This window comes from Acinonyx jubatus, chromosome C1 (genome assembly GCF_027475565.1).
Source record: "Acinonyx jubatus isolate Ajub_Pintada_27869175 chromosome C1, VMU_Ajub_asm_v1.0, whole genome shotgun sequence".
In the NCBI taxonomy this organism is placed as follows: Eukaryota; Metazoa; Chordata; class Mammalia; order Carnivora; family Felidae; genus Acinonyx; species Acinonyx jubatus.
The window spans coordinates 192184479-192472836 of record NC_069381.1 but is presented as its reverse complement, the minus strand read 5'-3'; the positions used below and the strand labels follow the sequence as shown (position 1 = coordinate 192472836).

The window sequence follows — 288358 nt, the reverse complement described above, 5'->3', positions numbered from 1 at the left end:
TAATAAGACAATTAATTGTTATATAGGCAATAAGAAGCAGCCAAAATATATTATTAAAAGCTGACAAAAAGACATTAAAAGGTTAAATTTAAAAAGCAGAGAAATAGGGCATAAAAATATATCACTATTAGGGTAACCACTAGAAAAATGGTATAACCTTCTTAAATATGAAAGTATGCTTTACAAAGGAGAGATTAAAAATATTGATATCAGGAGTGACTGGGTAGCCCAGTCTGTTAAGTGTCCAATTTAGGCTCAGGTCATGATCTCATGGCTTGTGAGTTCAAGCCCTGTCTTGGGCTCTCAGCTCAGAGCCTGGAGACTGCCTCTGTTTCTGTGTCTCCCTCTCTCTCTGCCCCTCCCCCGACCCCTGCTCGCTCTCTCTCTCTCTCTCTCTCTCTCCTCTCCCTCTCTCTCTGTCTCAAAAATAAATACATATTTAAAAAATTTAAAACAATATTGATATCAAAGTACAATTCAAGACAAATAGTGAATATAGTAAAAGAACAATTAAAGTGCTAAAAATAACAATAAAGTCAAAACAGTTGTGACTATACATCAAACAACACAGTGACCACAGTTAAGAAGTAAAATCTACAGAAGATGCTAACAGACATGCACTAACGGAAGATTTACTAATGGAAGATTTTAATATACTACTTTCAATATAAGAACAAGTTAAGGGCCCAAAAAGTAAGCAAGACTAAAGAAAATTTAACAATGTAATCAGTAACATAAATTGTGTGTATCTAAACTTTATACCTTCACAGGATAGAAAAATCCTTCTTAACACAGGAAATATTTACAAAATTTTATTATACATGCTGCTATAAAGAAAGCATCAAAGAATTCCATAAACTAGAAATATTACAAACAATACTCTGTCTCTAAACAAAATAAAACTAGAAATTAATAACAAAAGTTTTACAGTGCTTTCTATAGAGAAATTAAAAACAACAACAATGTATCGAACGACTCTTGCATGAAAGGCAAAAAACAAACCAAAATGATAAAATGTTCATTATTATTACTTTTGCGAAATTCTATGTATCATAACTTCTGGGCTACACTGAAAACAGTAATCAGATGAAAATTCATAAACTGAAACTCATGTCAATTAAAATAGAAAAATGAACTAAATGAATGAAATTCTCCAATTAAAGGCAAGAAAACAACAATAAAATAAACCAAAGAAAACCACAGGATGGAAATAATAAAAGCAAAAATTAATGAGTGAAAGTAGTACTGTTCAATAGAATTTCCACGTATCTATCCATATGAAAAGTAATAAAAAGCAATAAAAAGGAGCAAACTACTGATATATGCAACAATATGGATGAATGTCGAAAACATTAGATTGCCTGAAAAAAGGCAGACACAAAATAAACGGGAACTCCAGTCTACACATGTAAATAGCAGATCACTGTTTGCCTGGGTTTGAGGGTGAAGCAGGAGGACCCTACCACAGAGGACATGGGGAAATTTTTTGGAGTAATGGAACTGTTCTCTAATTTGATGGTATGGTGGTTGCATGGGTATATGTGTCAGAACACATTGAATTGCACTCTAAAAATGAATGCATTTATATATGTAAATTATACCTCAATTTGATTTAACAAAAGAATCCGTGTATCTATGCTGATACAAATATAACAAAGAGAGGTGAATCCAACTAAAAATGTAGCAACAATGGTGAAGTTACAAAATGAACATAGGCATCTATTACAATGAGTCAATTATGCAAGAATTATCATTGGATGATAAAACTAGTGGTTGAAAGTTTGATGGAAAGCAAACTATTTGCACAGTCCTAACGTATCTTCTAACAAAGTACTTAGTAATTACTCAGTGGGGGAAAAAAAACACTTTCTAATGGAGAAACAAGGCAAACCCCATTTTAACCAAGTGATCAAAGTTAACATACTAATAATGGGACACACCAACATCTTATGCCTCCTGATATGGTGCACTGAGGACGTGTCATACCTGTCCCATACCTATTTAAAGCAGATGAAAATATCAAACATTAAAAAGTTAATAGATATCTGTTTTTAGAAATATGAATTTCCTAAAATCAAACAGTTGATATAAAACTGACATAAAGTAACTGAAGCATATTAAAGCACAAGTTTAATAAAGATGGAATTAATATGCTGTCCTCCTTGCCAGATACATGCCTTAAATAAACATGTATCCCTCAGTGCTCTAAAGATCCTTACATTCTTCACATCCTAAACATTTTTATGTGGAAACATCAGACAAACCCATTCAGCTCAATTCTACAAAATATCTAGTTGCTACTCTTAAGAAAAAATGTCATGAAAGACAAATATTGAAAGTTGTTCCAGGTTAGGGAGAGATGATAACCAAACCTAACATGTGATATTGGACTAGATCCTAGATCAGACAAGAAGTATGCACACATATCCATAGACATATATTCAGCTATGTGTTACATTTAAGGCAACTGGTACAATTTTTATGAAGTCTATAGATTAGATAATATTATACAAAAATAACATTCTTGAATTTGGTTATTGTTCTTGCCATTAGGTAATATATATTGAAGTATTTTAGGGTAATGGAGTAGCATATCTGTAACATACTATCAAAGGGCTCGGGAAAAATAATTGTGTGTGTATGTATGTTTGTGTATCTGTGTATTCAGAAAATGATGAAGCAAATGTGGTAAATGGTAGTAATCAAGGGGTCTGGGTAATAAGTAAATGAGAGCTCTTTGAATTCTTGCAATTGTTCTGTAAGCTTAAAATTACTTCAAAATGAAAAGTTACAAAAAATTTAAAAAAACATACTAAATATGTATTAATAAATGGTACAATATCAGGTTGGACAATAATGGATATGCAGTAGGTTGTAAGAATAACCCATTCTGATAAACCCATTTCCTTGATGGGAAGTAAGAAAAAAATATACAGAAATGACCCTTTTCTACTGCCTACTGTTGTTCATGACTCACTGAAATACAATGTTCTGAGCATTTCAAAGCAGTACCTTACCTCTTCTCTCTCCCTTATTCATCTCTTCTGAAGCCATGTTTCAGTACTATCTCATGAGATTCTCTTGAGGTTTGAGTTACCATAATGAGTGGAAATAGTACTTCCTCCTACCTCGGTATAAAAGAACCCTCATCGATATGGTAAAATGCAGCATCATGAAATCTCTAATCAGAGAACTCTTTACATAAGACAGTTGATTCCTAGATAGCATCTCAATTTGAGGTACAAGTGAATAATTTATATTGTTATTTCGGTAGTGTATGTTGGATTCCTGATATAAACCTACTTAAATCATACTAAAATATCAAACATTAAAATATATAACATGTACATGTTTTTAGAAACATTAACTGCCTTAAACTAAGCCAATTGTCATAAAACTGACAATATGCTGTAGCATATTAAAGTACCAGTTTAATAAAGAGAATTAATACATGTCTTTCTGATCAGTTACATGTGATAATAGTCTAAGGATCTTTAAACTGTGTTTAAAATTACCATCATCTGTCTCAAAAATGTCATTGCTGAGCTGATTTTCATGAATGTCTCTAAGATTATTTGGATGATGAATTCTGGGAGAGGGGAAGATTTCTTCTTCAATAACTTCTTACTTTGTAGACAATTAAATACCTATTGTAAGCAAGAGCATTTCCATTAATAATTTCAGCTAACTGTTGTGGAAGTTCTTCAGTGGATCTTTCTTTCTATTTGTAGCTTCTCTTTAGACTTTGTGGCTATCCCAGTCTGAATTTCTAAAATCATTAAACACTCATTCCCTGCAATAACTGTTAATTTCTAAACAAAGCCAAAAAAATTGTTTTGTTGGAAGACAGGGATTCAGCTAACCTAGCCTTGTATCCATGAAAAATTATGTTTTCCATAGGATTACTTAGCTCATCATGTTATCACCATTGATTTAATTGATCAAAACCATTTAACTTCATTAGGCATAGGTTCCGTGCCCACATTGGTCACTTTCACGGGCAGTTGTAAACGCAAGTATGAATACTGTCATAGAGGCTTTCAGAACCAGTATTGCAGCAGTCACCCACTCTGACCTACTGACAATTATCAATGGTAAGATAAGAAAGTTAGCTTCAGTGGCACCTAGGTGGCTCAGTCAGTTAAACATCCAACTCTAGCTCAGGTCATGATCTCACAGTTCATGGGTTCAAGCCCTGTGTTGGGCTCTGTGCTGACAGCTCAGAGCCTGGAGCCTACTTCAGATTCTGTGTCTCCCTCTCTTTCTGCCTCTTACCCGCTCACTCTCTGTCTCTCTCTCAAAAATAAATAAACATTTTAAAAAAAAAGAAAGTTGGGGCACCTGGGTGGCGCAGTCGGTTAAGCGTCCGACTTCAGCCAGGTCACGATCTCGCGGTCCGTGAGTTCGAGCCCCGCGTCAGGCTCTGGGCTGATGGCTCAGAGCCTGGAGCCTGTTTCCGATTCTGTGTCTCCCTCTCTCTCTGCCCTTCCCCGTTCATGCTCTGTCTCTCTCTGTCCTAAAAATAAATAAACGTTGAGAAAAAAAATTAAAAAAAAAAATAAATAAATAAAATAAAAAGAGAAAGTTAACTTCAAAAATAACTATACATTAAGAAAAAATATTACAATAGATAACCAGCCCACAGTATTATTAGCATTTATTGGTTCTCTTGCTACATACAGTCTTTAGAGCAGCTGGATGCTAACAGAACTTTCAAAAAAATGAGAAGTGCTACACATGATACATTTCAAACCGATCCTGCATCTTCACAAAATGGCCATTTTGTCAATAATTTCCCAGCAATATGGAGCTGGAGTTTGCATCAAAACAGTGTAGGAGAGAAAGTAAGTAGGTGAAGGTATAGATGAAAGGCTGGCTCTAAGTTATTGTTGGAATACTGTTTGATAATCCATGGGAGTGCTTTACAATGTTTTTCCTATTTTCTCAACCTTTATTTATATTTGAAATAAAGGTATTATATTTTAAATGAGGTGAACTTCATGATGCTGATATGAAACTATCTACAAGATATATCAATGTAAAAAAAGGAAGGTAAGGAAGATAAAGATAGTATGCTAACATTTTGACTTAAAAAGAACTTTAAAAAGAAAGTTTCTGGTGGCAGGGGATATACATATATGTTTATATACATTAAAAAATGATTCTGAAAGAATAAAACTTAAAAATAGAAAATTCATCCTATATAGCCCAGTATAGGTTTTAATTCACTTTATTTTTAATTTTTTTTAACATTTTATTTATTTTTGAGACAGGGAGAGACAGAGCATCAACAGGGGAGGGTCAGAGAGAGGGAGACACAGAATCTGAAACAGGCTCCAGGCTCTGAGCTGTCAGCACAGACCCCGACACGGGGCTCGAACTCACGGACCGCGAGATCATGACCTGAGCCGAAGTCAGCCGCTTAACCGACTGAGCCACCCAGGCGCCCCTTTAATTCTCACTTTAAAAATATTTGTGGGGTTCCTGGGTGGCTCAATCAGTTAAGTGTCCAACTTTGGCTCAAGTCATGGTCTCACAGTTTGGGAGTTCAAGCCCTGCATTGGGCTTTCTGCTGTCAGTACAGAGCCCACTTCAGATCCTCTGTCCCCCCCTCTCTCTCTGCCCCTCCCCTACTCTCTCTCTCTCTCTCTCAAAAATAAATAAACATTTTTTAAATAAAATAAAATAAAAATATTTGTATCAGTATTTAAGACTCACAATACTGATCATGACTGAGATCTCTCTGTAGTCTACCAGGACTTGCCTCAACACATTTTTACTGTCAGGAATCATGCTATAGAGGCAGAAAAATCTCCCCTCTTCCCTGCCAGGTTCTTTGGCCAGCCTAATAATTAAACTGACATAAGACTAACAGGAGAAGAACAAATTTAATTTTGTATGTATAGGAGCCCTGTTAAAATATGACATTCATGGGGCACCTGGGTGGCTCAGTCAGATGAACCTCCAAATCTTTATTTTAGCTCAGGTCATGATCTCATGGTTTATGGGTTTGAGCCTGCATTGGGCTCTGCTGACAGTGTGGAACCTGCTCGGGATTCTCGCTCTCCCTCTCTCTCTGCCCTCTCCCACTCATGCTCTCTCTTTCTCTCTCTCTCTCTCAAAAATAAATAAACATTTAAAAATATATATGAGATTCAAGGAAATGACCAGAGCAAGAAGTTTTTATACCTTTTAGACAAAGAAGCAATAAATTCATGAAGACTTGACAAGAAAAAGGGGTTTGAGTTTGAAGTAGTACACTGGTAAAGAAGTAACAAGTTTTGTTTATATAGACTTCTCTCCCCTAAATTCTCCATCTCTGGTTACAATGATGCTTTCTGCCCTCCTGGTACAAGGAGGGTATATTTCATAGGGAAGATTTATCTCCTGCTTTCAAGGGGACAAAGGTGGATCAGAATGTCCGTCTTGCACCAGCTAGCTCTCAAGTAATGTTAATTCAAAATAATCGATATGCAAAGTGGCATATTTGGGGGGAGGCATATTCTGCTCCCCTTCAATGCCGATAGATAACAGTCCCATGATTTGCTACTAAGGCCAAGATAAAGCTAAGCATGTAATTTACAGTAGAAACTTCCAGGAAACGGAGACTATGAACAAAGTCTTAAGCACTCACAAGGACAACAAAGAAGCAATTCTAGAGGGTTTACATTTGAGAGTGATTAAAAACATGAAATCAGACTGCCATTTCAAAATCTAACTCAATCATTTAGTTGTCATGTGGCACTTGGCTAGTTCCCTGACCTCACTGAGGTTCAGTTTCTTTATCTGCATAATGGGATTATCAGTGCCTCATAGGGTTGTTGTTTATTACAGGAATTAAACACATATGATTCGTTTTTGCTTTTTTTAGGTTTTCTTTTCTTTTTTTTTTTTGAACCACAAAAGCAATACAACAGAGTAAGAAGGGGGAATAACAATAATATAGAAGAAATAATGTATTTGTTGAGAGTTTAGGCTCTAGAGTTATAGATACCTGGCTTTAAAATCTGGCTCTGATATTTCCTATAGATGTGATCCTTGGCACATTACTTAATCTGAGTCTTCTAAACTGTATAATACACATACATAAAACACAATTAGTGGGAAATAAGGACATAGTAAATATTCAGTAGAAAGCTATCCCCAAAAATACATTTATTTTACTCTTAGAAAGTTGGCATGCCAGGAGTGCCTGGGCAGCTCAGTCGGTTAAGTGTCCTACTTCGGCTCAGGTCATGATCTCGTGGTTCGTGGGTTCGAGCCCCACATCAGGCTCTGTGCCGACAGCTTGGAGCCTGGAGCCTGCTTCAGATTCTGTGTCTCCCTCTCTCTGCCCCTCCCCTACTTACGCTCGCTCTCTCTCTCTCTCTCAAAAATAAACATAAAAAATTTTTAATAAAAAAATTTAAAAAGAAAGTTGGTATGCCAAACAAGTAATTGATCATAGTATGAAATCAATATGCTATTAAAAAAATAAATACTGAAGAATTGATTATAAAGCATTTCGCCAAATGATTTGCAATGATGGTACACAGGTCCACAGTCCTTTAACGAAAATTCTCGGGCCACATGTCAGAATTGGAAATTATTCTGATCTTAGGAAGATAATGTACAGGAAAGTCTGCATATTTCATAGCTCCAGTGAGGTCTGAGGCAGCACCCCATAATTAAACATATTAATATTCTGTAGTGAAATGTATGAATATTCAAATTGAGTATAGCTTTAAAAAGATTATAAATCACCTCAGCTCAGTTGAGGTCAGAGTTTGCTGCCAAATGTCTTGAAAGAAAGCTTTCAGTTTTCTGAGATTTAGAATTTCAGAATTGTAAATAGGGAACCATGGATCTGTATTTGCATACCTACTAACAGAGCTGGTCACACAGAGAATCCTTGATGCGCCTGTTAACTGGATGATTGCCTGATAGGAAAACATTTTCATCAAAAATTCTTGTCTCTTCAAAGAGTCAAATTTGCACATCACCCGCGTTAAGTTCAGTGAGTCAACTATGAACTCATGAGCTTTTCTAGACAAAAAAGATCTGGTAAGATGATGAAATGGGGATACTGGTTACTCAGCAGGTTGCCTCATTAGGAGTTCTGTAATAGTTTCTATGTCTGGGTTGGATTCTTCTTAGGATGTTCAGTAGTTTTGCTTCCGTTCTTCCCAGATTCTCAAAATACAAAGGGACAGAGAAGTAAAGAAGCTTTCATTAAAAAAAAAGAGGAAGGGAGAGGGGAGGAGGAGATAAAACAGAAAAGGTGTCCTCTACCCTGATATACTAGGCCATTTGCAATTCAGAATTTACTCCCATAATAATGAGTATTTTATAAAAGCTTTGTCTTAATTGTTATCTACAACTCTTTTTAAGGCTATTAATATAATCATCAGACTGTTTACACTTTATCTTTTGCAAGAAATACATAGTCAAATAATTTTTTAGAGGTGTCTGGTATGAAGAGTCATCAGAAAATGTTTGTTCTAAACAAAAGATCAATAAATAAACATACTTTTATTTGTTGCTCTGTTTTTCTGAATTTTTCCTAATTACTTAATTCTCCATATATTTAATTAATAGGAAAAATGAGTAGAATGCTTTGATTGTCTGGATCATAATTATGCTGACCATTATTAATAATTACAACAATAATTCACTAGAACTTAATTTTGCATGTATTAAAATCAATAAGAAAAACCACATACTGATCCTGCAAAAATATTATTTATAATCAATTGTAATTTCTTTGTCAGCAGATTTACTTTTTATATTTAGCATACGCACATCAAAAGCTATGGACACTTGAATCCCAGAAGCCCAAAATTAAAATGATATAGTACAATAAGCATTTTATTATTTTTTTAAGTTTTTATTTATTCTGCGAGAGAGAATGGGAGAGGGGCAGAGAAGGAGAGAGAAAGAATCCCAAGCAGGCTCTGCACTGCCAGCACAGAGCCCAATGCAGGGCTCGAACTCAGGAACCAGGACCTCATGACCTGAGCCGAAATCAAATTGGACACTTAACCAACTGAGACATCCAGGTGCCCCAATAAGCATTTTAAAAGGTAAGAATTGTTTCTATTCATAAATGGAAAATATCTCATCACTATCTAAAATCCCATATTCTAATTTGGCCAAAATCACTTTAAGAAAGATAATCAATAAAGATAAATCTTGGAGAAAATGTTAAAGAGTTTTCCAGTTTCAAATGCCACATAGTACTCCTGTCATCCATCTATATGGGATTTTTACTATCACTTTCCAGGGTAATTCAGAGCCAAGGCGGACCAGTAAATTTTCACTTTGATTATTCTCTGTCTAATCGATATCTCAAAGCTCCATCAAATGGATTCAAGTGCTTGTAAAAACAACAACAATAAAGCTGCTTTGTTTTCAAAACCCTATGCTTTACCCACTACATCTGAGGGGAATGATTTCTAGGAACGCTGTTCCAATCCTTTAAATAGGTTACTCCAGAGCAAAGTTTCAAACACAATGAGAGAACATCATGCTGGTACCACTACTCTAACTGACCAGGCCGGGAAACGCTTCTTTATCGTACTGAAGGCTGAGAAACAAAGCTTATCTCTTCCCAAACCAAAATAAATCATTCAATGTCCAGTTTGACATTAACTACAAAAGATTTTACAACAGAAGTCAAGGGCCTCTTTGGGTTTGCTGAAGGAAAGGAAGCAACATTTAGTTCTTGTGAGTGCCAATTGCAAATGATTAATGAGTCGGCAGAAACCAACAGGAAAGGGAGTAAATCAACACAAAATCAAGTAGTCCAGATGTCAAAAGGCCAAACAAATAGGCCATTTGTTGTGATGTTTATGGAGGATCTTCCCCGGGAAGGTTACGAAGTACTGTGACTGCAAATACAAGAGGTATGAAAACTCTTCCCCTCACCTCTAGAGAGGATCTGTGTTCCCGCTGGACGCAGGTAAAAGCAGCATCCTTAGGTGATTGCTGATCTCGTTAGAGAAAGTGAGGAAGTGTCTGGAGAAGGTCTCTCTCTACTCTAGTTGGTTAAAGCAGATGAACAGATTTTAGACTGCACAAAGAATATATTCAGGGAAAGCTGAAGGGCGAGGGACCAGGAGGAATTCTAGAAGCTGAAACAGAATGAACTGAAATAAACCATCTTAAAGTGAAGGGGAGAACGTGAGAAGAACATCTGCATCTCTGTTTATCAAAGATTCAAAGTTTTACAGAAATGTTAATGAGAAAGTCTTTGGATCATATCCTCTATTGAACATAAAGAGGGACTCCTTAGGCCCCAATAGGCAAAAATCTTTATTTTACACATTTAGGTGAAACCTTTTTGACGAAAAGAATGAAGACTGTATTCATACCAGTCACTATGAACCACCATTGTCAGTTCTGCTAACCATCATTACCAGTAAACAGTGTTGTTTTACAGAGACAGAGCAAAAAGACTGCAAACACTTACCCTAGCATGCAACCTATATGTTCTTCAATCTCAGGAGAGTGAGAAATGCCTCCAAAAGAAACTTGGATTGGCATCTTAATGCAAGAGTGTTTAATGTAGGGTCCACAAACACTATTCAGGAAGGCCAAAAATCCAGCCCCACTCCCTGCCATTACACATAGTATACTTTGGTAATCTATGTGCATTGTTCTGAGAATCTTATAGCTTCTTTCAAATTCTCAAATGATCCATAAAGGGTTAATAACCACCAATGTAATACCCTCCCCATGAGGCCAGCAGGAGGTATCACATACTACAAGGAAGAAAAAGCAGTGACCATCCATTTAACTAACCCAAGAAAAGGGTTTATTTAATGGAACTCGTGTGTGTGTGTGTGTGTGTGTGTGTGTGTGTGTGTGTGTGTTGAAGGAAGGAAAAATTGAGGCAGAGTCAAAAACATCCTTGTATTATATTGTTAATATTAATAATCATACAATTCTTGTCAGTTTTATATCAGAGTAAAGAATTTTAGCAAGTGAAAGGAAGAATGTCAAAGAGAATGGGAAGAACATGTTAGGTAGGGTATTTGATGACTGATCAAATGTCTTTAAGTAGAAATTTGAAGAAAAGAGAGCAAACTGCTTTCAAGTCTATTAGCAGATACAGGTGAGGCATCAGAAGAGAAATTGAAAGACCAAACTGTGGTGACACAGACTTGAGCAAATGTCCTTCAAATGTCAGTGCTTTACATAAATTAAACAATTGCTACGGAGTACATAATTTGTTCCTTTTTCATTTATGTGATGTCCCATAAGCTAAATTTCCCAAAATCAAAATTTTTCTCATGCAATGTTCGTGTGAGATTTTTCTGCATGGTAAGTGGATGACAACCTTGCATTGAAAAACTTCCTGGGATTTAAAACAGTTTACAAAAAATAGTATAATATTCATATGAGAGAGAAAGAAGAATTATTAAAATTCTATCTTGTTTTTTATCTATTAAAAATGAAAAATGAATTTCAACATGGAAAGAGTAGGAATAAACATTAATGGGAGATAACTAAAATCAAATATGATATGGATGAGAAGATAATTAATTTCCTTTTGGAAAAATAAAATCCAGGAGACAAATAGACCTTTTAGACGAGGTTAGTTCATCATTTTTGAATCTTAAACTTACAAAAACATTCAAAAGAGGTATTACAATCCTGAATTCTATCAAAAATCTTGACTTCCAGAAAAAAGATATTACTGAATTCTGTACATACCCACTGTTTACACTGGCCTTATTTCCTGGCCAAAGTTTGGAAGAAGTTATTACACAAGTGAGTTATGAGTATACAGAAAAGAAAGTGGGGTTACTCACTAATAACCACTGTGTGTTCCCTGGGCAGTGACCCTGATGTAGACAGTCTCCTTGTGAACCTAAATTTCTGGGGCTGTTCTCCATCATGGGGCCTGTTCTACGGCCCACAGACAGACATTTCTCTCACTTCTGGGCTGGCCCACTTGCATATTGGTACCGAACAATTGTCTACCCACTTAGTTATTCTAATACCTGGAACATAGATTAGGGTCACTTGGTAACGTTGGTCAAGTCGTGCGAGGTGCACCACTCATACCATGGTTGCCCCCTATTTTGACAAATTTCTGGCAGAAGAGAGTAAAATGTCATGGGGTAGGGGATTCTCTTTCATTTCACACAAAGTCATCAAGAGGGCTTGATGTGGACTTCCCTACTACTGCAAACCCTATTCCCCAGAGATTTTATTGTAAAGTGTGTTAAAGTTGTATTGGCTATAATTAACCAGAAATGAATTCAAACTGGCTTTAGCAATATTAAAAAAGAATACATAACTAATAATGTCAAGAAATCTCAGGAGGAATGCAGAATACGACAAAACAATCTAACTCTACTATAAATACATGAAATCATCTCACTGAAGTGACTAGGGGAAAGGTGCTGACCCAAATAAGTTTGGAAATGAGCACTCTGTAAGACTAAAGGCAAAATAAATTGTACATAAGCGCTGTACTCTAGTTTATAAAATTATTTCCAATTGGGGATACAGGTTAACAATTCTGATATTAAAATGCATGTGTAATGCAATTGAACAATTAAGTAAATGGATGGCAGATGGGAGAGCCAGATTTTTCACTATTGGAATAGGACATTATTGGTAATCAAAGGAAAGAAGATAGAATGATCCATGTGGTCATGGATTTAGAGGTGGACACATCAGTATAAATTCATGTTCTGCTTAATATAGATACAGATGGTTTCATACAGAAATATTTATAGAAATGTACATATACACAGCCAAGTATTATACACATATATTTCCTTGCTCTGACAGCTGAGAGGGCCTGGAAGCAATGATATCCCATCAATAACGTGTTCACCTAGTACCCAGATCTTGGTTTCCAATACTATTCCCCAATACAAAGAAACTAGTGTTCCTTAGAGAAATGGTGGATTCTAGGACTGGGAGGAAAATGTGCAACATGAACCTAAAACATTTTGTAATACCAGAAAGCACAGAAATGGTATGATATAAGAAACAAAAATACTACGAGGATAGGGTTTTGTCAAAAGGACACAGAAGCCAAATGAAAGAGTTCCTATTGGCCATATCTGGAGACAAAATAAGTAAGTTATATTGTGTTACAAACTAAGTATAAAATAAATACCCATGGGGCCACATTATATGAATAATTGATAAATAGATAAATGAAAGAGAACAGAAAAATATCCCATGCAGAATTCCAAATCATTTCTGTACATACTCAGTCCTTTTTTAAAAAAATTTTTTAACATTTATTCACTTTTAAGAGTGAAAGAGACAAAGCATGAGTGGGGGAGGGGCAGAGAGAAAGAGACACAGAATCCAAAGCAGACTCCAGGCTCTGAGCTGTCAGTACAGAGCCTGATGTGGGGCTCGAACTTACAGACTGCAAGATCATGACCTGACTGCGAGATCACAACCTGACTGCGAGATCATGACGTGAGCTGAAGTTGGACACCCAACCAACTGAGCCACCCAGGCGCCCCTGTCCATACTCAGTCCTAAAAGAGGTAGAATGTCTTGTTCCATCAAGTGTGGGCTATGCATAGTGACTTCTTGCTACAGACTATAATATATAGGGGCACCTGGGTGGCTCAGTCAGTTAAGCATCCAACTCTTGGTTTCAGCTCAGGTCATGGTCTCACAGTTCATGAATTCAAACCCCACATCAGGCTCCATACTGATGGTGCAGAGGTTGCTTGGGATTCTCTCTCTCCCTCTCTCTCTGTCTCTCACCTGTTTGCTCTCTCTGTCTCTCTCTCAAAAATAAATAAATGTTAAAAATTTTTTAAAAAACTGTACTATATAAAGGAAGGGGGAAGGAGTAAACTTATAGTTGAAAAGGCTGACAAACATTATCACAGTCAGATGATTGAGGTCAATATTAGTAATCGGTACCCTTGATACAATGTAATAGAATGACACTTTATTGATAGTATATACCTTTCATATGAGGTGATAAAATGGCACTTTGCCTCTCTAGTCTTGCTTTAAAAAATGCATAAATTCATTTTAATAATGATGAAAACATCAGAACATCAGAATTTTAAGGCATTCTAAGAAATACTTGATTAGCACTCCCCAAAACAGTGAAGGTAATCAAAAACAAAGATAGTCTGATAAAAAGCCAGGAGGACCCTAAGAAGACAGGACAATTAAATGTAATGTAATATCCTAGAGGATATTCTGGAACAGAAGAAGCACCTTAGGTGAAAACTAAGGAAATCTGAATAAACTACTGACTTTATCTATGTGGCTTCATTATTTGTAATAAATATATCACTATTAATCATTGGGAAAAATGGGTACGAGATATGCAATAACTCTCTGTACTTTGTAATTTTCTGTGAATGCAAAACTATTCCAAACAAACTGTTTTACTTAAAAACTAAACACATTATTGTAAGGAAACAGGAATCTATCACTAAAAGCAAGGGAGACATTTGAGTAATCAGACCTAAATGAAAGTATGAAGAAGCAGAGCTCGATGGACATCAGTACAGGAGCTTCTGACTTCATCTGGCTTACTGCCAGTAACATAATTCAGCCACCAGCCTCGGCCTTTCTCTTGTCAGAATTCCCAGTTCCCACAAGAGGAAATTTGACCGGTTTGCATAGATCAGATAGCCAACCTGGACTTAAGTGGTGATAACTCAGAGAGTAGTAGCTTAATGACATGCCTTCATTGGCGTACTTTAAACAGATCACAGAACTAAGGAATGTATGCTTCAGTTATCCAAGAGTCCATTCTTTAAGGAGGCTTGGAAGGAGGCTCAACAAACAGAACTGGGCTGAGCGACACCAACACCCAGATGGAAGGATGAAAGAAAGCAATAAACATTTTAATTCTGCTTTACCATTTTTAGTGGGTATATCACTTAAAGTTCAGGTTAAGTGCTATAATAATAAAAGTAAAAACAAATCCACCAACTCAGTAAAATGGAGGTTTATTTTTTTCACACATAACAATTCAAATGTGAGTACTCCAAATCTGGTGGGGGGCCCTGCAACTCTCAACACTTGGCTTTCAACCCTAGACCCAAGTCAGTTTATTTTTATGCCACTGTTTCCTAGCTGGTGAGGAAGGGTAAAAGATAATAGAGGGCAAGAAGGTAGAAGTCAGAAACAGCTAGGAGGGGAAGAAGGAGAAGGAGGAGGAGGAAGAAGTGAAGGAGAAGGAGGAGGAGAAGAAAGAGAAGAAGGGGAGGAGGAGGAAAAGAAATTGCACATATCACTTCCACTAATTCCCTACCTCACCTCCACTCTCTGCCAAATCATTCATTCTACCTGTTATAAGCCCATGCCTAACTGCCAAAGAAGGCTAGGCAGTATAGTCTTTAGCCATGTGGCCATGTACCAGCTAAAACTTAACAGAATTCGATTACAGAAAGAAAGAAGAAGAGAATTAATACTGGGGATCATTAGTTATCTTTACCACAGCCAATAATCAAACTTTTACTCCCATGTATAATGTTTTCCATATTGATTAATTCACCTTACTCATATTTTACATCTCCACCACTTTTGTTTAAAAGATATCCATCCGGTGAGGCATGCCTGGGTGGCTCATTCAGTTAAGCATCTCTGACTCTTAATTTCAGCTCAGGTCATGATCTCATAGTTCATGGGTTCAAGTCCCATGTTGGGCTCTGCGATGACAGCATGGAACCTGCTTGGGATTCTCTCTCCCTCTCTCTCTCTGCCCCTCCCCCACTTGTACTCTCTCTCTTTCTCTCTCTCTCAAAAATAAATAAACCTAAAAAGATATCTCATGAAAACTTCCATTTTATTTTAGTATTTTTTATAGGCTTTACAATTTGCCTATGAGTATATAGTTTGAGTTGGAGTGATTTAATATAACATTGTAATATGTGGCAACAGGTTACAGGTAAATGTCACAGGTGTTGGGGCTGCTCCCCAAAGCTAACACTTAAGAAATTTCTGGAAGCATGAGTCAATTCATTGCCTTATCCCTTAGGTCAGTTCGAGTTGGGATTTCTGTTACTAGTAAGATAGTTCATAGTAATTAATAATTTTTACATCTATCTTATCAATTGCTGAAGAAGGACAGTATGCCTTTGAGCAGCATCTTGTCAGGATACCTAAATCGACTGTCAAGTCATGGTTGGCTGTTGTGACCTAGAATTTGAAAGGCTCCTGAGGAGGGATAATACACCTGGAAAAGACCGCCCCCCGCTCCCTATAAGAAGTAACTCTGAAATAAAGATAAAGTTTCCATTTACTGACTTGTTCTTTGGATTTCTCCTATCATCTATGCCAGGGACCTCACTGCTTATACTGGAATGAGTTCTGTCATGATGATCGGAGAATTAAAGCATGAAGAGATTATTATTAATGACCTTACATGTTGTATAGAAAGACTTGGTCTAAATATATCTGTGCAAGTTTACTCCTCCAAGTAATGTTTTGAGATGCTATCACATACTCTCTGGATGCCAACATGCCCCCTAAAGTCAGTCGATCCTTCTAAAGTTGCTAAGATAGGTGTGCCTACTGTCTGTGGTATAGAGAGGGGGTAAAATGAATACTTTCAAGTCAATGTGTCAATCAAAGGTTAAAACCAAATTTAAAAAAAAAAAAAGAAACAACAAAAATATACAGAAGGTCAGAAAGAAAGGGGAAGGGGAGGAAAAGGAAAAAGCCAAGCCAAAGTGCCTTGCTGATGAAACCATCTTTTATTTCAGGTGAGGTGAGGGTGTGGTCAATGCCTAGCAACATTTAATTCTTACTCTTTAATGAGACTGCAAGTTTTCCTAAGGATAAAGACCACAATTTTACATTTCTTTTAAACGTCCTCTCCCAACCTGCCTGCAGTGCTGAGCTCCCACGTTCCTCACACAAAAATTACTTGTTGATGAATGTATTTTAGTTCAGAAAATCCAAAATTGAACATTTCTTATATCATAAAGGCCACCTGATGACTTATTTTACTTTTTTTTCCCCTACTTTTCAATAATTTGTGGGCTATGGTTGAGATTCATCCAATAGGAAGGCAGTACTTATAACTGCAAAATCTATCTGAATGAGAAAAATTAAAAACAAAAGCACTAATTAAATTTAATTAGGTTAGACAGAGTAGACTGATCATCTTGCTTCATTTACTGAATTATTTGAGCTTGAGGAAATGGTAACTCATTAAGCATTTCTCATCACACTTCAGTAATAGCTAACAGATTCTATTCTCTCTATATCACGATTGTAACAGAAAAAAAATAATAAAAAAGAACTGAGATAGAATTGAAACTTCCCCTCTTTAGCATCTAGAGAATTTTATACTTAGCAGTGGGAAAAAGCTACAGAAGAGAATAAGATATGTCTTTTCTTTCCCCCTCAGATCAGATTTATAAACTCATCACAGAAGTTCTTCACCAGAGTCTGGTAATGAGGTCAAACATAGCTACCTAGTCCAGTAGTTGCCATCACTCTGTGTGTGTGTGTGTCTGTGTGTGTGTGTGTGTGTGTACATTGTCTGGGTGCAAGCAACAAAACACAACTCTGGCTACATTAAGAAAAATGTGGAAACAAAAGTATATCAGAAGGCTCCAAAAATCAAATAAGAAGCTAAGAAAATATCAGGCATAGAAATGGGCAGGAACCAGGGGTGTTAAGCAGCCCATGAAGCAGACAGTTGACCATGGCCTCTTCACAAAAGAATGAACTCCAATATGTTCTGTCTTTATGTCACTCAAATTGACATTCAAATTCTGGGGAGAAAAGTCTCATGAACCTAGCTTAGGCCCATGGTTAGAAGGGCTGAGACACTTGAGTAAAAATTATGTCAAGCTGTATACAGTGAGAAGACAAGTAATCCCCCCCCCTCCACCTTCAAAATTTGGAATCCTATTACTAAAACAATGAATATCAGGTCATTTTAAAATGATAAACATCGGGTCTCCTGGGGAGTTCAGGTGGTTGAGAATCCAACTCTTGATTTCGGCTTAGGTCATGATCTCACAGTTCTTGAGACTGAGACCCACACTGAGCTCTGTGCTGTCAGTTCAGAGCCTGTTTAGGATTCTCTCATCTCTCTCTACCCCTCCCCCACTCATGTGCTCATTTGTGCATGTGCATTCTCTCTCTCTCTCTCTCTCCCTCTTAAAAAATAAATAAATATGGGACACCTGGGTGGCTCAGTTGGTCAAGCCTCCAACTCTTGGTTTTGGCCCAGGTCATGATCTCATGGTTCAGGAGTTTGAACCCTGCATGGGGCTCTGCGCTGACAGTGCAGAGCCTGCTTGGGATGCGCTCTCTTCCTCTCTCCCAGCCTCTCGCCTGCTCTCTCTCTCTCTCTCTCTCTCCTTCTCAAATAAATAAATAGAAAATAACAAACATCCACTGTAACCACTAGAGTCTGAATCAGTCCCTAGCCCCAAAATGGTGGTTGGCCTAGCAATGAACACAAAATTCAAGTTGGATCAACCAGAGTCCTTCACAGAGACTTGATATATACATATAAATATATAAATATATAATATATATTTATATGTATATATACATGCATATATATTAAGCCTACTTCCTTTGGGGCTGTTATTCTAAATGATGCAAGTATAGAACAGTCTCAACCTCCTAACTTCTCCTACCACATGGAAAGACTTTCTACAGTAAGGAGGACAGAACACGGAAGGAAATAAAAAGATACAAAGTAAAGGAGACTAGAAGAAACTGAAAAATATCTTATATCACATGAGTTTCTGACATTGATTTGACCATAGACTTACCAGCTTTTTATAATTCCCATTTGGTAGTCAGTGGAGGGGGTGTGAGGATTAAAGTACATTGATCTGAATTTGTGCCACTTAATCCCATAAGAAATCTGGCTAACAAACCACTTTATAAAACAGCTATTCCCAAACACTAATTTTAGGCATCCTATCTACTTCCAGCCTTCCTGTTTTTTATAGATGTTCTTACTAAGTTATAACAGGAAAATTAAAAAAAAAAAAAGTTTCATGTGAAACCTTCAACTTTCTGAACTGTCCTAATACTATCATGTGGTCAAACCTATCTATCCATTATGATTCTTCTCCTCTCTGGTACAACCTTAAGGGGAAAACTGCCAACCTCCTTTCCCAAACTAATGTTCAACTTCTTGCATCCATTTCTTCAATAAACATGCATTGTGCATTTTTACTATGCACCAGACAGTGAGTTTGGCTCTAGAGATAGGAGAATTAAGACCAGTCCCTACTCTCAAGAAATTCACAGCCTAGTAAAGAATGCACACATAGAAACAGGCAATTGATTATTTGTGTTAAATGAGGTGATAAAGACATGCAAAATTCATTTGGGAAACAAAGACAGTTAGTTCTCTAAGCAAGCATGCAAGGGAAGAAAGAAGTAAGGAAGGAAGGAAATGCCTGATAGAAGAGAGACGTGTTAAATGTAGGAGGTAAGCAAATAGGTGAAAGAATATTCCCAACACAGAAACCCAGTCTAGAGGACATAGAGGCAAATAGCAGCATAGTGTATACCGTGAACCATAGACCCAAATGAGTGACAGAGTAAAGTTGAATCAGAGGACCAAGAAATGAGACCCTATATGGTCATTGTAATGAGTAGAACTGAAGGCCTAGCATGTGAAGGGGCGTTATTGGAGGATTTGAATAAAAACATGACATGATAAAATTTATGTTTTACAGGATCACTCTGGGTGCTCTATGAAGAAAGGCTATAGAGGGATGAGAGCTAAAGCAGAGAAATCAATTAGGAGGACTTTTCTGGAATCCACTGGAGAGACAATGTTGCTTGCATAGCATTGAATACAGTGAGACACATTTTGAAGAAAGAGCTAACAAGTTGGGTTAATGGATTAGAGATGTAAAGGAGAAGAAAGTAGAATGACACCAACATTTTTGGCCTGAGCAGTGGGGGAAATGGAGATGAAACTTATTGGGCTGGAAAAGACAGGGAGAGAAACAGTTTCTGAAAGAAAACAAAGACATCACTATGAGCACAGTATGATAAAGATAAAAATTAGACATTCGCAGAGAGATAATTACATAGGCAGTTGGACACAGAAGTCTGGATTAAGAGGAGTGGTCAGTATTGAAGATATAAATTTGGAATGCATTAGCATACATACATCATTTCAAGGTATTCAGCTATGTGAGATCATGCATGGAATGAGTATAAATAGAAAAGAGTTCTCAGGACATGAAAGTGCTTCAACTTTCAGAGGTTGGAAAGGAGGATCTGGCAAAGGAAATTGAAAAGAAAGAGCTGCCAATGAGATGCAAGGAGTATCAGAAAGAAATATGTGAGACTATGTAGGAAGAGGGAGTAATCAAATGCTGCTGAACACTTGATTTTCAAATTTAGTGTTGAAAAACGTTTTCAGAAATTCCATTCTATCGTTACCCTTTGTCCCTCTGGCCTTAACCCTTAACTTGTCTCCAGTGGACCCCTGCCCTCAGACAAAAACTGGTCCCTCCTGGCAACTAAGAAAGTAGCCCTTTTCAGCTTTAGCAACTCTTCCTAAAGATAGGGTAACTAAATCACCTTTAATATGTATCAGGGGGCAATAGTTTAATACTGCAAGAGATAGCAGAAGCAAAGAAAAACAGTCTTGAAAAGAAATTACCTTGGACATAAAATTATAAGTTGTTTAAATCGGGTGAAAAATTTTGCAATCGTTTATGCTTTTCTAATTTTCTTGCCACTACAACTCACGGCAGCAGCATTTCACGTAGCTCAGGGACTACTCCAATTTACAAGCTTCAGTTCTTCCCTTTTTGAAAGTAATTCTGATTGATAGTATTAATATTATAATATTGCATCAGAAAAGCTATCAAATATTCATTTTTAAGTATTTGTATCTCCAATTTTCATTGCGTGGAATGACAATAGAGACTGCCTAGGACAATACTGGCAATTTTTTGAATAAATTCCAACATTGATGTAAAGTTGTGTTGGTTTAACTTTGGACGCCGGTCATCATGTCAGTTAAACAAGTGGTTTTTGGTCCCTGGACCAGAAGCAGCAGGGAGTGTCACCTGGGAAACTGTTAGAAATGCAAATTTTCAGGCCCCAACTCAGATCTACTGAACCATACACTCTGGGTAAAGGCCAGCAACTGCTGTTTTTAACAAGCTCCCCAGTTGATTGCAAGGTAGTACAGAGAAGTCTGAGAAGCACTGAGTTACAGACAGGAAGGGGGAGGGCAAGGGACCCAGAAGAGGAGATCTAGAAGAAAGGAGTGAGAGGGAGAGAGGAAGGAGAGAAGGAAGGGAAGGGGAGGAGGGAACAACAGAGAGAAGGAAAGTGAGGGAGAGGCAGGAGAAAAAGCCAGAAAAATGGCAAGAAAGGGGGAACACTAAAGAAAGTCATAGGTATCCTAAGATGGTAATAAGCAATTAGATGTCTACCAGTTAGAAGTACATAATAATTACCTCATTGGACTGCGGTAAGAACTGAGAAAATCAAAGTAAAACACTTTTCCAGGTGTCGTGGCACCTAGTATTGGTAACGTCTCTACAAAATGGCCACAAAACAACACGGTATGAAATTTGCTCAACACAGCCACGTTCATAATCTTCATTTTTCTTCATCATTAATAACTATTCCCACGTATCTCTCCAAGGCAATTACTTCCTAAGAGTCCTGTGCCCCATCTAATTCACCTCTTGGCTTACTTTAACTCTGCTTTCATTCTAGATGTTTCATGACTTCCTTGAACCCTCCTTTACTGCCTATATACTAACTCATCCAGCTGACTTCCAGCTACTAGAAAAAGTTGAAAAGGCCCAGTGAGGAGCAGTGAGACTTGACTGCCAAGGTGTAAGGTTCAGCAGTGAGACACAATCTGGGCAAAGAATGATAGAGGAGATCGATATTTGTTCAAACTGAGACAGGAACACTTTCCGTTTCAATGACAGAGCCAGAGAAAAGAGGAGCCAAATTGTTTTTTAGTATCGTTTGACTTCCTTATGGAGACTTGAAGATTTCCTGGAGTTTTATTACCAACAGAAAACACCTGAGAGGCCAACTAATTCCAAAGATTCAGCTCTTCTTCGTTGTTTAATAAAAACCATAAAATCCAGCTGGCTAGGAAATTTAAAGATAAAGAAACAACTAATTAAACTTAATTGGGTCAGTCTGGGCAGGCTGATTACCCTGCTTGGCCTCAGGAGAATCTGATCTTGGATTCACTAAGCGCAACTTGGCAAAGGAAAGCCTGAAGTCAAGACAGGTGCTATATTTTTGTCTGACTGGAGATGTAATTTTTAGTGAGAAATACGAAAAAGAGGTTAAAAAAGGAAACAGTATATTGGGGTATGGCACAATCAGCCACAAACAAGTCGTTCCAGACCGATTCTATTTTCTCAGAGTGGAGCAGAGGGAATTATTGTAATAATAAGACAACAGGCTTATTTTATAGGAGGCCCTGGCTTTCCTTTACCTGAATTAACCAAATGTATTTTATCAGGTTTTCTTTGCAAGTTCTTTCGTGCGACCCAGAAGAGAAATTGAAGAGAGCTATCTGTGTGCAATGAATTGAGCACATGGATGAGGGCCCAGTTTGTTTGAGGAACCCAGACCACAATGTACCACGGAGAAGAGTGTTGATTCCTAGGATCTGAGGGCAGTTTTATTCCACCAGCTTATATAAGATAATCATTTATTCTGAAACCCTTTATTTGAATGTAGTAATAGTTAATCTGGCTAATATCAGTCTTGATTACATCAAGATAAAAATGGTTTTGCACATAGAAATTACTTTTGCTTCTAGGAAATGACTTTAGAAGTTCAGTCCTACATTTTACCTTATAATAGAACTCAAAGAATTAATTGACTTTTCTTTAAGGATATATAAAGATCCCATGCTTCTCAAAGTGAACTGTGGAACATCTGCATTTAATTCATTAGAACCATGGGTTAAAAATACAGGTTTTTAAGCCCTAACCCCGGCTACTAAGTCAGAATCTCTGGTAGTAGGTCCAGGGAAAATGTATTATTAAAAAAAAAAGTTTCCTGGATGGCTCTTAATAACTCTGAAACATGAGAAATTCGTTTCTGGTGTCGTGTTGGGTGGCATTGTAGTTAAGAGTTTGAATTCCAGCTCCATCATGCCAAATGATGATGGGACTCATCTTAAGCAAGGCATGTTACCTTTTTGTGTGCCTTGTTACTAAAATGAAGATATGTTCAAGAGTACCTGTCCCAAAATGTTGTTGCAAAGATTAATACACGGAAAGTGTTTAGTATGCTACCTAGCTAAGTAAATCTGGGCTCCAACTGTTATTAGCAGTAGCTTTACCTCCATAAAGATAGTTAGTCATTAAAAAAAGTGGAGTCTCAATGGAATCCAGGTGGTGACCCTGTTATACTACTGCATTTTTTTCAATACTTGCAACATGCTGAATATTCTTCATTAAAGGCTAATTTTTAAAGTTTTCAAACTTTTTTTTTGTCTTTTAACACTGTCAATCTCTTTCAAGAAAGAAACTAAATATTCAGACAAGGAAATTTTCTGTTGCACAAGGGTGAAACAAGAAACCTAAACTTTATGAAGTCCTCCCATGTGGCAGCAATGTCCACATATGACTGTAGGCAGAATTAGTTATAAACTTATGACCTTCAATGACCCAACATAATGGCTGATGACCTAGAGGGAAAAACAAACAAACAAACAACTCTCAGACACTAGCCACAACTGTCAAAAATTGATTAAATTAGTTATGTATATCGTGAAATATGGTTCTCATCACTCTAGGACATGTAGAGTAAATTTTTCATTAAGAAATAAAAATATAGGAAGATAATGAGTTTCATATCATGCAAAGGCCACATCCAAACTATCTGTGCTTCATCAACCATAGTTTTTATGCTATTCCTACAGATTGACATGCATGATCTCATTTAATTCTCAGAAAACTATGCAAAGAAGATAACATTCCTTTTCACATGGAAAGAAAATAAGGTTAGCAAGATTAAGTAACTTACCCATGGTGACACTCTGCATTCAACAGGTGGCTGGCTGTTTCTGGCTCCAGAGTCCTGCCCTTTATCACTGAGTAATAGCTACAAAAGAGCCTTCTGAGTGCCCAGTACTGAACTAGCAGCTGAGGACATATTGCCCTCATGGAGCTTTCGGTCTAGTAGAGAAGGTAAAAAATTAGGGCACCTGGATGGCTCAGTTGGTTAAGCATCCGACTGCAACTCAAATCATGATCTCATGGTTCATGAGTTCTAGCCCTGCATCAGTCCCTAGGCTGACAGTTCAGAGCCTGGATCCTGCTCCGGATTCTGTGTCTCCCTCTCTCTCTGCCCCTCCCCTGTTCTTACTCTGTCTCTCTCTCTCTCAAAAATAAATTTAAAAAAAAAGAAGAAGAAGGAATAGGAGAAGGTAAAAAATAAATACATCCTGATCAGCAATATAAGTGTGATGGCCCATGGGACCTATAAGAAGTTCTGAAAGCATGTAACAGGGAGATTTTACTCCGAGGATGAGGAAAGGCCTCCTCAAGAAAGGGGCATTTAATCTGAGAAGAACAATGAGTAGGATCCATAAGGAAAGGGAGACTACTTGTAGTGAAGGGGGCAGCAGGCACGAAAAATTTGAAGCAAGGATGAGTCAGATACTTTGAAAGAAAATGATACCCGGGAAGGCTGGAGCACCTCAAGTGAGGGCCAAGGAAGAAATAATGGGAAGGCTTAGAGGTCATGTAAGGTTTGGGGAATTTATCCTAAAAGCTAAAAACAAACAAATAAATGGAAGAAATTAAGCAGATGAAAGAAAGGAGCAGATTTTCTGACTTGAAAGGCTCTCCACATCAATGACTGGCACAGACATACAAAAAGACTAGGTGCAGTTAGCAGTTTGCAGCCTCTACTCAACATGCTTTTGAACAGTAGATCTGTAGCTCTCTGCAAGCTGTACTCTCGCCAATTCAACTAATGCACCACAAATACAATAAGTACTATAAACACTCTGCAATTTCTACTAAACTATAGCTCCAGGCATCACCTCTTATCTTGATCTCAAGATGTACATCAGCTGTTCCTCTTGGCTTATTGTCTGCAACTGCGTAACAACAACACCCCAAGCACCCATTTAGAGTCCATTTTATCGTTAACTTCTGCTTACTTAGGAAGACGGTCATTAATCAGCTTCTGGAAATCAAAGCCAACCACAGCCCCGATGCTGTCATCCACTTTCAGTCCAGCGAGTACCAGAACCACAAGGAAAGACAGAGAAATAGCCTTGCTGTGTCATGTTGATAAGTCACTGGCTGCCTTAATAGATTTTAGTCGGAGTCACTGCTGACCATAGAACACCACTCATCATGTTAATCTTGAGTAATGCAGTAATGCGGTAGTCTTGAATGTTCCTCACGCCTTCCAAACTTTCTTAACACTTCATTAACTGATCCACTGGAGATTAAAAATAGGTGTGTGAATAAACAGCTGAGCTGATTTTATTTCCCTTTTTGATTTGCTACGGAACTACAAACAAGATTACAAAGTCTGCCCTTTTGTTCCCTTGCTGTTCCTGTTCTTTATCTCATGTATGCATCTGTCCCCTAAATCTTCCCCTGGGCTAACCCCGCCCTGCTTCTGCACACCTTCCCTATCCCTAAATTCTTCCTCTACTTTTTAAAGATTTAGTTTAGAACCAAAAGTTTCCAAGGATGTACCCTACTCTTTGAAGGCTGAAGCCACAGAATATAAAGTAGAAATGGAAAATAAATAATGTATATTGTAATTTGATGTTGTGATTCCCATCAGAGCCTACAAATACATAAAGGTTAGGACACTGCCCTGAGAGAAGAGATTCCGTGCCAGGGAGGTCTGGAAGGAAGATGTTCAGCAGGCTCTTCTTCGTGAACTGATTGTTTAACTAGTAACCTACCACAGACTATTCTAAAATTAAGTGAAAACTGTGTGTACTGGCATTCTTTGGAAATATTCCTGGTATGGAGAGATTTGGTGGACACACCCTAAAGTGACCCTGATGAGTCATGCCCTTGTATAACTTCCTCCTCTTACAGGTGGGTGGAAACTGCTAGGGCTTCTACATGATATGTGATGGCAAAAGTGATAAGGTGTAATGCCTTTGATTAAGTTACTTTACATAGTAAAGGTGATGCAATGTCACTCCCATGAATATGTTACATTATATAAGATTTTGACTTAGAAGACTGGAGAGAGAAATTCTCATACTTCATGCCATGAAGTCAGCAGACATATTGTGAGAGGGTAGGTGCCCATAGAAGGAACTGATGGAGATCGTTAGCTGAGTGGAGACCCCAGGCAACAGTGAGCAATAAAAAGGCGCCCTCAGTTCCTCAGCTACAAGGAGGTGAACTCTAAACAACTGGAGGGATCTTAGAAGCAGAACTTTCCTTAGTCAAGACCCTGATGAAAATATAGTCTGGCTAATACCTTGATTGCAGGTGGTTTGAGACCCTGGGAAGAAACCCCAGCTAATATGTGTCTGTACTCCTGCCCTACAGAAACTGTGAGATAATAAATAGCTGGTTAATTTTTTTGTTTTCCTTTTCCTTCAATACTTTAGTACCATTACATTATCTTCTGCAACCATGTTTCTGTTACCAACAAAGTGTAGCATAAAACTGACTTGGGGCCCTTTGTAGGTGATTTGCTCTTACTCTTTTTGTAGTTGCTAGAATTTTCTTTTTGACTTCACCAAACTGACATATGTACAAGTTACACATTCTTCTCAAGAGGGTATGGATAGAGATACATCTGAAATAGGAACATGAGGCGCTCCGTTGACCCTATCATTAGTGAAACAACCATAACCGGTGAAAATTACAGAAAAATTCAGTCTCTGGATATTGTCCTATGGGCATACAGCAAATGGAGAAATGTGTGAGAAAATATATGCGGTCTTCATAAGAGCAGCGAGTCTGTGGCATTTTGAGACTTTATTTGCCCTTTCGCCCCATCTCACTGTGATCATAACTCTACTCTAGGCAGGGGCAGCCAAGCACACAGGGATTTTTTCCCCAGATCCCCATCAAGGGGCACACTATCTCTCCTGGCAGGGCAAACCACCAGTACTTGAAAGGGCGGGCCTACGCCGGCCAACTCCATCTTGTTCTGTGTCCTTCACCTTGACCACGCCTCCTCCCCTTGAGTAACCTCCCGCTCACCTGCCTAACAGGACTCCGACCCTTCCCCAGCCAATCGGCTGAGGCCACAGCCATTACCTCACCAACTGCCCCTAGGCCCCAATAAAACCTTTGTCCTTTTGAAACTCGCTCTCTCTCCCGGTATCTCACCGCTGTTTAGGTGCAGGTAGGGGATTGACCTCGAGCTAGCTCGAATAAAGGCTCTTTTGCTTTTACATCGGACTCGGCTCCCTGCTGGTCTTTGGGGATCACGAACTCTGGGCAATAACAGTACTCATCCTACAGCTCAGTGTTGCAGAAGCTCTATTCCATGCAAGAGTGGCTGAGCAGTCGGGGGGCAGGGGGGGGTGTCTCTTCTCCAACCACTGCTCACTCAAGTCATGGGGTCCCTAGTCCAGGGGCTCTGCTCCTGACTCTGCTCACCTACAGGTGGGATAGAGTTTCCATGCCTGAAGAGGCAAGCCAGGATCAAAAGTTAATGTCCCACTTATAAAGGGATATCCCTTCTAGAGAAGTGAGTCATTTTCTCTACCCCAAAGTCTAGAGCAGTGGTACAGAGGTTTTGGTCCCAAGCATTTAAAAGAAGGCTGACAACTCCAATGAGCTAAACCAAAGACCAGGTAGAAGTTTAACAAGAAAGAACCAGGGAGACAAGAAGATTCCTTTTGGGGTCAGGACAAACCTCAAAGGCTGGCTTCAAAGACTACCCCTGCAGAGACTGGAGTTTAACTGGATTAGACTGGAGCAATTTATGCCCCAGGACATTGTTGAAAACAATAGAACAATCAGCCAGCAATTAGAGGAAGCTGGCATCAGAGGCAAACAGTTTAAGGGAGATCAGAGTAAAAGACAAAGAGAGCCCTGCTAAAGCCACTGTCATCCCAGGGTGACTATGTGCAATGCCACAGGCAGTGTTCTCTGAGGCAGGATGCTGTGAGGGACACAGATTTCACTGAGATAATCCAGCCAAGCAACTAAAAATATAAACAAACACCAGCACCACAGTGAGCCCTGGAGGGGGCACATCAGTATCCACAGTTAGAACCCACAGAGAAAGCTGGTGGAAATGCAAAATGGTGTAGCCACTTTGAAAAATGTATATATATACATGTATATATTCCTCTTCCGCCCCCAAAAATACATGTCTCCACACAAAAATGTATAAACAAATGTTCATAGCATTATTCATAAAAACTAAAAGAGTGGAAATAACCCAAATTGTTAGAGTAGTTGCCTACCCTGGTAACACTCCATAGGAAGCCAGATCAGATCAGATAGTCCCAAGATGGTGGGTGCCATGATCAGGAACCCCTGACCAAATAAGGAAGAAAAAACACAGAAACTCTGCTTCCTGGGCCCAAGTAATGAATAGTCCACCCTCCTAGATAACAACTGCTGAGAAAAAGATAGAAACTGGAACCCCAGGGACTCAGCTTTCTCTCTCTCTTGAGCTCCCCCACTCTCACATCTCAAGACTTTACTCGTTCTTTAATAAACCTCCCCCCTTGTGTCACTCAGCTGCTGTGTTGTGTGCCAGTCCTTGAATTCCTTCTGAAGATGAGACTGAGAACCTTCAGCAAGCCCTTTGGGATGGTCTGGTTTGAGGGCCCAGGGTCTCCCCAGTTCCCCTGGCAACAAAATATCCATCAATGATAAGTGGATAAATAAAATGTGGTATATTCATATGTTGGAATATTACTTGTCAACGAGAAAGGAATGAAAAACTGATACAGACTAGAACACGAATGAGCTTTGAAAACATGCTAGTGAAATAAGATAGTCACAAAAGACCACCTTTTGCCCCAAAAAACAAAAAGCAGCGGTTGCCTGAAGCTGGGGATATTGGGAAGAAACGGGACATGAAGGCTAATAGTTGTGGGGGCTTTTTTTGAAGTCATTAAAATGTTCAAAAACTGATTGTGGTAATGGTTGCATTACTCTTGAACATACTAAAGACAATAGCATTGTACACTTTATTTTTTTATTTAATTAAAAAAAATTTTTTTAATGTTTATCTATCCTTGAGAGAAAGACATACAGAGTGCAAGCAGGGGAGGGGGAGAGAGAGAGGGAGACACAGAATCTGAAGCAGGTTCCAGGCTCCAGGCTATGCGCACAGGGCCCGATGGGGGACTCAAACTCACAAACAGTGAGATCATTACCTGAGCCAAAGTCGGATGCTCAACCTACTGAGCCATCCAGGTGCCCCTTTATGTACTTTTTTAACTGTTTATTTACTTAGAGAGCACACGTACACGCACATGCAGAGGACGGACAGAGAGAGAATCCCAAGCAGGTCCCACACTGTCAGCACAGGGCCCAACTTGGAACTAGATCTCACAAACCGTAAGAACATGACCTGAGCCAAAATCAAGAGTTAGACACTCGACCAACTGAGTCACCCAGGCGCCCTGAGTTGTGTGCTTTAAATGGGTGAATGGTATGGTAGGTAAATTATATCTCAATATCAATATAACTATTTTTTGAAAACTGGCATTTACCTTCCTCACTGAACTAATACTGTGTTTACACGACAGATTTTATCTAAAGTTTTGTGTTTACACAAGAATTTTTAGAACCTTCCTTTAGTTGTGTGGTGGAGGGAAAGGAGAATTTTTAATTAGTTGATGTCTGCAGATTTTTTTTCCAATAATAAAGTCTATTTTGCTATAAATGAACACACCGCCAGGAACTGAGAGGTTTAATATCGCTCAGTAATATGGGGTTTGTCTCCAAAGATTCTGAAGCTTAGTAAATAGAATACATATTGCCCCTTCTGTTCCCAAATCAATGGTTTAATTCATTTTTATTAGTGATTCTATTCAGACATACAACGTGCTTCTATACAGTGGTTTTAGTTCACGAGAGCCAACCTTTAAAATTAGGCTTATTCACCGCTCAAAAACACCATACCTGCAACTTTAACTCACCACACCACATCTATGCTTTTAAAGAAGCAGAGTGTAGTCATTTACATTTAAGAGATGGGAATGTATCTTTCGGTACTGAAACATAACTCTTTATTAAAGCAACTAAATATAAGTAATATTACTCAATAAAACATAATTATTTTGGAGAAAGATTTCTTTCAGAAATAAAGACCTAGAATATATGTCCTAATAATGACTTTAAAGGAAAAAGAAAAAAAAGAAAAAGAAGAAAACAACGAAAACCTCAGACATTTACCTTTTAACACACATACACATAAGAGGGTTTGGTTAAAAATCTCTCCAGAAGTTTATTCTCAACCATCCTCAACATTTGAGTGTCCAAGAGTCTGTTAATTTCTCTATCAAAGCCACAGACCATTAATCAGAGTGTCCACATTAATTAGGAAAAAAACGGTCTGCATTTGTAACCTACTTGTGTTTAGAACTCTTACATCCTTCCCTGTACAGAGCAGAAGAGAGAATCCTCTAGAAATTTTCTTACATCTCCCACATGGTTATGGTCACCCCGACAGCATCCTTTCACAGGGAACAGGACTGTATTTTCTCTTACTCTTTTTAACTTCTCCCTCAGCAGTTATTTGACTCCTAAACTGGAGCCAGATATAACTTAATTGACATGTAACTAAATATTTAAATTTTGAAAATAACTTAAGGTAGCTCTCATTAAAAAAAAAAAAAAAAGAAAGAAACATTGTAGAGATGCCTGGGTGTCTCAGTCAGAGAAGCATCCAGCTTAGGCTCAGGCCATGATCTCATGGTTCAAGGGTTCCAACCCCACAAGGGGCTCGGTGCTAACAGCTCGGAGCCGGGAGCCTGCTTCAGATTCTGTGTCTCCCTCTCTCTCTGTCCCTCCCCCACTTACACTCTGTCTCTCTCTCTCTCTCTCCTCAAAATAAATAAACATTAAAAGATTTTTTTGATTGTAAAAATTATTCTAAAGCACTGATATTCTCTAAGTAACCATAATATTGTGAGAACTTAAACAAGACTTTTACATAGAAATAGTGCTTGTCAAGTTATATTTTTAACCCAGACATTAGTAAGAAGCCTGCATTTAGCCAACCACATCCAATTCAGGAATCAGGCCTTCTCCTAGCTCCTGGCAGCAGCAGTAAATTGATGGAAAGAATGGATCATTAAATTTTGGTAATTAGTGGGATATTATTCCGTCTATCAAATTTGAAGTGTAATTGATTAATCCCTTAACTTTGAGATATGTCACATCAATTTATTTTGCTTGTCTCAATAGCAATCTTGCCATGTTCTTAACACAGTTATTCCAAAATTGTAGATCAAGCAATCAATACATATTTACAGGTGCCAAAGGGTGTGAGTTCCTATGCTAGACTTTATGGAGGCTCTAAGGATAGATGAATTCTTTTTTGTCATCAAGGTACCTAACTATTAGATAATCGGGAACTAAATACATAAAATTTTTTTTTTTAATCAAAAGAGAGAGAGAGAGAGAGAGAGAGAGAGAGAATAAAACGTAGTAAGTAAGCTAAATGAGTGGTTTGAATTTCCTTAAAACAATGACCATTATTTCAAGCTCCTGGGTGGCTCAGGTAGCTAAGCATCTGACTTTGGCTCAAGTCATGATCTCACAGTTTATGAGTTCAAAGTCCGCCCGGGGGTCTGAACTAGTGGTGTGGAGCGTGCTTGGGATTCTCTCTCCCTCTCTGTCCTTCCCCCACTTGTGTTCTCTCTCTCTCAAAATAAATAAATACATTTAAACTAAATAAAAAATAAAAATAAGAGTAATGAAAAAAAAATGACCACCATTAGATTTGTGGTCAGATTGTCACACACTGGGTTTATTACTCATAGTGCTCACATTGGCTGCCCAATGCCTTCATTATACTTGGTGGTGGAAATAGGAATATTCTTATTTTCCTCAAAGATGAAAATTACAAAACAGCCTAATTTCTAATGACAAAGGTAGTTTTGTTTTGACTTGCCACTATAAAATATTGGCCTTTAAATTATTCCTGTAAATATTTCTTAAAGCCGTTTGATAATCAAATCATTAGTTTCTGCATTTGGCTGTCGTTTTTATTAGTGAATTTTCTAACAACTATGCTACAGACACATTTTTTTTTAAAAAAATTCAATCTGCTAAACCAACTAATCTATATATTGTAGAGCGGCCAACGTTTCACATACCTGGGAAGTAAAACAGCGACAATTTGGAAGTTAAAAATAAATATTAGGCAAAGCATTTACCGTATTTTCACAGCTCGGTTATTTTCATTTTCGTTGCTCTTTTAAAAACAGGAAACTTTTCATACCAGATTATATAGTTAATGATGGATGTGTGACCTTGTGTACATTTTAGTCCACTGTGATCGCTGGCTACATAAATAATTTATGTCAAGGAAACTGCTCCTATGCAGGAAAAGGAAGCACTGACCTGGAGCTCCTTTATCAGTTTCATCTCCAGTAGGTGTCATATCATAATCCCTTCTTCCATCTCCTTTTAAATTTGATTAAACAAAGAGCAAATATGTTACTGCCGTGCAAGAGTGACACTCATTAATCACAATACAATTTACAATTATGGGCTACATTTGTTTATTATACTAAAATAATAGATGCCATATGAGTAACTAATCTGATAATAATATTCTATTAAAAGAATTCAACGTTGCATTATAAACCTAAACTACAAAGACAGTTCAAAGTGATTGGAGAGTTATTTTTGTTCCAAAATAGAAGATGTAGTATGTCACCTATTGTCATAAGGTGGTCCATCAGAAATAAATAAGGCATCAATTCCATTGTAAAGACACCTGGAGGTAAACACAGAAAAGGAATCTTTCTTTTTATCCTATAGCATTTTAATTTCTGTTATGAAAGCTGTCGTGTAAAGAGTACGTGAGGGCTTAGGGTTAGTAAAGCAATATTTTTTATGATATGTGCACAAAGATAAGAGTAACTATAAATGCCTGACTTCTAACTCATGCTGCTAATCAGGAATTTGCTCTTTTTCAGGAATTCATGTTTCTTGGAGATAACAAGATGCCCTGGGGAAAAGGGGCCCTGGGAAGAAAGGGGGAGTAGCCATTACTGGCAATGTACAAAGTGCTGTAGTCTATTAACATTTCCTGTTCTCTGGGAGCCTGTCTCTGACAGTTCCCAAAACTCAGCACTAACACAAAGACTTAAGCAGGTGGATGGTGGGAGGTGGGTGATACAAACATTGTTGCATTCTGGAAATGATACAAGCTTGCAATCAGACATATCTGGGTTCCAATCATGACTCTGCCACTTACTATCTATGTGGCCCTGGGTAGATGACAGTCTCTTGAGTTTCAACTTCCTCATATGTAAAATAAATAGAGTATTATCTACCATCAAGATAAAATGATATATTGCACATCATCATCTCGTAAATCATAGGTGTCTGATTAATTAAGCTACTACTTGGTTAAAATAGTTAAGGTCTACCACTTGGCAGGTGCTGTGCTGGGAGGTAGTGGTGAATAAGGCAGAAAGACTTATAATAGGCACTGACTGTTCTAGTTTGTTCAGGTTTTAGCAAAGAAAGTCCCGCATCCCAGAAACTCCTAGGCCTCAGGTAAGCCAGAACATTCCAGAACATTCAATCTAACAGACCATATCAAGATGTCAGTGAGGATATGGCCATAGAATGAAACTGTGATTTCAGAGAGTAGCAAAAGGGAGAGCAGAATCATCAGCCCTCATCCTGTTGAAGTGAGCATGAGAATTACTTGGTGAGAAGATCAAGAACTGGCTGCAAACAGGGGGTGCTGGGGCATCAGGTGAGTAAACAGCTGACAGGTAGAGCCAAACAGGGATTCTTGAAGCTCTGACCTGTTCTTGAGGAAACCTTCCATAGCCTGTGACCTATAGGCAAACATCCAAGGGTGAAAAGAGGTAAAAAAAAGAAGCCAAGCAAGTGTGTAGGTAACCATACTACTTGGGGAGGAACCAAAGCATAAAACATTTTGCTAGAAGGGATCTGTGGACAAAACCTAACTGGACCGCAGACTTGAAGCATCATATAGTCTTGGATAATAACACCACCCTAGTCCCTCCATCTAGTAATGAAGAAACTAAAGCTCCAGACATTAACTTCAGCCTCACATTCTTGAGCCACTGCTTCCAATAAATGCCTCCATTTTCCTCCCTTGCCTGCACTTTTATCCTAATACTGCTCAAGCTTTCTGCCTCCAGGGCTTCCTCCCATGTCTGCCCTGCCAACTGAGCCTTCCTATAGCCTCCATATCCTATTAGTTTTATTGGGAACTCCCATCAGATTCTATCTACTTCATCAGCATTTCTCTTGTTTATCTTCTCTCCATTTTCTTATTGATGTTTAGCTTACACTTGCATTACTATTCTTAAATATCACGGCAGTCTTTAGTCTCTCTGCCCCTTTCACCCCTTGCTAACATAGCCACCGAAGCTGGCAAAGCTGACAGAGTCTGAAACTTTCAGGGAAACTTCTAAAATGAACATCTGATCTGATCATGTCTGTCCCTTGCTTTAAAATCATTCACTTTGAGATATTTTCTAATTTCCCCTTTGATTTCTTCTTTGATCCAATGAGCATTCAAGAGTGTGTTGTTTAAATGGCACATATTTGGGGCACCTGGCTAGCTCAGTCAGTAGAGCATTTGACTCTTAATCTTTAGGTCATGAGTTTGGGTCCTATGTTGAGCACAGAGCCTAACTTCAAAAAAAAAAAATTAATTCAGGGGCACCTGGGTAGCTCAGTCAGTTGAGTGTTGAACTCTTGGTTTTAGCTCAGGTCATGAAGCCAAGGTCGCGAGATCGAGCCCTGTGTCAGTAAATGTTCTGGGTTAATGTCCAAACAAATCATTCAACTGTCCCCCAAGATGTTCAGGATGAAGACTGAAATTCTTAGTTTGGTTTACAAGCCAAACTATTATGGCCTATTTTTCCATGCTAGTTCCATGTTTCACAACGTATGCCCTCTGGAGCACTGTTTCTGTGCACTGAAAGTGTTGTATTAAAACAAGAATTTCTTTGGTACGGTAAGTTTAGTATTAAATCAAGTTCAATACTATGGGATTTCTAAATTATAATACGATCATATCTTTAATGAGTCTCTGGAAGAAGAATATAACTTATTTTGTTTCTCCAAATCAACTGAATCTAAATTATTTTTTTTTTTTTTTTTTTTGTAATTCTGCTAGCAGAACTAATGTTCCTCAAAAGATATTTTGGAAAGCATTATTCTAGCCTCACCTCCTACTATGCCCTACCTGTAGTAGCCTTTACCCAATGCATATGGAACTTCTGGAACTCATCACATTCTTAACACACTCTCATCTTTGCATGTGATCTTTCCTCTTCCTGAAATGTTCTGCTTTCACTCTTTCTCCTAGCTAATTTATATGGTACTTTTAAGATTAAGTTCAAATGTGCCTTCTTACTCCCCTTTGTATGGTTTAGAGGACCTTCCCCAAACTCCCAGGGCATCCAATTCATTTCAGTTAGCACTTTGTATTTTCCCAAAGAGAGAGGACCTCTTAGTTACCTTGGTTCCTTCAGTGGTTAGTATAGTATCTGACATATACTAGATGTTTGCCAATTGTTGCATAAATGGGATGTTGAAGTTGATAGAGAAAGAATCATTGAACCAAGATTTGACGGAGGAAATTGGACCAGTAGTATAGCAACTGCCTGTCTGCACAGTGAGTAAGAAACAAAGCTGTCTCTCTGGAGTGCTGTAAGTACAGGAAAATGAACTGTGTGACCTCTGGGGTCTTCTACTCGCCTTTGGAGTCTGTGAAGTTCTGGGAGAATAATACATACCTCTATGAGTTTGATCTAGCCCTTTCAAATGAATTTATTATTCTTTATTTAAATAATGTATGACTTACTCTCCCAGCTGAATATCAATAGGAAAAACAAATCTGATCTTAGATTTCCTAATGTCTCCAAGTTAGAATGGAATTCAAATTCAATGAGATTAAAAGAATTTAGATAAAAATTATTAGGGATTTCTCCCCAGACTTTTAACTGTCACTTGCACCCTCTTTTTCACGTCTATTTTGACTTGCCAAATCCTCTTACAGAGATTTTAAATTATCCTTTCTTGACTTGTTTAGTGAAAACATTTGAATTTACAGAGGAAATTTGCTGCATTTATAACCATCTTTTTTTTTGCCTGTCAGATTTTTTTCCTTGTTCTTTTATGACTTCTTTTTTTTCACTAATCTACTCTTGCCAGGGATTTTGACAGCTGAAATATGTGATTAGCACCATTTTATATCTCAATGTATGGATTTAAATTTAGTCACAGTGGTTCTAGTTGAAGTTTTGATTTGTCAAAATATTTTGGTTTTAAATGAAAGCTACCCACACATGCCTTTTACAAAAACAATTCTTGCACAAAAAGATTTACAGTATTCTACCTTCTTAGCTATTCTGAACAGGCCACCTAGAGCAGCTGAAACCTACCGGCTTTATTTCATTCTCTGTATTGTGGGTTTGATATACACAGAAAAAAATTTCATGCATACCAATACTTAAGACTCAATAAAACAGTTAACTTGCCTCCGGGAAAACATTGTCCACTAACTTCCCTTCCTCCACTTCCTACTCATGCTTCAACATACTGAAGTATGGCTTACAGTTCACCACCTCAAGAAAAGATTATTTTAAATGTTTTTTAACCTTTGTGACATTCCTCAGTATTGTTTCAGAGATAAGGAAAGATAGGTAGTTCAAATACTTTTACAGATAAGAAAAAAGAGAATTTTGGAAAATTGGAACTTGGTCTCTAATCTAAAAAAAAAAAAAAAAAAGAAGAAGTTTCCATATATAAATCCCTTAGCTATGTCCTACAAAGGTAGTTTGTTGCTCTTTTCCATGGAGTATTATTACCAGAATAGCAGCAAAACCAGAAATTTCTAAATCTAATTTGTTATAGAAATAGGGTATTATAAAATGTATTTCCTTAGAAATGATTTGTTTCTGGTCTAAACACAGATTTATATATGTAAAGTTAACATTTGAAGAGTTAACACATTTTACAAGTTTTGATGTGAATATTAAGAAAAAAGCCTCTGAAAATTAAGCTTAGAACATCATGAATTCTTTGAAGGTAAGTCTGTGTTCTGTATTTCTTTATCTATTGTGTCTCCCACACAGCCAGGCACATGATAGTGTTTAAAAAGCACTTTAAATTGAATTTTAAGTAGATAATTACAGTAAATGATTGCATAATCAACAAAAGGCAGATTTTAATTCCTTACTTCAAAATCTACCTGTTGGCCTTTATAATCGTTGGTCCAGGGGTAGATTTTATGTAAGAGAGTAAAGTCACTTTAGATATCATATCTACCACAAGAGTTTCCTCAGTTAAGCCACAAGGGGAATTTTCTCTACAGAGATGAAACTAGCTTCCCTGTGGTCTGGTATTTAGTACATTAGAGAGAGACATCACAGGAATGCTTTGTGCTGGACTGAGATACATGGGTCATACCTTTTATCATTCCTTTTCAAATAGCTTTATTTATTTATTTTTTAAATATAATTTATTGCCAAATTGGCTTCCATACAACACCCAGTGCTCATCCCAACAAGTGCCCTCCTCAATGTCCATCACCCTCAAAATCCATTGTTATGAAGCCATCCTCTTAGCAAATGGAATCAACATGTATTTAGTTGCTTATGCCAGAAATATGGAAAACATCCATATCTCTTGCTACTTCACTCACCATATCTAATCAATTAATCTAGTCCTGTTAAATCTGCTATATTTTTTTTGGAATTAAACTTCTCACCATCTCTTCAATTACCACTGAGGTACAAGCTATTATCATCGATCACCTGGAATACTTCAATAGCTTCCCCAAAGGCTTCTTCATGTTCTGTCCCCTGTTCCTGCAAAACGTTGCCATACCGCAACAAGAATAATAAGTTAAATCATCTCTTTCCCCTCATCCTCTTGGAAATCACTCCTTACAATAGGAAATAGTACCCCCAAATTTACCTTTACCTTTAATGACATTCACTGACATTCACATTCACAGATATATGACATCTGTAAAACAAAACATGAGGAGAGCTGTCAGATGCAATAAAGGTAAAACAAAGGTGTAAGAATCCACCATGAAATGAAACCTGTGGCTACTTACCCTGGACAAATTTCATTGGGTATTGTCTAAAATATCTCACTAGTCTAAAATAGATGACAAACCCTTAAATTCAAAACCAAATTTGCTTGGAAGCTGATATTGCCTGTTTGCTCTTACAAATATACTCTACACCTTTTCCAATCTGCTCTCTCCTTCAGTCAGACTTTGATGGACTGAATTAACCAGGTGCCTTTGCCTTTAGTTTCCCCATTGGGTATGGCCAATGGGAAACATTTCAGGATATGTTAGGGTGGCAAGAAATTATAGATGGGGTATTTATTCTGCTGGTTCTCTCCATACTGAGCCACAATTTTGTAGTGCTTTCTTCCTTTTCCAAAACACATAGTTCTTGTTGGGAAGCCAGCTTTTACACCTACAGTTTCTATCTATCATCTATCTACTATCTATCTATCTATCATCCATCCATCCATCCATCCATCTATCTCCATTTCTGTGTGTGTGTGTGTGTGTGTGTGTGTGTGTGTGTCTTTCCACATTGGCTTCATTTCATATACCCTCCTGCCTTCGGAAATCCTGGCTCCCTGTTACTGTTAGCCATGTAGTACTTTATCATCTCTTAGTGGTTTCTCTTAATTATGACAATATCCTTGTAAATAAACTCTTTATTGAATTCTCCTGAACAATTGCATTTAAATGGGCCACTTTATTCTTATTGGGATAGTGACTGATGTATATTGTTTAGAACAATATGAAAAGAGTAAATGGAATTGAGGGCTGGACTTTCTCCAGAATCAATTTGGTACCACGGAATGTGAACACACAGACATGCCATCTTTATAGAAAGAAATCTGTGGGTGAGTCTAAAGAGAGTCTGATTTCCAGTCATTTTTGGAAGCTGAAAAGCCAATAGAATATGTAAGAATGGGAGGGCAAATAAAGGCTAAACAACTTACATACAAATTAATCACTGCCAGTTCTAATAATACCCAGGCACCACCCCACAGAGGCTTGGTGCAAACAGCTGACTCAAATGTGATTTGTCACCTCAATCAAGACTGTATTATAATAATTTTTAAAAGGATACAGACAGAATCATTTAAAAATATTTTTAGAAAAAAGAACAGAAAAAAGCAAATGGCAGGCCAAAAACACAGTAACTGGAAAAAATATTGCCACCAAGCAGATAAAAATCTTGGCCAGGCCTATTGCCATGAATTCAAAATAACCAAGTGAATTAATCAAAAAGTTCAAAGAAAAATTACAAGAACTCAGAAAAGAAAAATGCAGTGAGACAACACAGCAAGATGAAACATAATCTTTCAGAGCTCATAAAAGAAATAAGAAAGAATCACAAAAAATGAAATCCATCAGAGAAGCAACAAAAAGGAGACAACACTGTTAAAACACAGTATATGATACGAAGGAGAAGTTTGGGGAAATAATTAAAATGAATTGGAAATGATAGGAATGATAATTGGGAAAGAAAGAGAAGGAAGCCCATAACACTGATTCCCTCAGTGCTATGTAAAATACAGAATGTAAAATATATTATTTAAACAGTAAATCAAATGAGAGGATAAGTTTATTTAAAAAAGGTTAAATATATATAACATAACCCATGGAAATCATTTCATACCGAGTAGGGGATAAAAAGAAGGAAATCTACTAATTTTGTTACTGCTCTGAGAAATAAAATGATACATATCATTACATCATGAACTCAGTACTACAAATTACAAAAAGAGAGGAGTTTCAAAGAGACAAATACACGTAAAATAAAATATTCTGTTTTCCATACTTTCACTTGACTTAAAAGATAACTGTTTAAAGGAATAATGGCAAGAATGTATTGGTGCTTATGAATGACAGCAATGTCATAAAGGATGGGAGAAGGATTTGGGAATACCCTATTGTAATGCAAGTTACCTGAACTAATGAATAGCATTGTGTTACTTGGAGGAGGATTCAGATTAATTGAAACTGTATTTTGCAAACTCTAAGGCAAGAGGTAAAACAGAAAATGTATAATGGAAGTGTAATTAAGATGCTAAGAAAGGAGATAAATGGAATCACATAAAATGCTCAATTAAAACAGAAGGCAAAGAGAAAGCAAATGAAACCAATAATAAAGAGTACTAACAAATAATAAATAAATAATGAATAAATAAGTAAAGCAAAAGGTTGTTAAACTAAAGGTTTATCACAAGATGCCATTAAAATTCTGAAAAAAAGCCAACCGCAGAACAAGAGAAATTTATAGCACATAGACACACATTCACCTATTCACCAAAGGTCTCAAATCCAGAATATATAAACCACTCCTATAAACCAGTTAAGAAAAATAAAGGAAGATGACCCAATAACAAATAAAAAGTGGATAAAAGACTTGAAGTAGTAGGATGAAGTACAAGGATCCTTCCTTGTAGTAAAGGATGTCCAGACGACCAAGAAACACCAAAAGCAGTTCAGCTTGATTAGTTATCATAGAAATGCAAATTTAAATCATACTGAAATATCACCACATATCTACCAGAAGAGTCAAAATAGAAAAAACAAAAGCCAATGAGGGCATGGAGCAAATGAAACTCATTTATTGCTGGCAGTAGTGTGCATTGGTAAAACAACTTCAAAAAACTGGCGGTATGTACCAAAGCTAAGCATATATGCACACTCTCTAACTCAGCAGTTCCCCTTGCAGATAAATGCTCAACATCAGTAAACATGTATATTCACCAACAGACACGGACCAGGGTATTCATGGCAGCATTATTCAGAAAAGCCAAGAACCAGCAACAATGCAAATGCCCAACAATAGTAGAATGGATAAAAAATGTATAAAAAAGGAATGAATGGCATATTTGCACAATGGACTGTGATTCAACAATGGGAATAATCTCCAACTACCCACAGCAACATAGATGAATATTAGAAACATATTTTTGAAGCAAAGAAGCAAGTCATAAAAGAGTACATGTCTATGATATTATTTATAGTAAGTCAAAAGCAGTCACAACTAATCTATGGTGTTAGGAGCACGATCATAGTACCCCTTATGAGGAGGTAGAGACTGGAAGAGACTTCTAAGGAGCTGGTTATGTTCTTTCTCTTGGTCTGGATGATGATTACATGGATATGTTTAGTTTGTGACAATTTGTCAGACTGTATATTTATGATATGTGCACTTTTCTGTATATATTTTATACTTCAAAAGCAAAGTTCACTAAAGCAAACTTTTAGAACAAGATAAAGTAAACTTTGTATAGAAAAACTAACATCAAGAACTAGCTGATTTTTTTTAAGTTCCACAATACATACAAATATTGAATCATCACGCTGTATACCTGAAACTAATATAATAAGTCAATTATATCTCAATTAAAAAAAGAACTAGGTGGGAGATTATGAAAGTTGAAGAATAATGAGAAGGGACCAAGCATTTATTAAATCATCTTTCAAAGTTATAATAATTAAAAGCATGATAGTATAAACTGGTCATGTCTGTTTTTCCTTCTGGATCCATTTTCTGCTTTTTTCTATCTCACTCTGTGCCCCTAGGTGATTGATACTCTGTAGATTTATCATCAGACAGGCTTCTGGTTGGGTTCAATGACGGTTGGCACTAGTGGGAGACCTGAAGAACAGAGGAGCAAGAAGCCAATTATTCCCTTGGCTCAACTCCTTCAGTGCAGGGGGTCTGTAATTTTGGAAGCAGTTGTATTCTTTGACCATAGCTCCTTTTGGTCCAGCCATTTATTTCCATGGAGGAAGGCCTCTCTGGATTATGGAAACAGTGTTCCCTCTCTTTTCTCTTCAGGTTTATGGGCATAAAAGGCTTCTCAATGTTTCTACTTGCTGAGGGCTTTCCTATCCCTTGTGGTTTCCCTTAAATTTGTCCACCCCTCGGTAAACAGACCCTTTGTAATATCTTCAAATAACCTTTCGAGTGTATCATCTATTTCCTATAGGAGCCCAAACTGATACACACTATTGATATGAATAGAAATATAGCTCTCATGAATAAATAGATTATTAGAATAAATAAAGAAGTCCAGAAGCTTATAGAAATTTAGTATATGATACATGTAGCATGCATATTAGTTGGGAAATAGGAATTATTTAATATGTGGAATGGGGTATCTAGATACACTTCTAGAAGTGCTAGATACCTCCCTCTCTCCTAAATATCCAAATGGATAAAAGATGCAAGTATTGAAAAACATGAAACCATTAAATAATATAATAGAACATGGGTTTTCATGAGTAGTAATCTCAGATACACAAAGTATTTTCAGTGTACAAAAAACCCTTATCATCTATGAATTTGAAAACTTATAAACTACTCCTTCTTAACAGAGAAATAAATAAAACTGTGCCAAATAAATAAAACTGTGTTTCACTCAAAAGTGAAACAACAAAAATCAAAACAGGAAAAATAACTGATATGTAAACAATAGACAAAGGCCTAATTTCTTCTAATTTGACAAGTAAAGCTTCTGCAAGTTAATTTTTTTAAATGACCAAATGACACAAAATTGACCATCAAAAAGGAAAATATTCATATAGATACTTTAATGAACAGGTAAAGTCTCTTTCTCTACCCCTTAACCTGGTTCTGACCATGCACTGGCTTGACTGATGAGATTCTAGCAAACATGATGCATGCAGAGGCTTAGACCATGCTTACACACTGGAACTTTCTCCCCTCCGACTTTTTTTATTAAGTTTATTTATTTTGAAAGAGAGAGAGAGAGAGAATGGGGGAGGGGCAGAAAGAAAGAGAGAGAGAGAGAATCCCAAGCAGGCTCCCTGCTGACAGCACAGAACCTGACATGGGGCTCAGTCTCACAAAGCATGAGATCATGACCTGAGCCATAATCAAGAGCTGGCTGCTTAACTGACTGAGCCATCCAGGTCCCCCTGGAGATTTTTCTTTTTGGATGCTGTTAGAATCCAGTCACTATGTGAAAGATACACTAGCCTGAAAGCTACTAGAGAATCATGACTCCTTCCCATCCATGGACCCACCAAATTCTAACATGTGAGCAAGGTCATTTAGGACCAAATAGCCACCAGCTGACTGTGATCTCATGGAGAAACCCAGGCAAAACCAGCAAAACTGCCCAGCTGAGCCTATTTCAACCGTCAACCTACAGTATCTTGAGCTAATAAATGACTTGTTTTATCTATTGATTTGGAGGATAGCTTATTACACAGCAAATGTTAACTGATACAAATAGAAAACTGTCAAAGAGAGAAACTTGTCAATGTCTATGAAGAATTAAAATGCACATTCACATTAATCCAACAATACCATTCATGGGAACTTCTTGTATTAGACATACTCACAAAAGTGTGGGCTGTACCCATGCATGTACAAGGATACCATTAACAGTGTTTGCAATAGTAAAATATTGAAATATGAACTATAAGTTCATCAATAGAGGAATAATTAAACATAATATGCTTGTTAATATCATGGTATTTTTTAATTTATTTATTTATTTTGAGAGAGAGAGAGTACAAAGAGGAGGGCCAGAAAGAGAGGGAGAGAGCGAATCCCAAGCAGGCTCCACACTGACACCATGGAGCCCAGGCAGGGATTGAACTCACAAACTGTGGGATCATGACCTGAGTTGCCACCAAGAGTTGAATGCTTAACCAGTTGAGCCATTCAGGCACCCTGATACAATGGTATTTTATGAAATTAGTGAAAATAGTGGGGCATCTCTCAGTGTACAGATACGGAATAATGTTTGAAATAGGTTCTTAAATGAAAAATACAAAAAGTAGGACAGTATGCCTTAATTGGTGTTTTGAAAGAGTGTACTGTTGTGTATGTGTGTACCTTTGAATAGCTTCATAAAAGTAAGTTCTCTGGAGAAGAGAGTGACTATTCTGGGGACAGTTGTGGGAGGAGGACACGCTTTTTTATCCTACGCTCTGTTTACATTAGAATTCTGCACCATATGATAAATTACTTATCCTGAAAGTAATTTTTAAAATTAAAAAAAAATCATGATATTGTGTTTAAAATAACATCTTCCCATTGTTCATGAGGTAGAATCTAAAATTCTTTGTTGTCTGGTTTGATCTTCCTCTCCACTGGTTTGATGAGGCTGACAACAATCCTCTTATTTACTGAAAACCTTTGCTATACCAGAAGAGTTATCTAACTCTTCCTTCTAAGGCAGCCTTCTGTATCAGGAAGACCCATGGACCCAGGTTATAGAAAGTAGACCTATCTACTGCCTGCCTTGACTGGTGAGAAAAATCAGTCTTCTCACAACCTTAAGGAAAAGACCAAAAGTGTGGCAGGGAGAGAATGTCTGTATATGCTGATCATTTTATTGTCATCAACTAAGAGTGGCCTCAGTGGATAATTGATCCTGTCACCTAATTACTGTCAGAAAGTATAGCTTAATAACATCTACTTGAAAGCTTTAATAATCACTTGACCGACTTTCAAAGCTTTCTTGGCTTGTAGTTAAAACTTTATATTGTAGATCAATTCACTTAGTTCTTACAGGTATATTTTTATAACTAGTTTATCTTGGAGATTTGCCACAAAGTGTCTTTGATTAATATTAGGCATTCTATTGTTATCTTACTGATAGGTTATGGCTACCATGAACAATTGGGAGTACCTGCTATGACTTATTTTTTTTTTTTTAAGAATAAAATTATTATGACCATTTTCTCTAGTTCTCAATAGAAATTTGGAAACTTGAGTGGCCATTTATTCATTTTTTGGAATAGACCTGAGACTAAAAATGCTTTGGAATCATATGGCTTATAACATATGCTACCCAAATTCAACAGCAATTATAAGTGAGGAATAGCTCTGACCTTAACTGAATTTCTGATTTCCAGGGTTTTCCAGGGAGGATATTTTCAAATTATGTCTTCAATTTCTTAAAATTGCTTGAAAATAGAGCTCAAAGATTTCAATTACCCATTTTTCTAGATACTCTAAATCATACAACCTTTACCCCATTGCCTTTAGAATAAATCCACATGTTTTACCATAAGTTCGTATGCCTACTTCTCATTTCATCTCAACTCCTGTGCCTCTTCATTCACTGTGGTTCAGTTGTACCAGCTTCCTTGTTATTTCTCCAACTCACCAAGATTATTTCTTTTCCTGGGACCTTGCAATCAGTGGTCTCTTTGCCTGTAGTATCTTTCCTCCTAATCTTGTCAAGACTAGTTCCTCGTAGTTATTTAAATATACCTCAATTATCATCTTTCAGAGAGGCCCTCCATGTCTTCCTACTCTCCATTAAGTAATTCTGTTGATCACTATTTGAAATGAGTTTAGTGATTTGTTCATTAATGTCCCATTTTCCAAACAGTATGTCAACTGAGACTTTTATCTGCCTCGCTCACCAGTCTATCTCCAGTGTCTAGAACAGTGTGCACATTGCAAGTGCTCAATAAATACTTTAAGTATTTCATGAATAAAGAAATAAAACTAGATTACCAGAGTAGTGACCTACATTGAGGGACAAGCAGTCATAAAATCTACCTTTTATATCATACAAACAATTTTAAGGATTTACTCCACCGTATCTGATATATTTATCTCACATATTTATACACAAAAGGAGCCAGCAACTTGTTTGCTTTGATCTGGGATCACATATCTCTTTTACCCTATCTTGTTTCTATCCCTGCTGCGAGGAAACACAGAATTAAATCTGAGACCCATCTGTAAAAGCCAGACGAGAAATTAATGGTGCACATTTGGAGTCCTGAACTCACCCTTAGAGTCAGTGCATAATATCAATTTTCTCCTTTTATTTTATTTTATTTTATTTTATTTTATTTTATTATTAGGTGGTACTACATACACTTCTGTAAGTTGTCTCAAATCTTGTTTGGAATGAGACAAGTTGAAACTATATATATACATATATATATGTATATATATATGTGTGTGTGTGTGTGTGTATATATATATACACACACACACATATATAAAATATGTATATCAATTCAATGCCTGTAGGCAGCCTAGCTCAGGACCCTTCACCTGCAAATCCTTCAAGTGCCTACTTCCTTCAACTAAGGTGGTTCTTAAAGTCCATTGGTTACATATTTTTTCTAGTTGGTACATAATATAGCCCCCATAAGATTTTAAGTCTTCATGAATTTATATGTGTTTTCCACAGCACCTGGAATAATGCCTGCCACAAAAGGGGTATGTAATAGATCTTTACTAAATTAATAAATGAACAATGGCTTAATATGTCATATGGCTAAGTGAGAAGATAAAATTGTTTTTAAAACCTCAAAAAATGAACAAAATTAACTTAATCATCTTAATATTTTGAAACCATACTTATCAAAGCAACAAAAAAATTAGAAAATTTTGTTTCTAATAAGTTTCCTACCAGAAGAAAGAAAGCATTGATGATGTTCAACTACATAAATATTAAGAGAGAGCCTATGCCATGCTTTCAGGATACACAATTTTACTAGATACAGATTCGTCAACTATGCAGTGCTTTGTATTGATTCTAAAGTGCTTTTTGGATGAACTTTGAAAACCATTTGCTGAGTGTGGGATTTTGTAGGCTTGGGGTAGTCAATAAATGTGTTTTGCTGTAATTAATAACTATATGTTCTTGCACCTGTGGGGAAGATGAAGTATCTTTCTAATTTCACATTCAGCAATAAACACAAGCAACTGTCTGCATGATTCCTCTTTTGATTCCAGCTGCCAACAGCTTGGAATGCTTTGAGTCCAGCTAACTCTACATTCCCTCATTAGCTGGTGTCCCCATTTATTTTTCTGACTAAATGGGTAGAGAAGTCATTTTGTTTAGCTCATTCGAATCTGTTGAGAAAGATACCAGCAAATCAACACCTGTCACTTTTCAGTAAATCCTAAGAGGAACTGGGGTTTTGTAGCCGATTTGCCTTGGCAGGAAATAAAATGCTCGAGGATTGCAGTAAATGACTGGATTCTATGAAACTGCCATCTCTTCTCTCAACGTAGGGAATGAGCATCAGTCTATTATGGACGTAATTAATCCAAATCACTTATAAAACAATAAAATTTAATTATGGATTCTTAAAAACTGAGAACCCACCAATTATTGTTAATAGGCTTTTTCTTGATTGTAGCTAGTGAGTTAAATTTATTGGGGCTATTTTTCCAACAGTTAACTTTTTAAAAGTATTTTATTTTTAGTTAAGTAGCTTTGGTATAACATTGCCTTACAGTAGTATATGAAATACATCCATTGATCTCAATGTAGTTCCTATAGTTTGGAAAACAATTAGTTAAGAATTAAATTCCTGAATGTGTCTCTGTATAATTGACATTCTCTGCACCTTAGCGACCTTCTATCTTTATTATCTGTTGAGAAAAGTATTTCCCTCTCATCTCTGAACAGCTGGATATCTGTCTTTACATTGATTTTTAGGTACCTCTGTGCCTTAGAGCACAAACATGGAAAAACATTTCAAAATTCATTCTTATTTTGTGAGACTGGCTTCCCTTGAAATTGCATTAGAGGACATCATGGATTTAATGACCCTTCTGTCCAAAGAGTTAAGCTATCCCTAGAACACAGCGGTCTATTCTTAAAAAGTAATTATAAGAACAAATATTTATTGAATTTTTGCTCATCTTTCTACAGCAGTCTGCATGGATTGTCGCATTTACTGCACTACAACTCTATAAACTATACACTATTACTTCCTCCCCTTTATCAACGAGAAAACTGAAGCACAAGGAGTTTAGATGGCTTGCCCAAAGTCATGCAGCAAGTCAGTGGTGGAGACAGACTTCAAAACCCAAAAATCTAGATTTTAATCATTATGCACATGAGTACTCTCACCTGACTAGAGGACAGAAGGCTGTGTACCCATGTATGCTCTCCTTTCTTTAAAGCCAATCTTGTGCTTATTGTTGCAAAGCACTGTGATCAATACCATAAATCCTATATATGTGTGTATAGTACATGTAGGTGCCTCTTTGGCAGATCACATCCATAGTAATAAATAGTTCTTGCCAAACAGAGGTTGTCTGCTCCTAGTTCTAGCCACGCAGCTGTTTCAGAACTTCCTGCCTGTCTTTTCTAGACCTCATCCAAATAGATCTTTCTGGCAAAGATTCTCTGTTTTCCTTTTGAGTCAGTCAAAATTACTATTATTACAGACCTTGACCCCAGGTGACTTTAAAGTACCACCTAAAATATTATTTTGCACTGTGGGAGATCTGCGTATGTCTTCGAATAAGAAAGTGTTGTTTGTACACTGCTGATGAGACTTGCACTGTGAATGGTGTTTACAACTGTGATGGTAACTATGCACAAAAATCTTCAGGCTCTTAGATCAATTGAAAATATTTGCAAATTATCTAATTTGAATTAGGGGTACATGCTTAATTAAATATGGCTGTAAATTCTTTGCTATTCCTTTGGTGGAGAATGGAATTTAGTTCCACATCCTGGAATCTGAGCTGGTCTTAGCAATGTATTTGACCAATTTCAATGCAGCGGAAGTGACATTCTGGGAATTCCAAAGACAGGTCCTACAAAGAGTTGCAGCTTCTACATAGGTCTTTCAAAATCCTTACTCTGGGGGAAGCCATCTGCCATGTAACAAGTTCAACTGCCCTGAGATCACCACACTGGAGACATCAAATGTAGGCACTCTGATCAGCAGTCTCTGCTAGGTCTATGCTTCCAGTCATCCTTCTCAAGGCACTATACACGTGAGTGAAGCCATCTTGGACCTTCGAAACCCACCCAACTACTAGCTAAGTATGCAAAATGACCTCATCAATGCCACAAAAGCAAAAGAATAATACAGCCAAGTTTGGTCCAAATTTCTAACCTGGATAATTATGAGATACAATAAAATAGCATTTAAAGCCACTATGTTTAAGGCGGTTTGTTATTCAGCAATGGATAACCACAAGAGTATGATATATGGCTCTGCCACAAAGGAATCAAGCCTGACAGTCTGATGCTATCATTGCATAATCCTAAAACCCCCAGCCTAAAGAATCCATTTCACATTTATAAGCAGATTTCACTTCCATGTTGGTATCCAGCTAAAATAAGCAACGACCTCTGACTCTCCCCTGTAACTGGCTCCTCAGAGTACACTCCCAATATATTCAGGAATGAGTCCATGCAAGTTGGCTGCTCTCCTGGCAGACTTCTTTATCCTCTGGATCTACTGAAAGGCACCAGCTCCCACAGAGTTGACTTTATCTCGTGGTATGAACATGTTTACAAGGGCTCAAAAATCAGTTCATGTGACCAAATAGGTATTCAGACAACATCCAATTCTTCCACCTGGTTTTTCATCCCTCCTGCCCTCCTGTCTTAACTCCTTTGATCTCCCCTCCGCTTATTTATTCTCTCCCCTGCAGCTCTGTCTCCTACTCAGACCTACTGCTCCTCTATACTTCTTCCCTTCACTTGTATGTGACCTTGAGCAGTCAGGTTACCTCTCTTCACAACTGTAAATTAGGAATGCCATGAGCATTATAATAAGATAACATTATTTAAGTGCTAGCATAGCACAGGATAAGGGGTAAATGCTCAGAATGCATTCACCATTAGTGTATATTACTATTATCCTCCAGCCTAAAACAGTAGTGGCCCTGCCAGTCAACTCATGCCAATAAACATTTAATTACCAACTACAACATGCCATCGCTCCTTCCCATAAAAGTCTACGTTCATCTGGGATCATTCAGGACTATCTCTACCATAATCAAAATTTTCAAGTCAAAGTAACCACAGAAAGTCATAGCATTGTCATAGTGTGAAGAGGCATAATGTCCAACCCCATCTTACGGAGAAATTGTCTGCCAAACTATCACTGATGCCATTCAAAATCCAAATGTGTGAAGTTAAATTACTCTTTATAATTGTACGATTTTGTTCAATAAAATTATATTATTTCTGATGGATAAATCAAAGTTATTTTAAATTGGGTTAATCTGATCTTGCAGAATATTAAAACTTTTTATGTTAGTCGATGTAGGACAATATGGCACTGAAATATGTTTTCTTATGTAACAACCAAGAAATATAACAATTGGCAATTTTATCTTCCTAGAATACGTTTTTATTCAGGGATTCCTAAACATTTTAACATTACGTGAATTTCACTCTTACATTGCAAAGAGGTCAGTAATAACTACTAGAATGTCTCTTTTTAGGGAACTTTTCTTTTCCCCCAGATATATAATAGATATTTAATAAGATATGAACTTACTCATGACTGATCTCTTTCCAATCTTTATTTTTTATTTTATATATATATATATATATATATATATATATATATATATAGTGCGACACTCAACCGACTGAGCCACCCAGGAACCTCCCCCCTTTACCAATCTTTAAAACTGAATATACAACTGCCTAGTAGACATGTCCATTTGGATGTTCCATAACAATAACAACAATAATAATGGCTAACACTTACCATCGCACTTACTCTGTACCCAGCACTTTTGAAGTACCTAATTTCTATTTTCTCAAATCTACCCAACAATAACCCTATGGGTAAATATCATTTTTCCCATTTTACTGAGGAAACCGAGGTATGGAAAATTTAAATAACCGGCTCAAAATCACATAGCTATTCAGTGTCAGAGCCTGGATTCAAACCCAAAAAGACTCACTCCGGAGTCTGGCTTTTAGCCACTAACTGTATACCATTTCAATTTTGTTTCTCACAGACAGTTGAAACTCAAATGCCTAAAACAGAAGTTAATATTTTCAACTGTAAATGTGCTCTAACTCATGGGCTCGCTAGCACCAAAAACATCACATGACCTCTCACCTCTTTGCCTTGGCAAGAACATGGAGCTCTGAATGTGAGTACTCTTCTCACTCATCTAAGCACATCATCACAGTTTTTCCTTCCAAACACATTATTCCTCAAATTGGCTTCTCTTTCTTACTCTAGTCCAAGTGATATTTTCTCTCTTTCTCTCTCTCCCTCCCTCTCTCCTTCCTTCCCTCTCTCTCCCTCCTTCTCTTCCTACCTTGCCATCTCCAACCTCTTTCAGATCACCACGATAGCCTGCCTCCAATCCTGGTCCATTCAATCCATTCTTTATTGTGCAGTCGACATGAGTTTTCCAATAATGCAAAAGTAAGTATGCCACCTTCTAACTTAAAACACTCCCACAGTTTCCTATTATCCTCAGTTAAGTGTTTAAATTCCTTAACATGGCTTACAGGGTTCTTATGGTTTAGTCTGTGCTATTTCCCTAGACTCACCATCAACCCTAGACTCACAGCTCAAGTCAGACACAGCTTCCTTCAATTCTCCAAACACAGTATGTTTTCCTTGCCTCAGGGTCTTCATGCACATTGTTTCCACTGAGTGTATGCACTGTAGAATGCACCACACTTCTTCACCTAGAAAATTCTTACTTATCCCTCTGGTTTCAGATTAAATGTTACTTCCTTGCAGAAGTCTTCCCTTCCCCAGGCATGTGTTCATATGGCCCCTAAATTTCCCTTACTACAGCATTAATCAGGCTCTCTTACAATAGGTTTTTCGAAACTCTCTGCATTTATCACTAAACCATAAACTTCACAAGTCCAAAACTTTCTTATTTTATTTAACATAGCTACTAAAAAATATTTGTGATACAAATATATTATGTACAAGCAAATATATAGTCCTAAATTAAATCATCTGTTTTCCACCAAAAAAAAATAGATTTGCATGAATATTCTGTATGAAATATTCTATAATAGGAAATTAAAAAGAAGTAAAAGGAATGGTAAGTGACCATGAACAAAATACCATGGAGAAAGAATAAATGAAGGCACAGATAAAATAGAACTTCTGGAACTCAATAAATAAATCTTTATTTGTTATCATGGGCATGTAGATACAAACTTTCATAAGATTACTGACATAATAAGTAAGATTGAAGATAATTATATTGATCTGCGATAGTTTTGAAGAGAAAGTAAATTGATGATTTTGGAAATTGATCAGTGTTTCCTTTACAAACTGCTCCAGACTCCTGAATCCATGAAAAGCATAGTTAAGACTAGAGGCCAACAGATACTGGACAAGGTCCCTGCAGCCAGGAAAGGAAGTAGAAACCCCTAACTAAATTAAGAGAAGACAGGACCACAACCATTTTGATCAAAAATCTTACCATAATTATTTTGTAGGATCAAAATATTGTGGATTCAATAATTTTGAACATCTACTATCATTCAGATTACGGAAATTTAAGTCAGTAAGACAATATGTCTCTACTTTCTTTAGACTCTACCTTCTGTAGAACAAGAGACACATGATTCACCCTCAGCTCTATGTTGAGGTTAAGAAAATGGATGCTGAGATGATCTGGAATTACTTATAGTAGAGTAACTTCAGTGGATCAAAGAAAACCATCACTGATTAAAGCCAACCCCTTCATACAGATATTAGTACATATGGACCTTTAGTCACTGTATGTAACCAAAAAACTTGTGTGGCTTATGTCCTTTGAGAATATCTGTTTAAAACCAGCCTTCCAAGGGGATTAGCATGGCAAACCTCAAAGAGAGTAAGCCAGAGACCATTCCCTGATGGCTCAGTCTACAAAGTACCATCTGTTGGCATTCAAAAGTCCTTGGGAAATTCAGATCCACAAATTTCCATAGAACCAGGCACCAGAGTTAGCAAGTTACTTGGGAAGCAAACAGGACCTCACACAGTACACCAAGGCAGCTAATGATGCATTTAGGTGATTTTTTTGTACTGGAGGCCTCCAGTGTTGGAGAGGGTCAATTCATTATTGCTTTGTTTTATTCTGATACAATAAATAAAGTATGAGACTAATTTACATCAAATACTTATGCCTCATGGTTTCAAAAATCCCTAAAAACTCCCACTCCTTCATATTTTAACTACAATACCACCATTTTCCCCCTGAAGCTTCCTGAGTCAGAAAGAAAGTATATTAAACCTGTCAAATAATATGACATTATGTCCTCAGTGTAATTAGAAAACATTTTTTAAAAAAGGATCCATATATAAATCGTCTTGAATGGAGAGATTAAAATAAATGTTACAATTTAAATCATTTCATATAAATTGCATTTGCAGTTTTTCTATGTAGAAATTTGTAAAGAGTTATGGAAAACACTTACCAGAATATTTCTGTTATGCAAAAGACCTCAAAGTCCTGCCATATTTCACTCTTTAGGATCTTGCAAAGGGAGGTAGAAAAGAGACTATGAAAGAGATTACCAAATGCCCTTAAATTTCAGAAAGGAAAATATAGTTATCTAGACACTGGCCATTAGAATGAATCTTTTTATTAATAAAATACATTTTTCAAGTTATTTCTCTTCTTTAATATGTTTTGAGCTTGTTGGATTCTCTCCCCTTTCTGCATGTTGATATCATGTCTGACTTCATTATGGCTGCCAACAGCATCACACTTGTGTGGGAAATTGTCATTTGGAGACACAGCATCTTTGACTTTTTTGTGAGACTCCTGATGTTGCTTCCTGTGATGAACAAAAGCACTTCTCTGTGGTTCGTGTGATTCTTCTAGGGAACACCTTAGAGAAGTAATTAGCTAGGCTGGTAGTTTCAGAAGAGAGAAAGTGGACCTTTAATACTACTAGAAAAGCCTATTTTTTTGTTTGTTTGTTTGTTTGTTTTGTTTTTTGATCAACAATCAATAGTTTTCTTTGTGGCTACAAGTCCTTTATAAAATGAAAGTTGTAAAGACTCAAAAAATGATCTTTAAGCCACAAGAAGCATGCACAAATGGTGCTAATTTTGACTTGCTGAGGTTTTTTTTTTCCTCATTACTGCATTGATCACAACAGCTGTAGGTACTTAAACTCTTTCTGGAACCCTTGTACCCTACATTATGCACAAGAGAAGTGGGGACGATTATCACCAATTTTTCACAGAGCCCTGGGAGCCACTTGGGAGGAGGATAGACATTCTTCCCCCCTGCCACATTACCTCCACTCTCACCAACTGCACCAACTTCTCATAAAATAACACAGTAATATTCATTAGGAAAATGGAATTTTTATGTATAAGAACAAAGGGAAAAAAACAGTAAGAGAAAGAAGGGAAAGTTGAGCTAGTCTTTTTCAAGCTAAGAGCGTCTCAAATGATACGTAATGAAAGGTCTTTGTAGATTTGATTGGGTGTGTGTGAGCATTTATGGCACCTGTGTCTGCGGCGGGGGAGGGGGGGGGGGAGGGGAGGCGGGCACCAGCAGTCATGTAGTAATACTGGTGTGTAATTACAGAGCACTTCACTGCATTCAGCCATGGTTTGTTTCTCTGATAATTTCCACTTTCATTGTTCAAGAGGCTGTGGACACTGTAGAAGCTGAAGTTCAAGTACCTCCAGCTGTTGAGATAAATGAATGGTGTAGCTGTTTTTAAAAGTTTCCAGGAGGAATGCTGTTTAAGAGGAAAGTTGGACAGAAGTACAGTTAAAATATTCTACTTACCTTTCCAAAGCCATAAAATCCTAAATCTATAAACGAATCATTCTTTATTCCTCTTCTTCATTCCACAAGCTTGCTGAGCTCCTTTCTCCCCACCCAGTACAGTTGGTCCCACTTGCCCGCTATTAAATTCTCCGTATGGGAAAAGCTACTTCGATTTTCTATTCAGCTCCACAGACATAGCTCCTATGTTGTCTGCACTTGTGATGTATAACAGATTCAGACTTTTAAAAATTGTGTTAACCTGTTTATATGAAAGAATAAAAATGTTCCGAAAGGACAAAACCTTGCCAAATCTGAACACAAATCTGCTTCCGTTTTCTTGCATTTCCCTCTTCCGACTAAAGCTCTCAATTTTGCATGGTTTACGTGTACTTAAATCTTAAGTGCGAAACATTAGAAAACATAAAGTTAACAAAACAAAAACTAATGTAATTTCATATCAGCACAAGGGAGAGAATACATATCTTGTCTTCTGTTTTCCAAAGACCCTTTATTTCACCAACAAAAATATGGGCTTCATTTAGGAACAATGCCGTTTGATTCATTATTATTACTCTTCTCATCTTACTGTATTTTACAAATAGCCTGTTCAAATTAATATAAAAAGTAAGAACATTTATTAAAGTCCCACAGTACAAATCTTAACTATTACTTCAAATGTTTAGTAATTTCAACAAAATATGAGTTACATTTCTAAACTGGTCTCTAGCAACCTGATTACTTTTGGTTGAAGTGTACTTTTTCTCTTCTTCTGTGTGCGTGTTAGATAGAGACTGATGATTGATATGTAGATAGATGATAGATAGCTGATAGATAGATAGATAGATAATAGACAGATGGTAAAGTAATAATAGGGGTGCCTGCCTGGCTCAGTTAATATAGCTTGTAACTCTTAACCCCAGGGTCATGAGTTCAGGACCCATGTTAGGTATAGAGCTTACTTAAAAAAAAAAAAAAAAAAAAAAAAAAAAAAAAAACAGAAGAAAAGTAAATGAGGTAAAATATTACCAATAGGTATATCTGGGTAGAGTATACAATTATTTTTGCAATTTTTTTTTTTTAGAGAGAGCAAGCACTCACAAGAGGAGAGGGGCAGAGGGAGAGAGAGAGAGAGAGAGAGAGAGAGAGAGAGAGAATCTTAAGCAGTCTCCATCTTCAGGGCAGAACCAGGTGAGGGTCTCAATCCCATGACCCTGGATTCATGACCAGAGCTGAAATCGAGTCAGACTCAACCGACTAAATAAACCACCCAGGTGCCCCTATTTTTACAATTTTTTAGGTCCAAAATTACAAGCAATATTTTTAAACTTTACATGTGCGGGTGCCTGGATGGCTCATTCAGTTAAGCATCCCACTTCGGCTCAGGTCATGATCTCACAGTTCGTGAGCTCAAGCCCTGTGTCACACTCTGTGCTGACAGCTCAGAGCCTGGAGCTTGCTTTGGATTCTGTGTCTCCCTCTCTTTCTGCCCCTCCCCCACTTGCACTCTGTCTCTCTCTCTCTCTCAAAAATAAACATTAATTTTTTTTTAAACTTACATGTGGCTTAAACATGCATAACCAAGAGTCTAACCTCAGCTTTTGCCCCTTGCTCTCTTTCTCCACACATACCCTGAGCTCCAGTCATACCAAATTACTTGTAATTTCCTCTAGTGGTTGCCCTCATCCTTCAGTCTCCCTGGAGAACTATGACACACTGTTCAAGACAACAGGAGGCCATCTCCCCAGAAAAGCCTTTCCCTGATCTCTGCAGGCAAGTTAAGTCTGTCTTCAGTGTGAGAAATATATTATTTTTACATGTTTGTCTCCATTATAAGAAATAAAAGCGAGACTGCATTTTGTGTGACCTTGGGAATGTTACTTAACTTTTGTTTGTCTCCATTTATTTGTAATGTGGAGATGACGGCACCCACTCATAGGGATATTTTGAAGATTAAATGGGTTAAATCATGTTAAGTGCTTAGAACTGACTGAGGAATAGCATATACCCCATGATGCTAGTTATTATGGTGGTGTGATAAGTGGTATAGTATCAGAGAAGTACTAGAATGACAGGAGGAGGGATAATGGTATATCCTACACCAACCCTTGGAGAGACTCACTAAGTATTTTCAGGCAAATGAATGAAGGGATGCTCAGGGAGTACATTATTTCAATATTAGAAGGAAGAAGTAAGGAAAGTCTCAACCACAGTGGTAACAAGGAGGAAAGAAGGAGAAAATGAATTTGAAAAGCCCTCATGTAGATCTACATCAAGTGGTGATTCCTTGACTATAGGGTGAGACTTAAGGGATAGAAGCTATTATGTCATCATTGTCTTAGGACCTTCACAAAGCCTCACTTTAGGCGGTATTTCTGAGGTATGGCTTCACTGTGGCCCTTAGCACTATCTCCGGCAGGCAATATGGAGCAGCCTCTCTGTTGGGGTTCAAGTATTTCTCTCTGTGTTTTGCAAGGCATTTGTTTAAATGTTTATTACATATATATATATATATATATATACACACACACACACACACACTATATATATATATATATATATATAGTATATAGTATATAGTATATAGTATATAGTATATATATAGTGTGTGTGTGTGTTTGTAGATATTTGAAAGGATCCAGATCAAAGATAACATATAACCACATAATAACATAATAAAAATTTTAATGATACTTATAAATAAGGTGGGGAACAAAAAATGAAACAGTTTGGGTGTCATTATTTTTTATTTTAATTTGCTCATTCATATCTTACATGGCTTTGTATAGAAAAAAAGAAAGTGACGTAATCCTGGCCCCAAACCCTGTTTCATCAGAGAAGTGAACTGACTTTGTATATCAATGTTAAAAAAATAAAATAAAATAAATGCAAGAATACAACTGTATTGCCTCTTAATAGCATTTTATTTAAAATTTTACAATTAGAGCACTTGTAATAACACAAAAAAAAGTTTAAAAGTGACATAGGTTGCCCTGCATGCAGGATTTTTCTTGTATGCAGAAGGAATGGGGATCTTATGCTTGAAATGTGTGGAATTCATAGCGCAGTCTAGGGTTCAGTAGATCAACAGAAATCCATAATCTGAATGGAACTGACCTAATGGAAATGACCATAATCTGAATGGAACTGAATGGAACTGAATGGAACTTCCAAGTTATTCCAAAGTTGGCAGGGGAGAGGAGGTGGGGAGACATGGCATCAATCTGAAGATTTCACTTGGCTCAGGTTAAAATCCAAAGGAAGAACAAAAACCACCTCAGCTGTATCTGCTGAGATACTCCATATGCTGACATACTCCAAAACACAAAACTGTAAACCAGTGTCTTTTAAGGAAATCCATACTTTAAAGACCTCTGTCACGTCTCAAATTCAGTACTGTAAAAAGGGATAATGATGTTCCTGGATGAGCCAGATAATTGAGAATAATTTTCAAAAAGGTACATTACACAAACATCAGGATGAAGGGATTTGTACATTAAATCCATATTTCATGTTCAGAAATTGTTATAGTATTCTGCCTTGTTAAAAATGTCCTGAGGGTGGCAGATGCTATTTAGAAGCAATGACAATAGAGTCTTGAAAGTGCGTATAGTAATAGTTCAGAAGATAGAGCAGCAACTTTTTCTACCTTGATCATTGTTAATCAGCACCATAAAATGTTAGCTGCAAATAAGCACGTAGGTTAAGTGTAGCCCACCAAAAGTAAGGCATTAGAAAATAGATGAATTCTCATGAAGAACAAGTTCTTTAGGAAGGAGTTTAAGTAAGGTTTGTAAAAAGTGACTGACAACAATTTAATCGTGAAAGAAAAGAACATTAAGGCATAACCAAGTGAACTCAAATAGTTTAGTATCAGTATTGTCTCTGTGGAAGACAGTTGGGAATCAGTTCCTTTAGATACAGTGTGGCTTGGGTTGATTTCAGAGGGAGCTGGGTGTCTATTTCTCTACACCATTTTCCCAGCACTGTACTGCCTGTAGTGGAAAAGACTCTTGGAGTCCACGTTGCGAGATTTCTGCACAGCTTCAGCAAAAAGTTTGGTCACCTGAAAACAAGGGTAGGAAGCTTAGAGACCCACATGACATGAAAATGAACATTTAATGAAGCACGAGTGAAAGGTCAGTTTCTGCTCCTAATTTCCAAAGGGACATATGATGAAGGACACAAAAATTTTTATCTATTTGGGACTTTCTCCTGTATCTCAGACCTTACCCTGAATATACCTACCCCGCCACTCAACTCCCCGGCGCGTTAAACTGACTCAGGGGGAAAAAATATGATGGGTAGAAAGTTAATGAGTCTTGAAGTAGGTGACACATTTGGTGGGACATATCCAAGTGGAACTAAATATACCTCATGTGATCATTTTCAGTGAATTGGACTAGTGCTTGCACTATATGTGGATCCTCAATTATCATTAACATCTTGCTCTTATGTGGTGGCTTTCATTTAGAAACAATTCAATAAAAGTTTGTATCTTTATTCCATGCCACACCACACTTTCTATTTTAAAAATAATCATATGGCTAATGGGAGAGCATGGCTACCTGTGGCTTTTGATTATCTCAATTGCTTTATCACCAACTCTCTCAGTTAGGCCATGACCCACCATCGTAGCACCGTTATTTTAGATTCTATTTAAAAATTCTACTCCATTCTAAATGCTACAAGAAAGGGAGAAGGGGGATGTGCAGATACTGATGAGCAGCTTCAGGAAGGCACAGATATAAAAACCTGCATATAGCTCTATTTGAGAAAAAACAGAACATACCTGGAAATTAGTGAGGAGAGCAATACCACTGTCAACAGCTGTCCTCCGAATCACATAATTATCATGGACAAACTTAGTGTTATTATTGGGGAGGTTAATCACCAGGTCAATGCTGCCATCTCTAATCAGTCTGGAAGAATAATCCAAAAAACAAAAGTTTGCAGGTGACCATGTACATTTTATAATTAGTTTTGAAAATACTAACATCATCGTTCTCTGATGCCATTCAAGTCAATGCCGTACTGAGTTGATGGCCACCTGCCCTTCTCCATCACTAATGGATGCTCAAATTACACTCATTTTGGAGTTACAGTATTTTGTGTTCTTGAAAGAATTCTAGTGAAAATCTAACTAATTAAATGGAAAGGCTTTTCTTTTTAAAATGCTATCTATCCGTAGAAGAATTGGTAATTAAAAAAAGATTTTAACGTTTATTCATTTTGGAGAGAGAGAGAGAGAATGCGAGCAGGGGAGGGGCAGAGAGAGAGGGAGATACTGAGCCCGATGCTGGGCTCGAACTCACGTACCAAGAGATCATGACCTGAGCTGAAGTTGGAAGCTTAACCGACTGAGTCACCCAGGCACCCCAGAAGAGTTAGTAATTTGATAGATATTTACTTATTTTACAAGGAGGTGATTTCTCCAGCACTGAAGTCTGTTCCACCCCCCCCAGACCGCCACTTCACTGCCTACTTCCCAGTGTCTCTCAGCTAATGGTATGAGAACACAGGTCACCTGAGTTTGAATTAACCCATTTGACATTCTGTTGCTGGGTTGCTACACATACCAGGAGACATTTAAATGTCAAAAGCATGAAGAAGTGCTAATTGTTTTACAAAGTCCTAACCAAGTGCTTATAGCATCATTGGAAGTCTACTAAGGTCTGAACAATTTGCCCTTCTTTTACTAATTTGATAATAATTTGTAGGTTGCCTTCTTAAGAGCCCTAGCAAATGGTATGCCTTCTTAAGAGCCCCAATAAATGGTAGCCATTCAAAAGACTGTAATATCCTGGAACAGCTGAGAATTATCTCTTAGGTTCCCATGCCATATACGTCTATAAGTGTTGATGTAATGGTGTTCCTGAAGGCTCACATAGTGCACTAAAATAATAAGTCTTACAACACCTAATGATGACATAGCCTAAGGCATAATAACCAACCTGATCAAAAAATGGTAAGTTAGGTAATTCAAAGGATGGTGTTTTTCTAGCACTCACTGTAGTCTCCTGCATACAGCAAGTGCTCAATAAATTGACTAATTTATTGATGCACAAACTCAGTGAAATGCAGCTGGTCAATCTTACACTTGATATTCACATCTATCTACGATACAATTCAATGTAAGACATAAAGTGCTTCATTACATTCTTCATGTCTGTGATTCTCATTACTGAATTCCTGGTATCCATCAAGGAAAGCATCTTTACTAGAAAATATTTTGAAAGATGCTGTGTATCACCATGCACACATACGGCATCATGTGTTACAGTAACAGCCAAGTTCATGAGAATGAAACTTTCCTATAGTCCACAGATTTATTCATCTGAAACTGGCTAAGAGGACTTTTAGAAGACTTGCAATAGGATAGGGTAAAATATTCACATCATACTAGTTCCCAAAGTTAATCCTCTATCCATTTTGTAATCTCAGAAATCTCTGCCCAGTTCTTACTTTCTGATGGAAGAGAGGCTGGGATTCTGTCCTTCCTGAGACGGCCATGCCACTGGGGTGGCAGGGACATTGTTGGCATTGAGCCAGTCCGACGTCGCTTCCGTGGCAAAGAGCTGCATTTAAAATGGAAAAGTCAGCTAGTGTATCACAGGGGAGGCTTTCATGGAGCAAAGAAGCCTACTAGGACACACATGTCATTTAAAACATAAGGTAGAAGAAAGTGGTGTATATGAGAAGCAATAATCCCAAGAATAGAGATTTGGACTCACTGTCCAGAGTCATGGGCACTTTAAATATTTTAAAAATATTTGCACTAAGGAAAAATTTAATAACCTCAATTGTAACTGCTTTTGTAGAGGAGAAAAATGAAGAATTATTCATGGCTGAGGATTCATTGTTATCAGATCAACAAAGCTCCATGACCATAGGCCCACTCTGAGCCTTGGGAATTGTTTTATTTTACTGAACCAGGCTTTGTGTGAGGCATTTGTGGCAGAGGAGTTTTGGCTTTAACTGCTGCAGTCGTTTCCATACGACTTCATATGGAAACAAGAAATGGAAAAAGGAACAATACATTGGAAATGCACTGAAACTTTGTCCCAATTCTGTGCAAACTAAATGTTCTAAGCTTTTAGCTGGCAACTTCTACGGAATTTATGGTAATTTTGTGAGAACTTAAAACTAGTCTTTCTAATTATTTTATTCTATTGAAGTTTTGAAACTGTCAAGTTAGTTATACCTCTCAAGTTGAAAGAATATGTTTTGAGCTATTTCATTCCCTATGATTCATTAATAATTCGCTTTTGTGAATAGATTTCAATGCTTACAGAAAACAACCTGAAAAACTTAATATCACATACCTTGAAGCCTTCGTTGTGCAATTGTTCAGCCACACCAAGGAATTTGGGACGGAATGATTGCTGCAATTAAAAGAAATTAACAAAATTCACTTTCTGGATATATTGCTCTTTATTGAGTCATATGTATGGTATTCTCTCGGGCGGGACACTGTAAAAGGCAAGTCCCTATGTTGTCAGGTGCTTGATATTCAAAAGTGACAAGTTTGATCCTTTAGCTCTCCTATAGTGAGTAAGAGTTCTCATTTCCCCATATAAATGAGATTACACCCACGTTGTCTTGCTCTCTACAGTCTTACTTTTCACCTTGCCCTCAAATTCTTCCACTCTCTACTTAGTCCATTTAGTCTCTGTCTGCATATTAAGATCCGCCCCAGCCCTACACAGATGCTTCCTCTGGTCAGGGAGAATTTAAGGACAGCTGGGTTAGGTGATCAATACTAGGTCAGCATTGCTGACTCTTCTGCCTGCTCAGCCTGTTCTAATTGCTGAATTCGAACTCAGTCCTGCTCTTAGGTAACTAGGCTCTGTCCTAGCAGCTTGTGCATACCTCCCTGCAATAGGACAACCATTTGGAACTCAGTTTTGCATTAATTCTAAGGTAAAGAGTTAAACAAATGGGCTCTGGAGACACTAGGCTGCATTTCAGATCCTGGCTTTACCATTCATTTTTAGTGCGTTCTTAGAAAAGTTAATGTCTTGAATCTCGATTTCTTCATTTTTAAAACAGCAGTGAGGTAGTAGTGTATCTATTTCTTGGGGCTCTACAACAAACTGTGTGACCTTGAGCAACTTACTTAACCTCTCTGATATACTTTCCTCATCTGTTAAATGGGAATAGTAATTATCTGTGTCACAGGGGCATTGTATTTGAGGAGTTAATTTATAAGTAAACATTACTTAAATGTTAGTGCAGTAGCTTAACACAGTTACCTGTCCATTAATAGTTCTCATTAAGTATTAATTATTATTATTATTAAAATATTTATTTTTTCAACCTGTCAGAGACTAGATTTCTGTCCCTGCACCCTAATTTCCAAGCCTGGCTTCCTCTACTGGTTGTCACACTTCAAATACAAGCCAACTTCCTCCTCCCATATATTTTACCTCCAGACAGGCTTCCCTGATGTTCTCTCACTCTTCACATATTTTCTTAGAGTCCATTGCTGTGAACTTCCTAGAGTCTCAGCTGGACCCATCTAGTTTCCAGGTCCTGCCTAGGCTTACCTCCTTCCTGTGACCACTAGCCAGTATTTGCAAGACAGTGGTCAGGGTGAAAGGAAAAAAAAAGCTAAGTGGCCTACCCAAAAGTCAACCCCTTACCTTGACTTCATTAACTTGAATGCCTAAGTGAGCTAACTGCAATATGAAAATCATACACAGTTAAAAACATATCTATTCTGCCTTAAATGAAAACACTTTTGCTGTCTTCCCTTGTAAAAAGTTGGTAAACAGTTGAAATAATTTGGTTACTTCAGTAAATGTTTTATAATCTATTTAGAAACCATATTAGTCATGGCTAAAAAGATCATGGAGATTATCTTATTTCAGAGTCGCAGAGAAACTAAGAATTGCAATAACAAAACATATCAAGATCCTTGTACAATTTTGATAATGTTCAGCCCATAAAACCTTCTAATATTTACTTTCAGAGGCTTTCTGAGAACAGATCTAAATCCTAGGAAAAGACTCCAAAGACTGTGTTCAAATATAAAATTCTTTAAGATTTTGGCCCTCTCGATCCCAGAACTGCAGTTTTATGAGAGGAAACTATTGGCAAATAGAAAAGATAAATGCAACTGGATGAATCTCGGCTAAGGCAGGCTCAGGGGTTATTCATGACAGTCTTCTAGAACACGAATTGTAACCATGCCCAGGATAGTAGCTCTCCATTCCTGCTTGGGACCAGACAGGAAGAAATAGGCCTCAGATGCAAGAAGTTTATGGCTAGACATAAATAAAAGAAACTAAATAAGTATAAAATCAGAGAGTAACTCAATGGCTTTAGCGCAATTTAATGAGGTATGTGGCAGTCTCTTTAAGAACAGGTTAAACAGAAAAATAGGACAATCGTTTTTCAAGTTTGATTCTGCTTGGAAAGCAAGGGACTGAATTAGATGGCATTTTAGGTTTTCTTCAAGTTTTAAGGTTCCTTGAAACACAGTAAATATGCATGCAATATTCTAAATGAACTTCTGAATTTTGTCAAATCTCTCTAATTTGGAAAAATCTAATTTGGAAGTGTGATCTTCTGCTAAACACAAGACACACTTAAGTCAGCACCAAAACACATTAGAAGATTCAACAGGGGGTGCCTGGGTGACTCAGTTGGTTAAGCGTCCAACTTCAGCTTAGGTCATGATCTCGTGGTTCGTGAGTTCGAGCCCTGCATCACGTTCTGTGCTGACAGCTCAGAGCCTGGAGCCTGTTTCAGATTCTGTGCCTCTCTCTCTCTCCCTCTCTCTCTCTCTCATTCTCTCTCTCTCTCTCTGCCCCTCCCCTACTCATGCTCTCTCTCTGTGTCAAAAATAAGTAAACATTAAAAAAATTTTTTTTAAGTTTCAACATAAATTTGTCCAACTTATTAACTAATACATTCATAATATATGAATACCTCAATAATATGAACCATTCTCAATTTCTTAAGTTTTCCCCTAGAAAAATCTCACTAATAATATATGGTCATGTGATAACATTGAAACCATTTTCTAAAATATCATTTCACAAGCACAGTGGTTCTCAAAATGCAGTTCCCTGGGAAATCAGCATCACCTAGGAATTTGTTTAAAATATAAAAGTTTGAGCCCTGTCTCACATCTATGCAAGCAGGAACTCCCAGAGTGAATCCCAGTAATCTGCATTTTACCAAACCCTCCAGGTGATTTTGATACACTTGGAGTTTAGGAATAGGAGTAGGAATAGGGAGGGAATAGGAGGGAAGAGGGACTAGGAGAACCATCCTTCACTCATTTTGTAATTTGAGGTGAAGATGCATTAACCTTGGCCAAAGTCACAGTGAAAAATGTTAAGGAAGGAGTACCAGAATGTAATTTTTTTTTCTTTTCTATTTTAAAGTAAAATAAGTCAGCAAGTCCTCTAAGACCTGCAGACACCAGTCAGAACCTCATTATGGAGCTGTTTCAATGCTGTCCCCCAAGTGGAAAAGATAAATATCCAACATGACAGTATTGGCAGTTCCCAGCCGGGGAACCGCTCTGCCTTCTGGTCTAGGGTGTTGGCTTTCATAGCCACATTATAAACTTCTATCAAACATGTATTGAACACTTGTGACACATAAAACAGCCTCTCTACAAAAAGAAATTACGTCTGTCAGCTTGCATCTGAGTAGCCCCAGATTTAATAGCTGATTGAAAATACCTGGGTAAGAAACCATTTGTTACTAAAGGTGAAAAGTACAAACTGATTTATTTCCTGGAAAATGTTTATAAGAAGGAAAGTCCTTTAAAAATGAAAAAAATATATATATTTCCTCCAATTATCATTTTCACATTACTCCAACTTCTGGCTGCAGAACAGAAAGCCAAGTTAATATTGTGTGGTGCCTGCGGACTCTACAGGGACGTCTGCATCGACAACGCTATGGTTGTTCCTAATGATTCTGTATTGAAGATAAAAGGTTATTCATGTCACTTGGAGTTGTCTTTTTCAAATAAAATGCTTGCTTTGTGTTTCTGAGCAATGCTGAAGTGCAGATGTCAGGATGGTGCTCGCCACTCCACAAACATCACTGAATAGCCCAATCAGAGGGGGAAAAACAGTGAGCGCTCTTGATCTACTCTAGAGTAAATCATTTATTGTTAAAGGGTGTTCCAGAAAACTTCAAAACAAGACAGATTGCCTACTCATAGCAACTAAAAATAAATCCTGATGGGATGAAAGGAGGCTGGAAATACTGCAGGAAAATCAAAGATGATTTTGTTGTCATATAAGCCTGCATTATGCCTTTCTTATGTTAGGATCTAGGCCTATGGAAAGCCTCTTGTTAGAGACCCAGTGCATGTAACAGTTAAGTTGACAAGAATCCTTTGACAAAATCTAAATCTTGATTCCTTTTCCTCTTAAGTTCTAGTTATATGCAATTGATGTTATGAATATTTCAAATTCCCCAGGTAATTCGACCCATAGGATTTAACTTTGGGAGGAGCAGAAACAGAGGGTCCATGTGTGTAAAGGAGTAGGGTGGGAAAGAGAAGAGAAATAAGAAGTTAGGAAGATTGCAATATAACAAATTAGCATGTGTGTGCCCTCCCCCTCCAACACACACACACACACACACACACACACACACACACACTCTACTAAATGTTGAGAAGTGGCTGATACTTGCTAGTAATGATTTACTATTTAGAATATGTGTTAAACTACCAAAAATAAGAAAAAATGTTTCCTGGCTCAGAGTTACTTTTATCTCTCCTCCATAGTTCTCTTTTCCCCCAGCTTTCTCTTGCAACCTATTGTGAATATTAATGAGTTAAGGTATCTTCAATTAAATCTTCCTATTCATAGCAGGAAGCTCGGGCAGGGTGGGGAGATAAAGAGAAAAGAAGACCTTTACTTCAAATAAATGGGACAGGTATCGACCACCCTCCTCATTTATACATGAAGGAATAAAGCAAATTAACTGCAGTGGTGCTGGCTACCAGCGTTCTTCTGTGAGAAAAGTCTACACAGCATTAGGCTGAACAAATGAGAATCTTAAGAAATCAAAATACAGTTGTGGATTCCTTTCTTAGAACTTTATTAAGTGCCTCAACTAAATGCATCCCTTTGTATTTACTGGCCTTAATGCCCATTTATATATTAGCAGTACTTTTTTAGGTCCTTGTCAGTTCTGACTTATATATTCAAATGAGTTTATACAAATTATTCGGACCAAGCTGAATCATAGTAAAGAAAATGATTTTTTTAAGTACAATGTATACTAAAATATGGAACCTTAATTACTTATCCACAGTTGCTATGAAGTTTGGGTAAAAGGCTGACATTAGAGTTCATTCCATTCTATCAAAGAAGATACCCAGTGGGTTTTATAGCTATGAAATCTCTAGTTAGTATATTCTGTCATATTGTTCACTTAAATTTATGCCTATGCGTTTTTAAAAATCACTCTCAAAGAAAATCCCCCAGATAGTAACGATGGGCCAGCCAATAACTGCTGGTAATGGCAGCTCTTCTGTGCCTCCCATTTAAGTAGGTCAGAAAGTGATTCTTGTCCACCTCCTGACGATCGATTTTACCACAGCTACAAATATTTTATTAAATATAATTTTACACCAAACATTTCTTTAAATATGCTTTTTAAACTTTGTAATTAAAAGAGATACATATCTAAAGCCCAAGCATGTGCACTTATACGCAGGAAAAAAGTTCTTTGCAAGAACGCGTGTAGCTGCTGGAACACTGATTTCTTTAAAACAGAATGTACTGAAAGATAAAAATTCAATGGGCAGAACCTCATTCCATTAAGAAAACTCTTTTTACCCTACACAACCCTCTTTTCCCCCCTACAAGGCAAAAAATTCAGTTCACTGATGTCAAAATCACTCAAATGCTTCAGAGGGATCAAGTTAATTTTTGCTTAATATTTCCTTGAAGCCCTGGAACCAAACAAGGCACAATTTTATACATCACTGCCTTCTTAAACTGGTATTTTAAAATGTTAGCACTATTATGATTAGTTGTGAAGATGGGGACTAAGGGCATGGTCTCCTCTGAATGCCCCCAGGCCTCACATTAAACTTTAAGCCATAACTGGAAGTTGGGAAAATACTCTCTTACTTGTGACTTAATAAGACTGAGTACCCATTTATAACATGATGAGTCTCTCATATGGTGTGATGTGTCTCTAAACTGCCCTTAAGCTTCACAATTACAAGTCATTTCGTTAGCCTCTGCTCTAACTGTTCACCATCTCCCTTCTGGCATCTTTATGAAGCAAGATTCCAAGTTGCTCTTTGCAGAAACTTCTCCAAAGCCACTACCCATTCAGCCTCGAGAGTCTAATTTACTGATATTAAGACACCCTAATGAGATGGTATCTATAATAATCACCCACTGACTTGAGAATACCTGGTACTGCTCGAATTATATTTGTTATTAATTTTCATGTAACCATGCAGGGTTTGAGCTTATTACAAGTACAGTAGGGGTGATATATAAGACCATCTATTGTTTTTATATGATCCAAGAATTACGAATCTCAAATGTAAGTGAATGACCAGGTGGGAAGCATTTAGTATTTTTTCAGGAAATTTATAAACAGAACAGTCTGTACATTCTTACAATAATTATTCCAAGGAGTAATAGAAGTTTCCCAGCTACCATTTTGCCCTAAGATTTCCACTTGATTTGCCATAGTAAAACAATAATGCCCTTTAAATTGCATAAAGATGCTCTCTTATAATTATTTCACCTTGCTTTGACTTAGAAGACTTTACCAAATAATAATACTTCAAGAACCTCCAGAGTGTATTGTGGGCTCTGCTGACTTTCTTAAGCCCATTAAGTTACTCATCTTCAAGAACTTTCAATTAGTCATGGAGTTTCAGGCTGAGAAAATTCTTCAAATAATGCCCACATCTTCTCCAGCTTTGGATCTTTGACATTTACAGGCAGTCCTCAACTTCAAAAAGTTCAACTTTAAAATCATGTGAAAGCCATACACGTTCAGTAGAAACCATACTTCAAATTTTGAATTTTGATCTTTTCCATGCTAGCAATGTGCAGCAGGTCAATCTTTTGGGATGTAGGGCAGCAACAGATCCAAGTCAGCCATACAACCATGAGGGCAAATAGCCAATACATTTATAACCATTCTACTTTTCACTTCCAGTAAAGTATTCAGTAAATTACATGAGATGTTTAACACTTTATTACAAATAGCCTTTGTGTTAGATGATTCTGCCCCACTGTAGGCTGACATGAAGTGTTCTGAGCACACTTCAACGTAGGCTACACTAAGCTGTGATGCTCAGTGGGGCAGGTATAGTAAATGCATGGTATTTTCAACTTGTGATGAGTTTATTGAGATATAACCCCGCCGTAAGTTGTAGATCTATAGTAGAAATTGAAATGTGAATGAATCAATGTAAGGAAGAAAGGAACAGAGGTTGGGAAGGGAAAATATAGCTTCAGCTTGGAAGTATTTGGGTTTGAGACATCCAGATAGAGGTCCAACAATACAGGAGATTGTTGGAAATATGGGATGACTGAGGATAAGGATTTAAAGTTGACAGCTATGGATAGAACAGTGGATACCACAGACATGAGTTGGCAAAGGGGAAAGCCAAGAGCTAGAGACAGAGAGAAAAAGATGAGGTGAGACCCGACTTTATGGAAAGCATTTGTTCAGGGGCTAAGGAGGAAGAACAAGGAGCAGAACATCTATAACAGATATAACCAAGGAGTAGAAGAGACTCCTTTTGAAGGCATCCTAGATCCTTTTCAGAACAAATACCCTTTTCACTAGAGACTTTATCTTTCTGTTCTTTTTATTTATGCACTTATTTGTATTGCCTGCCGCAGTGGAAAAGGGAAAAACTCAGGGAACATATAGAGAACAAGTGTCCAGTTTTTCTATTAGTTGCTGTTTTCTTTAGTGAAACTTAGAACAAATCTCCCCTCTTTTATACTACAGTTAAGGTCCTTGACACAGCCACTCCTAGCCTGTGCCCAGGGGCGTGCACACAACCACAAACCACTCACCTGGATTCCAATCAGGATGCCTTTCTGGGGTATCTTAAAGCCTGTGGAAAGCATTGCCTTTAGGAAAGCTGTATGAATGCCTTCACCAAAGCAAGCCACCTGTTTAGAATAAATTAAAAAATAAAATAAAAAGAAGCCAATACTAGTCAACAACCCTTACCAAAAAAAAGAAATGCAAATAGAAAGCACTTTATTCATAAACTCCTTTGCTAGATTTTATTGAGTTGCCCAAAGACCATGCAGTCTGAATCCCGGGATTAAAAGCCTGGCTGGGGCAGATGTATCTTATGTTTTTAATTAAGCATAATGAATGAATAAGCAATTCTTTCTCTATCCAACAACACTCCATGGAGCAACATAACTGGATTCTACTGTGAGTTATTTGGATACAAATCACAGCTTCTGGTCCATAATGTGGTGAGTTACCAAATGTTAATATGGACTTAATGTTTAAATAACAGTATATGTTATGTATGCTAGGCCACAGTGCATGAATTCATGGGTCAGTAGCACAAATGCATAACTGCTGATCAATTGGTGAGTAGTCATTTAGTACAGCTTATGAGAAAGTTTTCTGAGAAATTCAATAAATGCATGAAAATCTCAAAGGACCTTTTTTAAAAATCATTTTCATAAAATGAACCAAAATACTCTGCTACTAGTTCTGAATACCACATCCATAGGTAGAACAAAAACAAACAAACAAACAAACAAACAAACAGAAAACAATTCCAAACTAACATATAATATTAGGATATACAGAGGTTTCATGTAGGGTAATTATGCTACAATATAGCTACAAGTCAAATGGCCACCAGAACTATAGAGCAAGTGGTATATTTGAGCATGATGGAAGTAGATTCTGCCATGCATATCATCATTTGGAACAGGTACAGAACCACCATTATAGTAAATAACATTGATGATGGCTAAATTCATTCTTGAAGCAAATGACTCCCTTACTGTGAAAAGGATGTTCTCATGACTATGACCTTCAGCCAACCACCAGTACCTGCTGCTTCTCGCTCAACAGTGAACATTTTCTTTGGTCAATTAATGGCCAACTAGCTTAAGTAATGTCAACCTAAGTTAATGAAACCCAAATTTTAGTGATAGGACCAGGCAATCACATCATAAAAGCAGATACAACAACAAAGAAGAGGTTTCATCAATCTTCTACAAAAAAATCATAGAAACTGGTCAGATATTCAAGTCAAGCTTGGGACTACCATCCCCACCTTGCCACTGAGAAAATAAAACACCCGTAGCTAGATCAAGAGCTAAAGGTTTATTCAACCCCACAACAAGCCACTTGAACACTGAACATGTCTCTTTGAAGCCTGAGATTTCACTCAGCCAGAATTATTATTCTCATTTCGGGTATGAAATAGACCTTATAACATCACACTCAGTGACACTTGGAAGTGTGACTCTAATCATGGAAGAAGAATGATCTCTATACTTCTGAAACAGATACAACAAAGGTGAGCTGAGCTTCTAATTCTTTCATATTTTCTTATTTCCACAACTCCAATAATGTATGGCTGGAGGCAGAATGGACACAGGATTGAAAACAAGTTTACCACACTAGAGAAAACAGCACAAAGAAAAACAGATCTCTTTCTGATCTGAACCTTGGATCCGCCGAAAACAGCCCTGCTACTGAATAACCACGGGATCGAGATAAACCTGAAGGGTATTTCCTTAAACAGCTGAGAAATGTAATGCAGGCCATCACTTTAAAGTTAGGTTTTCTCAACTATTAAATTAAACGCAGCAGCAAAGAAGCTAAAAGAAGGTAATCTCTAATCCAAATACAAACAAGATAGCCATTTATTCCTCACTGCCTGCCATCCTGTCTCACTTGCCTTCTCGGCACAGATGCTGCTCGTAACCAGGCAACCATATAAAACATCACGTATGTATTGCAATTAAATATTTTTCTCCTTTCAGGTGTTCCTTAATAGCAAAAAAACAAGGATGCCTCACAGTCTGATGTTGCCACTCTGATGTGCACTGATGAGAATCTGAAGGTTGTAGCTAGTAAGTCTGTCATGGGCTAGGTGATTCATAAAATGTCCTGACACTGACATGTAGGGAACTCTCTAGAATCTGACAGCTCTTTACAAGAAACACAGTTCACATTCTTAAAGAAACCTTCAGCCGACAAGAGTCCCAACACAAGTGAAGAGGGACATCCAGTGGCCAATCCCATTACAGGTTTTAGATAATCCCCAGGAGGTTAAAGTTGCTTTGAAAGTTGTTCTGGGATTTTTGCATTTATCTACAAATTCCACAGTGTTTAAGCCCATGATCTTTTTAATGCTGTACAATCATTCTGCATATTGCTAGTAAAAATCCAACGATCTAATTTTATAGTAGCAAGTGAATGAGGGGTGAGGGTGGGAAGTACTATTACACAGAGACCTTAAAATAAAGCAGAAATACCCAGGAGATATCTACTTAGACATCTAAAGAAATATTTGGAAGCTGTGCTGCAATGTGTAATGTGGAAATGAATTAGGAACACGTATATTGTATTCACAAGTCAAATATAGGTGAAAATTTAAACTCTGGTCCATAAAAGTACAAGATTTTTCTTTAGCTGAAAAATCTTAGGCCCTTTCAGACTTACTCTGATAACAGAAGTTTGCCCCTTACTTCTTAATAGCTTACTTACTGCATTATATTCAGATCATAAAACCATGGATTTCAAAGTATGAAATCTTTTAATGAAAGCGTTCAAGGATCATTAACTAGTTACCTCTCCAGTGGAAGCCATCTCACATCGCAGAATGGGGTCAGCATCCCTCAACCGGGGCCAAGAAAACATTGGAGCCTGTCAGAAACAATGGGGAGGAAAAATATGTGAGAGAAAGGTATAAAAGGAATAAGAGAGGATAAATATATTTAGTGAACGAACCGTCTCTCATAGGATTCATTTAGGCTATGGTAGACATGTAAAAACTTTCTTTGGTCCAAGCATCTGACTTGAAAAATAGCTTTAAAACTCTGTTCCAAGAATTTCTTGAGATCTTGGCCAAAAACTTGGGTTAAATAATCACAAATTATTTCTGTAAATAGGGCCCCTGTGACCAGTCTAGGCCAGTGTTTCTAATCTGGCCTACACATATTCTTATTGGAGTGAATTCAAACAAAGTCTACTGGGCATTGGTTTCCCCAAACACAGAGTTCAAACACATCTTTTTTCTTGGTAGGCTTTTGATACATTCCTCTTCTTTTTCTGATCATTTGAACTTGCAACAAGCAACCATGCCAGAAATGTCTGTCTGTAAGATGACTTCTAAAACATGAAACTGTTGTTGACACCTCTTAAAAAGCTTTGAAAACATTCTGCTTTGGAACCACTTTGGCCCAGAACTCTCATATGAACTAGAACATAGATTGGAGTGTTTCCTTTTCAATTATTTTATCAGTGCAATTCACTAAGAACCTAATTCTTGTTACTTGATATACCCATTTGTCTAGTCTGGACTATTTTGCCTTTGACTCTGGCACCCTTCTAAATTCTCCTGGGAGTTCTAGTTCAGGGTCCTCTCACCAGGTCATTCTTAGTCAAGTTATTATACATTTCTGCACTCCAGCTTCTCTGTACCCTCATCTGTTGACATCCACCCACCTCACTAGGCCTATGTTAAGAGTGACTATAAATAAGTAGTTCTTTCTTTTTTAATTTTTCTTAATGTTTTTATTTATTTTTGAAGGAGAGAGAGAGAGAGAGAGAGAGAGAGAGAGAGAGAGAGCGAGCATGAGCGGGGGAGGAGCAGAGAGACAGGGAGATACAGAATCCGAAGCAGGCTCCAGGCTCTGAGCTGTCAGCACAGACAAGTAATTCTTTTTTAAGAAGTCAAGATTCATATGGGGCGCCTGGGTGGCTGAGTCGATTAAGCATCCAACTTCGGCTCAGGTCATGATTTCATGGTTCGCGAGTTCGAGCCCCGCGTTGGGCTCTGAGTTGACAGCTCAGAGCCTGGAGCCTGCTTCAAGACTCTATGTCTCCCTCTCTCTCTCTGCGCCTCCTCCACTTGTGCTCTGTCTCACTCTCTCTCAAAAATAAATAAACACTAATAAAAATTTAAAAAGAAGTCAAAACTCATATAAATGTAATTAGGAAAGCTGTAAACTGAAAGATACAGTGCATTTTCAGAAATGCATACCTATCTCTCAATACCATTTTTAGCTGGAAATTGTTTCATACACATATGTGTGTGATCGTATGTATATTTCTTGTCTATGAATAAAGAAACATGAAATTGAAATTCATATATAAATTACCAGTGGAAAAATATTTTTCAGGGCCTTCTACTTATTGGTCTCAAACAAAAAAATCCTATGTATTTGTACCTATGTATAGTCCTATGTATTTTTACTTATGTATAATTCCTACTGAAAGCTTTAACAATTTATGCCATGTCACTAGTCTCCAGGAATAAAGTGCTACCTGTCCCCAATATAATAATGCACTATAAAACCCAGGGCATCCTAAATTATTGAGTTAAGTAAGATCAATAAATATTTTTTGATTTATAGTTTCAACTTAAAGCTTCCGCTGTAAATGTCAGAAGTTGGAGTCTCAGCTATAACACAATTATGGTTGAGGTCACTAGTACATATAGGAATGGCAATCTTTTGAAGGCATCCAAAATATGTAAATATCACAAAAATACATCACACAATATAAGTTAATTTCATCGTATGCTTCTTCTTTTTTTTTTTAAGCGTTTATTTACTTTTGAGACAGAGAGAGACAGAGGATGAACAGGGGAGGGTCAGAGAGAGAGAGGAAGACACAGAATCTGAAACAGGCTCCAGGCTCTGAGCTGTCAGCACAGAGCCCGACGCGGGGCTCAAACTCATGAGCCGTGAGATCATGACCTGAGCTGAAGTTGGATGCTTAACCGACTGAGCCACCCAGGCGCCCCATCGTATGCTTTTTCTAAAATATCTAAATATGTTTATATAATATCTCACTAATCTTCATACTTGCCCCATGAAGTAAAGGTCATAATTATAAATATTCTGTGCATTGGGGTGGCGCCTGAGTGGCTCAGTTGGTTGAGTATTTGACTCTTCACTTGGCTCGGTCATGATCCCAGGGTCATAGAATCAAGCCCTGTGATGGGCTCTGTGCTGAGCATGGAGCCTGACTGGAATTCTCTCTCTCTCTCTCTCTCTCTCTCTCTCCCTCTCCTTCTGCCTCTCCCTGGCTTGTGCATGTGTGCACGTGTACTCTCTCGAAGAAAATTAAAAATAAAAAAAATAAATAAATACTCTGTGCATGAGCATACTGATACATCTAAAGGAGCACAATGGCTTTGTTATTAATGTATTTTTAGGAATATACATATATATTGGAAATTAGTGAACAAATCTTAAATTTTTCTGGTCAATCTTCATAAAGGTGCCATCAATTTCATGACCTACATGGCACCACCATGAATGGCAACTGCTATTTCAACTTTTCAAGTGGAAACATTGTGCTGCTGAAGAAAGTAGGGACTAGTCAAGGTGGCCAAGGTAGTTAGAATTTAACCAACACCACGGAGTAACAATTTCCAAGATCCCTGCATTCCTGAAGCCTTGGCATAGCTCAAAAGGGGCACAATTCAAGCCTTGTCCTCACAAAATATGTCCAGAATTGCTGTTTACCAACTAAACTGACACCATCACTATGGGCCACATTAATATCGTTTATAATTCACTCAGCTAGTTGGTTTTCAAGTTATGCAATTCTAAATGATTTTTTTTTAATTTTTGAAATGGATAAAAGTTCATATAAAGTTGTCTGTGGTGCAACTGCATCATGTTATTCAAAGGAAACATCGTAAATCCCTAGTCCAGCACTTTAGTTAGAAGGTTCATGAAGTATCAAGATCTTTTTTTTTTTACTTTATTAAAAAAAATGTTTTAAGTAAGCTCCACATCTAGCGTGGGGCTTGAACTCATGACCACCAGATCAAGAGTTGCATGCTCTTACTGTCTAAAGCAACCAGGCACCCCTTGAAATTATTTTTGATGAAAAATTTTTCCTTTAATTTCCTTGAAACTTAAAAAAAATGACTAATAGATTTTGTTTAATGTTACCTTAATTGCAACATAGTCAGCAGGAATTATGGGATGGTCCAATGTTGGAAGAGGTTTCTCGTCAATGTTCTCTTCAATCATCACCTTGGTGGCCACATCAATGAAGTCTACCCCCAGTGTTTTGGAAACAAAGGGGAAGGATCGAGAAGCTCTCAGGTTACACTCAATCACCTGGAGACATGACAAAATTAAAAAAAAAAATAAGAGGATGTTGAGAGCCAATGGCAATATAAATATTCTCCCTGCCACTTGGGTTCTAGTTGCTTTTCACTGGGACCCAGCTCTTGTTTTGCCAGCCTCTGACTTCTCTTCCCACTGCTTGTACTTTTGCTAACCATTTTCTTTTTAGTCACTATCTTTGAATTCTGACTTTTTTTCATCTACTTTCCACAATTTCATTCCCACACACTGCTGATAGATTTCAATGCAGAGCTCAGATAATGCCACATCCCTACCAAAAAGCCTTCACTGGGATTCCACTGACCATCAAATTAAACTCTAGTCCTTGAAGGACTTCTATTCCCTTGGTTCAATATATACCTCTCTACATTATCTTATACCATTTCCCTGACCCCATTTTTACTTTCTAAGTTCACCTTCCACTATTTCCCTAGAAAAATAATTTCACTAACTAGTCACTGTCTCCTAAAATATGCCAAATTTTCTCTTAGATGTTCTATGTGTAATGTCCTCTCTACCTTCCTTTACTTGTCAATATTCCAGCTATTCTTTAAGATCCAGTTTAAAATATAAAATCTTCTTTGAAATCCACCTCAAACCAGGTATATGGCACCCAGATACATGTGTGGGCACATACATGTGCATACACACACACACACACACACAAGCTAGCAGACATGCTCTCTCTGTTCTGGGACTCCAATACCATCGATTTGCACATTCCTCCCACCAGTTATACTCTAACTTGTGTTACAGTTATCTGCAAAGTCCTCTTCTTCCCAGTCCTCACCACATTGAATATCTTTGAAAGCAGAGACTGTTGTTTACACATTGTTATTACCACCTTATGCCTTCACGTAGTAGATGCTGAACCAATAGCGGTTACTGATTGGTTACATTAAATTAATTAAGACTAGTGTAGGGGCATCTGTGTGGCTCAGTCAGTTAAGCGTCCAACTTCAGCTCAGGTCATGACCTCACAGTCCATGAGTTCAAGCCCCGCGTCGGGCTCTGTGCTGACAGCTCATAGCCTGGAGCCTGCTTCAGATTCTGTGTCTCCCTCTCTCTCTCCCCTTCCCCTGCTCATGCTCTGTCTCTCTCTGTTTCAAAAATAAATAAAAGCATTAAAAAAAAAGACTAGTCTAGTTGATTTAACTACTTTTGGTAAACAGGATCTAAAACCTCAGTGCAAGTAATTTGTGACCATTCTACATATTCAGATTATTTTATGACAGTCACTGTGTCCATCTATACTACACTGTAGAGGGCAGACAGTGATCTTCTTTCTCAGCAGATCAGAGTGCTTTACGTAACTGTGACTGACAGATCAGTGCCACCAAGGGCCTGTGTCTTCAAACAAGGCAGGCATTATATGCTGTGCAACAACCCACACTCAGACACAAATAGCAGCAGGAGTCTCAGTTGCTCTGTGATTGTGCTCATGGAGAAGATTACCAGAGGGACACAGACCGACATAAGCTGACACAGCTGTGGTGTTCTCTCAAGCACTTTGGCATTTCTTACCAAGACGTCGTTTCCTTTGACAAGAAACTGGACGTTGAATGGACCAGAGATGGCAAAGGCCTTTGCAATCTTTCGGGTAGCATCCTTCACCTAGATCAAAAGGACAATGATAGTAGTGCTAAAGAGCATACCTTAGTTGGAAAACACAATGAAAAAGCTACAGCACCTTAAAGTTAGGTTTCTTTAATTTCTCTTTAAGGAGAGCTACATCTCCACTAATAACAGTAACAATAATAATGGCGATAATAATAAGAGAAGCCACTAGTAGGCATCTGTTAACAAAATAATAATGTGCACTAAATATTCATAACAGGCTAGCAAGGAAGAGAACACATAATTTTACAAAATTATCTTCCTGCCAAAGGTCTCTATCTAGCCACCGTTATATACTCTGGTTTTACTTTGAGGGCTAAATAATTCTTTCAGTCTGGGTTCTTCAGCACCAGAAACTGCAGTCCAAACTGTCTATTAATCTCCTGACCTACCTGCTGAGAAGAGCAGGCCCTGAAATGACAAAGCACTCAAAGCAAAGAGACCAGAGAGATTTCCTTGATGTACTTTTTCTCTTGCTCTGGACTCTACAAGGGTAGATATTATGTTCAGAAAAAAAATGATGTTTCCTTGCAGGGAGGTTCTGCATGTCACATATACAAACCCCTCTATCCAACCAGAGCCAGATGGTACCCATGCAATGCGGGGGCACTGGCAGCAAGAAACGAGAGCACCTCATTCATTACTTTCACAAGAGGGATTCAGCAACTACACTGGTCATTAGAGGAAGTAGAGTCCATGGTACATCGAACTCTGAGGGATTTGGAAAAATCTGAGTTCTTGAGGTCAATTATATCGATATGAGAAACTGAAGTACACTTGAAATCTGAGGAAAATGTTCTCTTATGAGACTTGTGTTACAACATAACCTGCTACCTTCACCTTCTAGAACAAGGTAAGATCTTCAGAATCCTGTCCAACATACACATAGCCAGATAGGCCTGCCTAGATTTTGATGGCAGGATTATTGGAAAGGTTCACTGAAAAAGCCTAGACTGACCTAACATAGCTAAAGACTAAGGAATGTCCACGTGAATTATTTAAGATGATGGTCTCTGAGAACACCTAGCAGTGCCTATTTAGTACTGAGGCATCATTCTTGGGAAGATCTTTAAAGCAATGTTTCCGAAAGAAAGGTTCAAAGAGACATATCAGAAAGTGCTGGTTTGAGATGAGAGTTAGGGTAGAAGTGAAAACATAGGTTCCAGAAGGTTCCTACATTATTGCTGCATCCCTGCTTCTAACTGAAAAACATAGCTTTACATGCCGCTCACCTAAGTGGCTCTCAAAACATTGGAATCACCTGCAGTAGCGTTCTCCAAATGGGATCCCCAAACCAATAGCAACAGAAACAGCATCACTTGGGGACTTGTTAAAAATGAAAATCTTGGGGCCCTGCTTAGAATTACTTAACAGAAACTGGGGATAGGGTCCAACAATCTATATTTTAGCAAGTTAGCCAGGCTGTTATGGCACCACTGAAGTTCAAGAATCACTACACTAGCATACAACCAAGTGGGCTCAAAAGGGCAGGAAGGAGGGGTGCCTGGGTGGCTCAGTTGGTTAAACATCTGAATCTTGATCTTGGCTCAGGTCATGATCTCATGGTTTATGAGTTCGAGCCCCACGTTGGGCTCTGCACTGATAGCACAGAGGCACAGAGCATGCTTGGGATTCTCTCTCTCTCTCTCTCTCTCTCTCTCTCTCTCTCTCTCTGCCCCTCCTCCACTTATGCTCTCTCTCTCTCTCTCTCTCTCTCTCTCTCTCTCTCAATAAATAAATAAATAAACTTATTTTTTTAAAGGGCAAGAAGGAAATTGTTATCTCTAAAATATCCAGCAGACTCAGAGCAAGAAAGTTCCCCTTATAATACACTTCACCTGGGGCATGTCCTACATTACTCCTTAGTTAAAAACATTTTTTTAAATTTTTGCCTTTCCCCTTGCACTTTTATTTATAGATGATGACCTTTTCAATGGCTCCTTGGCTGATGGTTTGTGTGGGCAGCATCAGAGTGGCATCTCCTGAGTGTACACCTGCATCTTCCACATGTTCAGAAATGGCATGGGAGATAACCTGGCCAAAAGAAGATTTCAGAAAGAGTTGTCAGGCATCTATTTTGGTGAAGCTACTGCCTCACCACTCACTCCCCCCCAAAACCCCGCCATTCTAACAGATGCCTAGAGCATTGACTAGTTCCTTCGCTCAGTCCTTGATGAGAGGAATATGAAGGGCTGCACATGTAGACTTAGCCACCTCCCTGTGCAGTGACAGACTGCCCCAGGGCAGCTGACAGTGGCTGAGTTGACCTCCCTCCTCCATTGACTGGAATGGGTACAAATAATAGGAAAAGAGGACAACTAAAGTGACTCATGTTGACTTTTAAGAATAGGAAACAAGCATTTGGGAGGCACAGGAGGGATCTTTATCTTTTCCTTCCAGATTAGGTTTTAGACACTGGAAAAGAAAAGATGGGAGAGGTGAATAGCTGGGTGGATGTTACAACTTAGGTAGACCAGAAAGAAGGCCTCAGATCTAAAGATTAAGAGATTTTTAAATTGAAATTTGAGAGGGCACCTGGGTGGCTCAATCGGTTAAGCATCTGCTTTTGCCTCAGGTTATGATCTCACGGGTTCATGATTTCAAGCCCCACATCAGGCTCTGTGCTGACAGATCAGAGCCTGGAGCCTGCTTTGAATTCTGTGTCTCCCTCTCTTTGTCCCTCCCCTGCTTGTGCTCTGTCTCTCTTTCTTAAAAATAAACATTTAAAAAAATTGAAATTTGATAAAGAAGGGAAGCAAGAGGCAATTATTCTTGTCTTCTCTTAGAGGTGAGGAGACTAAAGCAATATAAGAAGAAATAATCCAAGTGCATGTGACTCCTGTATGGCCAACTCAGGATTTTCAAGCCTTATCTGTCACATTCCAAAGTTTATGGTCTCAGTCACCATAACCTGAATGTTAATTCTATGTGTGTCTTTGGGAAATGATAAAGCTGACTGTGGGGGAGAATAACTGGGCAACTGTAAAAAAAACAAATAAATTACAGACATGATTTTTTTATCAGATTTATAAATGACTTAAAGCAGAGTAACATTTGAGTTTCCTGCTGTCACTTATGAGCTCTGTGACCTGGGCAAGGTACTTTATCTTGCAGGCTTGGTTTCTGATAAGACAGTGCTAACAATGGTATCTGTCTCACAGAATGTTTATAAGGATAAGAACGAACACGTATTCGGTGTTTGACATGATATTTAGTGCATAGTAAGAACTCAGATTTTTTTTTATAGTGTCTAGAGATGGGGAGGCAATATTGCCACTGAGCTCTGAAAAAAATCATAATGTAGCTGAAGTACTATGTCCATTTCTGAGTGTGACTGTTTAAAAATTATGTGAATAACCTGGATCATTTCCAAAAGAAGGAGTCCAGGCTGATAAGCAATGGTTGATGTCTGAGAGAAGCTTAGGTTAAGAGCATATCCTAGCAAATTGGAACCAAATCAGGCCAACAGACCAGCATTACTTTACCAGCACAATATTTGAAAAAGCACAAATTTCTCTAGGCCAGTCTTACATTCTCCACTTTGACATTGGTATGATTACATCCCTCTTATGTTATACCTGAGTATTAAAATACTTAAAATGTTGAAAGGGGGAGAGATTAACCATATGCTCTACAATTCTGGAGGCCAGAGGTCAGAAACAAAAAAATTCTAGGGAAGCAGACTTTACTTAAAAAGAAGAAATAAATGAGATGTCTATATATATATAGATGAGATATCTTTTAACCTGACAACTTTCTGTGTTCTGTGTAACCAAAGTTATTAAACAGAAAACAGGTGAGCACTTTCTGGTGATGCTGTAAAGAGAATTCTCATCCTTGGGGTGAGGGGTTAAAATAAATGATTTCAAGGGTGCTTAAACTCAGGATTGTATGATTCTGTGGTATGAAGTCATCATTACTGTGTATATATGTATATATGTGTGCGTGTGTGTATGTATATATATCACAGCATATGTTTTATATATGTACGTTCATGCAACATGCAAATAACCCTACTTTGAACTGTTAATCTGGAAGACAAAAAAGCCAAAAAGAAGATTTAACATTTTCAGTAGTGTTTTGAAGTATTTACAAAGTAGAAAATGAAGAACAACTTTTTTATTTTTCATTAAAGCAAATAAAATGACATGGAGTCCCTAAAACATAACTTTCTATATTTCAAGATAAATCATAAGTGCCTTATTAGTGCACCAGGCAAACTAAAGGAAAGCATTTCTCACATCTTCATTTTTCCCCGAAGTTGGAGGCATTCATTGTATTAGCAATACAAGATGTGATTTGGTAAACAAATTTTATGTTATTATCCTTATCCACCCCACTCTGTTGAGTTTTGTCTTTATTAATGCAATAAAAAAGTGGAGGCTGGGAAATCAAGAGAGGAGAAAAACTAGGGATTCAATCAGGAACTTCAGAAAGCAAAGTATTGGATGTTTTTATAATACTCGTTGAAACATAAAAGGAAACCCACAGACAAAAGAAAATGAGAGAAAAATCTATCAAAAAGAATGATGAATACAGGATGATAATTAATTTTGAATATCATCAAAGAGGAATTCTAATAGCTTAAAACACAGGATATATGACTCCCATGACACATCAACTAAATTGTCAGTGAAACTGAAATTTTTTTTTGGACTGAGCAGCTTGTCCACTATTATTAGAGACATGTTTTGTAGAAATAATGACCTCTAATCTGTGTTGTTTCAAAACCGCTAAGGAAAAAAAGAAAACAAAACAAAACAAAACAAAACCTGATGGGAAGGCACGGATCTAGGATATAGGGATAAAACACTTACTCTTCCATCTTTGCCAACAGCGTCCATTTCTACTTCCCGGGCCCCCTCGATGAACTTTGTCAGCACCACTGGGTGTTCCTGTCATCAAGGAAAACAGAAGGGCAGAATCTTTAGCTGACAGTATGTGTACAGTGTCAGGTAAAAATTGTATACCTTAAGCAAATCCCAGGGTAATACTTGCAAAAATCTTAATGCCAAACACATTACACAAACTCATTAGCCAGTTTGTTCAGTAAGAACAAGGTCATTCTCTGCTTTCAGTGAGGCAGATGGTCTTTCTTCAGTTTTGAGTACTCAGTGAATTGAACGTGAGGGCTGAAATTTCAAATATAGACTTTTAAGTGAGTGAGAGAAAAGAGGGGGCCAAGGAGAGGGTCCACTGGGGGTCCCATCTCTGTTCCCAGAGTTATGACTATCTATTTTATTTATAATTTTATATATATTATTTATATATATTTATATTATATATAATATATATTATATTTATATTATATATAATATATATTATATTTATATTATATCTAGTATATATATATAATATATATATATCGGTTCAAGTTCTTTCTCTCTTCTACACTCATCTTTTCCAAGCACTGTAAGGTCCTACATCAGTTCTCTCCAGGAGACTGCAAGAGAACTTAGGAGAATCTCCTAATCTCCTAACAGATGCTACCTCCTCCCCTCAGCCTTCTCCAAACATCTTCTTTTCCTCTGAACGCAAGCTCCTTTGGGCCACCAACATAGAGTTCATCTCATGCATGTGTATTACATTTCATATAATGTAATACATGTTCTTTAGTAGAACACTTGAAATGAAAAGGAATTTTGTGGAAAATTTGAAACCACCCATGTTTTATGCCATAAATAAAATTCTCTCTTCTATTAAAGAGGCCAATTTCCATACTTCATTTTCTTCAAAAGCTGACTAGATATGTAGCTGTTTATTAGCCAAGAAAACAAAAAAGATTTCTTTCCATCTCTGTTCCCTCTTCTTTAAATACCCAAAGTTTCCCTCAGCAGGCTTGCTGGAGCTGTGTTAAGAACTATATGGGATTTCTTCTGTATTATGACTATAATAGCATAATCGAAAGAAAGAAAAGTTTACCAGCTATCTTAGCTTCTCTAGCCAATCCTGAGACAGGGATCCTTGTTCAGGTGATTTATGGAGGGAGTTAGAAAAGCAGGATTGGGGGGGGGGGGCACCTAGGTGGCTCGGTCGATTAAGCATCCAGTTCTTGATTTTGGCTCAGGTCATGATCTTGCAGTTCATGAGATTGAGCCCTGCCTCAGGCTCTGTTTTGATAGCATGGACCTTGCTTAGGATTCTCTCTCTCCCTCTCTCTCTGCCCATCCCTCTCTCTCTCTCTCTCTCTCTCTCTCTCTGTCTCTCTCTGTCTCTCTCAAAATAAATAAACATTTGTAAAGAAAGAAAGAAAGAAAGAAAGAAAGAAAGAAAGAAAGAAAGAAAGAAAGAAAGAAGGAAAGGGAAACTGAGAAAGAAAGAGAGAAAGGAAGAGAAAGAAAGAGAGAGAAAGGGAAGCTGGATGGGGCAGCAGGAAGAAGCTAGTAAATCTATGGTCTCAGTGGAGACTGAATTTGGCCTTTACCCCCTAGGGAGCTCTGGAACACGAACTGCAACACAGAGTAAGTCCCATCTTGAGGCAAAGGTCACTCACTGTCTAATGTTTTCAGGGTGGTGGTGATGTGAGGGATCTTGACTCCTTGTTGATGAAGCTCTCATCTGACTGAGGATAGTTACCCAGAGAAGTGTTGCTGGTAAGTGTTATCAGCTATCACTACTGTTAGGGATAGGTGCTTCCACAGGTAAAGGGATCTGAGTGGGGGAATAATAGCATCCACCATCCTGGACATTTGAACAAATCTATGAAATAGTCCTCACCATGTTGAGGAAGAAAATTTCTTTTTTTTTTTTAAGTTTATTTATTTGAGAGAGACAGAGACAGCATGAGTGGGGGAGGGGCAGGGAGAGAGGGAGATAGACAACCCCAAGCAGGCTCCTCACTGTCAGCGTAGTCTGACTCGGGGCTCAAACTCATGAACCATGAGATCATGACCTGAGCCAAAAAAACAAGAGTCAGATGCTTAACTGACTGAGCCACCCAGACACCCCAGGAAAGACAATTTAATAAATTTCTATTTTTCTGCAGCACTATACATTGTTGGCCTTCTTAAAATAGTTTCTTCCATTTATTTCCATAAACTACCTTTTCCTGCTTCTCTGTCAGGCTCCTTCATGTTCTTTTTTCTCTGGTCAGTCCTTAAATGCGGGTATCCCTCTTGTCTCTGCTTTAGCTATTCTTCTTCCTCTATACTGTCTCCTTGGTGATTGCTTCCATTCTTGAGACTCTGACTAAAATGATGTATTTATTTCCAAAACTGTATGTACATTTCTATCACTAGCCATGATGTTGATTCTCGATGTAAAATCTGTATAACCCACTGCTTTTGAGGCTTCTCTACTTAGATTTCTCATAGGCACCTTATACAAAAGGTCAAAAAATAAATATATAATCTCCTTCTCTAAAATTTCTCCTTCTCCCATGTTCTCTTATTTTAATAAATGGTACCACCATCCATCCAGTTGTCCAAGGCAGAAGCTCAGGAATCATCCTTTATCAGATACTCTTTCACCGTCTACTTCCTTCTATTCACTAATTGCCTCCAATGACCACCTCAATATTTCTAGAATGTACGTATGTCCCTTTATCTTTACTATTATTACTCTGATCCAAGGCACTGTCATCTCTAATCTGAACTATAGCAACAGCCCCTAACCTTCTTCCGTGAATTCAGTCTTGCCCCAGAATTCACTCTCCATACTCTAGTATGACTAAAATCAGAAATTACGACTAAAATCCAAACTCAGTATAACTGACAAGGTTCTCTTTATCTGCTCCCTACCGAATCTATCTTCTCCTCTACCATGTTTGGTGTCCTAGCCATATACTGAATCCTTTAACAGTTTCTAGAAACCCCATGCTCTTTCTCAGTTTTGAACCTTTACTCTACTCTACTTTCTTCTATTTACACCCACAATATAAACCTTTCATCCAGTTAATTCTAAATAAACCATTTTAAATTAATTTAAAAAGCCCTTTTTTAGGGATGTATCTCATTTACACTCTTCCTCAGTATCTTGTATTTTATTATATCAATACTTATTATATTTAATTCTAATTATTTGAAGCTTCATGTCCCTAGTAAAGAGAGTCCTCTGTGAGAGCAGACCGTATCTCTCTTTGTATGAATGTAGCCTCTGATACTGAGAACAATGCCATTATATAGCAGGTGGTAAACATAAATGAATACATAAATAGATGAATGATTGATAGGATCTATCTTTACTCCAGAGTCACTGAACTGAGTATTCCAGATTCTGCTGGAGTTTGATGGGAATCCTTGAACCAGAATGTACTCAGTCAGGACATCTCCATTATAAAACTTTGGTCCAGTGTGGGTTCCATCCATATGCTAGCAGTAAAATATATATATTTAAAATATTCTATGAATAGAGGTCCTGCAAGATCCAGTGTTCCAGGCAGAAAAGAGAGGACAACTGTCTTATCATTCACATGAGACCAGCTGGGTGTAACTGGTTTCTCAGAGGGGGAGTTTGCCTGGACCCTTGCAGGAAGTGAAATAGAGAAGAAGACTGTGTCTTGCTCCCAGGCACATTAATGAAAACTGGCCCACTGGAGAGATTCCCTCCTCAGCCATCGACTTTCAAACTGAATCAAAATCTATTTGGTTTTCTTTTTTTACACTCTTTGTCTTTCTCACCCTTTATCCTTAGCTACTTTCTTTACTGCTCCAATGTCCTTGGGGGGCAACCACCACGCAGAAATGAGGTCTGGCTTCATGAGGAGGCACAGACCATGTTCTTTTATTCCTCTTTGAAATGCTTCAGACTTTACTCTTCAGCTCCCTCCAAATTCTACTTGCCAAACATCAAACTCTTCTCTATGAGTTGTGCTCTCTCTCTCTCTCTCTCTTTTTTAAAACCCAACAAGCTTTTGAAAGCTTTTAAAAGGCAAATATTACTTTTATCCTTCACAGTACAAGGTCTGCAGATCAATAACCCTACTGGGTAAATCTTAAATGGATCACACCGAGGTAATACCAAGGGATAAAATAAAAGCTGAGGGCAGTGGAGGAAAGTAGTTAAATCACTACAAAATTATAAACATTTTTATTAACTGGCAAATGGAATGTACCAAAATGAAAAAAAAATCAATAAGTGAGCAAAGGGGTTTACTATTAAAAATGCAGGGTTGGGGCACCTGGGTATCTCAGTCGGTTGAGGGTCTGACTCTTGATATCAGCTCAGGTCATGATCTCACAGTTTGTGGGATAGAGCCCCGTGATAGGCTCCACGCTGGAATCCTGCTTGGGATTGTCTCTCTCCCTCTCTCTCTGCCCTCGCTACTCACTCTCTCAAAATAAATAAACATTTTAAAAATTTAAAAAAATAATAAAATTGCAGGGTTGACTAACGCAAAGTTTTGCCAAGTGTGAGAATTAAAAATCAGGAAAGCCTTCACTGATAGATAATGAGCTTGATCGGGCAGTCCTTGAGGCTGGGAACCCCAGGGATAACTTGACTAGCATCTAACTTATGAACAGTCAAGAATGTTTATCCAGGCTCACTCCTGGAGTCTAAAACCATATAAATGTTGCGACGAAACATGCATTGGTCTTCTTCTTCCACTAACCCTAAGGATCTAAATACAGTTAAATGCATTTGAGTTTTCTTATTTCCACATAGGAGACTAGTGGGTAGGAAATAAAAGGGAAAACCACTCTAACATAGTGTGAAAAGAAAAACCTATGAAATAAGATAGCAACTATCAGAAGTAAAAGTCACCAGGAAGAAATCAGACACTACCTGTGAGACTCTAGTGGCCTCCTCCAGGAATTTTTTCATCTCATCCTCAGAGAATACCACGTTCATGGCTGACCCACTGGAAATGAGAGGAGGACAAGTCAGTTTCTTTCATCACTTTGGAAATAAAGCATTCTGGTCTTGATTGCTTCTCAGAACAGTTCCAGGCAACCTCTAGTTCCAGTCTGGACTGAGTAAGAACTTGCTTTTTTTCTAAATTAAGACTTTACTCCATTTAATCATCAGAACGATCAACAAAAGAGTCACCCAAGTTGGGGGTGAGAACTGTGATAACGTCCAAAGAGAACCACATAGCTCTAGAGACGGCAGTAACTCAAAGTTTGTCCTTTCTGATTCCGTGTTTTCACTCTGCTGGTTCCAGGAGATTCTTAAATGTTAACAACATTCATCCCAGGATCTAGCTATTCTTTCCCCGTTTCTTCAGAGGTCATTGCCAATGGCTGATCTTACCCACAGGTCTGCTGTCAAAGCAGGTCATTCTACTACCAACCAGGTTACAAAAGAATAAAATTTTTAGTAACATTTGCAAATATAATGTACAGGAACTGACTGAAAGGTATTCAACTGTGTCCTTCTCACTAACTGCTTGAGAAAGAACGCTGACATCAATTTACACTGAATTTTGATATTTTCAAAGTGAGATGGGAAGGCAGGAAAGAAGGAGGAATAAGAGAAGGGAAAGAATAAGGAAGAAACACACTACTTTCCACTTCTTTTTAAAAAGTAGCATTTTCTTTACCTTTTCTACTCTATTACAAAATTTTGCATAAAGAGCTCTCAATGTCTAAGACAGGAAGGCTAAGGCAATAACATTGCTAATTCACAGTGTAGGAAACTGGAACAAAGAGACAGATTGCAGAGATCAGAAAGGCAGCACAGTAGTCAAAGCTGCTTTCTGCAACCCTCCCTTAAATGTCTGTGTGTTGTTTAAATTAATTTGCATTAATACCTCAATGAAGAAGTATTATTTGACTGTGATTTACACAAAATGTCATTTAAATAAAAAGGACAGTTTTCCACCTCATTTTAAATTTTTCATTGTTTTAAAGGACCCCATCTCAAATTCCATTTACACTTTCAAATGGTGCACAGCAAATTGTGTTTCTCTTATTATCCCCTGTTCAGTGAAGTAGGTGCTTACATGTGGTAACATCTGAAGAGATGAAGTGATAATTCAAAACTTCTCCTTTGATGATAGAACTTCGTTTCAAAGTTTAATATAAAAGATCCTCACTTTCCATGTCCCTCACCATTACAATTTATCTCTTAAAAAATGTGCTTTCAAAAACTCAAAAGTTCAGACCAGAGGCACCATCAGGAGGTGTTGACGACAGTCTGAGACCAGCTGCCATTTCTGTGTACTGGGAAACAGAGATTGGAGACAGATATCCCGGGTTTGTTCTGGCTGGTTTTCCTTTTTAGTTTTAGTTTTTTTTTTTTTAATTGTTCTCTTCACTAATTGAAACTATCCTCCCTCAATTTGGCAAGGAGATGTCGCAAGCCAGGCTTCTAAGACGGAGGATATAGACTCTCACTGTCACTCCGAGACAAACGCAGTAAACTGAAGGTCTGTGCATAGGTCCTCCATCCAGCCGTGTTGGTTTGGGGATTGTGGATGGATTTACAGATTGCACATATCAAAGTCAAGTGCAATTAGCATACAGCATGCAGTTCTGTATCTCCTGATTTTTAAATCATTACTTTGGGGGAAAGATACATTACCTCAAAACATAGGAAGGTCTCAACAAACAGGGGTAGCCCACAGACTTCGCAAATTCCAGTGCCTCGTTCTGATTGATAGAAACGACAACAACAAAATGCACAAATAGTTTAAAAGATTCAATAGCTCTGCAGAAAGATATCTTTAGAACAAGTGGTAACACCACTCTTTTTATTCTTTCTCTCAAAAGACACCATTAAAATGTAAATTGGGCATTCAAAATATATAAAATTCCTAGTTTCTAATTCTATATATCAAATCCAGTTCAAAAATAGTTTGAATGTTTTTCATTGTCTGAATCTTAATGAGAATACTCCTACCAATTTGTAACCAACATTTAACTGCAATCATGGAAATATACCAGCTTTAAAGTAAAGTCACTAAGCTCAGTGTCTTCTCTCTGCCCTGGAGTTAATGTCTGCAGTAGTTAACATTCATGCTATGACTCCTCAAAAGCGAACATTAAAACAGACATGTGTTTCTCTCCTTACCAAAGTGTTCACAGCTTTCCAGGGTGCCTGAGCCACCTTCAGCTCATCCAAGACAGCTGAGAAGATAGAGCGATCCTCGGCCCTGTCAATCTGCAGAGGGCTCGTGCCCATGATCTTGACACCATTCTTGTATAGAGGGACTGCCAGGTTGTTTGGAATCTGACCCCCAACTGATATGATGCAGCCCCCGCATGCCTGTAAAAGACACCCACAATATCAGCCACTGGGGCAACTTCACGGTGACTGAACAACTGCCTTCATTTCCTTAGTGAAAATGCTTACCATGCTTTGATACTTGCATTTCTCCCATCAGTGGATAATATTAAGTTATGCTACAGAGATAAACAAACTTGGTTCTTACTTTCCAAGCACTTACATGCTTAAATCTATGGAAGAGTTCCATACAATTACACATGATTACCATATCAGACTTCCACACAACTACACACGAATGTGTGACATTTACATGCATGACAATTAGAGAAAGGAAATCTATCCAATTAATATTTTCACCATGTACTTTATACTGTAATCAAGTGTTCCTTGGACTACTGTTGTAATTTCCTAAATAGACATAGATCTCTCCTTCTCACACTCACTTCTCCTGTTCCCCTCCACCCCAGCCTTTCACATTCAGATTAATTATCCTACAAAACTGCTTCACCAAGTTACTCCTATACTTGCTTTCTCCAAAGTCTCCCTTTGCCTAAAGAACAAAGTGTAAACTCATCCCCATCAACGGGACAATTAAGACTCTCCAGCTTGACCACAGGGGAAGGGAAGGAAAAATAAGATACAGAGAGGGAGACAAACCATAAGAGACTCTTAAATACAGAGAACAAACTGAGGGTTGATGGGGCTGGGGAGCAGGAGGGTGGGGAAAATGGGTGATGGGCATTGAGGAGGGCATTTGTTGACATGAGCACTGGGTGTTGTATGTAAGTGATGAAATCATGGGATTCTACTCCCGAAGCCAAGACTACGCTGTATGTTAGTTAACTTGACAATAATAAGATAAAATAAAATAAAATAAAATAAAATAAAATAAAATAAAATAAAATAAAATAAAATATAAAATAAAATATAAAACATTAAAAAATAAGACTCTCCAGCTTTATCTGTTATTATTCTCCTCCCCTCCAAGAAGACCTCCTACTCAATGTGCCAACTATGTGCACTCCTGCTCACAAGCATTCTGCCCCACTTAACCTTCACTGCCTTTGCTTCTTTTCTCCTTTTGTCTTCTCCCTTATCTAAACTCTACATAATCTCTCCACTAAACTCCAGTCTAAATCTTACCTCCCATTTGTACACCCTCTCTCTTTTACTGCCACCTTGGCACCTGTCTACAGTACCCAATAAACTGATTTGAGTTCCTGTTTCCTTACTATTTGCCTGACAAGCAGTCTCTGAATCTTTAACCTTAATCTCTTATGAGCAGTCAAAACATCAAGATTTTTTTTTTTAAAGTTCAAAGTCCCTTCCCATCTTAGTTCCCTCTGTGAAACTCTGTCCAGGCTTCATGTCTGTAAAATTAGAATAATAATAGCTGTTAGCTTCACAAGGTCACTAGAAAAGTTAAATAAGATAATAAACATTAAAGGCCTCACACATTATAAGTGCATAAATACTACATTGTTATTAATATTAGAAAATATTATTATATCTGAATGGCCATTTATCTTGACATAATTTGTATTTGTTTTAATAACCTAATGAATATTAGAACTGCTGAAATAATAGATGTGCACCAAATGTATTTTATCATTATTTGAAATCAGTCTGAAATACTCTTAAAAGGGATAAAGCTAATTTCTCTTTGATGAGAGAAATTATATTACTGCCTAAGCAAATACCCTGCAATTGAGTGCTTAAATGCATTGTAAACAGTATGGAAAACAATAATCCACAGTTCTGCATATTTATAAGTGCACTTAAGCTTCTTTTATCATTTTTATGTTCAATATACATCTTTGCAGAACCTTTAAGAAGATTTATTCTTTGTACTATAATAATATTTTTATTTGCTTATTATTCTTAGTTTATTAGCAGAGTTAATATTTTAGAGGCTTAAAAACTAATTCCTTGATTAAATGCATACAAAAAGTTTTTTATTTGAAAGACTTCAAAATAATTTCTAAAATTGAAAGAAAAAAAAGAAGTACCAACCTATAAGCAAAAATTAGAGTCCATTGCACTAAATGGGAGCTCAAAGTTAGAGTGAAAAGTCTTTAATTAATAAATACACCAATATTTTTCAAAATGTTGTATGAAATTGATTTTTATTTTTTAATAAATTAGCAACATTCAAAACAGTAATAAAATAAACTGCTACTATTCATTAAGGATATTACTATATGCCCTGGACCATCTGTTTCGACGTCCACTCTATCCCTCTGAGGTAGATACTGCTCTCCCCATTTTATAGCTCAAGAAACTAAGGCTCAGCGAAGGTGAAATGACTTGCCCATATTTCACATCTACCAAATACAAAGCCAGCACTAGAACTCAATTCTTTACGTACTTTAAAGTAGCTATGCCTAACTAATAAACCAAATCTTCAAATCTTAAGCTAGCTCTATTTTTCTACCTGGTTTCAAAGATGGTTAATGTTAGAGGATACAAGGAGAGCTATTTCTAAAACATTCTTTTTGAAAGTGGTAGAAAAACTTTGTCTGCATAAACATCATCACTGGAAAGGCAAATATATCCACAGAATGTGTTAGAGTAGCAGTTGATGGTTAAGTGCACATTTTGTCCACACAACAAAAGGAATTCAGTATAAGAGAACATGTTTGTAGGACGAAGTTAATAAAAGACAGTTTTGTGGAAGAATTCCATCTTAAATTGGCCCCAACTCTAAGCACAGAACTAGCAGGGGCTCAGGGAGAAGAACTTGGTATCCCACATGGGCAAATTAGCATTATTATCATAACTGTTTAAGCCAAATTAGTTTTAAATAACTCACTGAAATAAAATATTTTAAAGTTCAGATATTTCACAGATTTCTAAATACTCCAGCCCAAAAATAATTCTAGTAGGGTCCCAAAGTTCCATTGATCCTACCTAGATTTGTTTGTATCTTTTTACTCAGTTTAGTTTTCTGTTTTATTTAAACTTGATCATCACTAAGCTAGGGCAACCCCACACAAGAATATTTCTGAAACAATATTCAAGCCACAAATATATTTTTAGTACTTTTGTTGGTCCTTATTTTTATGGGCCAATTAAACGCTATATTATAGACAGAATGCAGGAGAGAAAATGTATCTAACAGAAATAGCATTCATGTTAATTCATTCCATTCATTCATCTTTTAACTCATTAAAAGATGGTCCTGATTTTTGTAATTTCATGTATTATCTGTAATTTATAAATCTCTACTCTTTGTACTGTCTATGAGACTGATCATGCTTTCTTATTTTGGAATTCACATTTTAGTAAAAAACTTTCAACACTTTAGGCAGACCCTTAAGATTATATTTAATAACAGTTAAATCAAATGCTAGGAATGAAACCCAGTTCTATTTAGAGTCATTCATTGCCTAATGGGTTTTGTCTATAATTAATTAATGTCTGTCATTCATTCATTTAACTCAAGTTGTGTTACAGAGGTACTATTGTATATATATTCATATAGTATTAGGTGTTAAAAACAGAACAATTTTCTCATTAATCAGAGTACATTTTTATGGGATATGATCAAATAAGTTATTCATTGTAAAAGCAAGAAAAATTACTTAAGCAGGACTCAAACTAGATAGCAATATTGTAAGGTGTCAGGAATATTGCCTGGAAATTTTAGACTCAATCTGGTTTTTAATGAACAAATAAAAAAATGAGAAATGGGTCTTACACAGGGCTGGGATGTAGAATAAAATTAATGTTCATTTATATAACTTTTCAAACAATGAGTTTTCAAAGGAAAAAAGGGAATGTGAAGTTTAGACAGGATCTATGTGATTCTTATTCATTGCTGTAGCCTGTGAAGATTATTACATAGTTCATCCCTGAGAAAAAGATTTAATAATAGATCTAATAAAAGAGAAGCACAGTGTTGCAACTTCTATAAACAATGTAATAATTTTCAACTCATGTACCTCAAAAAAAACTTGAGAACATCCTTTCCCTTATAAGGAATGTCCTAACCAAAACTGTGAACTAGGCAAAATACCATCTATCAAATCCAACCCTCATAGATAGCAGACTCCAACTTCTCACTTTCTGGACCCTTCCCCACACTCAACACCCAAATTTAAAAAAAAATCAAAATGCAGATTCCTTCTCAGGGAGCAGAACCCATGGACACAATCACAAGGAATAAATGACTTAAGTTTAAAGGGCTGCTTTTTATAAAGTATAAAAAACGTCTGCAGCCAAAAGAATACATCACTGTAACATTTTCTATTAAAAAAATAAGAACAAGTAGGAAGGAGATTTTAGCACACCTAAAATCTCCTCTCACTCCACCTCTCATTAAGACTTCTTTCCTTTTTGTGTTTGTTTTTGTTTTTGTTTTTTTTAAGTAGGCTCCATACACAACATGGGGTTTGAACTCATGACCCTGAGATCAAGGGTGCATGCCCTATAGACTGAACCAGCCTGCTTTACTCACAGGGCATGTCACTTTTCTGACTCCCCTTTATGTTTTCTTTAGAAGTGCTTCCTTGTTGCCATGGAAATAGCCTCGGTCCTGAACTAGACCAAGAGACCTGAACCAGGAGACCCATCATACTTTTTATTATCCTATACAACTATGTACCCTTGGAAAGCCTATCGTCCTTCTAAAGTGACTCAAATGTGTGCTTTGAATAAGTTTAGATGTGCTTCCAATTTTCTGCAGATTTACTACTGAATGTCTCAGTACCTTCAGCATCACTAGGGGCATCCAAGTTTGGATTACAGCAGTCTGTCTCCTAGAGATTGTGAGGATATACACGACAACCTCATAGAAGGAGACATATATGTTTATGTATGTATGATATGTGTATACAATAATAAAACATTTCCTGTGGGATACTCTAACAAATACATCAGTGGAATGTTGTTCTTATATTCTCCAATACAAAATTTAAAAATATAGAGTACCACTATAAATGCCAATTAGCTTCAAAGAAGGGCTAATTTATCTTTTACCATCATACTGAATTCAGTTATTGTAAAAGGATCTCATTAATATCCATGTATAACTGTATCCAAAGGCAGTTGTAGAATTTTTTAATCTTTCCTTAAAACATTTCATGGTGAAATAATTAATTATGTGTAAAATGCCTGCTGTGATTCCTATAATCCTTGTTAACATTTTCAAACAATTATGTAATTTTTCACATATTTATGTTATGGGGCCTAGTTTTATTCTAATGTCTTGAAGGTAGGGGTTTGGTTTTATAGCTCTCTGCCCTTCTGAACCTAGTATTCAAGTACTCAACCTAGTACACTAAAAGGTACTCAAGATATATTTGTAGAATGCCCTTGTTTTGATCCCCACCTGAAATGAATCTTAAGAAATTGTTAGAAAAAAAAAAAACATGTCAGAGAGAAAAACAAAAATTGTGCGTACTCTACCTAATGGTTCAATTTCATCATGTGAAAAGATTAGTATACTTGGCCCCAAATAGACAACTGTGACGATATATCCATCCTTAGTTTGTCTATTTTTGTTTAATGTAATAAAATCATCATATGTTCTGGCACCGAACTCTATACTTTACAATGTGACTCCAACCACAAACCTTGTTATCTTCACAGAACCTGCATGTAGCACATACTTAACACTCATGTGGTTCATTAACAACACCAAAAAAAAGATGAAACACAGAATTGAAGAAATTTCCACAAGTCAATGAGTTGTCAAGTCAAAACTTGAATTTAAGTACTATGGCCCTCAGTATTTTTTTTTCTCAGTAACCATATGAATATACATGGGAATGATTCTATATAGCAGGGAATTTAGCTGTAATAACATCAAAAGGAACAATCACTGGACATCACTCAAATCTTCCAATAGTTATTTCTTAACTGTAAAATAATTTAATTAACTTTTTCTATAGACTTATAGTAACCTGCGATCATAGGAATTCACAGTGAAGATATTCTCAGTAATATCAGAGGGAGAGAGGAAGAGCAACTATCAGAGAAAGCTATAAAAGTACCGAAATCATTCAGAATGAACTCATGGATCTTAAACCGAAGACTGATGGCTTCATCTCATGGCACAAAGAATTAACCGGTCCTTTGTGAACAGCTGACTTTTCTCCTCTGGGGACCACTCATTACTGAACCACAACAACACATGAACTAGAGGGAGGCTGCTTATTGTGTGTCTAGATGACCAGTGAAATCATTCTGCAAAATATTTTGGAGGGTTGTTTTGTAGTAGTTAATATGTGTTTGGCACATGTTACCAAAAGAGTTTTCAATCTAGTTGGAATGCTTAGAAAGAAAAAAATAATCACTCTGTGCCAGGGCCTCAAGACTCTAAGGCTGGGATAATTTTTTAGAGTTTCGCTACAAAATTAGTCAGTGGAAGACATGGCAGCTCTTTCTCCTAAGGGGAATTATAACTTAAATCTACATATATATATATATATATATATATATATATATATATATGTGTGTGTGTGTGTGTGTGTGTGTGTATGTATATATGTACACGTATATACATATGTGTATATATATGTATGTATACGTATATACATATGTATATATATATACACATCTATAAAGTATGCACTGCATATATTTTTCTTCCTTTTTTTCTTTCCTTTCTCTCTCTGTCTTTCTTTCTTTCTTTTTTTTCCCCCTCTTTTTACCTCCTGGTGGTAGATATCTAGGATTCTCTCCAAAGATAACTCTTCAAAGTACAGTTTGTCACACTCATCAAAGTCTGTGCTCACGGTCTCAGGGTTGCAATTCACCACTACTGTCTTCTTGCCAAGTTGACGCAGTGTGCGGATGCTGGAGACAGCACACCAATCAAATTCCACACTGCTGCCTGCAGAGACGGTGAGATTGAAAAAGGGGTAAGAGAAACGTGAAGTTACAACACAAAGAGCAGAGAAACATATTGCCGGTCAGTCCAAGTCTAGGAAGCGAATGCCCTTTCGATGCAATTTTTTAAAATTTCAAAATGTAAATTTCAGATCCATTATGCACACTACATTAATAGTAGGAAAAACAGGGACTAATTAAACAACAATGACATGTTGGCTTGTTTTATATGCTAAGTTCTCCATTAGGTAATCTCCATATTTGAAACATTCAGAATGTCAAAGTTAGTGGGAGATAATTCTAATGATAAAAAAACAAAAACCCTTTTGAGGCACCTGGGTGGCTCAGTTGGTTGAGCATCCAACCCTGGGTTTGAGCTCAGATCATGATCTCATGGTCCGTGGGTTTCTGATCCAGAGCCTGCTTGGGATTCTCTCTCTCCCTCTCCACCTACCCACCACCCCCCCCCCCCCCGCTTATGTGCTCACTCTCTCTCTCTCAAAAGAAAAAAAAAAGGAAATTAAAAAATAAACTCAAAGTGAACAAACTGACCTCAGTACACAAAAATATTTAAGCTAGTGATTGGAATACTTGAGTTCTTGTTTTAGTTATTCCACTTGCTCTGCTATCTGAGGGCTAAACCAAATGATCCTTGAAGTGCCTTGTAGCTCTGACATATCTTGATTGATTGGAAAATCCTGTCCTTTCCAAGCATATCCTTTTAAGCTTGGCAAGGCCACCCCATGCAGAGTGAGTGACCTTCTAAAAAGTAATTCAAAGTACAATAATGGCCTAAATACCTCAAAATATCACCTCTACTGGGATGCATAGAACTGAAAGTTCTGGGATTTGTACTAATTCTTTGCATTAGGATTTTGTCTCCTAAAAACTCTTGTCAGAACAGTAACTTATCCAAATATAGTAGCATGCTAATTTTCACTATCAATTAAGTATACACTTGATTATCAGCTCAGCTAGTCTGCCCTGGGTCCTAAGGTAATGCAGAATTGTCACATAAATAAGGTAAAATTTGAATAGGAAGAAAGAAAGGTCTAGAAAAGAGAAGGGTAGATCCTGATGGAAGTGTTCACGCCATTTAGCCATAGGAAACTAAGGTAGTAAAGTAATAAACACTTTTGAACTACTTCAAGATTTGGCCAAAAATTGCTAAAGTAGTATATCCAGAAGCACTTAATTACTTACAAAAAACTAAAACAAACTATGTTTAAAGTAACAGAATAAGACTACATACATTTTAAATTATACATTTTATCATTTCCATACTAGAATAATCTGCAGAGACTAAATGTTAAATACGCTTGAGAAATATCATGTCTATTTAAATATACACTTTGTAACTGTAAATTATTATTATTATCTCATTATTAAATGTCTAATTTTAAGTGTTGGGTGAGATGTAAGAATTTCCAGTGGGAATGTTTTAATTAAATTCTATAATGCTCTGCCTATGAACCAATGAGAAAAGCTCTTGGCATTTGATATCAATAGACGTCATATATTCACAGATCTCATCTACAAATGTAATTTCTGGTTGATGTATAAAGTTCTTGAGCAAATATAGATCTTTGTGTAAAACTATGCCAGATGAGGAAATGTCAAAGTGCAATTCATTCCCCAACCCCAGTGAGAGGCTCAATTTCGTTCATGAGGATAAAAACATAAAAGGGTGACATAATGAAAAGGAAGAAGGAATTATAGTTGAGACCTGCAATTGAGTACGACTTCTATCACTTAATAGCTAAATAAACTTGGGCTTTACCTGTCTGAACCTCAGTTTCTGAAATTGCAAAATACTTATTATAACATCATCTATTATACATAGTTCTTGGAATAATAGAATTAACATGTGTGAAAAGTACAACATAAACTGTAAAGTCCTATGTAAATATAAGTTATCACTTTACCAATATGATATGGACCACAGCCTAACACCATCATTCCATGGTCATCGAAATTGATATCATGCTCCTGAGGAGAAAAAAAAAGACATAGAAATTATTATGTGTTATTCTTCAATCTAATTAAACTCTTTGTCCTGTCACTGAATGTATCTTTCTCATCCTTTCTCTTATTGATGTGTGCACTGTATTAGTCTCTGGGAATCCATAAGCATAAAGTATAAACTCTACTTATTCACAAAATATAAGTTCAATATATTTTAATTAAATAGCCACGAGAACACACCACAATTGTATGTTCATGTAACCATTGTCCTTATTCTAGTTGTATTTGTTTGATTTCACCATTTTAAGGCAGTTCTGAAAAGTCAGTATAGAAATACATTATCACATCTGACCTACATAATGTCATTTTTATTACCTAGATTACTAGATAACCAAAAACACGAAAATGTATATTCCCCATGGTGACCATTTACTAAATCTGGAGCTTTCTACATACAGCAATTTGGCAGTTCCTACCTGGCCATTGTAGGTAACATAGAGGTAGTTTGTTACTGATGGGTATTCTGCAGCCAGTGTATCAATCTGCAAGAAAATATAAATAAATAAATAATTACATAAATAAATAGGGATTTTAGTCCCTTTGTTATATTTTTTCAAGAGTAAAACAATTTGCGCTGCATTCGTATTCCTTTAAGGCCTCTTATTGTCAAATATAAAAACAATAAAAAGGTAAGTACAATTCAATTACTTTCTAATTCTGAAAATGAGGTGGGGTGGAGGAACAATGATGTAATCTAGTTATCATTTGAGCAATAAATGACAATACACACCCAGAGCATCATTGATTCATTACAGTAGTATTTCTCACATACGTAACACAATCGTTATATAGTCAACTAGTTACCAGGAAGACTTACCCAGACAACTATCTAAAGCAGCTCAAATCAGAGCAAAATGACCTATATGTAAGAATGTTTTGGGTCTGCAAATGAATGCATAGAATTTAAGTTACCAATGGCACTGAGCAATGGAATGACATAAATACCATAAAGCATGGGGAAGAGGGGAAGGGGACAAGGTCTCATTGAACATATTTTGAAAAAGTAAATCAATTCAGTTCTCAAAGGCCAGGAGCTTAGCTTAGTGAGCAAGAATTCAGGGCCAACAGGGCAAGCTAGTGTAAGGCAGGTGAGAAGGAGGAAAGATAATTGCTGAATAGAAAATATTCTGCATCAAGCCTGAGACCAAAGGCATGTGCCCCTCCGCCCCCCGCCCCCGAGCACATGGAGAAAAGTCAATGATTTTAAAGGACAAAAACCAGCTGGTGGTACTTTAAGCCAAGGCATCCTTCTACTGTAGTCCAAAAAAAAAAAAAAATCACAACGGTACACCTATGAAAGTTCTTGTATGATTGTCATGAATACTAGATGAGCTCATTATGCCCAACCCTATCACAATGAATACTAAATGAACCATAATGATGGGGCACTTAAAATAAAGTATTACCCTGTAAAAAGTTAGTGCCAAAAGAGATAACTATTCTTTTCAAGAGGTCAGCCACCATGCTAGGGTATTTCAAGTCCTTCTATTACACTAAGGATTTATCTTATTGCAGATATATCTGCACAGAGGTCAAAAAGTAAAGGAGAGGTCACTTTGATTTTTTTTTTTTCATTTAGGCAGAGAAAACCATGTACTCAGTCCTACCTTTGCGTCCCAGTGCCCCTTCAACCTTTTCCTTTTAAGCTTATATCAAACCTGTGCTGAATAAAACTGGTGGCATCATGGGCATTGACTGGACAAGTAGAATCACTTCTGAATTCCACCCCTCTTTATACCGGCAATGGCTCTATGAGTGGGTGCCTACATTTCACCCTGTGAGGAAAGGGAAATTCCTTTACCTGTTTAACCCAAGGGTGGATGTTTTTCTTTAGCCTCAGCTCCCTTGTCTGGGCCTCAGTCAGCCCGAGGCATTTTGAAATCTGCTTGTCTGAGAACCCAATCTCCTTTGCCTTTTTCAGGGTTTCTTCTGTAATGGACTCACTAGGAGTTAATGAAAAAGAGAGATTCAAGTTTAGAACAAACACAGTAAGGACTAGTGAACTGTTCAATTTCAAAAACACCAAAGTCTCCTTATTTTCCATCTTCAAAGTGTTGAGATCTTTTAAACATACACAAATAAATAACCCATTAAATCTTCCAGCCTCTATGAAATCTAGTATTTTCAATGATATTTTCACCTTTTCAGACATGTGGTTTCATACTTTCAGACCCATGCACCCTCTTCTCTTCTTACTTCCTGGAAATCGCTCCTGCATTTTCTGTCTTAATGACTTTCCTCTTTCAGAATAATCATGGACCTTCCTCTTACTAAGTCCAAGAGGCTTTTCTCAAGTTTCATCTCCTTAACCTGTCAGCATATGACCTGCTTAATGTTCCATTCTTTAAAGATGTCTTCCTCTGGCTCGGGTAAGTTGCTTCTCACCCAACTTTATTACTCATATTACTCACAAAAATGACTTAGTGTTTTTTTGGTTTTTTGGTACCCCCCGCGCAAGTTCCTATCTTTTGTTTCCTGATTTAAGACCAAAGGCCTGGCTACCTTCTCTCTCCCTCTAAACTTAACCACTGCCACTGGCTCAAGCAACATAAGTAGTTAATAATTCCCAAATCTGTATCTCCTTCTCTAATGTCTGAATGATGCTCCAGGTCTCCATGTATAGGATCTTTGAGAACCCATGTATACCTGGGCATCCAACATTGCATCAGACTGGGTATCCTTTCCATAAAATGCCTCTCTTTACTAATATCATATATTTGTCTAGGTTGACAAGATAGTTCTCTGGTTTTATGATTATTTCCCATTCAAGTTAGATTTGTCTCCTCACTTTCCTGATGCTCATTTCCATAGTATAGACTGTATTTGTATTGTTTCTCTCACCTTGAATGCCTTTGACATTCCTTTTATCTACCCAACTGCTCTCCAACTCCCAGCCAGTCTTTATAGGTAAACTAAAGCCAAGTTTCATCCATGAAGACTTCTCAGTTTGCCCTCACCCACTGATCTTTCTGGACTCTTCACTGATTGATTTGCTTGGAGCCAGGAGCATAGTTGGAACCATACTGTTTAGCATATCAATGTCACCAATATTTTTTATGTTTGTTAGCTTTTATTCACCATCCAAATTTTTTTTTATGCTAGATTCACATTCCACAATGACAAAGAATACATTTGGCTCATTTACCAGATCATTCCCACTGATCTGTAGACTGGCCCCCAGACAGCATTCAACAAATATTTATTAAATGGAAAAGGGAAACTGGACTTCTATAGCTTTTATAGAAGAGACAGAGTTATTGAAATCACCTTATAACTATAATTCAAAGTGTACAAAAAAACAACTTGTAAAGAACTTCTTGCACAGAAGAATAAAATAGTTCTATAAAAGTATAACTAAGTAGCTATGGACCAGCTATTTCAAGCAACAGTCAATACAATAAAATTCAATTATAACATTTTTATAGTCAATACAATGAAATTAAAATATAATGGTGTGTTCTCAGAAGATGTAATAATAAATAAAACATTTTCACTGAAATTCTGCTAATAGCATGCAGTTGAATTAAATCTACTGAATTTTGTTCATTCTATTCTTCAATCTTCTTTAATTAATTATATTCTGAGTTTAGATTAGAGAAGAGAGAATCAAGCTCATATATTTAATAGCTATTTCTCTGGCTGTTGGATATCAGTATTAGTTTGGATTTTTGCAGCTATGTTTCGTTCTACTCAATTTGCTTTTTCTTTGGCCCTTAAATTTCCTTCTGTATCTCAAGTTAATTAATTATTTCTCCCAATAAATTTAATGTCTCCTTTTTCTATTCTCATTTTGATTTTTTAATCTTCCCAAGTATTTGATAAACATTCTCCCAGAGCAACACATTTTCCTGTCAAATTCTTGATTATAATCTGATTATTAGCAGTCACTTGCTATGTGTGCCACGCATTGTGCTTCATGTTCTATAACTATGCTGTCCAATATGGTGGCAACTAGCCACATGTGAATGTTTAATTTCAATGTAATTAATTAAAATTTTTTAATTAACATTTAGATTCACAATTGCACTAGCCAAATTTCAAGTGTTCAATAGCTATACATGGCTAGTGGTGACTGCATTGGATGGTGCAGATTACAGAATATTTCATCATCACAGAAATTTCTACTAGACAGTGCTGCTCATGAAGATACAAAACAATATTTGAGATAATGGAATGATAGAGAGTGATTCGAGACATTTTATGGAGAGATAAGCTATGTGGTGCAATGTGAGGTCAGAGAAAAGAGATAACAGTGTGAGCGAATGTAGTTGAGAAATACTACGGCAGTAGAGGGATGAGAACAGAGCCATAAAGAAAGTTCAGCTTCATATGGATGAAAGAGTTGACAGATGTACTATAGGCAAGGGCAACTGCATCTGCAATGATTTGAGACAGTGATCGGCATGGCAGGTATAGAAAACATATGGAGGATTTGTAGTTAGGAGGAAATCATGAATGGTGAAGGTAGGGCAATGTCATTCGTTGTCATCCTTACATGTGTGCTTTAACACTTAGTGAACATGTGCTGTGTCTAGGGCTCTGTGCTACCTACTTTAATGATGGAGTGATAAAGTATCAAATCTCTACATTCAGAGAGGTAAGAGTATATTAGAAGGCAAACAAATAGCCATAGATGTGTCTGCACGGTGAGAGGTGCCATCGAGGAATGTAGAGACGAGAAGGCTGTGGCTGGGGGGAAATGGTCCCACAGCACTGGAGAAGTCTGCAAAGGCCTTCCCCAAGAGATGACTGCTGAGCTCCTAGGGTTTTTGAAAACACCCAACTTTCTGGTGTTTATCTTTAGTTATTGCAAAAAAGAAAACATTTTGAGACAAAAGAGAAGAATAATTTGTTTGTTGCTATTTGCTTTGGAAACAGATATTTTCACTTTTCTTGCCAAGATTATGTTCCTAAACCAATTGCTCATTTGTTTACGTGCAAGTGTGCATTCAGCCTCAAAGTGGAAGTGCTTGATAAATAAGCTACTTTGTAAGTTAGAACTATGCATGATGTTCTTTTGAAATAAATATATTTAATTGTGAGTTTTGCGAAAGATAAATCATATTAATGTTTATCTGCATGGTGAAAGGCTACCCATCTGCTCTGTGACCTGCAATTTTGCTTAAAATGTAAGTATGAAGCTTGAGTTACACGGAGAAATGCTGTACACATCACATTAAGCCAATTTTTACCCTTAGATTTTTCTAGATACTTGCTAGGGCATTTTCCTATAATTGTGAGATAGCAGTAAAAGAAAAATTAAGAATAAACAGATCTTCAGTAAGACATTTCTTTATTATTGCAATAACTATTTGAAGCAAAACCCATATTATGGTACTACATCAACAACCACACTAACTTAAATGACTAAATCCTAACCCTGAATAGCAGCAGTCCAGACACACTTAAAGAAACATGCCTTAAAAGAGCCATCACACCTGTAATTATGACTATGGACTAGCAAAAATGCAAGTCCTCCAAGTCCAAAGATAACCAGAAGTAATATATTTGTCTTTAGCTCCTTTGGTCATGTTTTTCTATTTTTTCCCTTGTCTTGAATGATTTATTTTTATTTCTTCTTATACAGAATATCAGTCAATTCTTCGAAGGTTGCTATATTGCTTCAAATGAAAACTATAAATAATGGTATTAAACAAACAAAAAAAGAAACCATTTAGATTCCTCACATTTCTATTAGGGATGAAATAAATTTGCATTTGTTTTGTCCACATTCAGCAATGCAGTCTTTTCTATTGCTGAGATATGCATAATTCCTCTTATTCTTTTCCACGAAAAGAGTCCAAGAGAGCATATAAAGACATCTCCAGCAAACATGCAAAGTCTTCCCTCCCCCACTCACCAAATAAAATTGGACTCTTACCAACAAGCAAATAAAAAGAAAGAGAAAAAGAAAAAAGGAAGACTGATTGATAGAATTGGCCTTGTGCATAAAAAAGGACAGTAAATTAATTCTGTGCTCAGTTCTGGTGGAAAAAAAAAAAAACAACAAAACAGCTATCTGTCACAAGACTAACTCAATCATTACTACTCGACATAGAATCCCCACCCCAGAGAGTTTTCACTATGTAAAGGGGACGCCCAAGAAGAGCAACGGCAACATGGAATAATGAATCACAAATGATAGAATTTTGGAATGGGGTTGAAAACTACCTCTCCATAGGTGCCCCCTCAATTCACCCGGTGAGATTTCCAAAACAGCTTTATCAAGCTAAACTTGCAGAGTGCATGTTTCAAGCTCACAAGCTGATTCGCAGAATATTTTCTTGGTGAGCCCAAAACAGCTTTAACTTTTGCTCAATATTCAAACGGCTAGACCAATAGCATGCTATGATGTTTTTAAATGTCTTGAAAATTAGGGTGTATTGAATTGGAATAGTATATGAATATAATCATGTTCATCTATCTTCATTTGAATGCAAATATTGGGTAGGTATGTTCATATGAAATTCAAAGTGATGTATCTTCTATAGTATTTTATTTATAATCTCTCTGGTTATTAATTTCTGCTCTTCAGACATGTTCATAAAATAGTGTGAAACACTTCCCAATCCTCACTGAGAAAATACATGTTGATTCTGACCCACCATGGCAATCACAAAGACATGGATAACGTAGGTCCCTTCCCACATTCCGTGCTACCCTAATACTCCTGGATATGTAGAATACCAAGACAGGAAGTGGCTTGCCTCCCTCTCTACATTTCCCTCATTCACTTTCTCTGCTGCTTTTGCATAACACAAAGCTGGCTGGCATGTCATTACATATGGAAGAAAATTGACTTTATTCCCTACTTGTTCCAATACAAAATTTTATTTTGAGTCCCATTATAATAAAATAAAAGAAGAGACAGTTTGAAGACACGATTCATTAGCTTTGGGCCAGTGATTTAGATAAGGTTAAACCTCTTCAGAGTCAAATGCAAGATGAATAATCTTAAGTGAACATAAAGCTCATTTAACAATGTGGAGATTCAGACACATGTTCCTTGTCTTTATCTGCCCATATTGGGCTGTCTTCCATTTTGCCTGCTAAAAAGAACTTCCATCAGAGCGAGATTTTTTTGAAAAATCAAGTTAGATGAAAGCTTATTTTAGTGAGACAGGGCTATAATATTTCTATTTTTCAAAAGGAAAATAAAAACCTTAATTTGGAACAAACTCAAAATAGAATAATTACTAAAAGAAATATAAATGCTGAATTTGTAATTCAAGACTGCCTTTTGAAGCCTCAATAGGGAATGCTCCATTTATATTATATTGTAAATCAAGGGAGCATTATCCCAAGCAAGAAATGTGATCAGCTGAATGGGGCACATTGCACAAAAGCGCACGTTTTTAAAATATGCGCAATAAATTATCCTATTATCAGGTACACATTTGTGTGTACTAGTATGTTTGTGTTTGTCTTCACTGTGTCCTCTAAAGCTTGCTACAGATATAACTCGTCTTTCCCCTTCCAGCTTTCCTTGCCTTCAGCGTTCAAGGGCAAACTCTTCAAAAGTTACACTTTCATCATTGCATAATAGCATCTAAACAATAAAACAAAGAAACACCAAATAGCTGTGATGCTGGCCTTTTCAAAATCTCTAGTTCCTCTCCACTTAGCAGCACAAAATGACAGTTCTGAAATTTTGGAGGGGGAGGAACATCTTCAAAACAATTAGACTTTTACATTCCCTGCCATAATCTTTTAGTGGTGAGACAGCATGGCTCAGCCTCTACCGAGGCAAGTCTCTGTTGCGTTCTCTGGTTGTATGTATAAACAATAGGAGCCTTTCTCCTCTCTCTCTCTCTCTCTCTCTCTCTCTCTCTCTCTCTCTCTCTCTCTCTCTCTCTCTCTCCCCGACTTCCAATGTAGATTTTGTTGTTGTTGTTGTTGTTTAAAATTCTACCCTGTCATCTCCGAAACTTCCTCCACTCACACTTAGTCTTCAATAATAAATGATAAAAGGAAATGGAATAAATTCCCCTTAATGAGGAAATTTTCACCTGGCATAAAGGAACTGGGGAAATCTATTAACTGACTGGTGAAACGCCTGCAGCATCGCAATTACCAGGGGACCCAGCACACTTCACACAGTCCTCTCTTCCACTTGACTGGCTTTTATCTGATCCACCAACTCACAAGTAATACTAAACAAATTTCCCTCCAGATTGCACAAGCTCTAATGTGAAAATGAGCACTCCACTTGGCCTACAATTATGGGATGGGCTTGCGATTTTATTATTATCTTCTTTTTAAAAATCCCCTAAAAGGCAGAAGCTGAGAGAAGCACTAGGGCCTGATGCTCTGTAACTACACCTGCTTTAAGGACAGAAAACTGAGTTAAGGCACATGTTCTCTACCCCAACACCCTCAGGTCAGCCTCTCCCTCAGTTTTGCATGGCTTTGCGGATTATTTTTGGCACTTCACAGGTTTGAGACCATGCCACAATCACAATCATGCAATCGGGGGCGAAGTTATTTGTCTTCTCATCTTTTCTTTCAAAAAGACAGGCTGTTACCTCTTTCCTTAAGAGAAATGCAAAAGAGGGGCACCTGGGTGGCTCAGTTGGTTAAGCACCCGACTTCAGCTCAGGTCATGATCTCACAGTCTGTAAGTTCAGGCCCACATCAGGCTCTGTGCTGACAGCTCAGAGCCTGGAGACTCATTCGGATTCTCTCTCTCTCTCTCTCTCTCTCTCTCTCTCTCTCTCTCTCTCTCTGCCCCTCCCCCACTCGTGCTCTGTCTCAAAAATAAACAAACATTAAAAAAAAGAGAAATGCAAAAGACATTTTTTTTCAAAAGCAGCGGTAGTATTTAGAAAAGCAAAAGGATGAAACCTAGGCAGTTGGGTGAATACTACAATTTTCTCCTAATTTTTGAAAGCACTGTGTTTTGTTTCTGTATAGCAGTGAGGTATTTGGAGAAATTAAAGAAAACCTTGATCTTTACCTCTCATCTACGGGACAAACAATACCTGGGTCCAATGTTCATGTTGAAAGCACCCCATCAGGAAAACTATCTGTTAGGATCTGGGTCCACTTAGCACCACTGCAATAATGCTACACTATCCCAGGTGATCATTTTCAAGGGATGATACACTTAAAACTGCATTTCACCTTAAAGGCTACTAAAAACAACAGAATCCTCCAGAGGAAAAGCTTATAAAGCAATTGATACTGTAGATATTTTTAAGTAGGCAATTTTTAATTTATGAATCTTATGTTACTTTTTTTACTCATCTTTAGTGACCCCAATAATCCAGAAATATTGTGGTGTTACTTTCAATCTGGTAAGACCACTTATATACTACTGACTATAATATCATGATTATTTTCTATGAATACCAAGTAATAATAATGGGGAAAATGACCTAATATAGGTTTCTGGTAATTTTTGAGCCACAATAAATCACATCTTATATCTCATTGATTCCTAGTTGACAATGCTGTGACTCTTATTCTCTGCCATAGATTTGGTAATGATGAAAAATAGGTGGAAACCACCCTGTCACAGTAGTAAGTCACGTCTATTAGTGTAAAAGAAAGTGTTCTGGGGCACCTGGGTGGCTCAGTCAGTTAAACATCTGACTTCAGCTCAGGTCATGATCTCAGGGTTCGTGAGTTCAAGTCCCACGTCAGGCTCTGTGCTAACAGCTCAGAACCTGGAGCTTGCTTCAGATTCTGTGTCTCCCTCTCTCTCTGCCCCTCATTCACTCTACTCTCTGTCTCTCTCTCTTTCAAAAATAAACATTAAAAAAAGTATTCTGGGGCACCTGGGTGGCTCAGTTAAGCTTCTGGCTTCAGCTCAGGTCATGATCTCAGCGTTCATGCAGTTGAGCCCTGTGTCGGGCTCGGTGCTGACAGCTCAGAGCCTGGAGCCTGCTTCCGATTCTGTGTCTTCCTATCTGCCCCTCCCTCACTCGTGCTCTGTCTCTCTCTATCTTTCAAAAATAAATAAGTGTTAAAAAAATTTTAAAAAAGAGAGTGTTCTGTTATGTTCAAAACAGCATGCTTTTATTAATCAAACAGCCTTCACCTGATCAGACTGGACTAAAGGGAGAAGGGCATACTATGGAATATTGCTTGTTATTTCTGACGAATACATTTACTTATAATTTGAAATCCACTCAACATACTCTTTCCCCCAAATTAAGATGTATACAGTAAGCAAAATCCTGGATTTTCCCATAAATATAGGTTTCTTATGGGTCCAGAAGTTAAATCCAACAAACAAAAATAAATGCCATGCAAGGCCCCAGTAGAAAGCTGAGATTAAACAAGCATTCTTTGAGGTTTGAAAATCTGTTATTTCACAAATAAATTTACTTGAAAGCCCTATATTTTAAAACCTCTCAGTTACCTTCGTTTAAAGCAAGTCATGTTTCCGTAGAATAGCTTTCCAACTATCATGTGTGTTGTTCCACACAACAAATGTACAACTTTCAATATATAACTTTCTTTGACTTCTAGGAACTATTACTTAGAATCTAATTAAAATAAATCACTTAACCGAAGCCTAGCTACCAATAAGCACTGCATAGATTTTGTTTTCTTGCTAAACGTAACATACATAGAACTAATTTTTGATCAAATTTTTCTAGTTCTTAATGAGCAAAAAAGCCTTTTCTAGAAAGCCTTTTCTAGAAAGCCTTTTCCTAATGGAAAGTCATTTCTAGGAAGATGTGGAAAAATTCTAGAAGTAAATTCCTGATGACATGTCACATCAGATCTTTGTTCATTTGAGGATCACTACCTACATGGAAATCAAAAATCTTTATCACCGAGAGTTTTGCAGAAGAAGACATAAACATAATCATTACCACCCATGACAGCAAAAAGTCTCATTTAGTTCATGCTAATGAATATACTCAAGAGCAAATTGAGTTGCTCTCCTTTCAAGATGCCTAGAGCAAAGATGGTCCATTAAGTCAGTCCAATAGCTAAAGAGCAGGTGTGTAGGGTAGCATTTGAGGTGGTATCTGTAATGTCACCATGGCCACACTAATACTGATGTGACTACATGACATGACATTACATGACATGATTACATTATTATCATTGTGTTGAACAGGGAAACTGCCTGTTTCAACCTTAGGTATGTATCACTGGCCAAATCTAGAGTCAGGCTCCAACTCTGCTGAGAAAAACAATCACATCAACCAGATGAAATGATTAACACGTGAACTGCTAGCACCGGGCCAAGCAGGTAATAAGTGCTTCGTAAGTGCAAATGCCAGGGGATGAGGAAGAAGGGGAAGAGCTGGTCCAAGAGAGGAGAGAGAGGAAGAGAAGGAGGGAGAAAGCAGGAAGAACAGTTAATCAGAACACAACCGCTGAGTCATCTACCTTAGGCCCCAGCACCTCAGCGTTTCACAGACTTTTCCCTCCTCTGCAACATTCTTATGTATCTATGCCTCGAGGCCATGAGGGCCACCACACTGTGTACTCCCTGCAAATAACAACTGATCTTCTGGAGAGCATGTGCACCCAAACATTTTCTACACTGTTAGGAAGCACGGCCACCACCCTATGCTCCTCAGGCCAGCAATCATGTACTTCACCTTCAAGGGCTGCCTCAGAGGCTTGATGCCTCCATAAAGACATTTCAGGTATGAATAACAGATGGAAAATTTCGGGGGGGGTCGTTGAGTGATTGATTATCTAGCTTCTAGAACTACAGCAGAGGTAGATTATTTTGTGTAAAGGTCATTTCCATTGTATACATCAGGAGCCTTTCACCTGCGTTAACATGGAAGATGAGGTGTTTACCTCTCATTTAAAGCAAAATTAAATGGATGTGTATGTGTGCATATGTATACAGTCTTTTATTTGAAATATGGCAAAATGTAAAAGGAAAACCCTTATCCCGGGTCTCCATATCCTTGAAAATTCTGCTTATATTTTTTTAAAGGTGACTCACCAGGGCTTTCTCCCTGCCAGGCCCCTGTGTTTTCCCCACAAGAGTTCTAGAGAAGGGCACATCTCTTTCAAAGCTTCTGCTCTAAGTGAGGTCAAGGATTCAGAGAGGAAAACACACAGCTCACAAGTTGACAGCTAAGGAGGAACTGATCTCCAGCTGTCTGATTTAAAAGTCATATCTCTAAAAAGAAGCTTTTGAAAAGGGTTAGTGATTAGAACCGCAGGCAGAAGCCCTGGGCTAGATTCCTTGCTTTCCCCTGACTGGTGTGACATGTACTATGACACATGCCTCGATGTGACTCAGTTTCACCATCCACAAAAATAGAATAGTGGTATTTTCTACCTGTATTGTAACAGAAATGCATTTAAGGTCACCAGAGAAATACGGATCTCTGTATTATAAATATTGTTAGTCTGTATTTTTTGCCTTAACCTTCTTGCAGGTTAATTAAATTAGAAACTTCATTACCATTGTAAATACTTGTGAACATTTTTCACAAAAATTTTTAAAAACATCTGCAATATTGAAAACCTAGATAGTTCTTTGTTTTTAATAAAAAATATAATTTTGGCCTGTTCTCAAGGTACCATCGAGATTTTTTTCATGCCCAGACAGGAATTATAATGCTTCCAGTATATACAATCTCTATTTGATAATATAAAACAATTAGATAAACCCCCTGTTATTAGAAAACAGTTTATTCAAAGTATTCCTACCTAAACAGTAGATATACAGTCACTTAAAAGAATGAAAGTGTAGAGATGCTGATTTACAATGTCTTCCAACACAGTGAGTGTATATCTTAGACTATATGTTTTTCAGGCCATCATTTTGTGAGTCTCTTGGAGCAACTAGGAACTATAAACATGTTTTCCTGTACTCCAACTTCCCTTCTTTGCCATGACTAAGAAATTATGATTTTCATTTTCTCCCAAGAATATTTATTCATTTATTTCATGAGCATCTTATCACACAAATATTTCTGTAATATTTTTTTTAAATTTTTTTGTTTAATATTTATTTTTGAGAGAGAGACAGAGAGAGACAGAGCATGAGCGAGGGAGGGGCGGGGAGAGAGGGAGACACAGAATCTGAAGCAAGCTCCAGGCTCCGAGCTATCAGCACTGAGCCCCACGTGGTGCTCGAACTCATGAACCCTGAGATCATGACCCGAGCCGAAGTTGGACACTTAACTGACAGAGCCACCCAGGTGCCCCAGTACTTTTGAGTGTTTACTTGATGGAAGACATCATATGCCAATGCCAAAGAAAATATATGATCAATAAAGAATTGGAAGCCATTCATATCTGTTTCAGAGCTGATGCTATACCTTAGCATAGTGAACTTTATTCTTTGTTCACACAAATCAACAAAGCCTTGTAAGAAAAATTTATAATAAAAGTCTACTAGGACCTTATGATATTTGGAATTTGCTGTGATGGAACTTACAGTTTAATTGGAGGATGTTACTAGCATGCATCAAATAATTACAAAACAATGAAATGAAACTGTGGTTCCAGCTGCTACTTATATTGAACCATAGCTGGTAATATCCACTTTAATTTCTGTTCATAGAGTTGATTTATTTATAGTAAGATTCTCATTTTTATGAAACATAACAGAAATATAACAATAGAAGAGCAAACACAATTTGTTACTTCCTAAGTAAAATTCATCCATTTTCCTGTCACCTCTTTCTTCTTGCATATTTGGTCCTTATAGACTAGTTCCTGTCCTTCCTCCGGATCATCAAATTTGGTAGACTTACTCAATTCTCTCCCTCTCTGCTCTCCCTAAACCCTGCAATATTGGTGAAAGTGTCTTCCTATTTTTATTTGTTTTGTGTTAAAACCTCTCTTTCCTTGGCTTCTATGGCACTGGAATATATTGAAGTATATATTTTGTGATATAGAGAAGGGATATATGTTGTCCTTGGATTCTGAAAGTCCTGAACTTAAATCCTGACTCCAACATGCACTACCTCTGAAATCTTGAAAATTTACTTAAACATCTGAGGCATTGTTTCATTTATAAAATATGAGGGAGGGATGCACACCTTCTAGGAAACCTTAAATTGATACTTACATGAGAAAACTTCTGCAAAGGTCTTAGAACTTTTATTTTAACCTCTACTTAACTTTTCCAGCTTTGTGTTCCTGACTCTAGTTGATCTGTTAAAAGTATCTGCCTTATGTATAACCATATATATATATTTAATCTTTGAAAATAGATTACAAACCGATTGAAGGCAGGTTAATGACTAACAATTATCCATTGACAAATGTCACTGGGCCTAGTCCATGCCTTACATATAGCAGGTCCCCAATAAATATAATGACTGAGTAGCTGAACAAATACCATATGGTCCAATAAGAGCTCCTAATAAAGAGAACTGCCATCAAGAAAATATATAACTCATCATGCTGAAATCAGAAATATTGACATAGGGATATAATCTATTAATTCTTGACTATTAAGAGGCACATACATGCTAATTATGACTATATGTTATTTTAAGTCAACTTAAGATTTTTGAACTATCAAACATTTAAGAATCAATACACACAAAATATATAATATTCATCTTGTGAATTATCTAAATATCACTCTGAAACAGTTTGGGTAAAACATTTATCTTGCCCGTGATAGAATCAAGTTCTCTCTCCCACTTTCAAAATACACATATGTAAATACTATTTAAATAGTGAATTCAATTAAGATTCTTAAAACATTAGATATTTGATGTAAGCTTTTACTTTATATCTGATTCAATAAATGATTAGTTAAAAAATTAGTGAAGGCCTATGAAATCTATGACATCACCTAAAATATCACATGGAACATAAAAATGAATTAAAAATAAAATGTATTCTTGGCATTAGTTCGCAGAGGCATGGAAATTCCCACAGTAATACTCCTCTTTTACATAGAAAAAAAAACCTCTTTTACGTAAGAGTTTTTAGTATTCTTGAATCAGTTTATTAGATAAGTTGTTTAGGGTATGATGACTAAAACTGTAGAATGGTAATATGTAGTAAATGATAAAGTTGTTTTCCTTTAGAGTTAATCACTTCATACATAATATATCATATATTCATCTTAGTTGCACAGCCTCCCAGTAAATTAAGAGGGGAGTATTTTTTTTTTTTTTACTACAGTGAAACTGAGACTCAGAAAGATAGTGTGAGTTGGCAGTGAGGTCACAGGACATACCCATTGATTGCAAATCAAATCAACGGTTTCCACTAAAGTGTCCATCCAACCATCACCATCTCATTATACATTAAAAATATTAAATACCCACATACTTAATATATATATGGATGTCCACAGACTGGAGTAGGGAAGATGGTCATTGGTATCACAAGCATATGTCATAGTGAAGTATCATCAAAATTATAACATGCAATTAATTATATGTCATATGTAAGGAAATATATATATTTCTTTCCCTAAGTTATTTCTGTATCTAGTATCCTTTAAGATGAAAGTTGTTCATTATTCATTTTTTTTCTATCAGAAAATGTAAATTACCTTTAGAGAGTGAAGTACTGATATTTCTCTGTCTTACATATAAGTTTTAACAACTTTTTGGTGACACTTTCCCCCCCGAAAAACTTTAATCAAATATAAGCACAAAATGTTCCTGTCTGGTTTTGCCATGCCTCATGAGCAAGTTAAATAAAAAGTCAATAGAAACTAACATGTGTAGGAGAGGACATTCAAAGGGAGTGTTCCAGCTAAGGTGACACCTGCATTATTACATCTGCCAGAAGTTTGTGGCTGCAGGGAAATGGCCAACTTTACTGAGCTCAATTTAGCACTTGAATGCCCAAGTGGAACTCACCAGGTTTGCCCTAGATTGTTTTCCTAAGCAATAGGCACACCTATGATTTTTCAGCACTCGCCAATGGACACAGTTTATCACACTGAACACAGTGATGTTCAGATGAAAATTGGATCCTTCAAAAGCACACCTTACTCTTTTTTCCTACATTGAATGTAGCAGTAAGTGGCAGTGAAGGGGGAAGAGAATATTAATGTTATCAGAATTAAAACATTAAAAAAAGAAGCCTATAGGATATTAGACAAAAGCAATTTCTGAACAATTCATACTTTAATCCATAGTAAATTAAATTTGTGTCAACAATTAATGGAGAAATAGATCCAAATCTTAGCTTCCTATATTTACATGATATAAACTGTATGTCAATGGTCATAGACCCTATTTTTAAACATCTAAATTGGACGAAAACAGTTTCCTTTTGATAGGTCAATCAGAAATAGTTAAAGCACCCAAAAATCAAAATAAGAAAATAAAGAAATTAAAAATAGTTACAGGCAGAAGACAAGCAGTTGCTCGAAGCTGGTAATCAGCACCCTCACATTTTTTTTTCTTGCCTGTTCATGTTGCTGTTTTTTAGGCATCATTACTGTCTTTCAATCTAAAATTGCTAATCCAATGTGATACTATAAATAAAAATGTTTGGAGTATTGTATCCTGAAATAGTCCCTGCTTACAAAAAAAGCTTTCTTACAGTTGACTTCCTTCCTTCCTTACAGCAAAAGGGGTTCAACTGAGAGATCTGTGTACCTGTGCTTGTCTATTACTTCCTAACATAGGGGAAACTTATCATATGTGCTAGTTCTACAGTGATGGGACAACTATCCCTTTATGGACTACTGTTACTACATTGAAAGTGTAGGGGCACCCAGGTGGCTCGGTTGGTTAAACGTCTGACTCTTGATTTAGGTTTAGGTCATGATCTCACAGTTCTTGGGATTAAGCCCCACACTGAGCTCTGCGCTGACAACCCAGAGCCTGCTCGGGATTCTCCCTCTCTCCAGCTCTCTGCCCCTTCCCTGCTCAAGCTCTCTCTCTTGAAATAAAATAAATAAACCTTTTTTTAAACGGTCTGTGACATGTAACCTTATTTCCCCCAGATGTATATATAATGTATATAATTCACCTTTCCACACCTCTAACCATAATATATACAATTATATGTGTGAGTGCACACATACATATATATGTGTGTATATACATATACACACACTTACATATAGCACAGGGGTGAAATATCAAACATCCTAGGCCCTGGAGTCCTGCTCAGGTTTGATCTCGAATTTGTCATTTATTAGCATGTGATCGGAAGGAAATTGCTAAATATCTCTGTACCTCAGCTTGCTATCTATAAAATCAGGATAACTACTGACTTCCTTAGGTCGTGGTAAAAATTAAATGAAATAATGTAGCTAGAGTAGCGACTGATACGTAGTCTACAAATTTTGCGATTATTATCTTATACTTGGAAGGCATTCAGAATTGCTTGGTTGAATCAAAGCTCAAGTTTCTGTACTAAAAGATATAATTCTAAATCCATTCTTTTATTACCTAAGGGAATCAGCTATATCAGGAGAACCTAGCTGATGAAGACATTTGACATTTGATTTATGGTACTTGTACTTCTGCCCTCCAGGTCAGATTTATTTGCATGACCAAAATTGAATCTATCTATATGCTAATGGAGGAAAGGATTACAGGTGAGATTTTTCTAATTTTTAATAGATCAAAATAAGTATATTTTTTCTTGTCATGAGCATTTATGAAAATGCTATAGGGGAGGAGCATTAGGTGTGAAAGAGTCGGTGTTGGTAAGATGAGCGAGTGTGGGGAAAATAGCCATATTAAAATGTGAATAGTTCAGTTGTGAAGGCCAGCGGATAGAGTCTATGTAAATGTTGCTGTTCCACTAAAAATTCGACAGACTTAAGTTTTCTTAAATTTTTTTTTCAACGTTTACTTATTTTTGGGACACAGAGAGACAGAGCATGAACGGGGGAGGGGCAGAGAGAGAGGGAGACACAGAATCGGAAACAGGCTCCAGGCTCTGAGCCATCAGCCCAGAGCCTGACGCGGGGCTCGAACTCCCGGACCGCGAGATCGTGACCTGGCTGAAGTCGGACGCTTAACCGACTGCGCCACCCAGGCGCCCCAGACTTAAGTTTTCTTAAACTTCTTGGAAAGTGATCCACTAATGGGAAGTTAATAGATTAAACATCTAAATCCCAATGGATATGAATAACAGGCATTGGAATCCTACATGATACAACTCATATCACTTTGAATAAAGAGAAACTTTTGAAAACCTAAAGGAATTCACTGTAAAATATGTTATCACTCTAGGTCGATTAATGCCACTACACCAGCTTATAAATTTGGGGAACTGCCTAGAACAGTCAACTTTCCTAGCATGCCCTTGGGCAGCAATAAACAATTTAAGAGGAAAAGGAGAAAGTCAGTGAACTCAAGTGGGGAAGAGAAATTTTTTGCTGAAGCTGTCTGAATAATGGTTATCACCTAAATTGGTAAGAATGGCTATTGCTCTGGAAGTCTCCTGAGGGCTCCCATTGCTATACTCATGTATTGGAGATGGCAAACTGAGTTCTGATGGGAGCAGGCATTTGCAGGAGGGACGCCAGGTCGATTATTCTAAGAGTGGTCCAACATCTCAGCCCTAAAAAAGGCTGGGGTTTCATACATCATCCTCAGCACGATACATGCTCATCTCCACCCTTCAAGGAAAGGAACTTATATAATTTCCGCTTTCTCACAGACATGGAAAACTCGTCAGTTATTTCCATAATGCCAACGTCGTTACAATCATTGTTTTCCCCACTCCAGTCTGTGGGCATTCACATATATACCAAATATGTGGGTATATTCCATTTAGGAGTCAAATTCTGAACTTCATTTCAGATGACCATATGTAAATACAAGTCATAGATTGGCCATCAATTCGAATGATATTCTCATCCTCTGCTAGTAAACGTGTTTATTGGATTTTAGAAGAATCTTAACATGATTAACAACGGTAGAGTGGGAATTTTTGTTCATTAGCATAATGGAGTGTTATTGATCTTGTGATAAGAATAGCATCTGTATGACTCGCTATCATTGCTTCTTTTTTTAAAAAGATCTGGTTTTAAAATAAGGTGACAATGCATCATCAAGAAAATTAAGAAATGATACACTGTGAAATATGTAAGCAAATGTAAATTGTGACTCTAAAAATTGTCTTTAAATGCATATATCTAAAATCACAAAATACCCTTCATCATCATAAGTAGCATTTTCATTTTCAGAGGGAAAACCTTGTTGAGCACTCATCATGTCCCAGGTGTCCTTTATATTTATATTTGTTTAAGCCTCACAACAAAAGTATAAGGCAGACATTAGCAGAAAGAATGTGAAGCCAGAGAAGTGAGGGAGGTGCCATGCCCATGAGTCCACAGCGGGGAAGACTTCACACCTATTATCTGACTAGCTCCTTAGCCTATACTCTTCCAACACATGAGAAAGGAACTGAGTGAAACCTAACCCACATGTATCATTCTATACTTTGTCCTATGTTTAAGCTTCTGCTCTTCTCCCAGCTGAGATCCCCACTGCCTATTTCCCCAGGTACCTAAAAAGAATGCAAAGGGACCTGGGCACATTGGCACCAGAGATATATTGAGGTAAGATAATTTAGGGGCCATCTCAAATCACACCAAATAAATAGCTACCTCCTGGGCCCACATCTAAAGTGAGCCTTTCCAGTGCTGGAACAGTTGAGATTTTGAAACGAAATGAACCACAGATGAATGCAAAGGGAAAAGAACTAATCTTTGTAAACTTTCTGCAAATAGGTAAGACACAATTCAGCTACATAATGCCAACTGATAACAGTTATTATTACTGTTGGAGCAGAATCTGCCTTGATGACTAAGCCTGTTTGGATATTTAGAGGTCTGCGAAAAAGCAGGAGATATCATAATCCAGGGTAACGGTGAAGATAACCAAAATAGGACAATAAAACTCAAGCCCTACATACTTACACTCCATCAGCCGTGACATCTATCCAACTTTAGACCTCTATTTAGACTTCTATGTACCACAGAATGACTGAGACAGGTAGCTTCAGGGCCCATCTAGTCTTTTTTTAATCTATCTAACACCTCTTTCTTTTTTTTTCTAAATATGTATTTTTTAGAGAGACAGACAGACAGGCAGACAGACAGAGTGTGAGCAGGAGAGGGGCAGAGAGAGACGGAGACACAGAATCTGAAGCAGGCTCCAGGCTCCAAGTTGTCAGCACAGAGCCTGATGTGGGGCTCGAACCACGCACTGCGAGACCATGACCTGAGCCAAAGTCAGAAGCCCAACCGACTGAGCTAACCAGGCACCCCTCTATCTAACACTTCTAAATAATAATCATTATCAAATTGTTGTGTGTGCATCTATACCACTTCAAAAAAATAATAATAATAAACAGTAAAGTATCATTCAGAAAATAATGAATTCAGGATTTAGGTTTATTAATACCTGTTGAATTCTTGAGACAAAAGATAATTTTACGTATAATTTTTTTGGAATCTTTTGAATTATTGAAAGATTTATATAAAAAATTTTAATGTTGATCATTGTGAACAAGAATGGAAACAGAAACTAAAAATGTTAAATTATTAGCAAATAAATGCAACAGAATGTGGAAGTCAAAAGATATTATAAGTGATCTCTAACAGTATGGGTCTAATCCTCCGAGGACTTTTTCACTGTCACCCATCCACTTATTTCTGCTTAGTTAGAATTTCAACCTGCTTTCTGGTTGCAACAAAAACTATTCAATTGAAACATAGAATTTGTCCCCAAATCAGAATGTATATGAAGTGAAAATTTAAATCACAATAACATCTGCTATTTTTCACCCCAGGTCTCCTCCCTGCTGTGATTGGCATACTCTAAGTTTCTAGCACCCTCATGTGGTTTTAATTGGAGTGGTTTCACAGGCATTTGCAATCAGTTGTCTGAAACTGAAAACAGTGAAACAGACTATATAATTCAACATGGAAGTTCTGCTGGCCTCACAAACCAAGAAAAGAAACCTCAAGTCAGCAAAATTCTAAGATGAATGTATGGGCTCAATTCTTAACGTATTTGCTATCTACTGTTCATTTTATGTGACCACTAGAAAGGATGACTTATAGGCAACCACAGCTAGTTTCATTTTTGGCAGATTGGAATCCCCAATTTTCAAAACCAAGCATTTGTTGTGGGCAACTGTTCAATAGATGAAAAAGTACCTCATATTGCTCCTAAAGAAAAGCAAGAGGTATTATTGCCTTGTTTGTGTGCATCTTGATTAGGTAAACACAGTAACAGAGGTAACAGAGGTCTACAGAGGTAGATTTTGAGAACCTCCACTGTCTTCAACGAAATTTGAAATGATTAATATTTTTACATTTTCTCAAATCATTTGGGAATCATTTATGCAAACAAAAAGTTTCCCTCTCTCTAAACGTATACCTAGGCTTGTAGGTGAGACTTCTTTCTAATAACAGTATATTTCAGAACCCTCTTAAAGGGAGAAGCTAAAGAAGATTATACTGTCTTCCTTAGATTCGTAATAAATGTTCCTCTTATCAAAGATCCATGTTTAAAACCTATCTGTGATTTCATAAGCCTGAGGTGCCCCAACAAACGGTCTTCTCATGAAAATAAAAAAGTAGATTTTAAAGCACTGACATTATCAGAATATTCTGAACATGAAATGAAATTTTAAAAATAATTGGCCATGAAGGAGATAAAAATGTAAATTAGTGAGAGGTAAAGAATCTATTAACAGAAACTTGAATGTGGCTTATTTGTATGCTGAACTGGAAGTCCCGATGTCAAAAATATCAGTAAAATGCAAGAGGAATACATTTGCCCATCAATATACAGCAATATGTAGATTGATATTAAAAGAGAAAAATAGAATTCAGAACTTAGAAATGTTATTGAAGGTAGGAATATTATTCATTTAATTATTGGCTGATAAAATTTTAATCTAGGTAATTTTTGGTAAGTCAAATAGCACATGAGTTCATAAATGTATCCCAATTTTTATAACTTCAAAATACTTAATAAAATATCACTATGTTTGATGGCAGTGGTAGGGGTTCAAGGTAACTAAGAATATTAGAAGATACCTTTCAAAAGGTAAATTAAACATCTAAAACTGCCATTTCTTGTGGCTGTGGCTCCTGCTTTCCAACCTTGGCACTATTTACTCCATTGAAGCAGAATTTTGGCCAAATGCTTGAGGGTAAGAGAGGACGAAAGTTACACAGAAAGTATCTGGAGCAAATCAGAGGACACTGCCTTACCTGTTGAGCCCTTTCAGTGTCTTTTCCATGTTTAAAATGTCACGCATCTTATACAAAAACCACTTGTCAATGGATGTGAGCTTCATGATCTCATCAAGGGACATGTTGTCTTCCAAGGCCTGCCAAAAGAAGACACACTTTCTTTGGCACCCATTTTATAAGTGTCTTATTTGGTTGAAAACCTATAGCAGCCACTCCTCCCCCTCACTCAGAGAGCCCAAGGCTATAGACTGAGAACGGAACCAATAGCATATCATTGATGTTCCTCCCGAGAAACCTACTGACGCTACCAACTGTATCCCAAATGGCATACCAAGGAGACGCCTTGAGTTAATCAGAGCTGTGTGTGCTTACAAAGATCTCCTGCTTTTTATATAACCATGTTTATATAACTGCTTTTTATATAACCATGTTTCCTGCTTTTTATATAACCATGTTAACAATTATATCCTAAATTTGATACATCTCTTTGGAATTAAAGAGAATCTCTTGAAACTACAGTTAAGACACATTGGTAGGAAAATCTAGAATCAATACAACGATCATTTAACTTGTATTTTTGGATAATTACCCTTTGGCAAATACCATATTGTTATCACCTCATTCCACATTCACACAAACCAGTCAGTGAGAATTTATGGCTCAAATCTGACTTAGTGCTATTTCTTTAGAACATTTCCTCAGAGAGGACTTCAAACAAAAAAATTATTTTGAATCAGTTACTATGACTTTTGTGCTAAGACAGGCATTTTACAGAATCCTAATATATTCCAAAACAATGTAGTAATAACTTCTGTTCTGATAGGAAGCTCAGCTTTTTCCTCAAGCTTACTTTAGCAATTTCTCAGAAGTAAAATTACAACTATGGGTCATTAAGCTGAGTAGAAAAGACAACTGAGAGAAGAAATAAACTCTCAAAACCCAAACCTTGATATTCAAAAGATATCCACTCTTATTCTTTGCTATTTTTAGATATATATTTATACTCTATGAAAAATAATAATCAGATAATGCTCCAAAATAACACGTTCTAGAAATCACACACCATATTTTTAAATCCCATTAAGAAATATATGTAACTAGTAATTCTACTCTTCTATTTCAACTGCAGGAGCTTAATTTTCTCTAAACGTTCACTTCTGTCTAGCATCAGAGAGATAATGATAATAAGTATTGAGAGACAGCACAGTTCATAATTCTGTTGACTAGCATAACATGATATTTATTGGGAATACTCAAAGGCAAGATCATTTTACTATAAGTCTGTGGTGTTTTTTTTCTTTGTTTTATTCTCCCTCTATATAGCCATGTTCCCAAGGACTTAATATTCTGTCTCATTTTTCCAAGTGATTAAAGACACAATTAGCTGTTGGTCATCAACACCGAGAGGGGGATAGAATCTGAAGTTAGCGACACTTTTGACAGACCAGAGGAAGTTTTCACACAATCACACACAGTAATCACCCTGCAATTGGCAAAGGACCTAGAATCCTGGAGTCATTTCCCAGTGAGGAAGGACAACTACAGTCACATCCACAGTTTCTGACAGAAAGCCAGATCCTGCCGTCTTAGGACTTCATCTTCAAGCACTACAGCACTGCCATGTCACACGGCTATAATAAAGTTCATAATGACCCCAAACAAGTTTGAGGTTACTCTAATGTTTCCCAAATCAAAAATAATGCCCTGTATTCTCCCCAAATCAAAAGAGGTGATGATCCAGTCATCCTGAAATAAGACTGCAGCAAAAATCAGGCCTCCGAGCAACTTGCCCTTTTCTAAGAATCATGAAAGCGAGCGAAGATTTACTCACTCCCTTCATTCTTTTTCCCCTTCAGCCCTCCACAGTCCTTACTCTCTTTGTCAAAACCACCAAGTTCCCGGTTGCTGTGGAAATGAACAGTAATGATGACCTCTAACACACAGAAATCAGTTCCTTCTGCCGGCACTCTGGCAGCCAATAATTTACACCTCAGCCCCTGCACTTCTTGCTCGTACGTAGAGTACTCTGCGAGAAAGAATCTCCACACATTTTTCCAGAATTCTTATCCTTTATAAGTCCGTCAGAAAAGAATGAGAGATTTGTTTGAGTTTTACAGCCTCACTGGGAACTTGGAAATACTTCCCTTTTTCATCTGCCTCAAAATGGCAGAGGATGATTACCAGGCTTACAGAAAACAATCCAATTATTCCCCTTTGTCTGGAAAAAAATCATATGTGTGTGTGTGTGTGTATATATATATATATATATATATATATATACACACACACACACACACACACACATATATGTAATACACATATACACGTGTGTGTGTGTGTGCGTATATGATATGGTAGAATGCTTTTTTAAACAAAAGACTTGAATAAGAACAATAAAGAAGGTGAAATGGCTCCCTGGAATAACCGCTCATTACCACCATCACCCCCACTGAAAAATGTTAATTCTCTATTACCTTGAAACTCAATATTAGGAAATGTCCATCAAAAGATACTAGCATCTGTCAGAATTTCAATGGAACTTAATACTCTGCATTTAGAAACCATAAAGGTGAGGAGAGTATAACATTATATGCAACGAAGGAAACATTCCCTTCCCTTCTCCCCTCTCAGCAGGACTCAATATATGGACATTAAAGTTGCAGTGAGTTCAAAATCACTCACAGCATTTTTCTGTTGTCACACAAAGGCAAATTACAAAGACGGATTGATTCCCTCTTTAAAGGCAAAATTCATATTTTCATCAACTCATCCCACATGCGCACACGACATATAAAATGGTCAGTGGGGCTTTGTAGCTTCAGTGTGGTTTGATACTGTTGGAGGATTAATGTTTAAGCTTCCTTAAATGTCAAAAAGCCATTCAGGGATTTCTGACCGGTCAGATCCCAGCTGCCCAAGTCACCTTTTATAAAATCAGATGAGCTGAAACTTCAAAACCCTATGCATAGTAAACATGAAAGGAGATTAATATGGCATTTAATTTGCATAAAAGGGAATTCATGGGTAGATGTGAGAAATGTGGGGCTTTTTTGTTCTAAAAGTAAGACCAATAAAATAATTACACAAAAAAGCCTATAATCATGGAAGATCTTTATGGTTGTTGTTGTTGTTTAAACATAGAAAAAGGAGCGAATAAAGATTATTTTCAAGTCTGAGGCAGCATATACTAAAGGATACTATTTTACGCATTTTCCTTTCTAAAATACAATTTTATACATTTTCAAGGAACAAGTAATGAGAGTGGTAGGAAACAGTAACTCAAAATGATCAAACCTACTTGCGAGTATTGATAAGACATATACCAAAAAGGAGGAACATTTTATGTCTGTGATCATCCTTTAAAGCTGTAATAGATGTCCTTAAGTCCAGGCTTAAATCAAATTCCAAAAAGGTGGTAATATTTGATTAATTATAGAATAACCAGAAGAAAGCCACAGAAGTCTCCAGTATAATATTACTGAAAAGAAAGTTTTGCCCCCAAATCCCTGAATTCACAACTACTCTGTGATTCAGTTTTACTTTAAAGTCCAGGCTGACTCTATTCTGAAGAAAACAGTAGCTCTGGACCCCTTAGCACATATTACCTTGGCAATGGCATAGATGCGGGTGCTGGATGGGTCAGCCAGCTCTCTTCTGAGATCTATGTTGGAAGGCCATTCTTTGTTCATTGGGAGACGGGAAGTGAACCCATCTATTGACGGGTGGCACATTCGTAAAGCCTTCTGGAAACTCTCCTCAAAGGTGCGACCAATAGCCATGACCTGTAATGCACATTTACGCACTTGGATTTAAAAAGCTTCCTTCCATATTTTGAATTTGAAACAGAACCCAGAAATGGAATATTTTTTCAGGAAAGACTTAGGAACAAAACACGTAAGGCAGAACAGTACTCAAAATTAGGTGCTATTTTTCTTCCACTCTCCTTTTCTCCATGGTTTTGATGTAATGATTCTTTAACAATATTAGGTCAGTCTTCTACCACATAGGAAATTTAGCTTTATTTGCTTAGACTGATGAGGAAATTGCCTGCACCTGTCCTGAACTATAATATTAAAATAAGGAATACATGGCCAGAGCATATAGATCCTTCTTTAATAAAACCTTGCTTTTATTCAAGATGTTCTTTAGAATAGAAAACTAAATGAAGAGAAACCAGACATATATTGACACAAAAACAGAACTCTTTCTAAATGGGTTATCAGTCACTATCCAAGACAGGTTGGCTTTCTTTATAACTAAGCATTAATATTAATAAAACCTTCAGAATCATAATGAATACTGACAGATTCAGATTTTCAATATAGGCAGAGACTAAATTCCCCATGACAAATTCAGTGTGTCTTTCCACAATCTTTACAACTGATTGTACACTAATCAATTAGGAAAACCATGTGGTGATTCAGTTTGGACGCGTTACAAGTCAGAGCTAAACTTAAATTGCCGTCAAGTCCACCCAGTTATTTTCAGTGGATAAACACTGTCTTTGAGCCTTTCCATGGAATAATAGATTGCTATGCATTTTTGGTCTCCAATTTAAAATAATAACAGTGATAATGCTGCCTTCAGTGTACCTCCGTGATTCTTCAAATAGACCCGAATTCCCATTAATGTCAGTTTGGTAAATCCTCATGTCAATTGTGTGACAAGATACATATTAAAAGATCACAAAACCCAAACAGATAACCTTTCACGCTGCCCCAAATTTAATTAGAAGTTGGAAGATTCTCAAGAGCAGAGATAAATAAAATGCTAGTCCAATTCAGATACGCAACTTGCGAGGCGTCGTGGTATTTGAAGGGTTACACAGTATGTTCATAGACTTGCTAGCCTAAGCATGAGAGGGACTGCCAGAAATAAGACATTTTATGGTACTATCAAATTAGGGAAAACATTTTTGGAATATTTAATACAGTTTTTACGTATTACATATTTAACAGTTGGCCATAAAGTAACTGGTTCTATAAGAAATTCATCATACATTTTTATTAATTTTAAGTACACTGTACATAATGGTGTAGAGAATATGTTCAATAAAAGAAAAACAAACATACTTATATAATAATAAAAGAGTTCATAACTGTGTTTGCTCAAAATCTGTGCTTTTTAATACTTTGTATTATTAAAATTCCCCTTCATTAAGTGAAAAATTTCACCATTTCTCCATGGAATAACTGACCTGGCCCTAACCCGATTCCCTGACCCTGTTCTACTACATTCTCAAAGCACCTGTAGGTGAATACTGTATTTTAACTTTTACCACAGTTGAATTCATATTATATTTGGTTCTAGTTATGTATTCTGAACTTACCAACTGCAGATAATATGTAACAAAGTATCTACATCTTATTCACTATTTTATTCTACCAGCATCTTTCATGTAGGAAGAACTCAAGAAACATTTCCTAACTTGAGGTGAACTAACTGAATGATGTAAAAAATTCACTGACAACAAAATCCTTTAGATAATAATCCCTAAATGAACACATTACAAAAAATTATCTCATATTCTTTGGCCTATAAATTGTATTGTGAGCAATGTGAAAAGGGACACTTTCCATGGAATAAGCTAAGTAGCAGTTGTTTATTTGGGCAGAAACACTACCAACAAAACTTTACATGGCATTTGAGTTCTAATTCTCTTGTGCACCTTGAAACATAATAGAAAAAATTATATTTAAAACAGCTGTCAAGGACTACCTTGTTTTTTACAACTACTAGAAGGACATTTTAATTAAAAAGGTCAAGTTTTCCTTATCTATCATTAGTTTAAAATCTTACATTAACATCTTGGAAACTAAGGAAACCAAAATAGTAATAATTCTGCCTTTCATGAGTGACTATGATTGATCAGTAAAATGTCTTTTTTTTTCTTTTCTCCTGCATTACTGATGGAGTTAAGCTGCACTTCCTGTGATTAGTGGCCATTATTTCTGCAATGGCTAGTCTGAGGATAAGCTATAATCTGTAATGTAGGACAAATGAAGGCCAATATAGAACAACATGTCATAAATAGTTCTTTGCTCTGTAATGTAACCAGCTTACATATCTAGGCCATATAGAGACACAGACAAGATAAAATAAAATAGAGGATGGATCAGTCGATCGATAGAGATTGAGATTCATGCATACTGCTTATAATCAAACATTCTACCCGTAAATAGCGACAATAATACTGATGGAATACATTTATTGGGGTGGCATATGCACCCCAATGTCTCTAGCAGTGCTATCAACAATAGCCAAATTGTGGAAAGAGCCCAAAGAAGTTGTGGTATATATACACAATGTAATATTATTCAGCAATCAAAAAGAATGAAATCTTGCCTTTTTTAACAATGTGGATGGAACTAGAGTGAATCATGCTATGCAAAATAAGTCAGTCAAAGATAAACATCATATGATTTCACTCATATGAGGAATTGAAGAAACAGAACAGATGAACATAGGGGAAGGGAAGGAAAAATAAGACAAAAACAGAGAGGGAAGCAAACCATAAGAGACTCTTAAATAAGAGAACAAACTGAGGGTTGCTGGAGGGGTGTGGGGTGGGGGGATGGGCTAAATGGGCAATGGGCATTAAGGAAGGCACTTGATGAGATGAGCACTGGGTGTTATATGTAATTTATGAATCACTAAATTCTACTCTTGAAACCATTATTACACTAGATGTTAATAACTTGGATTTAAATACAATTTAAAATATAATAAAAATAATAAAATGTTTAAAAAAGAATACATTTATTGGGGATGCACTATGTATCTACCTTAAAAGACATTACTAAATATTTACATCTATTAATCATAAACCTTATAAGAACCCCACAAGGTAGGTATTATCATCTCCAATTTTCTGATGGAAAACCTGAAGACCAGGGTCTTGTATGAATGTCTCTAGCTAGTAAGTGGCAACACCAAAATAAAACAGAAGCCCATTTAGTTTGGCTCATGCTGTCTCCACTTATGCCAAGCCAACTGGATCTAAGAAGAAATAAACCCCTTGGTGGGGAAGGAAAGAAGTGACTGTCAGAGGCAGGGATCTGAATTTTTTAATTTCCTCCTGCACAGAGGAGCACTGCATCTTTGAAGATGGGATAATCAAAAGCTAATTTTAATATCAAATAGTATAAAAGGACATTATGAAAAATCTAAAGGTCCTAAACACTGAGACCATTCCAATATAATGAAAGAAGCGCTTCTCGATTTTGAATTTTAGAGCTAGATGGGACATGACAGACTGTCTAGTCCAGGCCCTTTCTTTTAGACATATAGAAAGTGAAGTCCAAGGAGGATAAAGCCACAATTTATGTGAATAGATTAAAATTTAATTCTTAACCTCAGTTCAGTGATCTTTTTGGTACACCATTTTATACCATGTTATTTTCTAGATTTGTTTATAAATACATTATAACTCAGTTTTATATATGTGTGTTTGTGTGTATATATGAATATGTTTTTTCATATACTCAAATACATTATACATCCACCTATATGGCCTCTCCTTTTAAACAAAAGCATTTAAGATCTATTAAATGGCCATGTAACAAATGTCTTCTGTTACCAGTCAGAGAGATGTTGAAACACTAGGGAAGAAATGAAATTCCTTTTTATCCTCCAGTCAAGAACCCAGTATCTAGGCAACCTTAAGACTTTCAAAATGTTAAGGGTTTGACAAAATAACTGAGGACAAGAATAAAATAGAAGAATAAACCAAGGACTCACCTCTCCTACACTTTTCATAGAGCTACCAATTCGGCTAGATGTTCCATGAAAACGATCAAGATCCCAGCGAGGAATCTTGGTAACCATGTAATCCAAGCTAGGTTCAAAGCAGGCTGATGTCTTCCCCGATACAACATTCTTGATTTCTGGAAGTGGGATTCCTAGGGCAATCTTTGCAGCAATGAATGCCAACGGGTAGCTATAAAGGAGGAGATATTTTTTTTCTTTCAGCAATAAGTGTTAATAACAACCCAAAACATAAATTGTTCTTTCTTAGAAATTCTGGTATTACTCCACATCAGGGTATAAAACACATCTGGTTCTCTGTTCTGTATGAAGATTTAATAGCCACTTATAAAATAATGTGAGCCATGATAAAGCAGACAGGCACAGATCACAAAAGAATTCACTCCCTATGCCTGACATTCAGGGCTATAACTGCCAACCTTCGCCTCTTTAATCCAAAATCAATGGCTTCCTTGATAAAGTGCTCACTTGTGTATAGGCTCCACTAAGATAAGAATCTGAAAAATACTCTTGAAAAGATATACACATGTCTGCACCTAGGAAGACAGCTGAGTTAGCTGGTACTATGGGGTATGCAATGGCCAGAAAATGTAGTAATTGAAAGTTTGGGTCCTTGATCAGTCTCCAAATTATTTTTGAACTTGGGTTTCCTTACAAAACTGACACTCTAGAGGGGCACTTGGGTGGCTCAGTTGGTTAAGTGACCCACTCTTGACTTTGGCTCAGGTCATGATCTCAGGGTTCATGGGATTGAGCCCCACGTGGGGCTCCACACTGATAGCATGGAGCCTGCTTGGGATTCTCCCTCTCCCTCTCTCTCTGTGCCTCTGCCACTCACATGTCCTCTCTCTCTCTCCCTCTCGAAAGAAAAGAAAGAAGAAAGAAAGGAAGAAAGAAAGGAAGCAAAGAAAGAAAGCAAAGGAAAAAAAAACTAATACTCCAGGGACTTCACTGGATTGTTTTGGTGATTATAATTAAGAAAATAATTCACAGAACTATAGAATTACATATGAGTCTTGTAATACATCTCCCCCACCCGACAGATGAGGAAACTGATTAGAGATAATAAATGACATGTCCAAAGTCACATAGTCAGTAGAAGAATTGGGAGGAGAACTCAGGTCTCCTGACTCTTGCTTAGGGTAGTAGTTTACCACTACTCCATGCAGCAGTGTGTAGCCATATTAAAAAAAAAATCTTTACACGTAATTATTTTGTTCCCTTAAATGCCATGTAATTTAAATGCCATGTGCTAAATATATTAATAGGAACAAAAGGTATTAGTTAATGTTCCCTCCAGTTATGCTTGCCGGAGGTTTTTAAATGGGTAGCAAATTCATTTATTTGGTTGCGACCTTTATCTATAGAAAAACCTTGCGATGTTTGATCCTGTGGATTTTGCTAACATAAAATAATTTCTTGAATATTTGAATCAAGCAAACTATACTATGTACCTGATATTTACTGTACACCTGAAGGAAACCAGTTGAGGCCTAAATTTAAGAATTAATTTTCACTTTTTAACAATATCTGCAAAGTGCAATTAGGAAGCAGATTTTTCGCAGCCTGCTTTGACCACCCAGATTTTGATTAGTTTATGATTAGCCAGCAAACAAAGCCAGCAAGCAATATCATTTGCTTCAATCTGGCAGCAAGCTCATTAATAACCATGTCCTTAGGGTCCTAAATGATTTGCAGCCAGCATACAGAAATGGGGACTATAGCTTATAAACGTAGCACAGTCTTCCACTAGCTGTCAGTTTTCCAAAACTATCTGTGAAGGATCTGCAAACACATGGTCAATCATTCTGATCTTACCCAGTGGCCTTTGAGGCCAGGGCAGAGCTTCGAGACAGTCTGGCATTCACTTCAATGATGCAGTATTCCATTGAGGTAGGATGAAGGGCAAATTGAATGTTGCATTCACCCACAATGCCCAGGTGGCGAACAACATTGATTGAAGTACGTCTCAACATCTGAAACTCTGCATTGGAGAGGGTCTGGGCAGGGGCTACGACAACCGAATCACCTGTACGTCCAAGCAACACGTGTTATTTGGTAGCTTATCTAAATAACTAACTTTAGTGACTTAATCTATTTGTGTAATACAAGACACAGTTTAGTCTAAGGGTTTGTGGGGAAAATAATTGTCTCAAGGCAGTGCATTGCTCCAACACATTATTTACAGAAACCCCTCTAACCTTTCCCAAGTTCATTTAGCTATCAAGGCTTCAGTCATCTACTTACCAGATTCACATTAACTTCTTCAATTTCTTCTCTTCATCTCAAAATCTCTCTCTCTCTCAAGTTCTCCCTTCTACAAACATCATCTCCTCTTCACCCAGACTCATTCATCTGTTTTCCACATCTCATCCCTTCCCATTGTCTTACTCCTCTCTAGTCATAGCCCTTGCATCTTCGATCTCTTAATCTTTAGTCTCCAATCCTTCTGCCCACAAACATTCTACTGGCTCAAGAAGCCTGTCCCCCTACATTATTAATCACAAGAACATCTCTCTCATTTTTTACATGACTAAACTTCTTTAAAGTTTCCCAAGTCATCATCTCTCTCATTGCCATATAATTCTTATCAATATGAGTCCCATAACCAACTTTGCATTAAAACTGTCTTCTCGGATATTCAAAACCCCACATTAAAATCCTAATTCTTGACCTTTCATAGCATTTGATATAACCAAAACCAAAGCTCTTCTATAAAATATTTTCTTGTATTGACTTACTTGTTTTCTTTCTATCACTCCCTTATTTTTCTTAAACACTAACCCTTCCTCTTACTCCTGCACTGTAAATCTAAACAGTTCCTAAGTTCAGTCCTTGAACCTATTGTCTTTCTTTCTATGCCTATGTCCTTGAATACTTAGTCTATTGAAGCTTCCAGCTTCAATTATTTCCTTCACACCAATGCCTGCCAATGATTTTATATCAGCTTTTTTATTTCTATTCCCCTTTCTTGAATTCCAGCTCCACATCATCAACCCTCTTCTTGAGAACTCCACCCATGCCTCATAGCTAACATTTCTGAACCCTAAGTCATAATTTTTGTCCTCTTGTCTAACTAGTTTCTCTTCCTAAAAAAAAAAAAAACTATTTCACCTTTTTCTATTACTTGTGGCTATTTTCTCATTCACTTGGTAACTAGTACCCTCATGTGATTTAAGCTGTCTTAACCTCATTTCTTACTTCTCAACACCAAGTCTTACATATTTTACCATCACTACATTGTTTATATTTGACTTCTTCCTCAAATGAAATCAGGATAATACCTGACTTATTTCACAGTGTTTTTGTGAAGATCAAACATGAGATCAACGTGAGATTATTTTCAATATTGTGAAATACTATTTTGTGTAAAATATTATCACTAGTCAGTCAGCTAAGAATAGTAGTTTAATGAAAAGAACTCAATAAAAGTGGCTATGGGTCATCAGAAGCGTGAATGCAGGCATTACTATTATTCTTGAAGATTCTTTGCCTACCTGTATGAACACCCATGGCATCAACATTTTCCATGTTACAGACAGTGACACAATTGTCATCGGCGTCTCGGACCACTTCATATTCTATTTCTTTCCAACCTGTCACTGACCTCTCCACCAGAATCTGGTTGGTCATAGCAAAGGCCTGGAAGTTGGTGACACAAGGTATCAAAGAGTAAGGAAAGGTTCTAGTTTAAACATGGATATTTGGCACAGTGCCCTGGCCTGAATCCCGGTCAGCATCATGGTCTGAAGCCTAGTCTCCATCCTCCTCAGTGCTCCAGAAGGCACAATGTGTCAGAAAATCAGTGAGGTACTAGGAATAGCATCCTGCAGTGAATATGCTTGATTTACATTATTGAGGCTTGCCATTCAAAGTGCTGATATGACATTAAATCAAACTAATTTAGGAAAAAGAGAAAATAATTGAGCAATCAGGCAGAGGGAAATGGAATTATTTCAGCAGCAAGGCTTCTGTGAAACCAGAAAATGTGATAAGTGCGAATAAATATGGAAAAATAAGTCTAAAGACTGGTTTTCTCTAAAATAGCTGAGAGTGCTTTGTACAGTGACATACACAATAAAAGTCAGTTGACGTTGATGAGGAGAAGAAAGGAGATAATGATGGTTGTAAACAGTTAGCCAAGATGGCATACGAAACTTGGGAATTAGAAGAATCATATGCAACTATTATTATGGTTAATCACCGCCTAAGTGCTTAAATACCCTGAGTCATATATCATGTATGCCTGATTAAACAGATATGAATTAGTATAATTATCATTTCATATTTACTGAGTATGCACTGGTGGGTAGCATACTGAACCCAAAATATGAAAGAGGAAGTCTTTGACCTTAGGACATTTGGTGGCTGAAAATCCAAGACAGAAATGTCCCTTTGTCTCATAATATTTTTGATTTGTAATAGCAGTGAGAAAGGAAGAGAAAGTAACCAGAGAAAGTACTGTGGATTTTTTCAAATTATTAGCAGGCAGTATAATGAAATAATAACTCAATGTTAGTTTTTCTTTAATGTGTCTCAACACTATTTGTTTAACTTCAGTCAACACTATAGGATTCACCATGTGCAATGGAAAATGTAACACATTTGTCCCCACAGCTGCCTATGATGAGGTTTTCAAAGTGGTTAGGAAACTCTGTAACCAGCATTAACAATTTAATAATGATTAATTTGTCATTAGGATTGCATGCTAAAAGAGGAAATCTGTGAAACAAAGGGTAGAATTTCGGAAAGCTTTTTGCATTCTAATAGACTAGGCTGGATGTTTGGACACAAGGACAACTGAGATCAAACGAGAAGTTGCCTCAACTTCTTTCTTTCCAGCCTCAGATTTTGTGCAAAAGACTAAGACCTAGATGAGTTACTGCAGCTTCTGAAGGTGGTAAACATAATATCAAGAGAATAAGGGGTAGCTTAGGAAATAATGATACAAAGTAACTATTTTCAAGGGAAAAGCTAGGTTTTCAACAAAAGAAAAACACTCAATGCCCTACTGATTATTTCAGAGGAATTGTAAATCATTAAAATTTATCCCATCCCCAAATTGCTTTCATTGTAAATGTTTTTAAACAATTCAGTGTTCAGAATTTTTTTATACTGTAAAATATATATTCTTAATAAAGAATAAGTACACATTGTCACTACTGGGAGTAATAATGAGATTACTAATACTAAAAATATTGGAAACATCTAATATTCTAGAAAAAAATTACTTCTATAAACCTGTCTTTTCTTTAAATATATGATTCATAAGTCTAGAATGGAAACAAGAAATACTGATATTGATATATTGTCCTTTTTTATTTCTTTTGGCAACTTTAGAAACACTAAATCCAACTTGTTGACATGTAAGTTTGTCATTATAGTTATCTAAATATATTTAATTTTATTTATCTGTTCTCAAAATCCTATGTCAACAACTCAAGGGCCTCATTTTGTTTCTCTCTAAAAAGTAAGTAATGATAGATACAAGCTGTGCTTGGTATTTACTCAGCATTCCCCGAAATAGCTCTTATAATTCTGTCAGATTCACTTCCATGACCATCATGTAAGTTACATGGGTCTCTTGACTGCACACGCACTCATTCATTCAGCAAGAAATTATTGAGACCCCATATCACTAGGCATCATTCTATTCAGTGAGAAGAGAGTACACACAACCAACAAAAAAACTCCTTATCTAATAAAAAGAAGCATACATAAGCAGGAAAGAAAACAGTTCTAGCAAGAACGTCGAGAGCTCACCAAGAAATCTGGCTAATGCTGTGCTCCAATGTCAATAACTGCACTGCATTTCCCTTACAAAGGTAAGGTCTGTTGGATAACACTTACAGAAAACATGACGGTGGTTTTATTTATTTTTTTTTAATTTTTTTTCAACGTTTTTATTTATTTTGGGGACAGAGAGAGACAGAGCATGAACAGGGGAGGGGCAGAGAGAGAGGGAGACACAGAATCGGAAACAGGCTCCAGGCTCTAAGCCATCAGCCCAGAGCCCGACGCGGGGCTCGAACTCACGGACCGCGAGATCGTGACCTGGCTGAAGTCGGACGCTTAACCGACTGCGCCACCCAGGCGCCCCATGATGGTGGTTTTAATAGAGAAAAGGTCATTTCTCATCTACATAACCTTCTCTAACTGAAAGGGTTTATCAAATCAGTTTTCTTGATTGATAAGAATTTGGTCTGTGAAAACACATACCTTTGTGCTGAGGTCCAGTAATGTCTCCTTATTAGGACAGATGCCTGAGCCTAACCCACCCAGAGCATAGGCAGAACGGATCATCACTGGATAGCCGATGGTGTCTGCTGCTTTCAGGGCATCCTCAATCTGTCAATGAGGAAAACTCAAAGTTTGAAAAGCTGACCACACTAGCAGAAAAGACCACACCAACAGAGTCTAGCATTTGAGATAAATCAGTTTATTTGGGAAGAATCATTATAGAAATGTTGTATTATTGCTTCATTTCATTCTGAAGAACAAGTGTTGTTTTACAAATTTTAAGTAAAATTCTAGGATTTTTTTTCATACTCACTGAAAGTTTTTCTTTCATCTTTCTGTTGTAAATTTTATTTTGCCATATAAAAAATAAAACAATGGCTGAAGCTGAAATCATCGTTAATTTGAGAATGGGAGCCATATTGAATCTTTAAATTCAGTTTAAAAGCCTTCATCTCTTCATGATACAAGGATTTCTACTGCTGAAACTAACTTGGTATTCTTGCAATAGGCCATTAGGAATACTATATAGAATGAGTTTTCATTTTTCAAGTTCAGTCAGAGAATAGTCCCAGAAGCGTAGATTTTTTTTTTTTTAACTTACAGAATACAACATATGGTGGCTATATTTTTCTGTCATGGAATATTATTACACTACCAATGGGAGTGTAATTACACCTTTCCCATATGCCTGTTTCGCATCCTGAGGAAGCAAGGACATAATTAAATCTGGCAATGAAAGAATAAATGTATGGCAGGAGCTTTCCAAATGTTCAGCAGAGTTATCCCGGGACTATTCCTGACTGACAGCTCTGAAACATTGTATGTACTTGTGAGCATTCTTTTCTTAAAAACCACACAGCCCATTTTCCGTCGTCCCGGAAATAGTTGCCCTTTTCCCTCAAGATTTGCCTATTTTTGCAATAGGGAAGTTGCATCAAAAACTGCCTCCAGAACCCCAACTTTATTGAATATATATGCCTGAAATCAGGAATAAAGTCAGGGACAAAAAACAGATATATATATCAAGCCAAATTTATGTTGGTGCCTCATAATAGCCTATCAATAAGCACAGGCTATGATAGAAAGTGATTAACAAAAACACAAAACAATTTATCCTCTCCAAACACCTAGTCTACAAGTTTTTCAGTCATGAATCTTATTGATTAGATCCAATGGCTTTTTTCTAGATAATTTCATTTTTAAATGTTTATTCCATTCTAACAAGAAAATTTCAATCCAATCATTTCCCATTTGCAGGTCATTCCCATCTACAAGATGTGTGACTGGTCCCAGAAAGAAAGTAAAAATCACTTTGGCATTGTAAGTTTACATGGTTCTTTGTTTTATTTAATTCAGGAGATCTGATATTCAGTGGCACTTCAACCACTGATAAACCACTTCATCTCTGGGCTTTTGCTTCCCTTTTCATAAAATATGAATACCTCTCCCAAATACTGTAGCATGGAAGGCTGTAATTAATACAAAAAGTCTCTGAGATACTAACACATTTCTGGAAGAAATTATATGCATATATAATAATTTAGCTATTATTTTCAGGCATGACAAATAACTCTCCCTATAAATGTAAGACAAATAATGGCCTTGTTTCTCCAGGACAAAGATTCCTTACCGATTCCACTGCAAAGCTTGGAGCAATCTTTTCATTAATTTCATTTAGTTTGTCCGAGAACAGCTGCCTGTCTTCTGTGGCCATAATGGATTCAACCGAGGTCCCCAGGACTTTCACGCCATACTCCTTGAGTACACCTCTCTTGAATAGTTCCACTCCTATGGAAGAACCAAATATAATCAATTTTTAGAATCTCAAACTCTTATGTCTTTCTTAACAGATACCTGAATACAACTTTTTTTTTTTAACCTTAAAATGAACTCCAAAGCCACCACAGTCTACAATAAAATTGTACTTAAAAAAAAAAAAAATTGAAAGAAATTCTGAAGACATTCTAGCAAAATATTTTGCTGGTGGTATTATTACTTATATTACCACCTTCTCCACATGATTTCTATTATTCTTATTAATCAAAATCATAGGATACAGTGAACTTCTAGATTTTAGTATATTTCCATTCTTTCTATGATCCATTCCTATATTGAGATTCTCTTATTTAAATAATCCCAGTGATGTGGATCTCTATATGGGTTAAAAATAATCAAAATAGTGTTTCCATTTGCGTGCCACTTAACTTAAGCTAAGATTTTTATATTTGACTTATAAATTACATCACCAACTGCTTACCCCAACTAGCTAATGAGATTCTCATTCATTATCTAGTTCCAAAGATTTGAAGCACTGTAAAAAGGACAGAGTATTGGACTCACCAGATGCATGAAGGGATTGCAGAGAGACTAAACTGTGTTATCATGAAAATATATGTGAAAGCCAAATGCTACAGGGCCAACACATAAGAGCACAAAGCATTTAATCAATGTTAATTCTCATTTTTTATTCATGGTAGTTCTCAGTGTTTCGCTGGTAACACAGAAAAGCAAATTCCTGAAATGGAGGAGGGAGACCTCACTTCGCCGCCCCAGAGCATTCAAGTAAAAGGTTTCTTTTTGTATCTTAGCTGTTCTGTGAAATAAACCAGTAATATTTATCACATGACATTTTCAGGTGGCTGTTTGCTAATGGCTTCCTCACACATTAAAGAAAGAAAGGCTTTTATGAACACACAGAGCATAATTGTTAGATGGATTCAAACAAAAAATATTACACAGAAGTACCTGGGCTGAAACTCTGCAGTTAAGCCAAAAAGAACTCACCACAGTTCAGAGCTGTCTGGCCACCCATGCCTAGAATTAACCCATCTGGCCGCTCCGCCTTGATGACCTCTGTGACAAACTGAGGGGTGATGGGGAGAAAGTAGACAGTATCTGCTTGCTTTAAGCCCACCTCGTTGGTCTGCACCGATGCAATGTTTGGGTTCATCAAGACAGTTTTGACATTTTCTTCCTGAAAAAACCAAAGGACACAGAATCTGAACATATAGTCTAAAGAAGAGAAAGACCATACTCAAACAAACGGTTTGTATTGGGAGGCAAAACTTATAGGTCATTCTGTGGGCTGCAGAGATCAGTAATAGGACTAGGAAGAAAAAGAAAGACTAACGTTTGGTGAAAGGAAGGAAAAAATTGCTTGAAAACAAAACTATCCAAAAAGAACTGGCTGCCCTATGTGGTTCACCCTGAATTCCTTGCCACTAGAGGCATCAGGCAAAACTTAAGATAACGTCTATAGAATTTAACTAGAGGTCTACAAATACTGCTGAACTTTATAGCTCAATTGACCTTAAAAGACTAAAGAAAATATCTTAAAAACTTTGAAATTAGTAAACTATAAAATAGAACCACAGGCAACATCAAAGAAGCCTCCCTTTGCAATGTTGGTCAGAGACCAACACGGAATGTACTTTTAAAATGCAGGATGATGTGCTCCCTTGCTGGAAGCATCAGGAGCCTTCTGCTGAATTCCATCTTTTTATATTTTAATGCCTGCCCTAGTGCTTCAACAAAAAGCATTATACACTGTGTATACATGTTATATTAATAGAAAATGACCAAATGGCAAAAAATAAAATAAAATAAAAATTTCTGTGTGTGTGTGTGTGTGTGTGTGTGTGTGTGTGTGTGTAAAGGTATTCATAGCCCTATCTTATGCCTCACATCTGCAGATACCTCAGAAATAATTCTTCATGTAAGCTATGAAGGATAATAGCTTTATAAACCAGGATGAGTGTGACACTTAGCAAAATAATTATTATAAAATATGGCCATATGGCTCTTATTATTTTACCTATTACCATGTAAATTTTGAACACTCCTAAAACATCAACAAAATATTCAGATGAAAGTATAAAAATCATCCTTGAAAGCCCTACATGTCCTTGGGGGAGAATCTGAATAAAATATTAAATATATTTCATATGACTTTAAATTCAAATGATGCCTTAAAACTTATAATCTACTTTTTTATTAATTTATTTGATTTTTATACCCAGACTACAAGAGAAATTTCTACCTCACAGATGAAAAAATTGACATTCAATAAGGTTAAATGACTTACTAAAGACCTGATAAATGGCAAAAGTAGGGCTCTAATCCAAGTCTTATGATTCAAGTTCTATGCCCTTTCCTCAATATGAGTCATCTCTCAAGAGTTTAAGAGAGTGATTTTAAAAAAGCATGATTAATTTTTTTGAACAAATACACACAAATAAGCAAATGCATTTAAAATATGGGTTGGAACTTAAATAATTAAGTCTAAACTGAGAACATGTCATCAATAGAACTTACAGAAGGTCTAACTACTGAAGAAAAGCACCGACAGACTTAAGTATTTTCCTGTACAAGGAATATAGCTATTTTCCTATACAAGGAATATAGCTACTTTTGTAAATCAAATTACATAGGTAAAGTTCCATAAATGACTGTGATGAGTGTTTATACATTTTAAAACTTAGACATAATTTCAAACTATTTTAATAAATTTTCTAACTTTTTTCTAATATAGTTCTGGTTATAATATATGCATCATCTGATTATTTTAAAATATTTAGTTCATGAATTCATTTCTACTAACTTCTTAATCACAACACTTTATCTAATAATGCCTATTCTTCAGTTAAAATGTATAACTTCACCTAATGGATGTAAAGCACGTAAAAAAAATACAAGCTATGAAAATACTAGTCCTTTATAAAACTACCAAATAGGATTTAAAAGTATGCTAATTAAATGTATTTACAAGCCCTGAATGTACTTACATTGTTTTCTAACCAATCTAAACCATTGGACATCCTCTAATTATTGAATCGTAGAGAAATCGTAGAGAAATTGAATCGTACTACAATAAAGTAAAGTAGTCCTTGAAAATGTGCACAAAAAACACATGTGCATGTGAGTGTATACACCTATGCATGTATGGAGAAGAATATTAAAAAATAAAAACAAATGGGAAGAAGAGTAAGGTAATTGGGGACTGCATTCTGTTTTCTTCAACAGACATCTGTCAGGTGAAAATCTTCATCTACAGAATATTGAATAAAACAAAAAGAAAAATTCTGGCCAATTATTTTTCTGTGTTTGTTGCCCTAGTTTCCCATCACCTTCAATGCGTTGCTTTCTCCTAGCCAGGTCTCTGGTGAACAGATTTATACTGCAAAGCCAGAGGCAAAGTCACAGAAGAGCTCACATGGCCACTGGATGGCTGATTAGCACCAAAATAGGGATATCCAAGGAAATGAGGACACCAAAGAGACACCAGATTAGCTCCTTAATAGAAATACAAGTACAGTGAATGTTTTCTAAAGGTTTAGTTTGCTATGACAAAGAGTTGGGGAGATCTTGAAAGACTTTGAAGAAACAGGAAGGGTGTTCTTCCCAACGTGAGCATCAAATCCTTTTTCATGTAAGCATCTGAGCATCAAATCCTTTTTCATGTAAACGTATGACAAATCATTCTGGTCGGTCATCCAGCCCAAGTCACAGATGGGGAAATTGGGTCCCCTAGCGACAGATAATTGGGTCCCCTAGCGACATCTATAGCTTGGACAAAAGGCACTGATGCCTTTGCTCTCTCAACTGGATCTTGCCATTTCAACCATAGATGCCTGAAGCATCCTGTAGAGCATTCAAAATATCTTAGAGCCCAAATTCCCTCTTTCACACAAAACACAAGTATATTTTAAAAGCTCACTGCCTCAAAAACAATGAGCAACATCTGTAAATGTGGCTTTTTATGCTTTCAGTATAAATAGGTGGTAACATAGATAATTTTGGAGATCATGCCAAAGTTCTTGATTTGCAGGCGTGAAAAAGTTTAAGAAGGTTAAAATTTTTGCCTGTGATCAAAGTTTCTTTAATGTAAGATGTGTAAGGAATAGTTAAGGATATCAATTATAGTGACCTTGAAAGGAGGTAGTGTCATAAATCTAAATTATAAAATACTAATTGGACCCATTAAAGGAGTATATTAATTCTTACAAAGATCTCTCACCTTCATGGCTTTTACGGCTTGTGATCCTGAGTAGTCAAATTCACCTGCCTGACCAATGGATAGACCTCCTGATCCTAGGATAAGGACTTTGGAGACCTGTAAGCAGTAAGAAAATGACATTGCTTTGATTAGGAAGATGGGGGAAATAGGCATTTTCAAGAGTGGAGAACTCAAACTATATTGTCTAAGTTTACATGGTGATTTAAAGTATAATATTTTGAAAAATATGTAATATGTGAGGAAAAAGACTAAAAATTTAAACATTTCTAATTTCAAAGCAATTTCCAAAGTTCATGAAGCTTTTTTCATTTAAGTGAAAAATTGTGAGAAGAGGTCTACATTTTATTCAAAGATATATAAGTACCTAAAAATAATTACATAAATATATATTTAAATATATATGTATATATTTAAATACACACACACACACACACACACACACACACATATATGATAAGAATCTCCCTAAAATTTAAATGTATTCCATTCAATATTCCTTGGTTTCCTTCTGGACAAAGGAGACCTGGGCTCTCCCTAATGGACAAATGAAAACATAGAAGGCAAGGGGACATGGATACACCTGCATATTCACATTTTTGCCTGTACAGTTCAGTGCCAGAAATATTTAAAGATAATGCAATAAGATAAAGCTCATATCTTGGCAACATACTGAACTTCTACAGACTGTTATGTGACTCCAAGGAAATAATGATACTGCTTAGTTTTGAGCCACAAGTGCCAAACCCTTCAGAGAAGAAAGATACTCCTGCTCACTGCAAAAGACAAGGACTTGGGAAAATTGGTTTGCCTCAACAAATATTTATTGGATGCCTGCTACATGCGAAGACACTGTGGAATCCCAACCTGTGTCTTTTTCCTCACCATTAACAAAAAGATACACGTCTGAAGAACATGAGTTGATATTCTGAGAAAAACACTATACTGTAAGTACATTGCTTTCTTTGGCTACTAAGAACCCACCATTTTATTCCACATTGAGTGGGTAAATTACCTCCAATCTTTCCATCTCAGGCAAAGAGGCTGCCATGGAAATCCTTAAAACAGAGCATCCAACTCAAATTATCATTTTATGAAAACATATAATTCAATTATTTTTATTTATAAAAAAAATCAATACGTATATATATACTTGAAAATACATATACACTCTTCTAAATTTTATATAATAATGATGTGGGTATGTGTGTGGTTTAACTATGAAGGAAATGGGTAGAAACCTTAACATACTAACATATGTATTTAAATAAATAAGGATTCAAGTCTTGTGCTATAGTAATCCTTATCCATTTGCTTTTTAGAGGTAAAATAGTATTATTCTATTGAATAATAACTCTTCTCATTGAAACAAAAAATGTTCTATCATCAATAATGATTCTGTAATCTGAACTGTATCTCAAGCATACATAAGACTATAGTTTATTAAGTAATAAAAAATGTGTCAAATTTGAAACTAAAAGCCTATTCTTTATTAAATTATTGTATTACAAATTTTCTAGAAGTAAACTGTAAAAGATTTTATATCAAAACAGGAAAATTCCATCAAGAACAGGCAAAATAATTAGATGCTAAAATGGTGAGTAATTACCATATCACTAATCATCTCTTATAGACATTAAAATGGTTAACATCATTCACTTAAAAAAATTATCATATGATAGAGAAAATAAAAAATACATAAACCAAAAAGAAGCCCGCATATACTGACCTCCACTCGAGAGGCAACCAGTGCTGGCTTTGGCAGAACCGATGTGATTGTGGTACCTTTCCCTTTTTTTACCAGTGAGAAAAAAGAATCAAACAGGTACTAGAAAAAAATAGAACCAACAAGTTAGAAGCTGCAAAACTCATCAGGTTACTAGATAAAACATAGTATGGCCAGTTAAATTTGAACTTCAGGTAAGTAACAGATACTATTTTTTTAGGGTAAGTATTCATATGCACTATTTGGTTTTTGTTTTTCTGCCAAAATTGGCAGACTAAATATTTACTATTATAAGAATTAGATCAAATAAACATTTCTAATTGCTCACTTCAAATCCCATCAGAAGAAAGTTTTCAGCAGACAGTGAACATTTCAGATAATGCCTTCTGAGAATGTCAAGTTTTCATCCCCTTAATTAGGGGTTGTTTTCTTCTAAATGTTTTCTTCTAAATAAAACTCCAGTTATACAAAAGAAATTAAAGCTATATTGCATATATGTCCTAAAGTTCAAAATAACTGGATTTTGAAAATTTCTATCCACTCTAAAAATATCTCTAAAGTTTATTCTTAGCTTTACCAATGAATTTACTTCCATTGTTTCACTAGACATGACAAATTTCAACAAAAATATTCATTTGGTAGCTTTGGCAGCACAAAGAAAAAGGATTAAGTACTACTGAATGTTGCATGCCTTAATTTCAATGTTCCTAATCTGATGTACTAATATAGGCAAAATATTTAAATTTTAAATAAAAAGAAAACAGTATTCACCATGCATTAGGCAATAGTGTATGTCACCAAATTTTCCTTATGTTTTTCATCATGGGTAGGTAATGGTATACTGATTTGGGCTATTAAGAATCATTATTTCCTGGGATGCCTGGGTGGTTCAGTGGGTTAAGCGTCCAACTTCAGCTCAGGTCATGATCTCACAGTCTGTGAGTTCGAGCCCTGTGTCGGGCTCTGTGCTGACAGCCCAGAGCCTGGAGCCTGCTTCAGATTCTGTGTCTCCCTCTCTCTCTGACCCTCCCCTGCTTGCACTCTCTCTCTCTCTCAAAAATAAATAAACATTAAAAACATTGTTTTTAAATCATTATTTCCTGATAATATTAAAAAATAAAAAGCATAAATATCTGAAAAGGCAATTCACAAATATCTGAAAGCAGACTTTACAGAGGGAAAATTCTGATTCTCTTCATTTTACCTAGGTGCCTTTTCTGAGAATATCTGCCGACAAGGAAGAACTGTCAGCATGACTAGTGGAGGCCTTAGAGTGTGGGGGAGGAAGTCACACCAGACTTTCCAGACTTTTGTGAGTGTCACCAGAAGCTTGTGTTTGGAAAGATGACTTTGAACACTGAACCAAAAAGTCACACACAAAAATAAAAATATTTAAATTAAAAACAAAATTCTTCTAAGCATTCCTTGTGGTTCTCTTCTTAAGCCATCTGACTCACATATATGTGCATGCACGCCCTCTCCGCTCCCTCATACCCCTGAGGGAGTATGCTGTTTATTCTCCCTTCCTGGCTATACAACCAGTTGCCATAGGGATTTTTGTGAAGTCACAGATGGGGGATTAAAATTTCATTTCAGTTATGAGAACAAGAGAGCAAGAGGGAATTCATTTGCATAGTACAACCATTGTAAATTTCAGAACTAAATATATTAGAATGATAATGATTTAAGTAAAAATAGCATCACATCAGGTTTCGTAAGGGTTTTCCCACTTTAAATTTTAAAGAAGATAGAAATTTCCTCCATGATATTCATGGGGAAATTTTAATACAATGTGTGTGTTATCAAAGTATTCTTCTTGAAAATATTCTTACCCAAGATCACCTGGGCTGACTATTTTTGTTTCCCAAGTTTTCACATTAATACATTTCTGATTTTAAAAAAGACTAAGTGTACAATAGGTCTTATTTTCTGACATACCTCAGTGTCTGTTGGGCCTGGGCTGACCTCTGGGTGGAATTGCACACCAAAGAAGGGTTTGCTTTCATGCATAATCCCCTAAAGGAATAAGAAATAGGAAGAAATTCCTTCTGTAACCATGAATGTTAACCAGGACTGTGTACTACTTAGCGGACAATAAAGTCCAAATAAAAACACTAAGTTAAATGCTTAAAGACATTCTAGCAGCTAACAACCATAATAAAAACAGGCCAACGAAGACTCAACCAAATGTGGTCCCCTCAATAAAAACAACTGATTTGGTCTATAGCCTTTGGGCCCTCCTCCCCAGGGTCTCAGAATAAACTCAAATCTTCTTATCTCCAACTCCTAAGTTACTTCTCCGAGGGTCTTCTCAAAGGCTACTTCAGAGCTAAGTGAGTCCCAGAGACCCATATGGACTAGGTCCAAACAGATCTCCACCAAATGCCTGTTAGCCATCGATGTGAAAGACAGTCACTGATTAACCACGCAAAGAGTGGATCTTAATGAGTCAACTGATGAGAGAATAAGACAGAAATGACTTTTTAAAAAGCAGAGGGCCATGGGAAATAACCTATAAGAGGAGTTCTTATACACACACACACATCAAAAAAAGCCCACATAGACAAGGTATGTGTATAACAGAGTATTAAAAGCCCAGCATCACTCATTGCCAACTGAACAGGTTTATTGAGGGCCCTACCTCATTGGTTTGATCGTTGACATTCACAAAAAGTGGTTTCCAGCCAGCAGGAAGGGTGTTGTCCAGGGCATAGCCATGATTCTGAGCAGTAATGAAAGCCTGTCTGTTTGTGATATTCAAAACAGGCTGATTCTGCCCTCTGGAGGGAAAAGGGGAGAAAGAATAAGGAAAAGGAAAAGTGAAGAGAAGAATATAAATACATTTGCTGTAAAACAGTGAACAAGTAAAGCCTATTAAAACGTGAAAGTTTCAATTGCTTAGTGAAAATTACTCTGTGAGAAAAGTCACAGATTGTTAATCCCAATAATTCTAGCAACAAAAATCAATTCAGGAAGCTTTGCTGTGTGTTAAGTAGCAGGTCTATTAAACTTGTACAATTTTAGAAAGGGGAGAAGTGCACTCATAACAAAAAGTTAAGAATTGCTCACTAGCTTATCAGAGAGACAAATAGAAGTGATTTATTTTAAGGGAGCTAGGTAATTTTAAAGCCAGAGAGTGTGGGGGAAACAATAAAGAGATGACTCTGTCCTGAATTATTCTGAATTACACTTCATGCAGAGGGGGGGGCCATGGAGGAAAGCTCCATATTAAATAAATCGGCATCATGTGGGGTCAGAAGTAAAACCAAGAGGATTGAAGACTTCCCGGTTCTTAAGTCACACTAGAGTCCTACAATGTTAGAAACCAGAACAGTTTCCCTTAGAATATCATTTGATATTCTATCATTTGATAATGTCATTTGATATTGCAACCTCAATTTATGCCAAGGGAAGGAAAATAACTTTAAATGACAGCAACGTTATTGTTAGAGAAGGCTGCCTTTCAAAAATGTAATAAAAGTGGTATCGGGTAGTCAGACAACTGTGAACCATGTAATAGTACAGTTATCTGTTTTTTCTAAAGAAAATGGCATGTAGTCTTTTGCGTTTAGTTATCGACAGCATTGCAGATCCAGTTTGACCTGTAAACAGAAGCATAACTATCTCACCTGTTGGCCATGGACATCTTGTAGGTTTTAGCACCAGCAGCCAATCCTGTTATTAAATTTCCTGTACTGATTCCAAACAATGGCTCCTTACGATCACTCTCCAAAACCTAATACAGGGAGAATTTTTATGAACTAGAGTACAGTCCCCACACCCCCCCCCCCCAAATGCTGCCTCTGAAGGAATAAAAATGAAGCATCCTTTTTTTTCTTAATTAACAAGAAAACAGTAATTGAATAAAAAGTTAAGGCTATAGGGGCACCGAGGTGGCTCAGTCGGTCGGGCATCCGAGCCTTGATTTTGGCTCAGATCATGAGCTCACGGTAGTGAGATGGAGCCCCTGTGCTGACAGTGCAGAACCTGCTTGGGATATTCTCTCTCCCTCTCTCTCTCTCTGCCCATCTCCCTCTCATGTGTGTGTACTCTCTCAAAATAAATAAATAAATAAACTTAAAAAAAGTTATAAATAAGAACATGACAGGCGCCTGGGTGGCTCAGTCGGTAAAGCGTCCGACTTCGGCTCAAGTCACAATCTCTCAGTCCGTGAGTTCGAGCCCCGCGTCGGGCTCTGGGCTGATGGCTCAGAGCCTGGAGCCTGCTTCCGATTCTGTGTCTCCCTCTCTCTCTGCCCCTCCCCCATTCATGCTCTGTCTCTCTCTGTCTCAAAAATAAAGAAAACGTTAAAAAAAATTAAAAAAAAAACATGACTGACAAATTTGTAGCATTAGAATTCAATAAAATGTACTTAATAAACTAAACAAAATTTAATGTTTCTTTAGAAACCTGAAGGTGTTGTAGGTACCAAAGTCATGGTGAGAAACGTGAATTGTCATTTTACGACTGTACAGAGAGACACATTTGGAGGTTGGACTCCTGCTCTCTTGAATCGAGGACACAATCCCAGTTACTTTGCCTAAAGAAAGGTTCCTTTTGCCTCTGGTACTCTCTCCTCCTTGTTTCCTCCCATACCGTGTCTGCTGACACTGCCTCAGAGGTCATAGACAGGAGTGGAAAAGAATATGGAAATAACTAAAATATATTACAGCCTTTGTGACAGTTACATAGCAGAGTCCCTCCACCTCACATACAGATACACACTACCCCCAGGAGCATTGTACCTTTTTGACATTCTGAATTAGTGGTTGTGCAAGAGCTGGGTTCCCGGGTCCTCCGGCAATTAAAAGCCCATCATACTCCATGTTGGTGAAATCATGATTCCAGGGAACTAAATGCACTTCTGCTCCTCGCTAGAAAAGAAATGCAAAAATAATCAACTTAATAACATTTTTCTTTGCCAAAGTAGAATTTTGCCTAGACCTTCTCTTGATTAACCACTCCCTAATGGGGAAAATGAGTACATGATTCAAACGAATAATGCTGAGTGGAAAAATTCTTTGGTGGCTCACTGTATTTTGTATAATATAGATGGAGCCAGTGGTCAACAGAAAGTGAAGAAAAAACATGTTTAAAGTTTTGATCCTGAAAAAAATAATGTACTTTCCCATATTTCAGGAGGTTTCAGAGCCTAAAAAAATTCCTGACTGGGCACCCAGGAATATTATTTTCACAAGCTGTGGTAGAGAGTTATTTTTAAAAAAGAGAGAGAGAAATCCATTTTCTGCAAAATTATGCTAGTCTACCTCTCATCTTTTTCAATTTTGCTTTTTTTACCTGACCAAATTTTTCAGCAGCCTTCTTTCCTAGCGTTTTCTCATATTATCTGTAGTATATGTATTGTCATTGAATAATTAGAACTTTTGTATATAGAAGTGGGTAGGAAGACATCTTTGATGGTTTCCCTAGAAACATTTCCTGAGACAAGAATTTGAGAAAAAGAAGTTTATTTGGATGGGTTTCTAAGAAGTGACACTGTGACACACGCCAATAAATTATGCATTATCAAGTTCTATAAACACCTAGAGCTTCAGCCCACTGAGGAACTCTGAGTGTGTAGAAAATCCACTCTCAGGATAGTTCAGTCATGGGGTAAGAGTTGAGATAGTTACACATTGAACTTCTCTTGACTTTAGGTAGGGGGTGCTCCAGGGATCATTAATTCTATAGTATTTCCTGCCAGTCAATAGGCTCCAACCAACTAAAGAGAGCCCTCAAGCAATGAAGCGCAGGCCTTTGCAACTGGAGGATGGGCTAAATGCCCTATAATGGTGAAATGAGAAAGAGATACAGATAGGCCATCGACAGCATCTGCTACTGAAGAGTCCATGCAAGTTTTTATTAATAAAATGGGCCAGAATTTAAAATCATGATTTAGATCATTTGGCTGATACTCTCGAACGAAGAGAAGGTGAATTGAAGAATTCCTCTGTACTCACGATTTTGGTATTATGGAAATATCTGTGTATGTGCGCGTATGAGAGAGAGAGAGAGAGGAACAGAAACAGAAAGACATAGGTAGGGAGAGAGATGGAGAAGTGGGATAAGGAGAAATCCCAACAAAATAGTATTTAAGGAAACATTATAATGATTACATTCTCCTGCAGAATTTTTAAGGTTTAATTTTAATTGGTTGCCTAAGAGTTTATATGAAGCAATGTGAAAGTTTGTACTCTATCAGGGCATGATCCCTGAAAATATTTGTCACATAATAATTGTACTCCAATGGAGGAGTTCTCCAACTGACTCTCAATTTTTGGTCATCTCTAAACTCAAAGAAAATAAGCATGGCATGTCTCAGAATGTCAGTCAATAAGTGATAAGAAGTCATCACTCTTCTGTTTGTGGCCTTTAAAGATTTTTTAAAAACACACTCCACATCTCTAATTTTAACAGGAATAAATTTTATTTTGTAGATCAAAGAGAGCAAAAAGAGAATGGATCCCCTAACATTCTGAGAGAACACATTAGCTTTCTCTGAAACACAAAAAGGAAATCAGTTTCACACTAAAAAGATCCATATTACAAATCCTCACCCTCGAGATGCAACAAATTACTTACCTTTACTAGAAGGCGAATTACATTGTTTTTAATGCCACAGTCTACAGCTACCACTTTTGTGGGGTTTCCTTTGCCATACACCTTGACATCCTGCCATTTGAAAACGCAGAGAGTGAGAGGGAAGGTCTAGCTGTGAGCAGCACACCAATATCATAAACACATCATATCATAACACCTGAAGATGCTTAGCACTTACATTGGTAACAGGGTGATTGCTGACTACTAGGGAGTGACTGGCAGTTAACAATCAATCAATGTAGAAGAAAGGCACAGCAAGTGCCACAGACTGCACCTTTTCTTATGAAGCAAAGGGTACTTTGCTGTTTTACATAAAATGTAGATTACAGTAATAAGGATGGTCCCTGAGAAATTGGTTGCTTCCATAGTTAACAATAATCTCTCCCATGATTTGCCTCATTAACAACCAGTGGCAACGGAATTTTCAAGTATTACCGCCTGATTCAGCGCTAGGCAGATGCGGTAATAGATACATCGTGCTTTAAATACCACTTGATCTTCAACTTGTAATAAAGGCTGGATGGGGTAGAGCTGTTGTGCATTAGGCTTATGCAGTGGGGCTAATGGATAAAATCAGGATGAGAATCGGATGATTGCTAAGCTAGTGTAGACCACTGGTCTCTTTAGGTTACTATGCATTTATCCGCATTGAAATGATAGGCTTCATAAAAGGATCCCCAAGCATATGATAATCATTACCTACATCTTAAGCACTGCTTGGAGTCAGACCCATTTTCACAGGCATTTACCCAAGAATCAGTTCCCCAAAGTCATAAAAGGAGAAATAATAGAAACAGAAAGCCTAGAGGACTGGGTGCCCACACGGATTTCAGCTTTGAGAATTAGCTAGTATATTCTGAATTTAGGATGATTTCAATGTTTCCAAAAAGTTTTAGATAAAAGTTGCAACCTGGATATTTGAAAGAGTATTTTACTTTAACTGAAATATCTACTCTCTACTCTCCGCTCTCCACACACTCTATAGAATGGCAAATGACAATCCTTAGACTGTACTTGAAAAAATATATATAAAGTTTGTCACATTTTTTCTTTAGCTAACTATCCTAAAGAAAAAATACCCCATTCTTTCCATGATCTGCAGAAATTATTGCTGAGCTGATCTATAAATGCTACAGATAATCTCTCTCATCACATAATTTGAAAAAGCATATACTTATTTTTAACCTTAGGCTTCTGCTACAAAATAAAGCAATATTACCATCTAGTTGTAGCTACATCAAATTGCAATTACAAGACAATGAGTTAAGTTATCAACCATATCCAAATAAAACTCATAGAATATAGTCTGATACAAATATGCATTTTATCACAGTTACAATGAAATTATTTAATTGCACCAAGCATCAAGAAACAGGGCCAGTTTTCACCATTGCAATCTCTCTCTTCATATGATGTATATAAAAATACAGGTAGGTTCTTTTTTTCTAGTCTCTACACAAATACATTATATGCTCTTCATACAGAATGACAGCAGTTTTAAGCAAGAATTCACAGACACATGAATATATGAATTTGTATTATGACTCTTGAAGAGAGGAATATGTTATGCAGCGTTTTCAACCTCATTACCACAGAATTTTTTTAAGGTGAATTTCTCTAGGTCAACATTTCTCACATGTGGAAAATCCTACACTAGATCCCCAAGGTAGCTCTCAATTCTAAAAGGTAAATAGCACTTTTTCATGCTGTGTCTCAGACCAAATCACTTCACAGGGAAATGTCTAGAAAAAAATACAGAAAAATAGTTCCATGCCATTTGAATGGACAAATTTTGGAATTAAAAACAAGACATTACTGCATATGGCATGATCAAATTTCAGATATATAAACAATTACATATAATTTAAAATTCACTTTCTTTAACAACTCATCTCTCTTATGCTTCAGCATCCTGTGAATGCATGTCTGAGCCCAACATCAAGGCTCAGTACTGATTGTCTGGGACCTCTAATCCTTGTCTCCCATTTCCATGTGAATAGAAATAGGAACAGGAATACCAGATAATATCAACATGTGTTTTCTCTGAGGCTGACATGCTATTAATCAGGCAATTTTCAGTCCTTTAATAACATTTTCTTAAGAAAAGGCCCTGGTAGGGGCACCTGGGTGGCTCAGTTGGTTAAGTGTCCAGCTTTGGCTCAGGTCATGATCTCATGGTTCATGAGTTTGAGCAGTGAGTCGGGCTCAGTGCTGACAGCTCAGAGTCTGGAGCCTGCTTTGGATTTTGTGTCTCCCTCTCTCTCTACACCTCCCCCACTCGTTCTCTTTCTTTCTCTCTCTCTGTCAAAAATAAATAAACATTAAAAAAAAAGAAAAAAAGAACCTGGTGGACCAAAGTCCTCACAGCTGGAATTCTTCATGAAATGTTGTTCTCCATAGCCATTCTGATTGATGCTAAATCAATGCAAGTAAAAGTTACTAACTTTAAATTTTTGTTTTAACGTTTATTTATTTTTGAGACAGGGAGAGACAGAGCATGAACGGGGGAGGGGCAGAGAGAGAGGGAGACAGAATCGGAAGCAGGCTCCAGGCTCTGAGCCATCAGCCCAGAGCCCGACGCGGGGCTCGAACTCACGGACCCTGAGATCGTGACCTGAGCTGAAGTCGGACGCTTAACCGACTGAGCCACCCAGGCACCCCAAAAAGTTACTAACTTTAAACGGAATGACTTGTACATTTCAGATGCTATGAGATCCTTTTTTCCCTCAACTCTGGTGCTTCAGGAAGATGACCTCCGCCTCAGTGAAAATTTTGATATTACAAGAAATAAAACTACAAAATGTGAAGGGAAATCTCTCACCTTGGTTGAAACCTCAGCGATCAAATTCTGCTTATTTGGATCCACGAAATCCACAGACTGACCTTCAAATTCAATCTTCCCGAGCATGGTACCCTGTCAAATCAAAAAATTAGACAGTTAAAAGGGAGCAACAGTCAAGGTGCTAACAGGATCCATTCACAGGGACCTACACAGCAGCTCCAAGATCTAAATGTCTTTATAACTACTCAAAACCATCAGCAGAAAGAAGATCCTCATCTTCTCAACCTGGAAAGATGCATGGTACATTTTGAGAAATGCTCTGGGAAGTACAATTCATTTTTTTTAGGGCTGAGATTGTGACCTGGAGTAAGCAAGATCAAAAGGCATCAGAATTCAGGCCTCCAAGCTCCAGACTGGTGCCAAATAAACTATTTAGGCTACCTATTCCCTTAGTGCATATGACCTAAAGATAGTTCATGGGAGACATGGACAAAACAATCTATTGAGAAGAAAATAAGAAATCTAAAAATTGTAGAAAATAGAAAAGAATGAGAATTAATTACATTATGATAGTAAAATTCATTCACAAAAAGATGTGAAATGCGGGCACCTGGCTGGTTCAGTCAGTAAAGCATGTGACTCGATCTCGGGGTTATGAGTTTGAGCCCCACATTGGGCATAGAGATAACTTGAAAGAAGAGAAAGAAAGAAAGAAAGAAAGAAAGAAAGAAAGAAAGAAAGAAAGAAAGAAAGAAAGAAAGAAAGAAAGAAAGAAAGAAAGAAAGAAAGAAAAAAGAAAAAAGAAAGAAAGAAAGAAGAAAGAGGTGCCTGGGTGGCTCAGTCGGTTGGGTGTCCAACTTCAGCTCAGGTCATGATCTCATGGTTCATGGGCTCGGCCCGCATCAGGCTCTGTGCTGACAGCTCAAAGCCTGGAGCCTGCTTCAGATTCTGTGTCTCCCTCTCTCTCTGCCCCTCCCCCACTTGCGCTCTGTCTCCCTCTGTCTCAAAAATAAATAAACATTAAAAAAAATTTTTAAAAGAAAGAAAGAAAGAAAGAAAGATGAAATGCCAAGTAAGTCATCAATTTTGAGAAGAAGCATTGAAAATATTCACTGCTTTAGATATGTAAATGTCCAGGTGTCCTTAAGGACCTGAACTTTAAAGAATGTTTAGACCTCTCTGAAGTTTTCACAAATTAGCCTTGCTAGCTGAAGATGGCAAATGTTTTCTTATTATTAGCAATGTCTTGAGATTTACTTATTAGTAAGTCTAGTTTTTTTCCATTTAGGAAAATGGCATATTACATTTAGTAATCAAGACTTTATTAGGGGTGGGAGGGAGTCAAAATAATTCATTGATTTGCCTTTCTCCAAGAAATTACTGCATTGAAGGAAAGAGAAAGAAGCTTTTGTTTCCTTTTGAAATGTATTCCTTAAGGGAAGAAGTAGTCACTTGGGAATGAGTGAGGGTAGAATGTACCAGCACATCATTCAAACATGATGGTTATTTCGATGTGATTATTAGACCGGAGTGCTACCTCACACTCTGGGAAAAAGAACTATAAACCACTTTTCACTTCCACGCTGGATTATTACATTTCATGATGGTCTCTATTTACTCTTATCATCCAAATCACAGAATTCCTTGACCATGTTTATGGATCCCTAATTTTGAAATGTGGTTTTCAGTTCTCATTCCTTCTTTTTTTAAAGCATGCTGAATGAAATACAATCTTACCTTTCAACCTAAGATTAACAGAACAGAAAGTCACAAAATATACATTTTTAATATGAACCAACATAGTCAAATATAACCAACATAGTCAAATATAAGAGGCAATACTACTATTTTACCTGTGCTAATCCATTCAGCCTATTTTTTTAATGTTTATTTATTTTTGAGAGAGGAGTGTGTGCGTGGAGGAGGGGCAGAGAGAGGGAGACAGAGAATCCCATGGGTCTCCCGCTCAGGAACTAAGAGATCATGACCTGAGCCAAAAATCAAGAGTCGAGAGTCAGACACTTAACTGACTGAGCCACCCAGGTGCCACTATTCAGCCGAATTTTGAGAACGTAACCACCTGTGATAAAAGAGGGTTCATCTTAAGCCAACATACCACATGACGAGTACAATATAGTCTTGTAAAGCATTTTTCCAAATCATTAGGCTTGACTATATTTTTATTCACCCGCTGATTCTGCAGCCCAAATTGAATTCCCCAATTTTATTCCCTTCCCATTCAAGTAGCCTTACCACTGTTTACTGCTCCCACAATACCACTGGGCTAAGAAAACACAAGAATCAACTTGGGATGTACAATCTCATTAACATCTATTCTCGGGAAAATTATGAAGGAGGAAGTAAAAGCAGAGGTGAGGGACAGGATATTGTAAACTCTCACTGTCCTCCTTCTGGTCACGGGTATGTGGTGTGCCTTATTTACAAAGAGCTGTTTTCAGAAAGCTGTTCTTTCTGTGTACAGAGATCCTATGTCAATATACTTTCTAACAGGGAGTCTGCAACAGATTTGCTTGAAGAATCCATTTCACTTTGCAAATGTATCATTTATTATTTTTTCTTTTTTATGTAATACAATTCAATGAAAAAAATTCACTGGCATTTGGGGAATTTAGTTCATGGTAGTGAAGTAAAGTGTCTTTGTGTTTTGGGATGTGAAGATTTTGTGTATGAAAAAAAAATAGTGCCCTCCTCTTACAACAAGAAAAAGCAAGCAGATGGTGATGAGATATTGTCAAAGGAGGGGTCAGATGTTTCAGCTATGAGATGTGCCAACTAGAAGTTAAACTTACCTTTTACCACCTTGGTCTTTTGAACAGTCTTAAGAAAGAGTATATAATTGAGGTAACGTATGCAGGGCTCATTGGACACACTTATGAAATAGAACTCACTAATTTCACAGATAACCACTCCAAGGAAACCGAACAAATAACAGGAAAAGTGTTGCACACTTTCTAGTTTACATCTTTCAGCATGCCAGCATTCAACTGAGGCAAAATTATTATGCACCTGGTTACCTCCTCCACTGGTCTCACTGTCACATGAGCTGACTTATAAAGGCCTTGACTCACTGGGATAGTGAACACCCAGTGGGCAGTCAATATCCTGCTGCCAAGTGAATTAATCTCAAATCCATTCAGCAACAAACATCCCAATCAAGTATTAAGTCTGAAAAATTACATTAGAAATAGTAAAACAAAATGACAGAGGACCAAATGACAGAAATTGGCCAGATTTGCTCTTTCATACTGTTGGATTCCCTGAGCACTGAGAAAAATATATAATATTTAAGTTTATAGAGAGAGAGTATAGTATATATACTATTTTTAATTTATATATATAAATTATATATGTATATATAAATATACATACACATATATAAAGAATTATATATACACATATAAAGAAACATAGGGTTGGCTAAAGATGATGATCATACCTTATCCCGAATTATTTTAGTCAGCATTCTTGTATCCACTCCATAAATTGCAGGGACCTATAAGAAAGAAAATTTGTAGTGACAGTGAAATTGGAGGAAATAAGATCCAGCATACTGTTTTCAAGTTACAAACTTAGCATCATCTATCTTCTTGAGCAGTAAATAATTTCCCTACTCCTTCTTTACTCTGACCCAGGGTGACTGTGTTGTCAGAACACGGTAAATTGCTGTTCCAGTTGGGAACAGGACTCTGAATACCCAGGACCTTCCACAGAATAAAAAATGAGAAATTCTGAACATCAATCTTCTGCTATAGTTTCGTTTCTTTTAACACAAGATGTTAAAGAGGCAATGTTATATATTTACATTATTACATGTATTTATATAGATAAATAATGGATTTGTGAACTGCAGAAGCAATCTTATGTAAATACATGCAAATCCATGTTTTGAGCCAAATGTTCCTACTACCTACTACACACTCAACACATTTTTCTGAAGGTGCTTGCTAAGTAATCAGGATGTAATAAGTTTGCCCATCCTATTAGGAAATCAGGCAATACCACCATTTGTTTTCTTTTCTTTGAGTAGTTTGGATAGAGACAGATATGGTAAAATAAAAGGGCGATGAGTTAGGAACCCGAAAAATAAGTTCTAATTTCTTTTCTCCCACCATTTATTTCAGTGATGTTTGAGCAACATGTTTTTCCTCACCTGTACATACATAGAATGAGGTGAACTGATTACTCTCTTAGACCCTCTTCTACTCTATTCAAAGTGCGTTTTTTTAAAAATTTTTAATGTATATTTATTTACTTTGAGACAGGGGCAGAGACAAAGGGGAAGAGAGAATCCCAAGCATGCCCTATGCTGTCAGTACATAGCCCCACAAAGGGCAAGATCTCACCAACTTTGAGATCTTGACCTGAGCCAAAATTAAGGGTCGGAGGCTTAACCAGCTGAGTCACCCAGGCGCCCCTATTCCAAGCACATTTTAAAAACAAACTAACAAGTCATGAATTAAGTTCTTCCTCAAACTGTTAGTTCTTACGCAGAGCAGCTGTCATGTCAGTTCCCTAATGACACAAAGGAAACACTAGAGCGAGGGTCTCCTCAATGACCATTACAAAAATTAGTTGTCTGGGTAAGGGAAGTAAATTCAGATAATGGTTGAGAATAAAACAGTAGTAATTCAGGGGATGACATAAATGCCTTCTTCTCCCTTTCAAAATCTAGAAAGAATGAGACCCAGGAAGCCAAAATTAAGATTTCTTGATTTCTCAGAAAGGAGCAACAGTTAGCCCCAATACACAGATGCTCATTGGCGTGGCAGAGCTTTCTCGGAATCATATTCTGCCAGTTACGGGCCCCGCACCAATCCAACAAAAAGCAGCTCCAGCAACACTGGAGATGAAGCCAAATATAGCGGGTCCCTTAACTTTAAGTACATCTGACATTCAAACCAGGAGAATCCTGTTACTTTATTACAAAATAATACTTAAACTAAGGAAAGTATAAGATAACGTTTTTAGCCCTTTTCACGTACTACTTCAAATAAGATTATATCTAATTATGCATCATAGAGGCACAACGTTTAAGCTAAAAGAAACTTAATAGCAATCTGTTTATGCTCTCATAAGAGTTAAAGATTTAGAAAGTGTGGTATGGTTACACGACCTGCACAAAATCACACAGCTAGTTGATGGTAAGGCTGGTACTAAAAGCCATTACAGAAATACATACCGTGGTCCTGGGTAAAAGGGGATGGGAAAATTAAGTGGCTCAAGAATATAGAAAATTCTAAAATTTTCTCTAGCCCCTTTCCTCAAAGAGAAGTGCTACCAAGCATGTGCCACCTAGTGGATTACACTAAAAATATGTGGTCCTCAGGGTTTAGAAGAGAATTGGTCCGAGAGAGAGAGAGAGAGAGAGAGAGAGAGAGAGAGAGAGAGAATTAGTCCAGGCAGTGCAGCCTGCGTATTTCTCACCTTTTCTTCTTGTAGCCACTGCCCAAGACTCTTGTTAGCCAGCCAGTGGTGGTAGTCATTGCTATAGTTCAGAACCAGCAAACCTGCAACCTAGAAACAGAGTTGTTTGAAAGGTGTGACCACGAAATATTACACAATTCTTGTGACTTGTCATAACAGTCAGTTTGCATTTTTTTAAAAAGGTTTATTATATCCATTGATACAAGGCTTAAAATCCTTGGGACTTGAAGGAAAAGGAACAGGATCAACATTTTTCTCTTAAAATACATCACTGTTGCCTTAATTACCATGTTGAGGAAAAGTCTTAGACCAGTTGCTAACTCCTGTCCCCGACTTCTCAGCACCCTGGTACCTTTTCTCCATGGAATTTGTCAATAATCTAGTTAATAATCATTTGTTTAATGTACATGAAGAATAAGTAATTTTTGGCTACATTTAAAGGAGACTGAGAAATATGGGGAAAATTGTGAGAAATAGAATTAATCTAAATGATCAGTCCAAGTCATTCAAAAATAGAGTGGCAAAAAAAACAAAAAAGAATGAAAACATAGAGTGATTAATTTGGAGTACACGTTTTTTAATTGTTTATATGGTCCACATTCCTAATATTATCCAAATTTATTTTGATTAGGAAATCTTAATGTGTTTACTTTTAAAATGGCATACAAGTTATCTTTTATTCATCCTCTAAATAAGATAAGATTAAAAGGCAAATAGTTGATACAGAGTTGATTACCAAGGATCTTTTAAAGGGTAATTCATCACTATTTCTTGCAGCATAGTTGTCATTTAGACTCATAACAACATCTTTCCAAATTAAGCCAAGTTTCATCCAAGGCATTAAGAACAAATGCAAAGTGTCATGAAAAATGAAATTCAAAATAATGTTATGTTAAAAATTATTCTCATATACATAGGAATAAGGTTGAGAACATGAATTTAATGGTTTGTACTACAGTATTAGAGAGAAACTTTGCCCATCCTAGATTCTTAAAAATAAATCAACTATCCCCCCTTCAGTTGAGACTTCTTCTTTTTTTATGTTTATTTACTTATTTTATTTATATTTTTAAATGTTTATTTATTTCTGAGACAGAGAGAGACAGAGCATGAGTGGGGGAGGGGCAGAGAGAGAGGGAGACACAGAATCTGAAGCAGGCTCCAGGCTCTAAGATGTCAGCACAGAGCCCAACGTGGGGCTCAAACTCACCGACCATGAGATCACGACCTGAGCCGAAGTCGGACGCTTAACCGACTGAGCCACCCGGGTGCCCCTTATGTTTATTTATTTTTGAGAGAGACAGAGTGAAAGTGAGCAGGGGAGGGACAAAGAGAGAGGGAAACACGGAATCTGAAACAGGCTCGACTCCAAGCTGTCAGCACAGAGCCTGACGCGGGGCTTGAACTCACAAGCTGTGAGATCATGACCTGAGCTGAAGTCAGATGCTCAACCTATTGAGCCACTCAGGAGCCCCAAGACTTCTTGTTTTTTTTAGAGTAGACTCCACATCCAACATGGGGCTCAAACTCACGACCCTGAGATCAAGAGTTGCATGCTCTAGCGACCGAGCCAGGCAGACACCCCAGATGGAGACTTTTTAAATAGTCGTCGCTGGCACTACCTTAATTCCATCAGACTCCAAATATTTGCTGAGTCCCAGTTCATCCAGGGCAGTAGTGTCAGGGGCTCCACCATTCCCAATAATGGGATTGGCCATGGTGAGAATCTGTCCCTTGTAGGCAGGGTCAGTAAGGGCTTCTGGGTACCTGAGTAAACACGTCAAAAAATTACCAACAAAAAAATGCACGTAACTACAAAACTACAACACACATACATGCTCTTAACTATTGAACCCTTGAAAATGACAGAACATGAGATTAAAATCCTGTAAACCTGCTTCTAGATTTTAGAAAATCTAGAAGATGAAAATGTATCCCATGATATGACTGATATGAAAAGACAAACTGATTCTTTTTTTTTTTTATTTTCATTTGAGTATAGTTGACAAACAGTGTTGCATTAATTTTAGGCCTACAACATAGTAATTCAGCATCTCTATGTGTTATGCTCTGCTCACAAGTGTAGCTACCATCTGTCATGACACAAGGCTATTACGGTATCACTGACCATATTCCCTATGTGGTACCCTTTATTCCTGTGACTTATTTATTCTATAACTGGAAGCCTGTACTTTCCACTCTCCTTTACCCATTTTGCCCTTCCCCCACCCCTCTTTCTGGCAACCGTATAGTTTGTTCTCTGTACTTGTGGGTCTGATTCTGCTTTTAAAACAAATGGACTCTTAAGTACTAAGGCATATTCTCATAATTTTCATTCCCTCAATTTCTTAAAATTTTTAATTCCTTACAATTTCCTTCACAGGGTCTTCATTGTTTTTTAATATTTTTTTTAAGTTTATTTATTTGAGAGAGAGAGAGAGAGTGCATGCACACAAGCAGAGAAGGGGCAGAGAGAGAGAAAGAAACCCAAGCAGGTTCCACACTGTCAGTGCAGAGCCCCACGTAGGGCTCGAACTCACGAATGGTGAGATCATGACCTGAGTCGAAACCAAGAGTCAGACGTTTAACCGACTGAGCCATCCAGACGCCCCATAGAGTCTTTATTTTTTAAATATTGTTCTATTTAAAGTTTGCAGATATCCTGAAGTTTCCACTTGTCTACCAGACATGAGTCCAAACTAATATTTACTGTTAGGGCCAATATCACCAAAATACTAACTGTCAAATATTTTTAAGTTTTTTAAAAAATATCATTTAGGAAACTGAAGAGAATCCTTATTACATCAATAGTGGCTGCATGGGTATATATGTTTATTAAAATTCACTGAACATTTAAAATGAATGAATTAATATCTATACCAGAATTAATAACATAAATGTAGTAGGTTTTTATTTTAAAGTCCGGAGAAAGGGAAAAAAAAGATTACATGTATTCTATGAAAGAATTACTCAGTGAAGTTGATTTTTAACATAGCTTTAGAAAAAGGTATATAACTTGGAGTTATTATCAACTTAGAAAAGAAAATCAACCCCACAAAAATTGACCTCAAGCACTTCTGACTTCTAAATCAAAAGACTCCAAACAACTAATTTAAAGTACTGATGTGGAGTTAGGGAGGAATGCATTAGGTCTTTATTTGAAAATTAAAAACACATAAATTCTAGGGGCGCCTGGGTGGCTCAGTCGGTTAAGCGTCTGACTTCAGCTCAGGCCGTGATCTCACGGTTTGTGGGTTCGGGCCCCACGTCGGGCTCTGTGCCGACAGCTCAGAGCCTGGAGCCTGCTTTGGACTCTGTGTCTCCCTCTCTCTCTCTGCCCCTCCCCTGCTCTATGTCTCTCTCTCAAAATAATAAATAAAAACACATATACTCTCATTTTTATTATATATATATATATACATATATATATATGCATATATATCACTCTTATTCTTAGTAGTAAGGAACATTATTCCAGTAAATACCAGGTGTTATCTATAACTATTCCATGCACTGGAATCTATTGCAAGTGTGGCCCCCTTCTCGCATTTTCACTTTCTGTAGAATGAGTTAAACCAAATCTTTCTTGTAGATTATTAGTGAAAATGAATGTAAATGCTAAGGGGGACAGAATCAACAACCTTGAAACCAATACAGTTCAACACAGGAAGTAGTCGACATAAATTCTTCAACCCCATCCAGACAAGCTCCTCCCAGAACTACTTTTGTCAATAGAACACTTAGTCTTTCAGCTCTGCAAACCCTTAGGTGACTAGGTGCTCTCATACTTATCCACACCTCTATCAGCTAATTTCTCAGATGCCTTTCACCTGTCAGGAACTGCCAATTTTTTAACCAAGGCTTACACACAATAAAAATGCATTTCTTGAAGATGAAAAACAAAATAACACCTTTAATTACCTTACTGAGTGAGCCACACAATGAATGAAAACAACAGTTCTCAATGGAAAATAGGGTCCGTGGACTAATCTAATGAATGCCTTTTCGTACATCAGAAACACCTTTAATTAATTTAATTTTACTTCCCTTTCTTCTTTCTCTCCATAAAAGAACTGGCCATTCCCTTTAAACATATGCTTACAATACTCTCTCCAGTAAATGAATAAATACAGCTTGTCCTAGAGAACTGCAACATGAGAAGCAAATTAATCCATCAGGTCCTGTTTGACTTTTGTGATGTGACAAGATTTATTACCCATAATCTATCACAGAGAAGAAAACTCTAGTGCCCTCCATCATTCTGATCTATATTAAACAGTTGTCTGTTGGCAGGTATATTAACACAGCTAGTAATTAGTGCTGTCGAAAAGCTTAAATAATTGCCTGGTGAAGCAAAACTTTGCAAACAGCTTTCATACACTGTAATTTAATGTTCTCACCAGTGGAACTATTTTAAAACCCATCTAATATTCTTTATTTCAAACGGAGAGCCAAGAGTTTAGAGAAGAATATATGTTAATAGTATAATGGAAGTTTGGCCAGTGGATAATCTCAATATCCATTAACTCAATGTGTCCGTGTCTTTATAAGGTTAACTGAATTTTCCCAAAAAATGTATTAAATATTCTATGCTATAGAAGTTTAGTCCACCGAGTCTCTAATGGAAACCTCTTGAAACCATCCGGTCATATTTTTTAAAGAACTCATATTTTTTTTTAATCCCAACTATAAATTACTATCTAATCCAGCATCCTCATTTTTGTATGTGGAAACTATGATTCAGAAAGGTTAAGGGATTTTCTCAATATTGTATAACCAGTTGTCATTGAAGTTTAGACCAGAACTTCAGTCTCCTGGTTCCCAGATGAACAAATATTTGTTGGCTAGATAAGAACAGCTACGTGATTTCTGCAGCAGCTCTTATCTTTGTTGCTGTGTATCTATTAGCAGATCTTAAATACTAAGTTGGGTTTCAGTTGACAATTTTGAAAATGTCAGATCCATGAACCTGCTCTCCTTTTGATTGCTTCAAGAAAATAAATGTACCTGTTATTTCGCCTTTCTTATTACAGTGTGAATTTACATAGAATATCTAAGAACTGTCCCAGCTCCTTACAGTAGTTCATATTAACTGTGCAAATCTGACTCTTAACTTCACTGAAGGAATGACACTAGAATGAGATGCCCATCCTTTTCCTTGCTCCATACCTTTCCTTGCAGAAGCCACTTACTAATCTAACAGAACCTGTCACCTCGGACCCCAGTTTTCTAGAATTACTTGTATTCCTTATTTCCAGGGTAATACCAGGGTCCATGTTCTCTTTCATTTACAGCAGCAGGGAGGAGTTTGTGTCCCTGCCTTCTTTCCGGGATGGCTAGACTAGACAACATACAGGCTCAGTGTGATGTCAGGACAATATGCAATCTTAGCATAATGTGATGATTTCAACCTACCACCATGAGTAAGATCATCTCGTTATTCCTCTGCATAAAGGAAGAATAAAACCTTGGCACACGAGCATTACTCACCCTGCTAGGCCAGTATTAAAAACCACTTCACCAGCAACAGAGGATGGATGGCCAAAGGAGTAGCCTTTCATCTTTGTTCCATCTTCCAGGACAATGTGTGCTGTCTGTGCCTAAAGGAACAGATTCACGAATCTTAGCAGAATACAAAACACGAGGCACAACTAGTTGAAAAATATCCAAAGATACAATACGCAAATGTGTTAAATAAATGTACAGTACATTTGATGAAACCGTACTGCCTATATTTGGAGTTGCGCTCCTGTTCCTTGTCACTTTTCTTCAAACCTGTGGCTCTTGTCACTGGAAGGTGTTTTATTTTGTTTTGCTTGAAAGAGGAACTGCAGCATGTTGATACATTGTATATTCCGAATCTACTTGTAGAGTTACTGACAATCCAAAAATATTTCAGTTGAGCTGAAATGCTATGTGTCTATCTTTTGCCCCCTTAATATTTCATAGCTATGCTCAAGTATAGCTTTAAGGGAAGTTCATGAGTTTGCAAAAACATTGCGTATTGTACCAGACAGCTCATCATCACTCTGAGGTTTAGAGCTAGAAGGAATATTCAAGATTATCCATCAAATTGTGTTCCAGAGAACTCTTGTATTTGATTTCATGCTCCCAAGGCCTGCCCCTCCACACTAGCTTTATGGTCATAAAGAAGCTGCAACCTTATCGCTCTATTAATACTGACACAGAAGCAAGCACTATGAAACATCTAAAAATAGATCACATTATATTTTTTAGTAGAGTTAATGATATCCATGTCTGGTTCTCTTTTTAGAGTCCAAGGCATTCTGAATTTGATAACTTCACCATGCTAATCTTTGAACTAGCTTCTGTAAATTCTTGGCTAAGAAGACGGACAATGAGGAAACTTATCTAAGAAGCAGACATTGGCCACTCTTCAAAAATACCCTAAATTCTATTGTTTAAATAATTTAGGTCAAATCTCAATTTCCATAAAATTCAGGGAAGAGAGAAATGTGTTAAACTGTACTTTGCAATTCAAAATATAAACTCTGTAAGAAACTACAGGACAAAATAAGTGAAACATGGTTTTAAAAAATAAGATGAGGAAAAACATCTCTGCAAGAATTGAGGAAATTTGATTAATTTTTAGCATAAATTTTTAAGATTGAAGATGGCATTATGCTTATATTTAAGAGTGTTTTTCTTAAGATATACACTGAAATACTTAAGGATAAAATAATCTCCTTCAAAATATTCAGGGGTTAGGGCAAATGGGTAGAAATATGAAACAAATTCAGCCATGAGTTGAAATTGATGAAGTAAGGGAGATCAGTGTGCAGGTCCTTCTGCAAAGATTAAGTGCGGCCATTAAAGAGAAACATGAATTCTCTACTTGCTTTCTCTTACATTTTTAGGACTGGACTCATAGTGTCTAACCCTTTTGCGCCCTGCCATCCACACCCCCCCCCCACACACACACACCAACCTGGTATATAGCTGAAACTCAGTAAGTGATTTACAGACCTCCGTTACTATATTCCTCTAACTTTGCAACAGGCACTCAGTTATTCAAGTGCTAAAATGGAAAACCCTGATTATTTTTCTATAGAAGTCTTCTCTGTAGAAATATAATGTGTCTTTTAGGTACAAAGTCCACAAATCTCTGGCCATTGGAATGATGCTCTTTGTATAAAGTAGTGTTTGATCATCTTTAAACCAATATACCCTGTGCCTAAATATTATTTATGTGTGGGTATACATACACACAAAATATTTGCAAGCAAAATATTTTAGTATTTCCTATTAAAATTGATATGTTTGGGGCACCTTGGTGGCTCAGTCAGTTAAGCAGCTAACTCTTAATTACAGCTCCGGTCATGATCTCACAGACCCTGGGGTCAGGTCCCGCATGGGGCTCTGTGCTGACAGTATGGAGCCTGCTTGGGATTCTCTCTCTCTGCCTGTCTCTCTCTCTCTCTCTCTCTCTCTCTCTCTCTCTCTCTCTCTTCTCCCTCCCTCTCTCTTCTCCCTCCCTCCCTCCCTCTCTTTCAAAATAAATAAATATATTAACTTTAACAATATTTTTTAAAAAAAGAATTTTCTTTAAAAAAAAAGATTCTTTCTCTCCTCTACCCCTCCCCTGCTCTCTCTCTCTCTTTTCCTCTCTCAATAAAATAAAATAAAATAGACATATTTAAGGTATTTCTCTCAACCAGAAAGTTCTTGTTTTTAATTGGAGGTACTATGCATGGATTGAAAACACATATTTCTGAGAAATGGGGACAAAATGCTGTCTGCACATCTTATATGTGTTTCTGACTATGAGTGTGTGTGTGTGTGTGTGTGTGTGCGTCCATAGGCAAAGTTAGCCAAAAGAATTTTGTCCTTTACTTGGTGTAAAAATCACCTTTGAGATAAGTTTTTGTTTTATGTATAGTCTTGGAACCAGTGTTCGAGATCTCAAGCTTGACACTTTACCTTTGAATAGTTATCGTTTATCTTCTCATCAACTAAACTAAAAAAGCTTTTGGAATTACTGAGCACAAAGGAAACCACAATGAGTAATTAACGTAATATGAGTGATGACAGGACTTCCATACAAGTTCTGGATTCTGCTTCTATACACAGGAAGTCAGCTTTGCATGTCACTTTTTCTAACAGCATGATTCTCTTATCTCGCATTTCATTTCAATTTGTCAACTATTGTTTATTTACAACTCAAGACCCAGGTGGAGGATTTTAGGAAGTAAGAGTGCTAAAATTATTACAAGCTAATCAAATGTCTATGGTGATAGTTCTCAGTAGGGGTATTTTTAATGGGAAAATTTCCCACATATCTCTGACATATTTCACTAGGCGAAACTCTTTGGTCCAAGTAATGAAAATTCACTGTCAAAAAAAAAAAAGTCTTCTACTAAAAATATTTTCTGTTCTTCAGAAGTCATGTGTAACCTACATGCTTTCACAAAATGGAAGGAGGGAAGCAAACATTTTCCTAAACGATATATAACTTTGATAGAACTTATAATAAACGTAGTTGGCAAAATGAGGGCCAACTACAAATTTCCACTGTTTTCTATACACCAGTTTATCTATCCTACTCTAAGCCCCACCTGCCTAAAATATCATCTCTGTTTTCATTTTTCTTTCTTTTCTCTTCTCATCTAAGAGTTTTAAATTTTCTGATCTCTAGGTTAGGCACCATCTAATTATTTTAAAGAAAGGTAAAAATTAACATAAGCAAATCCAACTCCTGCTAGCCTGTTCCTACAAATCTATGTGGTATTTTTCTTTCTCTCTCCATGGGACTGGTTTCCTACTTTGCTTTCAGTCTTTTAAAGATATATTTGAGGAGACATTTACTGTTGCCCGAAATAGTCCCTGAGATTCTGTTCAATATGTCTTTTTGATCCTTTAATTATATTTTTTGTTCTTTTTGGCAGCTTTTATAGATCTTCCAATCCTCTTTGTCACTACACATTACATTGTTACAAGGCTTCTGTTTATTGCCTATAGTACCCTTTATATTCCACTTAACTACATGGGTCTCTGATGAGTCTAAAATGATGAGTGCCAATTGACTTATCTATGAATTGATAGAGGAACTCTGAACAAAGAGCTATTATTTGGAATCCCCTCTTCTAGCTAATAGTTCCCCAAATGCTATTTCATTCCAATGAGTCCAAAAGAAATCACCTTGTTACTATTATACAATATTTTAGTAGCCTCAGTCCTAGTAGAAAGATGTCCGTAGCCTAGAAATTAGATGGTAACATTAAGTGATAATTTAAGTGCTTACTGCCAGAGCACTTTAATACTTTGAATGCTAAAAGTACAAAGGAAACCTTATTGAAGAGAAGCCTATACACTCATAGAATGTCGGTAATAGTAACCAAGTATAAATAAATATGAATTCTACTAAGCAAATGACCTCTATCACAACATGGTCTCTGTGTGTTTAATAAAAATGTATATGCCAATAATACCATTTAGACATTCCGTTCAAAACGTCATCGAGCTCCTACCATGTGCCATGTCCTACCCTAGTCTCTGGAAATACATGGACAAATGTCCCCAGGCATCCCCTCTAACAAAAGGACTAGATATGTGCATGAATGCACTTCTTTCTACAAAGAAGAAACCTCAAAAAGAATAGCATTGATGCACCTAGAGATACAAAGATACATAAAATATCCTTTCCTTCAGAAAATGTCTCTTTAATACAAGAATTCACCCTTCCTTTTCCATCTATGCTTTAAGTAATAAAAATTAAAATTTTACAGAGGTGCCTGGGTGGTTCAGACAGTTAAGCATACGACTATTTTTTTATTTTGAATGTTTATTTATTTTTGAGAGAGAGACAGAGAAACAGAGCACAAGCAGGTGAGGGGCAGAGAGAGAGAGGGGGACACAGAATCCAAAGCAGGCTCTAGGCTCTGAGCTGTCAGCACAGAGCCTGATACAGGGTTCCAATTCACAAACCTGAGCCAAAGTCAGACGCTTAACCGACTGAGTCACCCATGTGCCCCAAGCATCTGAGTTGATTTTGGCTCAGGTCATGATCTCAGTTCATTTCGGCTCAGTTCATGAGATCCAGACCTACTTTGGGTCCTGCACTGATGGCATGGAGCCTGCTTGAGATTCTTTCTTCCCTTTCTCTCTCTACCCTTCCTCCACTCTCTGTCTCTTGCTCACTTTCTCTCTCAAAATAAATAAATAAGCATTAAAAAAGTTAAAATTTTATGAAAGGAATTCATGTCAAAGTTTGAATATAAAGTCCAAAACGTAAGGACTCCTTCAAGTCTGCTCAAATGTCATCCATGCTCTTGGCGAGACCTACCTTTACCGTTCTATTTAAAATTACAGTATAGCCCCCAGTGCTCTGTTTAGTCTTTCCTTCCTTTATAGCAGTCATTACCTCCTAACATATTATCCACCATCTTATTTATTATCTACTTCATCCCACTAGAAAACAAACTTCATGTGGGCAGAGTATTAGGTCAGCTTCGTTCACTGGAAAGAAGTAGCCAACATCATTAGTAGTTGATCTAAAGACAACATCAGTGCCTGGCCCAGAGTAGACAACTGTTTAATTTTTGTTGCATGAATAAAGACTCAGTATAAATCGGAAGAAAATAACATAATAAAATATTGGAAATCATTACCATTATCATCATTATTATTCAGTTTTTAGTTTGTTCAAGGTATGAATTTAAAAATAAGCAAGTACTTGTTTTGAGTTGCCTTTTCATTATGCTTAACTAAGAATGCTTTTCTATAATACCTTTAGTCTCATAATGTGGAGATATTCTATATGCTAACTAACTAGAATTTAAATAAAAACTTGAAACAAAAAAAAATAATGTGGAGATATGGTGTTGGGAAAGAGATGTGAGTGGCATTGAGGGAAAAGAGGGTGAGGAAGGGAAAAATCAGTGGCTAGTTATACCAGGATATGCATGCTGAGTATGTGGTATATAAGTGTACAAACCCATGTTGTGCTGAGTTAGGACAAATATCATGATAATTCAAAACAAAAGATCATTTGTATCAATTTACTAGGCATTTCACATGAAAGAGGCTGAAAGCGCTTGAACTACTTAACAAACTGTTTCATTCCCTATTTCACTTTGTAAATACAGACACAGAATGAGAAAACTCTCCTTACCTAGTATATTCTACAATATTGGTGGTATGGGAAGAAAATACTGTTTTATTCTATTTAACTTTAGGATAATTTATACAAGTGAATCTTGAAGAAAAATTATTTTATGTTTCTCATATTATTCTCAGATATTAAAAATATGAATTTGCTGAAGCAAATTCAAGCAAAAGGTCTAAGGTGAACTCAAAGGGATCAAAAGTTATTTTGAACACTGAAAACTATTTACTCCTTGATCACCAAAATTAGTTGAATAAACATGTATTATTATCCACATTGCTCAATTAGAAATTGAAGTCTAACTTGCTCTTGCCTCTTTGTTAATCGTTGTAGAGCAATACAAGCAAGCAATAAATTCTAAAGCGAGTTGAATCTGACCCTGTTTGGTGGAATTGTGAAGGATTTTCGTTTGGTTTGCTCTCACTAGACATTGGAAACAACTATTATCCTCCCAAATGTGAATTAATTGCATTAATTAATTCACATTAATTGCAGATGGCTACTTTGGATTTTTCCATGTTTTTCTTTGTTCTTGTTGTTGTTGTTGACCTGGGGTGAACAAGTCTCAATTCTTTTCGCATGACTTTACAGTTCTTCATTTTCCTTTTTCCCCTCTTGGTCTTTAGCTAATATTCCAATAACTTTTCTTAGTAAAACCTTCATGAAAATTAAATTCCATGTGTGAAAGGATCCACTTAGTGGCTTAATTTTAATTGAGTACTCATTTTCATTATACTGTAATTCTTCATCACTAATTAAATGCATATGAAATTACAATAATATTCTTCAAATCTCAAGATCATAGCCAGCAAAAAAACTTAACTTTTAGTTTACTATCTAATTTTAGATTTAAGTACCTCAAAGTCAAATGACTAGCTAAATGTTGTTGTTACAAACTTTTACTTATGTTGACTCAACCAAATTCACAATAAATTTCTGAAATATAACAAAGAAGTTTTGGGTTTTATCTGTACCAGTCTTCAGCTTAACAGTTAAGAGATATTTAAACTGCTTTAGTTAATCGAATGTAAATCAATCCTTTTTCTCCACTCAATGTCATTTATCAACCCAACTAAAGGTATAGTCCTTTAGCCTACTAAAGGTAACAAGGAGAGAAACCTTAGAACAAGGGACAGCAGAATAAGAAGCATCTATCTGGGACTCTCATTTCAATAAGGTCAGTTACATTGGGTTTGCCGAATGCTTAGATCACAGATTTTGAAAGACAAAATAACTATCCATTATAAATATATGAATACTATAGGCATTTCAGGATAAGAGTAGAGTATAATTTTCCATTCAACCAGGGGAGGAATTATTTTAAGTATAGAGAGGACAGACTTTAGGGAAAAAAAATTCATAGACTATGGTCAATCACTTCCTCTACCCTGGCCCCATCCATTCTAGTCCATGCACAGCCATTAGGGACTGTTTAAAATTGTGCTCAGTGTAAGGGAAGGAGAGGTAATACAAATATAAATGAGGTTGGGTTGGAGAGAGAAATTTTGACCATCTCTCCCACCTTTCACCATTTGGCTTTCTCTTTCCCTCCCTATACCCTTCCTGGTAAAATATGGATTTCACTGTTTTTATTTGTTTATTTGTTTGTTTTGTTTCATTTCATTTTGTTTTTGCTTTTTGTTCACTTAATTTGGGTTTGGGGTTTTGTAAATGTGAATAATTGTTGTGTGTTAAAGGTCGGTTCCACAGATGCCTTTGGAGACTCTGTCAGAAAACCAAGCCTTGAAGAGCCATCGTGATTCAGGTATGCCCAATTTCTCACCCTCATCCGTGCACTCTTTTTCCTATTTACCCAAATTCCACCACTTGTTAGAAACCCAAGCTTGATCATCTTTGTGCATTAACCAAACAAGCAATGGAAAACCTGTCCCTTCCCAAATTAAGGCTAAACAAAAATTGGCACTTATAATTTACTGTCCCATATCCAAGCATATGACTAATTTCCCCAATAAGATTATAGGCAACACCAGACAACGTCAAGGATAGAGAGCCTGCCTTATCTGTCCAACACAGCATCACCAGCATATAATACAATGCCTGGCACATCGTGGATGATTGGAGAAACCATTTTATACCTCTCTGAATTCGTACCATGGCCCATGAAGTTAACTTTCAGAGACTTTGGAAAGGTCATTTAACCCTGAGTCTACAAGGGAGAATTAGAAGGAATGATTGATGATTTTGCGAAATGGAATTGAGCAAGACTTGCTCAGCCCTTTTTAAGTTTCTTTTCAAAAAAGCCTGTTCTCAGTTGTACATCAAGGTGGGAGAGCTGCAGTTGTAAGTGAATACGTTTGACTCAGGGACTAGGAGGTCTGAGAAGTCTGGTTACAGATCTAGGCCCTGTTTTCTAAACAGCTTTAACAGTAATAAAGCTGATATTCAGATTGCTACCTGTTTGAATACTGTGTCTTATTTCTGTATTGATTCTAAATATAGAGGTTGAGAGAAGATATCATTATCACCCCTAAAACCTTACCAGTAGTAAATACCTAGCAAATACTGATTAGTTGAATGAATGAATGAATGAATGAATGAATGAATGAATGACTGAAAAGCTATCACCTGGCAAAGATGCTACCTAGTTGTGTTTTTGTTTCTCTGTAACATAATTGGCTTGCAAATCGCACTCCTGCTTTGCTCCAGTCATATTTTAACTATTCCTCTTAGGCACTGCTCACAAAGGTAAGAAGCAATGGGCAATGTACAGCTGTCTTTAATTCCATGTGATTTATTTCCTGGGAGACTAGTTAAGAGAATAAAGAACACCCGCCTTCATAGTATTTTCTCTTCCATATTCTACCAACTAGAGATGTAAATGGGTATAGCAATTCCTCTTTATAAAGCCATTAAATCATAATTAAGCTTTATTCACACTTCAGTAAAATTACTTTAGTCAGATAATCTACTAACTCTTTAGCAGAGTACCACTAAATGATTAAACAATGAATTCAGTAAAACAGAAAAAAATGTAAGCATACACTCCCTTCTACACCCATCTTCCTATTGTTTCCTTTAATACTGAAAATTATAAACTTTAATACTGAAAATAATAAACATCTATTTTTTTTCATTTTATACTTGATATATTTTTGCTTTAATTCACATTGTGAATTGTTATTTCATGTGTCTTACTTTTGTTGATCTCCTTTATAAAATGTAGATTTCTAATTCAAAATTTTTCTGGTAATGGTTGGTTTTACATGTCTTTCAGATCCAAAGATATTAAGTCTAATAGTAAGATGTTGGCGTTTCAGTGTCTCTCTCTCTTTGGCATCTTTTTCTAACATCCCTTGGGAGTAACAACTTTCAAATCACATCTGGTCTTACAGGCTAGATAATAAACTTACTTAAATAATTACTACTGCAATGAAAAATAATTCTGCCATTAATTAGAATGCAGAATGATGCAGCCACTATGGAAAATAGTATGGAAATTTTTCCAAAAAGTTCAAACTGGGCTACTATAAAATCCAGCAACCCTACTTCAGAATATTTACCCAAAGAATTGAAATCAGGATCTCAAAGAGATATTAGCACCTCATGTTCATTGCAGCACTATCCACAGTAGCCAAGATATGGAAGAAACCTAAGTATACATCAACAGATGAGTAGATAAAGAAAATGAAGCATATACATACAATGAAATATTACTCATCTTTAAAAAAAGGAAGGAAATCCTGTCATAGATGGCAACATGGATAGACCTGGAGGAGAGTATGTTAAGTGAAATAAACCAGTCACAGAAAGACAAATACTGTATGATTCCACCTATACAAGATATTTGAAATAATCAAATGCAAAGAATCAGAAAGTCCCTTTTCAGCGGCTGGGGGAAGGGGGAAATGGGAGTTACTATTCAACAGACAAATGTTGAACAAAGTCTTAAATGTTTAAGATGAATAAGTTCTAATGATCCTCTGTACATTATCCCTAAAACTGTATTGTACAGTTAAATATTTGTTAAGGGGCACCTGGGTGGCTCAGTCAGTTAAGTGTCCAACTCTTGATTTTGGCTCAGGTCATGTTCTCAGGGTTGTGAGACCTAGCCCTACGTCTGGCTCTGCCCTGACAGTGAGGAGCCTCCTTAGGATTCTCTGTCTTTCCCTCTGTCTGCCCCTTCCCTGTTAGCACTCTCTCTCTCTCAAAATAAATAAATAAACATTAAAAAAAATCTGTTAAGAGGATGGATCTCATATTTGGCACTCTAACTACAAAAAAATATAAAATAAAATAAAATAAAATAAAATAAAATAAAATAAAATAAAATACTTCCACCGCATCACATAGTATGTGATAATTCAAAATGACTATTAATAGCTCAGAGGTAGCCATCTATTTGCCTCTATAATTAATTCCATATTACATCATATTTTGTCACCACCCAAGAGAAAATCCCTGTCATCATTTTCTATTACCTCCCAATTGTTCCCCCTGCTTCCAAACTCTGCCTACTTCTACCTGTCTCATGCAGTGCCCTTAAGGCTATCTTTCGTAAACATCTATTACATACCACTAATCTTCAAACTCCGCAATAAACATTCCGAGTCCCCTCACCTGGCCCGTTCTCTATATGTAATCCCTTAGACTCCCCAACTCTCTAGACCTTTATGCACAAATGTCTCCCTCCCTGTCTGCTTACACCCTACTTATCCTTCCTAGTCTTGCTCATGATATTCCCTCAAAGATCCAAGTCAGAATTAACCACTGATTTACCTGTGCTCTCACTGCATGCATGTGTACTGTTTGGGTGTTACCTTTTGTTTTAATTGCTTAAGTTACTCTTCTACCCTGCCAGATCATGACTTCTTGGATGGAAAAACCTGATGCCTAATTCAATTTTGTATCCTCACAGAAATAGCTCACCATTGTTCACACAATAAGGTAGTCTCTACATACTTGGGGAATGCACAGAAATATGGGCCATTGTGTGATGTTAGGATGTTGTTCTCATGCTGGTATCATGAGTTTTCAAAACAATTCTTTGAGGCCCACTGGCTACTGTGTCTTGTCTGCTTTTTTTTTTCTTTTTTTACTTGGAATAAAGACAGATGTCCCCCATAGGGATAGTTCGTGCTAAAGGGTGGAAGATGAAAATAAAGAATGAGTTGGGACTCAAGAGCAACACTTGCCTCATAAGCATCCTTAGGTTTCAATACCAACTAGGTGTGTCATACAGCTAATGTCTTCAGAAGATTCTAGAAGATGCTTTCTAATCTTCATTCTTTGGGCTTCCTAATGGGTTGCTTCTATTATTAATATCAATCTTACGTTGAAATAAATCTACTCCTCCACTACTGGAGACAAGGACTAAAGTACATGCAGCATACACAATCCAATTATTCTCCTTTTTCCCTTTACTTGTCACTTAAAATACTTGTCAAATTTTACTATATGTCATTAGCAAATTCATTTAATTCACTAATGCAGTTTCAAAATATTGCATTCCTATACCAAATCCCCAAATAGTTTACAACTAATAATCAGTCTGTTTTTATCCACCTCTGAAAAATACTAAGGCTGCCCTATCTTTATTGATATTGTTGCAGACGTTACATTTAGTGCTAGTACATACTTGGCGCTCAATAACAATGTTAACTAATTTTGAGAATAATAACTAAAGATGACACATATACTTCAATTTTTCTCTACTTTGAGTCCATGTGTTAAAGTACCTCCCATTTTGTTTTCTTTCTATTATAATTCTGGAATAATCCTTAAATTTGAAAAAATAAAGCATTAACATGCCTCAAGCATGCCGTATAGAAGTAGGTCAACCTGTCATGATCCTGTTTCTATCTTTTGGCCTTGCTTTAATGAAACCCTGTTAAGGCATAAACTGATGGCATATATAGTCATTTATGCTTATTAAAGTCTATATGCAATTGCACCAAAAATTGCATATATAGACTTGAATGATAAATGTCTACTGTTCTGAGAAAGACACCTTATTTCAAATAGAATTATGAAGCTATGTTGGAAAAATAGGACTTGGGAGCACATTGACATCACTGAGAACTCCACCTTTACCCCCTCCCGAAGGCCTCATTAATAATAGTTAACATGATGTGTTTGGCACTGTTTCTAAAGTTATCAATGTATTTTCTCATCTAATCCTCACAAAAAAAAAAAACAAAAAAAACAATGAGGTAGGTAATGTTAAGAATCTCCATTTTATAGAAGAGCTAACTGAGGCTTGGAGGGGTCAAGATCATTCCACTAGTAAATGAAAAAACAGTGGTTTCTGAACGTAATCAGTGTGTTTTATAATCCACAACCTTCGACCATTTTGTCATATCCCTCTGCTTAAAGCCAAGTAGAAAATTTCAGCTTAAACTGAATTATTTATTACCCCTTTTTCTTTTTCTAAGCTTACTTCTACTTCTTCTTTCCAATTTTTTTAAATGGGGAAAAGACACAATTCAATTATGAACTCACTTGAATTTATTTATGAGAGCTTTGTTTCAAAACTGCCTTGGATGAACCGCAACACCCAAGTCAACTAAGAATTAAATCTGAAAATCTGTAAATCTGTAAACTGTCAAAGTGAAATGTCAAGACATCAGCTATATGCTGTAATCGTAGGAGAACCAGAATACTTTGAGAACGTTTTACACTGAATTCCAGGCCCTTGAGTCCTCAAGTTCTCAAGACTGTTAGGACTATACATGCTGTAAACATGGAGATGCATCCCTTAGTCCCCTTTCACGAAGGACATGCTGCCCTGCTGCAAGGAGTGAGGTCACTGGACAATCATCAGCTGTGAGATCCTTCAGGGTCTTCCTGAACTGCAGAGAGCTTCCTTGCAACATGCCCTGCATGGAGAGCCCCCTGCCCACACTGGTCACTGAGCCAGGCGGGGATTTGAAGGCCAAGGCCCAACACAGGAAACTCTGATGGGCAAGTGCTTTCTGTCAGGTTGACCTAGGCTTTGTCAAACCTGTATCACAGTTTACTTCTCTGCTCAACTCTTTCCCCTAATAAATATCTGGCTCCCTAAATACCATTTCAGTGTCCTCTTCTGGAGAACCTAACTCATTATAGACACTTAAGCCAAATGAGTCTAGATAAGAATCCAAAGGCTTTGGGGAGTCTCAAGAAATAAAGATCTACTTTTTCTGGGTTCTAACCCAGAAACTACTAGATAAATATGAAACATTGCAAGACACCTGAATGGTTTCCTTTCTGCATGTATCCCTAAAATGTAAGAATTAGCCTAGATTTCAAGTGAATTTGACACTTGAAAGACACTTAAAGTTCAGTCAAGTTTCTTAGGCCAAGGCTAATGGTACCCCTAAGTTGCTCAATGTCCAGGGCTGGACATTCACTTTTGGGGTGCCACTAAGCGCAAGCTCAACATGCAGCTGCCTAAAATAAAATTCATACACACATACATATACACATACACTTCCCTCAACCTTCTAAAGATCTCTTGATTAACCTTGAACCAATTGTGTCTGCAATTAATAACATTATCTCCACCTCTTCAAAGTTATATTTTTCTCCTATCTATGTAATTATGTTTACAAAACATACAAATAAGCCCCACCTCACCAAAGGGTTTGTAGCCAATGTGGATAGCAAGAAATATGCATTAAAACTAGTTCATACACATAGTTTGATTTCTTTTAGTGTGGAGCATACAAATATTGTGGTCTGGTGCCAGATAGATTATAAAATAAGTAGTCAAAATTATGTGTCTTTGTGACTTTATATGATTTTGAAGGATAAAGACTGAAATTAGTAGTCCCCAAGTCCAATTAATACTAATTACTTTTGTCTGCAAATGTATAGGAGGAACATCCGTAAGAGTGTAGACTTTCCCACACATAATATCTCAATATGCTAAAGTGGAATTTTCCTGTGTACATGTAATTACCCCATTTTTAATCTTTTATTTTACAATTGTATTTTTCTTTAAATTACATAAATCTCTCTTTTTTTAAGTTGATTATTGATTTTGAGAGAAAGAGAGAAAGCCAGTGAGAGTAGGGGAGGGGCAGAGAAAGAGGGAGAGAGAGAATCCCAAGCAGGCTCCACACTGTCAGCACAAAGTCCTACACAGGGCTCAATTCCATGAAACAGTGAGATCATGACCTAAGCCGAAATCAAAAGCTGGACGCTTAACCGACTGAGCCTCGCAGGTGCCCCTGAATTACATAAATTTCTACATGATACTTACTCTTATATTACTTTTTAAATGGAACTTTTAATAAACTGCACAAACTCTGGGTGTCATGCTTTCTAATATTTATAAAACCTGAGGATTCTTTCACAAATTGTAGGTAATTTCTGATGAAAATACATTTTTGTGAGGGAACTTGCATAGAAGTAGAAATTGCAACAAATTCTCTGTTTGTTGGTTTTTCTTCCAAGGAAGCTGATATTCTTGCTTTATCATATCATAAGATGTTTGGTTTTTGTTTTTTTAATGATCTCAAAACTGTGATCTGTAAGCACATGTGACATTTCCTCTGAACATTTCATCTCTTTAGGGCTTTTGATTTTTTCTCTAAAATCAAAATTCATTGTAAATCTACATTTAGGAGTCTATTTTGATTTCCTGGTAAGATGACCAAAATTTTATACCCTAATACTCTTCGTTTGAAATGAGGTTTAAAAGGGTTGATGATTCAAAGCATTTTCCAAGATAAGAACAACGCAACAACTGTTAATTCAAGTCACACAGCTAAATTCTCCTTCAAAAAGTTTTGAAAATGTGTCCCTGGTGCTATGCTCAACTGATTTAGAGGGCTGAGGCATAGGAAGTAACAGTCAAAATTCAGGCATAATTTATAATTTAACCTATAAAAGTTTTAAAAGAGTCCAGTGTTCATTGCTGTTTTAGGCTTTTCCTTTGTATTCAGTATCATGTTATTAAAAGTCATCCAGTCATTGTTCCTTAATCATTCCACATCCTAACATCATTCTGGGCTACTTTTGAAGATATTGGTCCTTTACTTTGAGGCATTTTTCTTTGGATCTATTAGTTTGAGACAGTGGAAACCAGTCAAAATGAGATGTTTCTTGAAGTCTAAAATTGCTAATGGTAAACACCTATCACATTAGATTTCTGCATACGTGAAGCTTACAAGACTATATGAGAAAAACAAATTGAAAACTGAAAAACAGCATGTTTTGTTATAATACATGACAATACTTTGGTCGAAGTGGAAGGAATATGTCAACTATAAATGGCATTGCCCTATTTGTAGAATTATTTGTAGAATTATTAATGGCTATATAAAGCAAAAATCCTTACTAATTCTTCACTTAAACAATCTGTTCTCAAAATGCAACCAAAAAAAGGAGAACAAAGGAGAGAAAAATATATATATTTCATTTTATGTCAAGACAAAGTGCATATATAAATGGGCTCTTGAGTAAGCCATAACATTACAGCAGGAGATATGATTTAGAGTATTCCAAAGCCAGGTTAAACAACTAACTATGGCTTCAAGTATATAAGTAGAATAAACAAAATGCCAAATTTAAAAAAAAATCCATATGTTGTTTGGGCCTAATTAAAATTCTAACCAGATTTGCTACAGGTATATTTCACTTGATGTACAAAACAGGCATCCTTGTGTCCGTGTGTTAACTCCAGCACTTACACATCCTTGAAATGGGAATAATTACATTGTTTCTTCCCCTGGGTGTGAGAACTTACCAGTAAAATATTTTGGACACAAAGCCTCAAGCTAATTTAGCAACAACTCCCATAAAAAATTTGAATATATAACATTATAGCTGCAATAATCCCCTTAAGCTAGTAATAGAAATGAAAATGATTTACTCTGGGAATCTGACTGTATTGCTTTAAATCATTTGTCTATGTAAATTATTTGTGTATCAAAAAAAGTAGGAGCCCCATGTGTTTATTTCCATTTTTACGAAAGCCTAGAGCCATATAACACATTTGATTTCTGGCTCACCTGATGTTTCTTAGCTATTATTTTACATCGATACTCATCCTCTCAAAAAATAAAATACACCTGAACCAAGCTTGGGAAAGAAAGAAGTTTAAAACTAGAATTTATTTCAATGTATTATTGCATAGATAATACGGTAAGAGTCAAAATCTTAAAGTGTTCTTTATTGGTAATTTAAATCTTAGTTTTCATTCTTAGAGTTGTACTATCAAAATGTAGATACTTAAAATTCAGAATGAAGGCACAATTTCTACGTGTGGAATAGTTAATGAGACTTCTCTGTAGTTATGCCTACCACTTCAACAATTAAAAGTACTGTAACAGTGGTAATCAATCAATTACAACATCCTAAGTTAATATTAGGTTATCTGCCTTTGGTTAAACATAAGCCAATGGTGGGGGGGCGGGGAATCACAAGGTTAATTTACTTGAACACTTCTCTGTTCTGGACGTTTGTAAACAAATGAGTCGGATTCAAAAGTAATTTTTATTCTAGTTATGTTTCTCATTTTAAATAAAAATATAGCATTTAGAAAAATTCCATTACAAAATATGTTCATAAAATGTAGGTTTATTAACAAGCACCTTAATGAGCATCTTTTATGTGGTAAAATTGTTCTGAATCCAGAAGGGGTTTCCAATATTGTAAGCTAATTTTTACTTTATGGTAATACATTAATATGTTTTTACATTTAGTTCTAAATCATAGATAAAATTTATTCAGTAAAATTCTTAGTGATACATCCCCCTATTGATTGAAGTTAGAACTTTACGTTAGCCAAGAATCTTCCTGTGAGATATAGAAGATTGATACGTTGCATTTAGTAAGTTCACAAAAAAAGAAAAAGAACAGAGGGGCCTTAAAAATATTTTTATGAGTTGAATTCATTTAGACCAAATGAAAAAAATCAAGTGTAAACCAGGAGTTTTGAGGAGCCCAAAACCGAGTTTGATGCTGGCTTTTGTAGCTTTCTTCCACTATAAATACCCTAGAAAATACTAGTCATATCAAGGACATTCAGTCTTACGTAGCAAACTCCTGAAGCCTTGAAGTGGGGTCTGGCATGACCATTGCTTAAGAGATATTGAAAACTCTCTATTAAACCCCCAGCTTTTGGTACAAGTCAGAAATGTGAAGAAGGTTTAATGAAGATGGGAGGGCAAAGGAATGTTCTCTATTTCCACAATAATAGAACCTACATTCACTTCTACACCACAACTAATTCTGTTAAGCATGGTCAGGTGGAAACTCAAGTCTCCATCAGCCAGAAAAGGAAGCAGGAAGCCAAGACTAGTGCTATTTCTACAGACATTTCCCCCACCAGATTTCTTAGCTTCCTACCCAGGGTTGGAATGCAGATAAAGGAAATGAGGTGCCTATCAGGTAACATGGAAGGAGTCACACCATGGCCCTGCTAGTGATGGCCTCCTTCCATGGGGCACCTTTGGTATCTCACTTGCCTTATCCTCATCTAAGCCCGGTTTGGTACAGCTTTTTCAACAGTTTTATGGCAAGAAGCTCAAAATGACAAGGCACTATTGATGACCAACAAATGAATCTATACTTTAGAAGGGGGGGGATATAAAAAATAGAGTACATAAACAAAAATGTTTAAAAGGGAAGTTATCTCCTAATAAAAGAAATATTGTCCACCTAAAATATATAAAGTTGTTTATCACCCAGACAAATTCTTCAACTATTCATCTGGGATTGAAACATACTCTATTATTTTGGGGAACCTGTGTGGCTCAGTAGGTTAAGCATCCAACGTAGGCTCAGGTCCTAATCTCACGGTTTGTGGGTTTGAGCCCTGCGTCGGGCTCTATGCTGACAGCTCAGAGCCTCAGCACAGAGCCTGGAGCCTGCTTCAGATTCTGTGTCTCCCATTCTCTCTGCTCCTCTCCCATTCACGGTCTGTCTCTCTCTCAAAAATAAACGTTAAAAAAAGAATTTTTTAAGTAAAAAAAATTTACAAAAAGAAACTCTATTATTTCAAAAATTTGCATCAGCAGGGATGAAATCCAGCCCTAACACATATCTGTATGTAGTAAAAGTCTAATACAATAGTTATTCTTGACAGTGTATGATAACACTATCCCTACCCCCATCTCTAATATGTACAAAGAGGTTCCAATATAATTACGAACCCGACTTCCTGGGAATGTCTTTAAAGCTACCACAATATAGCTAAATTATTCTAATTGTGGGACTTTTTGTAGTTGACAATTTCTAATCAAATGACAATAGCTCCTCAAGATTGAGCTAAATAGGTAGTTTTATGTTGGAATCAGAATATAAAATCTTACAAAATGAAAACCATTGAAAGGGAATAATGACTCCTACGGCTCAATTGTATCTGAAGTACCAGAGAGAAGGACACTTGGACTGTTAGGTTCCTGGCTTAATTGTAACACAGGTCACCATTTTTAAAAACAAGTGGATTAATGTTAGAAGCGATACCTATTAAACACTTTTCTATTCATAGGGAACTTAACCTTTTCAATTTAATACATTTGATTTCCAAATTCATTTGCAAGTAAAAATAAAACTATTTAGTCTTGGTAACATTCCAAGACTTGTGAATTCAGAATTCTTTAATTTATAAGTTTCTTGAAATCAGAGACTATCCACTTACCATCCATTTATTTCCACTTATTATTCTTCATATATATATTCCCAGGATAGAAGCTTTAAATAGGATATTAGAATGTACATCCTGACTTTTGGAATTGGATTCAAAATAGTGAAAAAAGATTATTTGCTTCATAGTTCTTGGTCTAGTTTGCTATAAGCAATATCTTCATAGAGATATATTTAATATTAAGGCAAAGGTGAAAAAATCATCATTATAAATATTTGAGTATTTTCATCAGACATCTTGTCATTGCAATAATTTGTAGTCCATGAAAAACATGAAGCAACTCTAATCTGTCTAAATCTCTCTACTAAAATATAGAGGACAGAATTTTTTTAAGCATCCAGGGTTTGCTTTTCCAGTATTTTATAGATTTTTAATCACTGATCATGTGTGATGGTCCCACGATCTTTTGAGTAAGTCAAGAAGTGTTTCTACACTACAGATAACAAAATTTGGGTTCAAAGAGGATAAGTGAATTAACCAAGTTCAGAACATTGATAAATGGACAAGAGGGGCTAGAATCCAGACCTTTGTATTCCCCATCCAGTGTGTTTTCCATAACACGACTACAACAGGCTGAATGTAAATAAGGAGCACTGAACATTTTCAATTCTATATTGTATATCCTTGATATCTAATTCCTTTGAATGTACAGCACCTTGAAATTATTTCCTCTTCCCTGTAAGTGAAATACAGCTATGTCTATTGGCAAGGTACACTTTGTAAATATTGGCCACAAAACAAATATGCAAGGAAGGACCACATAAAAGTACAAGTGCGTCACTGCTGTCGTCAAACCCACTCTGTCACCAACGGGAGAAGAAAAGTGACCTCCTCAGACATTGAGAAGGCAACCAATTTATAGGGCAATGTTTATAGATCTGACCACAGGGTGTCCTCTAAAATCCATTTACTAGCTATAACTAGCTATATTGCCACCAACCTTTAGTAACTATTCTCACTGCCCTTTACTGACCCTTATGTAACTACATCTTAGTAAATTTTGCCATCTTTTTTTTTTTTAACATTTATTCACCTTTGAAAGAGAGAGAGAGAGACAGAGCATGAATGGAGGAGGGGCAGAGAGAGAGGGAGACACAGAATCTGAAGCAGGCTTCAGGCTCTGAGCTCTCAGCACAGAGCCCCAAGCGGGGCTCAAACCCACGAACCGTGAGATAATGACCTGAGCAAAGAGTGGCCGCTTAACCGACTGAGCCACTCAGGCGCCCCTAGTTTTGCTATCTTTAAAATATGATGTCCATTTGGGGCGCCTGGGTGGCTCAGTCGGTTAAGTGGCCCACTTCAGCTCAGGTTATGATCTTGCTATCCGTGAGTTCGAGCCCCCCGTCGGGCTCTGTGCTGACAGCTCGGAGTCTGGAGCCTGCTTCTGTTTCTGTGTCTCCCTCTCTGTCTGCCCCTCCCCCATTCGCGCTCTCTCTCTGCCTTTCAAAAATGAATAAATGTTAGCAGAAAATTTTAAATATGATGTCCATCTAAAAAAGAGTAAATTTGGATACAACGTTTTTTTAACACTTATTTATTTTTGACAGAGACAGAAAGAGCATGAGAGGGGGAGGGGCAGACAGAGAGGGAGAGCAAGGATTCCAAGCAGGCTCCATGCTGTCAGCACAGAGCCCAATGGGGGGCTTGAACTTAGAACTGCGAAACTAATAACCTTAGTCAGTTGGACGCTCAACTGACTAAGCCACGCAAGCACCCCTGGATATAACTTTTTAAGAGAGCAGAGTTTTAAAAGTGAAGGCAGGAAGAAAGATAGGTGGAGGAGTGTTTCAAAATAAGTGAATAAAACACAAGCCCCCTTGGACTGCTGTACAGAATTTTAATTTACTATCGTGAAGTTCAAGAACTTCTATTTCTCATGCCTGGCTTTCCTCCAAAACTCTGGCCAGTAATGATTGAGTGTGAGTAATGACTTTCACATCATGAAATGATGGCTTATTCCTCCCACAAATTTGTCATTCTTAGCTGTGAACTTTGGCAGACCTTTAAAACAGATCTGCCACCGTGAGCTAGAAGAACTACTTTCACTGTAGTCTATCCACATAATTAAATCATTTTGTTGTGGCTGTAGTTGTGGGCATATAGAGCACTTATTAAGATCACGGAGAACTGGCTTCTAATCTCAATCATATCTATGCTATTTTAAGTAGTCGCTCAATTTCTCTGTTTCTTGTGTCTGACGGAGATACGCCTATCCTTGCCTACCTGTTTTTGTAAGAAGAAAAAGATATTCCAAGGGACACAACTTTGTAGTCTTAGAAGACACATCTAACTGTAAATGGTATTATTTTCATTACTATCTGTTCTCTCCGCAGTGATATATGAGTACCCTTGAGATATTACTAACACTGAGCTAAAACCAATATTTGCTCTCAGAGTTTATATCTAGTGACTACATCTTTGATGATGGTTTAGAACATATCTCCTTTTTGGCTCTCTTGTTGCAATTAAGCCAAATCTAAGAAAATGGTTGTTTCTGGGTTTCTTAATTTAAAATGGTAGTTTCTGGTACTTTCTCCTGAGATCTTGTGTTCTCTCTGTCTCTCTCTCTCTCTCTCTCTCTCTCTCTCTCTCTCTCTCTCCTTCCCTCCCTCTCACTTTCTCCTTTCTTTCTCTCTCCCTCCCCCTCCTCACTCCTCACTCCTCACCTCTGTCTCTGTCACCTTCTCCCTTTCCTTTTACTCCTTTCTTTCCCCACCCTGTCACCAGAGGCTACAAGCATCTACAGGCACTGCCTGGCCCTACAGATGTCACTCAGGGCTAAAATCCTATTCAAACCTGACTGGAGTAATCTAAGCAGTAGAAGCTGTGGAAGCTTTTGAAGGATTCTTAGGCAACCCAGTGAGTGTGCAAAGTAGTAGCAGAAAACACTCAAAACTATTAGAGCCTATTTTTACCTCAACAGATAGAGGTTGTTTTGTATTTTGTTTTCTACCTCACTTTTTATAGCTCTTACTACTCAAAAAACAATCTATTTAAAGCTACTGTGATCCCTTAAACTTTATATTTACTAAAAGTGATTTTCATTGGCAAAGTTCCCATAGAGTAATTTCAGACTTCTCTGGTAATAAATGCCTTCATAAAATTATAGGAAGGAACGGAAGTTCCTGCTGGAATTTCATGATCCAATGGTGGGGGTGGGGAAGAACACTTAAGGTTCTCTTCCTGGACCTGCTCTTCAGTTATAGACACATTCATAGAGAGAAAATTATCAGCTGCTAATTGTTTCAATGCCTTAATCTGCAAAATAAAAACAATAAAAGAAGGACTAAGCAGGAAAAGGACAAAAAGGCAATGTCTACATTGTGATTAACAAATATCAGAATTATGTAGATATTATACTTCCAATTTTTTTCCCTAAAAAATGACATTTCAGAAGAGAAAACTTTACAGTGGGCCAATAAAGAAGAGCTTACCACATTACCTACTGTGATGTGGTTCATGAACATATAAGCAACCTCACTCTTGAAGCAAACTGTGTGTGGTAGTGTCTGGGCACAGGCAGAGCCCTGATAGCATTTAAAAATAATTGTTTTCTAAGCAGAACGCTTACATGTTACATATTCACAGGGATTGTGACCTTTCTTTATGCTGGGTGCAAGTTGCCATAATTTTACTCAGAGCAGTTGAAAAGGAACATTTACTAAACCAGTAGGTTCAATACTAAAGCCAATACTAATAAATTAGCACTTCAGAATGGCACACAAATCTGTATTTGCTTCCTAAGTGACACCTTTGCCTCATGCTAAACTATACCCCTTATGATTTTATCAGAAATAAGAAGTAGGGGACTGTTACCTTGACAGAAAGGAGCCTGATGCCAGCTCTTGAAAATTTCCATTGATGGTGCGCAGGCGCCTTGGTAAAGCCAAAACCAGTCTTCAGGGTCTTCACCACTTTGCAAGCTGTCAAAATCCTCGTCATTTTGAAGATGTTGATTTGTGACTAAAATCAAATAAAATTACCTATATTTATGAGAATTTTGTTAGAAGATTTTTTTAATTAATGCGAAAGAAAGATGGGGGGGTGCAGTCTGGTGTTTAAGGCTGACTGCACGGCAATCCTTGAATTTCCATTCATTCTGTCATTAAATATCTTCAGCCACTGCTCCTCCTTCTCTTAACCCCTCCTCCTGAGGTAATGTCCAGAGATGTTCCATGGACATGTAATACAAATTACAAAACATCAAACACTACCTTCTCCTGCTGAGATAATGCTAGTGTTGTAGAAAACCAGTCATCCATCAAAGGAACTGCTTATGCAGCTGAATAGAATGACCTAGCCACAGTGGATAACCTTAGGAATCTCACCCTAAAGAGCAATAGCTTTATAATAATGCCAGAGATCAAAGGCTTTTACTGGTGTTAGACGTGATGGCTAGTTTGCCTCTAAAGAGATTTTGGATTCCCAAAGAAACCTGAAGAATTGCCATTTTCAGCTTAGAAGAAAGGATGGGTATGCAACCACATGTAGTAAAAATGACATCACAATAAACCTTTCTGCATAAATGTAGATTGTTCTTTTTTGAGTTAATAAAGTAGTATATTCCATTCTTACTATTGCATTGTTTTGTATTTTACATTTTAAAACAATCGGTAATATTAACTAAGACACAACCAGAGCAAAGTAGGCTATTTATATCTCTCTTAAGATTTGTAAGATTTATAAAAAGTGTCTGAAACAAGGGCAATCGTTGATTTTCATAGAAGAACTGGTCCTAAGCCAAGACTTTTTTTAGCTTTTAAAATGTTACATATAAAGTTCTCAAAACTTGAGCATTTGTGCTTCAACTAAGTCAAAATTGATTCCTGTAACCCTTCAATCCCATGTTTAATCAGGCAGGCAAAGGCTCTCGTAGGCTTGTGGAAGCTGTCAGGTAAGTCATGTGTCTGTATGGATCAGGAAGCACTGTCGCATCATCTCTTGGTATCCTTGCCAAGGAGGCCAAGAAATGAAAGCTCCCTCCGCATGCTTCCTGTAGTGGAAAAGATGACCCAGAATGGCACAGAGATTGTAAACTGCATGTACATAGGATGGGTGCTGGAAATGGGCGAGTGAGGATGACTTTGTTTTTTAAAAAAAAGATACAAAGTTTAAGCTCAGTCTTCTGTCTTACTAAATGTATTTTGTATAAACATTTTCTGAAGCCAAAGTACTTCATGGTTTCTGGTGATAGAAAACTGCAAAAAAATAGTCTCAATCTAGGGTATATAAGTAATTAATAAAATAGATAATGGTATGGTAGGATGTCCAAATGCAACGGAGAAAGAAAGACATAGAGAGAGAAGAGAGAGAGAGAAAGAAAGAAAGAAAGAAAGAAAGAAAGAAAGAAAGAAAGAAGAAAGAAAGAAGAAAGAAAGAAAGAAAGAAAGAAAGAAAGAAAGAAAGAAAGAAAAAGGGAAGAGAGAGAAGAAAAGAAAAGAAAAGAAAAGAAAAGAAAAGAAAAGAAAAGACTCCCTTGTGCATGTCCAGTAAAATGTAAGCCTAGGACTATGTGATCCTGAGCTATGTTATCCCAAAGGATGCATAAGAGTTCACCAAATAGATGAAAGGGCTAAAAAAACAGAAAGAATGGCACAAGCAACAGCAGAGACACATGAAAATCATACGGTATATGGAAAAAAAAGTTGAAACAGTCTGATAAAAGCCTAGCTGCAGGTACAGGGTGGGGAAGTGAACAGGGATCAAAACATGGAAGACTTTGTGGGCCTTAAAATGGTTGACTTAACCCATAATGTTCACAATAGTCATGGAAGTGTTTTGAACAAAGATGAAATGTGTGTGAAAGAAAGATCATGGAAAATGAATTAGAGGAGGCTGAAACTGGCAGAAGGAAAACTCTTAACTCTGGGTACAAAAAACTTAGAATCAATACTTATTGGTTTAGTCTCATTCTAAATTAGGCCTCAGTCTCACCCTTTGTCTGTATGTCTATGTCTCTATCTCACCATATATATATATATATATATATATATATATATATATATATATATATATCTGGACACCTCTTGTCTGTCCCTTACTATATACATATATATACATAGATATATATGTGTGTGTGTGTGTGTATATATATATATATATATATATATGCATGTGTGTATATTTAATGAGGTTATTTTTCCCTAATTAGAAAAATGACATGTACTTACACTGATTATGGAAATTTTTTGAAATGCAAAATAAATTTAAATCACTCGTAGTTGCATTACCCAGAGGTACTCATGCAGTAAACATTGTAGTGTATTTTCTCCCTTCTTTCCCTACACTTTGATTGAGTATGACAGTCAGGGTACTGAGGACTCCATGATTCGAACAAAGAAAAGACAGTAGTAAGTAGCTTCTTAACCTTTTATAACAGTTAACCAAAAGCATGATGAGCTAAACATGGTTTTCCAGAGAGATGTCTACAACTTTAGGATATAATTCCATGACTCTAGAGTCTAAAGAAAAATATAGGTCTGAGAGTTGTAATGGGCTTTCATTTGGGTCAGTAAAAGGCCCTGCATGTAGGCTATGGTCCATGTTTCCAGTCATCAAAATGAAAGAGAAAAGTCAGAAGATTTAGAAAATTTTTTTAAGTATTCTGAATTAGAGACTTAGAAAATCCATCCATCCTGGGGTGCCTGGGTGGCTCAGTGGGTTGAGCATCCAACTTCAGCTCAGGTCATGATCTCACAGTTCGTGGGTTCAAGCCCTGCATCAGCTCTGTGCTGACATCTCAGATCCTGGAGCTTGTTTCAGATTCTGTGTCTCCCTCTCTCTCTGCCCCTCCCCAGCTCACTCTTTGTCTCTATCTCTCTAAAAATAAACATTAAAAAATAAAAAAATTAAAAAAGAAGAAAATCCATCCATCCTGATTCTATAATCATCTGGGAATTGGAAAGACCAATAAATAAAATGACAAGTAATTTCAGATTGGAGTGTTCAAGAAAGACTGAAATCTACAACCAAACTGAAAAAAAAAAAAAAAGAGAGAAAAGATTGTTTGAGAGTTTACATCAGGATAGATCAAAGGAGTGAGATGGTAAGGGGTGATTGGTAGCAAACATTAAAGCCAGAGATAAAAAATTTAGTGGAAATATTATACTTTTATGAAAGACATTTTTTTCAAAGCATTTCAAAAGAATGTATTTTTCAGGTTGGAATGAGTTTTTTTTGTCTCCCATAGCATTTACATGGTTCTCCCCTCACGTAAACTGTCTGCATGTAACTAAGCAGGGTGACAGGTATGGATGCATGAACACACAGCAGCCTGGGGAAATCTGTGCATTTGAAATAGATGCTGTATGAGCCAGGATACAAATCCTCTAATCTTATGAGTTATTCACTCAAAAAAGAAAAAATTTTTGTATAAATTTAACCCTTCTCTATCGATACATTTATCATAGTTTTCACTGTTTATAGTACTGAGCTACCTTCTCTTGCATGATCTCATACAGAAAATTAAAAATTATTAAAAACAAACTTTTTTTGATTTTGTTAGATTTTGACACTTGAACATTTTTATCTAATTCTGAGAAAGTATTTTATTTCTTCCATAAATTGAAATATTTCATATATATATATATGCACACACACACACATACACACACACACATATATGTATATGTATACATAAACATGTATAGATATACATATATATACACATACAGAGAGAGAGAACAGAGAGGGGAAGGGAGAGAGAAAAGTATCCGTAACTAGTATAATTATTTATCATTTCTTTTTTAAAATTTTTTTATGTTTATTTATTTTTAACAGAGAGAGAGATAGAGCATGAGCGGGGGAGGGGCAGAGAGAGAGGGAGACAGAATCTGAAACAGGCTCCAGGCTCTGATCTGTCAGCACAGAGCCCGACGCAGGGCTCGAACTCACAGACCACGAGATCATGACCTGAGCCAAAGTCGGAAGCCGAAGTCAGTCGCTGAAGCCGACGCTCAACCGACTGAGCCACCCAGGCGCCCCTTTTATTTATCATTTCTTAAGAGGAATGGAAGCATTCAGCCTTCCAAATCCCTAAGAGCACTTAATTTGATAAATGTGTCATTAAGATATCTGGTATTGAAATTGGTATTATATCAAATACTAAGTGATATTTATTTTCATTTAATAAACATTTTTTGAATATAAAAAATAGATAATAGCTCATTCCTCTAATGTAACTTCTGTTAACATTTTAGCATACCTTCTTCCAGCATTTACTCCTATGTACAGGTCATAGTTTTAAAGATGTGATCAACTTGCATTATGCTTTGGTGAGGTAATATTATATTAAGAGTATATTTGATGTTATTAAATGGTCTTTTAAAACCTTAGTTGAGGGGCACCTGGGTGGCTCAATCAATTAAGCCTCCAACTCTTGGTTTCAGCTCAGGTCATGATCTCGCATAAATTCAAACCCAGCATTGGGCTCTGTGCTGACAGGGTGGGGCTTGCTTGGGATTCTCTCTCCCTCTCTATCTGTCCCTCCCCTGCTCATGCTCTCTTTCTCTCTCAAAATAAATAAATAAACTTAAAAAAAACCCCTTAATTAAAAGAGCTATAAAATATTTGATTTCCATTGCTTCTAATGTTGTTAAAAGGCATATCAATATTGCTATTTTTATCAATATTGACACATTTCTCCCCAAAGATAGTGTATCCATCTACACACAATTGCAGTATATGAGTGTCCCTCTCAATACACTCTGCCAACAATAGGCATTATCTTTCATTTTTCTCATCTAAGAGCAGAAAACAGTATTTTGTTTTTACTTTAATTTTAAACTACCAGTGAGGTCAAAAATTTCCATGTGCTTTGTATAAGTACTATTTCTTATTTTGTACATTTTTTGTTCCCATTAATAAATTAATTAATATCAATGATCAAGAAAACTTCTTAAAAGGAAATGTAAAGTAACACTGATCGACAGCCTATAATAGTATTTGTACTAATTTCAAATATTGTCTTCATTTGGATGATCTATTGACATAAACAAGGGGAGATCTGCTACAAAGTGAAAAAAAAAAAAAATGAGACCCAGCTCATGCTAGAGAACAAAGGCCTCAAGTTTTGGAATATAGAGAAAATAATGGCGTTAGTAATTCCTTACTTAAAAAGTACAAAAACTGCCTATTGCCCTCTTGAAGTGTGTCTTGCTAGGTAATGAATCAAAGCAATTCTAAGAAAATTATGCATGTATCAAAAAGTCTTTAAAAAAACAAGCATGCAGGAGGTGCTTCTAGAAAAATGATTGAGTAAATGAATGGATTCCTGTGGACTGAGTACCTGCCTGATCAATTATGATTATTTAAGCAGAAACAAAATTATGTCCATAAATATAACAGGAAATAAGGATATTCAGGAATAGGGGAAAAGAACCATCAATTAAGAATAATACAAAATGCTGTGTTGAAGAGAGAAATTTAAGAGGCAAAGTATGTCTGCAGAGAAAACAAATTCAGAGTAAAGGAAGATGAAATAACACCCTCCAAAAGAGAAAGTGCTATTTTGTGTTTGAGTCATGATGCCAGAAAGTAGAATATAAAAGGGAGAAATGATTATTATGTTTCAATTCTGATTTTTATTAGCCTAAAATAACCAGGAACACCATCACAAGTAAAGATATGGACAAAAAAGCCTATTCTTTCAAGGAAAGTGATGCAGATTTGTACCTGCATAGAAGGCATATACTTTCTCCCATCACAGAAATGAGAAAAAAATTGATAGATTAAATAGTTTGGCCAGAGAGAAGATTTATCAATAATGACCGTAGACAGATATTATGTTATTAGATGATGGAGTCTTTAAAAAATCAGATGGCTTTGGAAATCCAATCAAGTGAGACACATTCATTAAATCCAATTGGTACTTAGAGGGACAGACACTGAGGAACCAGTTTTCATGAATGTGTTTATCAATATAACATTTGATAACATAAATGTTGAAGTGATACAAAGGAAGTGCAAAATGAAGCCGGAAGAGAGACTAAAAATGGTGTCACACTTAAAATCCAAGGCACGTGGGATTTATAGCCTAAGAAAATAAAAAAGCTATCATGTATGAGACCCCACTCGAGAACACCTTAAAGAAAAGAGGTCAGGGGCGCCTGGGTGGCTCAGTCGGTTAAGTGGCTGACTTCCGCTCAGGTCATGATCTCGCCGTCCGTGAGTTCGAACCCCGCATCGGGCTCTGTGCTGACAGCTCAGAGCCTGAAGCCTGTTTCGGATTCTGTGTCTCCCTCTCTCTGACCCTCCCCCATTCATGCTTTGTCTCTCTCTGTCTCAAAAATAAATAAACGTTAAAAAAATTAAAAAAAAGAAAAGAGGTTAATCTATGGAAGCAGCATGCATTTATAAAGAATAAATCTCATCATATTAATTTCTACCTTTAAGAAAAGAGACACAACTCCTAGACTAACTAGAAATGTTAGATGCAATCCACCTTCATTCAAGAGCATTGAGTACATATTCCAGACCAGGATTAGGTATATATACATCTGCTGGAGAACATGCATAAATGTAAGAGGACATAGTGAATTAGCCAGTGAACAAACCAAACTTTTTATGTCTTTGTAGGATGAGAACAGAGTAGACAATACCTTAGAAAGTTGATTCAGAATTCACAGTGACCTTGGCAAATTTGAGACATAGTCAAATACAAACAGAGTAAAGTGCAAGCAAAGTGAGGACAAGTGTAAGTCAGTCCAAAAAGAGGGAGAAAAACAAACTGCAAATACAAACTATGGAGGAGTGATTATATATTATATATTATATGGAAATAGGCCAAAAAGCATATGTAGCAGTCATAAAGCATAGCAGGCTTCCCAGAGTTAGTTATAGTAAGCTGTTATTATTAAAGCCATACATAACAGAATTTAGAGTGAAATTTAAGAAAAGAAGCTCAAAGTTCACTAGAAAGTTAAATATTAAATAACTTAAAATACTAAAAATGGAATTTTGACAGTAAGATGACTATTAAATGTAAGAGCATGTCATGCAGGGTTCCTAGTCAAAATTTTCCAACCTTCTTGAAAGTCCAAAAGAAAGGGCAATTATTGGGTAATAAATAAGAAAACTCCTACAATAGCAGTTAAAACACTGGAATTTATAACTACAATATATTAGTATATACCTATATCTATGTAGAAAGATATATACACCACTTGCTGTTCTGACAGTAAGTGTAAATATGTATTTAAATAAATCCATTTTAATGGCTCCAATGCTGATAAATATGATCCTGACTGAAAGTCCATTATATTGGAATGACAAAAGTACTTGCCATTTGTGGATCACCTACTAAGTGCTGACCTAGGTACTTGGCGTGTATTATTTGCTAATCTTGAAAGCAATCTCTGCACTGAACATAGCTAACATTATCCCTATTTCACAGACAAAGTTGGTGAGTGAGTCACAGACAGTTCAGTAGCTTGCTCAAGATCACACAGCTAATAAGCTGCAAAGCCAAGATCAAAACTCAGCTCTTAGCCAACGTCCATCCTCTCTCCAGCATGTCATTTATAACTAGGAAAAACAACATGAAATGAGTTGGAAAGGGTAGGCACATTAACATCCAATTTCATAGGAAGAATATATGATTGTAGAGGTAGCAATGCTCACAGATACTATGGCATTACCTGGAAATTAGTAAATGTAACTTCAGTAAAAATCAAATAATGAGGAAAATGTATCCACAACTTCTCTGATTTATTATTATGTTTAACATGAAAATAACATATGAGGGGCACCTGGAAGGCTCAGTTGGCTAAGCATCCGACTTCAGCTCAGGTCATGATCTCATGGTTTGTGAGTTCGAGCCCCATGACAGGCTCTGTGCTAGCAGGTGAGAGCCTGGAGCCTGTTTCAGAGTCTGTTTCACCATTCTCTCTCTCTCTCTCTACCCTTCCCCGACTTGTGCTCTCTCTCTCTCTCAAAAATAAATAAATAAACTTAAAAAATTGTTAAATAATATAAAAAATGAAGAGGGTAACATGGAAGTAAAACCATGCAATTTTTGTTCTAGTAATCTACCTGGTGGAACTAATTGGCCAGGGAGCCACACTTCTAGCTGGCTAACTGATTAAGCTGTACTCACATAAAGTAGCAAGAGATATTTTACATTTTTCTATCTTACATCTTATTGCTTGCAGTTACTTATTCCAGAAATGGATAATTTAATGCCATTGAATTTTCATGATTGCTTATTAAAAAAAAATGAAGTCTAGAATTGCTAAAAGAATAATGAATTCAGGAAGTATTTACTGAACACTTTCCATGTATTAGACACTGTATATCAGGAAACAGCATTCTTTTATGCTGAAAGATGCTTCATGGGAAATTGAAAAAAATTTTTAAAGTATTGACTAAATTCTCATCAAGCAGAATATAAAAAAGTATGTAGATAGGTGGTTATAGATAGCTGAAAGGGATCCTTAAAATAATCTTTTCAATTCTTTTTTTTTATAGATATAAGAAATAAATATCTAAATAAGCCAGTCATCTCATGATTTTGACTTATTTAATACTAGAGCTAAAGCCTTTAGTAGAAATTGCTGTAAAAATGTATATTTTGAACAATTACTACATTTTAAATAAAAATAATTTTCTACATAATGGCACAACTTGTGAAACAAACTACATAAATTATATCAGTCAAGCTTTACACTTGATGTTGGCCTAACATTTCTTAAAATTTGGCCTAAACATGGCTGCAACATAAATTTTACACAATAAAACGACCAACTCATCAGGTAACTATTATTCTAAGGAGTGAAATATTTCTAAGCTAAAAAATTTAATTCATCATCAGCCCTTTTGCACAATAATTATCATTGCATCGAAATTATCTTCTAATGTGCTGAACAGAACAAACAGCTCTGACGGTCTTGTTTTCTTAACGTTTGTTGAGGGTAAACACAAATGATTTTGCAAGGCTCTAAAGAGCAAACTTGGCCATGAGGAGGGGTTATCCATGGTAATCCAGGTCATGTGCTAAGCAAGTATCGGACCCTCTTTAAATTAAACATTTTTGAGAATCACAAAGAAGCAAGTTGTGCAACATGTCTTGAAGTTACCGACTTCATGAAGTAAAAGACAGCGGATTACATTGGAATGACGTAGAAGACATTTTTTCTTTTTTGACTAAAAACAGGTCACCCACGCACATTCATACTCCACCCCCTTTTATAGTACATTTGTTGTATTAAAACTGATTTCTTCCCTGGCCTCCTATTTTCAGAGGAACTTGATCCAGGAAGATGTATTCTGCCCTCCTGAACTACTGTCATAAATAATAAAGTTCCATCTTCCTAAAATATTATTGAAAATTCTCATGAATGGACCGTACAGCTACTTCTTCCTCCAGATTAGGAGACTTGTGAGTTGAATCATTGAAAGGGTGTCTTTTTTTTTATTTTATTGAGATTAAATTTTTTTGGTGAAAATAATGCTCTAGAGGGGAAAAAAAGAAAAACAAGAAGGAGGTGGACAATGGAAGGAAGAAGAGGAGGATAAAGAAAAAGAAGCCAACATCCTGATCCTTGAATTCTACAGAGAAACTGCCAACTTGGATTTCAACTCCTGACACTCCCTGGGGTGTTGAAGAATTAAATGTTTTATTCTGGTATTGTTTATTGGATGTCACTTATTTTTAACTTATACTTGACTGCATCGAAATCATCCTCAGCTGATAGGAAGAGGAAAATAAGTAATGTTGTTGCTAACTGAACTCAGATTAGGAAACTGATTATTTCAAGAGAACATTCTTGAAAACTCTGTGGACCAAAAAAGCAGATTGAGCATTCGAAAGTTGAGAACTGGGAGAAAGTTTCAAAAGTTTATTTTTAAAAGTTAATTGACTGGGATTAGAAACTGAAGCCAAATAGGAATAATAAAAATCCTACAAAAAGAGTGATTAGATATATTATGAAAAGATAAATGAAAAAGATAAGGTTTTATATTGGAAAAAGTATATTATATGTTAGTTACTCTGGATGGTACACCAGTACGTAACTTGGAAAAAAAAAGAGTTGTCAGGTCAGAATAATATTTGTACTAAATATGGTAACCATATTCCTTAAATTATTAAAGACCTTGACTCAAAAGTTACTTGTGTAAATATCTATTTTTCTACCATTAATTAACAGGATTGATTAGTACTTGATTAATTAATCAATATTTCCCTATCATAAAAAAATAAAGATAGATACAAGGCTCTTGGGGACATAGGATAGTTATAAAATATTGTTATTCCCAACACAAACCAAAGATTCTCTCAAAAGTATATGTTTCTTCTCCAAATTCACAAATAGAATTATATATCCTCTAGATAAATTTGTTATGTGATAAACTTTTAAATAAAAGACAGATCTTTTATTAGGACATGATTTTTTTCTTATATTTATATTCATATAAGTTTCAAAAACTTAAAACCTGAAAGTTTACTGAAACCTTCAACTAAAGGTCTTTCAGGAGTGTAGTTTAATTTCCCCATTCATGTGGCGATCAGAGTGCCTATATGATCTAATGATCATTCTGTGACACTAGAAAAAAGAACTGCTCGGGTATGTACCTCCCATTTCCTTCCATTTTTAATCAGGGGGTAAGAAAAACAGGACACTTCTTTACTGTGAAGGTATCCCAATTCTTATCTCGATAATGTTTAAAAGCACGTTGAAATACCACAGTGTACTGAGAAAACAGTACTCAAATCTGAAAATAAACATTTTTAATAATCTAAAACTAAAGTCCTGAATTGTCTGCATTTTTTTTGGTAAATTATCACTGCAGCTAACTCTCTGCTTTAGAGACCAGAATCAATTTCAATGAAAATCAGCCTTTTAAAGAAAACATTCTTTTTAAAAATGTTTGCATTTACATAAAAGTTGTCTATAACACTAATTGACAAAAACATCGGCAAATACGTCCATTGAACACCATCAATTTTTTGTAACTGTTAATTTCAGTCCTTGGAGTTTATAAGTAGAGTCTTTGGCTCAGCTTCTAGGCAACCATGATGATGTGAAACAGGTATGATAACAAGCCAAGATGACTCTTGAACACTGAAGGTAGGACATCCAGCTATTTCACAATGATAGTATAAGAAATCAAGGCATAGTCCTATGCAAATACAAAACAAAAGAAAAGAAATTAACACTGAAGTTCAAGCCTGACTCCTGGCAGAGACTAGAGCCACTCAATGGGAGGCTCCAGTTCTGCTGTGATGTTTCTTTCCCACCCTTCCCACTGGCTAGAATCAAAAGTGTCTTGGTACTCCCCATCTCTGCTACTTGTTCCTCTTAGGTTCCTCATCCTGCCACACAAATTTCACCCAAGAAAATACTTAAAACATGACAGAAGGAGTACAGGGAACAAGAAAAGAGAGAAGTCAAAGGAGGACTGTCCAATTACAAAACAATACATTTAAGATAGGTAAACGGATTTCACAGTGGCTTGACACCCTGCCTGCAGCGTCAAAGGCCACATAACTTCTGCCTACTGAAGTTTTCTCCTTATAAAATAGAGTTGAAGGGCGCCTGGGTGGCTCAGTCGGTTAAGCGGCTGACTTCGGCTCAGGTCACGATCTCGCGGTTCGTGAGTTCAAGCCCCGCGCTGGTCTCCGTGCTGACAGCTCAGAGCCTAGAGCCTGTTTCAGATTCTGTGTCTCCCTCTCTCTGACCCTCCCCCGTTCATGCTCTGTCTCTCTCTGTCTCAAAAATAAACGTTAAAAAAAAATAAAAATAAAAATAAAATAAAATAAAATAAAATAAAACAAAATAGAGTTGATAAAGAAAATTAGGAGGAAAAATTAATGAAATGGATTGTGAATCATTTAGCCAAAATAAGATGATGCAATATTTACCTGATGAAGAAATTTGAGGGCAAATTAATGGCAGTTTGTCCATATCCTGTTAACCCTTCAAAGCCATGTGAAATCATACTTCCTTTATGAATTTTATGTATATCTTATGTGTATCATAAACTGCTTCACATACTCTTATTTCATACTCTGAAACAGCTACACACTGCTTATTGACTATAATGCAAAGCTAGAAAGACAATATATATACTTTCCACAGCTTTAGACTCTTTATGCCTCATTCATGTTGTGAGATCCTAAGTTAGTTTCTTTGGTGTCTTAGTTTTCTATCAACAAGTTGGAAATAGTATCAGTGGTAACCTCCCATCGGTCACATAAGACCTATGTCATAATTAATTCTCTCTAATTCCTTTTTTCAACATTTATTGGCGACATTTTATGTGCCAAGCATGGTGCTAAGTCCTGGAGTAGAAATAAGATTTGACCCCCAAAAGCTCACTCATAAAAAGTCTTTTCAAGAGTTTATTGTTTTAGGTTTATTCCTTAAGAGACATAAGGGAAGGGAGGGGAAAATAAGATAAAAACACTGAGGCAGGCAAACCATAAGAGAAACTTAAATACAGAGAACAAACTGAGGGTTGCTGGAGGGGAGGTTCAGGGGATGGGTTAAATGGGTGATGGGCATTAAGGAGGACACTTTTTGGGATGAGCACTGGGTGTCATAAGAGATGAATCACTGGGTTCTACTCCTGAAGCCATGACAACATTGTATGTTAACTAACCTGATTTAAATTAAAAGGTAATAAAAATATATTTTTAAAAATAAAATAAAAGAGACATACCATACATTTTCTACTCTCAAGACCAAATAATAAAGAATAACAAAAGGAACTAAAGGCCTAAGAAACTCAAGACCCTCAAGACCCAAGTATAATAGGTCAAATCAATATTCCTCTCCAACATCTCTCCCAAGATGAAATGGGATCACCTGTTAATGAACTTTACCAAGTGGAAAGCCCTCCTGTCATCTTTCATATCCCAAAGGAGTTGACCCACACCCTTAAGAGACACTTCGGCTCCGACCTCTCAAGGGAATAAAAAGAACCACACCTTTCACCTGCCAATTTTGGCTAAAGGACGTAGTGATCAACACTGAAAAAATTAACTAGAGTTAAATTGTAAATATCCACTGCATGTATGGCTACAAAAACAAGGTATAAATCATGAAACCTCACATTAATTTCTTTAAAAACACAAATGCTTTATGAAAACACATGAAAGACAAAATTCATGATAAAATGCATTTTAAGTGAATTTAGATTAATATTGAATCCTATAAACACATAAGGCATAATATAAAAGACAGCAAGATTTAAAACAAATAAAGCCTCAAACACTCATGAAATTATAAATTTCTAGCTACCCTCACACCCAATAGGAAGACCAAAATATAATGACTATATCTCAGAGAGAAAAGTAAAGGCTCAGACCAAAGTTATATTAAAGTTACAAAAATTTAAAAAGTTAGGAATAATAAAATTTCTTAACAACTCCTCATCACAATCCAATGAATTGCTCAGCTCACCACTGTTCCTTCTTTTCCAAATCTTGAGTACGAGCAGCTAAGAAAAGATGAAAATTAATATCAAAGCAAACAAACTTTTGACTTTGCAAGCTTATACACAGGATGGCTGGAAACAGGATTGCCATGTCCAGGCCCCAGTTAGCAAAGTCCTTTTTTAAGGGGATTAATCTTTCTCTTCAGGCTTGAAAACCCTGTGCTATTGTCTGGGAAAATAACTACTCCACTACCTTGACACTGGACTCCGTGTTTCTTCCAGACATAAGATAAGACACTTTTCCTTATCTTCTCTGAGGAAAAAACATAGCTCCAAAGTCCAGGAGACAGGTCATATTCTCATACCAATAGAATTAGAGGCCTTGCCAGATCACCTGATTTAAAAATAATATGGAGATGAAAAAAAAAGTTCTTGACACTTCAATAAAAAAATTCTCCAAATTAACATATTTCTTCAGTAAATACATGTCCTAAATATCTTGACAAATTTCAAATTAAATATGACAAACATTCTTTTACACACTTAATGTATTACACTTCAGATTAGCACACACACTTTGGATTAACCAGCAGAAATACGTTCCAAATTTTATTTGCAGTTATACTTCAAGTATGATGTAATTTTTTACTTCAAGGGCTATTGACACACTCAAACTAGCATAAGGGAAATTCTCATTGAAGCCAACTAAAAATAATTTATGGCTATAAAAATATCCTAAATATTTAAAATCATTCATACATGTAATATTTACACATATGAGTGATATATAAAGAGTTAAGTAAAATGTTATACAAAATGTTTCCCTAGAGGGACTCAAAGCATCCTGAATAATCTTCCTTTTATGTGTTTCAAGGCTTAGCAATCAACAAAACTGGAATTTTTAATACTAAACATATAAACTGCTCTTCCAATGAGGATGAAAAATATAGCTGTGTTTATGAAAGTCAACTAGAAATCCCAGAACGGAGCTCTGACATGAATTCATCCTATCACAGCAGCTAAGTTATTTAACATATATTTGTCTGCATCATTTTCTCATAAGGAAATTGAGAAAGATTAATGATCATGAAAAAAAGAGATCACCCTAAAGGTGTATCTCATCAAACATTCTACGTGCAGAGGACGAATATTTGCAGTAATATATTTCAGAACGAAGCTTCTAGTTTTACAAACCTACTGATGTGGATTTATCCCCAAAATATTTTCCATAACTCCTAGCAAGTGTGTAACATGCTAATCTAGTCAAGAAGTAAAGGACAATTCTTTCCCTAGATCTGTCAGCAACCCATTCTATTGTTAACCCATCAATTAACCTTTCTATATCCCAGTTTCTCTAAAAACTGGCCAAGTCAATGCCATGTAAATGACAGGGGTGTGTAAGAGTTAATGAGAGAATATATATCAAGCTCTATGCTCTCAGAAGACAGCACCAAAGGACACCAATTTGATTAAACATCAAATGCCCTTATGTTGATAGCCTTAGTAGAATTGTTAAGGGAAAACTGGTGGAAAAATGAGTGTTTCCTGATCCCCTGGTTTTGTATGTCGAATTTGTTCATCATGTATCCATTTTTTTTTAACATTTATTCATTTTTGAGAGACAGAGAGAGACAGGGCGCAAGCAGGGGTAGGGCAGAGAGAGAGGAAGACACAGGATCCGAAGCAGGCACAGGCTCTGAGCTGTCAGCACAGAGCCCAACACGGGGCTCAAATTCATAACCATGAGATCATGACCTGAGCTGAAGTTGGACACTTAACAGACTGAGCCACCCAGGAGCCCCCATCACATATCCATTTACGTATTCATTCAGCAAGTTGAGTATCTACTACTATATACCAGATTACTGTGTTAGGCAATGGTGAAATGAACTGACATGGTTCCAAATCTCATGATACTTCATAGGAGGTGCTGAACAAATATGAATTGGGGCTTTCACTGTATTAAGACAGCAGTAATCAATAACACAATACATGATTACAAATTATATTACAATGTATAATTACAACTCTGCAGGGAAAATAAAATCGGGTATTCAGCCAGAAAATAATAGTGGGTAACACAATTTAGATTGGATGGTTAGGGACAGTCTCTCTGAGGAAGGATATTTAAGATGAGATGTGAATGATACATATCAATTAAATGGGTAATGTGGGAGAAAAAGCATTCCAGGCAGAGGGGATGCCATGCGTGAAGGCTTTGAGTTGGGAATTGACAATGTTTTCCAGGAACTGATTGGTGGAGCAAAAGGATGGTGAACAAGTAGTGAATATGACCAGGTGAAATCTGAGAGATTGTCAGACTCCAGATCCTAGAGGCCTTGGTAGGACATGTTGGGATATATACTTGTCATTCATAGTACAGTAGGAAGCCAATGAATGATTTTAACATGATGTTAGTCTCCAAAATAAATGCTATACACCGGGTGGCTTAAACAACAAACATTTATTTCTCAATTCTGGAGGCTGGGAATTCTAAGATCAGGGTGCCAGTATAGTTGGGCTCTAGTAAGAGCCCTCTTCCCAGTCTCCTTACATTTAGAGAGAGAGAGAGCAACCTCTTTCGTGTCATTTCATATAAGGGCACTAATCCTATCATGAGAGCTCTATGCTCGCAACCTAATTACCTCCTAAGGGTCCCATCTCCAAACACCATCACACTGGAGATTAGGGTTTCAACATACAAACTGCGGGGAGGGTCATAAACAGTCTATAGCACATGGAAAGTGAAATTATTTTATGTTATAAAAATTGATGACTGTAGAAAGAATGCATTGCATGTGAGGTGAGTCCATGTAAGAAGCTAACTGTGGTAGACCTGTTTGGGTGTCCTTCCCAGATCCCCTTTACCAGGTCAGCATACTCATCTCCCAGCCACTGTGAGGGTTGACTGCTAATCAGTCATACCTGACACCTTTTTCAGAGACTTGCCCTGGCTGATGAATGTTGCCTTCTCCATTTTAGGGTCATGAAAGGCCAAACTTCTTTCCCTCAAGAACAGACAACTTTGCCATGTGGCTTGTGCTCCAGAGCTCTCCCCATGTGGATCAAGCCAAAGCTAGAATTTACTTAAAACTATATATTTAATTTTATTTAAGGGGTGGAGGGAGAAGTCAAATCTGAGTAGATCAAAAAGTGAATGGAACGTAAAAAAGTGGAAACGATATGGGGAAAGAACACAGTTAAGTTAAGTAACAGAAGCTGGTTGAGAATGTAGAGCAAGTGAAGGGCTTTATTTGTTGGGTGTTTTGTTGGTTGGTTGGTTGGTTGGTTGGTTGGTTGGTTGGTTGGGTTGGTCAGTTGATTGGTTGGCTTTTTAGACGGAAGATGACCAGGGCATATTTGATGAAAGGAAGGAATAAATTTGTATGAGAGAAAGAGTATATCCAAAAAGTGGAGACTTTGAGAAAGAGAGTCAGGATGAAATATAGAGAACACAGAGAAGGACTGGCTCATGATAGGAGGGGTGAGGTTTCTATTCGTGTATTACAAGAGTAGTAGGAGTAGATGTTTAAAACATCCCTTCTCTTGTTGATTTGGTAGTATGAAGATGAGAGCAAGGCCCATTTCCACTTTATAATGAAGAAAGGTATATAGTTTTCAACTGAAGATGGGAAAGTTTAAAATAACTCCTATGAAGAGTCAGATCATACTCCCATTAGAGAACCATAGTGAGAGCCAGGAGTACTGGATTCCCATTTGATCATGAATTTATAATGATACCAGAGTGTCCACATATGTGATTTTCTCCCTTGTGTTTGAACACAAGGGTGTGGCATAAAGGTGCAGGATTGTTCACTCAAGGCTTGAGGTTTTCCAGGCCAGTTAGAAAGAAACAGGAGTGTGGAAGTTAAGGATATCTCCAAAGAAAGAATTATAATGGCATACTCTAAGCTAGAAAAAGAAGGTTGCTCAAGAAACAGTTAACTGTGGGACTATGTGAGTATATGAAGTCAAAGAATAAGGAAGGGGCCAGGGGCAGAGGGATATTTGAATTTTGGAGGTGGTGTAATTTCTGGTAGAGAGAGGTCTAAATGTGCCCAAGGAGTTGGTGGCTGAAGTCAATGCTGAGTCGAGGGGGGGATTGGTTTGCTAAAATCGGTTTACATCATACCATGTGGTTCATGAAACCTAGCATTCTACGGTCAAAAAACAGCTGCCAAATAACACAAATTCTCTTTACAAAAATAATTAACCATTGTTACATTGGAAAGCGATCTGAATGAGTAAATTGTGTTAAGTAAAACACAAATATTTTCCCATTTTTTTTCCCTTTGAAGAAACCTAGAACTTCCTATCTCAGAAATACTGGTTTGAATAAAATTCTAAGAACATTTTTTTTTTTGTTTTGCTTTGCAGGGGGTAATAGTCCTAATGTGGCCTTGGACTTCTCTAAGTCAGCACCACTGATCAATCAGCATTTCACTGATTGCTTCATTCCCCTTCTCTACATAAGAGGGGGAAAAAGCCCTTGCAAAACGTGTTTGTTCTGCTTGTTATTCTGGACAAAGCCGATAACGAGTTGCAGCTGCTGTACACAGAGTACTGCTTGCCGAGGCCATTGCTTTAACTTATAGATAGAAGTAGAGCAGCCAGAGATGTGCCTCAGGCTGAAGCGGCTGCTGTAAATAGGACAGCACTCACCAGCTACAGTATATGTGTTCCATTAGCCAACAATTTGTTCTGTGAGGACAGTTTGATTGGCCAGGCAAGGGACTCAAAAGGAGAGATTTTTAAATATCACGATTCAGCTGAAAGAGTTCTTCTGTGTTCTAACCTGAGGAATTTGCTCTGTCAATCTCAATAAAGACGCTTGCAATAGTAGGTGAGGCAGACGCTGAAGGCGTGTGTCCCTCTGGACACAGTGCACCCCTGATGATTAGTCTTGGGGCTGTGCCTCAGGCCTCACAATTCCTAGTGCAGAATCTCCTTGCAGATCCAGCCCTTCATCCAAATGAGTTTTGTTCTTCTTTTCCCGTGTAACTAATGACTGTGAGTCAAAAAGTTGTGAGGTCAGCTATTTGCCCTTGACCGGTAAATAGGTGTTTAAACTGACCTAATAGCACCATTTGTCTATTATTTGTGATTTCATTTTCTATTTTATCCTAGATTATTCACTAGGACATGAGGAGAACAATGGTTAACAATTGGATAGGTTAACCCAAAGACAGATTTCTGGAATGGAGAGATAAAACATTAGGATTCTTAGGCCTTGCTTGCAAAGATTTGCAAATAAGCCACTGTCTGCGTGACCTTCAGCAAGTTGCTTTAACTCTTCCAGTCTTGGTTTCTTCATAAAGTGGGAGTAAGAAAACCTGCTATGGAGGATTGTTGAGAGAATTTAAGTGGAGTAAGTTCTGTAAAATGTCTGGCACTGGTGAGTAAAGGACCATGGGTCACTCATAATGTGAGTATGAACTGGCTAGTCACTTACAGTACAATTTGTCACTATATGGTAAAATGTAAACTAAGCATATCCCATGGCAATTAACATTTCTCATTGTATAATTCAGAGCAATACTAAAACACACGCAAAATAAGAGAGAGAGAGAGAGAGAGAGAGAGAGAGATTCATTGCAGCAGAAATGAACCAGTGGAAATAATATTTAAATGTGTTAACATTCTTTTTCCTTCCGAAATTCTCTTTACTGACCTTCACCACATGCACACTCCATTTGCTTTGGGGTAGTTTAGGATTATTACAGCCGGAATACAAAGAGAAAGAAAAAGTTAATATTTATCTTCTGGCATTCCAATGGTATTTTGCAGTAAGACAACAGTCCTAAAAAATAAGATGTATTTTAAAATCCTTTAAACCCCATTAACTTATCAGCCCTCGCCTAGAGGACTCAGATCACTTAGCATTCTTTCATATTACCAGTGGACCAACCGTTCCCGCTATAATTACTGGGTATCGAGGTGGAAAGAGGAAACGGCATGGAAGAAACACACAGCCTACCACTTCTAGGCTGAACGTGGTGGGAAGAACACAGAAGAGCAGGGGAAACCAGGAGGTCAGATCCAGATCCCTCAATCCCAGTCCCACCCAGGCCCCTCATCCGGGACCACTCTTCAAGAAGCGAAGTCATGGAGCACAAATGACAGTGGCAGGTCAACAGATGCGTGCACATCAGGAAGAGCTCTTGGTGTTCCAGGCCTGGGAACTGGAAACCCAGAATCACCCAGGACCATCCTCACTGTGGCAGCACAGAGGTTTTAAGTACCAGAGGAATTACGAGGCCAAGGGTTGAGAGGAAAAGATTGCTGCAAGCGGATCATTTTAAACAAGAGACAAGTAGTTAAAGCCAGTATTACCCCCAAAGGGCAGGTGGAACATAACACCACAGCAGGGACCAGCGCAGAGAGCAGACCAACCCAGCCCCGCTGCAGTATCAAGGACCCAGAAGACACATCGATCCAGGCACCCTTCCTGTCTCTACTATCAAATCATATAAGCCAAATACCAGATGCCACCTTGAAGAGGAATAAACAGGCAGAACTTGGAAAAAAAACTGAGCATCTACATAGATCAACCAAGCAAGGACAGAGCTACCTAAAAGGGACGTTTGGGGACCGTCTGGGTGGCTCAGCCAGTTAAGCATCCAACTTAGGCTCAGGTCGTGATCTCGTAGTTCATGAGTTCAAGCCCCGCATCAGGCTCCTGCTGTCAGCCCAGAACCTACTTTGGATCCTCTGCCCCTATGTCTCTCTGCCCTTTCCCTGATCATTCTCTCTCTCTCTCTCTCTCTCTCTCTCTCTCTCTCTCTCTCTCTCCTCTGTCTCTCTCCCCTCTGTCTCTCTCTGTCTCTCTCTCTGTCTCTCAAAAATTAAAAAAAAATTTTTTTTAAAGTATTTGCATTGCAGCGTTGGGCTCAAGGTAACGTCTACCAGCTCATACTAAAGTTTAAGTATTGTTTTCTTTTACAGAGAGCACATGAGCAGGAGAGAGCGGCGGTGGGTGGGTGGGGAGAGAGGGAGAGAGGGAGAGGAGAGAGGGAGAGAGGGAGAGAGGGGGAGAGAGGGGGAGAGAGGGGGAGAGAGGGGGAGAGAGGGGGAGAGAGGGGGAGAGAGAGAGAGGGAGAGAGGGGGAGAGAGAGAGAGGGAGAGAGGGGGAGAGAGAGAGAGGGAGAGAGGGGGAGAGAGAGAGAGAGGGAGAGAGGGGGAGAGAGAGAGACGGAGAGAGGGGAAGAGAGAGAGAGGGAGAGAGGGAGAGAGGGAGAGAGAGAGAGAGAGAATCTCAAGAAAATTCCATGCTTAGCATAGACCCCAAGGCAGGGCTCGTTCCCATGACCCTGCGATCATGACCTGAGCCAAAATCAAGAATCCAACACTCAACTGACTGAGCCACCCAGGCACCCCTAAAGTTTGATTTTTATCAGGTGAAATAGATCAGATTAGTTGTAAATAAAAGAAAATTAAGCTACATTTTCTTTGCATATCTGAGCTTTCTGTGAGTAATACCAAACCTTGCTTAAAATAATCAGTAGAGATATGACTGAACAAAGCACAATATACCAATTCTATGGAATATTTTGCAGCTGATTAAAAGACTAAAGTAGATTTCTACATACAAAGGGTAAGAGCAAACACTGACACAGCATTTACTCCGAGTATTGGCTTTGTTCTAAATGCTTCACATGTGTTAACCCATTTCATCCTCCAAAAATCCTGTGAGGCAGGTTCTTTGTTATTCTCATTTTATGTATGAGAAAACTGAGGCACAAAGTTAAGTTGTCTTCTCAAGCTTCCCATACAAATTAATGATGAAATCTAGACAGAAATATCTCTAAGGCAGGGGCGCCTGGGTGGCTCATTAGGTTAAGCGTCCAACTTCGGCTCAGCTCATGATCTTGCAGTGCATGAGTTCGAGCCCAGTGTTGGGCTTTGTGCTGACAGTTCAGAGCCTGGAGGCTGCTTTGAGTTCTATGTCTCCCTCTCTCTGCCTCGCCCCCACTCGTGCTCTGTCTCTCTCTCTCTCTCTCTCTCTCTTTCTCTTAAAAATAAACACAAGAAAGAAAGAAAGAAAGAAAGAAAGAAAGAAAGAAAGAAAGAAAGAAAGAAAGAAAGAAAGATCTTTAAGGCACCCTGGTGGGTGAGAAAGGCAACATAGAATATTACATATAGTATAACACTAATACACACATGTACACAAACCAACACTATTCAATTTTATCTATAAATGATGGGAAGAGGTTTGAGAGGATATGATCAAATTAGTTATAATATTCTCCTCTAGCAGCAGGAAGAGGTTTTCCATAGGGAGGAATGTCGTCAAATATTTTAGCCTTATCTGTAATGTTTTAATTTTTCATATTCACAATACAGCAATGCACTACTCATGTTGCTAAAAATTGATAATATAGATGATATAAAAATGGGGGTCTGAGACTATGGTGATAAGTAATATTGTTTTTACTTTTCTATTTTATCTGCAATATGCTAATATCATAGAAAATTATTTTTAAAATGCAAGAAGTATTAGATATGTTGGAAGTTAATAAATTGCACATTGTTTATCCCAGAATCCCCACTGGATATCAGTGGACTGATTTTTAATCATGCAATAGTAATTAAATAGGAATCAATGGCATTCTCTCAAGAACACTAACACAAACAAAAAGTTACTCAAGACAAGATCATTTCTATTGAAAAATAAAAGAACAAAAAGCAAATTACTGAAATTAAAATACATATATTTATTTAAATATCTAAGGATATTTCATTTTAATATACTGAATACATTCAACCACTATAAAATTGTTTTCCTCATTTTTTTCAAAAACCAGTTGAACCTTCACTCTAGGCTATACTGTACAATTTGTAATATACAAAAGTAGACCATTTCAAATGTGATATCATTATGTATGTATGTGCATAAATATGGAAAGAAACAAGGATACAGGATGTATTATAATAGGAAATAGAGGCCTCTGTAAAGTTTATAATGGCCTTTAAAACTTGAATAGCATATTGGGACAAGACAGGAAATCTGAAAATGGAGCCTTATTAATTTGAAAGATAATTTCGTCATATAATTATACAAGTTCCATTCTTATTTCAAATCTTGCCACAAACTAACAAAAATGGCTGCCATAGAAAAGATTGTGAATTATATTGCCCACCCCAAAGCCAGGAGGATCAAAGCACCTGTATTCTACAGGAAGACAAGCCATTGCTGAGGTATCGTTCTTCCCACCTGGAAAGATTAGTAGTACCAGAGAGTAGTGTGGAAGCGGAAAAGTAGTGCGTTTTGTAGGGTAACAGACTGCTTTAGCCTCTGTGCAAGGCCAGATTTAGCACGAACATATCATCTGTCAACAGTACCTGATGAATCACATCACCACTGATGCTAAAAGAATAAAATTTTCATATAAAAGGACACACTGTTCAGGGAAATGCGGTCGCTTACTACACACCAGTGGTATAAGACATTCTCCTTGGAATCAGGGTGTCGTATCTGATTGAGACTAGAATTTAAGAGCAGCTGAATATTGCTGCTGTAACACCTAGTGAGCACTCAGGCAGAGCAGCACTCAGTGTTTCAGAGGCTGCTTTGGCCGGTGTTAGTTATGTTATTTACGTGTGGCACCACTGCAGGAGGATGGCAGTTCCATGCTAGAGCAAACCCACCATCCTGTACACACAGCCTTTACTAACCCCATGCCTGTTACCCTAGCCAGATTGAATTAGGCAGTTATTCCCTCCAGAACTCACAGTAAACACAAAAGAAATATGCGTATATTCACCCGGAAAGAATTTTGCCAGTTACAAGTGCTTTTCTTCCCCTTCCCTTATCACCAGCTCTTCTGACCACTCAGTTGGATTGAAAATTAACCCCCTTAGCAATGTACTGTAAGTGAACCTGGTGGTGATTTGAGGCAATAGAAATCCAAAACTGATAATTCATCTTTAGACAATATGTGATACACCTCTGTAGCTTATCAGCATTTCAAAGTACAAGAGTTTAAGAAATTCCTATTAAAATGCATCTGGTATCACTAAGGAAGGGAATGGTGAACTTTATATCTTTCTGGGTTTCTGGTGTTCATGAATATGATGTAAATTTATCACTAACTTTCAACTGCTGATATTTCTACCACTTGGAACAGTGAAATCACCTGTTAGTAATACATGGGCTTTTTTCTGTTCACATTTATTCATCCTGTACTACTTAACTTTAGTTTTAGAAGTAATCTAAAAATTATTCAAAGTTCCCATTCAATAATTCATTCTCATGTTCTTTATTCCTTACTCTCATTTCCCTCTTAATGGATGCAAGATCCATCAGGCAATTTAAATTCTTCTCTAGAAAGGTACTATAACAGTAGATACCCACAGTTAGTATTTATAGTTCCAGTGACCTTTGAAGACCTACTGGTTTATTTTGGGTTGCCAATCCACTGGGTTTATATCTAAAGAATCACAAAGCACTATTTAATCAGGAGGATTTGTTTTAACTATCCAGAAAAAAAGCTTTGTGATTACTAGAAACTAGAGAGCTAATTTTCTTTCAAATTTAAAAACTGTATGTAATTTTTTAATCCTATACACATAAAATCCTTTTGTGGGACATTAGTTTCCATGTAATGTATTCAAGATGGGTTTAGATTAACATGTGTGTGACCAGTTTGAAATAGACTCAAATTGGAAATGGCAGTATAATGTCCACTTTTAAAATGTTAAATACGAAGTTACAGATCTGGGTTTGAATCTCTAAATATGTTTTCTCATCTGAAAAATGAAAAATCATAATAGCACCTTTCTCATCACACCTGTTTTAGATGGTCTACAGATGGGTAGCAAGCTGATTTGGGGGAACAGGGGTTAAGCTGCAGTTGCATTCATCTTTACCCAATAAGGAGGAAGTTTCAATGTCATTAAAGAATGGAGAAGAAAAAAGGGAAGAGAGACTGGACTTTTTTTTAAATTTAAGTGCATGCAGTAAAAAAAGAGAAAGTGTTATAAGGGGAATAATATTTTTGAAATATTAACTGATACATATCCTACCTTCCTCACTGACTCAAACAACTGCATTCCCTACTTCGAGGAGAGGATGAATATAGCAAAGAACTAAAACATCATTCCTCAGCTTTGATATCCAAAGCTTGGTGGTAGCTGGGAGCAGAATCTGGAAAGCCAGGCTTTCAGGCACTATTGTGAGAAAACGGATTTGTGGGTTCCAATGAGCCAGAGCTTAAAAGTGACTCAGCATAGCATTTATAGTATAAAACTTGATCAGGGATAAAACATGAGGTGTGCCAACACTAAAAGGTAGACAGAGCCTTTAATGGGAGGTAGGTGGGGAAGGGAAAAAGGAGATGAACCAGGTGAGAGTCTTACAGGGGTTGGGCAGACTGTCCCATGCTGACAGGGGTAGATGCCAGACCCACTCTCTACCTACCTGCCTACCCCACTATGATTAAACTTCCAGAATAGAGGAGCGATTAAAACACCCCTGGCAGGGAAACAAATGCTTTGTTTCTCAAAGCATAGCCAGGGAACACTGTAAGCTCTTAAGAAAATCCCTCATTCAGCCTGGCACCAAAGCAACATGGCACAAGGGCCACCACGATGGCTGGGCAAGGCTCTAGACAGATGGCCAAGAGAAGCCTCCTACAAAACCAGAGTCCACTCTCTGCATGGAAAGCAGCCACGAGTTCTGGAGCATCCTCTAAGGAAAAATAGGGAAGTACACAGAGGGCCTGTGGCCTGAAGAGAGCCAAAACTGGATCTCTAGGCCAGAGGCTCAGCCAGGCCCAATATATCGGCACCAGATGCTGCACATTAGGCTCCAGTGCTAGAAGAGGCCTGCTATACATAGGTGGAAGGCAGCAAGGACCAGGGAAGACCCAAGAAGCAAGACACTCCTCTGTTAATGCCAGGATGCCTTATAAGCCACATGTCAAGTTAGATCATTTCTAGAGATAGAAATGAAGAAGGAACCAGAAAGATAACCTCAGAATTGTACTGACTAAATTAGAAGTAACTGAACTAAGTTGAGGTGCCAAGAATAACAGTAAATACAGGCTTGAGTTAAGTTAGTTTCAGTAATAGATAAATAAACAATCCTGGTGCACCTGGATGGCTCAATTAGTTGAGTGTCTGACTCTTGATTTTGGCTCAGGTCATGATCTCACGGTTCATGAGTTCAAGCCCCACATCAAGCTCTGCACTGACAGCACAGAGTCTGCTTGGGATTCTCTCTCTCTCCCTCTCTCTACTCCTCCCCTGCTCGCATGCTCTTTCTCTCTCTCTCTCTCTCCCAAAAGAAAGAAAGAAACTTAAAAATAGAAAAATAAACAGTCCATTCTGTACACATGAGTTATGACTGTAAATTTTAAACCCACTACAGTGTCTTATCAATTATATATTCCTATGTAAAGCAGATCCACTGAGACCTCTTGGAAACGTACTGCCTGTTTCTTCTAAGACACTTTCAAGTTAACAAAAGCACGTAATCGATGCTATGTGCTGAGGTCAATAACTGCCACAGTGGAACAATCCCAGAAATGTACAAATCTGACCTACAGCAATATATATTAATGGTTTTTGGTAATTGTTACAAGAGTGGACAGTCATTTGTCTTTCAGTAATGAGTTTGTATTCGGCAGAGGAAAAATGAAGTGATTATGCATGGTCCCTCCTCCTTCAAAGGTGCCCTTCATCCCTTTCCCAGCACAAGTGAAGGGGAACACCAGAAGGGAGGAGCGTCTCCATCAGTCACCGCAGGGCTGGCCATGCACCTAAGCAATGTGTGCTTCTGTAGGCAGCCCCTCCACAGGCAGCCTCTTTGCCTTTGAAACATTGCTTATTTCCCCACAGCTGTCTGATAGTAGCAGCTGAGGGCTAACTCATCAGAACACGTGGCACGGACATCCAACATGGCTCTATCAGTCATATTACACTTGGACTAATCAAGGAGCAGTCAACAAAGGGCAGCTAAGGACACTGGCTTGATTCAACAGTTCACTGTCTGATTAAACCAGGCACAGAGCATTTTCGCAGTTGGTTTCCCTATTCCCCAACGGCTTTCCTTTGAAGAAAAGGAGGAACAAAGGATCATTTTTGATTACTCTGAAATGAACTTGTTCCTATGGTCTTTATTAATGATCATTTGATTGATTCCCCTTGGTAAGCCACTGTCTGGTGCATTATCCCTCAGGTGCCTCATCCAAGAAGCCTCTAAATTGCAAAGCTAGGAAATACTCCAAATGATTCCTTTACAGAAAATAGACAAATTTGTATTGTTTTGGAAATCCAGATACACAGCTCATTACCATTGCTTTCAGCTTTATGAAACTAGACACGCACAGCTTCCATTGGTAATGCTATGTCTTAGGAATCTTACTCTTCATACAGGTTGTAACTGAGAACACAGACTCAGGCGTCTAACTGCCTGGTTCAGGTCCTTGATTCACATTCACTAAATGTGTGAACTTGAGAAAACTGCCTACTTAACTTCTCTGTGCCTCAATTTCTAATCTGTATGATCAGAATAATGGTATTGCTTATCTCATAGGTCATAATGAGAATTAAATAAGTGATTACAGATAAAATGCTTACAATACTATCTAGCCTGTAAGTGTCATAGAAGGGTTAGCTACATATTTATCATTGTTGTTATTGCTATTTTTGCAATCTCAAGACACTCTACCCATGAGCAGTTTTTATTTGCCCAAACCTCTGCCCTAAATTTAAGCCTTTGAAAAACCAAAAACGTTTTTCATCCTTAGGGTCTTCTTTGAGACCAGGAGACTCCATCTATTTAAGGTAGTGCAAGGACAATGATGGCAGGCCCTGCCAGATGCTAGTTCCCTGTCCTTGGTGGTCACGCCACTCTCCAGAAAAATCTTACACCTGAAAGGTGACTTTCCTCCCTTCCCAGCATTGGTCTTCCCTACCTTTCCCAATTTCACTGGTCACTCATTCTTACAGTGTTGTCCACTTTAGCTTGACCATAACTGAGATTAGTTCTTGCAGGACCATTTTCTCGAAGACCTTTGTAACCTAGAAGACCAGTTGAACCATGGCCAAAGAGTGTGATCTTCAAGGCTAAGTACTGAGTGTGTCTTATCAAAACAAAATAAGAATGAGCTTCCGAGTTGGTGGACACGTGGAGAGTGGCACACTCAGAGAGGACAGGGAAGCTTCCAGTTCCTTCCCACATACCTTTCCTTATGCTGCTCTTCTGTCCAGCTATTGCTTCATATTCTTCAGCTGCTGCTACACAATCGCGTGAACTTTCCCTGGGGCGGGCTGGCACCCAGCTGTAGTCTCTGGGGATTGGCAGCGAACGTTCCTGGATGCGGAACACCCAGCCATTGCTCGGTGAGACCCTCCCACAGAGGGTCAGAATGGGTCAAAGCCACAGTCCCTCAGAAGTGAGGGGTCCAGGAAACACAGCCACATCTGAGATAAAACTCAGAAGGGGGGATTCCGCCTGGCAACCTGACAGTGTAAAAATGGGGAGTGGACAGAAGCCAGAGACAGAATAAAAACAAAACCATAAAATCATCCTATTTGGACTGTGGCTGAGGCCTGTGTCAGGTTGATAGAGTTGCTTACCAGGTATAAGACACCACGGATAAGAACCTTTTAATTAGTACCAAACTCGCTGATTTCTTTAGAAATAGCTATCTCCTAAATCAAAGTTTGAAATGAATAGCTTCAAACTAAATTTAAGCAATTTAATTTCGTTTTTATGGCACAATAATATTTACAGAATTACTCATTCACACCCAATAACACTAAATGGTATATGAAGATCTACATCTCTTAAGGACATAATATCAAGCAATTTCATTGAACAGAACAATTCAGAATTCTGAGCATCGTCGCAGAAACCACTATGTGACAATCTAAAGCATCTAGCTTTCTGGACCTGGCAAACTTGAACTTGAAAAGCCAAACACAATTCTTACCTATTTGTGCACAAGTCCCTTCATGGCACCTGCCTAGTCCTACCAGGAAACAGTGGAAAGGCAGAAAAGCCTACACCTACTTCAGTTTTACATAAGGCTATTTCAAAACAAGAAAATTCTTGTTGATTCAGAATTTGGGATCACTACGTAGAAACCCATTCATTTAGCATTTTATCAGTTTCTCTTTTCATTCTCCGGAACAATTTTTGATCTAATACTTTCCAAGTAACACATTCCCCTTCCAAATGACTCTAAGGTCAAAGACTAATTAACTTTTTCTCTTTAAGTTTGGCTATGATCCAGGCCTTGTTGCCTTATTTTCAAGTTTGGAGCCACCTTATAACTCTACAAAATTAATTACCCCTTCCCTTAAAAGGCCTCATAATTCTTTGTGATCTAGTTGAGACTAATGAAATGCTTAAACTTTCACTCCTGGGGCCCTAAATGAAAACCATGTACAGAAATGTAGTATTCATCAGAGAGCTAACTAATTTTTTTAATTAATTTTTATTTTTTTAATGTTTATTTTTGAGCGACAGAGAGAGAGAGAGAGAGAGAGAGACAGCACGTGAGCAGGGGAGGGTCAGAGAGAGAGGGAGACAGAATCTGAAGCAGGCTCCAGGCTCTGAGTTGTCAGCACAGAGCCCAATAGGGGGCTCAAATCCACAAACTGCGATATCATGACCTGAGCAGAAGTCGGACGCTTAACCAACTGAGCCACCCAGGTGCCCCCGAGCTAACTAATTAAGATTACCAGAAAACTGCAGAATTGTCAGAGTTAACCAAATCCTGCACCTTTGAAAGAGATCATCATGTACATGAACCGGTCAGAAATCCTTGCTCTCCTCGCTGACTTAGGAAGCTTGAGTTGCTAATTTAATACACATTAAGATGTACATTTTTCTAGCAACTAAATAGGGAAAATTATAGTCAGGGTCTCCATCTCACAAGAACAATGGAGTCTAGAAAGCCAGGTACAGCACAAAAGAACTGAAAAACAGGGTTATGGCAATCTCTTCGTGCTTAAATCTTAACATTCGGGACATCCCACAGCATGGATATCATATCAAAGCCAAATTTACAATCTTGTTCCTCAATGCTTCTTGGTAGTGGGTTGTAAACAATTTAAGCAAACCATCTGTTCAAAACAGATTCTGATATGAACTCCTCCTCGGAAATGACTTTTTTTTTTCCTGCAGGTCAAAGTTACCTGACATTCTCTAATCTTTTTTTTTGTCTTTTCTCATTCATTAGCCCAAGTAAAACAGAACTGGAGGCATGACTTCCTCAAATTTAAACAAATACTTGAATGCAAAGCTTTGGGTTGGATTGCCTCATTAAAATGTTCCCAATTGATTACTTTTATTGTTCACTTTTTCAGTAGGCATGGAATGATAAGTACCAAAGAAATAGAAATCCTAAAATAACTGGTAAATCACTGGACAATTGAGAGACCATTACACAATGCTAAATAGAAACCACAGGAGCTAACAACTGGCAGAAAAATTCTGTTTAAAATTATAGACTGAACATAGAATGATCTGTTCTGCAGAGTTCATATTTTTCCCCTGTCTTTGCTTATTATGGCTAAAATTAATTCCCCAGGGCCTTCAGCCCCAAGGCCATGATCTTTCAACTTGCATACAAGTTGCTCTTTCTGTCATCGTTTCTCCTATATCAGAAACCAGAAATGTTAAGTCATGTCCTGGAGAGTTTTCAAGCCTTGTAGTTTTATTCAGGCAGTGATACGGCAAGAGGTTTTAGGACAATATTACCGGTTATTTTTCAAAAGACATATATAAGACTCAAATAAGAATAAAGATTAAAAAGTCATTACATCAGGAACATTTCCTGAGGTAATTCTCCAAGCTTATTGTGCCTAACAATGGCAAGGAACGATGGCTAAAATGCAGATTCTTGGGCCACATACCAAACCCACTAAATCTGAATTGCTACTATTGAAGCTGGCTAGACGCATTTGAAACTGGTTAGATGCATTTTTAACGAGCACTCTAGTTCTTTCTGAAGTAGATGGTTGTCAGCTACATACCCACCAGAACTAGAGTATAAATGGAGGTTAGGGTAAAAAATAATTAGGGAGGCAGTATTTGTGATGCAGCAGGAAGATTCTGGAATTTGGCTAACTGCTGACTTTATTATTAGCACTCACAGCTACTACCTTAGGTTAAGCTATGTAATCTTCCTCTCCACCAGTATGTTCAACTGAGGAATGTAAACATTCATACCTACCTCATAGCACTATTGTAAAGTTAGGTTTACAGTACTGAAAACACTCAGTGGATATAACTACTAGAAATTGGCTGCCCCAGAACTGAATGCCCTTCGCAGCAGGCCAGAAGAAAACATCTTTACTTCAGGAATTGTGATGTTTATCCTTATGTCTCTCATGTATACCAAACACAACTGTCTCTGAAACAGGAGGCGAAAGTAGTCTAAAGTGCGAGTTCTAGAGTTAAACCATTTGAATTTAAATGTCAATGCAACCACTTATTTGAGCAAATTAACATTTATGTGCCTTCGTTTCCTCCTTTGTGTAAGCAGCATAAAGAGTAGCTGTCTCCTATAAAATGGTTAGCATAGTACGCGCCAATGCTCAATAGTTTTGCTATTATTGTACCATAGGAAAGGGGATTTAATGGAGAAGAGTGACTAATTTTATTTTATAGTTCAGGATAGAGCAAAAATGGATGCAGATGATTTTATTAAGGATCAACAACATTTGGAAACGTAAACTGTTGTCATTTTCAACAAACATGATTCCAGATCAGAAGAGTCTAAGCCACTTAAAGAGCTCAGTAACTCCACCCATCAAAAATTGTATTTCACTTAGTATATAACAACCCATTTTGTAGAGGAGTTTGGTAATAATTTTGCTCAAATTTTATGTGACCTCATGTCCTTATGCAGGTCACTACAGTGTCTTTGATAGCAACCTTCCTGTCATGAAGGTAATTATAAACGGTAACCTTTACCAAATTACCAAGGTACCGTAGTATTACACTTTTAGTAAAATGTTTGCAGTCTCTAAGCTTTTTAAAAGGTGAGAGCTTAAAATCACTAAAATTCATTATAAGACACTTGAAATCCATAAGAGAGGATTTAGCTGGTGACAAGATCTGAAAATGCTTTTGAGTGAAAATGTCCATCCTTATATATTGGGTGTATATCTCAAGTTGAAATAGAATAGAATGGAACTGACATGGAGCAACGAATGGGCAATAAAATGGAGATAGAATAAATGCAGTTAAGATGAAACCAAATAAAATCTAGACTTTGCCCATCCCCATCCATCTCCACAATACCGTCACTTATTATCAGGGTGTCTAACCTAGTTCCTACTTCCAGCGTGAAGGAAGACTCTGTCTCTTGCTGCTGGTGGGCGTATTGATCAAGTAGTGAAGAATAAGCAAAATTATTCTGGAATGCTATCTTTCCAGGTTATTTTTTTTCTTTTTTCTTTTTTTTTTTTTCTTTTGCCAGAATCAAAGGAAAACTCTGGCTAAAATATCTCTCATTGTTTTCGCTCAAGAGACTAATGTTTAGGGTTTAAGCATCTGTAATGCAATAAACCCAACAACCAAGAGAGGGCAAATGAACAAAAAAACAAAAAAAAACCAAAAACTTTCCGTGGTCTATAAACCTGACTGCAGGAAATAAATCGTGCAGATGGACTCTCTGGTTATGGAAAGAGGTGGCCTCTAAAATAGGTTTATTCTGGCGGAGCCTTTAAAACTGAAGACAAAATTTTAAACTAGTTCCAGGAGAAAGTGAACATTCCTTAGCAGTTCAATCTTTTCTCTCTTGACTTCAATTCAGTTTAACACCACAGTGACTTCTTTTGCACCTACCACATGCTAAGCCTTAGGAGATTGCATGAAGATTCAGGCATGGTTCTCTATGTTCAAAGAAACTAGAAGAGGCAGTACAAAATAAACTCCAAGGAGAGTTATTCTGTTCTTATGGCTATGCCAAGACTGACTTTATATTTCCGGTTGTATTTCACTATAACTCCCTTTAAAAATCTTAACTTGGACTTCTCACCATAGTGATAAATTCAAATATGCATAAAACCAAATGTATAATAATTCCCTCCTTCCCACTCCTCCCAAAAAAGCACTCTATATTCCAAATTTTCCCATGCATCACTATTTTCCCAATTGACCCAGGCTGTAAAAGTTAGACTTTCCTTGATTCATCTTTTTCTCTACTGTCCCACTATGTCCCACAGTAAGCCACCATGTCCTATCATATTTGGCTGAGGAATTTACCCCACAACAATCTTTTTCCTTCAATTTCTATCACTAACTGTACCATATTTCAGAGTCCCTTGACCTTTATCTATTACAGTCAAAAGTAAAACAGGATGACAGAGATCTGCCTCACTCACACTCATGAACTTGAAACTAAGTGAATGAGAATGCAGTAGACACAGGAGTACCTGGCTGGCTGTCAGTAAAGCATACAACTTTTGATCTCAGGGTTGTGGGTTTGAGCCCTACATTGGGTGTTGACATTACTTAAAAATAAAATCTCAGGTACCTGGGTGGTTCAGTCAGTTAAGAATCTGACTTCGGCTCAGGTTATGATCTCACGGTTCATGAGTTGGAGTCTCATATCAGGTAAGCACGATCCCCACTTCTGGTGAGCTTGAGCCCTGTTTTGAGTAAGCACGAGTCCCACACCAGGTGACCACAAGCCCTGCTTCAGGTGAACCCTGACTTTCTCTCTCTCTGTCTCTCTTTCTTTGCCCTGGCTCACTGGCACCCTCTCCCTTTCAATAAAAAAAAATAATAATTAAATAAATAAAATAATAAAACAAAACGAAAGAATGCAGTAGACACAGTTGGAACAGCTTCACAATTCACCACTTATGTACCCAGGTTCTATGCCATTCCTGCCTTTCCTGAGGCACTACTGTTTGGCTCATCCTTCTTTTCTGTGAGCTACGTTGGTGTATCTCCAATAAATCACCCTTTTTTTAACTTACTGATTTCTGTTGCTTGCAGCCAGAAGAATCTTAACCAATACAAAGGGAAATAAGATTGAGAATGAGATGAATTAAATCAATAAATAGTAAAAGGAGACAGAATGTCTCTCAGATCTATATTTTGTTAAAGCTTAATTGATACTCTCGATACAAAAGAAGACATGAATGTTAAGTGGAAGCCAGTGTTGAAACCTCATTTAAGGGGGTCTAAAGTAGCACTGTGTACATTAGAGAGGCTATTGTAGGGTCACTAAAAAGGTTTCCATTTTTTTGCTGTGGGGTAAAAATGTTTTTTCTCATCACACGGCAACCTAGACAAAATATGCCTCCAGATCATCACCTCCCCTTTCTTCTAATTATATGCCCCCTAAACAATCACCATTAACTGAGTATAACTTACCTCAACATTGGCAACAAAGTGACCTGTGTTGAAAATGTTAGCACTGTGAAAGGACAGCTCCCATTTTAAATGAACAATATCTATATGCATTTAGTTACAATGAGTGTCTTCCAAAGAGTGTAATAATTTCTTAAAGAACCAACAAAATCTGGCTTATGGTCCTAACATGCTAAGGAAAATAACCTTAATTGCCACAAATTCATAAGGAAAATATCAGTCTCTGAGCCAGTGATGCAATCTTCTTGTCACTGACTCTGATCCCCTACTCCCACTCTGCTGTATCAAATTTCAGCATCTGTGCAACAATCCCCGTCCCCAAAAAACTCTCATACTCATTCATTTATTTTTGGGTCTTTTTTTTATCTGTCAAGCACTATAGTAGCTAACGGAGATATAAACAGCATAAAAGGTGGATAATAACTCGTTTATTAATAACTAATAATTTATTAATATTATGCCAGTGAACATAACAAAGAACAAATAGAAGATTCTATTAGATCATATAAGAGGGTCACTTATCCAAGTTAAGGTTATCAAGGAATGCTTCCATGAGAAAATAAGATTAAAGATGAGACCTGAAATATGACCCCAGATCTCTCCCTCCAAACCTTCTTCCCACCACTGCCAAACTAATCTTTGATAAGGCGTCCAACACTTCCCCTGTGTTCAAAATCTCTGTCTGCTAGGAATATAATTTAACTGAAAAGACCCATCTTTGGGAACCACTGGACTGGGTGACTTCCAAGGTCCCTTATAGATCTAAAGATTCTATAATTAGTTTTCAGTGTGTGTATAACGTTCAATTTTACGGAATCCTATTAGATGGATGTAACTGATATATTTTTTTAATTTTTTAAAAAGTTGTTATTTATTTATTTTGAGATAGTATGAGGGGGGAGGGGCAGAGAGAGAGAGGGAGAGAGAGAGAGAATCTCAAGCAGGCTCCACCCTATCAGCACAGAGCCCCAGGCGAGGCTTGAACCCCCAAACCCCAAGATCATGACCTAAACTGAAATCAAGAGTCAGTTAACTGACTGAGCTATCCACACCCCAAATCTCCCTGATATATTTCTATGTAAGAAAAGTAAGCTACAAATAAATGTATAATGTTACTCCATTTTTAGGAAAATGAACAACAGTGTAGTATAGGTGCTTTCGTTGGTATACAATTTTATAAGCACAAAGAAATACGTACAGGGAAACACATTAAGCTATTAACAATGATTCCTGATGGAAGATAGAGGTAAGAAGAGCAAATAAGGGGGGGGGGGTACCTATAGTAGAACTTAAAATTTTTTTTCAAGTAAAAATTCAAATGTAAACATCCTATTTATATACTATTTCTAAAAATCTGTAAACATTGAAAATAATATAGATTTGGGTCCTAACAAATAGAAGTATCATGAATAAATGACAGTACCAATTGATTGATTAGGTGACAAGATCATAGCAATTTATAGCATTGGTTTCTGGTTTCATTTTAATACTACATTTGCAATTAAGTAATGTTTAAGCTTGTGATTTTAAATCGATAGTGCTTCCACTCCACTTCAAAAGATGTCTTTAGTTCAGCTTCACCCTCTCTCTTCAAGCAATTTCCCACTGCTTCCCAAATGCACCCACCAAGCACTTTTTATCAGTAACCTTCAGTTTTATGGCTTTTGTGATAAATGTCAAGGTGTGTGGAGAGGGGGAGAGAAAAAGATTTCTGGAATTCTGCTGTGGCATGCACTGTTGCTAGTTTCTTTACATTCACGAATCCATGGAATCCTTACAGTAATGTTACAATGGAAGTATTTACCATTAAGGACACCAGGTCAAGTAACCTTTTTCAGTTGACCACACCAAAAGGGCAGAACTTGAGTTTTCACATGGGACAGCCTAATTATAATATTCATCCTTTACCCACTGTGCTTGATCTTCTGTCCTCCTTTCCATGCTCATCTCGCATGAGTCCTCCAATGTACTCTTCATTCTAGTAGTCATGATGGACTGCTTGCATTTTCTAACACAGGCCACTCTTTCTCTCACCCAATCTCGTCTTCCCAATCTTTTCCTTCTCCTCTTCCTTCTGCTCCTCCTCCTTCTCTCTGTCTCCGTCCCTGACTCCATTTACTTGGTTTGGAATATAATTCTTTTCTTCCATCTGTATATCAAGTAAACTTGTATTCATTTCCTAAGACTCAGCCCAGTTACCCTTTCCTTCTACAAATCACCCATGGCATGGCGTATCCAAACAGACTCAAGACCATCTTCTGTCCTCCCATTATGCATATTTTTATGCCTCTATTGTAACACTTACCATTGCCATAATTATTTGATTATTTAGCCACCACCCCACAATCAACTTTCCTCACTCTGACTGTGAGTCATTACTGGCCAGAAACTATAATAAGTTATTCGTTGTAATTTCAGAATCTCATAATGGACTCAGCACAGAGCAAAAAATAAATACATGCTCAATGAATAAATAAATGAAATGTTCGCTAGAGTTCAGTACACAAATCCAGGTTCATTTGAAGAAGGCAACTGAATGAACAAAGAAGAATGAACATGGTAGTTTGCCCTCTGTTCTTAGGAGATAGCATAGTCTCTCAGATAAGTTAACTGTCTGAGAGAGGTTTTGCATCAGAATAATTAGCTGGAAAGTACAAAGTTTCAGAGAAATTATATATTACTTACATGTACTAAGTTTTCCATGGTGCACCTGTAAACTGAACCCTAACTGAGGGGTGTTCATCCACATCAAAGATTCCCTTATCCTTGGCACAGTGTAGATGCTGGGATCATGGGTATTTCCAACAATCAACAAGGTGGACAGATGACTAATGACAGCAAAGAGCCTCTGTAGTTCTCATCCCTACAGGGAAGGAGGACTCTCATTAAGGAATAGATTTTATTTCCTGCCAGCCCTGTGGATGAAACTGAGGGTTGAATTTAAGTTAGTAAGAAAGGATAAATAAATGCGATGCTTCTTACTTAACCAAATTAATATAGTTAGGATTACTAGGTGCCAAGCAACATGAAACTCAACAACATAAACAGGAAACATTGAAGATTTTGCACAGAAGGAACAAAGAATGAGGCCTTTGGAACCAACAAGAATTAGTCAAGCTCTGAGGTTCTAGGTAACAGAAATCAATGGCATTTGTCAGAGTGCTGTCTTTGAGCTGAATTCACTCCAATAATTTTCAATCCTTTTGTTACCTAATCTGACAGAGTATCTGATTGGTACAGAATGGTCATGTGCCCACAAACTGGCTAAGGGAGATTGAAGTAATTAGAGCAACAATCCCATTAAGATTCCAATCAATGGAGGATAGTTTCCCATAGAAATCTTGGGGTGTAGCTACCCAGAAATAAGAAAATAGATAAATGGAATTTGGAACAGCAAAAATAACATATCCACTATTGATTCATATCCCTACTTTTCCCTATTTAGAATGTAAGCTCCATGGAGACAAGAACTTTTATTTGTGTTGTTCCACAGTATACCTTCATCACTAGAATATTACCTTGCATACAGTAAGCATTCAATAAACATGAGCTAAAATAATTTAATACTCTAAACTCTTTGGTTGTAGTTATCTAATGGGTCCTTACAAATAAGTGAATGTTCAAAAAGCAAAAATTTGAAAAAGGATCAAAGCCTGAGGCAGAATCTAATGAAACCCTGGATGAACAGAGAACCATACGAAGTTTCCAGAGCCTTATAAAAGGTAAATACCATAGTACATGTTGGAGGGCAAGGCATAGGGAGAATGAGGAAAGGGAAATAATACCCATTAAGTGTCTACTTTCTGACAGCTTTTATATATGCTCTCTCACTAAATATGGTGCACCAAAATTTCAGGGAATACATAAATTGTAACTAACGACTCCTGCAGAAATGCAATTTTATTTACTTCGTATTTGTGTGTGTGTTTGGCCCTTGACCTGAGGTACTAAGCACACATTTGTTTTGCACAATGGAACCGTTGGCTCTGATAAAGTGCAGAGGGTCAACAGAGAAACAGCAATCTTTCCAGCCCATCTCTGCCCCACTCTCAACCACACCCACTACAAGAAATCATGTCAACCACTTTATAAGTGCCAACATGAGCATTCTTTCTTTAAACATGTTTTCAGACAAGGCAATCAGGCATGATATTTTTAAGAGTTTCCTTCTCCCCAGCCACTAAAGTGGAAAGAATCTAGCTCACTCAGTCCTAAAATAAAGACTGTTAGCTTAAAGTAGAAAGGAAGGTGTTTCCAGATCATTATCTATACAGTTAGATCTAGAAAAGGCCTAAGGAACTTTGCAATATCTAGTCCATGCTTAATTTACAGATGACAAAACAGAGGCTCAGATAAGGAAAATAAGATGCTCAATATCTCAGAGCTGGTTAGTTTTAGGAAGATGACTTGATTCTGACACTCCCATCTCCAAATTCACCTGTCCTTTTATTTCATCAGTTTGTTTAGATATTGAGATTCCATGGTTGCTTTAAGTGGTTTACAATAAGAAATATTCCATTAAATATCTTAATTATTGATTAATTATATTTCCCCTTGATTTAGTTATTTGCCTCTTTCAGAATTGTTTTTCTCAATCCACATGATGCCCAATGAAACAGTGTACCAGCTTCTCATAATAAGCTTAGAACCCAAAGAAGAATCCCAAATCATGGGTTTGTGATAAGAGGTTTTAAATTTGAGTTGCCCTTTCTCTATCTGAAGCCACACCCACATAATGATATGCTTGTTCTTTCTATTTACTATGATTGTGTTGAGATCCAATGTCCACAATGATCTCTGGAGTGTTTTAGATCAAAATAACATCAACCATCCAGATGAGGAAGTCCCTTGATAGACAAGCCAAGAGCACCCTCTGGTTGACAGCTGTAAAGGCAAGCAACAAAAATTTTAACAATCCAAACATTATATTATAACTGTCCAAAATGAAGTTTTAGGATTCCAGAGTAGCTTGCTCCCATTTTGGATTCAAAAGTTCTGGAATGAAATACAGTTTTTTGGTCTCCTTTCTTAATTATCATGTCAGTTACATTTCTTAGTTCTAAATAACAAAATCCACTCTGGCTAGTATAAATAGAAAAAAAGAATTTATTAAAATGACAACACCTTTAGCTATACCAAAACATGATCCATAAAATTTAAGAATAATAAATTGGACTTCATCAAAATCAAACACATTCACACTTTCACTTACTTTTAAGAAAGTAAAAGGATAAGACATGCATGGACTGGAAGAAAATTTGTAAATAATATAATGAATAAAAGGCTTGTACCCAGAATTTATTAACAACTGTCATAGCTCAATAAGAAGACAAATAACCTGATTTAAAATGGATAACAATATTTGTATAGATATTTCACCAAAGAAGATATACGAATGACTAATATGCACAAGATGCTTAACATCAGTGGTCACTAGGGAAATGTAAAAACCACAGGGAGATACCCACTTGATACCTACTAGGTGAACTATAATCAAAAAGACAGATAATACTAAGTGTTGATGAGGATGCAGAGAAACTGGAATCTTCATGCATTCCTGGTAGAAATGTAAAATAGTACAGCTACGTGGAAATCAGATTACCAATTTCTTTTTTTTTCTTTTTTTTTTAACATTTATTTATTTTTGTTTTGAGAGAGACAGAGCATGAATGGGGGAGGGGCAGAGAGAGAGGGAGACACAGAATTGGAAGCAGGCTCCAGGCTCTGAGCCATCAGCCCAGAGCCTGACGCGGGGCTCGAACTCACAGACCGCGAGATCGTGACCTGAGCCAAAGTCGGACGCTCAACCGACTGAGCCACCCAGGCGCCCCAGCTTACCAATTTCTTAAAAATGTAAGCACAAATTTAGTATAAGACCCAACAATTCCACTACTAGATATCTACTCAAAAGACATGAAATGAAAACATATGTCCAGGCATTCCTGGGTGGCTCAGTCAGTTGGTTGAGCGTTCGACTTCCGCTCAAGTCATGATCTCATGGTTCATGGGTTCGAGCCCCGCATTGGGCTCTGTGCTGACAGCTCTGAGCCTGGAGCCTGTTTCAGATTCTGTGTCTTTTTCAGTCTCTCTGCCCCTCCCCCACTCATACTCTGTCTCTCTCAAAAATTAGTGTTAAAAAAATTAAAAAAAAAAAGAAAGAAAACATATGTCCAAAGACTTATATGCAGATATTCATAGAGGCATTATTCATAACAGTCAAAAAATGTAAACAATCCAAATGTCCATCACTTGGCCAATGGATAAACAAAATGTGATATACCCATACAAAAAGCTACTATCGTTGTAAAAAGGAACAAACTCCTGATAAATGGCTACTGTGTAGATAAACCTCAAAAGCCTCATTGTAACTAAAAGAAGCTGATGCAGAGGCACCTGGGTGACTCAGTCCCTGCAACGTCTGACTTCAACTCAGGTCATGATCTCACAGTTTGGTTCCTGAGTCCAAGCCCCACATTGGGCTCCACACTGACAGTGCAGAGCCTACTTGGGATTCTGGCTCTCTCCTCTCTCTCTGCCCGTCCCTCGTTTATGGTTTCTCTCCCTCTCAAAATAAATAAATAAACTTTTTTAAAAAAATAAAAGAAGCCGATGCAAATATTGTCTGATTTTATTTAGATAAAATGTCTAGAAAAGGCAATTCTATGAGACAGAACATAGTAGTTGTCTGGACTGGGGATGGGAACAAAGATAATTGATTGCAAATGAGTATGAGATCTTCCTGAATTGTTGGAAATGTTCCAAAATTAAAATGATGTGATGATAATTGTATAATTCTGAGAATTTACTGAAAATCATTGAAATGTACTCTTAAAATGGGTGAACTTTATGGTATATAAATTAGAACTTAAAAATTCTCTTTGAAGACTTTTCTTTTTAGCTAAGATGGAGTAAAAAGGACTGGATACACCCTCCCACATGAAGGAATGACAGCAATAACAACAACCAGTGTACAGAAACAACTGCTTTTCAAGACTAAGGAAGCAGGCAGTCAGGATCAGGGGTGCCTGACACACTGACTACAAATGAGGCGAGCCCTGTGATCACCCCAGCTTACTGTCTTGATGACCTTTCAGGCTTTGGCTCAGGGGAAAGGAGACCAAGGCAGAGTCCATTGTGTCCCCTGACTTTAGGAACATGAGGCTGAGTCTGGGGAGACAACAGCAGCCAGAGTTCTCAGTATGGTGTACCAGCGAGGAGTGGAGATCTGCAAAGGGTCCCCCTCAAGTATTCAGCATTTACATCTGATGAAATTACCCAGGAGTCCACAGAGCCACATCAATGACAATTAAACTCTCATAGTGTAACCACCTGAGGTTACCAATCGCTAACCACTTTTTGGGGGAGCAAGTGAACAAATCCCAGTAATATGGATAAAGTGTATAATGTCCTGCATTCTGATACAGAATCGTGACAGGAAATTATTAAAAATGGCTTGTAGTTCTGAAAAGCACGAAACTCTCATTTTGGACAACCACTTGGCTGATTGGTTCACAATACAGCATAGTCAGAATGAGTTTCCAAAAATAAAATTCTTTAAGATATCCTTCTAAGAACCATAATCTGTTTTGTATCATATATTCCTCTAAGAACAACTCAAAAGCTTTATTAATCTATTAGTCAGAATCAAAAAAAAAAAAAAAGAGGGAGGGAGAGAAAGAGAGAGAGAGAGTTGGAGGAAATAGCAATGAAAAAGAAAAGAGACTAACCTGTGTAAATGGAATAACTGCCATCATTTTTCTTTGTCATTACCTTGACAATAAAAGGTTCTCGAATGGGAAGCTCCTGATTTATGGTCCTTTCTGGCAGTCACTGCTGAACAAAGCCACACTGATTTCCCAGGATCCAAGGTGGGGCAGTTCAAGGCCACTAACAATTGCAACTTACACTTGTTAGTTGAATATCTATGAATTGGATCTGACCCAGACCAAATTTATGAATGGGGCTGCTCTTGGCCCACCACCTTATCGCTGACAAATAGAAACCTTTACCTTGCCATAAGTCACACGCACGAGTGCACCCTGGACTTCTGACCCATCCTGGTGCTAGCTCTCTCGTCGGGAGAACTTATGACTCTCTTTGAAGATTATGCACCAATAAAGCATATTAATCTTTGATACAGCTGAAACTTTACCCGCTGAGAACAGTATTATTACAGCAAGAAGACTAACTTACAGAATTAGGTGGAAAAGTTCAATGCATTTGTTCTTGGGTTTCCCTTAGGTGGTCATCATAGTACCATTAATAAAGTGGGATTAAAAATTCATTTATGAAATATTTCCTCCTTTAGAAACCATTATAGGGCAAATATGCAGAGAAATAAAGTAGGGACATAGAAAAGAATAGATCAAAACTTAGTATAATGGATGTAGATTAATCTATGCATAGAGGTAAAGAAGAGATTAATAAAAGAATGACAGAAAGAAACCTAGTATTTTAATAAATAACTGATAAAGAAGAAGAAACCCTGACACCAAAGAAATGGTAAATAAAGCCATTTGGAAAATATTGGATAAACAAAGAAAAGTCAAAGTCTGAACTATACAATTGAGTGTATCATTTAAAGGCTTTCTGGAGAAGATGGTGTGAGCTGAATTTTGAGGGCCAAGAAGGAGTTACGAGAGACAAAACAGCACGTGTGAAGATAGAAAGATGTGTTGAATCTAAAGAAGTCAGGGTGTGACTAATGGGGAAAGCTCCCAAACGCCATCTGTTAGTCCTACCTCTGTCCCCTTCTCAAGTAACACAAAAGTGAGTCAGAAAAAACAAACAAACAGACAAACAAACAACAGGGATCATCCTCTCAGTTTTCTCCTTCCTAAACTGAAGACTGTGTATACACCCACATGATGCCAATCACAATTAAGAAGTGTGCCTCCTCTTGATTGCCTAACCAATGAGAAGTGGGTATATACCAGAATGCACTTGGGTCCTCCAGAATGGGGAAAAACTGGGTTTGGCGCATCTATTCAAGCCTATGCCAAAGGAAGTACAGCTACATGAACAGGAAATACACACTTTCTTAATGACTGTCCAGTTGGAGAATCTATCCTTTTTTTATGTGGGACTCTAATATGCAACTCTTTACCACCTGAATGTAGGGGAAAGAGAGTATTGTCTCCGGTATCACATTGCCTCAGTTCAAAGCATGTCTCAGCTACTTATCAGCTTTGTGGCATCGAGCAATTGACTTACCCCTGCTTTTACCTAGTGTTCTCATATGTAAAATGGGGATAATGACAGAACCTGGGTCATGACCTTGATGTGGGGATTAAAGGATAGAAGATGTCAAGTGTTTGAAACAGTATCTAACAAACACTAAGCCCTCAATAAATGTTAACTCTTAATTTAATGAAAGAACTTTTTCTTGTATTTTTCTTTGTTTTTGCGTTTTTTTTTTTTTTTTTTGGTTGGTTGGTTGGTTTTTTAATGAAGATTGGTATCCGATGCTGCCAGATGGGAAACCAGAGAAGAGTAAACAACAAGGGATCTTCATGGATGGACACACACCATGCTTTGCTCGGCTGTTCCAGGCAGTGACCCATCAGTATATGTCACTCAGAGAAGAAGAGAGCACAGTAGTAAATCCTGGCACCAACAGCACAGCATCTCCCTGAACGACAAGCAGCTGGGCTGGAACAAAGCCAGGGAAGGAATGCAATCTCTTTGGGAAAAAAAAAAAAAAATCACAACGCGTCTTCGTATTTTGACAGCCCGGGGGAAAAGAAGCAACTCTATAGAATAAAGCAGCAAGCATGCTTTAGATCTTCCAATGAGAAGCAGTGGAGAAGCACACCCTATTTACTGTGCAAAACCCCTACTTACATGTACACTCAGAGCTTTGGCCCTCACCCGAACTGCGTTGTTAAAAGGAGAGGAGTTTGACTGTTTTTCCCTGATAGGCACATAAAATTCTTTCTTTCTTCCTGGGTTTGGCTGGTGCTGCTACAGTGGCTGCGGAAGAAATCCCCAGCATAAGAATTTCTCCCAGTAACCTGAGTGTGTTCACCTTGCTAAGAATACTGTGTCTGAATCATTTTTAGATTCATGAAATGTATCAGCCACAAAGGTAACAGGATAAAATATAATCCATTTTTAGCTATAACCAGATTATAAATAGTGGTTAGAGGCAGAAACCAAGAAAAGAGGAGAAAGAAGGGAACGGAGAGAGCAATGACAGAGAAAAAGAAAGAAAACTGTGGAGAAGAAGAGAGGAGCACACACCTGCTGGAAATAAGAAAAATGGGAGCTAATATTTATGCAGAGGTTCACGTTCTCTCTCCCTTCAGACAATAAGACGTTTATTTAATGAGTCTCTATCAAATTGTCAAGCAAAGCAGCTGCACCTTCTGGGCCTCTAGCTCAGGGAAAGGGACTAAAGTGTCATGTCCCCAGAAAGCTTCCTAAACTAGGCGTCTCTAGTACATTGCCCAGGGAAAGCAAAAGTTCCAAATAACCAGAATCTCCTCCATCCCAAGAATTGTCTATGCCATCTAGTGGCAGCATGTAATATAACCTCCCAAAGGTACGGACGCAATCCTTAGAGCTTCTGACTTCATTATCTATAGAGTTAGAGACCAATGCTGAAGAGGAGGTGGCTGAGGGATGGGCTAGATGGGTGATGGGTACTAAGGGGGGCATTTGTTGTAATGAGCACCGGGTATTGTATGTAAGTGATGAGTCACTAAATCCTGCTCCTGAAACCAATATTATGCTAGACGTTAATTAACTGGAATTTAAATAAAAACTTGAAGAAAAAAAGAAAAAGAAAAAGAAAGACTTAAATTATCCACACAATCACAGGATGTCAATGCTGGGAGAGAATGTAGTGAGACCAATGGTCCTGACTCTGACTGCACAAAGGAATCACATGAAGCATCCTTTAAAAATATATTAGTACGTGGGTCTCGTGCTCAAATACTTATGACAATAAAAAATAATTTTTAATGAAACAATTGATTTTGCTCAAATAAAAGGAATTGGAAGTTCAGGGTTCCTGGAAATGGCAATTTTTAAAAGCTCTTCAGCCTCCTTAAGCTGAATCTACCCTTCAGAACCAACGAACTATCCCAACCCCCCACTTCTCGTTCTAAAGTGTGGAGAGGAAGAATGAATTACCGTGAGTCAGGTCGCCAGAGGGGCGCGGATGGAAATGGAAGCGCTACCCCAGATCGCGAGGTCTTGATAGATCAAGGTCAAAGTCATGAGACTGTGAAAGTGCAGGGCAACAGGGGTGCAAGAATCACCATCCGGACTAGAACTATATGACTTCCTTTATTTGTTAACTGTTATTTGTTTTCACGCTTACTGGTTTACTAAAGGATATGATAAGGGATATGAATCAGTAGGCAGACGAAGCAACATTGAAGATCCAGGTCTGGGAAAAGGGCAGGGAGCTTCCATGCCCTCTCAGGTTCACCTCTCTCCTTAATTCCCCAGTGACTTCCTCTTAGAATGGGCTTGTTTTGCTCTTTTCTTTTTTCTCTCCCTTCTCCTGAAATAGTTCCAAACACATCCAAACTAAATCAATATATGTTGACCTAAATCAACCTTGCATTCATTTGAAAAGTTGATTTTGACAAAAAAAAAGTATAAATCTCCCCAAGTAAACAGAATGTAGATTTTTTAAAATATTTTTATTGCATTTATTAAAATTCTCTTTAACAAATTTTCCTGGTATTAGGAGGTATAAAGATAAATTCTTCTTTATCTATAATCTGCCTCAATTCCAAAAATATTAAGGATAAAAGTAGATAGGAAACAGTATTTTTTTAAATTTTAAATCAGAGGGAAAGGTAATGAAGACCAAATAGTAAGACGAAACCAGGAAGAGTTAGTACCCAGTTCCTTAATTAGATCTTACACAAATTCTGCTGTGTTTAGCAGGACTAATTTCTTTTAAAGGGAGATATGATCAGTTACAAGATTCCCATTCCTTATTTGATAAAAAATAGACCAGTTGTTCAGAATAAGAGTACTTCCCTTAGACAGAAAACAAATGAAATAAATCTCCACATAGTACTAGATGGTCTTAAGTGCTATAAAGAAAAAATAGAGCAGAGAAGGACAGGAGTTGAATATTGAATGGGGTGACCAAGAAAAATGGGAGGGGGAGGCACCGAGCCATGCAGCTCTCTGCATAGTAAGCTTATTTCTTACTCACATGAAGTCCAGTGCAGGTCAGCGTGATGATTCTAATCCATACAATAATTCAGGACCCCAGGACTTTGCCATCTTGTGGCCCTGCTTTCCCACAGGGCCTCGGGGTCTTTCTCTCCACTCAGCAGGAGAACATGGAAAGAGGAGTTTGGGGTGGGTGGCACTTCTCCACCTAAGGAGCCAGGCATCACCCTCTCTCATTGTAAAGGTGAGAACCGGTCCTACGGCTCCACGTGGGTGCCGCAGCTCTGGGAAATGTAGGCAAGTGGTGAGCCCAAGAAGAAGGGAAGAAGATGCATGTAGATGAGCAAACGCGGTTCCTGCCCACAACCAGTTAGGAAGCTACTGCAGTTATCCAGAGGGAAGATCGTGTTGATTGGGACCAGGGTGATGACGGTGGAGCTAGTGAAAACTGAAAAGATTCGGGATTTATTCTGAGTCAGCTGACAAGGTTTACTTAGGAATCAGATGTTGAGTGTGAGAAAATGAGGGGAGAGAAGCTGAAAGCCAAGAGAGCTGAAGCTCACATGGTCCTCACAGAGGCATCTTGAGAGGATTCCATTTGCCTGAGTTAATTCCTACATGGCTCCTATTTGTGGCCAGAGGAGGGAGTTTTGTTTTTGTTTTCGTTTTTTATGTTTACTAATTTATTTTGAGAGAGACGGTGCGGGGGAGGGGCAGAGAGAGGGAGAGACAGAGTCCCAAGCAGGCTCTGCACTGCCAGCATAGAGCCTGATGTGGTGCTCCAACTCACGAACCTTGAGATCATGACCTGAGCCAAGATAAATAACGGGACAGTTAACCCACTGAGCCACCTGAGCACACTAGAGGAGGAAGATTTTATTCTAGAACACCCAGGGAAGTGAAGCAGGAAATATTAATATGGTGGCTCTTCCTAGACCGTGAAGATCGTCTGAGAGATGGATAAAGAGCTTGTTTCCACAAATGGCTCTGGAGACAGAGACATACACAGTTTGTTTGTTTATCACTTCTTCAAATAGCAAAATGTGTAATGGGAAGCAGCAGATGCCATAGACACTTCTGGTGCATCAGAGCTGACCTGCTGTCTTGAACTTTCTGGTGCAAAACCTATATAAGACATATTCCAAGAAATACTTGGCATAGGGGACAAGGCATTTCAGTGACAACCAAGATCTGAATTTTGAAGAAATAATGAAATATTTTATATTCCCTACCAATTTGCCTTTATTTAGGAAAAAAAAAAGGAAAGAAATAGAGGGAAGGAGGGAGAGGGGGAAAGAAGGGAACAAGGGAGAGGAGAAAACCTATGGTACCTTCTTCCTCCATATACACTCTCTCTCTCTCTCACACACACACACACACACACATACACACACACACATGCACATACCTCAAGTAATAAATTCTGTGCTCAGTGGCAAAAAAGAGAGATGTGGCAACTTGGAAAAAAAAAGGAAGTTGCTCACTAAAAACTTTTCTTCATATTTTTTGCTTCCAAAAGTCTAAGCCCATTTGGGGGAGGAGGATAAGAGAAAATGGTCCTAAGAGATCAGATATGCAAGTAAAATATGAAAACATTAAGGCAAAAGGATTTTTCTTGGATTAAATGAGATTTTCCTCACCTGGGAGGGACAGGAAGGAAGAAAGTGTACTCTTGCTAGAGAGACTGTATTTCCCACAAGGAAAGAGGTTGCTGATGGAAGGTGTACAGGTCTCATCTTTCTTTAAAATTCTGCTCTATTCTTCAAAAAGGATTTTTTTTGCATTAATTCAAAGTTTTTCTTTTTTTGCGATGGAATATGATTCGTGCTCTGCTGACTTTTGTGGCCCCCTTAGTCCTACCTAGTTCTGGTGTCTGAATGCAGCACATCACAGAAAGATGCCAAGGTTCCAAGCATGCCACACCGCTAGACCCAGAATATCATGCCAGTGTGATGACAGGCACCCAAAGGTAACCTCAGTGGACAGATGACCTACAAATAGAAGCTCCTCTGTTCCCTCCAATTTTGCACTCTGTAAGAACTTGGAACTGTGAGGTTACGTAAACCTTAAGGGAAAAAGTGAGGTTAATAGCAAAATCAAGGTTAGGAATGAAAAATAATTTGAGTTCTGTTTCTTGTCCATTGAATTCATAGGCTGATGTTCACACCCATTTTGTCAATAATTCTCAACACTGACTGTACATTAGAATCACCTAGAGTGCATTTAATACGTACCAAAGATACAGCACCCTCCACCCCGAGATTCTGATTTAATTGGTATGTTTTAAAAGCTCTCCAAGTTATTCTAACATGAAGCCAGGACCAGAAGCCATTGACTTATGGTAACAAGCACCATGGTGCATGCCACGTACATTCTGACAGTTGAGCCTAGCAGAGGTCCAGCAAAACAGCACCCCCCCCCCACCGTCTTCCCTATCTTCCCTTCTTATATGGCTTCAAAACAAATCTCAGTGCATACTGCAGTGAAGCATGAAACAAAACCAAGCTCGCTACAAAAAGTAAGAGAGCTTGGAAACACAATTCAAACAACGAATTTAAAAGAATACCGGGGCACTTGGGTGGCTGAGTCGGTTAAGCCTCTGATTTTGGCTCAGATCATGATCTTGCAGTTTGTGAGTTCGAGCCCCACATGGGGCTCTGTGCTGACAGCTCAGAGCCTGGAGCCTGCTTCAGATTCTGTCTCCCTTTCTCTCTGCTCCTTCCCTGATCACACACACACACACACACACACACACACACACACACACACACTCTCTCTCTCTCTCTCTCTCTCTCTCTCTCTCTCAAAAATAAATAAATATTTAAAAAGAAAAAAAGAATCCTTTCCCCTAAAGCTCATACAATATTGATTCTTTAAAAAGTGTGTTTGCATTTACATGAGCATTTCTTTCAAGATGGCAAAGCCATTTTATAATAAGTGTTAGTAAGTAAAGAAAACACATGCAGAATAAAATAGCACAAAACTGATTTTAATTCTTTTTTATGAAACTAATTTATTTTAAATATTTTCCTCTATGATACATGACAGCAACATACTCTACACTACCTTTATTTATTAAAGCCTAGAGGTAAAGCATACTTCTCTACTTTGTGTTAACATGGACTTGCTTTAGATGAGGTTTAACCCTGGTTTTCAAGGTGCTTATAATCTAATAGACTATTGGTAGTTCAGCATCCAGCATCATGACACCATGATGGATGTCCCTGAAATAGCTTGTGAACCAGATTACAACTTCAGACAGCTTTATTAACCCATCTGTTCACTCATATGAATGAAATCATTCCTCTACAAACTACAAATGACTATCACTTGAAATGACAGCACTGCAAATGAGATGTTCAACTTGAAAGACTATTTGCCTGCCCCTAGGGAAATGTTACTGGCAGGATAAATAGAACCAAGAGCAAACTGAAAAAAGAACTACTTCCCCTGTTTGCCCAATAAAACCTACAACTAGCTTATGAGTACGTGTGAAAGCAGCCAACCACAAGGTGAATGAAAGGTATCAGTAACTAACAAAAATATCCCTTTACCCATTATCCAAGTGCCCAAAAAGAACCCACAGATCCATGATTGGCAATAGATTCCTTTGGATTTAATAGTGCTGTCTCCCTGTAGACTCTATGTAAATGTACATACTTAATATCCAGGTAAAGTCTAAAGCATTGTCACTAACAATTAAATCTAATTTAATTGTTAATATCACTCAAAAGCACTTAGCACCTCACTTGGAGAAAGGTTATGGAGAAAAAAAAATGATCAATGATACAAAAAAAAAAAACAAACAAAAAAACCCCACAACTTTATTACTTTATTACTTGATCTAGGATTCACCTGGCCTGTGTTCTTACTGCAATCATCTGTACTCCTCCAATGAAGTTCTCCTCCAATGAAGCCACCAGTTTGCCCCCTAGTGGAAAACCTATTTGAACACCATCTCAGACAAGCACGTGATGGAAGATGATTTCATCTTCTATCAGAGAAGGAGTTCAGAGAAGGAATTCTTCATCTTGAACCCACAGACAGGGGTCTGGGAATAGAATTCAAAGGAATTTACTTATGTTTTTTTATTTCTTTTTTTTAATGTTTATTTATTTATTTTGAGAGAGAGAGAGAGAAGGAGAGCATGAGTGGGGGAGGGACAGAGAGAGAGGGAGAGAGAGAATCCCTAGCGGGTTCCATGCTCATGGCGGAACCTAACGCAGAGCTCGATCTCACAACTGTGAGATCATGACCTGAGCCGACATCAAGAGTTGGACGCTTAACCGACTGAGCCACCCAGGTGCCCCTGATGTTTATTTCTTATTGCAGTTTTTCCACATATATTGAAATAACATATATACTGTTACTTTGAATTTGTGATGATTATTAGGCCAGCCACTAGATTGTGTTATTTAGGGGTGCCTGGGTGGCTTGGTTGGTTGAGTGTCCAATTCTTGGTTTCAGCTCAGGTCATAATCCCATGGTGCATGAGTTGGAGCCCACTCAGAGAAGGAGTTCAGAGAAGGAATTCTTCATCTTGAACCCACAGACAGGGGTCTGGGAATAGAATTGAAAGGAATTTACTTATGTTTTTTTATTTCTTTTTTTTAATGTTTATTTATTTATTTTGAGAGAGAGAGAGAGAGAAGGAGAGCATGAGTGGGGGAGGGACAGAGAGAGAGGGAGAGAGAGAATCCCAAGCGGGATGGACAGCATGGAGCCTGACATGGACAGCATGGAGCCTGCTTGGGATTCTCTCTCTCCCTCTCTCTGCCCCTCCCCCACTCATGCTCGCTCTCTCCCTCTCTCCCTCTCTTCCTCACTCTCTCTCAAAATAAGTAAAACTTAAAAAAAAATTTCATGTGTAAATAAGAAGCACATACATTACTGTATCACGATTTTTAGTTTATTTTGATAACTATATTTCAATGCGATTGTTTTCTTTGAATCCTTTATATTTTATTTAAAAATGTTTTCTTTTTTTGAGGAGGAGTAACAAGCCAAAGCAGTCAAAACACAAAATATTCAAGAACCTTGAAATAGAGAAATTTCTCTTTTCATTGTAATTATTGGAAATTAGATTTCCATATTCTCTTACTAGCTATCCTGAGTATGTAATCCTAAATTCATATCAAGGAAGGCAAGAAACAAAATCTCCTCTACTAGACTCTTTGCTAGCAGTGGCCCTCTGGGCTTTATGGTGGGGGGTGAAGAAAGCAGGTATCCTCTACATTTCATCCAAAGAACACATGAAAAGTTATTTTCTGCAGATGATCACTTCAATGCTATGAAAGGCTTTCGCCTGCATTTCTCAACGAAGAAAAGAAATTGTCCACTACCCATTCACGGTAGCTACCCTATTTCTGACTTCTGTAGTGACTTGCGAGAGGATTATGGCAATTAACTTAACCTTTTGGAACTTCTACTTCTCTGTGTGTAAAAAGCATAAAATTGTGGGTCATTAAACTGTACAACTACATTTAAAGGTTCTCTAGTGAGCAAACGCTGCTATTGCTTACAATATATTTTGAGACTTCCGAGATGAATGTTATATAATCATAAAACGGTACAGCACAGAAGAATAATTCTGGAAGGATAGTGAAGCCTTGTCAACTCTTGTTGACCAACTCTTGTCAGTTGGTATATTGGGTTGGCCTCAACCTCAATTCATAACAGCCAACTGTATTGGCTTTGGCTGTGCCACCAGGTTTTTGATTACCAGCAACTCCCCCATCATAGTGGCGGTGGCTGCCAGTGGATCAGCTGATTCTCACCAGCTTTGATGCCACCCATGCTTAAATCTCTACTGAGGCCCCTGCTAAGTTAAGGAGATAGAACTGAGACTCGGAGAGACTGAGATGTGACTATTCTTCAGGCTAACAGGAGGGAGGGAAAGCTTGATCATTTAACTGGAATAGGGCCCCCAGGAAAAGATTCCTCTAGGAGAGAGGCATCTTCAATCCCTAGTGCCAACAGATCTGCTGAAGGTGATCCTACATATTTTTTTTTATGGGGTAACTGGTGGAGACTTGGTTCCCTAATGGTGATGGCAAGATGGTAACGCCCACTGTCACAGGACACTCAGAGCACCAGGGAGAGCTAAACAAATCCACAGGCATCAAATGCACACTAGTACAACCAATGCAATTCAGATACATCATCCAACTTTTAAATCATTCCTGCAGGAACTGAGTACAGGCAGTAATTACATCAGCCAAAGAAACAAAGCACTCCCTTATAACCAATTAAACTCATTCAAGTCAATTATTCAAACAATTCCTGCCAATATACAATTCAAATCTTCGTGTCAGAGAATGTGTTTATAAACTGATTAATGGCTTTCAGAAATTAGCTCCCTGGAAATATTATAAAGTGTCCCAGTCCAGAGCATCACAGCTTTGGGGGATTTTCCAGCTTTGCCCCCACAACCTTCTGCATCTTATTATACATGAGGAATCCAGAGACCATGGAGCTTTGAGAGACTGAGATAAGAGACTTCTGAGATAAGAGACTTCTGAGGAAGAAACAGGACTAGACTCCCAAGCTAGAGCTCTATAGACAATATTCTTATTTCACACACACAGGAAAAGTATAAACTAAGCTTTTCAAGAATTACATTAACAGGCCAACAAATATACTGTACACACATGTGTTGCACAGCTCAAATTGTAGATGATACTTTGTGGGTCCAGAATTGAACAATCCCACTTCAGTTTTCCAAGGAATTGACTTTGGTTAATTATGGTCATGGCCACCATGGGAAAAAGAGAGCCTCTCTTCTAACACTTGATATACACTATCACAATTTATTATGCCACTAAAGGTCCTTCCCCATATCCCCACTACCTCCTGCAAGTATCCCAAGTATCCCGGAGCTGTCTGCAAATGCAATACAATACAAATGCAAAAGTCAACTCCACAACTGGAACAGGAGTTCAAGTTGCAGTGGATACATTTAAATGTTAATATGCATCATTTTTAAATCTTCAATTCTGCATTTAAAATGCTATTGTAAAATCACTTAAGATTTTAAGATTTTTTAAAAGACGTTCTGTATTTACTTATAAAAGTCAATGCATGTATTAGATACAAAATTCTCTCATACAACCAATGCTGACATTATTTCAACTAAAGTGACATAAACCCACATACAGAAACTCACCCTGGCTGTGCAGGAGGGAAAAGAAGGAATTATGAACAATTACAATCTATAGTGGGGACAGTTTGTGGGGTGAGTGGTAGGTCTATAAACGTACAAATACCTCCATAACCTTTGAGAGTATTAAGGTTAGCAACCAGGCTCCAGCTCTAAGAAATTTCCCAACTGGTGTGCTGAGAGGCAGAACAATGCTGGTAACTTAAATGCTAACATAACACAGAATATTGTTCACAGTTGAATCGCCCTCCAACTGAAGCAAGACTATATATAAAGTGAAATTTCTTTTTCTCTTTCTCCCTCCTTCCTGCTTTCCTTTCTCTCTTCCCTCCTTCCTTCTTCTTTTCATTCTTATGATAGCATGGGGAAAGGCAAGTATAACTGAGGTCCTGTGACTAGTTTATGGCTCCGTCTCCCCATTTTATGATTTTTGGCTTACACTACATTTCCATATCTTTGATTGCTCCTTACATAATATTTATTTACTTGCTCCTATGACCTCCAAATTTGAAATGTCAAAGTTCTAGCCAATAAATGCACCAGGGGACATTTTTCCCTCATGCACACATGAAAATAGCATAGCCGTGTTTCTAGGTCGCTCCACTTTACTCCTGGTAGTCAACATGCAGAGAGGAAAGCATTCATTCCTGAGATTTGTCAGGGAGTGAACCAGTGCCAACACACCTCCACCCATATTGCACCAAGAGATTTCATCTGTCCTCTAAAAAGCTCTCTGGCCAGAAATTCAAGACAAAGTCAGCAGCAGTTGAATACCTCACTCTTCAAGTCAAATTAACCCCAGTGGCAAATAGTAACATCTGAGAGAGAAAGGGGAAAACCCCTTTCCTTTTATTCATTTTTTTAAAATTTTTAAGTTTATTTATTATTTTGAGAAAGAGAGTGCAAGTAGGGGAGGGGCAGGGAGAGAGAGGAAGAGAGAGAGAGAATCCCAGGTAGTCTCTGCATCGTCTGCATGGATCCCGATGTGGGGCTCGAACTCACAAACCGTGAGATCGTGACCTGAGTCAAACTTGGGTGCTTACCCGACTGAGCCACCCAGGTGTCCCAAAACCCCTTTCCTTTTAAACTGTGGGATATATATTCTTCAGTCCTAAAAGGTAATCAAAGTCAAGTCCTTCTTGAAGGCTGTTTGCCCTGATCCAAGCCTTAGAGATAAGCTTTCCCATCATCTATAAATTTGCAGTGGAGACCAAATAATTTTTCAAATATTAAAATAATAAGTAATTTTCTTACTAAGATCTCCAATGGACAAATTGCAATAATCCTTAATCATCTGTTACAACTTTAATTTCCCAGATGTGTATGAAAGTAAAGTATTCACGAGAAGTATGAATCTTCAGCCCACTGAGACCTCTCTTAGATTTGCTAGAAAAATCTCAGTAAACTTGAGAAATAATTTTTACTTTTTTTCTATAAATATAAAAGTAAACCTTTCTACCATTTTTCTGGCTATTGCATGCAATTACAAACTAAAAAGTAAAGGAGATACGGGAGTGGGAAAGGGGATATAGGTGCAGTGGTAAACACAAGTTTTTAACCCAGAATTCCCAAAGAGAAACATTACTTTCACAAGACAGATGTTTCAGTTATTGTTCAAAAGATGGGTGGAAATTATACCCTGATAAATCCATTGGTTTAGCCCTGCTCACAATGCGCCCTTAATCTCTCAAGGCAATGGTACCTATATACACAATCACTACCACAGCAGGTGCAGCAGGAGTAGATAGAGAGAACAGGCAGCATGCTAATAAGGAGACGGTTAGAAAACTGCAATCTGTCGAGCCCTGGAAAAGAAATGTGGTCATGAGCAAATTCAGCCTGCAATCAGAGACAGAGTTTTCTTGGTATGGGTCTGAATGATAATGATGAGCCCAGACATATGCTGCCCTCCTTCCTCACTTTTCAAATAGAAAGGATGTTTTTGCTCCTCCTATAGCACTGGAAACATTATAATAATACTTTACACTGACAACTGGCTCATCTCGCCTCTAAATCAGAGGAGGTGTGTCCTTTCCTCTAACACAAAAGGGAAAGTTATACTCATGATCTAACAAACAGTATAATTCAGTCCTGATCTTTTTTCTTTTTCTTTCTTCTCTTTCAACCTTGGAGAATAGCCAACATGTGCAGCTAAAAAAGAATAATGCAAGCAAGCCGAAGAAAAAGGTTGTAAAGCAAATCAGATATTTAATAAAGAAAGGAAAAGGCCATTTCAATGCAGATTCAATTAGTTTCAAGTCCAAAGGTTTCCCACAGGTCCCCAGCAAAGACCTGTGAGTTATACTGAGTGAGGTTCAGATGCCCCTTTTTAAAAAGAACTAGGACATATCCCTGTGGTCCCTGACATAGGCAGGAAAACTGATTTAGTGGCCTAATTCCATTCTCAAAATTCGAAACTCCAGTATTGCATTGGTGCCTTCTGGGCATTTTCCTGACATTTCACTGATGCTAAACTGTTCTCCATTTGGCTTTTTACAAATTGATACATATAGCTGGGAGCACAAACATGTGTAAAGGTAAATTTACTATCCAAACTCTTGAATGAAGAAAGACAAACTGTGGAGGAAAGAAAACTAAAAAAGAGAAATCAGACTTAGCTTTAAAGGGGGCATGGGGGCATCATGATGTACTAACTAACACCTAAGATGATCTTAAACACAAAGACAGCAGGTCATTCAAAGAATGCAGCTGCCAGGAAGTGGCTTGGAGGAACATGGTGTAATTTCCATCCACTTCCTCATCCCTTGTAACTTAAATTGCACAGTTGATGCTCTTCTGTTTTATGTGAAGCATTTTGCACATGCGTGTCCAAACAATCCTGTTCTGTGTCCCGCCCCATGGGACAGCTGCCTCAGCCACTCCCATGTATAAATTATGGAGCTTCCACAAAATTCAGATGATTCAAATTCAATCTGTTATATATCAGGATCCACCTACGATTTGTAAGCTACTTGTAAGTCACCAGAGTGCAAACCCTCCTGCCGAATATCTAAATGGCTAAGGGCAGAGGGCAAGGGAGAGATGACCATAAGCTCGAAGCAGCGAAGAGGTGGTGGTTTGGAGCATCACTACAGCTAGGGCCACACGAAAGGCAAGCAAAGTGACATGTTATTCAGTAGATTCTTCTGAGAAAGCAATGTATAGACTCTTTGAGGACATGAGAGGGTAGAAGGTGAAGAATATACTTGAATTAAACTTCATGTCCAGAAGTTGTAAGTAGCGACAAAGATGTGTTTCAATGTACTTTGTGTGTGTGTATGTTTGTATAGGGTAGGATTCATTTACAGAGTAAGGATTTAAAGCAAGCAAAGACAGTCATAGGTCCTGCTTTAAGCTTGGTCGTTTGAAACTGACCCTGAGAGAGGGGCTGCGTGTAGGAGGTTACTGCAAGGCCCCTCTGGAATGAGGGTGGTAAAGGAGAGTGGCAGACTGAGCAGTGGGAGAAGCTGATGGCAATGCAGTTGCAGCAGAGGACCCGGCCAGTCCCATGGGCAGCTCTAGATTAAGGTGTCCCTTCAGATTGATCCCAGATTGAAGCAAGGGTTCTGGGCGCTTATACTTCCCCCAAATGACCGGTCATTAGATGTTCTCCAGAGACAGGGTTAAGAAGATGAAAAAACAACCCTCAGCACGACTCTGCCTGGCCCCTGGGCTTCAGGACAAGGGCTTCACTAAAGAGCTTTGAGTTAGGCCCCATGATGAAAATGTGTACAATGGAACAATTCTGCCTGAAGAAAATCGAGTTAAAGTTTTGCAACTCGAAAAGACGTGTCCTGACGAGTTGCTCTCCACCTTGCTCAAAACATTTCTAAACTTCTGGTTGAGAGATATTTAGGCTACATCCAACAAAGAGCTCCTACAAGTATGTGGATATGAAAATCCCTAATCAGCCGCCAAAAGGAGTATGGATGCTCCTTTTCCAGAAGGATCTCAGGTGAAATAGCTACCCATAAGTAGAGGTTGTGATAGGTTAAACAGACATTTCTCTTCCTTCTTTTTTTTCTTTTGTTTTTTAACAGTAGCCCAGGAAATACGTGAGGAACAATAACGTGTCAAATATAAACTGGATGTTATGATAATTCACAGAATTTACTTGTTACCATTTAGCACCATAGTTTTTGTATTCAAGATTTTCTCCCTCTCTCTCTCTCTCTCTCTTTCTCTCTCTGTGTGTGTCTTACCAGTTATTTTTCAAAGTTTAGTCAGAAAGGCAATCATACGGAGAAGTTGCTTTTTAAAAATACAGATTCAACCCAAACTTTCTAAATCAAAACCTCTGGCAGTGAAGTCTGAAAATCTGTATCTTTAATAAGCTCTCAAGGTGTCATAATATATCAGCAATACTGCTGTAGAACTTAAAATTACCAGGGCAAAAAGTTTTGTATAACCCTTTGGACTCCAAGTCCCATCCCCCAGGGGGCAGAAAGTTAAGCCTGAGCATTTGATCCCTGCTTTCTCTGCCAACTCCGAGAGCTGCTCTGGCCCCCAGCTTTAAGGCTCAACCCAGGTTTGGAGGACGATGGCAGAGAAGCCAGCTCCTCCTCATGGCTACAGCCCCTCTTGTCTACACCGCAGCCATAGGTCGACCAGTAATGTGATAGGTTCCAGATGATCCTACATGGCAGCAGCTGAATTCCTCAAGTTTCCTTCCAGATCGAAGTTATACTCCTCAAGTCACATTGCTCTACAGGTGCAGCTTCCCCCAACTCTTATCATAAGCTAATCTTCTCCTGTAGTTACTCACTGTCACATTTGAACTCTTGCCTCTTATGGCAAATAGGAAGGAAAAAAGAAGCACGGAAAACGTGGCTACCGAGCAAGTCAGAAAATTTTGAAGTTTCTCTTTTAAATAATCGAAAGGTACCTGCTGTGAGGCAATTCTGAAGCTTAAAAGAGAGACTGTCTGGGCCACAGTGTCTCTCTGTTGGTTACCTTACCCTGCCAGGAAACAGGACTGCCAGATATGCCAAAAAAATACCTCAAAATGGGGCACTGTTCTATGGGGCTTTGGCAATACATCATCTCCATTCCATAGGTGAGTTTTATATGGTTGACTGGGGATGGAAGAAACTGTAATCTTCCTGATTAATGACTCATTGCTGCAAGAAGTCTGCTATGGTAAGGGATACTTTCCACTTCTACCTTCATTACGCATTTTAAGCATAGAGAGAAACGGGGACCCGCATAATTTTAACAATGCAATGTAGGTACATATTTTCAACAATAAAGGGGAAAGCTCCTTCTTCATTTTGCTTGTAAAGACATGGGCTAACACGGTTGATCAAGATCCCTTCTCAAATATTAAGTGTCGAGAGGAAAAGACAGTTTAAATGTTTATACATTTTTTTACCAGCTTTCCGTACTCCACAGTCTTTCGTCTCCTAGGAAAACCCCAGCACACCTGTGTTTCACATGAGAGCGGCTCTCACCCAGCAGGTACATTTAGAGAAAAGAATCTGTCAGCACACTAATAACAGTCCTGACAAGGGAGGGAGGAAACGCTGCCAGCACCATAGGAAATACTATCTCTGGGAAATTAAAAGTATACTGCAGTGTGCATGGTGTATGTGTGTTTATGATCTTGTTTCCTTCACTGGCAATAGCTCCTGTCAATCCATGAATTCTCTATTATGAATGAAATAGGAAATTGTTTCAGTATTAAAAAGTCCCAGCTGGATGTTAAACCAACAGCATGGTGATTTTAAACTCAAGCTTAGATAACTCTTGCTTTATGCTTCTTTGAGCTGAAAAGGAAATAGGGTACTCTGCACAACAGATGCAATACTGAGGAGAAAAGTGTAAAAAGCAACAGCCATTTGCCAAATTTTGTGTGTGAGTTTTGTTTTGTGAAGGGGGAGAATTTTCTAGAAAAAAGAGAGACTATGGAGTCTTATGATCCACCTTCTACCAAAGGTCAATGACCTAGTTGCCAAGAAAGCTCTAGGGAAATTGGAGGAGGAAACAGAGAATGTGTGGTTGCTGGGAGGTCAGAAGCAGAGGAAATACCACAAAAATGTAAGCATGCTATGCCCTCGATCGGATACACGTAGTAGCAGTTACTAGAACTGCCATTATGCATTGGAGCCAGTAACTGGCCACCAAAAGCAGTCCTCTTGCATTGTGGCTGGACACTCAGCAGCTCAGCAGAAGACTATTTCACAGGCTGCTGGGAGGCTAGAGGTGGCTTAATCCTCTGTGGAATAACGTGTGAGAAGCAATGGATTCCTGGTCTTGAGCTGAAGGCATGTGCACCCTGTGTTTCCCTGATCTTCCCACAGGCTGGAATACAGATATGCCTGTGACCACTATGGATCTTACAGACAAGTGTGACACACTAAGATGGAATGAATCTGTGATCCTGAATGGCTACGAGGAGCAAAGCTAACCTAAAGTAAAGAAAAACAAATGTGTTTATTTCCCTGCCATGTTTTTGAGCCTCTTTGTAACTATAACTTACTTTCACCCTAACTAGTACACATTATAACATTTTGAAACGAAGGTCTTAGAACAGAAGGAAAGAGACCTCAGAAGACACTCGTTTTCTCAGTTTACCATTGACATTACCAGATTTTTAGAGTATTCTGTTTTAAAGGCAATAATACAATGATTATTTCCTGAGAGTTTACACAAGGCACATTTACAAATTAGGAGAAGGAACACTATAATATGTTTTCCAAAAAAAATTATTCTAGATTTATCAAAAATGAAATGGTCCTTGAAAAATTGTCAACAGTCAAAACTATATTAACCACAGATGTGTTCAGCCACCACAGCCATAGATGAAACAGTACTGTTATGGGCTAAATTGCCTCCCCCTTCCCCAAATACATATGTTGAAGCCCTAACTCCCAAGTACCTCAGCATGTTGCTGCACTTGGAGATACAGGTCCTTTAAGGATGCAAGTAAGGTAAAATAAGGTCATTAGAGTGGGTCCTACTGTATTAGGACTGGTTTCCTTATAAGAAGAGATTACCAAACAGACATACAGAGATACCATATGGAAGACACAAAGAGAAAGCAGCCATGTGCAAGCTAAAGAGAGAGCCCTCAGAAGAAATCAACCCTGCCAACACCTTTATGTTGGATATCCAACCACCAGAACTGTGAGACAATAAATTTCTGTTGTTTAAGCCACCCAATCTGATGGCCCTTTGTTATGACAGCTCCAGAAGACTAGCACAGGTATGTCAATGCCAAACGTTTTTTCTTTTCAGTCAGAACTAGGGAGAGATTCTTTGGGTTCTTCAAACTAGCAAAGAGAGAACTTGTTCATACTTTGTATCTGAACTTTCAAAACAATTCTATACACTCCCCATAGCAAGTTTGGATCCACGCCTTATGCTATATTCAAAAGTAAACTCCAGATAGGTTAAAGATCTAAAATATAAGAAAATAAAATGCAGAAAGCCATCTTTGTAGCCTCAGAGTGGAGAAAGACTTTTTGGACACGAAGCTAAATCCTCAAATCCCAATGTCAAAGTTGGATGGGTTTAATTTCATTAAAATGAAGAATTAGAGTTCAATGAAAGATACCCTAGAAAAAGCTAACAGATTAGTGGAGATTCTAAAGCCAAAGGATACCTGCAATATCCTCCCCTCCAAAAACAAAAACAAAAGACAACTCCTGCAAATCAACAAGAAAACAGTGCAATACCTAAGAGGAAAATGGGTGAAGGATATGAATAAATAAATCTCAGAGAAAGGCCAGATGTCTAAAAGGTACATGAAGAAAAACTCAATCAACATCTTTAGCAACAAAAATACTGGAAGTTTAACCATCGATGACTTTTCCACATTGTCCATTAGAATTGCAAAAACTCGGTCACCAGAGTGGCTGGCTCAGTCAGTTAAGCATCCAACTCTTGATTTCAGTTCAGGTCATGATCTCATGGTGGGGAAATCAAACCCCATGTCAGGATCTGAGCTTGGCATGGAGCTTGCTTAAGATTCTCTCTCTCTCTCTCTCTCTCTCTCTCTCTCTCTCTGTCTCTGTCTCTCTCTCTCTCCCTCTCCCCCTTCCCTCACTCTCATTATCTCTCTCTCAAAAACAAATTGCAAACACTAGAACACTAAATAATATCCAATGTTGGAGAGGATATGGGAATGACAGAAACTATTAGATACTATTGAAGGGAATATAGATTCATCCAATATTCTGGAAAGCAATCTAAAGGGACTAGGGAAACTAAGTATAAGATGTCCTTTGATTCAGCAATGGGTACAGTAGTCCCCCCTTATCTGTGGAAGCTATGATCCTCAGTGGATGCCTGAAACCACAGATAGCACTGAATCCTACATATACTATGTTTTTCCCACTAGGCATTCATATCTATTACAAAGTTCAATTTATAACTTAAGCATGGTAAGAGATAAACAATAATAATAGACAAATTATAAAAATATATTGTAATAAAAGTTATGTGCATGTGGTATCTTTTTCTAAAAATATCTTATTTTTAATTTTTTTTCTTTTTATACGTTTATTAATTTATTTTGAGAGAGAGGGAAAGAGAGCGAGCGAGAAGGGGTGGGCAGGCAGTGACAGAGAGAGAGAGAGAGAGAGAGAGAGAGAGAATCCCAAGCAGGCTCCACACTGTCAGCCTAGAGCCCAATGTGGGTCTCGAACTCACAAACCATGAGTTCATGACCTGAGCCAAAATCAAGAGTTGGAGGCGTAAGTGACTGAGCCACCCAGGAGTCCCTAAAAAATATCTTATTGTACTATATCACAGTATACTCACCCTTCTTCTTGTGATAATGTGAGATGATAAAATGCCTGCACAGTGAGATAGGTGAGGTGAACAACGTAGGCATCATGAGGTAGCATTAGGCTATTATTGAGCTTCTGACAATTTGTCACAAGGAGGATCATCTGCTTCCAGCGAAAGGTCGACCATGGGGAACTGAAACTGCGGAGAAAGAAACCACCAATGAGGGCGGACTATGGTATATATCTCAAGAATACTCACATACGGATTGAGACGATGTGCCTGGATTTACCTGGCTGTATTATCTATGATGTGGAAGTGAGAAACAATGCCCATCCTTAGGGGAAAGGATAAGTAAAACGAGGTGGAGACAACTATGAAGATATTATACATTATCTAATACAACCAACTGTATATAGAGCAACACAGATCTAAATCACAAGTTGTTGAGTATTTGCAGCACTATTCCATTTATTAAAACACATACGAGGGCCTGGGTGGCTCAGTTGGTTAAGAAGTCGACTTTTGATTTCAGCTCCGGTTATGATCTCAGGGTTCCTGAGTTTGAACCATAAGCAGGGCTCTGCACTAGCAGCAAGGGGCCTGCTTCAGATCCTTTGTCTCTCTCTCTCTCTGTCCCTTCCCCACTCGCACATACACGTTTTCTTTCTCAAAAATAAATAAATGTTAAAAAAAAGTCTTTAAAGGACATTCCTACAAAACCCATATTTTCCAAAGGATGTATAAATTAAACATATTGTGGTGTTTGCCTTCTAGAGGAGAAAAATGGGTGGGAACTGGGAACTAAGAGAAAAATTAGAATAGAGTCTTGTATGCACCAATAATGTTATACTAAAAACCAAGGAGTATAATTAGCTCGTTTCTGCACCTGAGATTTAAATACACACACACACACACACACACACACACACACACACACACCCCAAAACCTCTCCCCAAGTTCCTCCTGTATTTTTCAGCACATTATTCCAGCAAGCTAAATCTTGAATGAGGATACTGGAATTAACCAGACAGTTGCCTAATCTTATTAAACACTTTTGGTTATACTATCTCTGTATTCACAATCCCTGGGGTAATTTGTCGCCTCCTCCCAGGGTAGTCGGCATTTGGCAATGTCTGTAAAAAATTTTTTGGTTGTCACCACTCAGGGATTGGGTGCTACTGGCACCTAGTGAGCAGGGGCCAGGGATGCTGCTAAACATACTGCAATGAACAAGACAGGCAACAGAGAAGCAACCCTTTCCAAATATCAATAGTGCTGAGATTGGGAACCCCTATAGTCTCTACACAACCTCACTGCATTTTTCCATTTACTTCTTCCGTCTTTGAGAGGCTGTCCTTCAAGCTGACCAAGATACTCCTTTCCCCTTTCCCATTCTACTCTCCTACTTACTCTCCTTCCATCGTTGCCCGCTTCTACTCTTCTTTTATTTCTGCTCAAGCACAATCAACAGTCTTAGTTTGCCTCTTTCCCCGTAGTAGTCATTAATCTATTAAATACCACACTGCTTTTAATTGCTCATATAAAGACTGTGAATGAGATAAAATGATAGTAAGCCATTAATAATTCAAGAAAAGTAATTGATAAAGTGCCTCTCACTCCCTTTCCTCTTCTTCCTTATGAGTTGCTCCCCCACACACCCATCTATTAAATAGGAAGGCTATCCAATTTGAGATTCACTGAGGGCCTCTACTAAATCTTCATGAATTAGGTGAAGGAGCTAACAAATGTCTTAGAAGTAACAGTTAAAAAACAGACTGAGCCAGAGGGGGTCAGAAGCCAAGGTGGCAGTGGGGTGGTGATTGAGCTTCAGTCATTGGATGTTTGATGCTTGAGAGTCCTCCACTGAAACCAGAGGAAGGCAAAGAGCCGAGAGAGTGACTGTTTCTGACTTTTTAAACTGAACTCCAAAATTCTCTGAGCAACAGAACGGGCCCAATGTGTACCAGGTGGGATTTAAGTGTAAATGAAAGGACTGATTTTCAGATAATGGAGACAGTTAAAACATTGAATTTCAAAGTTATGGATGTCCTGCTTTGTTGGACTTCGTTAATTTTTTTAAGTACTCAGGTACACAGTGTTACAGTCCAATTTAGGCTAATGAGCAGATCAAAATTCTTAAGAGCTGTGATTTGTGTTTTCATGCATTTTCCTTGAAGTGTTAATTGCCATTTGACAGCTTGTCCCTTAGGCATTCACATCTCTTCTTCAGTACCTTGGAGGTTAAATTATCAATTATCCCCAAAAGACTCTTTTTACAGCTCTTCAACATAATCCTGTTTTCTGTCCTTGATGAAGCTAATGGTGGCAGTGGTTTTTTTGGGTTTGTTGTTGTTGTTGTTGTTGTTGTTATGGTTTTTTTGTCTCTTTGGGTTTTGGGGATTTGTTTGTTTGTTTTTTAGAAAGAAAAGAAAAAGTTTGGAAGGTCTCTGGAGAGACATTATCCTCCCTGTTTTATTCAGTCTGAGCAGCAGAAATACGAATATGTTCAGATCTCAAGGCAGTCTTTTTTCTTCTACACATACATTCCTAATTTTTATGAATCATGTGGACCTGAATTATTTTGTTAATAAAAAAATATTAAGAGAGAAGAAAGGCAGGAAATATGGGGCACAATTGCACGTTACCCTAAGGTACGTCCGCTTCCGAAGTACCCAGGAATTAAATCACCCTTATAGCTTTTAGAAATCACACTCCTGTCTCTTTAACAAACTGTAAGCGAGAAGAGGGCGGGCCTCCAGAGTGCCGAAGGTTCTGATTGGTCCGACTGGCAGGAAGTGGGCGGTGAAAGCGTGGCTTCTGTTGGTGTCCGAGGCTGCTGGGTGAGAGGCCGAGGCCTGGCTGGGCTTCTGGACGCTGTGCCGTAGCTTCAAATCGCGGGAGTGGGAACGGAGGGTGCAAAACGGGGTCCCTTCATCGCTGTGGGCGCGGGGCCCTGACAGCCTTTTCGCGGAGGTGCAGCGCCCTTGCAGCCGGGCCACGATCGGCGCGGGGTCCACTCAGACCACCAAGACCGCGGGGTGGCCCAGGAGCTGCAAGGAAGGTGTTGCCCGGCGGCTTGCCCCTGTCCTGGCAACTCGGCCGAGGCCCCTGTCTCAACCTAGGTTCTTTTTTTTCCCCTGTTCTGCAGGCTCGCTTCCGGCGTCATGGCTCAAAGGGCCTTCCCGAATCCTTATGCCGATTTTAACAAATCCCTGGCCGAAGGCTACTTTGATTCTGCCGGGAGGGTGAGTTTGGGATACATCTGCCTGCATCCCTACCTCCATCCAGGCCCTGGTGTTCAGAAAGGAGCTCAGTTTTGCCTGAAAGAAAGGGATGAGCATCCCCTTTTAAAAATATATATATAATTGGAAGATAAATATATCAAATACATGTCAAAATATGCAGTTTGAGTTTTAACATTTGTAAAAGTCATTGTTACTAATAATTTGAAATAACCTCAGTCATTGATAATTTAAATTACAAAGATGACGAATATGGCGTTTTCCATGTAATTTTGCAGTTTTGTTCGATTTTGGTATGCATTTTTAAGAAGGGAGGAGTCCTGGTGGTATGTCACATGTGCCATGTTATTGCTTTATATTTGTACACATATACGGGCAGGGTAAATGATGAGCGTAAATTGGAGAGTGTGGTAAAGACATCTTTAAACCGAAAGTGCTAAGAGAAATTAGGGACATAGGCCTGAAATTCTTCCTACTGTTGCCACTCTGCAGAACACCCCCACAGCTGGAAAGCAAAAACAAAACAAACAAAAAAAAACCCAGTAAATTAATGGTTAGCACTTTATAAGCCACTGAGCAAAAGAGAAGCTGGATGTAAGATACCAGAGGCCTGTGTTTTCTCATGCCTCTTTGAGTGAATGTAATTGTTAAGGGGGAATACAATTCTTTTTAAGAATACCTAGTTGAGAAATCAGAGTGCATTAGGTTGGAAGAGTGATCTCTTTGAAGTGCACACACTTTTAATTCTACCAGTTTATTCCTTCTAAACTCATCATGCGCAAAGCATTTCACATGTATAAAGGCCTTAGAGATTTTGTTATCTGCCAAGTCAACTCTGTGTGGCTCTTTTGGTTCTTTCCTTAAAACACTTGTCACTATGGATTAACTTAACATAATCATCAGTAATGCAAGTGGGAGGGATGAAATAGATGGAGAAGAGTTGCAGGATAGAAGAGTACCAAAGTATGTATGAATCTAGAGTCAGTCGATTTTTTTTAGACCAAAATTGAACTACCCAAGCAAAGCTTCTTAGAACAATCTTGACGTCATATGGCTTCCTTTTGGCCATTTGGACCTGTGTTCTGTCTAGCTTTGCCGATCCTGAAGCTCAAGTATTTTGTCTGGTCTTGTTGGAGAAAGACCTGCTGTTTCATGCTAACTTGGCAAAGAGAACGTTTGAGGATTTATCCAAATGACACAAGCCTTCAGTAAAATACAGCTTGCTATTCAGACTGTTTATAAATTAAATGCTTTTACCAATTTAACTGTTTCCACGGGAGAAAGAAAGGTATTCATAAATTTAAACTCTGGTCCAAAAAGTAAAGTGATTTATCACCTAATACATGGTTTTGGAGAGATTCCAGAAAGAAACGAGCATACCAGTTCTAAAATTGTTTAACGTTGAACATCAAGGTTCAGACCCTGGAGATCTGTCCTCCTTAATTTGTTAACGCAGACCTTCCAATTAGGAATTGGTCTGTTTTCTCGCGTCTATAAAAAAAAGGGGGGGGGGGGCTTTTGGAGACTGCAAATTATTGCTAGAGTTTGAATAATTTTGTGGTCTGCCACAAACAATCAATTTTCTCAGGCAGGTTACCTTTATTAAATGCAGTTATATGACAAATAGGAAGTGACTTCCCTTCCTGAGATTGAAGTGTTCTCATTCTTGGGCTCAGAGTAAGGCCAGGCAAGACGATAAATTATCCGTGATCTATGAACAGAAAATGACATGTTCTCATGTAGATGCACTCTTCTATCTAGTTGAGATTTATAGACCTTTTATATTAATACTGAAGTATATTTTATCTTACTAAATGTATTTTCAAGACTTGTTGAAATCTTGTTGAAATCTTAAGCTCTTGGCAGAAATTGTTAAATAATGGGAGTGTGTCTGTCAAACAATGTGGTTTCTTCTTCAGAGTATAAAATAAGGGATCATAGTGGTGCTTCAGGATAAATAATCCAGATATGGTTGATAGTCTGGTTTGCCTTATCAGAGATGCTCTTCAGAAGTAAAATTTTATATCTTTTATAATAATTCTGATACTGTCTTCTTACTTTTTTCAGTGTTGAGATGCCCTTTTTAAAAAATGAAATTATGATGCTAACAGGTAGTAGTTAGGTTTGTTTATAATCCTTACGTGGTGAAATGAAATGTTTGTAACCATGTGATATTCCCCAACCTTTTTGAAATTTTACTGCTTTGTAAAGTCCAAGTCTGGGAATCACAGCAGGTTCCTAAAATTTTTGAGGGATACATTAAAGTGACCTTTTAAGACACTTCATGATTCAGTGTATACAGAACTTTCAAAATGTTTTTCAGTTGCTTGTAGGATGAATAACATAATGATTACGTGGGCCTAACAGTTTGCCCAGCATCTATGGGCCTTCATATGGATGTCACTAACCCACAGCCCCCACTTTAGTGTGCTTTTAATCCATATCCAACTAATTACTTGTTATAGACCCTTGGATTGCTTAAATTTTTTAAAAATATCAACATTTATATCCCTGAATGTGAAAGACCCAAGGCCCATGATTTCATTTGATCCTCAAAGTACTTTTTGAAATTGGTGGGGTAGGTATTATCATCCTGACTTTATAGAGGTAACTGAAGCATAAAGAAGTCATATGTAGAGCGAGATCACCCAGCCAATCACAGATAAAGATATAGCCAGCCTTATTCATCTGGGCAAAGCCCCTCCTTTGCCAGGCACTATGCTGGGCACGGGTTTTTTGATACTAGGTCTGATATTCTTTCTACTCTGCCTAAGCCTCCTGATATCCCTGAGTTTATTTTGATTTTCTTATCCTACTTCTACAATTTGTAAAAATTGTTTATCCATTTTTTCACAGATGGACTTTAATAAATGTTTATCCTCATTTTTTAAATAACAAAAACAACTAGAGTGTTTCTTTTGGAAATTAATATTGCTGCTGCTTGAATGGCTAGAAAATAGCAAACATCTTATGATTTGTGCTTAGTTTATTAAAATGATTTTTATTATAATAAAAAATATTGGTTTAAATAACAGATGTTCCCTAATAGGTGGAAATTACAGCAGTCTATTTTAGCATTTATTTACAAATTTTATGTAAAACATTTAAGTTGCAACAAAAGTATTTCCTGCCTTGAGTAGGAAAATATAGTAGCACTTTAAAGTTTTATTAATTTGTTGTTAAGAATAAAATAATTGTCCAGTTCTCCCAGGCAAAAAAAAAAAATGTGACCTAAGTGGAAATGAAGTACCCTCCTATTTCTGATGGCCTATAGTCTGGGAAGTTGAGTGGTCCATATTTTTTGATACTTGTTTTCCCTTTAATACCTACAGCTAACTCCCGAGTTCTCACAACGCTTGAACAATAAGATTCGAGAGCTTCTTCAGCAAATGGAGAGAGGCCTAAAGTCAGCAGACCCTCGGGATAGCACTGTTTACACTGGCTGGACAGGTATGAAGTGCTGACCGTGAGCTGGCATAAGCATTACAGAGGAGAGCCAAAGCATTACCTTTGGAGAGCTGTCTGACAGAATGGGACGCCCTTAAGTGCTTACTGCATCTGTATATGAGTAATTGCTTCCGGGAGAATGCGGTGCTCTCAGCCTAGCCTTGATATCTTTGGGTTTTTAACAGTGCTCTGAATTTAGGGCAGGGTAAGCATATTCATGGAATATGTCATACCTGACACAAATTTGGATAGCTGCTTGTGGAAAGAAAACATGATGCTTAGCATTACATAGTCAATTTGGAGATGGAATTTCAGTGGGAAGAGCTGGGAAGCATCTCAGAATACAACATGTGAAACAGAAATAAAGGCAATTTATCCACAGGAAACAAACAGGGATCGTACATGAACCCAGCGTGAACCATAGATTGTTTGAACTGATCCTTCCAGATAGTCATCGCTAGTTGGTTTGCATTCACTCTTTTGCTGATCATTGAGACGTGGACAAAGTTTGGGAAGAAATAGTATATAGGTTTCAAGGAAGTGAGAGAGAGACAAACCAAAGAAGGAACGCTGAAGAACTTGAGTTAGTTTACTGACGTAGAGAGACAGAAAGACGGCTTTATAATCTTGAAGAAGCACGGTTTAGAGACTCCGTGTTTTCCAGTTACTCAGAAAAGAAGGCAAAAGGAGGAACAAGTTTTCAGCTCAAGGAATTAGATTTTAAGGCAGTGTTGCTTGTCATGAAAATGCAGGTTCCTGGGCCTCACAGTGGAGATATCAGTTTAGCAGGTCTTGAGTGAGGCCCAGGAATATGCATTTTGCAAGCTTCAGTGGTCCTGATGTATATAGTCCTCTGTGGACTGCACTTGGAGAGTTTTTCTATGGCAGGAATTTACTAATAGCAAACCTTTTAGTAATGACAAGTGATTCTGTCCTTATGAGGGCAAGGAGGCAGATAAAAATCAGAATAAAATTCTGTTAGGGATATTTAAGGTCATTATTTTCTAAAATAAAAGGAATGGACTAGTTAATGTTCGGCCTGCCTTCTTAGCTTCGTTTTATAATTTTGGGGGATTTTAGAAGCTTAATACAAGGTTTATTGAAAATGAGAATAAATGTGAAAGTATTTTGCTTCAAGAAGAAAGTTGTAACAACATTTGTCATTTAAATGAACATTACTATTTTTTATTTAAAATTGTGAGAATTGGGGCTCCTGTGTGGCTCAGTTGGTTAAGTGTCCAACCCTTGGTTTTGGCTCAGGTCATGATCTCACAGTTCGTGGGATCAGCCCCACGTTAGGCTCCACGCTGACTGAGGGGAGCCTGCTTGGGATTTTCTCTCCCTTTCTCTCTGCCCTTGCCTTGTTCATGCTCTCTCTCTCTCAAAATAAATAAACTTTAGAAAAATTAAAAAAAATAAAATTACAAGTATTTGAGCAAAATAGAACAAGTACAATGCATAGTTATCTTTAGCTTTCCTCTTGATTTCCACATCTAAAGCCCACACTTACAGATCTTTTCCCAGTATATTTGGAGTTTCTATTATTTTGTTATTCCTGGCAAAAAAAAAAAAAAAAAGAATAAGACAGATGGCTAGATTTAATTCCCTGACTACAAAAAGAATGACTAAAATCTCTGTCCTACTCACTCATTCAGGTGAGCTATTATTATTACATATTATAAGGTACGTTGCTTTAGGGAGAAAAGAAGTGGGGATTGACTTCAGGTTTGAATTAGTATTTTGACAATGTTGAAAAACCATCAGTCAGGCCCTCTAATGCTGGGGCTGAATGAGATACTAAAGGTTAAATAGAAGAGGAAATAGAAAAGGAATTCCACTCCAAGCAAAATGCAAGTGTGGCTAAATGTTTTGGCAGTATGAGTTTCCAGTGTCATCTCCTTTGAATGCCAATATCCTTCAACTTTTTGTCTTTAAGTATTTATGATACTTACTGCTGGCTCCTGAAAGCAGCTTATATGGCAAGTGTCTTAGGCAAATTGGCATACTAAGCAGTTTGGGTTGTTTTATGATGTAGCATAAAATCTTCTAGATAAATTTGCTAATGGCTTTGGAGGGAAGGGATCCTGATGTCTGCTAATTGAGCACTGTTAAAAAGCCATTATTCCCACATAAAATGGACTGTCTCCTCCAATGTTTTCGTAAGTAAAATGCTTTTGTTCCCTTGCCAGTGTTCAGACGGTCTGAATAGCATAAAACTCTGAGTTGCATAAGAAACTACGTAATGCTAATTTGACACAAGAAATCATGTCAGTACCTTCTCTTCCCATTGTTCTATCTTACCAAGTATCATCTCTTCATTATTGCTATTTTATTGCCATTAAGTGGATTCATAAACATTTTAAGGTAATAAACACACTTGGTGTTGTGTGTCAAACCAGTGTTTACATAATTATGTATTAATTTGTATGTTACTCTTTGTATTCCCCTTTCTGTCTTCCAAAGAGGGATACTTTTTAGAAAATAAGGATTCTGTTTTCTTTAATTTGTTCCCAAAATTTAGTGTCATATTTTTTATAAATATTAATTGTTGTTTGTTCTTGTTGCTAACTTGTCCAAAATTATATTACTTTGGGAAACACTAATTTATTACAGAAAAGCTTTAAAACTTGATCACCTTCTTCAACATTGGTATTTATTGAGCATTTGGTGATCATTATGTAGTTTGTATGAGAGAACTTTATGATTATTATTAATTAGAACTTTAAGTTACCATCCTATTTTGTTAAGTTTCATTCCCCAGTGGAAGTATGATCTAATAGTTAATGCTCATTCAGATAGAATTAGGATTTAGAATAGGGTTAGGTTCTGCTGCACATATATGAAAAAACCAAAATGACAGTGACTTAAATAAGATAGAAGCTTATTTTTCTCTTCTGTAAAAGAAGGCCAGTGCAGTTCAGGGTTGATATAATGGCCTCAGGATATCTTTCTGCTCTATCATCCCTCAGCCACTGGCGTCTACCTCTTGGCTAGATCACTGCTGAAGATTAATGCATCACATCAGCCTTTCAGGCTGCAGAAAGGAAAAAGAAGCCAAAAAAAAAAAAATGCATTCCTCTCCTTTATTTATTTTTTTAAGTTTATTTATTCATTTAAGAGAGAGAGTGCAAGCCTAGAGGGGCTGAGAGAGAGAATCCCAAGCAGGATCTGTGTGGTCAGCATGGAGTCCGATGCAGGGCTCTATCCCATGGCTGTGAAATCATGACCTGAGTCGAAACCAAGAGTCAGAAGCTTAACCAACTGAGCCCTCTCATCCAACAAGCTTCCCTCGTCCCCTTTTAAAGGACTTTCTGGAAGCCCCACTCAACATTTCAACTCTACCTACTTTTCATTGTCTGGAACATAGTCACATGGTCACTCCTGTCAGGAAGGATAGTAAACGTAGTCTGTTAGCTGGGGTTAAGTGGATTTGGGGTAAGATCCTAGTAATCTCTGCTATAAGTCCTATATAACAAGAAAAATGATTTTTTTTTATTGTTTGCACAAAGCATTTGGACAATGAGCCTTAATTTTTTTCCACCTATAGAAAGATCTCTAACGTCTGCCAATTTGGAGGGAATTTTTATCTTTAAAATATTTTTAAGTTTCCTAAACAATATTTTTTCTGCTCTGGGTGTCTAGGGAGACTCACATTTGGAGTTTGTTTCAAAACACTTTTATTTTAATTTTGTTTTCATTTCAATAAGTAATAGTCCTTTCATAAAACCTGCCATTGAAAGCAAGTATGATAGGAATGCCAATTCATAAGTAATTTTTCTAGAGCTAAGTGTAACTTCTATCAAGAAAGGGGCTGCAAGTGGTTCTAAAGACTGTGAGATGTTAGCGTTTTCTCAGCGTGACTGAAACATTACCTGCCTCTCCTTTCCACATCCTCTCAAACTCCTGCTTGCTTGTCACAGGGCTATAAAATTCTTAATTTGTTTGTACCCTGCATTAATCCATAGTAAACCCCATAGTCATATGTCTGTGTTTCTGCTTCGTGGCTATAAAAAGCTACAAATGGAAACTGTCCAGCTTCATAATACCTCATTCATGCTATGACTGGATTTGCCTCAGTTGCTCACTTGATCTTGAAAATGAAAGTTTTAGTAAAGAAGCCCATGTGGTTTTGTTTTGTTCTTTTATTTTTTTAAGTTTATTTATCTATTTTGAGAGAGAAAGCATGTGCAGGGGAGGGGCAGAGAGAGAGGGGGAGAGAGAGAATTCCAAGCAGGCTCCTTGCTGCCAGCACAGAGCTCAATGCAAGGCTCGAAATCACAAACCGTGAGATCATGACCTGAGCCAAAACCAAGAGTCAGATGCTTAACCGACTGAGCCACCTAGGTGCCGTGCCCATGTGTTTTTAATATCACATATGCACTTAAAACTGAAAAATTGGACTCCTATCATTTTTTCCCACTTTCTGTTTTTTTAGGAAAAATTGAGACTAAGAGTGACAAGCTACTTATTAGAATTTCTGTACCTGTGTTATATATGCTTTAGAAAACATTGTGTGCATAATGCTTTATTGGTAAGGGTGATGTGTACAGGTTACATAAAATTTAAAAGTAGCAAGTCATTGCTTTAGAAAGTACATTGCCTTTACAAACTAGTTTACAACTGAAATTATCTTGGCTTTTATTACAAAATGGAAGCAGAGGATATAACACAGTGATGAGAACAGTCAGTGTAGGCTTTTAATAGGATTCAAGCATCATTTTCACTAAAGCCTACATATTTACATGCTGTGGGTGTCACAGTGCAGTTTTACAGTCTGTATTCCTGACTTTTACCTTTTTTTTTTAAATGTTTATTTTTGAGAGAGTGAGAGAGACAGAGCCCAAGTGGGGGAGGGGCAGAGACAGAGAGAGAGAGAGAGAGAGAAAGAGAGAGAGACACAGAATCCAAAGCAGTCCAGGCTCTGAGCTGTTGGCACAGAGCCCGATGCGGGGCTTGAACTCACAAGCTGTGATACCATGACCTGAGCCTAAGTCAGAGGCTTAACTGACTTTTACCTTTTTTTTTTTTTTTTAATTATTATTATTCACAACAGAGAAATAAGATGCCTTTACCCTAGGAAAGAAAGGAGGGGAGAATTGTTCAAACCTGCAGCTGTCTCATATTGGCCATTGGGGCAGTTACGGTAATACATTGCTCTGGGGTTCATGCTTATCCAGGAATGAAGTATTGTGAATAATCAATTTTGTAGGCAGTAATTGAGAGTTAACAAATTATTACTGATGTTCAGAAACAAGAATTCAGTAATTTAATAATAAAATATATGGAGTGAATTTTGGTTCCCAAGGGAATGAGGATCATCAATATGCAGTTTCAGGATCAAAGGACAGAAGTAAAGATTAAAAAGGATGCCTATTAATAAAACGTTGCTGGGATTGACATTTGAATGACAGGATCCAGTGTGTGCGCACATATGCCAGTAATTAATGTTATATGCCAGGACACCATTCTAAGCGCTTGGCATTCGTTAACTAACCTAAATCTCAGAACAGCTCTGTGGTGTGGATACTCTTTGTATCCCCATTTCACAGATGAGAAAACTGAAGCAAAGCAAGGCTGAGTACCTATTCCAGGTTACATAGCCAGTAAATTAGAAAGTTAAGCTTCAGCTCAGCAAGTCTGGCTTTAGAGGCCCTGTCTTTACCCCACGAGAGTGTGTGCCTGTGTGTGTATTTACTCTCCACTTCTACATCTGGGTTCACTCCCTACATTTTAGGATGTATCACATATGGAGAATGTGCGCACATGAGCTGTAGGGTGGGGTCTCTTGAGCAGTGGTAACATGATGATACTCGTGCTGTCCAAACATTTTAGAGGTGACTAATGACTAGTGAGTTTTAAGTGTTTTAGAAAAAAATTAGGATAAAACATGAAAGGAATTTGGAAGGAAAGAGGGAAACATGAGCTAGACAGGCAAGAGTAATAACTATTTAAAAGTCTATAGGAAGAAGTTATTTGGGATCGGACATAAAGCAAACCGTGGAAAGATTTTTGGGCATTTGCAGCCAGAAAAATGAAATCTCCAGCATTGTGCTATAGAAGTTGTTTCCATGCTTCCTAATCCTAAATTAATATATTCAGCATGGTTTCAGGGTAGAAAATTCACTGGGCCAGAACAGAAGCTTTTCCTCATAATTGCTTGTATTTGAAAACGCTTGTTGTGGATCTTCTCATATGAAGTATCTGTTAGTCTGAAAATAATCGGTAGCTGTTACAGCTGTTAATAAGCAATATTTGAAATGAACAGGCCCAGTTCCTTTCACTGAACTTTATAGTTCTTTATAGAATTCCTTTATAGAATATCCTTTATAGAATTTTGTACATTGAAGTGTAATGCATCGTGATACTGATGTATGACATGTGCCAGCAATAAGCACTGAATTGTTCGCTCTTAGCCATAATCCTTTCCTGCTGGACTTACCAGGAGTTGTTTACAGAATGTGCTCCCAGCTTGTGAAGCAAGGAAAACATTTCTGTTCTTTAGGTGCTCCATCAAGAACTGCTCTTTATGCCTGTGCACATAGCAGCAGACTGTACGGAAAAATGACAAGCATGGAGTCCCCTTAAGATCATACTCAATGGCCAGCTACTAAGTGGTCCTAGGTGGTGTCCTGGAATCTGTTGGGACTCATTCGAGAGCCTGATGGCACCTATCTTTGGGCTGCTCTGGTTTTCATTACAGGTAGCTTCCAGGGAGGAAGAGATTTTAAAGTACCTTAATAAAATAGAAATTATAAAGCACTGGTGAGGAGTTGATATTACAGAGAATTAAATGAGCAGATGAGGTATTTTTGTGTTAGAAATAAGCATTTAGGAGAAAAGATTGCTTCCCTTGCAGATAGCATAGTAGAAAAGTTAAGTAAACCCAAGAGATAGCTGATCTCACTAGTGTCTTTAAGAAAGAATGAGGGAAAGTGCTAGCCCTCATTTAATTTCATTTTTTCCCAGTCTTAACTATGATGATTCCTAAGGGAAATGATGATCAGCTCACACTTACACACACACACACACACACACACACACACACACACACACAGGACTCTAGGGGCTTTAGTTCTAAAAGACATAACCCAATCTTCTATAACCAACTCACAAAGTTAATGAGGCTAAGATCAGCATATATTTACCCTTTTCAAGTATTAGATAACATTTTAAATAAGAGGATATGCAGCATAATCCCTGGAGTAATATTAACTTGCGCTCTAAATGCAAGTCATTAAAGTGTTTCAAGATGCTGTTCCTCTGATCTGCCAAATGTATAGCCTTTGAGCTACAGCTTTAGTACGTGGGGCTTAGTTTCTGCTGATACCAGACTTATTTGAAAGGAATCACTCTAGCCAGGTATCTTTTCTTTGCAACTTCATCTTTTTATTACGTAACTTTTCAATGAGAGCCAGCATTTCAGTGTCTAATTTGAGCCCCAGCCAAGTGTCCTTCACCTTCATGAGAAGCGCCTGTGCCTCGCAGCCAGCGCTACCAAGGCAAGTGGAAGGAAAAAAGGGTGTGGATCCACACTGGGTTTATTAGAGCCCTTCACAGTGAGCACTAGACAGAGAACTGCCAGAGTATCACCTACTTCCTTTCTGACTGCACTTTTTACTGTGTTGATTTCATTACACTGTAGGTTATCTTAAGTGGCTAAGATACAGGCTTGAAACAAGTATAGGGTTCAAATGCTACCAGTGTGCTTGGGTGAAACACTGAGAACAGGAAGAGAATGTTGATAGACCAGAAGAAATGGCAGGAGGGAAAGAAAGAAGACCTATCTAAGCAATTTGACTTTTCTAGACAACACCAAGGAGGTGGGGCTATGTTTTGTCATTTTGATTCTGAGCATCTTCAGCATTTAACACAATGCCAGGTCCATAGTTGGTGCTTAATAAATATTTGTTGAATGAATGAACGAATGAATGAATGGACAGTGTCCTGCTATTACTATTCTAGCTACCACCTATGCAAGCTAAAAACAGTCACTTAAACAAAACTAGATGGAATGGGAAGAGAGTGGAATTCAACTCATTTCGTTTCTGTTAGGATGTAGAAGAGTTAATCACATCTCTTTCCCCTTGACTTCTGATCCAGTTGAGAAATGAACTCGGAAATTATGTAGGGCTCATGACATCTGCTTTATACTTGGTAAAGCTGGATAGAGAGCCTATTGTTTAGACTTGGATGTCAAGTGGGTTTCTTCCTTCTTGCCACCTGATTTGAACTTACCTCCTTAGACTCAAACAGAGCATCTGGATAGCCCATGTATGGATTACCCCTTGGGAAACAGGAGAGAAAAGAGGGAGAGCCTGAAAACAGAGAAGACTCCCAGAAGCTCAAGAGAGGGGCCAGATGGCACGTGTATAGGGAACATTTTTCTAGTCAGAGGAGCCAGTAAGGGTGGAGAGAGGCAGGGACATGGGAAGAAGAGTATAGTTCCCTCTGTACTTTTTGTCCCTTTCAATCAGGCATCACAAATAAGATGGAGTCACTCTTTCAACACTCGGTAAAGTTCACAGTATAATGGAGTTGGGCATTTATTTAGTCACTGTGTGCTGGGGACTTGTACTGATCAGCATGATCCACAGTAGCTATAGAGTAGCTACTATTATTTCCATTTTATAGGTAAACATGCTTAGGCACAGAGAGGTTTAGTAAGTGAGGTAAAATCACACAGCTAGTGAGTGGTAGAGTGAGGCTTCAATCCCAGACATCAATTCCTGAGCCCGTGCTCTTAATGACCAGTATGCTGAAAGATTTATCACCTATTAATGGCAGTCTGAATAAAAGACTAGGAGCACTTCCTAATTTGACAGTTATGAAGCAGGGTACTGAGGGAAGGAGGAGGAAAGTATGATGTGTCCTTTTTTGAAAATCTGTTTTCCTCTCAGACAGTCAGCTCTGGAAATGCATCAGAGAGAAAAGAAGACACGTGTTCCAAGTGCTTTTTTGCCCTCTGCCTTTCCTACTTCTCTGTGCGGGGCGATACTACGTAATTAATGGTGCAGAGGCACACTGGTCTTCTCCCCATGCTACCTGTACTCCCGATGCGCAGCGGCTTGTCATGCTTGGCTTTCCTCTGACAGCTGAGCAGAGCTACTGGTCCAGGCAGTGTCCACTGCAGGCTCCATGGAGAGTGCTGTGCACAGAAACAGCAGTGACTAGGAATGGGAACTGTGCCCTAAAGACAACTGTGATTTTGTTGAAAAAATAAACAGCATATCAGAAAGTACCAACCTGATGTAGACAGATGATCATACTGTACGGGGTTAATTAGAGAAAACAGTCACTTATGTTTTCATAAATCTGAAAGGAATAAAGAAAAATGTGGTAATTGATGAACTTTCAAAGTTTTGACTAGGGAACAGTTTATTTGAAACTCAGTCATCCATCACCTTCCAGGGAGTCCCCGCTTCCGTACCGCTCAGAACCATTAAGACCATCCTTGGTGTTAGCATCTCTAGTGACTCCAGCAATCTGAACACGGCTGAATTGCAATCTGAACACGGCTCTTCCCACCAGATTACACGAAGAGAATCTTGAAAAGACCCTGACCTGCAAGCAAATACTTCGTAAGAGGATGTGCAATGGCAGAGGTTTTCACATCAGTGCAGACTGGTCATAAAATAAATGAATAATGTTAAGGCATAATCTCTAAAATGCAGACTCACAGACAAGTGTTTTTGAGAGTTCATACATCTGTGGAGATTTTTATCATCTCCATATACATTTGAGAGACACCAAGGTCTTGATTGGTCAAGATGAATAGGACTAATGATCCCTCAGAAATTCAAAGGCTTGGTATTAATTACTTCTCAACAGCTGGCTATATTTATAGTACTACTGGGGATAAGTAGCTGAGTAAGGAAATTGCAGATTTAGAAATGTCCCTAAGCAGTTTATCCTCCCTTCCCCAAGTAGTAGCTACAGAAGGAAACCGAACAGAAAAATCTAGTTCAGAGCTTCCATACTAAAAATCAGGACAGATTCCTATTACAGCAAAGTTCTCTTCAGTCCTCACAGTATCATTTTTTCTTTAAATTAGTTACCAACATTCCAAAAACAGATTTCTAGGATGAACTGTGGGGGCAGTGCCAGGCTTCCTGAACTTCTTATGCAGAATGATATCTGTCTCTGGTGTTCAGAGCAGTGCTGTTCTTAGAACGTTCTGCAGTGATAGAGAAGTTATTTTGTTGTCCATTATGGCAGCTGCTAGCCACCTGTAGCTCTGGAGCATTTGAAATGTGGCTAGTGTGACTGAGACACTTTATTGTAAATTGTTCACTTTTAATTTGTGTAGACACTTACGGTTAGAAGCTGTCATATTGGCCCCCCAGTTATAAGTAACCAGACAAGATTTAGGAGTTGTAAGCTCAAAGTAGTGTATGTCTGGACTACTTCTGGCCTTTCAGACCACAAAGGAGGTTTTTGGTTTTTTTTTTTTTGTTTTTTTTTTTTTAGTTAAAAGCAACCCCTGCCTACATAGGATTGATGAATCTTGCAGCCCACTTGCTCCTGAAGTGCATCAGAGAATCATTGACTACTCTAGTAGTCACATGATTCCCCACACCTTTGGAGGACATTTGTCCAGCCTTTCTCCCCTGAATTCTGGACTCCTACATCCAACTGCCTATCTGACCTCTCTGCTTGGATGTCTAGTGAACATCCCAAACCTGAACTGTACAGGTTTGGCTCATTCTCTGCCTCTTCCCCACTGCCATGTCCTGTGTTAGACGTGCCTAGTGCCCACCCATATCTGGTGTCCCTCTCCTTCTGGACTCCTAGGAGGATTAAACCTCTCAACTTCAGTGTAGTTACGTGAGGCAACCTCTTCGAGTCCAGGGGTTGCAGGTGGAAGTGGCATGTGATTTCAAGCCAAAGCGTGTAATTGCTGGTGTTTTCTTCATGTGGTAGGTGTTCAGGATGCAGTTCCCTAACAAAGTCCTGCATGTTCAGTCCCATCTTGGAGGGCCTGGACTAACCCATCAGGTTACCTTTGAAAAATGCCTTTTTTAAAAAAATACTACTCCTCAACATAAACCAATCATAGATTAGCATCAAACCTAAATTTCTATGTCTGGTTTTAATTTGAACCCCCAAGGAAACTGTCCTTATTAACCATGTCATCTCCTAGCCTTCTCATCCACATGGATTTTCTCAGGTAATTAATTCCACTCTCCGGGAGTACCATGCACTGGCTCCAGTTCAGTCTTCCCCTTGTGGTCCACGCCCCATCATACCTCCTTCTCCTTGATGGTATTGTTTTTCACCCTGGGATGGAGGGAATACTTCTACCCACTTCTGTCCATGCTTCTTCTACCAACCCAGCCTCCAAAGCTGTGAATAACTAAGGAATGCACTTGCCATATCTAAAGCATTTACTGACTTCACATGCTTGATTCTAAAAGGTACTTGAATGATTTTTTTCCTGATCTTATATTTATCTGGATTTGCATGTAAAATAGAGGGGGTATCCCTATTACAACTTTCCTATACCCTATAGGAAATGAAGTACGACCAACCAGAGTAGCAATAATCTCTTGTTCCTGAAGGAGAATACTCATTTCTGAACAGGATTAGTTATCCCAAATGCTTTATTGGTCACCTTTAATGACTTTGGGATTAATGGGCAAATAATGGATTAGATTTTGCTTTATTCATTTCTTAATGTATCTCTCTTCATATGGATTATTTTCCCATTTAGAATATGTCAATAAGTTTAAGTCATATATATGAGCAAATTTAACAAGACAATAAAATTCAGACCAAAAAAGCATTAGTTTTCATAGTCTAATAATGACAGTACTTATCAGAGAGTGGACCAGCTAAGAAATAGGATATTTTAACATCAATTTTATGTCAATGAAGATGTCAGAATCCCTCCAGACTTAAGGGCAGGGGGCAGCTTTATTTTTTTTTTCTTTCTTTTTTTAAATGTGTATTTACTTATTTTTGAGAGAGAGAGTACACGCACAAGCAGGGGAGGGCAGAGAGACAGGGAGAGAGGGTATCCCAAGCAGGCTTCATACTGTCAGCACAGAGCCTGACACAGGGCTCAAACTCACAAAAAGTGAGATCATGACCTGAGCTGAAATCAAGAGTTGGATGCTTAACTGACTGAGCCATCCAGGCACCTTTTTTTTTTCCTTTTTATAAAGTAATTCTAATATCTAAAACTATTTGAAGTATATTTTTACAACTAAATGCAATCAAAATTTATTTTTGAATGTTTATTTATTTTGAGAGAGTGAGTGTGTGAGGGGCAGAGAGAGAGGAGGAGAAACAGAATCCCAAGCAGGCTCTCCACTGTCCGCACAGAGCCCCACGCAGGCCTCGATCCCACAAACTGTGAGATTATCACCTGAGCCAAAATCGAGTGGGACGCTTAATCAACTGAGCCAGGCACCCCAATGCAATCAAAATTTACGTCTGACTTTAGTCTTTTCTGTTCTGGAAGAAAAGGTGAAAGGGTAGAAGAAGGAAGCAAATCTCCTTTATCCTGCCTTTCGCTTAGTGAACAATATAGAATGAAATTTTATCCGCTGTTCAAATTTAAGCCCCAAATACTCTGATTAAGTGGCACATCCTGTGATAAAAAGAAAAATGAAACATTAAAAAGATTAAGCTCCATATATCATCCTGTGTTGAGTCTCATGACCAGTTTGGATGGTTGTTATCCTAGAAGCCAGTACGAATGTTCTTTCTCATTATATTAAATGTCATTTACAGGCTGAAATCATACTTGGGGATGAGTTTATGAATGGATACAACTGCAGTCCTCCCTCCCAAACCTGGCCCTGCCCTAGAGGCATATTAATATCTCAGTGGATGAAAAGCATAGTAGCCTTGCAGTACCATTTGACTTTTTCCATGAATAACAAACTTATTTTTATAAAAATTAACATTTGAAAAGTTTTTTAAAGCATAGACTGAGGCCAGGGTTGCAGGTGTATGTAAGGGGACTGGGGTGAGTTTTCCCTGCCAAGCCTTCAAGGTTGTGTCTTTATTTCCCGCCTTGCTAGTTATCTCTCAGCATTCAGTATTTATGCAAAGGTGATGTTATATGCATGAATATTGCTAAAGGTTGGGAGAGCATAACGGTCGGGTTTAAGACATTTAGCCACACACAGTTCCCCCATTTTTTCTATCGGGTCATCTGGGGTACACAGAATTGATGAGTCATTAAATGTCTTCGACTTACACATTTTGTCTTACTTTCTGGACCTAGACTCATTTCTAGTAAGTTTATACAAGAAACTTCTGTGAATTGGCAGCAACACTCCTCACTTGAAACCCTTTCATCCACGGGTGTCTTGTGACAGGAGGTAGACACCGTAAATTGAGGCGCAGATCGCTGAACCAAAATACAGGGATGCTGAGGCCCAGAATGAGAAGGAGAGGAACAGAACCCAGGAAGAGAATTCTCTGCTAATCAAAAAGAAAAAAAGTTTTCCATCTAAATGAAATATGGTGGAATGGAGAAATGACTACCTGTTTTTTCGTGAGAAATGCATCAAACCTTACCACTGCAAACTTCAGTGGGTTTTGTTTGTTAAATATTTAGGCCAAGAGGAATTGTTGATAATGAGAGACAAAGGTTTGAAAAGGAAAACAATCATTGGGCTTGTATTTAATCACTTTGTATTTTCTCAGACTTCAGTCATGTCATTATCTGGCTGCAGTGCTTACAGAACTCAATTAGGGGAGTTCAGGCAGCAATGGGAATAGGAGGCCAAAATGAAAGGGTAACAATTTAAATGGATCACCAGCAGATGCCTTGTGTGGATGGAGATGAAGCCATTTAAGGACCTAATTGCAGAAGAAGCTCTTGACATTGATCATTTGTGAAAAGGAGATTTTCTTTTCTTACATACATGGTTTTGTACACTTACGTCTGCAGACCTTCAGCACTGGTACATCCGATCATCAGCTTGTGGAATTCCTAACACCAAGCCACTTTGAAAGAGCAGACAAGGTTATTAACTTAGGCAGGAAATGAAAATTTGGCCTTAATATACATGTGAAATTGAATTGTCTGTAGCACAAAGCTTTGGAGATTACCCATGCAAAATGAGAAAACTATCTAAATTTAAAATTGTCCTCAGTACAGTGAAAAGTAATTTTGCAGACTGCATTTTTACTGCACTGAAATCCGTGAAGAGATTGGCTCTATTAATTTAGATTTAAACAGAGGCTCTGTATCTTCTAAAAATGGTAAATGAGATGGAAAATGTACTTTAAGGGGAGAAATGAGTTTCTGGAAATGCTGCAGGCAGGTAGGGTCTCTACTCCACATCTTTGAGTCTGCCCTGAGACCAATCGGCTTCAGAGGGAAGGCTCTATCTACTGTGACAGGCATTCAGACAACACCTCAATTATATATATATATATCAGGCTTCTCTTGAAGGATAAGAAGCAAATCGAGGAAGGCCCAAAGCAAAAGTCATTGGCAGTTTTTACAGTATAAATTCTCAAGTAGCAGAGTCCTTGACAGAGAAAAGAAATTAAGGAGGAATTGAATTTATTTTCTCAGATCTCAAATAACTTAGTAGTTGTTTTATAATCCCTGCCTGGAACGATACTGGAGTAGGGAATTTGGTTACTGTCCTTACCTTCTCATTCACAAAATTACCTTCCCATAGAAAGAGAAATTGAATTTTTCGCTCCCTAGTCTTTGAATTTCTGTAGCTCGCAAGAACAAGTATTACTTGTTTACTTATTAAGTAAATGATTATATGTTAAATAAAGAAGTGACTATTAGAAATATAGTTTTGATAACCTGTCATTTAACCATCAAGAAGAATACATTTACACACAGTAGAGTGCAGCAAGGGTTAATAATAAACTTAGGTTAGAGTTCAGAGATGATCTCAGAGTTCCTATTATGTACAGTTGCAATGATGAAGAAGCAGAGCAAGTGCCTTTGTCTGGTTCTTAGAGCTGCTGAGTCTAGAACTAAGGTCATCTAAACTTCCGGAGAGTTTACTTATGTATGTGTTATGGCTTATCGACAATCAACACTGCTGAGTTGGCAGCAAACCAAAATAAAACAGTGGCCCATTCTTCATCGTTACATTATTCTCTTTTTGCTTTTCAGGTATCTCTGTGCTTTACTTACATCTCTATGATGTGTTCGGGGACCCTGCTTACCTACAGATGGCACACGGCTACGTAAAGCAAGGTCTGAACAGTTTGACCAAGCGTTCCATCACCTTCCTGTGCGGGGACGCAGGCCCCCTGGCGGTGGGCGCTGTGGTGTATCACAAGATGAACAATGAGAAGCAGGCGGAAGACTGCATCACCCGGTAATCATATTTCTTTTTGATCTAGATTATGATCTAGATGTCATAATGGATTCTGTATGTGTTAGCACAAGAACATTTTAGTGAAGGTACTTTTCTTCCAGCAGTAAATCTTACTACTGTCATTTGATCACTTCACACATAATCCCGATTTAGTTAAGGAACAACCATTATAGTTCCTATTTTATTGTAAGATGTAATGACACTGACATACACCAGATCAAACATTAGTTTAATAACAAAAATGAGATCAAAAGTTTGATCGTGTGATTACTTACATAAGGTGGTGTCCAAGATCAATAATCCAAAAAATGTGCTTCACTTCCTCTCGTGAGCTGGGGGAGGGCTCCTAACAGACGACAGACTGATTCAAAATTGTTTTTCTTAGGAGCAAATACCATGCAAATCCAGACTCTTATTTTTAATGTAGAGCAGAGCAGCTCACTAGAAGCTTGTGAATTATGAAGAATTACTAAACTGTGGTACTAATAAACTACAATTATTGTTTGACTAGAGCTTATTGAGCACAAATTCTATCAAGAAGTCTGGCTCCATGCAATACTGCAAGCAGTGCTGTTAGGCTCTGCTGAGCATGTTAACACACAGGAAGTTGCAATTCCAGCAAAGGCTTTTGTTTTGTTTTGTTGTTTAATAGACTTTACTTTTTTTTTTTTTTTCATTTCATTTATTACTGGAGAGAGCGTAGTGGGAGAGAGGGACAGAGGAAGGGGGAGAAAGAGAATCCTAAGCAGGCTCCACACTCAGCACGGAGCCCAACGCAGAGCTCAATCCCATGATCCTGGGATCTTGACCTGAACCGAAATCAAGTCACATGATCAACTGACTGAGCCACCCAAGCATCCCTAGACTTTACTTTTTAGAGCAATTTTCCATTCACAGAAAACTTGAAAGGAAGGTACAGAGATTTCCCATATACGTGCTATCCCCACACCTGCATAATCTCCCCGTTATCAAAATTCCCCACCAGAGGGGCTCACTTGTTACAGTGGATGAACCTATGCTGACACACCATGATCACCCAAGCCCATAATTTACATTAGTTACATTAGTTACCTTTTGGTGTGGTGCAGTTGGTGGGTTGGGACAAATGTGTAATGACGTGTATCCATCATCATACTATCATAGAGAGTAGTTTCACCGCCCTGAGAATCCTCTGTGCCCTGCTTATCAATCCCTCTTCTCTCCTCCCTAACCCCAGAAACTACTCATCATTTTACTGTCATCTTGGTTTTGTCTTTTCCAGAATGTCGTAGTTGGAATCATACAGTATGTTGCCTTTTCCAATTGGCTTCTTTCACTTAGTAATATGTATTTAAGGTTCTCTCATGTCTTTTCATGGCATGACAGCTCATTTCTTTTTAGTGCTAAATAACAGTCCATTGTCTGGATGTACCAGAGTTTATCCATTACCCTACTGAAGGACATCTTGGTTGCTTTCAAGTTTTGGAAATTATGAATAAAGCTAATGTAGATGTCTATGTGCAATTTTTTGTGTGGACGTAACCTTATAGCTCCTTTGGGTAAATATCAAGGAGCGCAATTGCTGGGTCATATTATAAGGGTAGGTTTAATTTTGTAAGAATTTCCAAACTATCTTCCAAAGTGGCTGTACCATTTTGCATTCCCATCAGCAATGAATGAAAGTTCCTATTGCTGCGCATCCTGCCAGTGTTCCAGATTTTGGCCACTCTAATAGATGTGTCGTGGTATCTCCTTGCTTCTTGCTTGTTTTATTATTTATTCTTAATGTTCATTTACTTTTGGAGAGAGTGAGAGAGCACAAGCTGGAGAGGGGCACAGGGAGAGGGACAGAGGATCCGAAGCAGGCTGTGTGCTAACAGCAGTGAGCCTAATGTGGGGCTCAAACTCACGAACTGTGAGATCATGACCTGAGCCGAAGTCAGACGCTTAACCGACTGAGCTAGCCAGGCGCCCCGTCCTTGTTTTAATTTGCATTTCCCTGACATACAATATGGAGCATCTTTTTATATACTTATTTGCCATCTGTATTTCTTCTTTGGTGAAGTGTCTGTTAGGTCTTTAGTGCATTTTTTAATTGGGTCCAGCAACATTTTAATCAGTGATTGCCCCCAGTTTGACCATGGTTTTTGATTCCCACTACTCTTTCTTATAAATTACTGTTGGAATGGCATTATCATCACTGATTTTGTTTGTGGAGGATCTTTGGTTAACTTTACACTGTGCAGTGGTGTGTATTTCATTAACAGGCTTTGGCCTAAAATGCTAATAACTACAGGTTTTTCCCCCCTCAAAATTTTATTATGAAAAATTTCAAACATACAGAAATGTTGAAAGAACAGTGAATACCTGTATATCTACCCACATAAATTCTAGCATTCACATTCACATTTTACCATACTTGCTTTATCACAGATCTAATCCATCAATGTATTCCTCTATCCACTATTAATCCTTTTGGGAGGGGGGGGATGTATTTCAGAGTAAATTGCAGACATCGGTATCCTTCCTTCTAAATACTAAAGCATATATATCATTTACTTGGGTTCAATACCTGTTTAGTTTTCTTCTTTTGACATAAAGTTTACACACAGTGACCTGCCCAAGTTTGATTGATATTTGTTGAGTTTTGGCAAATGCATATACCATCTAGATTTGCAACACAGAAACTACCTTTCTGGGTTTTTTTAGCCACACATCTGCTTTATAGACTCCGAAGGGAGTCTCATTCAGTGAATCATTCTTAAGTATCATAAAAATAAGCTGTAGTGGTCCCAGTATTTTATACATAATGCCAGCCTTTCTCAAAATATGTACAACCAGATAGTAATTGTTATATGAAACATGAAAACAAGATTTATGTATTCAGACTGGGTACGTGCTAATTAAACAAAGTTAAATATGCACCTTTACTGGCTGCTCAGAGCCTTCAGTAGCTTTTATGCGCGGGGGAAACTCGTGACTGTAGGGAGTGGAATTTGCCATACTTGTCAAGTAGACAGCCCCTTTTCTCAGGACATTTCAGGGCCTACTGTTCGAAGAAACACTCTTTGGGGGAATAGTACCATATATTAATATTGGTTTATTATAAAATACTCTTAACGGTAAACTAAAATTTCTTTTTTTTGACACCTTGATAATAAAGGTGTTTTGTTATTTACATCTTTTTAAAAATTTTATCAACATTTTGATAATAATTATAGCCAATAGATTTGTTAAGATGAAACATATAGAATGTGGATATACGGTAGGAAAATAGGCTACTCATGGCCACAGTTTTGATTTTTCATTTCTAGAGTTCATGGCACAACAGGGAAAAAAAGGAATTATTTATAAATTGCTTTCACATTTCTTCCCTTTTAAGGGAAAAATCTGTAAGTCTTCTCCATTCAATTGAAATAATTTGATGTCATTAGATATTAAACCTACTGGTTTGTTTCATTTTTTACTGACCCTTCTTCCTCACATCACATAGCCCTTTGGAAATGGCAGAGTTCTGTGTGTGGCACCTCTTATGCTCCACCACCAACATCCCATTTCAGCTTACCTTTCCTGGTTTTTCTTAATATGATGGTCTTTCAGAATCATCATTTTGAGTTATAGAGACAAAGGAGTCAATGTTTCCCTAAGATAGGGATTCTTAACTTTGGGGCTCTGAGAATCTTAGGGCTTCCACAGGTCTGTAGAAAACCCCAAATTGTAGTCAGCATGGAGAGAACACTTAACACTTTTTTCAGACGGGTCTATAACTCCCTAAAAAGGAGTGTGTGTCTTTGTGTCTGTGTTCATGTTCAAATGTCCTGCTGTTAGTGGAGGCAGGTGGCAAGGAAAAGGATAAATAGCACAATTTTTTTCGTTCTGTTTGATTTGTACTGTGTTCGTTTTCACCCTTCCTTCCACACACAGTTGGTGCCACCGTGCAAAGAGAGCACTGCCTACTGACTGTTCCTACTGACTGTTCAGTGACTGATGTGATATACAAAGTGCTTTGGGACCAAGACTTAGAATAATGATTTTGGGCTTTCTGGTCAGAAAGTATCCACTCTCTCTTTTGTAGTGTGATGAGTAAGAAAAGGACTCCTTTTTAAAAAGTTACAAACCTTTAGATGATATAAGGTAAAAACTCTCCCCAGTAACACCCTCGGGAAATAGGAGTGGAACAGAACTATCCTGGTTTTATATGTCCTTATTCTTCCTTCAGTGACATTTCAGTACCATGTCTCTTCTGAAGATTGGTTGCTATTAATATCAACATAGCAAAACAAATGGAGCTGCAATGATGTGCTTCTGGTTTTGAGTTTTTGAAAACACACAAAATAACCTTATGACTATATATGCTATCATTTCTTCACTTTATCTTGAGAATGTAGCTTGTAAAACATGCAGTTAAAAATGCTATGTTTAGTAATCATCAGAACCAGCTAATGAGTTTTAAGGATTTGAATTCAAATCCAGAAAAAAAAAAGGAATACTTCCTTTCTTACCCTAAAGTCTGAAGTATTATTTCAAGCAGATACTCTGAGCAATACTTCATCTTCAAACATTTGAAAGGATTTTGCTACTTTAAACTTCCAAAATGCAAATGCGTTTGGCTGCAAAATAATTGGAATGCTGATTATGTATCGCCACCTAGTGGTAATATAATCCATAACATTGGCCTGTAAAGGAAACGTGGTTCAAACACATTTAGGTGAGAACATCATTGGAGTTAATGCAATAATTGTTCTGAGTAACTTCCATAGAGCAGTATTTGTTTAAAAAATTCACAGTAATTTTCCTTTTTTGAATAATTCAATTTCCTTTATAATAGCAGACCAAAAATGCTTTTTCATATCTAAATTCAATACAATTTAATATGCTTACATTAAAACTTGGTAATAAATTTTTAAATCAAACCTCTGAAGTATTCCTTCTGTTTACTACAACAGTTGAGTTTTTATCCAGTAAAAAGATTTTATTTTGTTAAGATCACAACATTACTGAGTTACCAGTTCTGGCATGAGAATAAAATAGAATTTTTCTTAATAAATATTCTTAAGTTCTTTAAAAATATTAAGGGTGTGTCTCTGTATGATACTGAAGTAGAAAAAAAAAAGGCCCATAATTCTACCAACCAGACAGTCCTGTTAACATTGGGGAAAATCTTAAGAAACAAGAAAATTGAAAGTGACCTTTGCCCACCATGTCCCTATTCTTAAGATAACCACTGTTCCACTGCGAGTTTAATGCCTATACATATAGAAGAAAAAACATACATGAGCCAGCATTTGCATGTTTAACCAATCTGATGAGATGCCTCCATTTGTTGAGGTATAATATAACCGACAAGGTATAATAGAACTGTCGGTAACTGCAACCCGCCGTGCTTTTTCACACCCCTCTTTCCTGACCAGGAGTGAGTTCTCTTAAGGACACTTTTATAACTTGTACTTAGTCTATTTCATAATTGTTAGCCCCCTCAGTCACCAAAAGCATCTCATTCAGGTTATTAAGACGTGGCTTTTTAATTTTAAATTGTGAGTGTTCCTCTCCCCCGACCACAGCCTTATGGAAGTGGAGTGGGGAGGGCTGGGCTAAAGGAATTGTCTGTTCTTCCACAAGTACCTTCCCTATGGAGCCAGGACAGTCTTCATTATACCCGTTGGTTATAGACGTGGCAGCACTTGTTAGGTTTTTGTTTGTTTTTGTTGTTTTGTAGATATTGGTGGCCTCCAGAGATTAGCAGTAGGAGCTGTATCCCCCCTCAGCTGTAACCTTAACACTAAGTACGTTAAAATGAAAGCACGAGCAGTGAACCAAGTTCTACCAAATAAAGAAACCAAGTGTACAAACACTGATTAGGAAGTAAGACACACACACATACACACAGGTAGTCTCCTGCCCTGTTCTTGTGACTTAGAGAAAACCACGTTTGTCCCCAGACAATCTTATTAGGTCTTATTGATCAAACAGTAGTAGAGCCAGTATCATCTTCCACACCTTCCACCTGTCTTCACCATTCATCCCACCAACAAAAAAACCGTCCTTAACATTCTTTACTACACTTATCAGCAAATCCTCTGGTGTAGATTTTGATAAACTTATTTCAAGTGCCGAGTGCCTCTGAATGGTGATTCCTGATAAGAGTCGTTCAAGTATAGCCAGTCACCCCAGGGGTGTGATTCTGGATGCTTCAAATGTTTATTATAGTGTTTATATTAAATAGTGCTTGTATGCTTATAATTCCCGATATATAAAGTTAGATGAGATACTTGCACAGGCACTGTTTATACTTAACTACTTTGAAAGTAAATTTCTACACAGACAACAAGAGAATTTTACAAACAAATAATGGCTTTGTCCTCAGGCAGTGCGGTCAGTGTCATCTGCTACCTGAGGACAAAGCCATTATTATTTGGTAGGGCTGATGTCCTCTCATTACTGCTCTTTTCCTGAAATTCCCTGGCTCTTCCCTCTTACTTTTCCAATAGACTGATATTTTGTCAAGTTTCACCAAAAATTATATTGTTTTAATAACTGAAAACACATTGACTATATAGGGTAATTTAGGGGTAATTGAGATGTACTTTCAAAATTTCATGTGATAAAAATCCAAAAGAGCAAAGACATTTTCCCTACTTATCCTATTTGCTTTCCATACCCTCCCCACCACCCCCCTACGAAAGGCAGAAAAGTTCATTCTCTGAGTTCAGACTACAAATATGGTTGCTGTCCTGAGCTCCTTTCCTTGCAAACCCCACCTAGTTCCTGGTTCCCTGGGGCTTCCCTTTTTGGTCCTCTGGAAAGAAATCCACTCTGCCAAGTATTCCCACGACTGCAGCTGAATCTGGGGCTAAATGCTGGCAACGTGAGAAAGGAGTGAAACAGTAGAGGCTTACCCCACCCTCCTGGGACCACAGCTCCTCCAGTCTGTGAGGAAGGGTCCCTCCCTCAGAGACCTGGCTTCCATGGGCTCCTGTTGCCTTCGTTTCTGCCAACCCTGTGAGACTGCTTGCGGCCCGGGGTGTGAGTAAACGGAGGGAAGAAGAGAGAAAATAAAGAAAACTCACTGTCTCTTATGTCAGGCATGCATGCCCTTTCCCATTGTTTCTTGAGACAGAACTCAAGGGTTTCTTCCGGGACTCTCTTTCAGCCCTTGGGGCTCACTTCCAGGTTTGGGACTATTCTGAATTCAGGCCAGGAGAATACCGTAGATGAAAATATGGTAAACTCACCACTGGTTTGGTGGTACTTCAAATTCTGGTCTTCCCTACTCTGCCTGCTGCTGTTTACTGTTTGGAGTCCTCAAAGAGCTGCTCTGCGCATTCTCTCCAGGTCTTGGAGCTGCGTTTACCAGGAGAGGCAGGCTGGAGTGTGCTTACTCCGTCTTACATGGAGCCATAACCGGAAACAACTTTTTGTGGCAAGCCACGCTGAGTCTATCAGTAGGGAATCAATATCTTATAATATATCCCTTCAGTGGGATACTATACAGCTGCGATAAAGAATGAGACTACTCTGGATGTGCTGATGTAGAATGTTTGTCAAGATGTATTGATAAATAGCAAGTCACAGAACATTTGGGGAGATATAGATATGCATATTTATGTTTCTATGTGCATAAAATAATTCTAGGACTATCCAAGAATTTGGTAACCGTGGTTGTTTCTGAAAAGAAGGGTGGGACGGCTGGGAGACTGGGAAGACAGGGAGGCTGACTGATGCCTCTGTGCTCTCTCACGTCTTCCCGGCTGTGGTACGTCAGGCCATTGTACAGACACTTCACGGAGGCCTGATGACATGTTAAGAAATGAACTAAGGAAGGAGGTAAGTAAGTGGGGTGTAGCAGGTTTTTCATTCAGTGCAAGTAGATTTCATCCTTTGAATTTGTTTCTCATTTCTATTGTGAACTGTAGAAAAATTTAGTCGAGGGATAATTTTTGAACCCGGACTACCCTTTGTGGTCTGGCTCAGTGCACTTAATGTGTAATAATATATAACAATTTATAATATAAATATATGAAAATGTTTAGTTTATATATTAATTATAGTATATTTAAAATGTTTAACTGTAATAGTAAATTAATATATAATATTTCTATGCATATATTTATGTGTATGTATTTTTGAATGTCCCAGTTTTAAGTATATACCATTATCTGATCCCTTTCAAGTTATCTTAGGCATGTATTTTTATTCCCAGGCTAATTCATCTAAATAAGATTGATCCCCATGCTCCAAATGAAATTCTCTATGGACGAATGGGCTACATTTACGCTCTTCTCTTTGTGAATAAGAACTTTGGAGTGGAAAAGATTCCTCAAAGCCATATTCAGCAGGTACCACATTTTTGTGCTTTTTGGAATCTTTTTAGGATCTCAGTTAGGATCCCCTTGTTAGGATGCCTCAACTACTGGTTTTGTTTCTCTAGTTAGCATAGCCCAGGTGGAAAACAGGTGTGTCGGCCTCTAAAGATCAGGCGGGATCAGAGAGCTGACACTGTCCTTCTGAGTGCTGTTGGAAACACAGAGAGTGACTGGGAGTGAGAAGTGCAGCCTGCTCCGTGTGAGAGTATGGCCCTTCCAAAGATGAGAACCAGATCTCACCTCCCACATGCAGGTGTCTCCTTTCATGCCTGAAGGAATTCATGCTTTCCTCGGACAAGTGAATTCTTGTCAGCTCTAGTAAAGAGAGTTCAGGATTTCTGTATCTCTGTCCTTTAGGCAGAATACAGTCACCCCTACTTTCTGCGAGGAGAATTAATCTGTGCCCGTCCATGGCCAAAAGATCACGTCCCATTCACTATGTTCTCCATACCTCTTAGCAGAAAGTTCCACTGGCAAGATTTTTATTCTGGTTCTCTCATTATTGCTATCGGTTTTCTCCCTGTAGGTTTGTGAAACAATCTTAACCTCTGGGGAAAACCTAGCTAAAAAGAGAAACTTCACAGCAAAGACTCCACTGATGTATGAATGGTACCAAGAATATTATGTGGGGGCTGCTCATGGCCTGGCAGGAATTTATTACTACCTGCTGCAGGTAAGAGGGGAAGATGGTGTAACTTGCTAATGCGCCTGCCGATTGGACTGTCCGGGGTGAGGACACCAGCACTGCCCTCGGGTGTTGCACCCCGCCGACTGCTGCATCACTCTCCTTGCAGTTTCCTGGCCTAGACAAACAAGGGCAGCATTTGCCAAGGTGCATGTGAAAGTGCATGCGCATAAAAGGCACCGCGCTGTGAGATGACATTCAATTTGTAGGTGACCGTCCTTGCCCACCTAGTGCCACTCCTGCAGACTGAAGTGTTCTCCTGTCCTTCAGCACGCCGTGCCTCGTGCTCTGCTCTGCTGTCTCAGCAGATGCCTTGGATTAATATTATTGCATATGATTAGACACAACCCATTGAAACAAATTCCAGAAGTAAGAACAAAATCAATAGAAAACAAATGACCATGTGTTGCCTGAGGTTCACTTAGAGAGCAAAGCCACAGAGCCTTTTTGGCGGATTTTGTGTAACTTACCTGAAAAACAGCTGAATGCACTGTGCCCAACAGCTCTTTGGATCTAATACTATAGAGGGACATTAGCCAAAGTCGAAAAGACTAAGGCCAAATAAAATTTACTGCAGCAAGCGTAACCTGGCAGGGGAGGTCAGAAGAGGACTTGTCATGAAAGCATCCTTTCTGGGGGCTTATTTAGCTCTTTTTAAGGAGAAATTGGCACTTGGGAATAAAAATCCATAGCAAAAGAAAATTGATTTTTAATGGCATCAAAGGTGCCCCCCTCACCTTCCCAAAGTACAATGCAGCATAAAGAAAAGTGTTTCATTAATATGTTCAACATGAGTGCTTGGATATACATACTATTAGCTGGTTGAGTAGCCGGCTGCAATAATGCAAAATCAATGTCAGACTTTCCCTCTCCCTATAGCTAAACAATGACAACGAAGCTGAAAAACTCAAGGTTATTATTGCCTTTGAATGCAAAGTCACACTTGGAGTGTTAGTGGCAGTAAGAGACCAACTTTTGTATTTGTTCTGCACTTCTCAATTAAGAGTTTTAGAATGAGGAGTTTTGACAATTCAGACTTAGACTGTTTTTCTGGCATAAGCCTCCACTGGCTCTGTATTTCCAGAAGTGAATATATATTCTTAAGTTTTCAGGAAAAGAGAGTTGTGTTCTGAAGTTTAAAGGTGAGGTAGAGTCCTACATGTCAGTGACTGGACAGCCTCATGACCTTTCATTGAAGCAGATCATCAGGAGTCATTTTACTGTCCATCTGCCTCCTTTTGGTGGCTATAGTGAGAAACCTGGAAACCTGTGTTCCAAATTTTCCATTGGCATATTATTGTCTATTTGAAATGATTTAATTCTTAATCCAAAAAGTCCATTCCAGTAGGTGCTTATGTATCAACATAAAACAAACTATTATTTGTAGTTCATTTGAGATAAATTCTGCAAATTTAAGGAAAATTCTCCTCTAGCAGTTTAAACTGAGCTTGTACGATATTCCGTGGGTAAAGTGAAATCTGTACATGCCCTGAAGAACTTCGTGCACGGTCAGTACGTGTGCTTCATGCCCCTTCCTGTTCCCTCACCCCACATGCCCACCCGCTGCCTGGCAAAGACACTTTGATTTTTTTCTTTGAAAAAGCGAGCAATGCAATGAATTAAGGACAGGACCAAAGGAGAAACTAAAAACTTAGATGAAAAATGAGGCTTATATGCCCTATGGCAGTGTGTCCCATCAATCCGTACATCGTTGTATCAGAATAATCCTGCATAAATATCAGTCCCAAATCCTCTGCAAAAAGGCTTTAATCTAGAACCTGGATCTAAATTCCAGGTCTTCCAACTTGTTAGCATCCTCCTCTATTGGAAACAGCTACCATTTCTCTAAATGTAATGGTGAAAGTTATGCTTGTGTTGTCTAATGCATCTCTTTGTGGCTTTCAGAGTTTGCTTAAGGTATTAAAACCTTAGGAAAGGTCTCTTGTGCTCCTGCATTGACTTAGGAAAATTATATGTATGTATATAGTATGTACGTAAGATCTCAAGAGTTAACTGATAGCCTAATTTTAGTTTGTTCCAATAGGTTAAAATATATGGAATGGAATCCAAATCTAGTTCCTTGTGGTCATGTTTTCTTTCTGGTTTAAATCTCATCCCTGAGACTTAGGAAGATCTGTTTGCTTCAGCAGAACTAATGATTCCTTTCCTCATTTTTAGCCCAGCCTTCAGGTGAGCCATATGAAGTTACATGGTTTGGTCAAGCCCAGTGTAGACTATGTCTGCCAGCTGAAATTTCCTTCTGGCAATTACCCTCCTTGTGTGGATGATAATCGGGATCTGCTAGTCCATTGGTGTCATGGTTCACCTGGAGTAATCTACATGCTTATCCAGGCCTATAAGGTACTGTGAGTTTTCTCATTTTTGAAATAATTTGGAAAATGGGACATAAAATTCTATAACTTAAAATTATTTTTATGTATAATCTTTAAAGGAGCAGTAGATACATTACTTGTTGGACCTAAGATCATTTTGCTAAATGGACTCTAATCATTCTTACAGTATCCCTCTGTACCAAAGCAGATACTATTTTCCTAGATCAGGAGACTGCTTCACTGACAGGTAGAATAGTCAAGATGGTAGCAGCAGTAGTGGAGCCAAGAGAAGTATCCCAGAAGTTCGGTTGAAAACAGAACCTTTCTTGTGCATTGCTGGTGGGATTGTAAAACGGTGCAGCTGCCATAGAAGAGAGTTTGGTAGTTCCTCAAAAAATTAAACGTAGAATTAGTATATGATCCAGCAGTTCAACTCCTAGGTTTATATTCCCCAAAATTTAAACACAAGGATTCATGTAGATATTTGTGCACATATGTTCCACAGCAGCATCATTCACAATTGCCAAAATACGAAATGTGATATCCCGCCCCTACACACTCACTGGAATGTTATTCAGCCATACAAAAGAATAAACTTCTGATCCATACTACAACAGCAGGGACCTTGGAAACATAATGCCAAGTGAAATAAGCCAGATGCTCAAGGACAAATACTCTATGATTCCTTTTATATGATGTGATGGTTAATATGTAATATCTGAACAGGCAAATGCATACAGGAAGAGAATAGAACAGAAGCTAGCAGGGACTGGTGCCCGGTGGGAGGGATGGGGGACGAGGTGCAGGATCACTTCATGGGCACCGAGTTTGTTTGGGATGATGAAAACGTTTTGGAAATAGTAGTGATGATTATACAACATTGTAAATGTAGTTAATGCCACTGAATTATACACTTCAAATGACAAAATTTACAACTTTTATATTTTCTCTTACTTTACCAAATAAAAGAAATGCAAATAATCATTTCTTAAAAAGCATGTGATGGCAGAGCCATAATCAAAGAACAGGGTTTTATTTGAAAGAAAAAGAAAAAAAAAAAAATAGAAGTAAACCAAGATATCTATGTCTGTTGGTGCACAATCTACAAATTACAAATTACAAATCTGTGGACTATGAATAGGCATTGGTATCTCATACTCTAAGTAAGCATTTAGTACATCAAATTTTACTTTCAGAAAGTTGAATATAATGGAAGAACTTTCTAAACCACCTTATTCTACTTTTAAGAACATTTAGTTTGCAATGAGATATTAAAGCTGTCTACTAAGAATATTTCTTGAGTCTTTGATCAATATATAGGAGGCCACAAAAGATTGGAGAGATGTGTCTGTATTTTTCTGACATAGTATTTTGTAATCAAATCAGTTTTTATAATCAATTTTATATACAGTTTCTTCCCCATTTATAAGGAAACTTCCTAACAGTGAAGGGCATTATTGTTAACCAAAGAAGATAGCATGCAGTTCTTTGGAAATTAACTGATGATAATAGCAAGTCACAAGTAAAATCAATGCTACTTCACCACTAACACCTATGTACATAAACACAGAGCGCACACAAAACGTGGATGGCACAGACAAGGTCATGTACAGTTATTTAAAAGCAAAAAAGAAAAAAAAAGCAAAGCTAGTAAGCTTTTATAATTTGTCCCCACCCACACGACACATCTCTCTGGCTCTAAATCCCTTACCCTTTCTTACCAAGCCACTTCTATCTCGCCCCTCTTGCCCTATCTCCCCCCCTTTCCCATCTGGAAGGAATGTCAATAGACGTTTCTTTTTATATCCCTTGTAATAAAACTTTCCCTTGGCTCTGCAGGTGTTCAGAGAGGAACACTACCTCAATGATGCGTACCAGTGTGCTGACATGATCTGGCAGTATGGGTTGTTGAAGAAGGGGTACGGGCTGTGCCACGGCACCGCCGGGAACGCCTATGCCTTCCTGACACTGTACAACCTCACACAGGACGTGAAGTACCTGTATAGGGCCTGTAAGGTAGGCACCAGAACCACCGGCAAGAAAACACATTCCCCCAGGAGATTGTAGAGAGGGCTCCAGTCAATCTGATTTAATTCATTTACTTTATAACCACGAGTCTGTAGAACAAATCCAGTTATTTAAGAAAAGCCTTCTAAACCCCTTCAGTTGAATTAGCTTTCTTGTATAAGGACACAGTTCTATTCAACATTTATGGGGGGAAAAAAAAGAAAGAAGTTTTTCTCTGATAACCTTGGAGACAGTGGCTCAGATGGCTCATGACATTCCTCCCTCCCATCCTTCATACTCTTTCAGACCATCTGTTTCTCTGTACTAACCCCTTTTTTCTGCCCTGAAGATAGCTTTGGACTTTTCAGAGTAATTCTTACGGAATCCTTATCAACTTTTGGGGGTCTCTGGAAGAAATCACTACCATAATTAACATGGTCTCACTTTCAGTTTGCTGAGTGGTGCTTAGATTACGGAGAACACGGATGCAGAACACCGGACACTCCCTTCTCCCTCTTTGAAGGTATTTTTCACTCCTTACTTAGTTGCCTTATAATGTCAGCATCTATTTCTCTGCTTGGTAATTAATGTATTTGAATTTGAGCTTTATCAACAAGTTAATTTTATAGTCATTTCTTAAACTACCTCTTTACTTCCTAATATAAGAACTCAATATTAAAAATCAAGCAGTACATGGACCATCTCAGACCTAATACAAGTAGTCATAATGGTGACTACCCTTTATGGAGCCAAGCACAGGCCTGGCATTTTGCAGATGCCACCATAAATCATCTCAGCAAAAACATACAGACATTATTATCCTCATGTCACAAATAAGGACACGGAAGCTCAGACAGGTAAGTGGCCCGTGGTGCCATGTGAAGGAGCTGACGTGATAAATGACAGGGCTGTGTCTTGAACTTCTCTGGTTCAACTCTCCCTCCTGTCTTCCACTTGGATGAAGAGACTGAGCACCTCACTAGTGATCTCCTCTCATGTTGACCTGCATCATATATTAAACAGATGCTTGGTTCCTTTAAGTCGTTGCCATTAGTATCATAATGTCATTGGTGCTAGAGAATGAAGCCACTCTATAAAACGGAGTCATGTGGTGTGATAACTTTTGCCTCTTTTTCTTCCTTCAGGAATGGCTGGAACAATATATTTCCTGGCTGACCTTCTAGTGCCCACAAAAGCCAGGTTCCCTGCGTTTGAATTGTAAAAGGAAAGCCTGCCCCCTGCAACTCACTGCATGAACCTTTCTGTATATCAAACCTGGACAAAATGCTTTTATTGCTTTTCAAGGAGACATAGGGTCAAACCGTGTACTTGATTTAGTTGATTTTTTTTTTTAATTTTGGAATTTGTCTTCAGTTCAGTTGCTTCTGTTTATCATTTACTTTTACTTAAAAGTATCCAAGGAAATCCTTTAACTTTAACTTCAGTTTCTTCCTAAAGGAAGGGTGAGTGATATGTGCAGTGTTTTGAGGGCATAGATGTATATATTTCAGAACTTGGAGGAAACCTTACTCTTACTTAAGCTTATGAATATAACCATCCTTTGCTGTTCTAGAACTGTTTAAAAGAAACTAAAAATGTAGATAAAGAAAAATATATGGTTATTGCTGGATATTGCTATCCACCTCCTTAGTATTTTTCCTCCAACAGGGCGGACAGTTTTATAACTTTGTTTTTCTTTAGGTGGTTGATTATGAAGGGGGACAAAAATATTAACTATATGCTTCTGAGACAAAAGTTGCAAGAGATGCAAACTGGTTTAAGGACCATAGTGCTTGTTTAACTAGATAACGATACTTTCAGATTTACTTCTTTTTGGTAGTAAAGCATCCAGGTTCTATTAGTCAACATTTTTATCAAAAATTTCTAAAACACAATGGTGGTTTTGAAAATTCTGGTTTGAAGATTAGTTTAAGATAAGCTAACAAAAAAGTTTATTGTTTATCCTAAAATAAGTTATTGTATCTTTGAACTATTTATTTACATTTGTTTGTTCCTTGGATTTAGTATAAGATCAGGAAACGATTTTCTATATGTGAGTATGTGGTGACTTAGGATTTGAGTTCACCTTGTCCAATTGACCTTGTAAACTTAGATTTGTATTTTACTTACTTGGCAATGACTATGCGTTACTGCTTGCAGTTTGGTACAAGCCATAAGATATTTTCCTTCCTTTCAATCTATCTGGATGTTTGTCTTTTCACTGAATAGTACAGTACTCTGCATCTCTCTAAAAGGGGGAAAGGGTGCTATATAGCCAATAACTTGAATGAAAACACTAAGCTTTCCATTGAAATGCTGTTTATTTGGGAGGTATTATCCAGTGCAAAGGATTAGAACAAACACATCCCATCTCTTTGCATATCCTAGGTTTAACACTCATCAGTTTCTGAGCCCTCAGGATCCTGTATTTAACCTGGTACATGAAGGGTCCCTGGTGCTTCACATTCTCTACAAATGTTTTCACTCATCAGCTTCCCTTCCTCCTCCTTCCTTTGCTGCCTTTCCCAGGCTTGTTTCATCATTTCGTGCATGTTCTGACTGATTTTAGAACATTTTGCAGCTTTGAAAATCAGGGTCTAAGAATTTTAAATGTGCCTATTTCATGGCTTTCTTGGTCATAAAAACATGCTGTTTTTATTTTAAATAGGAACCAAATCCCAATGGGTATATGTTGGTTCCTCAGGATAGTAGTCCCCTATTATTTTACATTTAGTCCCAAAATAGCTTATATTATTGGAAATTGACCCTTTAAAGGCTTCTGATGGAAGGATCTAAAAACCAGCCCACTGCTCAGTTCCTAGGATTAGCTTATTCCTCAGTGACTCGCACTAGTTGGGAAAACCTTGTGCCTCTCAGATGTCTGAAGCCTCTGGTAAACTTTGCCTTTCTCCTGGGTGTTTCAGATGAGCACTGTTGGCATTCCTAGTAAAGCTAATTTGCCTTTGGCTGGATATCCAACTTGAAAGAAGAAAACCCATTTGGTTTAGTTAAATGTCTTACAATACTGTGCCTGTACTTTTAGCTACTGTAATTACCAAGGGAAAGAGAGCAAAACACACTTTCTCTTAGCCAGAGGAAACTTGATCACAGTGCATCTCCAGCATCTTGATTAATTTAACCCCAGGAAGACTTCTAGGTGGGGAGAAGAACATTCTGAATAAGAGTCATTAATATTTAGGTTGCAATTTACTGTCATCCATTAACAAAGTCATCGATACAAACACAATTCAGGTTTCTTTTTTTTTTTTTCCTTAAGCTTTTTAGGACTTTAATTAAACTGGTGGATTTTCTATTCATGCCATTATTTCTTTTATTTATGCTTAAGAGGTAAGAAAATCGGATAGGATTTTAAACTCCAGCAAAAGCCATAAAACTAAGACCAATATCCTAAAGCCATGGAGGAAACTGAAACTTTTATAGTTTTATTAGTTTTAGAAGGAAGAGGCATCATTGCAGTTCTATTTCTGTTACATCATTTTTCCCTCAGATATTTTCTTTTCTTTTGGTGAAAAACAAAAAACAAAAAACAAAAACCTTTCCAAAAGTTGCCTCCCAAAAAACTTCATAGTATCTCTTCCCTCCCCATACAAAAATGAGGTAGTAAAATCCTAAAAGCTTCTTGAGCAGTGTTCATTTATCTTGCCATGCATTTCTGTTCCTGTGGTGATGAGAAATTACAGTAGTTAACTTTTCATCATGTAAAAATGTTAACATTCTCACAGCCATTTCCATCATCCCATTGGGTTTTGGTCTCCTTCGAGTTGTTGGTCTTTAATCCTTAGAGTCATTGATTTCCTTTTCATCTTTGATGTCAGTTCCAATTATTTGGCATCAAAAGCCTTCATGGTAGGAAGAGTTTTAGGTAAAAGTGGACCCAAGATGATCCCGCCTGCTACTGGCTGATTTGAAATACAAAATGTGAAGAGTGAACATTTATTCATCTACTCCTTTGGCTACTAGAACTTATCTGCAGTCCTTTATTACTCATACCAAATTCTAACTCCACCTTTGCTTCCCATCAATAGGTCAGAGCACCCCATTTCTCTAGTACTGAGCTGTAGAACTGTTTGTCCTGTAGATACAGAACAGAGTGGAATATTCAGGGAACCCACCCCAGTGTTATATTGCCATTTATTGGGAAGGGCTGGGGTCATAGGTATTTCACTTACTGATTTCACTTACTGATTCTCAATAAAATCTTATTAGGACTATATATGTCATGTGCTTTCTGTTTGCTTTGGTTTAAACTTGAGAAATCTTTTCTTTATATGGTAAATGAGGGCTTTTCCTCTATACTCTCATTCCCTAGGATTTGTTCCTGACTTTTCATCATTATTTTATCAAACAAGATAGATTCAGAGGGAAATATTTTTAAATCTGATTATTATAGAATTAGGAGGAATCTACTAGGATCCAAACAGAGCAGTGTATTAACCATCTCATACATATGAGAATCCACCTTGTGGTTAATAAGTAAAGGCCTAATTCTAGAAATTGATTTCCCTGCTGACCAATTATGAAAGGAACTTTGAAGAGAGGAAGAGATTAAATCATGAGGCATAATTATGAAGTGTATATTCAGAGGTAGGAAAGGAGCTCTGCTGTATCACCTGGCAGGACCTTGTGGCACTTAACTTTCATGCCACAGCTGTGTAGTGTGATGGCACAACAGAGATCTGCCAAATAATAAATCCTTATTTTCATCCCTGAATTAAGATTTCATCCTCTGGCACGTATCATTAAAATGCCCTTCATCCCTCTAGTGTTGTGTCTAAATGACTCATCATAGGAAGGATAAATGCACAGTTATTTTTATTACACTCCTTTGAATGAATGAATGTATAGTTGGTGATAATCACATCTTTAGATGCAGGTGATGAGGAGTGAAGGGGGCAGTGGCTCACAGAGGCCACCCAGAGACCCCAAATTGATGTCTGGAGCATTCCTGCTCCCTGTCGGCAAGATTACACTGCAGTGGGTAAGGCTGGCCAGCCCCGCTGTCTGGTTTACCACTCCCTGGCTCGTCCTTCGAACGGAGGAAAAATAATGACAGGCATATTAAATTGCACCACACTTGTAAGCTCATGAACAAACAAAACCTGAAGAACTAAGTCTCCTGCGATTTAACCCATAGTTTTTTTTTTCCCTAACTTTGCATTAGAAAAGACCTTTGCCTCCCTCCCCCTACACTCTCTGAATAGAGTAATAAGTTTTTTTGTGTCATTTCTTTTTCCCTAGATAGTTCCCACTGTGGATTCAGTGTCATTAAAAGTTTTGTGCATTCTCAATTCTTCTAAGCGTCATTAAAACTGAGAAAAACCTATAAGTCACTCCCTGATGATTTGCTTTCACATTCTGTTTCCCATCCAGACTTGCCCTTTTCCTTCTAAAGCTGAGGGTCAATTAACAAAGCAGGAGAACATTGGCTTTTTTACAATGGAGAACATATTGGCTTGATTGGTCCCATTATGTAAAGTATTGAAACAGTATTTTCCAGAAGCCCTGTGCTTGTGCATCCTCAGGGACTTCTTTGACAATTTTGTGAGTAATGGGAGAAAGTGCACACAATAAACCAAGAGGTGAGATAATGAGCATAGAGAAATGGATCTTAGCAGGACCACTGTTCATACTCAGCCAGTTCAATTTCACATTTCTACATTATGTTAACTTCCATGCACATGCAAATGACAACCATGGTGACATTAAATCTGCAGCTAATGTTCTGTCACTCTACAAATAAGTGTTCGGGAAAGCATTTCTGAGGCACTTAGTCATTACGCAGGGAAAGGCAGGACTCTTGATAAATCAGTTTATAAAGTAATGTCATAGTTGCCTAATTTCTCTTCCCTGATGTAGCTGAGATAGTAAGAAAGGCATCTGTGACCCAAAAAATACTGCGGTGGCCCACTGTGAAAGTGGATGGTTAATATTGGTCTCTCAGGATTCAGCATTTAGGAATTAAGATGGGCACCCCCTTGCCGGTAAAATCCAAAGTGGTGGCACTGTTTATATGCTGCAAACATGCCATTTTATTTAAACATGCCATGAGCAATGCTTTAAAACCATTTTATCCCCCAAACTCATTAAGTATGGATGTCCGTGTGCAAGATGCCTGGCAGGGGCATTCTGTGTGCACAGGATAGACATCCTTACTCTGGTGACTCAACCTGGTGAGGAAGACGAGTGATGAGATAAGTTACAACGAAATGTATTTGAATATTCCTGTTCAGCCCCCACCTACTCTTCCTTGTTCCACAAATTTCAAGAATGCCCAGATCTTTCCTCT

The 288358-nt window shown here is 37.6% G+C and overlaps 2 protein-coding genes across 5 annotated transcripts; one reads left to right on the top strand and one right to left on the bottom strand.

Annotated features, from left to right (window-relative positions):
* Positions 1-57527: 57527 nt before the first annotated feature.
* On the bottom strand, positions 57528-185027 carry CPS1 (carbamoyl-phosphate synthase 1). Its single transcript, XM_027051699.2, has 38 exons — positions 184747-185027; positions 162701-162810; positions 158833-158977; positions 157211-157300; positions 155223-155279; positions 151805-151897; positions 148966-149055; positions 147129-147257; positions 146013-146119; positions 145025-145163; positions 144322-144399; positions 142387-142485; positions 140661-140756; positions 137429-137618; positions 136275-136432; positions 134624-134752; positions 131902-132046; positions 130223-130433; positions 128378-128576; positions 124243-124419; positions 120656-120774; positions 100340-100481; positions 98955-99020; positions 98439-98502; positions 96336-96517; positions 89524-89718; positions 89035-89102; positions 87295-87370; positions 82389-82466; positions 79498-79605; positions 77479-77568; positions 75775-75945; positions 72434-72508; positions 69670-69768; positions 61948-62007; positions 61088-61200; positions 59415-59544; positions 57528-58688 (listed from the first exon to the last, which is right to left on the bottom strand). Exons 1-38 carry the CDS (start codon positions 184870-184872, stop codon positions 58590-58592), a joined length of 4503 nt encoding a protein of 1500 aa, XP_026907500.1. The 5' UTR covers positions 184873-185027; the 3' UTR covers positions 57528-58589.
* A 64441-nt stretch (positions 185028-249468) lies between these two features.
* Positions 249469-286285, top strand: LANCL1 (LanC like glutathione S-transferase 1). 4 transcript variants are annotated; one of them, XM_015082974.3, is made up of 10 exons: positions 249469-249524; positions 249833-249929; positions 253259-253376; positions 268477-268684; positions 276864-276999; positions 277553-277699; positions 279890-280072; positions 281884-282060; positions 282502-282574; positions 283197-286285. In XM_015082974.3, exons 2-10 carry the CDS (start codon positions 249849-249851, stop codon positions 283271-283273), a joined length of 1200 nt encoding a protein of 399 aa, XP_014938460.1. In that variant the 5' UTR covers positions 249469-249524; positions 249833-249848; the 3' UTR covers positions 283274-286285. The 4 variants fall into 4 exon arrangements, with proteins under 4 accessions (XP_014938460.1, XP_014938459.1, XP_026907537.1 ...); XM_015082973.3 differs by having other exon boundaries at positions 249504-249745; XM_027051736.2 differs by lacking the exon at positions 249469-249524 and adding an exon at positions 249525-249657.
* Positions 286286-288358: the final 2073 nt, after the last annotated feature.

Bases quoted from the DNA above. Each gene is read 5' to 3' on its own strand.
- CPS1 (XM_027051699.2), bottom strand. From the start codon at position 184,872: ATGACGAGGATTTTGACAGCTTGCAAAGTGGTGAAGACCCTGAAGACT. The intron at 124,420-128,377 runs GTGAGTCCTTGG...TGTGCATTACAG, and splicing joins CTATGAAAAGTGTAGGAGAG to GTCATGGCTATTGGTCGCAC. The intron at 62,008-69,669 runs GTGAGTGGTTTG...TTTTAATTGCAG, and splicing joins GCATCCTGATTGGAATCCAG to CAATCATTCCGTCCCAAATT.
- LANCL1 (XM_015082974.3), top strand. From the start codon at position 249,849: ATGGCTCAAAGGGCCTTCCCGAATCCTTATGCCGATTTTAACAAATCC. The intron at 249,930-253,258 runs GTGAGTTTGGGA...TAATACCTACAG, and splicing joins ACTTTGATTCTGCCGGGAGG to CTAACTCCCGAGTTCTCACA. The intron at 277,000-277,552 runs GTACCACATTTT...TTCTCCCTGTAG, and splicing joins CTCAAAGCCATATTCAGCAG to GTTTGTGAAACAATCTTAAC.